The sequence below is a fragment of the Tyto alba genome, unplaced genomic scaffold (genome assembly GCF_018691265.1).
Source record: "Tyto alba isolate M040663 unplaced genomic scaffold, T.alba_DEE_v4.0 Super-Scaffold_10, whole genome shotgun sequence".
NCBI lineage: Eukaryota > Metazoa > Chordata > Aves > Strigiformes > Tytonidae > Tyto > Tyto alba.
Window position 1 is genome coordinate 14,097,936 of NW_024881262.1, and position 265,477 is coordinate 14,363,412.

The following is a 265,477-nucleotide window of genomic DNA, read 5'->3' on the forward strand; positions in this document are numbered from 1 at the left end:
TCTGCTGTTAGGTGGCTAAGGATTGAATTCATCCAGCTTCAAACATATTTTGCTGTTTATCAGTTTAATTGCAAGGGGCCCATTGCTGTGCTATCTGACTACAGAGTGCCAATTTAAGTGTCTACAACCCTGACAGTGCAGTGCCCATACTCCCAGGCCCAAATCCCTCTGCCCCATGCAGGCATGCTGTGTCAAACTAGATAAATGGGTAAATGCTAAAAATTTAGCAATTTAGCACATGTGCAAAGCTGCCAATTGGCAAGAATCCTCAGAGCAGTAAGATGAAACATTCTGAGTTACAGAACAAAATGTCTGTGCTGTGGTACTGAAATACATGTATTTAATGTACTGGGGTCTAGTGGCAAACCAGATAGCAAGCTATTTAAACAAATCCTCGCTTCTTGTAACGTTGCTGTAGTCCAAGTCATTGCTCAGCATATCACAAAAGGCAATATTATCCAGCTTTTATTCAATACCAATTACTTTTCTGCTTCAAATAATAAGGAGCATTTTTCAAAAAAATGAGTTTTGCTTGGACATTAGGGAAAATAAAGTTAACATACATCAGAACTTTGTCTTGGGAAATTCACTGTGAGGCAGGCACAAGTATAACAAAAGAAATTATAAGTGAATGCTGATAATTTATTTACTGGGATAGTAACATTGTTAGAGATGTCAAAATCCCATTTTATCTGCATCCACACAAGTAGGCTTTTTTGAATAAGTTTCCATGTTTTCAGTAACAAGACTCTTAAATTTCTAATGAGGCTTCAAGAAGTACAAGAACTTCTCCATTGCAGCAGAGAAGAGGGCTTACATCGGGATTTGGAGACGAGTGGTCCCCATTTGAGGTGTTCAGCTAGAAGGTCCATGTTGGACTGGATTTCTGTGTGAACATCAATCCACTGCATCGTGTAGGGATGGCTGTGAAAGGTTTTGTTCGTTAAGTGACTTTTAGAAAATAACTCTTGTAGAGGAGACAAGGCGAGGTGCGACAGATCTGATGTTCAGTTTACAGTCCTCTGGCAGGTTAAAGAAGAAGGTGGCAGAATTGCTTCGAAGAGACTCTGGCTTCACAGCAGGCCTTGCACCTGCAGGTAACAGCCTGCAGCAAGAAGCCTCTGACTGGACACCGACTGATGCTTTGGTTTGAGAAAGGGTGAGTGGAAAATGTGACTTCTCAGCAGCTGGTGGGACCCACATGCTACGCGATGTCAGTGAGAGGACAAAGCAATCTCCACTCCTGGGATGTTGCATCTGGTCAACGCATTTAGAGCACATGATACCGTGCTGCTCCATGCGCTGTGGCAGTCGGGGGACCATGGCCATACGCTTTATTTGCAGCCTGTCACCTCATCAGGTGCCCTGAGGTGCTGTGTGGGAGCTGTAGGGCCAAATCCCACCCTTACACCTTCCACAAAGGGTGTGTGGAGCTGTTCCTCAAAGGCAAGCCATACTAACTCAGCTATCGCTGGGTCTGCTCCAAAGCCCAGAGAAGGTGAAGGACAGGTTCCTCGCTGAGGGTGTCATCATGGAGCTCACTATGGAGCAGCAAAGTATATATGCGCTTAACAAACTCAAGCTCAGCTCCTTTAACAAACCAAAATAAATTGTTTCCATGCCTGCCCAGATTCTAAATTAGCAGAACAAATAGTCATTTGAAATGAATGATTTCAAGTCAGATGAATACAAATCAGAGGCTGTATTTCTTGTCATTGGAAAATACTGCAACACCAAAAAATACTACTTAAATTTTCAGTCTTCTATAGACTGGGCAAAAGATTTTCATTATAAAGTGGTCAACAGAGACAATATGATCAGTTCTGGCTCCACGTCTGACACGTTCAAACATGACAGGTCGTTCTCTTTGGTTCTTTTACACGTAGCAAGTGTTGCCAGCTACAGCGCTCACATCTTTATTTGGCCTGTGTGGAGCTGGGCCCAGAAAGGTTTTACTTCAGAATTCACCAATATGAGCTGTTTCTCTGCTCTGCTGTGCACTGCAGGGACACCAGCAGCTGCAGCAAAAGATGGCATTCAGGTATTGCCAGAGGGGAATGGGAGTGCATGAGAAAGGGAGGAAGGAGTGCCTGTGGTGCCCTGTCTTGAAGGGGAAACAGAAGAGAAGAACCAGGCAACATTAGCTGAAACTTCACACAGAGCTATTTGGAGACTTTTTTACAGCTCTGCCTCAGCTGCTCCCAAATCTCTTGAGGCGCAGCTTCATCTTTTCTACCATCCTTGCCAGCCGTGTATTCCTTCAACCAGGACAAGAAACCATTTTTGCATGGGAGGAGATTAGTACGTGATCCTTGTTGATAGCTCTTCTGAGGAAATGTCAGTCCATGCAGGACAGCTATTTGGAACAGGTTATAAGAGGTTACCCTCAGGCAACTATAGGTGTGTGATGAACACAATACTCTAAAGCAAGCTCATCATTTGATACAGACCTTGGGGAGCTTCACTACCAAATTCCAGTTGTGCAAATTAAAACTCTGAACGCTTCAGGTCTGATTCATACTGCTGCAAAGTCAACAGGAGTCTCTCACTGCCTCCAGTGTTGGGTTTTGGTTTTGTTTTGTATTTTTTTTTATGTGATCCTTATTGAATAAATAATGAAGAAGTAAATCTACATAGAATCATATTACCTGGTCTCCAGCCTCTGGGTGAACTCTCTGCTGCATCGTGGAAATACAACATTGGCATGTGAAATTCCAGCAAACTAGAGCAGCATTTCCATCACCCAGTTGGGTACCTCTGGTCAAGTTCATCTATGACTTCTGGTCCTAATGCACTAGTCTCTGTTATGCAAGAAGTAAGACTGATTTACAGCTATCCTTTCTGCTTTTAGTAATCTGTGATGAGATCTTTTTAACATGAAATCTAAGCATCTGCAAGTGCCTGCACCAGCTGGCAAATCTGCCCCACAACCACTCACCCTTTCCACAAGCCACTGTGGCTCCCAGACTGCCAAGATGCTGCCCTGAGATGATCCGAAGGACCTCTCTGATTTTAACAGCACAGCTGTTTGTTATTCTGTCCAGGAGCAGTAAAGCTATCAATTGTGCAGAAGGAGAACATTTAAACACACACAAAACAGCAAATAAACCTCTGCTCAGGATATCAAAATATCATAAACCACATATTTCCCAGTTTTATTACTCTGTAGCTGATATCTGTGTTTCAGCATCCCAGTTTATAGACTGAGGAGTTGACAAGCTCATACGAAGCCTAGGGGAAAGGGTATGCACAGATAACCTTGTTCACTTCCAGGCAGGAATTTCTTTTACATACTCTTTCTCTCCAATAAATTGACTTAAAGTCACTGCCATGTTTGAATGACATGTCTTCTTCACATTAATGAGACTGGATGTATCAGGTGGACCCTTGGCCAGTATGTCTGACACAAACCACCTTGTGATGGAGAGGCTGTCTGCAGTCAATCCTTGATGCCTTTTTTGACCCATCTACTTTTTTGGTCCTTGGAATAATTTCCCTATTTGCATGCTCACACTAGGTCTTTACTCTCAACTACTCAAAAGAAATTTTTGAGGAGCTGACCAAGGCAATGTCTAAGGCAGCCTGACTGCAAGAACCTCTGTTGTCATCAGAGGTTCCTGCAGGGTCAGATCCATCCATCACATGTACTGGTATAAGGGATATTACTGAGGAGGTAAGAAGGGAACAAAATTACAGGCATAGATAGATAGACAGACAGACATGCTCTCCCTCCGAAGTTATGCTTACAGTTTGTCCTTCTCAGTTCTTCAACCAGCAGAAAAATGTTGATCACACTGTTAGATAAAATCCTACAGATGTGGAAAAGAGGATCTTCCCTTAAGTTTAGATAGAGGATGAGTGGTGTCATCTGGCATTAAGGGAGAGATTTTGGAGACGGAGGAAGACAAAGTACTGCATTGCTCTGTGGAGATTGTATATGGCTTTGGGGGACATAAGAGAAGTGTCACATAGCAAACATGAGGTCTGTATTTTAACAGCAGGAGTCTTTATGTTATTTCCTGTAATCTTCTGACACTATGAAATCATTTTCTAGCCCTGAAAATGATGGTCAAGGTTTGATAAAAGGTATAACTCATCAGTATGTGCAGAAGCATCTGCAAAATCCAGATGGGAAAATGACCTTGGCTCCTGTAGTTAAAGAGAAAATGAGTCTTGGGCCAGATTAATTCCCAGGATTGCACATTGATTTCACTGGAGTTGCCCTGAGAGTGAGTTTGATTCTCAACTTCTTAAAGTTTCCAAAACAAAACAAAATCCAGGTGGGTGGCAGTATGGAACTGATGGGGCTTTTCTGTTTGTTTTTTTGTTTTGTTTTGTTTTGTTTTTTTTGCCAGTTGTTTTAGTACAAGCTACCATGATTTAATATTTATTCCTGCAGATCTGTAGGAGCAGGCAACAGTTTTACAAAGAAAAGGTAAAGCCTTCACCTGAAACCAGCTCATTCTGCCTTTGGAAAGATTGCACTTCATTGATGAGCTTGTCTTTCTATTTAAAGTAGCCCCAGATTTGACTCTCAGGAGTGCATCCATTCAACCTTTCCTGCTGATGTGTTTGCAAAAGGTTCCTCCAAGGAATGTACTTCTGAACAGAAAAATGGTTTTACTGAATTAATAATAGAAGGGCTTAAGATGAAACAGAGTTAAATTTCTACATGGATATGGATGCCAGTGTTTGGATGTGTCTAGAGCTAGGTTATTGTGCTCCTTGGAGGTCAGATATATCTGAGACTTATTTTTTTTCTTGTTTTAAATGCCACTTCTTTATAAAAGGCCTAGTCAATCCTACAGACAGAATAAAAATCTGAAATAGTCCTGGGTTTGTATTTAGAGAATCAATACAAGAGAGGTGAGCATAGGATGTAGAAGTGATATTTGGTTTCATAGGGAAAAATATGGGGAGGGTAATCCAAAGATGGTGAATTTGAACTAGACCCTCTTCTATGGGAAATGTAGGTCCGAGTCTGCATAGGGAGCTTTCCCTGGGAAACTCTGATTACACACACTGACTGCACAGTTTGAATTCAGATTTAGGTCCTTCACTGCAGCCCACTGATCCTGCTAGGAAGATTACTTGAACTTGTTGATGAAGGGCGAGACTTGCAGCACCCTAAATGTGATCTTGTGAGAGTTCATTACATACTCACATGAAAACTACCCATCTGAAGCCCAGGGGAACTTTTGTGAATGTATGACTGAGCTGGGAATCACCAGGGTATCCATCTATTTGTGAGGTAATGTTTCTTGCCTCTACACCAGAAGTCAATGTTTTTCCAATGTGTTGCTCCATGTTAGTTCTGCTCTCCATTCTCTGTGATAGCAGGATGCACAGAAAATAGTAGAAATTAAAAATGAAAATAACGCAAAGTTGAACACACCTCTTTTTGATCTTCAAATTGAGTTAATGTCAAGCAGAGCTTGTGCCCTATGCACAGGCTTGCCTCTTTGTTTAACAGTGAATTCAGTGCAACTATTTCACTTGTCAGCTTGTGCAGTAGGTTGGAAAATAAAATTAATAAGAGGTAGTGTCAGAGTCACAGCATGTAAGTGACCCCCTCCAAGGCACGGTTGAATCAGAAGCTCCTTGCCTTTGCAGGGTCCCGCTATCATATGATCAGACCATTTCATAAGCCAAAACGTTGTGATCCTCATAACACCCCTGCGGCAGGGCTGCTTGCTGGCAGGTGGAGACTTCTGGCACCATGAGCACAGACTAGGAACAGCATAACAGGAGGGCTGACATCTCTGTGTCTCGGATTTTGTGGTTCTTGCAATGGGGTCTGCACAAATCAGGGTCCTTGGAAGCAGAATTGTCTAGGACATTGAGCCTTGTTTTCTTGTCTTTTGTGCTGTGTCTGGAGGAGGTGTGTGGTGCCGTGGGCAGGGGTCTGTGAGGAGCTCCTCTGGCTTGGGCCACCAACTGAATGCTTGAGCAGGGTACTTGGCTTGGGATCCCACTGCTGCCCAAGCAGGAGCTGCTCTGCCTTGCTTGGACCAGGATACCCCAAGGACTCGGCGAGGATGATGTCTCAGGGAAACTCAGACCCCTGAGAAAATAAAACATCATAGCATGTAGGAGCCAATCCAGGAGGTGCATATAGACTTAAATGTCACCAAAGGCCTAGTTTAGGGACTGGCACAAAGATGGAACCACTGATTACTTTTCTCCCTGCAATTTTTTTCAGAGCTCAAGAGATTAAAATTCACCAAAGCCTTGATTTCTGAAAGACATTAAGTCTGACATACTTTGACCTTCACAATATCATTTAGTTTGACTGTCTGACCAACATTTTCTTCCTCCTCTGTGTTGACCCTTCATTTTTGCATCAAGCAATGAGAAAGAAGGGTAATAACAAGCTAAATGCAGATTACGCATAAGGTTAGCACAGCAGAAGGATACTGCTCTCTTCTACCAGCCCGGCTGAGTATTTAAACTGAGATATTTAGTTCCCATGGGGAAAATTGTACTAGAATAGAAAAAGTCACAGCATGCGGCTATTATTGGGGCAGTGATTGTAATGAGCATGGAAAATGGAACAATATATAACCTATTCTTAATAGACTCTTGAGAGGGTTATCTTCTGCTTCTCCTCAGATCCTGCACCCAGACACTTTTTGACACTTTTTCCAAGTAATACTTTTTTTTGTTTGTTCATTTGGGGTGTGTGGGGGGGTAAGGGCAGGGAGCCTAGATCAATTTGCATTTCTCAGTAAACAATTATCCCCATGCCTACACCAGAATGTGGTTTGAGTGAAAAAAAAAAAAACAAACCTTCTCTCTTTTCAAGCAGCTGTTTGACCAGAGATCCTATCATTTCCAGAAGGCCATAAAAGGTCAAATCTTTCAGCACTGATCCTCCAGTTGCCTCAGGTGGGAATGCTCTGGAGCTCGTGGGAGCTCCTTGCTCCCTCACAAAGATCCATAGTGTTTTCACTGGTGAGATGAGCCCTGGAGCCATGCTGACTTCTTTGCCAAAGAGAAGGTGCCTGAAGTTCAACCAGAAGGCAGGCTGGGAAGATATCCAACTTTCTGTGCATGCAGCAGGTAGTTACGTGAGTATCATGAAAAGAAATGCTCCGTCCTGAAATGGTAATTACTTTGTTTTAACTTTGTGGTCACAAAAGTTTGAGCAGCTTTGACATGTTGGGATGCTTAAATGTGATGTTAAAGATGTATCAATCAGGCTGGCCATGGGATTTTTTTTTTTTTTTGTCCTTAATCAAGTTGTCTAAGAGGAACATGGGCAAATTGATTGATGCCATGATTGTTGATCAGCAGCTGAAGCAGAGCAGCTAAGATTTAATCCATGCTGGTGAGGAGGATGTAAGCCTTGCTGAGTCTTACTGTATGGAAACAGCCTTCAATCACCCTGAAGGTTGAAACACTGGCAGTGGGAGAGGGAAGACATGAATGTCATGAAAACCTCTGTGCTTCACTGAGGAAGTGCAGTGGTGTTTCTTGTGATTTTGGTCCTAGCTGTGTGCAGTGGGTCATCCCATAGCGCCAACTAAAGATTTGTTCCAGTTTTCAGACACTCCCTTGTGTCTTTTCTTGTTGTCTTCTTTTTTTTTTTTTTTTTTTTTTTTTTATTCCCCTTGATGTGAAGTGACATACAAATTGAGCCCTGTCATCTGTGACCAGGGATAAGCTATGCCATACTTAATAGAGGTCTAGTGTTACACATGTTTTGGGACCAACATCTCCCGAATGTTAAAAGTAGTGTATTTTAGTGTATACCATTTAGCAAAGGTTGGTTTTGTTTGCTGTAACTAATGAGAATTCTGTGCCTTTTTTTTTAGGAACTGTAGTCCTCAGAAAGACAGGGTTTTTTTCATGTCTACCATATATATATGCTACAGCTTTGCTAGCGTGAAACCAGGAAACTTAATTTCCTGCTAGCTCTAATCACCACTTGCTTCAACTTTGCTCGGAGAGTGTGGCAATGCTGTCTTTCTGGGGCAGTAACACTCAGGGTGCACAATCAGTGCAATTTAAGATGTAAAGGTGTAAAGTGAGGCCCGTGACAGCTTGAAAGATTGTGTAGGGTTCTATCAGGAGACCTTATCTGAGCGCAAACAAAAAAATGTTGTTGACAGACAACTTTCATAAATTGCTTTGTTGAGTGTCAACTTTGCTTTATAACACATTGTAACATGTCAGTGCTGACACTTGTGGCATAACTTTGTATGGCATGCTTGTTCTGCTTTGTCTGCATGTTTATTTTCCTGGAAAATTCCTGATGGTCCAACCTGGGGCCATGTTATCAGGTTTTGCCCTTGATGCATAGGTAAGAGGAGCTGTGTTGCATAGCATGTGCTGTTGGAACAGTGCTGACATCACAGTTAAAAACCAAACTAAGGTAAAACCAAATGAATTCTTTAAATGTACCCATATTTCTGTGGTGTGAAGTGTTTTCTGCTGCTGGACCTATAATGTCTAAGTTCTTCTATAGCAGCATCTGTTACTCAGAGGGCAAAGGGTTTGCTGCAGATTTAGCAGAGTTAACAGTTACCATGGGCCAGGTGAGATGAAAACATCCTTCTTTTTATTGTTTACTTTTCTCGGCCATTTTCTGTGCTAGATGTTTGCCCAATGCCATGCCAACACAGCTAGGAAAGGAATTTGTTTTGCTAGTACCACATGTAGGCTAGGCAAGGGTTGTAGTCACTATAGCGTTAAACTTAGTCACAAAGCTCCCTAAATGGTTGTGGCATGTATGGATAAAGAAAGAAACAAAAGAAACGCCACTCGTCAGGACTTTGACACTGAGCAATAACAGAGAGAAGCAATGAAGAGACTGTGAGAACCCCAAAGCAGGAAAAAGCTCTGTGGACTCTTGTTTTCCCTGCAGACGGGGAAGTGGCAGATGGATATTCCACGAAACCCACAGCATCTCCTTGAGATGAGGCTTAGGAGAAAGCTTGCAAGGCACTTTAGTGCAAAATAAAAAGCATGAAGCCTTACGTGGTACCTGCAAGCTGTGGATCTCCCTGGGCTATCCCAGGCATCTGGAGGGCATTGAGGTACCTACCTGGAGCCAAGCAGCTCCCTGTCAGGTGCTGGTGCAGGTGGATGCTGTGGAGCTGGGCTGGGCAGCCTCACTGGTTTTTAGGATCTCCTGATGTTAGGAGTCCCTGCACTATTCCACAAGCTGATTTTTGCAGCTTCCTTAGAGGTTAAGAATCACACAGTATTTCCCAAGGTGTGTGGGAGGGTTTTATCATGGTTTATGCCACCATATGTGGCTCACGGTTTGCCAGGGCTAAGCAGGCAGCAAGGAAAGCCAGCACGCACTTACAACACACTGCAGAAGACCTGCTCGGAGGTAGCACTCATGCTAGGTGTGAGCAGGATTAATTAGCTCTCATTATGGGCCAGTTCAGTGAGTGTCACAGGAAGGTGATTAGCTCAAACACAATAGACCAAAGGAGCAGATTATTCTGACATTTAAGCCTGAATGTGGCATTTCCAGGGACTCTTGCAATGATACGTCCAAAGAGAATTATCAAGGCACGAGCCCGGTGTGAGAAGTGATTAAGTGACACACAGTGGAAAAATAAGCAAATGTCAGGACTGGATCTGCTGTTACCCACAGCTTTCTGGGGCCTTAGGCAAAGGGTTGTCCTGCACACAAAGTCATGGCAATTTTTGGTCTCTCATGCTGGATCTGCTCTAGGTGACACCAGTGACCTTGGCAAGTTGCCCATAGCTGGGGCAAGAAAGAGGCTTGTGATACCAAGGTGTGCTATGGATGCTCTCTTCTGTGGTAGGTTCTGGACTTCCCTGCCTAGAGGGCAGCTGAGAACAGCTGTGGTTCATTACCTACACCATGGCCTTGGTGTTTGGTGACTTGGTTAGTTCAGAGACCTGCTAGCTCAATGTGTTGGTATTGAGGCTCTATTTCTTTGAATGTACGTCTCTCCAGTGAGTAAGCAGTCCCCCCCCTCCTCAATTTGGAGTGTTCTCTAGTTTGTGAGGGAGCTGAAATGAAGGCAATGGATTGTACCAGATGGGGCTGGGAGTGCGTTCCCAAGCTAAACATGTATTAGTGACCTTGCCCTAGTGTTGTGGGACTGAGGGCTTTGAGGAGGGCAGGATTAAGTTGCCCTGACATGACTGGCAGCCTCAGCTAAACCTCGCTGGCGCTTGCTGTTGGCATGCAGGCACTGGTGCCCTCTGGGTCCCTATAGCACGGAAGGGCTGCCCGTAAGTGCAGTGTTAAGCAACAGAGCCATGGTAAGAGGCTCTTTATTTCAAGGTTTCAGCTTTTCCAAACACAAAAGGACACACACTTGAAATTCACTCTTTCATGCTGATCCTGGGAGTCTTCCATAACCTTGAAATTTGGCTCTCTCCTTAGTGCTCCCTGCTTGCTCTGCGCCTGCACGGACCTGCCCAGCGAGCACCGGCAGGTGCCGCGGGCCGGAGGAGCCCGGGTCAGCATCACGCCAGCCCAGCGCTCCCCGTCCCCCGCAGCCACAGCGGCTTTGCAGCGCCTAGGCGCCGGCTGGCAGAACCACTGGCCGTGATAGCAAAGACACCCAAAGAATTAAGGTGGTATTTGGTATTTCATATACACCCATAATTAATGAATGACACAAACGCTCCTGCCTGGCTTGTAACAGCAAGCCCTTAGGCTATTTCCCCTCATACAAAGAGCTGTTTTGCCGCGTTACCCCTCTCCAGGCCCTTGGGATTTGCTTATTCATTTTGTTCTTCACCTCTCACAGGAGCTATAACCGCAGCCTCAGCAGCAAGAACTTCCCGGGTGCCTCAGCCAAAGCCATGCCTGCTTTTATAACAGCAACTCTATCGCTCCTGCCTGCAGGCCCTGGGTGCCAAGAGGTCAGAGGCTGATGTTAATGTGTGGGCAGAGAAAAGACATCTGCCTGCATTGCCCTGTTGCAGTCCCACCCACGGGAGCGAGGGTGTGTGGATCACTGCTGACCCCCAAACTACAAGGAGAGAAAACGCTGGACAGGGAGCAACTCACAAAGCCCCACTGATGCCCTAGGTGCTGCAGGTGGGCTCAGCACCGAGCATCCCTCACCCCATTGCCCTCTTCCTTGCATTTCCCTATCTGTGGATTTGTTACCCCTGAAGTGCTTCTCCAGCATCTGCAGCCCCAGCGCTCACGAGACACATACCCACACCCAGGTTGCTGAAGCATCTCAAGGATTCCCAGCCCTTAAGAGGTTTGGCTCTGGTAAGGCTTTGGTTTAGAGGGATTTGTAGTCTCGGCTTTGAACACGTGTAAAATGAGATGTGTGTGGAGCCTTAAGATTTAGGAAGAGCATGGCTGCTAGAATGAAACCGCAGCATCTCCTCGCCCTGGCACAGCTAGACATGCACAACCACTCATGTTCCCCTGTAGCTGCCCCCTCCTCTGCACACCCCACCTACACCCTCCCCACATCCCTCTTCCTGTCACTGAAATCCCTGCCACCCCCTCACATGGCACATGCCTCGTTTCCATCTGACAGCAAGGATTTCAGTAGCATTTCTTGCTCCGTTTCATATTTTAAAGCAAGCAGCCATCCCTCCTTCCTTTTATTGTCTAACTCTCCCCTAATAAATATGATCACTTCATCCTGTGAGACCTGCAAACCCATTTCTGAAATTCCCCTGCCAACTAATACAGTAAAACAAGCCTATAAATATAAATAATTATGATAAAAAGGCATAAAATGTCAGACTTGGGTCAAACATACTCACACAGTGACACTAGCAACAAATAACTACACAGTGTTTGAATGTAGATGGAAAAAGCTGAATACAGAGTAGCTAGTTTGTTGCCCATAACTGTCAGACTCCTAATTTGGACAGGCCATATTTTATTGATAGCAGAGCAAACACAGTCATAATCCATCCCTACCTTTCCTGCTTTGTGAAAAAAATCCCATCCATCCCCAGGGAAGCAGGGATGGAAAAAACAGTGGTGTGAAGGTGAAGTGAAAGTATAAGACACAAAGCGCAGTCCCATGCTGCATTTCCCATGTGTTTTTTGCACATCATATGCTAAGTTCAATTTTCCAAAAGCTTTGTTTTATTTTTAAATGTAACATCTTTATTATTATTATTATTAATTATATTTATTAGTTGTTATTATTAGTAGTATTATGCAGAGATGAGATTTTTTTTTCCCCCTTTGATCACAGAGCAAACAGTTTGCTTTGAAAATGTTAATGGAGTCCTGATTTAAAACATTTTTTTCTTCACTTTTTTTGTTGTTTTTGTTTTTTAAAACGTTGCAACAGGCAGGATCTGGGATTCGATTTCCTCGTCCTACACAAAGAAAGATTCTGGAGTTCAGACTCCTAGCCACTACTGGTAGGTCCTGCCTTGCTCAGTTGTCGTCGTCAAAGTGTGGTTTCGCCAGGTGGGGTGGGTAGGTGGGTGGGAGGGGAGGAGTTGGAAGAAGGGAGGGTATTTGTCAGCTATGTCGAGTCTTGGTTAACAACTTTGCCTCCATTCATGGTTGGTGTCCCTGAACTTTTTCTTGAGCGTCCTTGTTTTTCTCCAATTTCATGCAGCGATGGCTCTCTGTACATGCACACTGCAAACAGAAAAGACACACATTAATAGCCCTGAAGTCACATTAGTGACCGTAATGAATTATTTCTTTGTATGTGAGGCTGAAATTCCAGCCCCAATACAAACACACACACTTACAGAAACCTCAGTGACCCAGCAGTAGATCCTGTTACCAAGCCAGATCTGTTACCTGCCCTCGCTGCCCGTCAGATCCTCCTTCTGTCTCTGGATTCTTCCAAAGGCACAGAGAGAAACAGGGTATTTCTCACAGATAAGCCTTTCTAGGTTTTCTGTGCTTTACTGGTTTTCCATGTTATATTCACATATATAAAATAAACACTCCAGTTCACAGCACTGTGTACTGTCTTGAGATGCTGATTATCATCTAATAACAGGTCCAAGAATTACCCGGTCTCCAGCCCTTAACCTCCAACAAGAAGTCCTTGAGAGTCTTGAATCAAAACTACACTTGCATCTGAGCCATATCCAAGCATTCTGGGTGTTAAGCTCTGGATCTGGAAGTGGTGACTCAAGCCCATTTGGCTCTTTCAGACGAGCTGAGGTCTGCTCCCAGCACTTCTTAATTTTTGCCCTGTAAATCAAGACAGCCAGGCAAGGCCAAGGCCACAAGCAGACACACTGGGGATGAGTTCAGTGACAGCAAGCCAGGAGCCATCCCAGCTCTGCGTGGTCACTTGGAAGCACCTGAGGACAGGGTGGATGGAGGGCACCTTCTCTCCAGACCCTGGCTAAGCCATGTGTGTCCTATAAAAATGTACTTGCTGGAGCCTAGACAGCCTGAGAAGGCAATGTCTGCCCAAGGCATGGCACATCCTCATGTCCTGTGCAGCATAAAGAATTTATCCAACTCACCATGTGGACTAAGTCCTCATGGCTGTCCTCATGCCATGTGAGGTCTGTCAGAGCCGGGGCACACGCTGCGTGGCTCAGCATCTCACACCAAAGGGAGCATCTCGGATGAGCTCATTGCAAACGTGGTGGGGTCTAGATGTGATTGAAGTAGTGAGGCATCTCAAGGACAAGCACACTGGAATTGAAAACTTAAGATGGGTCCAGACTGCAAATGTCATGCCCAGAGCTTTGTAAAAATTAGGATAGAAAGAAATGGTGCACTGCTTCATTTCGTAAAGCTGTCACATCACAAACAACAGCACAGAGTTCAAACACAGGGGATAGAGCCCATCAGGTTTTGGTTCTGGATAATCAAGAAGAACAAAATTTCAGAAGTTATCTGAAGAAATTTAAAAAATAGCCCACATATAAAAAGGTGATGTAAGCACTTGTATTTATAGCCTCTCCTAATTTGCAAATAAATCCTGGCAATTAGAGGCAGGCTGCAAATAACATTACTGCTCTGCATTTTACTCCTAGCTAGATAAACAGTTGTAGCAGTGTGCAACAATACAGGACAGAGATAAAGTGCAGTCAACTGTGTATTAATAGGAGGGATATTGCATTGAATATATGAATAGTGAAAAAATATTACTTTTGCCATAGAGCATTTTTCATGCAAGGCTTTCAAAGCAGTTTAAACACACACACACTAGCTAGGCCTCCCAGCACGGCTGCAAGTTAGGTACTGCTCTCCAAACTGTTATTGCTACTGGAACTGTATTTTATGAAAATGAGGAAAAAAAGAAAATGAATGACTTGTCCTATGGGTCTGGGCCAGGATGAGCAATGCCAGGTCTGCTCATCATCTGCCCAGACTATCGATGCTGTCTGCACACTGCAAGGAAGGTGTGTAGCATGGCAGCAACAGAGGGAAAGGGCTCTCACATCCCCTTTCAGCTGCTGAGCTGCCCCTCATACCTTGGTGAGTGCCATTCAACAACGTGGTGATAGTGAATTTGCCTGTTGTGGCAAAGTACCTAATAAAACCTTAGAGAACAGCATTAAAAGGTTAACAACTAAGGAAAACCTGTGCCTTTGTGATTTCTTCTCCTGAGTTGCATACGCTTTTCAATGACGCTGAGGATGCACATCACTTCTCTCACCCAACTCATTCGCTGACACAATGTTTCCCCAGCAGAGTTGGGTAATTGTGCCAGCATTGCCCCAGCACCCCTGACATTCCATACACAAAATTCTCCCTCAAGTGTACTGCTGTCTTCACCCTGACTTCTCTGGTCCCAAGCTGGAGCTGGAGGGACCTCCATGAGCTCTTCCCCCAGGCAGCTGCATGTACTAAGCTCATCTCACCCGCATCCATCCCCAGTACGCCACTGGCATGGGCCAGTTTCTTAACCACAAGGGCTGAGTCCAAGCAAAGCCCACAGCAGAAGCACCACAGCATGTTGTCTTTCCTCAGCTCCATGCCTACCTCATCATGGCCTTTGGGCAAAAATGTTGAGCTGCTAACAAGGCCCATAGAGTAATGAATATAAATCAGGCCACAGAAGTAAACAACATTTGCAGCTAAAAATTAAGAAAACCCTGTACCTAGCAAGCAAATAGGGCAGGAATTGTTTAAGTTTATCTTGGGTCTAGTGCATGGTACAACTACTGACACAGGGCATAGCTGGAGGCTGCTCATGCTGTGCTTTTCAGACAGAGCTGTCAAAGCCTCTGTACCAGACAGGCTGTGCCAACAGATGATGCCAGAGAATCTGCAGCAGCACAGAACAAGTGTATTTTCATTGTTTAGATACACCTATGGTATCAGTGCGTGCAGTATTTATATGGCATCACACACAAGATAGAGCCTGGATATTTTGCTACACAAGAGGCCTGTGTGCATGTGCCGAGTTGTGGCCATCGCTCAGCGGCGGCTGCAAACCCGTGTGCGCCCTGACACGCGGGTGTGTGTGCACACAGCCGCACAGGCGTGGGGTTTTAAGGACAGTGTGACATGTTGTGCAACACGGGCTCTTGGGATTGCAGTTTTTTTTACTCTTTGTACTGAGGAAGCTTGAGCGTGACTCATGCGCGGAGATGTTAGTCATGGACTGGGGAGGGGAGTGTTTGCAAATGGACTGCTGTGAGCACCCAGATCTTCCCAGCTTTAAAGTACATCTTTGTGGTTCGGGACTAGCAGCACTCACTGACAGGTCTGTCTGGGGTCCGTGTGTAGGTGAAGACGCACTGCCCCTGTCACCTGCATCAAGGTAAAGTAGCAGCAGTGTGACAGTTGGCGTGCCCAGATGCTTGGGAGGTCTGCTGGTGCACACAGCACAAGGCAGCTTCGGAAGGATGAGCAATTTGGCTAGAACAAGTCCCCTCCCTGCTTTGCCTTGCTTCTCCCACCCACCCGCACCCACATACCAAGCCAAATACAGCCCTTAATGTCTGGAAACGAAGCTAATGCTTTGGAGCTTCAATCAGATAATCAACTCCAATGTCCCAGATTCTAATCAACACATCCATATTCACGCTTTAATTGGAAAGTACCTAGCTTGATCTGCTGAAGAGCCACAGGCGTAAACGGAAGGGAGTGATCAGCAGTGGAGCTGTGCCCATGTCTGGTTCTTGCGGCTTTTGATTCCCCGCTTCCCTGCTAACCAGCAGTGCCTGCCATTCGGATGCACAAGGAAATAATTTTGCACAAAGAAACAACTCGCAAATTAGGCAGAAAGGAGACTGGGGATAGAAGCAAGGGGGAAGGGGGGTGGCAGGGAGCATCCCTCCTGGAGGTGACGGCACGGAGGGAATTGCCTGTCACCCAGGAACAGCTCAACTTCTTGCCTATGCGCTGGCACAGGATCTCAGCCTCATTTCTGCTTCCCAGGCACGGCACTGGCACACCACCCACACAGTGAAACCGAAATTACCCTGTGCTGCTTTCCTGGGCGTCAGAGACTGCCAGAGTTTGGGAAGCACACACACCATTTTGTGTCCTGATCCTAGTATTTCTCACTTGGCATCACTGGAAGTTGAGGAGGTTCAGGAGTTGCAATAAACTCCATTTCCTTTCTCTAGAACACGAGGAAAAGCTTATTAAAGGACCTTAGATATCTCCCATCCATCCAGCTTCACTCCTGGCTTTCCCTGCCCCAGACCCTAGCGAGTTAGGACTAACCAAATTTTTTTCAAGTTGCTGTTTAGCAGGGAGGCAGGTCATTAGCCCTGCAGGATTTCCACGTGCCCCGATGGCAGCCCAGACTGGTGTCTGGGCAGGGCTGGGCACACACCCTCTGGCAGGCAGCCCGGGAGACGGGCTCCTTCCCTTGACGGATGCCACAGCTCCGGGTGTTGGTATCTGCAGTAGCAGTTGCATTAGCTAATGCTTCGGTGGAGAGAATTAATTGTCTGAGCAGCAGCTAGGAGCAGGAAGGAGCAAGTGATTATGCACCCTTGTTTTCTGCCTCTAATTACTCTGTTCTAAACCCGGACCCAGCTGAGGCATTTTGAGCTTGCTGTCTAACTGGTGGCTAAATGTGCAGGATGCTGACAGATGGAATCAGTTTGTTCAGGTGAGAAATGCAGCACAGGATGACAAAAAGCCAAGCAAAAGCACAGTTAAAATACATTGCATTTTCCATCTAATACGATGATTAGGAGTTTGACAGATGAACAAGTGAGTTAGTGTGGGACAGAAAACGTACCAAAGCCTGCCCACTTGAAAGACAGACCAAAAAGAGGAGCTGAGCTAACAAAGACTGATAAAGACTGTGGGGTTTTGTTGCGGTTTTTTAAAGAACAATTTTTAGGATGTTTTGTGGATTGAGGTCATACTTCTGAAGCATTTTCACTAGGCCTACCACATCCTCCTCAACAGTGTCTTGTACTTCTTCGCAACATCTGAGGACGCTGCTTTAACAGAACTGGGATGTTGCATCCCTGGGAAAGACCTGGCTGCTTTTCTTTGCACAGAGATATTCATCAGTGCTAATAAATGGATCAGACTAGTCATTAACAGGTCACCTTCATATCTGAGATGAGTTCATGTCATGAAGGATGAAGCACCGTGAGTTTGGAGTTAGGCTCCATCTGCTGCCTCAGATGAAAAAAGAATTGTCTTCTGCTTTCTGTGGCCAGATTTGCCACCCCAAATGCATTCTGGCTTGGGCAAGGTGAGAGATGAAATGTAGTTCTTTTGGAAGAGCAGTCTGGAAATGATGTCTTCAATGAAAAGAAAATATAAATAACAGCACATCCACAATAAACATCTGATAAAATTCTCACTTAAGCAACTGGAAAAGTCTCCCATTGTTTGAGATGTGTTTGGATATTTAAAAGAAGAAGAGGCACTGTGGACAGTAGTGTTTGTCCAGCATTAATCACTACAGACACTTAAAGAGACTGAAATTGCTTTAAAGATTGCTTGGTGTCCAAGTGACAATTATACTCAAGCTAATTTCTTGTGCAGTCTGCTTCAATCTATATGTCTGCACTTTAAGGGCTCATTTAGCTTGAATGATCTGTGATCAGAAATAAAAATACCAAAAGAAATGTGTTGCGTATGTGTGTTTTTAACCAAAACTGCCACCACACAGTACATTAACTGCTGCCTGCCAGGCTGTTTGCCTTGGCTTTGCCTGTGTACAGATGGGAGAGGAACTTAATGTTTCCCCTGTTATTACTTAGGAAGTTTTTTGTGCTTTCGTATTGATTAATCTTGATGCTATTTCCAAACCCAAACAAATCCTACCTACACTAAATGAAAATACCCCTCCTACCAACCCAAAACCCCAAACTTTTCCACTTGGTATCTAGTGACTTTTGCACAGAACACCTCCAGCACCCTGACAGTCTACAGGAGTCAAAACACTCTGTGGGATTAGCACAGCATAATGCTGTAGCTGCTAAACGCCATAGATAACACACACACATACACAGATACCATTGTATATATATGCACATGTACACACACGTAGTCCTTAGAAATTATCTGGGAGGATATTTCATATTTACCTATTAGTTTACTGCCCACTTGCAACTTGGAGGAGAGCACGTCTGAATACAGAATGCAGTATGAAGCAATGGGAGTCAAAATGAGCTCCGGGAGCCATCTGGGCTTTTTGTATTTTCTTTCCCTGCAAACACTCTCTTCTTTAAGCTGCTGCATATTTTTTATGCACATGGCAAACCGGGAAGTTTCATGTCAGAGATAATTGCCATTGAAGTGGTGGGTGAAGTGATTTCTAGCAATGTATGTAACACCTCTCCTTCCCAGGGAACCAGATTTCTCCCTGCATACATTACTGTGTCAGCCATCATGTGGCAGGGCTAATGCTGGTGGTGGTACCGGAGCAAAAGGGAAGCTGGGTGTGTTACTGCAGACAGAAGCTGCAAAGTACTGGCCTGAATAAGCAGCAAAGCCCACAAGCTGAGGCACGCCACAGAATTTAGTAGAAGGGACATGCAAATATAGCAGGGGAGTGCTTTGAGTACTTCCTTAGAGTCATGACAAAGAGAAAGAAGCTGTTAAAACAGGGTAGGAATTGCCCCTTTTCTGTAACATCTCTGCTTGCAAGCCCTGCTCGCGGAGGCTTTGATGGACGCAGCACAGAGAAGTCACGTGGAGCCGAGCGCATTTTACTCCAACCCTCCCCACAAGCCTCTGCTACCTACAATGAATCTTAGGCTTGGGAACAGAGTCCTCCGTCTGGAGTCACAGTCCCAGACAGCTGAATGCTTTGGGAAGCTGACACGTGCCTCAGCCTGGGAGACTGCCAGCTCTTTGATGCAGCAGAGCTCACAGAGGCTGACTGCAAAGCATGTGGAGGAGGGAAGGGGTGGAGGAGCCCTTAATTTGGCTGCCAACTTCCAAAGCGCTCACTCGCTCGGGAGGTTATGTGACAGCTGTGATTGAAGCAAGCGTGGGAGGATGCAACTGCAGGAAAGGGAAGCTCTCAGCCTGCGTTGGGTTTTTCAAAATGACAGCCAGAGCGGCATTTGCTGCAATGAGAACTCTGCTGTGGGTCAAGCACCTCTATTAACACGAGGCTTTCCACGAGGAGAGCCACAGGAATGGCCTAGTTTAAATCACGCAAAATACAACTATTGAGCTGTTCAGCAGATGCCACACACACTACATCAAAAAAGAAGCCTGGATTTGAAGGAACCCACTGATCAGTCCTAACACCCAGAGAGGCAACAATGAAATACCAGAAGGAGCTGGAAACCCAGCTGTGAAAGCTAGCGCTTGCAAAAGACTCTCCTCCCAGCCAAGGCAGGAGAGGAGACAGAAGAAAAGCTGGTGACTGACCCCATGACTGAAGCAGGCCCTGTTCCTTAGCAAAATTCAATGAGGGCTTAGGGTGCCAATCCTACTAATGCTTCAGATAAACAAGAAAGGACTCCTGGCTGCAGAAAAGCTGTTGAAAACAAGCTCAGGACAAGACGCTCCAGGCTGTTCTCTGCTCTTCCAACGCCTCCATCTCCTGTGCAAAGACTTCAGATACTTTGGGAATGCCGAGCTGAATTTCTCTCATTGTACTTTGCTTCAGTGGTCCAGCTGCTGGTTTCAGCCTGCTGTCCTGAACTGGCCTTTCACTCACACACGTACACTCATCTGCCTCTGCACCTTAGCCAAGAAGCTGTTAAAACAGCTACTAGTACCTTGACTTAGCTGTGGCCTCCACCACTGGTGAGTGGTACCTGTCAGAGAAGCATCAGTTCACTCCTTCTCTCCATGTGTCCAGCCCTGACCCTGCAGACAACACGGGGGTGGTGAGAGGGGGCACGGAGCCGTGCAGTCGAGGCCAGCCCCAGGCTGCTGTGTCCCTAAGGTGGCCACTGGCAGATCCGAGATGGGGTCAGAAAGGCACACCTAGTTAGGGGATCGCAAAGTAGTGCTTTTTCCAAGCAACAGAAAAAAAAAAAAAAGGTCTCCTTGTTTCCAGAATCAAGTCAGTACCTGTTAAATACTAGGCTCATCACACTACATCTCTCCATTTATCAAGGGCCAGTCCACAAAAAGCAAAATGCCTTGGCATGAGCCTGTGGCACACTTCAGAAGCGTACAGGCAGCAGCAGGAGGGCAAAACTTCAACTCCATGACTTTCACTGAAGCCTAACACTGTGATGAAGGCATATGGCGTGATGGCACCTCATCTAACTTTGGACATCTATGATAAGGTTTCTCTACCCTCCAGTGACTAACAAGGATGTATTTACATATGAGAAAAAAAAGATTTAAGTCATCTTAGGGTAGTCATATGAAGTATGCCCACAGCTGTGCTGGTAGGACCCATTTATCTTCTGTTACTATAAACAGTGTCAAAGTCTAAAATCAGGTGAGAGAAATCATATCTCTACTGACTCTATATGGGATTGGAGACCCACTGAAAGATGCTGGGAAAATCCTCATAGAGAACCCAATGTTATGGTCACTGCTGGATTGGATTCCATTTGAAATACTGGTCGCTCAAGGGCTGCTTTCCTTTCCCAGTAACTCCTCATATTGCTGGGCTTTTAAACTCATTCTTTAGCACCCCAAAGCTGAGAACCCCCTTTGGGATGATGTGTAAAGTTTATTACATGGGAAGGAAAGCAGAAGAAATGCTAACAGTGCAGCCCAGCATCTTTCTGAAATGTTACAAGTACCGTCCTTGCTTTCTAGTCTTGCAGCCCAATACTCCCATCCAGGAAACCCCAACTCTGAAGCTGCAAACTTCCCCTCCCCACACCCCACTGATGGGAGAGCGGGTAGATTCCATACCTTCAATGGGTTTGGGTACAAAATGTGATGAGGGTTTGGTTTTTTTCACTCGGTTTCCCTTCATAATTTGACCTTCTTTATTGAGTCCCAGGAACCATGCTCGTCCGGATTCTTGCTGCCGGTACAGTGTGGAAGAATAAATAACGTAGTAGTTTTCAAAGACAGATTCCTTAAATTTGCACTCTGGTGTGAAAACATCCTGCAGTGAGAGAGAGAGCAGAAAAAGCAATGGAAGGAATTAATCACTGATCTCCTAAACTAGGCATCACCGAGTGATACATGACGGTCACACATTGCACTTAGTTTAACAATAGAAAACAACAGGCATCAGCAATACCAGCTCCCAGCAATAATACCCATCTAGAAAACTCCCCACTGAAAGGGAATTCTCTCCTTCTCCAGCAGAGCTGTGGCTTGTAAAACAGCCTACAGTGAACGGGCATGAAAAATGTGCAGGAGAAGTCAGGAATCTGCCAGAGTTTAGACTGAAATACTAAGCAAAATAAAAAAAGAGGGCTGAGAAGCAGAGACAGCATTGCTGCTCATCTGCTGCTCCCAATGCCTTCCCCTGGCTTTGCTCTTACCTTCCCTGTCACAGGCAAGAAATGTGCAATGGTCATTGTCTAAAATATTAAGGATTCTTCAAATTCTTATGGGCAAGGGCAGTTTATCAGGGGCATTTAAGTAGATTTGGAGAAACTGGAGTACAAAAGCAAATAAACTTTATTTTCAGAAGTGATGGGAGGAAATGCTGGCACAAAGCCTGGAAATCTTCCAGTAAAGAGAAAGAAGTAATTTTAAAGATTTCTGACACAAGTGTTTCTTCAGATACTGAAATCTGGTCCCACACCTGCCCAGGAACAGAGGACACATGGGTCTGTCCGAGACATACCCTGAGCCTGTGCTGGCTGTGGGGGTGCTTGTGCCTTTGCCTCTTGCGCTGGCTTTGCATAAAGTCTCAAGGAGGAAATTGCACTCAGCTATGGATCAAAACTTGTCATGTCACAGTAACTTTTAAAGATTTTAAGAACGGGAAAATATTAAACCTCTTTTAAAAGAGCTGGCTAGCCAGGGGACTCTGGGGCAGTGGGCTCCCAAACCTTCACTGAGTCTGATGTGGTTCACCCACTGGGTTCCTTAGAACTATTACATTCTTGCAAAAAATTCTCAAGCCACAATGAATATGCACTTTCTGAAGAAAAACTGTTTTAACAACAAAATCCCTTCTTGTAGGATCCAGACAAGGTATCTCAGAGCTCCGTGACTGAAAGCAGGAGCTGTTGCAGGCGAGCGATGCTCTCTCCCAAGCCCTTGCCATTCAGAAGTCTTTGGGAGCTTCTCCAACCTTGTTAATGGAAAACCCATGACCAACATCTGAGCAAAGCATCTGGAGTAATGCCACGTATTTACTGCAGACCTCATTTACGAGTGAACATTTTGAACATTCAGCAACACTCAGGTGTGTGTTCCCAAGTGCTTTAGGGAGTTACATAAAGCGTCGCTGGTTTGACAATAATTCCAGCTTGTAACAGACCTATGGAGCCAGGCAGGCTTGAAGCCACAGAAGATAAAGCACAGCAGAAAGCACGGAGCTGTGCTGCACATGTGAGGTTTGCATCAGTCGTTAGTGCCACACAGATAAAAACACCATCAGCCCAACAGGTCGTTTTGCCCTATCTGAGGAAGTCTTTCTTGCTGGAGAAATAAATGTTTTAAGAAGAGAGTGAAACAAGTTAAGAGAGATTTAGATGACTTAGAGCATTATAAAACAGTGCTCGAAGTACCTTCCCAAAAGATCAGTGTTCAAGCGCTCTTTAAATCTGCTCTTCAGCTCCAGGCTTTGTCTTGCCTTGGAAGACGCAGCTCACCCGGGAGCCCGGCAGTTTGCAGCCGGCTGGCTTGGGGGTTCTGCTTGGCATCAGGCCCGGCCAGGCAGCTAGCCCCGGGATGGAAAGCATCTCTAAAATCAAACTGGACAACTCAATCCCCTTCCCCATGACTTCATTACCCCATCAATAAAAGCTTATCAAAAAATTCCCTTTAGGGTGACTGAAAAGATGGTAGGCTGTGAAGAATAGCTACTAACTTGACCAACACATAGAATTTAGTCTGCATGCGGTATCTCGACTTTCAATATCTGTTTTAATTTCAGCATGAAACAAAGACTATATTTTATTTTCAGTGAAGAAGAAATATAAAAGCTAATGCATTTGAAAATGCTGTTTCAGAAAGGAAAAAAAATCTATATTTTATTTTTAAGATACTGCAAATCAAGTTTTCAGATAAATACCTATTTTAAAATTATCACAGTATAGTATTTTACGACATGCAGCAGTTCATAAAAGCAGATGCTGTATTGTATATCCACTTGCACCAAAAAAGCAGCAAAGTTGTATTATTTTAAAGTAAATGTATTTAAAGACATCAACCTACTGAAGATTTAAGAAAAATAAAGAAATCAGTGATTTCCCTTAAATGGTTAAGCTCCCCCACAAGCAAACAAAACTGTCCCATTGTTTTTGTGAGTTGGCTGGTTGATTTCTCATCCCCCACAATTCAGTTGAAATAGCACTTCAGGACACTAACCATGGCAACACCACCAAGAAACATCCCAGCTCTGTCCATTTGGCAGTTTAGAAAACCCACAGATTTGACAGCTAAGTTCTAGTTAAATAATGCCAGTTTTGTTCATTATTGTTATACTCCTTCTTATATATATATCACCTCATCAGCAACAGCTAGTGTCCCACTGTGTCATGCAGGGACAACCACACACTGGGACGCAATTCATCCTACCACCAAATTGACATGCCACAAGGTCTTCGCAGGTTTGAGCACCAGAAATCTTTGGTGTGGGCACTACCACATGCAGACATGACACAATGAGCAAGAAGATGGAGAAGGAAAAAACAGTTGACCAGAAAGGGGATGGGACAGGTGGTCAGGACACAGGCCACTCTCCCAAGCACCACCTGGGGATATTTGGAGTGTCCTCTAAATCTGCGACATGCAAACCCTTGTTTTTCTTCATTGGCATCTTTCTGCTGGCCAACATCAAGCCTTCTGCTACACTGTGCCCCTCAGTTTCTACATGTGCATTTTACTGATGGGTTTGGGGCAAACAATTACAAAAGGTTATTGGGATATTAATGGCAGAACCTCTCTACAAGCTTTACTATCAAGATTAACTGTGGCAACTGTATCCAATCAGGTGCGAACTGCTGTTTCAGTTGTCTTGAGCTGAGAAGAGATAGGAAGAAACGAGAAAGTGCAGGTGAGCATAACATGCTTCACACCAACATAGCAGTTGGCAGCAGCCACTGCTGCACAGACTGGAATCTGAGAAAACTGAAGGTATTTTTGGAAAATCACTGATCTATTGGCCAGACTTCTTGGGCATGCAAGCTTTTTTTGTTTATTTTTTAAGATGAATTCAGTGTTGATGAAATGTGCTAGATGGGCAGACCTGGAGTCCAATACTTTCTCTTCATCCCCCAGATAGAGAGTGGGTAAAAACAGCAAAGGGTTCCTCAGGCCATGCCCTCCATGTGCTTCCTCCAGAGGTAATGGTATGGTAAGCCCTGGGGTCAGGAGCACCCACTTCATTCTCTCACTTGGTGCAGGGACCTTTTGAAACAGGCTTATAACGAACCCCACCCAATTGTCTTCGTAACTCTCTCCTTGATAGAAATGGCATGGCCAGGTACAAGACAGTGAGAGGACAGATGGCTTCATCTTTTAACCACCAGTCTTTTTTCAGTCTTTAAACAAAGAAATAAATCATGACTGTTTTCTGCACAAACTCTATAGAGATTCTGGTCCCCTGTCAGCACCGTCATGAACTCAGCTCACTCAGGAAATCCATCAGTTCTCCTCATTAAAGAGTATACTTGTGATCTGGAGAAAAGGAAATTTGTCTGGTTTTATCTTAATGTGAAATACGTGTCTTTGACTAAATTATTGTTGCATACACAGTAAATAAATACATTTATTTACTATTTGGAGATTTAGAGCCTGAGGCATTTTGTTAAATGTCTACAGATATTACTGAAAGAGGTTTGAAAAGACAGATCTTTTTTTAATTGTTAAACTAAAAACCTGCATGAAATATTTGTAAAAGAAACATTAGCAATTTACATGCAAAGTGATTAGCATCTGCCTGCAACTTGTCTTCTGTACCTCAATCCAATCCCTTGAACAAAAGGCAATTCCAGTAAGAAGAGTAATTAGATATGCTTTGAAAAACAAACATAGGTCTGGTTTGTGCTAACTCCAGTTTTACTGGAAATTGCACAGTCTAGAAAAAAATTAAACAGTAGCTATCACACAGAAAATTAGGGAGACCACATTCAATGACACTTGGAATCAAAGGGAGCTGAAAGGATGCAATTGCTATTTGTGGGAGATTCAGCGTGTCAGACCTGCTCAGGGAGGGTATAAGGTACCATGGATTGCCCCAAAAGCTACTTCTGGTTTAGAAAAACAAGGTGTTTCATTTATCCTTGATGCCAGTAGTGTCTCCTGCCATCTCCAGATCCAAATGTGGACAGGACTTCCAGGCACAAGCCAATCTCTGCATCCCTTGGGCCCGTCTGGTCCTTCAGGGAGGTGTTGGGAATGTCTGGCCCCATCTGCCCATCCCCCCTGCCCAGCACAGACTGGGGGTGATTTGTGAGAGGACAGATTCTCTTTTCTAGTTTACCTCAGCTTTCACCTGTCCTGGTCAGGTAAATCTAACCCAGCCTCTTGCTCTTCAACATAGTAAGTTTGATTGTAAGAAGCTCCATAGATGTTAGTGGAGAAGCACCACTGTCTAACCTGTAGACGTCAAGCTGCAGGGTGTTCAGGGAATGCACTGCCACCCTCAGACATCTGGCTTCCTTCAAATGACACCGATCCAATGGTGGCACAGCCCCGGTGCAGTCACAGTGCTGCCAGGGCAGCAGACAGCCCTGGTGCTGCTCTGAGCAAGGGAGAGCAGTGCCAGCCCCTGCCTGTACCAGGCTGGGAGCATCACTGCCACCAGCACCCTCAGCATCCTCAGCCAGGAGGTGCAAAGAAAGGGTCCCCTGTAAGTAACAGCATGGTGCTCCTGGGTTCTGATCACAAGAGCAAGCAATCTGCTCCCTTGTTTGTTTAGTTCAAGCTCTGACTGGCACAGAAGTCCCTGATGTCCCCAGACGGTGGGAGATATGGTGACAGTTTTCCATGCACAATGCTCAGGGACATCCAGGAAGCCAGCAGAAGACTGCCACTACCCAGCTGCTCAGTCAGCCTCCTCCCAGACTGGGCCACTTGTTTGTATTGCTTGCCATTTCCCTTCAAACATTCTCAAAATTGCCAGATAAATAAAGATACCTTTTTTTTACTTTTTTTTTCCTCCTCAAGATCTCATTTTATTATAACCCAAAGGAGAATAGCAAATATACACATCCACATGCAAACCTAACGACTTAATAAATTTAGTCACTGAAACTAGCAGCAATAAAAGAAAAAGCCCATTCTGCAAGTAGTTTGTGCCACAGTTTAGGAAAGGGATGTTAATTATGAGTGTTGAAATATCTAACTCACACACTCCCAGAGTAACAGTTTTCCTTTGTTTACAGCACTTACGAGTTTCTCTTTTATGTTCTGCACAATTACGAAGCCAGATCTTCAGATGGGATAAAAGCACTAAACTGCACCAAAGTCTACAGCGTGGCAAGGCTTCCCTCTCAGAAAATCTAGGTCAGGCTACTTACTGATGTTAGTGTTAATACTTAGAGCTCATCAAGTCATTTAAAACATATTAAGTAGGAATCATAAATATCAGCACATCTATGAGCAGTGGCATTTCATTGTGGTTGTGGAGACAGACCATGGAACGACTGGATTGTGTTCACTGTCTGTATAAGTGCTGCTCCATTCCAGGGGAAAGGATGGCATTGCAGAAGAGCATCTGCTTTATGGTGCTTTTTACCCAGTAAAGCCCATTCTACATTCCTCACTGACCTCAGCCAGAGCAGGGTTTAACCAACACCCCTCTGATGCCAACAACACTGAGAAGTTCAGCATTGGTATCAATGCACGGGGACCTGTGTGGATAAACAAAGACATCGGATTCTCAAAGACATTTGGGCTCCCAGATTAAATGCAAATGCCCGGTTCCCATTTAAACCTGTGAAAGTTCAGAGACTAAACATGTCTTTGAATATCTGACAATTTGTGACCACAAATCTCATACTCTAGCACTTGATCCTGGCATACTCTTATTCCCAGGACAGATCTTTAACCATGTAGGTCCTGTTCGCAGGATAAGCCCTATGCAGACCACAGCAGCACTCCCACAAGTAATGGTGCCTTGCAGACAGCCTGATGGAGTTCAGTGTCCTCCTGCCTCAGTGTAGCTTTGTCCATGACCTAAGGTTGCATCTGTCTGGAAATGCTTTAAAATAACTGTAGCTGAGCTCTCTCTTGGCATGTGATCAAGAACCGCAAATGTGCATCCAAACTTTACATCTCACCACATCTTTGTCCAGATGGCAGGTGATATTCTACTGTTCACACTCCACTTTTCCTCCCCCTTCTAGCTCCATAAGAGATTGGTGACAAGTCTTCTTTGTGGCCTTTTAGAAGTAGGAGAGAGCAGATACGTTTTAAAATAACAAGCTGCTACATGGGAGTGTATAGCCCTGCTGCAGAGCAGAGACTCACTTGATGAGACAATATGGTATCTCCAAGTATTCTGACTTTGCCTGGACCATCTGTGGGCTGGAGGGAGCCCGTTTTCAAATAAATCACCATTCAAGCTGGTCTGGTCCCCAGCTCTAGGAGCTGAGAAGCAGCATTAGCAAGCAATCTAACTTACTGCCTCTGAAAAATATAACTAGAGGACTATTTGCTCTCACTTTGGTGGGAACTCCCTGTGTTCAAGGTACATATTTGTTCAGTTGGCTTCATTTTAAAACACCCACGCAAGAAGTGGAGTGCAGGTCTGCTAAGTCTTGCGAACTGACCCAATATTCCTAGATAGGCAAAAAAATCAATTGCTGGATAAGCCTCTGTAATTATGCTGCAGATCTTTATATGGGAACACAGGCTGTCCTAAAGCACCCCTTTGTGTTCAAGGACTGATTAAATTATCCATATCACCACAGAGTAAGCTTGTCAATATTGAAGACAAAGGTATATAAGGCATATTTGGATTTTAATTTATTATTATTATTATTATTTTTTCAAGCTGAAATTTTAAAGCTTTTTAAAGTCTGGAGCTGTTATGAACTGGAGTAGTGATGACAGCATAGCTCATTCACATGGCACTTGGCCCAACCAGTTCAGCATCACTCTTCTAGGAAAACAACTGTTTCCTACAAAGCGGGGGTTTCTGACAGCATTGTCACTGGCATTGCATTCCTGTCAGCCTGAAACCCCAGGGCAATTTCTAACCTGGGAATCCCAATTTATTCATTGTCTTCTCTATATTCTGCTTTTCTGACAAAATGTCTGAAATTGGTAACAATGATATCAACTCTGCTTACTCCAGAACAATATCCAGAAATATATCTTTGCATTCAGAGATAATGATCATGAGACAAGATGGGACAAGATGAAGATATGTTAGTTGCATACAAGAAAAACAAATTTCCTAAATTAGCATCATACTGCCTCATCTGCTAAAGTCTGAAATAACTATGAAGAAAAATAACTATGTAAGAAGCCTAGAAACACAGACAGATGGGATGCCTTGAACCTGTGATGTCTCTATGGGGCCAGAGAGAGTTTCCTGGCATCAATTTGAGCCTGAGCACAGGGCACAATAAACTGATTTGTGGCCTTTTGTTACTTTTGCGATATTGCTATTTTTATTATGGTTGATAATAATAACAATGTATAAACTAAAATAACAATTATGCATTTATAAACATGACACTGTTTTCTTCTGATAGTCAAAAGAAACCTCTTAGTGGAAAATTAGCAGTCAATATTAGATTTATCACACTATTATTTACATTAAAATTATCCTCAAAGGCTCAGACCAGAGTATGAATGCTTTGGGCACACAAATGCCCTCACTATGACAGGAGTACATAGAAGACCTCTTATTTCTACATTTTTGTGCTGAGATCCTGAGCACCAACAGACCAACCAGTTTGCTGGGTGTTCTGTAAAACAAGAGGTGTGAGAGCTGGTAGACAAATATATTTCCCCCCAGGTTCCAATTCAGTTTCTTAGGCAAATGTCCTCTCTTTCTGACATAAATGAAATAATGCAGTTATAACAATGTCAGGGAGAAGGGGACTGCAAGTGAGTCCCAGTCCTCCTAAGTCAGTCTCCGGTGGACAGTGTTTTAGCACACAGACAAAACCATGCTTGTTCTTACCCGAGGGTACAGCCCTGCACGGAGTGCAGCTCCAAAGAAAGAAAATGGCCTTAGACTAATTTTCTGTATAGTTCATTTTTTGAAGTAATGCGTCACATAGGCAGAAGATAAGGGGACTTGCCAAGGAGCTCACCAGGCCTATTACAACCATAAGCTGCTGATGTACTGAGATAGCCTCTTTGCTTTGACTCTTAAATTCAAACCATGAGACTCAGTAGAAACACACCATCTCCGACACTCTCCCTATCTTTCCTAACACTGGGAAGAACTGTTCTGCATTAAACCAATTTCAGAACTGTCATGATCAGGGCTGGAAATTCAATTTCTTTGCTGCTAAAACTTCTATCCTGAAAATGAGTTGTGCTAGATTATTAATATTTTGACAGCTTACTGACAGGTTGGCTACAACTGGCCAATTAACAGCAGGCCCTGTGGTCTAAAGCATCAGCTGAGGCTAGGGTGAGCTGGTGTGTTGGACAGACAGGATCTTACAACCAAGACAAAATGTTATGAAGTGTGACAATTTATGTGGCTTTTCCCTCCCCCTTGTACCAGCTGCTGCAGTGCCTACACAGAGAAAAGGAAAGGTTCATGGCATACTCCTGGGTGGAGGACAGCTCTGCTGCCCACTGGGAGAGCCAAAGGGAGCCCACTGAGATCTGTGCCTCAAAGTCTGGGTCCCAGCAAAGTTTCTGCTAACAAAGCCAGCCAAAAAGGCCAATGGTGTTTCCTTAAAATCTGCCAGGGTGACTCTGAGGTGTCTGCCCCACCTCCGATGAGGGCTGCTTCACCGCAGCCAAGCAAACCGCATGCCCAACACTTCAAAGCCCTCGGCTCATTATCCCAACCACCAGTGAAAGTGGGTACATGCTATATAAAGGAAGACTGTGAAGAGGAGTTGCAGGCACATTTCTGTTGGTCCCGAGCATCATTTACTGCCAGTGGAGACAGCTTGTTGGTGAACACCTGTCACGTAACTGAGGTATTGGGTTTTAATTCCTGAGAGCAGGCTCCTCTGCTGGTCCTGACTCCTCCAGGCTCCATATCCTTGAGCCAGACACTTTGGGCTAGTGTCCCATCTAATACTCTTCAAATTTCTCTTTGTGTATGAGGAGCCTGTGTTTGGTTATATACAATAGAGGGATATTCGGCCTGAGGAATGATTGAGCTTCCAGCTCCTCAGAACATTTTCGAGAGAGAAAGAGAGAAGAAAGGAAGTCTTTGGCATGAAGTGTAGACAGCCCTTTGTTCAGTTATTTTCTGGGAATTCAGAAAATCAGCCAACTCTGCTGTGATAGAAGTCCCATCCACATACTGACCACAGTATCTCTGTATAGCTGGAAAGAGCTGACAAATCCTCACAGCCCAAAACAACTTCACAGAGAACACTGGGCTTATTTATGCCTTATATTGATATATACAATACATATGTGCCGACAACCTGATGTGTTCTTTTTCTGTTAGCTTCCTTTTGATGTGAAATAACCTGTGGACAATGCACAGACATTTTGAATGGACCCGCACTATGCCACAACTTAGATCTGACTGTTTCAGCGTATGCAGCCAAGTGACCCATTGTCGCTGACACTGTGCTTCCCAGGAATCAGACAGATGGAAGTATATCATCAGGGATTTTGCAGTAGTGGCTACAGTGAAATTTTTCACTCTGTTGCACACTTCGCTAGAGAACTCAGATTAGCTTTGGCATCTGATCCTGTTCAGAAGCCAACTAATGACTGCAACTTCCAATCTGAGATAATATAGTCACTCTAGAGAGAGTAATATAATACACTAACTCTATTTGGCACGATGCACAGTAAAGCAGGAGACCATTTTATTGTGTTACTAGCATACAGAAGACTGTGCAACTGTCTTTAAATTATATGACCCAAAATACATCAACAAAGCAATCCAGAGTTAAAAATTTATATTTCCTATTTGTAGCTACTTATTGCAGCATGCAGTCTCAATGAGATCCAGTGTTTACAATCAGATCTGCAGACATCTGATTTTTTTGCAGAGGCTGTGTCTACAATGCAGGACCGAATGTGTAGAGCGAAACTGTTGGTAGGAAGGGTCAGACAGTTGCACTGTACACATTTCAGGATGGGTTCAGTCTGGTCTAGCTGACACCTGATCCCATGGTCTGAGTATCTGGCACTTTAGGGGAACTCCCAGAGGGCACCCTTCAGTTTAGCTTCAATCAAAAGGAATCTAGTTTGCACAGCCTAAGACCGTTCTGTGGTACAAACTAAAGAGCTGTATGTGGGGTTTACTGGAGAGATTGCTCCAAAAGTGTAGTCCTGGTCAGAACTAAAACACTAATCCCAGAGACGGCTGGGATAGTTGGCTTACTGCAGTAGGGTATAATAAAGTAAGCATGTGATGGATGTGAAATGTCAGCAACCTACTGCACATTGGTGATCCTTAAGAGGAGCCAAGGGCCCTGTGTGCACTCTGATTTAAACACACATGGGAAAACAGGGATGTGAGCAGCACGCTGTAACCTGGGTGGTGGCTGTACACAAGGTTCTCTTTTCCTGCCATGTGGAGTTTGTACTTCAGATTGTTCCTTTATGATTTGAAATGTCTCACAGCCACACTGGATATAGGAACAAGAAGCCTTCCAAAAAGCACTTACCACCAACATCCAAAAAGAGAAACAGCAACATTAGCAGTAATAATAAAAAGGTCAGTTGATAAGCCTGCCTATTTGAATCTCATTACCTTGCTTGTAGAAAGCCTGGAGTTTACTACATGTCACAGCTGTATCCTTCAGAGGTCTGAAAATACTTTTCTTATCATGATAAACTTTAAAGAAATCCTGTTCATCTGTTCTAACAAACACACTGAGAGAGGGAAGGAAACCTCAGGGCTGTCCTGACTATATCACTGAAGAAGGGATGTGTCATTACTGCTTTCTTCTGCGTTATTCCAGAACAGGGGGAGAAAAAAAAAAAAAAAAAAAGTGAAACAAAACACAAAAAAAACCCCAAACCACGAAAGAGAAACCATTTGCTCATGCACATAACAGTCCTTTCTTACTATCCATAATATGTCATAGTTTTCACATGTTTTCATCAATGCTAAGTCCTGAATCATTAGTGCAGCAACAAGAGCAGAATTGCATCCTCTAAGAATCACTAAAGCTGGACTACACATTCTGTTCAAGGAATAAACACTGATTCATGACTGTTCCAATTAAAATGGATATGATCACTCTCATAACAAGGGAAACAAAGGAGAAGATCAGAAGCCCTGTGGGAACATAACTTCTGGTGCTAAGAGAAAAAGACACAAAGATAACCTGTCCCAAACTGTCTTATTTAACTCAACCAAAGGCAGAAAATTCATGCAAGCAGAATGATTTAGCAAAACTCCATTATCTGATGATGCAGTCATACTAATGGACCTGAACAGTCACTTTTGCCCCTATAGTCTGTGGTGTTGGGGTCAGCAACAGGCAAAAAGTGTCCCACCCCGTCCAAACCTGTCACAACAGCAACGAATGGTGCGGTCATGAATGACTGTCAGCATATTTCACAACAAGAAAGCATTTGGAAGGTGAAAACCTGTGAAGCAGAAATTCAATCATGCAGGTGGCAGAATGCTTATAAAATCATTGGACTTTACTAGTTTTACACTACTGCATCTCTATGGACCTAACCAAAGCATATTAGCAAACTGCTAATACACACAAAAATACATGCAACAAGCCTGTGCACTTAAGAGAAACACACAGAAAGTAAGAGCACCATGAGCATAATTCTACTTAGAAGAGGGCAGTAAAAAAGCATGAGGCATGTGAGGCACAAAAAAAAAATGAGAGCTGTGAGATTTTGCTTTTTAAGCTAGTCATAAAAAACCATAATCTTTCAATTGACAAGGATGCTTTAAAAAGTCCGCTTTTTAAATTTAACTTTGATATTGAAAAGTTTTGCGTTTTGTTTTTTTCTTTAGCATAAATGTGATAAAAAACAAGGCATGATAATCCTGGTGCCACACATTTTCAAAAGCCATTTTGTAGCTCTAGCCTCTTCAGAGGGTGCAGATAACATTTGCATGGATACAAAGCCCGTGCAGAACTAATGTTCCTTAAGGGCAGAGCTGGCTGCAGGGTTTAATATGGTAGGAACTAAGGTTCAAAATCAGCAGCATTCACATTAATAGCCATTAAATTATTTATTCATATCAGGCTCTGGAAGCCTGTAGAAATACTAGGTTGTTCTGAAGAGCTCAAGTCTCACAGACTTTGTTACATGACTTACTTTCAGTTACTGTTCTGAGGGATGTACATTCATTTTTACAAGTCTTGACATAAAGCCTTTTGTTCCTTCTTTCCCCAATTTTGTGAATGGGGAAAAAAGTCTTTTCACCCAGCAATGTCCGAACCCAGAAAGTAGCTGCCGTGGTGCAGCACAGCCCATGCTCCAACACAGCAGGACAGAGAAGATGCAGTGTGGAAGAGGCTCCCTGAATTATCTCATCCAGTTCTATGGAACACCACCAACAAAGCTCCATTTATAACTCTCTGATTTCTTCCCCCCACAACTCATACTACAAAGCTCTTTCAGAAGCCAACTGCTAAGAGCTACAAATCTGCTTTCCAGCTGAAATCTAGCCCAAAGCCCTCAGTGACACAGGCATCAGGTTCAGGGGTGTCAAGGGACTCCTGTGGAAAGACTCTGCAAAGAATGCAAGTGTGCTCTTCAAATGAAATGACTACCTGCACCCCACCAGGCAGATGACTGTGGCTTCTGGTTGCCTCACAACCATGTGAAAAGCATCACATCTTGCCTGTGAGGCCAGAGGGACAAGCAGCAGGACCACAAAAAAACTATCCTAAACTGCCAAAGATGCCAACAAGGTGGTATTCTGCACTAAAAAGTTCTCAGCCTTTTTTCCCCCCACTTGTGTCCTGAGCCCTATTGCTGACCTTGGTCCATTTAATTACCTCCATAACCAAATTACATTGTAGCAGAATGTAATTATGAAATCAAGTAATGAGCTATGTTTTTCTTCTCGGTCTTGTATGCAAAGCCCCCTTTGAAGAGGGTGATAAAATAAGTGATTATTATAAAAGGACGGCACAGTCACGTGTACCAATTACTGGCCATGATGCGGGGGACAATGTCCGCTGGCAGCACTGATCCATCAGCTGCTTTTCGCTGGCAACCTTCTCTGTGCCGCAGCCTCACAGCCAGCGCTGCGGGTTTCATCCCGACGCCAGACATACGCTCACGACAGGCCTGCTGTGAGACGAGGCGGCGTTCCTGAGGATATCAATTTCTCCAGCAAGTCATCTCTGTTTCAAACACGCTTATTAAAGCTGACTTAAGAACAGCCGGACCAGCAGTCTGGCAGTGGCCAGCAGCAGTGCTGAGGGAAACGTGTAAAACCAGGGCAAACTTGTAGTGAAAGCTCCTCCTTGCTCCTGGCAGCAGGGAGCTTGTGCCTGCTGGATCTGGTGACAATGTCCTGGTGCTTAGGAAAAGCATCCAGCTTCCCATGGGAATGTACAAGCGTAGCAGGCGTTGTGTATTCAGAGCAGGGTGTGGGAGCTGACGTAGCTCCCCAAGGAGAGGCAAGAAGGGTCTGAGCCAGGAGAGGAGGCTTCAGGGAAATGTTTACAGGAGGGAGGTTTCCTGATGGGGCTCAACTTGGAAGAGCAGCTCCAGGATTGCACTTCGCTGCCCAGTTCAGCAGAGGCTGTGCCACTCTCAGGTCTCAGCCCGTGGAGAATTCGCCCGTCTCAAGATTTTGAGGTGGGTAGGAGGAAATGGCAAAAGGAGATGTGATATTATAGGGAAAAAAGAAATTGCCAAATGCAATTTTGTCCATCATGATACTCGTCTGTGTCGTGCTAGACTCACACAGGTAGCTTGCTAAGACAGAAGCAGGATCAACCCCATAGTGCCACAAGTAGGTGGAGGTTTGTCACCTTAGGAAAACAAATGGTGCCTACCAGCTGAGCAACTGAGTATTTTCATTTACCTCACAGAAGGGTCTTACAAGGGATGGAGAATGTCCCACCATGGTGAGGAGGTAAAGGACACAGAGAAAATGAGGTCAGTTGCATAAGATCCTTGGAAAGGCTGTGTCAGAGTCAGAATCTTGATTTTCTGAATCCAAGCCCAATGTTTTCAGTATAAAAGCTTTTCTCTGCCCCATTCAGGAAGGCACTGGCATGCCAGACAGAGCAGGTTCCACTGCAGCCATAAAACACTGCCCTTTACATCCATTCTGCAGGAAATCTCCACTCTACATCACCTTCTCAGCCCAAGAGCCCTGGCACTAAGGCACATCATTGCTGTGGCCTGCCTCTTTTTTTTGACTCTAGCAGTAGTAGCATCACCGTTTAAGAAACATAAAGTCATCCAGCAGTGATGCTGAGCACACGCACATCAAAAAGTCCCAAAAGATCCATGGAAATGAATTCCCTATCATCATCAGCAGCTTCCCCCTCTGCAAAGATAAACAGCTTTTTATGTATGCAGTATATGTGCTAGCATGTACTCTACAGCTGACAATGTTCAGCCTCCAGTGTAACTTGTCAAAGCCTGATATGCCTTCCCTTAATCAATGTGGCAAGCTCCTGAACACCATGTGCTTCAAGCAGTGGGATGTTGTCCCTGTAGGCAAAAGAATGAAGCACACTGTCATTCTTGCTGCTGCACTTTGACACATGCATCTCCTGGAGATCTAAAGCCAAAACAGAGCTGGGTGTAGCTCACAGCTTCCCCAGCACAATCCCTCTATATTGTGGCTCCTCAAAAGGCCCCAAGATGGGGTTCTGCAACATCCCTCATCTCCATGATGAAGACACAAACCATAGAAAGTGATGACAGGCAATCCAGGATGGCCACAGTGCTTCAAGGACTTCTTCTTGTCCCAGTTCTAATTGTGCCATTTCTCGCTGTTCATTTTGAACTGAACAGGATGAGGGTCATCCCAGCATGAATCATTCATAAAGCAAATTCCCCCTGTATTAGCTGCTCCACAGCCTTATGCAATGCTAGGACAAAGGAAGAATCCGTGCAGACAGTGACTAGAATGCTGTGGGGCTAGGAAAATTTGTGGCCAGATACTCAGAAGTGTTTATGAGGTGAACTGCTGAAACCAGACCATTTATGAAAATCTGATGACCACAGAGCAGCCGGGGATACCCGAGGTGTGGCAGGCAATCCCACAGCTCCAGAAGCCATTTGAAAACTAAAGGTGTGCACTCAGGGACAGGGCACTAGGGAGATGTGTTGGCATTCACAGGTCATGCAGAACAACTGCACTGACTGCACTTTTGGGAGAAATATGCTGGGGACAGCAGGTAAGCACAGCGATTTCATCTTCATCATATCCAACAATAGCCTTTTCAGGGATGACCCTGTTTCTTCTTACAGCTGTTTGGACTGAGAAAGGGATGTGCTCTCTCCCATGGCTTTCAGGATACCAGTTTCCTCTAAAATCCCCAGCCAGTCTCTTCAATCTCACAGTATGGGAAATGACACATCATACCAACTTTTTCCCCTTCCTTCAATTCATAACTTATATTATCTTCTTCCCACTTCTAATTCCTCCCTCCGTATTCTCTGGCACTTTAATTCACCACAGCAAGGTTCTGTTCCTGAGCCACAGTTTTAGACAAATGACATCACCCAGAGATTCAGCTGCTCTGACTGGTCCTTCAGGCACAGGTCACACTATGCCATAGTCTATAAACATTTAGGCACAACCCTGCTCCATTTCAACTCTAATTGACTGTATGAAGCAACTTATCTTTGGCAACTTCCATCATACTGAAATGTGAGACAGGAAAGAGCTTTTTAAGTGTAATGAAAAATGGACATATTGTTCTCCTATGGGAAAATTCGCTGGCATGATGGAGCAAGAAAGTAACAGGACCAACAGCACTGTCAACATCTCATCACAACAGAGATTCTCAGCCCTGGCAGTCAGCAAGAATCTCCAAGTGCTGCACACGTGAAATAAGTTAATGCAACTCATTTCAGCACATCTATTGCCCTCTCTCTGCTGCAATCCTGCATCATGGCACAGAGCAGTGACAAATGGAGGCCCCTTGGCTGGCAGCCTTATCACACTGGACAACACCAGAGCTAGGAGCTGTGAACTGGTCCAGCTTGTACTAAGAGGGCACCTCGTGCCCACCATGGGATGGCACAGGGGTTTCCCATCCCCACGCTGCTCTCACACATGCAGTCCATGGTACATCCCTCATCACCCCCCCCTTAGTGCTAATGGTAGGAATTCTGGAAAGAGCCTCTGCAGAAGCAGATATTCAGGCTCTGAACTTCTCAAACTACCCTGAGAGACAGCAGGGATCCTCCTGGGGGACCTTCCACAGCCCTGACCCCCTCACAGGCGAGCAGGGCAGCCCTACAGCTACGCCATCCCTGCTGCCTCGTGGGATGCGGGAGTGCTCACTGTACTGTGCTAAGGCTTAACCATTCCTGTCACTCCCCTGCAGGAAATAGGAATGCATGCAGCAGACAGATATGCAGCGTGACCCACTGCATCAGTACCATACAGGTGCTGCATAAAAAGGCTGGATGAGTTCAACACATGCTGCATTTTAGATACACCAGGCTGACTCGTATATATTGTGCTGCCTACACATGTGCAGTGGCTGCTTGCGTGGGATTTCTGCTACCCTGGATGAAACCTCAGCAACAGCCAAACCTCTATGCTTCTGCCTGGGGAAAATTTTGGTGTGAAAAAGGAGTGTCCTGTCCTGCCGCCACACTTCTGCAGCCAGGAACCCCTGGGTCTACCCCCAACTCCTCCACACCACATGCAACCCTTGCAACAGCTGGTAAGTGGTGCAGAGACGTGGCTCCTGCCCAAACACATGACAGTTTATTGCTGTTAATGTCAACTCACTCTGTTGAAAATAATCCAAATGGCAACAGCAAGAATCTTCGGCCAAACAGGTTAATTTCCATAAAAAAGCTGTTTCCAAGGAAGGAAACCGTTAGAGGCAGCATGCCTCTGACTGATCAATGGTCAGGAGCAACCATACTCAGCAATTCAGACCCTGAGTCTATCGCTGGGACTGAGTGGGGTTTGTATGTAATGGTCTCACTGCAAGGAGCCTGTCACTGCTCTTAGGAGAAAAGGAAGGAGCGGGAGAGCAGAGATTACATGCTGTGGTCTGGCTGCTCTCCTCTGCAGGATGCACTGATGGCAGTCCAAGAGCTGGGAAAGCACAGTGGGCAGCCCCATGCTCACACAGAAATGACAATCAGAAATTGGAACACAAAGCAACCTCAACACTCCCTTCCCCCAAAAGCTAACCCCACTGGTTTGGTAGTGTGGATTTATATCTACTACCTCACAGCGCCTACACACAGGTAGTAGCAAAAAAGTTTCTTTCTCTTACTAGGAAACTGCTGTCACATAATCATTCCACTCCAGCTACTGGGTTCATGTCTTTAGCCTAAAAATACAACAGATATGCAGAACGTGCCTGGACCACTGCAAGCAGACAGAGGCATCTCCTAGCTTCTGTTTATCCCTGTATTTAAGAGCAGGTCACCAGAGAGAATTCAGTAACTCTTGCTCACTGATTCCCACTTCATCCAAACAACAGTCTTCCCTGGACAACCACACTGAGACTAAGACCTTGGCCTCAGCAAAGTCAACATCACCACTGCTGAGAGAAAGCAAGAGAAAGCAAACTCCTAACCCAACTCGGAGTCCAGCAGATGTATTCAGGTCCTTGCTTCCTATCTGTCCTCGCTTTATTAAACTGATACAGCCATGTGCCAACAAAACAACAACAAAAAAAAAAAAATAGGCAGGGCCTGGTATGGATGGAAAGATGGAAAGGTGACAGGGGAAGGAATGAAGCTGGCAGAGCCACAGCCTTTGTGTCCCGTCACACCAGGGTGGCTCTGTGACAAATCAGGGGACCTGATAGCTCCAGGAAAAAGGCACGTTTTTAATAGAGGCTATCTGTACAGATAGCAAGTTTGGTGCCAGTGGGTTTCGTGGTTTGCGCTTTTTAGGTTAGATTTTATCCAAATTCATATACTTGTTGAGAGAACAAAAGTGGTGTTGCAGCTTGGTCTGCCTGTGAGGCTTTCACTGCAGTGTGTATGTCTCCTCATCACTTGGAGGCAGAGAAACCAGGGACCAGAATGTCCAGGGAATTTATGATGTCAGGGTCATCCCTCCTGTAAGTAAGGGAGTATTTAGGGCAGTGACTCCCAAAGTCCGAATATTTTATTGATGTCGTGGAGACTGGAAAAAACACAGACATGCATTGTCTCCATCTTGGAAGGAAACATCAAAGACTTCATCAGATTCTGAACATTCACCTTGGTCTGATGGTGCCTACACAAAGTTGCAACCACTACCCTGTTAGGTGAAGTCAGCAGAGGTTGTTCTTGGAAGGTTTCTACTTCTGCCAGGGAGGGGATAGGTTGTAGCTGGATGTGTCTGACAGCAGGATTTCCCTGTTGTTCTGTCAATACAAGTATAATATTAATTGCAATTTTCTATGCCTTCAAAGCAGACAAATACACTACCCACAGATGGGTAAAACTTTCCTGCTCTCCCCTGTCCTTGAAGATCCCTTGACAAAAGTTTCCTCCGTATTTTAAATGCTGTTTCTGTATTATTGATGAACCCTTCAGTCACGCCTAGTGAAAATCCTTTAGACATTCAGAATATCGGAGATTGGCTATTTGGACAGGTGTCAAGACTGCTTCTGCTAAGCCAATATTTTTCAAATCAAGAGCCACCAAGCAATGGCAATAAGAGTTAAACAAGATGAGAGCTGGAGATACCACCCCAGGCTCCCAGCTGATTTCCTGAGTGTCCTGCCAGCCAGAGTGTGGCCTGTGGTTGATTAATTTAAATTGGGAGTTTCTGAAAACAAAAAGTGTCACACTCAGCTTCTAATCAGAGCATAAAGGTCCCGCAACTGATCAGCAGTCAGTGAACGCTCAACTGCACTGCAAGATACTCATTCTTCTGAGATCTTTTGCCTATAATGATATTTTCACTGTGCAGCTCTTTAAACCGAGACAAATAACCTCAACAGCAAGGCAAATAACCTCTCACAACCGTGGCTCCCAAGTAATTACTCTGGGGACCTGTGTGCTGTGACAGCCCCACTCCACACACAGCTCCTGCAGGTGTTTTTTCCTGTGGGATGGAGCTGTAACAGAGCCGAGCGCTGCCTGTCCGAGCATCCTGCTGGTCCTTCCTGCTGCTTTCCAAGGTCCCTCTCCCTGTCCAAGCTTCCATCTGAATTAGGGAAGATCAACTTTTCTTTATCCTGCATGTTCCTGGCCCCAGGCTATCCAGCTACCATGAAAATACAAACCAGGGGCTAACAGAAACGGCTATTACTAAAAGGCTTTTTGCTACATTACTTTTTATACAGACTCTCATTTTACATCGAAATAGCCACCTTTTTCTAACGCATGCATGCACACTCAGTAAGCTGTGAAAGTACAACTTTATTATCATGGATTTACCTCAAAGGGCAAAACTGAGCCAAAAATCAATTCAAGTTTGCTGACAAAAAGCAAAATGCTAATAGTGGTGTTAGGGAATCAAAATGTCACTCCTTAGTACCTGCATGAATATTAATCATCTCATTTTTTACATAACATTTTCCTTTGCTTTGCTTTGCGGATACTTTGCAGAGCAGCTCATACCTTTCTAAGTTTGGCCTGGAACCAATCCATGCCATTTTCTGTGCCAGATGTGGTTTCAGGTTTGAGGGTCAGAGGCCCTTGGCATTAAAATGAATTGATTTTGAGTGGTTCCTTGAATTTTGTCATCAGTTCAGTAATAAGCTCCAGGTTTAATGGCTTCAGATCTCTATATGTAATAACACAGCGGACAGCCAAGAGTGGAATTCTGGCCCTAGATTTTTAGACCCAAAAGCATCAGTCTTTCCAACTTTAATTACTGTTATAGACAGACTGTACTAGAGTATACTATATGCTTGGATGCCTGTCTCCCAAGGCACATATTTAGCAGTTTTGACATGTAGTTTGTTTACTTACTAAGGCTATGAAACAGCTTTGTCACCTAGCTCCCATCGAGTCTCAAAGGGAATTAGGCACCTAAGTCATTCAAGAATGTCTGTAAATCCCACAAAGCTTCCATAAGCATCTTTCCACATCCATATACTATTGAAAATCTGTGTTGTAATGTAGATGAAGTAGAAGATGCATAAAGATCTTTAAGTAATCTAACTGCTAGTGCTGTTAAAGACCTCTAAGTGGATATGGTATGTTACATACACAGGGCTCATTAATAGTAATAGGATGTGGGATGAAGCTTGAATTCTAATGCAACAAAAACAAGACAATAAACAAACTTCTGTGTGAAAAACTGGATCATAGTTATTATACTGGTCCAAAACCATATGAAAATCTTCAGCCTCATTTGAGCAACCAAACAGACTACAGGAGAGGCAACCTGCAAGGGCACTAGGCATTTGCAGCTCTTTTTTGCCTGGTCCTGATGGTCCTGCAGCAAAGTCCGGCAGCCAGGGCTGTAAGCACATCATCTCTGCAGTGGAGGCATTAAACTTGGCTGTGCTCACTCTCACTGTTTGAACTCTTTCAAGGGGAAACGTGCTTCTGTGATTAACTGGGGTTATTAACAATGCTCAATGACTTGTAATGCTATTGGTAATCAAACAGGTCTCAAAAAGTGGAAGAATAGGAATTAATTAGAATTAAAATACACAGATTGTCCACAGCCTGCCATCCTAGGTCAGCGATGTGCTGGTGCCTACAGCCTGCTATGCATACACAGAAATTAATTCAGTGACTGCAGAGGTACAGATGAGGACAGAATATGATTTCAAATGTCTTTGCTTAGAAGACATTCAAGCAGTCAAGCATCATTTTATATGTGAAAATACTGCTGTCGTATAAATCACTGACTTCAGGGCCGGGAATTATCTCCAGCGACCTCATATCTGTCTATCTGCTCTGACGCAGGAACAGATATACCAAAACCACTCCTTACACATATTTGCCTTACATGGTCTTAAACGTGCACAATATCCCTAACTACTTGGTCCAGTGCTCCACTAGCTAGCGAAGCCCTTCCTTCCTTTGTTGCTGAGAGTTAAACCTGTTGTTTTTTGCCATTCCCACAACGGTCACACAGCACAATTGGTCACAACCACCCTACAAACAATTTCTGTGTCTGTGAACGCTGCTCTCAGGCCTCTGTGCCATACTTGACCTTCTCTCTTCTGAGAAAAAAAAAAAAAACAAACAAAATAAATGCACTCATCCTCCCAATATATCATATTTTTCTTCTAAACCTTACTGTTTTCCTCTGAACCTCTTCTTTCCCCCTTGCCTTCTTTTTTTCCAGTATTCCTGTGTTTTTCTTAAGTACAGTGCCCAGAACTGGCTCAAGTTCTCCACCTGAGGAGCAGAATAACAACCTCCTCCCCAATGGCATCCATTCAGATCCAGAATGAAATATGCCCTTTTTATAAGCTTCCCATGCAACCTTGACTCATGTTCAATCTGTGGTCTGCTATAAGTTCCTGTTTCCTTCCAGCAGCATTGCTGCCTTCAATATTTTTCATTCTCTATCTGTGCACTTAAGTTTTCTTTCTAGAGCATAACTCATGAGAAACTCATCTTCACTGAATTCTACTCTATTGATTTTGGACTGCTTCTCCAATGTATCAAGGTGATACTTAAATTCTGACTATATCTTTCAAAGTGAATCCCAATTTGGCACAATCCACACATTTTTCTACGAGTACGGTCTCCTATCACATGCATCATTAATGAAAACATTGGCTTGAACCAGACTCAAGACTCCTCAGAGTCTGTTCCCCATTTAACTGCAACACACTGCTACGCAGAGGGCGATTTTTTTAAGTATGGGCCCTCCCACCTTACATTAATTTAATCTATCCCCCTTTTTGTCCAGACAGGAGTTCCCTGTGGAGAGTTCTCAAAAGGCTTACTAATACCATAGTGCATCACATACCCAGTCCTTCCCTCTTGCCTGTTAGACCAGTTAGCTGCTCTGACAAAGAAGGCAGTTGCATTGGTTTGAAATTATCTGCTGTAGCATCTCATCTACTTTATACTAATGCAAGACCGCAATCCTGGAAAAAGGCGGCAGAGCTTACCACCCTGCATCCTGACTGCAGTCACAGTGTACATGCAATGGAACTGAGAGCACAGTAAGACCTGGGGTTTTCAAACTTACATGCTTTTTAGATACATAAATCTTTTCTGTTCAGAAATATGGGTTCAGGCAGTTAATAATGGTGCTGGAGTGTGAAAAAATCAAGGTAAGTCTATAAAAAGTGGATAGACTTTCACACAGCTAATTCTTTGTACAGAGATTTCTTTGCTGTATTCTCCAGCTGCTTAATAACTATTTTCCCTTGGAAGAGCCCTCTGTGTCCTTGCTTTCTCTTGTTTTTTTCTAGCCCATCTTCAGTTAAGTCTTCCCAACCCAGTTCTCCTTTGAGAGAGAGTTTGAAATCTGCCTAGCTAAGTGATTTGCCCAAAGTGCTCTGTCTGACAGAGGTGGGCTGTGAGAGCTGGGAGGAAGGGCAAGCCCTGAGGGGAAGCAGCAAGCAGGTCTCTGGAACTGGTTCAGATTTTTTTAATGAGCCTGGCAGGTGAATGGAAGAAGCCAGTGCCTATTTGGCTTATCAGCAAGAACCTTTTCTAACCGCTAGTTAATTGGCTTTTATTGATTTTCAGGATACAAGAAATTTCTAGGAGATTCTGAGAAATTTTAGGGGACATGCTGGACTGTTGATCAGTTCAGATTTTCCCCCTCCCAGCACCTAAAATTCCTCTATTTGCATTTTTTCTCTGTCCTGGGCTCAAGTTTCACTTTCTTCCAGGGCTGAAGACAAACCTGTGCCAAGGAGAAGTACTGGAGACATGAGCAAGACATCATGTTCTTGAGAGCTGTGTAAGAGAAATCTGGGTGAGCGTTCAATCACAGGCAACAGGTAGGATGCTACATGTATCCAATTCACCCAGACCTTTAGAGATGGGCTCATGTCCGAATTGCTGTGGCAATCCATTGCAAAAGCATGATGCTGTGTCTGCGCAGCCCCTGACCCTCAGGTTTGGGCTGTACATGGTGCTCCTGTGGCTCTGTCATACCATCATTATTTGCTGCATGTTTCTTCAGGTCAAAGTCCTTGAAATAACGGGAGGGTCCTGGGGAAGCCCAGTGGTGGTTTTTTTAGAGCATGGGACTGAGCGTTGGTCCTGGATGATAGCTTGGAGGGGTGTCAGAGGATATAAAACCTGCCAGGAAAATTTTGGAGGCCTGCACAAGGACTGGAAGAAACCACACCTTCCTTACACATCCTCTTCTCCATACCTGCCTCCTAGGAACAGTTGCTACCCTGACAGCCCTGAGGGAACCTGGTTGTTCACTCCCAAAAAGTGCCATCCATTCAGTATGAATAACTGGGAAAACTGGGCAAGGGAGCACAATGGGGAGCTGAATTACCTGAGAGCACACAAATGGGGTAGGGTTGGCAGATTATCTCAATCCTACCTACTGGAGAATATTTTTTTGTCTACTCTGAATGGGCAAGCTACACAATGAGATAGGAATACAGGGTTGACCTAGTCTGGCAGTTTCTACGCTTTGTTTCTTTGTTATCACAAGAAAGCTGATTCTTGCTGTGTTTGCCATACTAATGATGCGAGAGGCACCACAAATGACTAAGTTTTGTGAACTCCAAAGGAAGGGTTGACATACAATAACAAAAAAATAAAAAGGCAAAGGATGAAGCTGACAAGACATACTCTGTTCATTTACTTGACACGAGTAGTTTGGTTTTTAATTATGCATGCTACTGCTTCACAGGGTGCTGGGGACTGTTCCACCACAGCTTATTCTGAAAAGTAATTTAATTCTCAGTAACAGGAATCCTCACTGCTGTTCTGCCATGGCTGCTAAATCCTTGTTTGAGACTGAAATAGGATTTATCACTGCCATACAAGTGGACAGGCTCTGTGCAAGCCAGGCAAACATATATGGATACACACATGCTACACAGGCACTCACACAGTTAACAGTTATCTACTAGTCATGAGGGCTGTAAATCCAATGAAATGATTACACCAATTTCAACCACTAAAAATTTAAACTGTAGTTACATTAAAATGTGTATTTGCACTGGCAAATACTTACTACAATGCCTCCATTCAGCGTTAAGTCTTGCAGACTTAAATAGTAGATAAATTATATTATTAAACATAAGACTGCAGAGCTGCAACCTGAAGGATCTGCAATCACAGAGGAGAGCAGAGATCCTGTTTCTCATCCTCCAGCAGTCTCAGCCTTCAGCTGGGACAATGGTGCCTAATGCCAGACACCAACTGTAAGGGCAGAACAGAGGGAAAAGCATGCCCTTTGAGCTTTTGATGATTTTTACCATCATCTGAAACTGATATTTGGGCTCTGCAGAGACCTAGAGGATATTGGTTACTGAACCAAGGGCAGGGGAGGAAGTAAAAAATACTTGCAGAAATCTAGTGACGTGGTAATTTCAAATCACTGCCTCTGGGTGCTGTGCTAATGAACGACAGTGCGACCAGGTGTGCAGAGCTCGGCTCAATATTGATCCTGACAGACTAGAAAATCTTTTTCATGCCTAAAAGGCCACAAGCTGTCAAAACCATCAAGGATTTCATCAGATTGTATTTCCCCATTTTTATTTGCCATCAGCGAGTCCCAGTTAATACCTGTATTGGATGCAGACAACTCCAACCACAGACTTTATTTTTTGCATGCAAGTTCTCTTACTATACATAGGAGTTGCCACATCAGATAAAACCAGTGGGTGTCCAATAAACCATCTCCTCTCTGGGCATCACAAGCTGCTTCAGACAGCATGCAAGTGCTCCCATCATGGCAGTAATGGCATAACTTGCCTCAAGGAAAATTTCCTGTGTAACCTCAAAATTTAAAGGTTGGCTTCAATAAAAAGTCATTGCATCAATTCAGCTCCTGGGGAAGCCAAATCCACAGCTGCAGCATTTTTGAACCTCCATGTCCTACCACAAAGCAGTTCACTGCAGAAAAGGAGATTGAACTGATGCATAAAAGGTAATAGATTTTTAAGTAATAGAAGGGAAGATAATGTGGCCTATAAAGGGCCATCATAAAAAATGTCACATGCTGACCAAGGACGAAAAATGACACCGACAGGTCTGCCCTGACACATCACAGCTGCAAGGATTAAAAAAAAAAAAAAAAAAGTAAAGAAATGTTACCACCCCATTAGACCTGCCATTTGTGTCCACAGGACCATGACTTCCAGGGCTCCCTGTGGAAAACCCCACTGCTGGGTGGCCCTGATCCCACAAAACATGAGGCTCTGCTTGAGAAGTTTCTCCCATCCTCCTGAGCGGGATGGCTGGATTAACCTCAAGCAGCACGTTTGATGTGCATGGAAACCCTGCCAAGGCATCCTGTCACTTATTAAGAACATTTGTCAAGGTTGTTTAACAACCTTGACAACAAACCCACAGGCAGCAGCAGCAGCAGCAGAAGGGGGCCTGCAACACTCCCTGGATTTGTTTCATTAAATGTAGCTTCATTTGATTCAAACATCAAATGAATTTGCTGTGATCTCTGCTGTCTCATGGCTGATAGGAAGGGTTTGAGAACCGCAGCCTGCACAGGTGGCTGGTTCTCACCTATGCAAAATCTTCCCAAATCCTCCCAGGAGAACACCTACATGTGCTGGCAGGGGACCTTGTTCCTTCCCAGTGCTTCAAACCCTCTCCTCTGCCTCTGCCTCGGAGTTGCACTGGGGCTTTGCAAGGTGGATCTTCCCTCCCTTTTCAGTCTTTCCATCTGCTGGTGAGAACAGGCCAAGGGGCAGCTCCCCAGATGTGCTCACCAGTTTGGAGACAGCAGGGCTCCACTAACTTGGCAAGGAGGGAGGTCGCATCTGGCAAGCCTCACCCGTTCACCCACCCTCCCGTCCCCATCCCCATCCCAGCCAGCCCTGCCTGCTTGAGAAGGGGGTTGTACAACTGACTTTGGGATCTCCAGAGTACATACACATCTCATTTACACAGGCTCTTTTTCAGTAGAGCTAATGAATGACAGCATTGCCTAAAAAAATCCCAAAGCTTAAAAGAAACTTCTTCCACTGAAAAGTGCTTCATCAAAATCAAAATACCTGCACAGAGTTCCAACGGGAGGTCTGAGGTGGAAGTCTGTGCCTCTATGCCCTCCCAGGGTTTGGGTGCTCCAACAGAGCATGGGCACCCCGATCTCATCTGCTAGCCCCAAACTATTCCCAAGCTCTCATGCTTGTGTGGCACTGAGAGCTCTGTGAAACAGAATGATTTTCCACCTGCCCCTTATAGCTTTGCTCACTGAAGTCTGGAAAGCAGCTCGGTGACAGGCAGGAAGAGCCCACACAAGATTTTGGATAGCAGAGATGCCCTAGGCAAAGACTTAACCTGACCTACTGCCTGGAAGATGAGGCAAGAAAAACAGAGATTAAACCAGTCCTGACCATAAGAGTAACCACTGGACATCAGTTAGTCCCAAAGAAACATCCTCATCTTCAACACAACCTGTTAGATAAGAAGATATTTTTGATTACTTTTCCTTATTCTTTTTTCCACCTAGAAAATAGCTGCTGGGAATACCTATTAAGAGGTTTTCCCAGTACAAAATATACCAGTTTTACTTATGCTTTCATGTTCTACTCATACACCTGTCAGCAATAGGTAATGGATGGTGTCCTGTTCACTGACAGGGCAGAGTACCAGGATTCAAAATATGGGTGATATAGCATAGATGAAGCAGTAATTTCCCTCTAGCTGTATAAGGTGGGTTGAGAGTTAATTCATTCACAATTCATAAGGTTGTTTGCAGTGCCTCAGTACATTCAGCTATTTTAGTATTAGGGGTTAATATGTATTTTAACAACATAAGGCTAGCAATACTTTTATTAACTAAACTATTAGCATCATTTCGGTCCACATATATGTAGTTTAGCTGTATTGCTAGAAAATTCTGGGCATTAGCATTTATGACTCACAGGAGCTCAGTTCTATTCCCTCGCACGTACCTGTCCTTGTTTCTCCTCTCAAATTTATCCTGAATGGAACCATTTTCATCAACTACAGACAAGGAAATCAATGTCATAGTACGTGTGTGAATGACGACTGAAGAATTACATATTTTATGAACAGAAGAGGTAGGCAAGTGGATTCTCTAATGGATATATTCTTCTAGACAAAGGATCTGTCTGTGTTTGGAACACCCTGTTTAGGAGAGAACCAGAGCCACTAAATGATATTCGGTCAAAATGTTCTGAGCTTTGGTTTGCATTTATATAAAAATATCATTTCTTTATGCAAAGTTTGAACATGATGTCTCATTTCTATCCTCTGCAGTCATAAAATTAACACTGTTATTGTGGCCTTTGGCATTTCCTATTACATCCTTTAAGTCTGATCTTTTTCAAGGAGCATTTTGTGGGACTCAGGGTAGATATTCTGTGAATCTGTATCTAATAAAAGTCAATGACATAGTTATTTGTAATTGTAGAAGAGCAGACATGAGAAACATGGTGTATAGCCTTCCTCCTCCTTTGTTCCTAGGACACTTTGATGCCTCATCAGAAGTGATACTGTAGCACCTGTCTGTATTCCCAACTTTGAGATAACCCACCCTCCTGTTTCTAGATGTCTTACTCATTTTTACCTGGCTGAATCACTACAGTGGTTAGTGGGCAATTCATAGCCTCCATCAACCACAGGAGTTGTAGGCCAGGTCAGGAGATCACAAGGGAGACCAGCTGACTCCTCTTAGATTTGTGGTTATGGTTCTTGACAATTTTACATATGCCAATTTATCTTGACATGGAACACCAACACTCATGTGCAGATATGTGTAGATCCACCACAGAGCAGCAAGGCCTCTAGAAGAATGGGGACAGAAATCAAAACCTTTAATCAAGCTTAACAGGCAGCTTGATATAGAAAAACCTGCAGGACCCTTTTCTCAATGCAGGAAGAGCTAAAAAAAATTAAAAAATAATAAAAAAAAAAGAGATTATGGACTTCTGAGGGTTCTTCCATGCCCAGTCACTCTGAGGATCAAAGGCTGAGCTATATCCTCCCTCAGCAAGAAGAGGAACAATGTTCATGTCAGTGACGAATCAGCCTTAGTGCACATGAAAAGAGATATTGTTTTGTTTTGCTGAGCTTTACTATGTATGTATTGGGAGAAATCTTAACTCAGGATGAAAAACTATTGTTCTTGATGTACAACTGAATAACTATCTTTGGGTGTAAGACACTTTTCCTTATGTCTTTAAATTTGGATAATATAAAATTAACCCAGAGTGTGTCATGATTGGAAAATATTCTTGAAATGCATGATGAATCTAAATCAACATGGTCCATCTCAAAGTGTCAGAACTCCATTGGTGGCTGCAAGAGGGACCAATCACTGCACAGCTGGGCCAAAGTACTGCAGAAATCTGTGGGTCCAGCAACTGGGTCCATGTTCACATTCTACAAGCAAGGACTATACAAGCTCTGTACAGCAACAGCTCTGAAGAACCACGTCTCTCTCAGACTAGATCAATATCGCTATAATGGAACGGCAACTCCTTGAATGGCCTTTGCATTCTCCAGAATCTTAGTTTTCCTTTCTCCTCCCCCCATATATTTCAAATCCAGCAGCATGAACTGAGTACAACTGGATTCATGCAAGCCAGCTGCTTGAGTTCTGAAGGTGTTGAAGGGTACCCCAGTGAAATGCTATTTCCCATGTCTCAGACATTCAGGTGAAGCTCATATTGTAGGGAGAAGTGGGAGGGCTCTTGCTCTTCCCATGTGGAGCACTGTGCCAAAGACACAGTAGTCCCATGGGAGGCCTCCACACCACCATGCTGGGGGACAGAGATGGTGTGAAGTGCAAGTGCAGGCAGTTCCAGCATGGAGCAGAGAGAGCGGGATGACAGACAGTGTGGGTCCTTAGGAAGTCCATTTGGTGTACCTGGTAAGACAAGCTCCTTATGTCTCTTCATCTAAAAGTCCATAATAGTTTGAGCCGCTCCCTGTGCTCTGAATGTCTCCTCAAACAAGAGACTCTAAATCCAATGGATGTATCAAGCCTCAGGAAGAAAATCAAATCACCAATCATCCAAAGTTACTTCTTTTACCAACTCGAGGTCACCAAGGCTTTTTTCCCTTCCATTTTGTTCATTCACTTTAATGTTTTACATAAAATAATTCCCAATCTCACTGCATCTGACCAAGTGGGAGTTCTAAGCACTCTAAGACTTCTTTTTTAATCTCGTATTTTAAATAGGAAAGTAGTTTTAATGGAGAATTGGGATTCTCAGCTATCAGTGGATGAAAAGGAATGAAGCAACCAGAGGGGCTGGTAAGATGGCAAAGCAAGAAGCAAACACACATCCTATCCCAGAGGCTCAATCACTAGCACTAAGTACAGGGACTCCAGCAGCCCCTTCAGGGAGCAGTGAAAAGCCTCCTGAGACCTCTATGAAAATTACAGGAATTTATTTTCATTTAGGCAGTGGTATTAGCATGTACGACGTTTTACATGTGTTACAAAGAGACATGGGACCCAAGCCACAGTTTATCCTGCACCAAGGCAGGGAGGGGAGCTGGCTGCCCTCCAGACTCAGCAAGATGGACCGATGAGGTGGTTTAGGCTCTTGCCAACACTTGCTGTACCCAAAAGGCATGGCCAGTCCACCACATCACGACACAGTCAGTGTCCTGCAGCTGGGACAGCACTTCACTCTGCCACTTGGTTTTACCCTGGAGGGGGACGGAACCCCGCGCTGATGAGACAAAGTTCTATTGCAACAGTTTTTGCAATAAAGAAAGGTAATGTAAAATAATGTGTAACTTTTGCAAACTGGTGAGTCACTTCACTGGTACTCCGCTTGGAAACTGAAGCCAGGTACTGTTCACAGGGTGATAAAAGCTTAACTGCAACAGTTTTATTGAGGCCAATCTCCAGGATGTTTCTATCTGCCTCCCTAGGCACCAGCAACAGCCACATCTAGGGAAGGCAACCTTGTTCCTCCAGAACAGTCAACATATTTTCCAGTGTTTTCTTCTCAGCCTTGACTGTAGGCTTTCAGTACACAAGCACGATCCCTTCCTGACATCATCTGACAAACAAATCTGCAGCTTTTTGCTGAAAGGACAAAGAAAACATTACAAGTTCCCTTTATGCTTGAATTTTCACAGGGAAAAAAAAAAAAAAAAAAAAGAATATTGAAATGAACGAGTATGAGCTGCTATGGAAGTAATCTCAAAGAGTATTCCAAACTGCATTGCTTAAACTTACATTTCCCTGACATGAAAACGCAGAAAAAACATTCAGCTAATTCTCCTTTCTGACAGCCTAATATTGATTTTAGACTAATCCTCTATATGTAAATGAAGTCATTAAAATCCCCCATTCTTTGCAATTAGACTTTTATTGTATTATTCTAATAAGCCAAGACTTTGAGATGAGGAGGAATAAAAGAAGATGGATAGGAAAGATGAAAGGGTTTATGCATGTTCTTGATGTTCCACTAAAGTATCTCAAACAAACTGAGGTACAATGAGATCCAACTATAAATCCTCAGCCGTGTCTCAAAGGAATCTGATCTGAATTAGTTTAAAAGCTCTTTTTCCATCCAGCAATTTTGCTTATACCTTTCTTTCACTTTACTCTTTAGCCTTAAGAAATATAAAATGTTGCACAAGATTTAGTCGCAATAATACTTAGGTTCCAGGGATGTGGTGGGACCAAATTTTGCCACTCTTTTGCTCTCCAGAAGAAACAAAATGGTGAGATATGTAACCACCAGAATAGAACACAGCATGGGGCTGCAGGGCCTCACATCTCAGGCTGTACAACCGTATACATGACAATGTGAGTGAACCACCAGTCTTGCTAGGAAAAGGTTTCTTTTTCTGGGAACATCTGGAATGTTCTTGGTTCAAAGTAGGACAAGATATGAATGTATTAACCAGTTCAAAAAACAAAAAAAACAAAAAAAATCAGGAAAGGGCGAAATGAAAGTGGAATCAGTCACAGCAGAAAAGACATTTTTCAATCAAATCATAATGCTATGACATATCAGTGCCAAAACAAGTTTTATGTTTCAATTAATCTAATTGAAAAATTATAACATCTTGTCAATTCGTCATTATCCCTCTGAAAAAGTCTAGTTCTATGAAAATCAGATTTACCAACTAGAAAATGTATTCAGTGAAACAGTGAAGTAGCTGCCTGCCTCACCTACTCTGACCTTTGGCTTATGCTGAGCATGGCTTCACATGGTATTGGTGCCTGTAACTTTCAGATAGTTCCAAATTTCATGAACTAGCTTAAACTTCTGCAGCATCTTTCATTGCAGCATGCCTCATAAATTATACACCCTTTAATGAAATGCATCCCTGCTGGATGAAGCATGACAGTAACACATACTATCATCTACAGTCTGGTTCCTTGTACATTCTCAGGTCATTTATATTTGAAGGTGAAATGCCAGCTAATCAGAAATATGTTGAACATTTATACAAGCTGGGACAAGAGAGCCGCTCTGTTTTAATCATACCCAGGATAATATGATTATATTCTGTGAATATGCTATGTTCTATTTGTGTTCCTTACTAAACCCAAGGCTGCCTGAAAAATGAATGGAACTTGTGTTAATATTGCACGACACAGTACATTAATGGCAGACAGAGAACAATTTCAGTCTATCCTATACAGACTGATTTGGAGATGAAGTTCTCAAAAGCCAGCCTGGCAAATACAACGTCCTTTTAGTGTGTATTGTAAAAGAGCAATAAATTACAAATGTCAATATGGATAGTAGAAATCAGAGCCTGTGGGGCAATCTTGTGCTGAATTAAAACAAGTATCTCCCTGACTACAGCTGAGGGAAATGGCAGTGGCATCATATTTCATTTTAATAGACTGCAGAGAGGTTTGCCTGGGGAGAAATCAAAGTGACTTGATTATCCCATCGTGTTAACTAACATCTTATCACATCCAGGCTCTGTCCCTAAACCAATTTAAAACCCTACTATAAGAAGCTTTCAAAAGGGAGGACTGGGTTAAAAGGCATTCAGAATAACCCCCCTGCTTTTACCCTTTATCTTGTGTTGTTACAGGTAAACGTCCAGGTAGTTTTAAGCTCTGTAGCAGAAAGACAACAGAGGAAAAGCACAAGAGTAAGAGATAATAGTGCAGGACCTGATGCCGGCAGCCTGAATTCAACAAACATTCTTGTTGTTTGGGATCCTGTGAGGGCCTGAGTGCAGAGTTCAACCAAGGCTCAGTCCCAAACCCTGCACCACCTTTGATTAAAGCCCTCCACCACCTTCTCCAACTGCCTTTTCTTTCCACCTTCTGAATTCCTTTGCCCTCCAGGTGCAATTGTAAACCTGGAGGAGAAGACGGATTTAAGCAACCTCTTGGCTGCTTCCCTACCTGCCCACTGCAAGGACAAACCACTCTGCCCAGTAGTTCTCAGGGGCTTGTGACTGAGATTCGTGACCTGCAGCGGTTTACGCACAGTTCCCAAACTGGTGCACAGCTGCACAGGCTGGGCTGGTTTCTCCAGTGGCTTGATGGATGGACCTTTGCAGCAGGAGGCAAAGAACTGCTCTGCTTCCTCTCTGCGTTCAGCTGGCCACCTGAAGCAGCCATCCACTGAGGAGCAGCTCACTGGGTCTTCAGCGGAACTCCCCACACCTTTGAGTTTTGATGCATTTGTACAGAAAAGCTCAAGGAAGTGTTTTGTGATTATGAGAAACAGTAAAAAAGGTATTGCTAAAAACAAATAGCCTTTCGCAAACAGTTTGAGAGGAGGAAAGGCAGCATAATGTCTTGTTTTGTCCAAAAGGGGGAAGAGAAATAATTGAAGGAAATAGAAAGTTTGACATTCACAGACACTGATATTTTTTCATTCCCTGCAATCTAAAACTCAAGAAATGTGTTTTTTTCTAACAAATTAACAACTTTACTTGTCTGTTTTCTCCCAAAAAATCTTCACTAAGATGACTTCTCCTTTTTCAGACAGCTCAGCTTCTTTTGCTGTCTACAGCAGTCAAGGCCAAACACATGGCTAGTCCTGTCTTTGAGGGAGACAGGACACAGGTGGTTCCTCCATGCTACATCCTCTCAGCTCATGTACAGAAAAGATAGGATCTGTGCCAACTTCCATCACCGTTTTTCTATACATCTATTTTGGTTCTTATGCAGCATCCATAACCATGACAACTGCCTGCCTGCCTAAACTATCAGACATATGCAGAAGCTGTCTGGTTTTCTAGGCAGCAATATTTCTAAAGGGGAGACCAGTCGAAGGAGAGCCTGGCCTGAACTCCCCAAATCATACTGCACAATTCAGCCCTTTTAATGAGGAGAGTGAATGAAAACAACTCTGCATTTCGCTCTAATGTTATCCCACTGAACAATGGTTCCCTGCGGCAAGAAGAAAGTAATAAGCTAATGTCACAGCAAAGTGCTTCCAACACTTTCATGCAGGCTCGGCTCAGCTTATCACTATGACCAGGATGACTCATGGAATCTCCTCCTTGTATAACATTTTGGAAAATATGAGAGCTGGCCAGGTCCAAGGTCTTTAACACTAATCAGAAAGAGAAGTACCCTATATTTGGTCTCATCCTGACCTCTAGCAGTGAGAGACCGCCTTAAAGCTCAAAGCACTTTCATAGTATCTTGCTACACATCACTGAGTAGTCCACAGGTCTTTCTTAGTTCAGATCATAAGCAGAAACTGGACTTGACAAATCTGCAGAAGAGTCTCAAACATTCTCCCTACAGCCCAGGGCAGTTCCCCAGCTGGTGAAAATTCACAAAGCCCCCTTTCTTTGTTAGAGTCATCCTCATTTCTCCACTTTCACATTTTTGGATGCATCCTGTGGGAACACAGAAACCAAACTCCTATTAAGTCAATGTTATCTGTAACAGGGCAGAGCAAGGGCAACAAAATAAACTGTCAAGAAACCAAGCAGGAGAAGGTGGGCATGACTAGGAGGCATATACTCCATTTGTTCCACACTTTTTCTCTTCCGTCTATTCAGCAAAGATAGGCTAAACTGACACACAGGCTCCAGGATTAATCTGTTCATTACACTACAGCAGGGGAGAGAGGTACACAAGGAGGAAATCTGCTGGGGATGGATATCTTGTTCTCCTAGTACTGACACTGGGAGAAGTTAGAAATTCTACCTTGCAAGCCTCAAACTGAATTGATAAATGGCCTGGAGTTGCTATCCTGGCCTTCTTGATTAGATTTGTTGGCACAGCCTGGGCTGTCAGGGAGGGCACTTTAGAAAATGGGATGGCGATCCATCAGTTTGGCACTGCCACAAATCTCACTCAAATCCGAGCTGCAACATAGAAACGTGGGACAGGTGACGAGGCTGAGGTGCGACACAGCGCTGGGGACTACCCACAGCACGGGTTTTGCTATGCTTGCATCTTAGGAGTAACAAGCTGTTTTCCACTTTGTTATTACGCTCATATAAACCTTAGAAATACTGAAGTAGAACCACAGCCTTAAGTGCCAGGCTACTAGTGTTTTGCACTCTCTTAGGTCCCATTTATCTAATGGTGTTCATCCGTGCAGTGTTGATGCCTCAGAATTACATTGCATTACTGAATTTTGCTGTTGTAGGTGAAACTATTATTAAGCTTGTCTGACAAATCCCATGATAACCCCCTGTTTTCAGACGCTTATAACTTTGCCAATTTTTAACCATTTGACAACTTCAACTATTTCAAGATGAATTCACCTGGCAACTTTCAGCCATGACAGGTCATACACTGCCAGGAAAAAAAAAGTAAGAAAAAATATATTAATTCTGATGAAGTTTTCTTGCAGAAACATCCCTCATCCTCATCCTTTGGAGTAAAGAATATTCACCCAAGCTTTAGCTAAGCTGATGATCTGTGAAAATGAGCAGTTCACACATGAGTACAGGGGAGATGTGCTATAGTTCAAGAGCTGTTATTTCCTACTGATTCTGTCCAAACTGAATGCATTCCAGTGAACAAATTCCTGGCAATTTCAACTCTGGATGGCTACAGGCTGTGCCAGGACTGCTCTGAATTGACAGCAGAGAGATTTCTTTTCATATAACTTCTCTGCTGGATCCTGACAAAATGGAGGAGTTGGCCAATTTGAATACAAATGAGAGAAAGTTGGACCAGCAACCAGAAAGAGAGACAAAGGGAAATGTGTGAAAAGGAGGAAGGCAAGAGGTAAACTGGGACTGACTAGGCAGAAAGCAATAAAGGGACCTACTGAGATTATCCAGTTTCAGAGGGTAAGATGAAGGAAGAATTAGTACACAGACAGCTAGGAAGAAAGAAACCAGACCAGGAAGAAAGCAGAGCTGGGTTGGAAGGGAAGACCACTGTCTCTCTCAGTCCAATCACTGATGCTTTCTATGAACTGGAACACCTCCCCCAGGAGACACCAGAACAGCCCAGCCTCAGTACACCATACTGCCTGGTAGTTACAGCACTCCACTGCAAGTCCCAATGCCGTTGTTCAAAACACTGATCCACTGGATATTTACTTACACAAAGTGGAAGAGTGCAACCGAAGTACTGGGTCCAGCACTCCTAACTGGTGATGTTTCACATCATCTGCTTGGAGATGTAAGCCTCGATGCTCTCAGTAGAATTGGGTCTAGCTTACCCTGATAATGAGTTATCCAACAAGAAGTGAACACTGTCACATGCTTCTCCTCCAGTATATTGGTCTTAATCTAGTCTTGTAAAATCTTTTTCCATGTCAGGTAAACGAAGGGACACTGCCTGAATTCCCATAAATTCACAGAATGGCAACAGATATTGAGGAAGAGAGGGACACATTTTTTAAATTACTAACCATTCACCTTCAAGAATTACACCCAGCCCTTATAGAAGCTTCTGGGGAGGCAGACCACAATCCAAACATGGCTTGCCCCTCCCTGCAGGGGAGCTCATGACAAAGCCCATCACTCCTGCTCACAATTCAGGACAGTACCAACAGAACATCACCAGAAACAGCTTCCTCTGGCACAGCAAACTTTGCCATCCAGCCTCTTGCACACTCCCTTCTCTAACACAAGTAGGTCTGAATCGCAGAATACTCCCAGCTGAACTTGATGTCATGTTTTCTGCTTTTTCTGTCTTCACTGGCTGCTTTCCTACACAATTAACTCACCAGGTGGATATTAGCAAGAGAAAGAAAAACAAACCAGGCTGACTTAAGTACATTAAGTAGAGAAGGAAATCGCTGGTATCCATAAGCTCAGCAACTTGCAGAATATTAATCACCAAGCCACAAGTGAGGTGAAAACATCATAAACATCTGTATCGCTCAGCAAAGTGTGAGGGAACCACGGAAGATGCACAGAGATGAGCAGGCGATTAACTTCATTTAGCTATGTGAAAAATTAACAGTTTTCTACAATAGTGTTCATGTAGAATTGCCAGCACAGCTCCCAGTCGAGAACATCTCCTCTTATAAGTCCCTGATGCTATATGAATAAAAGGTCTGGCACATGCATGAGGTCCTGCAGGTTTCTTGCTGAGGAGCTCTAACAAAAGGGTTGGGTTCAAGTACCGGAGCGTAGTTGTGCAGGCCGTGGGACTCTACTCTGCCTTCATCTAACAAGAAGAAAGCTCTCCCTCATGGCAGGCTGAGGAAGGATTTACAAGCCCTTTCCCATAGCTGTGGACATGGCTGATGGACCGAGACTGCTGGCCATCGCTCCTGGCGAAGGCTGTGCCATGGGCACAATGGGCACTTGCTGGGCACTCAGGTGTGTCCTGCACACTGGAGACAGCCAGGGCACAGCTGGGAAAAGTCCCTCAGTGACACATATGTTTAACAACAGGAACACAATTATCAGTCATTTACAGGGGCTTCCATGGCAATGTCCTTTGGTAGCACAGTGACCCGTGTTTTATAATTTCCTTCCTTTTGCGTGTTCCAATTCACAGGCAGCATCCTACAAAGGTGCATTTATAAGCACTTTTGCAATTTTCCAAGGGAATACTTACAGGGCTTTCACCATTTATAATTTGCTCCTCAATGTCATTTATAAATTACTTCCATTTAAAAAAACAATCTCACCATAATTGGACTTTTAGCTATAAAAAATAGCTGTTCCAAGACAGAGGAAAATTACTAGAGAGAAAGTACCCTCCTGGTTCACACTGTCCAGGTTCCTGGCAATATCTCATCATCCCTTTCATAAATCCATCAAGTTTCACTTTTAAATGAGTTATTGGGTTGGATTCACGGTCAGGCAGTGACCATTTGTTCTTGTGCCAGCTTTGGCCTTCAGCATAAACATAGCTGGTATTTACCCCCTGGTGTTAATTTATACAGTAATTATAATGCATTTTCATCTTCCATTTTGCTGGGGACTAAACAAATCAGCTGAATGTAGATCATATTCGAAGACCTTCTCTGAACTTGCTCTGCTCAATCTTTTTTAATACAAATAATCAGAAATGTGTGCACAAGTTAGACTGGGTCTCCGTGATGATTTCTTTACCATTTCAGCACACCCTCAGCTCTCTGGGGGTAATCTGTGCCTATTACAACTTGCACAGTCATTTGGCATTTTCCGAGTTGCATTTCACTAACGGTTCACAGTTGCCTGATATAAATAATACAGCCAAGGTTTAAGCTGCTGTTTCCAGCAAAGTTAACTCAGAGTACAAACTCTTATTATTAGGCCAAATTCTCTAATATCCACTTAATACAGCTTTTTGTGTACCTGATGCTTCTGTAACTCCAGTGCCCCGAATTACCCTGTTCTTCCATTGCAATATTCCAGCTGCTCATTGCAGTGACAGCATCTCCCAGATCCAGCTTTACCATGCACTTCCCTCACCCAAACTTCAGCAGCTTTGCAGCCGGGCCAGACTCACCCTTGCAGCACAGCCTGTTGTCATCTCCACTGTGGGTATCCTCACTCCTTTTGCAATCTTCTCTACTGCTAGTCTTGCCCTTCCCAACTGGACTACTAACACGTGTGACACGATAGCAAATGCTCTACTGAAATCCAGATAAATCAGATTTACTGCATTCCCCCAATCTAGAAAGCCAGTTATTTTACAAAGACCAGTAAGAGAGTCATCTGCAAAATCTACCTTTATTAAACTCAGGTTACATTTTATCTCATTATCTCCATCGTTTTAAATTATTTTTTCCTTTTTGGATAACATGAAATAACATCCTGAACATAATACAAGATGAGCCTGTGTATGTCCATAATGCTTAGCTTGCTGATTTTTAAATTCCTGCACTCCCCAGTGTGAAGTACATTTCCACATAGCCTTCATAAAACTGTATGTCAACAGACTCACAATTTGGTATGTCAGATCCTTCAGCAGCCCGGGGCACCATTTCTTCCTCAGACACAGCTGATTCATTTTTCTTCCCAGATACTCGCTTTCTCCATCCTCTCTTCTAAGAAATGAAGAGCACCATTCCTTCTGTTCGCATATTTGGGGATCCCTTATAAATCACCTTCAGTCTGACTCCTCACTGCAAATCAGGTTATCTACTTCTTACTTGCTTTGCTTTTAATGGCTAAACAGCAGTTTACTATTTTTCTTTTTTTTTTTTTTTCTTTCTCCTCTCACTCTCTTTTATTTTCCTTTTATTTTTGTGTGTGTGGTCTAACTCATCTTCATATTTGTAATTCTCATTTCTCCCCTATGCTTTCTGACCAGAAAGCAATAGCTTTCTTTGCTGAATCACATTTTGCATTTTTGAGGACTTCCTGCCTGTATCAAATATCTCCTTTTTTAGCTTTCTTGGTGTTCTTTTTTTTTTTAAAAAATCTGTTAGACTAAGTGTCTTTCCCTAACAGATTTTTCCTTTGTCTGGTATATTAATTCTACAGTGGTTTTCTCTCTCACAGAGAAAAAAAAATGCAAGCCACTTTTGCATTCAAGTCTGAAGCTCTACTGCCTAGTTTGCCTCTATAGCTATTTTCCTTCACTTTTGTGAAATAATCAATCTTAGCTACAGTTGAATGTTTAGCCTTCCATTTAAATTGAAACAACTCATGAACTCTCAGCTGAAGGTCGCTTTCTATGTCTAAGTCTTCTATAATAATCTCAGTATTTTGCAAATCTGCATTGCTTTTTCTTAGTTTAATAACTATTTGGAAAATAAGTCCATGAATTATCACATCCCGGTGCTCGGCATTAGGAACAGTATTTGTTTTCCAACATCTATTTAGAGAACAAAAATCTCTCAAAATGACATAATTTCTGATAGTTTTTATCTCACCAATAATGTGAATGAGATTTCTGAGTTTCAAATATGCCTTAATACAATGAAACACATTTTTTTGTGATGGAGTTTAACCTAGAATATTTTCATCACAAAATTACAGCCACATCTCATTAAAGCAGGCTAATCATAAATCTCTGCACCTCTGCCTTCAGCAGAGCTCATTTGAAAAAATTCTGACAGTCCATATCCTGCTTATTCCTGCTGAAAGAGGGAATTATTTTCCCTGTTAATTCCAATTAAAATAATTAAGCTGTGCAAGTCATTGTGTCCTAGCAAAGTTCTGTATGCAGTAGTATTATTGGTGCCTTCGGCTGCTAACACTGGGAACCACAGAGTCCTGCTAGGAGCAGAGGGAGAGGTACCCACCCTGCACCAGAAATCCCTGTCTGCTCCTGCTGCTGATGGAAATCTGCTCTGAGGCTCAGGGCAAAGACGCCAGCTCCACGGCACAGCCACCCTACGCTGGAAGCAAAGAAATTAGGACTCCCCTTCTCCCCCAGTGTTATTATGAGCCCACTTCAGTGATGCTGGTATAAATCCAGACTGACTCGCACAGTGCTGTGGTGAGTAATTCTCACTTTCCCCTGGTGAAAATAGAGCTGGGGTTGTCCTTTCTGCCTTCCCAGGGAGATGAAGAAAGGAGGTGCCGAGGCATCAGACTGAAACACACTGCTCGCATCTGTTCTGATGGGTAGCTGACAAGCTGGGACAAATCCTCGCCTGCATCCCTGCTGCCTTTTTCAGGTTCCCATGTGCCCTAAACAGAGAAGCCCTGTCCCCCAAAGGTAAGCAGGGGGTGTTCGCAGAGCAGTCCCCACTGCCTCAGTCACCACAATGCTTTCACAAGGGAAGAAGTGGCACAGGTGATAAGTAGCAGGGAGTAGCTGACGAAGAGAATTACAAATCCTAATGCAAAGTCATAAATGGAGGCCACAGAGCCAGCACTCAGAGCAAGCACAAGGAAATGCTTACAACTTTCAGCCACAGCGTAAAAGAATTACAGCCATGTTCCCCTCCCTGCCACTCTGGAGCCCAATAGTCAACACTCAGGATGATGGCACATGCTGTTCCCCTAATGAGCTGAGAAAACAGCAACATCACCTGAGTCAGAAATCTAGAAATTCCTTTATCTAGTAGTTTTTAAGATCAGATGCACCTATATAAGCTGCGCACAACAAATCCAAAACGCAGCAGCCTAGAATATATGCAGCACAAACCAGAGAAGGTGCTTCCAGGAAAACCCAACAGGTATAAAAGGTGGGTTAAAAGAATACTGTCATCACTGAAATGAAAAGCTGCCAAAAGATCTAACGGAGCTGGGATGGAAATGCTGCCAGCATCCTTCTTGCAGGAGGATTGCTGCAGGCTCTCCTCAGTTCTGCGACTGGTTTTCACAGCAGATCCCAACACCCTTTTCCAGAGAAGATGGTTAAGAAGCAAAGTGGCAGCTTCAGGGCATTTTACTTAAGCACCTTCTACTAATAGTTCATTTGTGAGACAGACAGTTAATTAACACACGCTCATTGGAAAATAAAAGCTTTCTTCAGCTCCCAAATTACTTGTTATCCTTTGCAAATAAGAGGGATTTTTTTTCTGCTGGAACAAAAATGTCCCTTGCACACAGGTATCAGAAGGAAGGGTACTAGTAATCACTGCCCTTCCCACCCCTGGTTATGAGCCAAGTCAAAGGACACATTCCTAGATGTGCAAGGACAGTGATTTAAAACACATATCTGTATCTACATTCACTGCACACTTGGAAACATCCATTTTGCAGGGCTAAAAATCACTGAACTTGTGCACTCCCGTCACCAGGCTGGAGCTTCCTATGTAACTCTTGCAATGTGTTATGTTCATTGCTTTTTTTCCTGAAAACATCCCCATTCTTATTCAGTACAGCACGTTACATGCTCAATTTTCTCCCTTATCAAATGCTGATACCTTTCCCTCTCTTAATACATCCCCTCTAACCCAAACCTCAGCCCCATAACTTTCTGTTGCCCTTCTCTGAATTCCTTCCAATCTCTGACTCATAAAGGAGGATTTATTGGACTAAAGATACACTTTTAATAATGCCTTCTGTTGTATAATTTCACTGCTGAAGTTAGCTCAGGCACCTTCTGTCCTGTTGGATTGTGGCTTGGAACAATCCACGACAGCATGTCTGGAGGAATTTTGCTGAATAAACTCACAGTTGCAGAAATTTCAGATACATAATGTCAGGGAGAACCTAGGTGACTGGGGAAAAAATGCCATAGAGGTAAAACAGCGAGACGGCACTACTTACCTTAATAACTTCTGCTGTGAATGTGCACAGTGATCAATACACAAATGTGGAAGCAATTACAAGCCATCAGTGTGCAACCCCTGCTCTCCCTCTACTACAGAATCAGTCAGAACAAATCTCAAATCGTAATAAAAGCTCACAGATGGTTTCTGGAGACCTTTTAATTAACACTGCAGTTTCCAAACCAAACAAAATAATCTCCCTGGATTCTCTCTGAGTAACAGCAATAAATGAGCACCCTTTAAAGGCAGCTCGTTGGGAAGGTTATCTCCTCATTCTGAAATGAAAGTGCAAATTACGTGGCAACATTTTTATTACCTATGATTGCAGGATCATCTCAGAGCTTCTGGAGTGTCTGGGAGGAGGGCTGGTGCACACTAAGGGAAGCAACACACATATCAAAAACTTGGTAATACAGTAAGTACTGTCCAAGACATGGCAATGCAAAACGGATAGCGCTGGGCAACAGTCAGCTGTACCAACTCCTACACCACACATCACTGGAAGCAAACATTTCTTAGCACAGAGAGACTGGTTTCTCTCTCATCCCAGCCAGCCTGTTCAGACTGAATTTCTATACTAGCAATAATGACTAATAGTAATTTTCACCAGTGACTAATGATATGGCTGGATGTGGACACTAGCCAAGGGGTGGAGATTTATTAGGGTGGTATTGAGTTGGACAGAGAGGAATCTGGACATAGAGGTGATAGGTTTTGCATCACATAACAGATCTCCTCCTCCACCACCCATTTTCCCTTATCCAAATCTTCTCTACCATGCCTGTAAAAGTGTCCTCCCTGTCACTTTTTTTCATACCTCTTGGAAAAAAGGCACGTTATGGAGCAAAAAAATGAAACTATTAATACAAATGCAAACATGCAAAAGTTTTTGGGGAGGAAGATTTTTTTATTGTTGCTTTTTTTAATGGTAAACAGATTGCTCCTTCAAAACAACCAGAACTTTAAGCAAGTAAATAGCTTCAATCTATATCTGAGCTCTCTATTAAAATTGCCGTGCCTCCCTCTTTTTTGTATCACCTAGAGGCTGATACTGCAATACAAAAGACATTCATGTAGCATAATGCGGAAGGAGGCCCGTGTGCTTCTGGGCCACTGAAGACCGATTATTACCTCTCTCTTTGATTTCTGGCTTCCCCGGTAAATTTTAGTGGTCTTTGCAGATGGCTCTGAACCTTTCTGCTGGGATATTTGTGCACCAGCTTATTGCAGCAGGTCACTCTGCTGCTGTATTTGTTTCATTGGGTCTAATCTTGGGAACATATTTGCATTTGCACTTTAAAGACACCTAAAGACATTCCATAGCTTTATTCTGTGCTGTGGTCCTTGGTTAGCTTCCATAGCCAGGAAGCCACTTCAGCTGAATCTTACAAACCATCTCCAGTCATCTGCAAAGACCACTAAAGCTTACTGGGGAAGCCAGAATTCAAAGACAGAGGTAATCCCTCCAAGGAGGGAAACTCCACAACCTCTCTGGGCAACCCGTTCCTGTGCTCAGTCACCCTCACAGTAAAAAAAAAGTGGTTCTTGATGTTCAGACAGAATCCCCTGTGTTTTAGTTTGTGCTCATTGCCTCCAGCCCTAGAGCCAGCTGAAAAATCCAGCTCTGCCAAAAAAGTTTACCCCACTATTTCTCAGGCCTGCAGGCTAATGCCCTTGGCTTATGTGATGTTGAGAGAAAAGACTGTATGAAAAATGAGCTAGAGAGGAAGACGAGTCCAATAGACAGGAGACTGACAAAGTTTCATCATGTTCTAAGTAAAAGCTCAGGTGTTCTAGACATTCCATGTGCCACTGGTGAACTTAAATGTAATTCCTCTAACTCGGCTGTCCTGCTTTCAAATGGGCCTAGTCATCAGCCTGTTTGTCAGAGACAGTTTTGCTGATACTTCATGATCGTTTTAAGAGTGGGTACATGGAGGTTACAGAAGGGTAAAGGTTCATTCAGGGCATTCTTTTCTATTCCTTTGCTCCTAGACCCTCTTGAACATAGGTTCCCTTCTCCCAGAGGTCCATCTAGACAAGTATTTTGTTGCTGGCAGGGTTCAGTAGTGGATGTACTGGTGAAGATAGAACATGGCCTACAGCCCTGAATCTCTAGAAATCTGTGATATCCTTGTCTTTAACAGCCATCCCATATTATGTGAAGAGTATTTTTTTCTCTGTTTTAAACTTGCTAATGTTATCCTGGAAAATGTTTTGCAGGGATGCTCAAGAGAATGAGACTCACCCTCCTCTGAAATTCTCAGTGGGGCTGTGTTTCCAAGGACTCACCTCTAGGCTTGAACCTGTCTCCTTCTTCTCTTTTCTGCACACAAACATACATTGACACTTTCACTGACTCCAGGACCTGCTTTGCCCCATTGTGTGCCTACAACTAATTAGTCTTCTATTTGCTCTGCTCTGTCACATCACATGAAACTTTCCAGGTACCTTCCAAACTGCTGTAAGAATACAAGCAGTCACTCAGCATACATCATCCTACTTAAAGGATGGATGAAAACCCTCCAGTCATGGCCCAGCTGCTTCATTAAAATATTGCTCCAGGCAAAAATGATTCAACCAAGTCTGACAGAGGCCTCACAGCTTGCTTTCCACAGAAACCCAAACTGGCCAGATAAATCACACTATCTTTACAACTTCTTTCTCAAAGACATCTGCAGGTATTCTAACACCAAAGGTGATGGGATGTTCTAAGCAGAAAAGGGACAGACTGACAAAGTTACTGAGATGCCATTGTTCTGGGCAATGAAGATCTAAAAACAACTCAAACATGAAAATAATTCAATGGCAGAACTTCCTTAGGAATGTACATTTCAGTCAGCTGAGGCTGAAAAGGGCATGGTTATTAAATTGTTGAATCCACGAACACATCTCTCCTCATTTATTCACCGTAATCTAAAAACAAGGTTAAGTAAGTTCTCCTTTGCAGTCTGGACAGTTACTTTCTGCTGACTTCACAGTTGCACACTAAAGAACTGTATCAATGGCTTTTACTACCTAGAAACCAGTAAAGGCTCAAAAAAAAAAAAGGAAAATGGTTGATAGGGAATTCTAAAAAGGTATCTAATCAGGAAATAGCATCATTTCAAATGCTTTCAAGCCAGAAAATACTGTTACAGGGGAAATAAAGCCTGCACATTTTTACTGGATTTGTGGATAATTCCCACAATTATTGAAATACTTGTTTCTAAATCTTTATTTTTCTCTGAATATATATTTGAGGAGTCAGACTATTGTCTCTGCCATGTATTAAGCTAATACATTAGCCGAGTTATCTAAACAAACAAGAATGATATGTAAGACCACTTGTTCAAATATGTTAATGTGGTTTGTCCCCTCAACATTATCATTACAACAACCTCAGAGTATTATAATTTACCTACCTAGCACACACAATGTTCTTTGCTATGCAATCACCTATTCCGAGTATGTAAGTTCATCTTTGTCCTAGTAAATGTGGATTTAGCTTTGTATGGCTGACAATGTAGTTTCACTGATGCATTCCTTCTTCCTTCCTCCACAAATTTTTCAAAGAAAAAGTGGTCAATATTTGTATTATAATTGGGAGATTAGAGGCAACTGGGAGGTTAATTTTAAAAATTACACTGCAGATTTGAGTAGTGAAAGAAAGCAAGCAAGCACCTGTAGAAAGGCTGCACAGAGCTCACCATGCACTAGCCATCGCTGTACCATTGGCTTCATCATTAGAGGACTGTAGCTGGATGGTCAAACTCTTAAGCACAGCCATCCATTAGTGCTTGGGAAGATTAGACAGACAGACAGCTCCTACAGAGAGATGAGTTAGAAAGATGCAGGGAGGGATATTTTCACCAGATAGATGCTGCCAAGTTTTGCAGGGCACAAGAGATGCCCTGAGGTCTAGATCAAAAGCTAGTCTCCCAGGATCTTCTGAAGGAAAACAGTTCCTCCGTTCAGCCAAGTGTTTGAGCAGAGAACTAACTGGAGACACAAGAGTTTTCCTATTGAATTAAGGATGTGCTCGTGTCCTTGATGACTTGGGTTACTGCACAAGGCCACGGAATCAGCCAGAGAAATATCCAGCAAGAATTGGGTGGACATGAAGGGCTCCTGACTCCAACTGTTAGCAATGTATAGGAAGAATTACAGCAATGGACACCATGGGCTTCTCTAAAGAGTGTTTTCAGTAAATCCCAAAGGATAAAAGTGAATGGAGAACCCATGAAATGCCAGTGCCTTATAAATACACTCAGTAGATCTCTGTTGGCTTTTGCTCACTTTCTGGATGTTTCAATGACTAGAGACTGAAGAGTCGTGGGAGAGGAAGTACGTTGTTGATAATTACATTGATGCATTGTTCATAAAAACTGAGAAACTGTTAATCGTGAAGAATTTTACAATTTGAAGTGACACTACTGAGAACAGACTATACCCAAGTATTTAAACATATGATTGATGACTACAGGCACAGAGAAAGGGGATACTGTGAAAGTGGAGATAAATAAAGGGACATAATGACCTAAGAAATGCATGCTGTAGACACACTTACAGGGTCTTTAGAAAAATGTACATGGTTATCCAGTTTCTTCTCTGACAGCTGTGTGGCTAAAGCTTGTGCTGCACAGCACAAGGGCCTTCACAACTTCCTCCTGCTGTCCTCAGTGCACCCACATCTCCCACTGCACATGAGAGTCCTCTGCTGCAGGGAATAAAGGTTTGATTTTTTTCAGGGGAGACCCGAGGAAGGAGATGACCTAATACCCTGCCCTAGATTTCAATGGGACCTATAGCTGTGACTATCTAAAGTGCCTATGCTAGTTTGGTCTCTCATGTCCCAGAGACTTCCAGTATTCAGTTTCCTTAGAGGAAACTTTGGAATGATCTATTTGGTATAGAAAATTTCTTTCAGACAGTCTCCAAATGGATGTCAGGAAAGAGAGTCCTAAATGGTGAGTGTAAAACTGAGCTTTTGAAGTCTGTAAATAAAAGGGGAAAGAACTGCAGGGATGGTGATTACTTTGAAATCCTGCTGAAGCCATGGGGAGCTGCAAGTATTTACAGCTCCACTAGCAATGAAGTAACTAGGTGCCAGAACAGTGATTTAGCTGAAAAATAAGATAGTTAGGTTCTAGGTTTATTCTCTTAGGTGGTGCTAGGTCAATTTATTCCATTTTGAAGTCAACCAGTGATTTCCCTATTTCCCTGCACCATTCAAACTTGACAGACCTGAAAACCAAGAACCTCCTTTTGTCTTATCTTTTTTTTTAATGAGTAGTAGAGATATCCCAAATGGAAGCTGCCTCCAAATGCTGCTGAGACAGACACACACTTCTGTGGTTGAGTAACGTGGGGCAAATAGGTCAAACAGGGCCAGGATGGCTAGACTCAGAGAGAAACACAGCTAGATCTGAAGCAATGTCAACCTGAGAAAGGTTCAGGTGTGAGAAGCTCCTGTGAGCTCATCTCTCTTTCACAGTCCTAACATCCTGACAGGAAAAGGACATGTGAAGGAGAAAATCTTTTAAGGTAAAAAACAAAGCAAAAAAACTCTCATGCTGTCATGTAGTCACTCTCTTATCTATTCAAGCTCCTACCCAGTGCCCTCAACATAGCATCTGAGTGCCTGTCAATCACCAATGCACTTATCGCCACACTGTCTCTGTGGGAGTAGGAAAGAAATCTTATCTCTACCATATAGATGGGCACCTGAGGCAGAGAAATTAAGGGCTTGATCTAGTTATCTAAATATAAGTTGCTAGTGCCATCTAAGACGCCCTGGGGCATGCAAGACATGCAAGGGCTGTCAGGTGGGACACAGGACCTAAGAGAGATCCATGGTCTTCTGGAAGCCAGGCAGGATATGATGGCATATTGCAGAGGGAGATGAATGTCTCGATTTAGGCAACGGAATTGAATCCTGTGGTCAAGGCAAGGCATTTGTGGCAGAGCAGGGAGCTGAACCCTACAAACTCCTCTGCAAACACCCTAAATACAAGAATCGCCCTTCGTCTGCGAAAAGAGACACAACTTTTTTTTCATGTTTTGACTCAAGCCTGTTTTATTACTAAAGCCAAGTTTCTTGTGCCTGGGACCTCCAAAACAACTACTGCTGTCAGGAGCCTGTGCATTGTCTTTTCCCTGGTTGAGTATGAACACACATCCATACCACCTTTCAGTCACAATCAAGAAGATGTCACCTACGGAATATGGAGTTGTTTTCTGTCAAACTCAATAGAAACACTTAGATTGTAATACAAAGAGCCACAATCAGTATCAGAGTGACCTTCCTCCACCATGTCCACAAGCTCAGACCTCACACTGAAAGATGAATCTACCTCCTTGTGGTAGTATTTACAGAAAGACACTTTCATTTTAGCTCATGACAAAAGCCTGATGATGATTTAGAAGCTTGTAATGAGCTTACTGAGGAAGAATGAAAAGATGGTCAAGGTCATAGCCCCCACAGGAGCGCTATCAGTCTTGACATGTACAGCAAATAAGGTTCTCAAACAGCTGCCAAATCAGAAATAAGCTGTATGCAGAGGAGTTGTGCTGGCCTTGCTGCAGGCTGTTATTTGGTGCATTAGGCTGAGGACAGATTTGCAAAACCACTCGGGCAATTCGGACATTTGGTTCCCCTTTGAAACAGCTCAGTGAAAGAGGTGGTGGCAAAGAACCAGCCTGGCACGTTTGGTTGCTAGAGCAGCTTCCTGCAGTGCAACCTGCAGCCACGCAAGCATCTCTTCTCTGCCACTTGCCCCATTGGTTTGGGCTGTGTCCACATGCCTTGCAGGTCTACATCCCAACTGCTACCTAGAAACACAGATTTAACCAAACAACCCCTGAGGATGAGACTAGTTGCAATCCCCACTTCTAGCCTCTCTTGCAAGATCTAAGACACACATCAGACACAATTCTTTCCCCAGCCACAGCAGGTACCCTCTATTGTATTCACAGCTGCAACAGTGAGCAGAATCTGATCAATGTCTTAATTTACTTAAGCCTCCCAAACACTTGAAAGAGGAGAACTATTTTTATGTTGTTATATTTTTTTATATGGGAAATCTGATTAGAATAATCCTGACAAGGCAGAGAATGATAAGCAAATAGAGTAGGTTAAAAAAAGGTAGTTTTGAAAGAGGAAATTGATTTTCTTCCATCCCTCCAAATTTGAATAATGAACTTTCACAAAGAGCTTATTTGAAAGAATCTCCTGGAGATGCAAGAAACTGTAATTAAAATATTTCAATAGTCTCTCAGAGCTCCTTACAAAAATAGAGGTTGTTGCACACTAGAAAGTTTGAGACATTTACACTTGGAATCCAGTGGCCAACACTTTCATGGGGGTGCAGAAAAATTTCAAAACCCACTTGAAATTAGCTAGTCATGCAAAAAAAACCGAGGCTATGGGAATCTGGGTGCTTTGCCTACTTTTGCAACTAAGGATTTACAAACCAAAGAGAAGTGTGACCAACAGGCATCATTCCCTTTTCTACACCTGTTTTCTTGTGTAAGAAAGTGTCCTGGGTTGAGTGGCGCCTACTGGAGCTGGACACTGGGTTAAATGGACCCACAAGGGCCACCCTGACGTTCATCTCAGTGAGAGCAAGGGGATGTACTGGGTGCCCAACACCTCTGAAAGCAAGGCTTTAAATTGTCTGAAAATCCGTGCATGATTTTGTTACTGCAAATGGTTCACTTGCAAGACCTGGCTGTTCAGCTCCTGGGGGCACCATCACTTTACAAGTGCTTGTTTCCAGAGCACTCCTGCAACCCTGAGCTTCTCGGGAGCAGTTTCCAATCCTCCACCTGCCATTTTATGAAGCCAACACCATAAACAGGCCCAGCTCCTTGGGTGGCTGAAAAAGAGATATCCGTGGAGCCCTGAGCAACTGCACTTGACATATGGTATTAAGATGTGCAAGGGAAGATGGCTGGCAGAGTATGACTCTCCTGTGGTTCTTTTGCCTGCTCCCATTATCCTCAATGAAGATTGCTAGGGACATAAATGCTGAGGAGCCAGAAAAGAAGTGAAATGGGAAAACAGAGAGGGAGAAGCAAGCCCTGCCTACGCAGCATACGGCTTTCAAAGCAAACTGATTTGCTCAGACACAAGATACTACACAAACAAGTTGTGCTGATGCACCAGTTCCCTGAATAATCACAGTAATACAAAACAAAGCTTATGATTAAGGTAAAGAATTAAGACCAGGAAGAACAGAAGGCCTAATTCAGTCTCCATGCGCGACCTTGGGCATATCGCATCACTCCTCTACTCTGTTTCCTTAACTATGTGATGAAGCTTCCCAGCATGAGTGGAAAATTATCTGAGAGTGTAGGAGAGCCCAGAAGCAACTCACAGGTAAGTGGTAACAGATTCTTTTTGGGGCCCACACTACTGCCCTCTTGAACCCCAGCTAAGTTAATTCCTCTCACTGCCAATGATCCAGATGACCTCAGACCAGCACATCCCTGAAGGCCAATCATGGGATGTAGTTTCAGGTGAAAGAACTGCATTTCAATGGCTATCTACCAGACACGCGAGAGCCATAGCCTGGGTCCTGCACTAAGTTGACAGTATTTGTGAGGTGTTTCCATCAGAGATTAAGGTGACACAGCACCTCTCTGACCTGGCCTCCCATCAGGAGCTAGTGTTTACCATGAGCCCTCAACTCTTCCTCCTAGTCCAACACCAGCAGTTAACACCACACTACCCTGCTTCTGATTTCACCTCAAATACTTCTAGAGTCCTTCCCTTTGCTCTGTTCCCTTCCTGCTCACCACAATGTATGGTGAGATTCCACAGCATCCACGGGGAAATTCTACTACAGACAGTAAACTTAAATCATAAACCACGACACGGGGTTTAAACTGGAAACAATCTCAAGTGAAACAGGATCATGAGCATTGTGACAGGGTTAACCAAGCTGTGGTCTGCTCTTAGAGGTGCTTTATATTTTTTTCCTCCGAAACAAAAGCTCATAGATGTGACTGCTGCAGTGGTTCTCCAACTTCTCCAGCTGGAAACACCACATCTGCCTTTGGGTTCGATGCCTCCAGACTGCTTGCTAGGGCAGAGTACTGCATTGCACTTGACTGGGAAAACGAGGAGGATGAGAAGTCCCTACATAAGGCCTCCAAGTTTCTCCCATGCTAAGACAGAAAAGGGGCACGTCAGTTCCCAGACAGATCTACAAATTGAGAAGCACTGGATGGCAGTGGCATTTTAGGTGCCTACCTATCACTCCAGGTGTCTCCACGACGCCCATAGGCATCTGCTGTGGAGAAGATCCTGCTAAGCCTCTGTGCGGATGCAGACAGGCAGGCAGGAGATAAGAAAGACACAGAGCAACATTCAAGACAGCACAGCCAGTTCTGTTCAGATACTACTCCCAGAACATGCCAGGAGAGGCAAGGATTAAAAAGAAGGGGTTTTCCAGGCCAAAATGCCCACAGCAGCAGTAAGAGGTGCAAGAAGATGGAAGTTGGTTTGGACAAGCCAGTATAACAGCTGTAAGCATTTTTCCTCTAAGAACTAGGAAGGTAACAACCAACATTATGGATCCTAATTGGAGTTGGCTGGTTACATACCTGCACAGCACTCTTCTCCTGAGCTGGCTGAATCCCTGTCAAGTGTCCTTCCTCCAGCTAGAGTCTACTTTGCTGTACTGGAAAGCAAAGGCCTCTCTGCAGCCATCTACCTGACATGGGAACAAACACAGTACAGAAGAGAGGAGGCTGCAGGAAATAGATGGTATCTGTATCCCTCCCAACTTCAGACGGTGACAGTTCTCCTTGGCATCAAGAACAGTCTAAAACTCAAAATCCATTAGCTGCCCCAGCTCTGTCAACAGTAGCTATCCAATATCAGGAGGAAGGGGGGAACTTCTTTGCAGTGCACATGAATCAACTTAGAGCAACGTGGGACAATGCAGTGACTCCTTGACCCAGCAGGAGTGGCAAACAAGTCACTTTAAGAGGCACATGATATCTGACAAGAATGCATAGGCTTTGAACACTGCAGCAGAAATACCAAGAACTGCCCTTTTCAATCCTGGCTTGCTTTGGAGAGATTTCTTCTGGGGGAAGGAATAGCCCAGCATGGCCACTGTGCTTGTGGGAATGTCAGAATCAGGATTAATCTTGCTCCTTATCTCACTTTGCATGTGCCTAGAAAGTTGGACAGTGTGTCTCAGTGCCTCCTCACCCAACAGCCTTGTTCAAAATCCCTGAGGTTCTTCTATTTTTCTCTCTTCCAGTTCATGCTTACAATGATTTAGTGATGGAAGAGGAAAGGCTATGCAGGAGATTCACACTGTTTTCTATCTCAAAGGCTTTAGAGAGAAGTAGACAATATGTGTCCAGCTGCAGTAACTCCTCTGCAGTGCTCCAGACAGCATCTGGGAGTCTGCAACATGTGCATGTGTGCATGCAACTCCCCAGAGCTGTTGTCAGTAATGCATTTGATGCGCAGCCTTCAGAGCTGACCGAGGAAGCTTCTTATAAAGAGAAGTCAATCCTCCAGTCTTCTCAGGAGGAAAGTGGTGAGGAGACTGGAAGACGTACCATCATCCTGCCACGTCTTATTTATGTCAACAGGGTGTTCACATTTCAGAAAGCTTTTAGCATGCGGCTGATGCCTAGGTATGTATTTGGAGGATTAGACAGCACATTATGAATATTAAAATACTTTCAACTTTCTGGGATTCAGTTAACTTGTAGAAAAAAGCTGCATGAAAGGCTACCATTGCTCCCAGAGCACAGCTCCTCTGCACCTTGGATGTCATTGGTATGTCAGAGGTGGCAGGACACCCTCACAATCTTTCTACTGCCTTCTTGATGGCTGAGATGTCAAACCACCAAATTAACCTGTGACTTGTGTGTGTATGCAAGGGATTTATTGATTTCAGAGAGGGACAATTAATTTAATGTTATTTAAAAGTTTTGGAGCTTGCCAGGCTTTTCCACAGAAGAGCAGCCACCTCCACACAACAAAGGATGTAATCTATAGTTCATCAGCAGGGAAGAAGGTCCCATTTTTAATCAAGCAAAAGCTGTAGGGAAGGCCACAGGCCTAAGTCTACATAGCGTCCACCCACCAATATGAATATTTTGGTCTGGGTATGTTGTCTGAAACACACTTCATGTGAGATTAATAGAAAGTGGTTAAGGAAAAGGAAAAAAGATGACAGCAACAAAGAGAGTAGCAGAAGCTGTTGGAAGGTGTAACTAAAGAACAGCAAAACTGCAAACAATTTAAATTAGTCACAAGAGTAAAAGATCAAGCGTGTAACCTAACTGCAGGCAGAAGGGCAATGATACACCATAAAGGGACTAATGGGTACAACTCCAACCATCACTGCTTGGTTTTCTGGTCCTATGAGAAGTCTACAGACAACTGCTGGTGCAGCAGAGATAGTTTCATTTAAGCCTGAAAAATAAGGGCCAGGCCATGAGTCCAAACTCTGCTCTGAACCACCCTGATTATGTTCAGCCTCTAGCAAAGCGAGGATTTCCCCCTCCTATTCATGACATGGAAGAGGCCATGACTTTACTACCAGAATTCTCAGAATCTCCCATTTTCTCATAATCCTGCATCTATGGCTGCTCCCTCTCGTGGGGCAGGCAGCCATTACCCGTGGGCAAGTTGGTCACGCACCCACTTCTCCCTCCTTTAAAGGGCTCGTGAGCACACGGGCCGATTGGAATCTCCAACGTTGCAAACAGGGAGGTGTAAACACATGCTCATGCCTGCCGGGGCGGGTGTTGTGAGGCAGGGCCCTGCACCCCAAGCCCGAGCTCCCCACCGCGGACCCCGAGCACTGAAGGAGCTCCGTATGCGCATCTCAGCTCAAGTTACGGCAGAGGTGTAGAACAGCCTGCTCCGCAGAGGCTCTAGGACATTGGTGAAGCTGACCCGCTCCACAGAGCGTTTTGGATGTTTGTTAAACCAACCTGCTCTGCAGAGCATCCAGGTTAAAATAAAGTTCCTACTCTAGTGACAACACCATCGTGCCATTGTTCTGCTGAGGATCCCTAAAGAAGCTGCCTGTTCCCATGGTGTTGGGTGGCAGCATCTCAAAACTCTGTAAGTCCTATCCTAGATGCTCCTGTACCATTATATAGAAAAAAATAATATGAAAAAAAAAGTCTTACAGCAGATATTCATTCATTCAACATTTACAAGTTGGATAATGCAATTAAATACCACGGTAATAAACAACCAGAAGATCTAAACCACTCAGCCATTTCTCCTCAAGGCTGACATTCTCAGCCTTCCAGGAGAGCGAGGAATATTTTTAAAACAAAGCCAGCCCCTGTGGCAGTGGCCACAGTGGGTGGGAAAGGATGGGCTCTGCCTTTGATGCACGCTGCTTTTCAGCTGCCCTCTAACCCACCATCACAAGGCCAGAACCAGGCTCAGCCTCAGCCAGCACGTACAGAAGACAGACAGACCTTGCAGGGCCTCTTTGGTGCACCTCACATATACCGTGAGGCCAGACGCAATGACCGGGCATGGTTCAGGAGGCCCTGGAGTGGGTCCAAAACTGTGTCCTGCCTGCCTGCCTGCTCTGCTGCCAGGATGCTTTTGGGCCATGCTGCTGGCAAGGTCCCCTCTGCTCCTCCCTGCTCGCGCACAGATTGCAGGCTCCTTGGCACAACCGCGCCCGCCATCCCACGCGCTCTGCAGAGCTGAGCACGCTGTCAGCATGCAACACATCACAGCAGTGACCAGCTGCCAGTAGTATGAACAAGATCCCTTCCACCCCATGCTCGGTTTCACAGATTAATTCACAGGAAGAGAAGTTGGGTAGATTTTGAGTTTTCCTTGCAGTAAAGAGTGGCTCTTTCAGAAAAGATGCCAGAAGAGGCAACTGAAAGTGGCTGGAAATCTCCAGGAGACCAGGGAGCACAGATTCAGCAAAGCATCAAGGTGCAATTTCAGTGCTTTGCTGAACTAGATCTCATATAAACACATTTCAGGCCAGGTTCATAACTCTCACCGAGCATGCTTACTCCAACAATTTCAGGAGGCTCCTGTGAGGCACCATGCCATTTAACTATAGGTGCCAGAAGCCGGCTCTGTATCTTGGGACTCACAGTAACAAAAAGCTATGGGACCTGAACTCAGTTCCCATGATTCATAGACCTCAAGAAAATTATTTTTGCTTTGCAAGTGCTTAGTCAGGACAGTACCCGTTGTCACAGCAAAGCAGGGATGGTCCAGGCTCCCATCCAGGCCTTTCTGCTATAGCACACACTACATTCCCCACTGATTCAGCCAGTCTGGCTTGAAATAGCCCATGTATTTTGAACCTCTTTCCTTTCTCCTGGAAAACTGCATTACAGTTGAACAATGTTTCCCATTTTTAAAGTTTTCTATCACTTGGCTCCCAGTTATATTTACATGCACACAGTCAGTAAGGTTTTTTCCTGGGTTTCTTAGCCTATGACCGTTGTATCTCCTGCTTTCGCCTCCAGAGCTGTTAGTCACTGTTTGGCAAAAGCACACCATTCACTAGTTTTATCCATTCTATATTTGAGTTTGGTGTTACCAAAAAGGAGATCTGAACCATTTAATTAACATACATCTGATCTCAGCCAAACATATCCTTACTCAAAACTTTCCTTGTTTCTTTTCATTTCAAACAGAGTCCTGGACCCAGGAAAGACAACATTTGTCCTTCCTCCACTACAAAATAAAATATTAATAATAGTCCCACTGTCACCCTTGATGTCCTGGAGTTTTTTCTAGGTTTCACTTGTGGAAAACAGATAATGGCACTATTTATGGACAAAACAAACACTGGATAAACGGCACTAAAAACAAGCAAAGCATACTGGAGAGTTTGAGGAAAAACAAAATATTAGCCCAGGAAGAGATGCTCAGAGCTTGGTTACTGGCCGCTCCCACATCCCCCAGCCAGCAGGTTGCAAAGGAAAGGCAATGAAAGGGGCTTCTGCTGTGACTGCCTCTCCAGAGGAATATCGTGACAGTCGGTTTTTGGTTCTTGTTTGCTGGGATGAACGTTCCACTCACACGTCGTTTCTGTTAACTAGGGGCTTTCCCTGCACACTGTCCAATCCTTGGTCTAGACGTTGACTAGAGTTTCCTTCCAAAATCCAGCTCAAACCTTGTATTGCCATCAGTCATTCTGCTTTAACCTCATCATTTCCCCTACAATGGTTAATTGATCACACACAACACACAGGAGAAAAATGGGCAAACTCTATGCAACACTACTGCTGCTTAGTACCAGCTCCAAAGACTTTGCCTACCTGTTTATCTAAGGTTAGACCTGTACATTAGACCTCAAGGAAATCAGCAGAAGAAACACTGTGTGGAAGATGGCAGCTATGACTGATTAATCTCTATGATTTATACTCTTGCCTTACAATTGAAAGCAACCCTTCTTTGCTACTGTTTTACTCTCCTCCCGCTTCCACACTTCAAGGAAATCATGAGGGACCAAAATGCTCAACCGAAATCTAAACATTTTGTTCTGATTTTATTAGGAACGATCAAACAATATAAGCCACTCTGAAGTTCTTTCAAAATGGGAATCTGTAACATTTCTTTGGAGAAGTATCAAAAAGAGATGAGTCAGCACCGCTGGAGCATTTTTTCCTGATTTTCTTCCCAAATTAAATTTCAGCAAAAGATCATAATGCATCCCACAACTGCCAGACCACTGCTCACAAAGGGGAATGTCGCATCCCTGTTCCTCCAGCTGTCATTAGGTGGAGCATAGCACATTCCTAAACATCCTGCACAGCCAAAGCCAAGAGAAGGCATTTCTTACTGAAGCATACTTATTCTTTATAATTTGTGCTGCTATCATGTAAGACAAGGAAGAACTAGCTAGGAAAATAGGATTAGGTCCTGCTGTTACTGATTTTGTCTTCTGAACCATCTCTTGCTTGAATAGGTGAAATCTAAGTCTGACCTAATTCATTCCAGACGTCAATGCAAGGTGCAGAGCAGCACCCTCCCCATGGGAGCCCTGCCATGGTGCTGTGCTAGGAAAGTTCAGGGAATACCAGTCCCTCAACAGGATACCAGATGGGAAACCTGACCAAATAAAGCCACAGTATTGCACTGTCCCAGCTCTCCTCATCTAACAAGTAGTTCAGGTGATGCTGCCAAGTGAGGCTGTACCCATTTCTAGTTCTTACAACATCCTGAATAACCCCAGTGTGGGCCAGCACTGGTCCTGCCCAACTTGCAGCAGTCACAGACGGGATAGGGAAGCTCGCTCGGCTGGGGTGAAAGGAAAGCTGGACCACTGAAGAGCTCCTGAGAGCCAAGCAGAGCAACGTGGGTGGCAGCTCCTCACCAAGGGAAAAGGAACCACTTTGCTATTGATAGCCGTGTTTATAAGTTTCCATGCTACAAGGGTGTCATGCCAGGGTGCCTGCCAGGAGCTGTATTTTAGGAACATTCGATGCAAGGCAGGAATCTGCTCCCAGGGGCTGGCTCTCCTCAGCACAGCTGCTTCCCTGAGCATCCATTTTGTTCCCTCCGTACTTACAAATAAGCCAGGGGACAGAAGCAGTTTTACATCTCTCAGTTAATGCCTTCATTCAGCAAGCCCCTTTAAACAGCCAGTGAAGAAGAGGAGATACTCTGGAGGGAAATTAAAAGCACATTACATTGGGCTCCTGCTGTGCTTTGCCTCTGGAGACATTTCTCTCTCTCCACTGACCTGGCTCCCTAATGAAGCATGTAAACTAGGGAATCTCCCCAGCAAGTGTACTTACTGGCAAACTTTGCAAAAGGGAGATGTCCAGGATACCTTCCTGGCCTATCTGACTGAATCAACTATCACCAGTGAAGGTCAAATAGGAATTAAAGAAATGGCATTGGCAGGAGCAGGTTTAACACCCCAAGCCTATTAGGGGAGAGAATGCAGCATTATTGATTCCAGCCCCTGACCTTGAAATGACGTAAATAAGAGTGCAGCAACCCTAGAGGAGTTGTAGCAAAACAGTTACAGCATTGCAAGCAGATTAAAAAATACAGTTAATATACATACTTCCCCAGATGCTTGTTTATTATTATGCAAGACAAGTTTATTATGCAAAATGATAGAGCAGAAAAAAAAGCAGAGAAAAAGAAAACACAAAGACGCACTGAGCTCTTAATGTGATGGGTTTTTTCAATGCTGTTTAGATTATTTTTCTTTATTGTGAATCATCATTCCCTTATTAGCAGAAATCTTTGAAGTTGTTCAAGCTCTAATTTCAGCATTTCAAACTCACAGGTTTATACTGTAAAACCATGCTGAGCTCTCACAAGCGACCCATTTTTTTCCTCTATATTCTGTATCTCTGCTAGGGTTTTCTCAGTCTTTCCAATAAATTATGCATCACATTTGCCATTTCAAAAATAATTCGAACTCCGAGTTAAACAACAAGGAATATCTGAGAGTAGTACATTTTAGAAGAGAAGTGTTATCCACTTGGGGCAAAACCAATCCCAGCTGTAATGCCACTGAATTATACATATCATCATACTGAGAGCTGCAATTTCAGTGTACTCAGAGCAATTTGGTGGGGCTGTGGAGGCTCAACAGCCCCGTGATGAGCATCTGCTCCAGGGAAACCAGGTTTGCCTCTTGGGCAAAACATTGTGCAGACACTCCCTTCCCCATGTCCCTGTGAGTTGTTGCAGCAGGGGCAATAGAGAGAAAGCTGGGCACCGGAGAGAAACTTCAGAGAAAGGTTATGCGGGAGTGGGAATTAATTCAGTGGTGGAACTATTAACTCCAGATAGAGACAGGAGAGCGTGTTCTGTGTCTTCTCCCGTTATGATTAGGCCGTAAACTCACTGGAGCAGGACGTACCTCTTTATTCTGTGTTTTCCCCTCCTCCACAACAACCACCAGCCTTTGGTCTCAGCTTTCCAAGCACTAAGACAGTACAGGTAATACCCACCGCCCTTCATTCCTTCTGTAGATTCTTACTTTGGCATAAAATACTAACAGTGGATCATCAGAAGAGTCATGTTGCTTCCCAAAACAGGTGCTGATAAAGACCTTCGTGCACCATCAGGGAATTTACAGCTGCTCTGCATTGTAAGGAACCAAATGGGAACACACCAATGAGTCTGCAAACTTGCTATGAAGACAGTGTTTTGAGTCCAACTGTCTGCAAAGCCAGGTGCCTCAGACCAAGACCTGACTGTCTTGCCTACTAAGCACATAATTCCCCAGCAGACCTCAGAGGTAGCAATAAACTAGTCTATAAAAAAATAATCAGGTATCTAGTGTAAGTAAACAGTGCACAAAAGTCACAAACAGCTGCTTCCCAAGCAAAGAGGTTTTGTCTTCTAATGCATTCAGGCCTCTGAAGCTGATTAAGGGATCTATGGTTGGCTTCAACCCAGCAACCCAATCCCACACTGTGCCCACCATCCCTAACTGAACAGAAGAGATAGGAAGACTCATTGCTAAAGGTATTAATGTGGCCGAGCACATAGGAGGGTGTTGCAAGTTTCTGCAAAGAGCCTTCTCATGAAGTTGGGCTTTAGAGGACCCCACTCAGCCCTGCTTCTGTGCTGACTGGCAGCAGGAAGAATTTTTCCAAGCGCTGGCTATTCTAAACCCATTCATTCAAGTGCCCATTGGCCCAAACTCAGAAGGAGTTGGCACAAACCATCTCAGAGTCCAGGCTGATAATAGCCACTGATCTGATCCAGGGCAGAGAATGTCAGCCAAGGTCTCAGCTGACGCACAGAGATTAAATATCAAAAAAACCCCACCAAACAAAAACAAAACAAACCCACAGTGATAATGTGTTCAGTTACAGCCACAATCTGGGCTCAGGAGGAGGAAAAATAAACCAAAACATTTCCATGGACAGTTGCATTTTATCTGAAAGCAGTGCTGGGCTTGAAGGTGTTATAAGGAGTCCTAGCACGGCTGGGCCTGTGACGGACAGCAGGGGAGGCAGCCAAGAAGCAGAAAAAGTTATTTTATCAGTGGAACCCTGTGACCAAACAGTATCTGTGGGGAATACTGACCCATTTTTTTCAGAAGTCTCTCAGAAAAGGCTAGTGAAAAAAATAGGTACATGCACGACACCAAAGGAAACTGTTCTGAGACAGTTCTGAGAAACTGAGAAAGCTGTAGTTTAGGGTCTGCTAAGCAAAGGAACAGAGACAATGTGTCCTTTGGTGTGGGCAGCAATCAGGTCCAGGCAGCACGGCCAGGAGACTTGCTCACCCCAGAGAGGCACAGTCAAGTCCTGCTAAAGCAATTCCCCATCACAGTCTTCAAGACTGACACAGCCATGCCAAATGTTGGCTCGGAGTGGGAATGTAGCCCCACAAGAAAAGCTGCAGTATCCAAAAGAGACTGCTTGAACAGGCTGAGCTCTTCTCAGCCTTATTCAGTCCTTTTACAGGACCCTGGTCTCATCCCTTGTCTTTGATGCTATGAGTGGTTTGACCCATGCTTCCTGCTCCTAACAGGCTTTATCCCCAAATTTTCTTTTTTCTTGCCATGGGACCTGCTCCAAAGCACAGTGAATTCATTGATTTACTGCTGCGAGACAGAGACAGAGCCACCAGTCAATATGAGAAGAAAACAGTGTCCAGCAAGTTCTGTCTCTCTGGAGTAGAGATGGGCTAGCAGCATTCATTTACTGCAAGCAGAAACCTTGAATCATGTTGATATGAACAGTTTAACTCTTACTAGTTCAGACAAAGCTGAATGCCATCAATCTGTGGCTTGTAATGAGGTCCACTTCATTAACCACTGGCCATCACAGTGCATCCTTAGCCTTGCCTGATTAACTTTCCTACTTAAAACAGACACACTTGCTGGGAATAAGCAGGTCCCATTAAATCACCCTCATTTAAAAACATGTACAATCTGGTGCCTTTTAGGACACTTCACATGACTAGTAGATGTGTTTCCCAGACACATGGTCTTCCTGCTGCCCACCATCTCTTTGTATCGTCTCACCCCGGCTAACAAGAGATAAATTTCCACTGCATCATCTCTAATTTCTCAGCTATCAAACATCATGTTTTCAACTCTCCATTTCATCTTTTGCCTGAGCCCCACACCTTTTCCTCCCTTGCACTATTTGTTCAGAAAATGCTGACCCCTCATTGCTCCAAAAAGATCCCCCCCAGGCTGAATGTGGCTCTGTGACATACACTGCTTTCTTGCAGTCCTCATTTGCAAGGCACCAGTGGTACAAGGAGCCTCAATGCTGGGCCAGGACCCTTTGTGCCAAGCCCTGCACAAACACGGGGCAAAACGTCAGTCCTGACCCCTCTGACTATGTGCCTAGAGTGAAGGACGCACGATAACGCAGTACCACATCATGCTTGGTATTACCTTTAAGGCTCTGATAGCTTTACAAAAAGAGGAAGTTTTCATTGTTAGTAAACTGATGTCATTTATTTAGAAGCAGTCATTTATGTTTACTGGGCTATGAAAGAACAGGAAGCGTCTGGCATCCACAGAGATCCAGATTGATCTCTCTGTCTCTTCTTGACAAGCAGCCAGTTTTGAGACCTATCTCGCCAGGCATACTAACACATCCATTTGCTGTTTTCTATCCTGAGCCGCTAGGGAGATAGAGCTTTGTTACCTCCCGAGGGAAAGGAGGAAATCCCAACCATGTGAGCAGTTTAAAACTGATCAGGAACATGGATGGTAAGAGTTAGGAAAAATTGTTTAGGAGCAACTCAAACTGTTATCCTTTCAGTGGTCCTACCACCATTCTCACGTACGCTTTTAAAGCAAAGTAAATGCTAGACAACAGCAGAATTCCTGCACTGTAAATTTACACAGAGACAGATGAGATTAGAATCTTAGCGATACACTTTCAAGATATCATAACTACAGAAATGAGATGTGTATTATTAACTATCACTTTTTACAATGTAGAACTAGAGCAAAGTTATTTGAAGCATAAAAAATTCTGGCAAAGGGCTGACATTTAATAAATCACTGAATCAATTATTCACTGCAAAAATCAATTACTTTCTTCAAATGAGAATCTTATGAATAACCTCATGCCCTTTCATGCCATCTAAGAAAGTTATGGGGGAATTAGTCAGTAAAAAATGCCTCACTTATCTTTTACGTGCATTAAAAAGACCACACAAATACAAGGAAATTCTACTCTGCCAACAGAACAGTCCAGAAGCATTTTAACATAGTCAGGATATTGCTGTGGATTTACACTGCAATACAAAGGCAGAGTATGACCCATTGGGGCACCACCTATGATCAGCTACCTGGGCACAATCCAGAAGGAATTCCATTCAGTCCATGCCATTTCACAAATGTGAAACTACAATATAACCAGCCAACCACACAACCTCATCTGCAACGTGACCTACATTAAGTAACTGCTCAAAGGAACACAAAGTGTATGTTCACAGGTCAGGAAATACTGCAACAAATCTCCGTAGAGACACTTTAAAGTGAATATTGCATAGCCTTGCAGCAGCTCCCCCCTGTTCCCACTTTTAAAGGTTTACTGTTACGTGACCATTTTCAGAAAAACCTGCAAGTCCCAATGCAGCCTCTCCCCTCCCATCTACAAAACCAAATACCACTCCAAAAGTCCAACAGTGCAAACTACTTACTGAGCTGTAGAGATATCCCTCAGCGTTCATGGCAACGTACAGACCTGCCTTCACTCCTTGGATTGCCACCACGCGAAGACCCACAGGAATTAGATTAAAAAGGGCTGCGGAAGGAAAAGAAAAGCAAAAGTTATAGAGACATCACTCTGTGTGGTCACTGCTGCTTTTTGCCTCAGGGCCAGCCCACTCCACTCCTGACTCTTAACAAAAGATACTGAACTAGAATCAAAAATTGTGCTTCCAGCTACAGGAAAGGTCTCCAGCCATGGAGCCAAAGCTGAAAGGAAATTTTTTAAAGTACTGAATATGGCTGCCTCCCAGAAGCCTTAACACACCCAGCAGTCTGATCACTGCCTTTGCAATGCCGAGGTCTCATGCGTGCACTCAAACTAGCACATCTCAATGGCTTTCCATGGCCCAGCAGAGTTGTGGTAACTGCACATGTGCACATCTTTGCCCATGGCAAACACAACAACGCAACTCAGTTTAGTTCACTCTGAAACAGATTTAAGTCTAGTCACACTTTCTTACATTTGTAATATGCTAAAAGAGTCTACAGACAGTGACTACAGCCAGAAGGATGCAAATTAACTTGACTGTGTGTCTGCCCCTGTGATCCCTGCTGAGAAGGGAATGAAGGAACTCAGTAAGAGATAGCGCACCACTCCAGGACCTAAGCACTGCTCTTCACTCAGAAGAGGCACTAGATAGGATGGAAGAGGACAAGATCTTTCAGTACTCAATTCTACTGCAATTTTATTGATTAAAGGATTGAAACCACTTCTTCCCAATTAATTACTTTACTGCTTGATTCCAAGTAGATCCTGTATCTCATTGTAAGACCTCTCCCATGAGCATATACATTAAAGTACTTCTGCTACATTTCTAACAGAATGGGCTCAAAGAGGAGAGGACTGTCAGCATTGACAGACTGAGCACTGAGGTATTAGCATGACTTTGCTTCCACTGAGATTTAGAGGACAAGAATATCCAGATGTTGTACGACCCCTTGTGCTTCAGCTTATAAAGTGCTAACTACACCTTATCCCAGGGAGCTCAGGATATGGAAAGACTGGCACAGGGCCAGGCAAAAACGTGAGCACAAACACAATGGAAATACTTCACTCAAGGTCTCTTCCTGCACAACTGCCCTGAAACAAGAATATTGTTTCTGGTTCTGAAGTCATGAGGTCTGACTGTCCCTTCCACATTCACGAAGCATTTCTCATGGCTTTTTAACACACTCACTTATTTGCAAAAGCCTGCTTGAAACTTCTCAAGAGCTTTGGGGTGTTCAAATTAGCCCAGGGGAGACCTGTGATTGGGCAGAGTGCAGAGGAAAGACTGAGTGACAGAGCATGCAGTGAAGCATGCCTGTTTTCCAGCTGACTGTTAAGGACATCATCCTCTAGCTGATTCAATGTATAGATCATTTATGAAGTTTTATGCCTGACACATCACATTGGAGCAAGCACAGCACAAAAGTGTTTTCACATAATGGCTGTAGGAGAAACAACCCTCCTTCTCACTGTGCCATCTCCCTGCCTCTCCTTCCTCGGGAGATTGTCCTGGTTTCAGCTGGAATAGAGCTAATTTTTTTCCTCAGTAGTTAGTGCTGTGGTTTGGCTATAGAATGGGATTTGGTATGAGAAAACTGCTGGTAATGCACCGCTGTTTTTAGCTGTTGCTAAGAAATCAAGGACACTTCAACTTCCCATGTCCTGCTAGCACGCGAGTACACAAGAAGCTGACAGGGAACATAGCCAGAGCAACAGACCCAAAGTGGCCAGTGGAATATTCCATATCATACAGTGGCATGCTCAGTCTATAGATTAGGGTTGATCGGGATGCTAGCTTTTCTGGAATTGCAGTTTCAGGATTCTCACTTCTCTGGGATCGCTACCCAGGAAGGGGCTGGGCATCGACTGGCAGGTGGTGAGCAATCGTATTGTGCATTACTCATTTGTATATTCTATTATTACTATTATTATTATAATAATTATGTTTACTTTATTTCAATTATTAAATTGTTTTTTATCCCAACCTCCAAGTCTCCTTACCTTTATCCCTCTAATTCTCCCCCCGTTTCCCAGGGTAGGGGAGGGTGAGCAAGTGGCTTCCTGGTGTTTGGCTGCCAGTCAGGTTTAAACCACAACAGAGATGAATCACTGCTGATTTAACATCAGCCCTGAAGGATAAAGCAGCTTTTGCTGAAATGGCCTATTCAAAAATGCTATAGCTCCTCAAGCCAGGCTAGTGTTAATCCTGGTATGACAGGAGGGAATCAAGTCCAGCTCAACATCAGCCCCCTGCCCCAAAGAGACTGGTTAGACGTGCATGTGCCAGGTAATACATGGATTTAACTCAACCACAATATACTTCCCAAGAACCTCCCTCACGTTCAGCCTGTGAATTACTGAAGAGGGGAGGACACAGAAGTGTGTTTGGATTCTTTTCCAAAGAAAAAATAACATTTCTAGCCAACATGGAGAGAAAGGAACTAGGGGCTAGGGAGAAAGAACTGAAACTGCAGCTTGACTCTTTCCTTGAAGCCAGTGGTTCAGGCTGTGTAGTCACAGGATTTGCACAATTTCTAAAAGAAAAAGCAGAGCCAAAAGGGTGCATGAAATTTAACAGGAAACCAGTTACATTCAGCCTGAACTCTTGGTGGATTTGATTAAAGGTCAGACGTGGATATCTTTTCAGAAGTAAAACCTGAAAACAACATAGGCAAGAGAAAGCCGCTTTACTCAAGATATCTAACAGGTGACTTAGCAGAGCAGTTTTCAGGGTTGTCTCCAAAAAGGGATTCATGAGTCCCAGTTTCACATGAATGCACTTTTTTCTCACTCAATTCCCAAGGAAGACTGGATGACTTCCCTCAGTGAGCTGCCTAGAAGTGAGGCACCTCGAGTTTGGTGACAAGAAACCTTTCGGCCTCTTTTCATGCTTTTTAGCACCATATTCAGTAAAGTATCAAAGCGTGTGCTGAAGTCCTACCAAAACCAGTGCCTATATTTGTCATTTCATGGAAGGATGTCAGATGTAAAGGGCAAATGAAGACCAGCGTAGGTATTGGTCTGTGAGCAACTGGAGTCAAGGACAGTGCTACTCTGATACTGTCCCCAGACAAGACAAACACACCCTGGTGTAGCTACTCAGCATTAAAGAGCAGCACTATAGCAGTTCTACCACTGAAAAGCTCACTAACCACAGCAATCTTGTCTTTCTATCGCTTTCTCACTATCGTGCAGGTTTAAAACCCTCTGCAATTAACAAGTCTATTTATAAGCAATTCCCCTTCCCTAATCTTTCCCCCCACTTAAAAATGGAGCATATTTCTGCTAATAATGAAACAAAATGGGCATCATCATTCAGTTCCCACAGCCAATTTGTCTTGCATTGAAAACTTGTGACAGACCATTCAAAGCATTCATTAGGCAGTGAGGTGATAATACCCAGAATTAGTGAGTGAGAACTTCCACTTGGAAGCACCCACTCTTCAAATCTCACTTCCCAATGCTCGCCAAGGGAGCTCAGGAACAATCCTGTTGTGGTCTGTGTTGCAGTAGCAAGACCGCTGCCAGTTCCCAAGCTCCCTGGGACCCTGCTGAAGACCACAGTACCTACACCCGTGATCACGGGCTTTAGGCATGGCAGAGCATCTCCTGCTGCACGCTGCGGAGCAGGGGAGCAAGGGGACACACATCTGACCTAGGTAAGTGACAGCCAAACAAGTTTTAGGAAGCAAACATCTTCCTCTTGATAAAGTGGCATGGGTCAATCGAGAGTTTGTAAATTCTCAGAGCTCTTTCTGAACTCAAATCTAGAAATATCTTTGAAGAAGTAGATGTCTTTTGTTATCATGCTTCCAAATGAATAATGCATCTTCGTTTAGAACAGATTTAAAAGCTTATAAACTTTATTGTAAGAATGTAAAAAGGGGAGGAGGGAACCCTCAACCAACCTCAAAAGAAAGAGATCTCATTTTTTGTCATGGAAAAAAATTCTGGTTAACATGAAACAGCAGATGTAGAGATAGGGGAAAAGACTAGATGTGGTAGAGTAGGACTGGACACCAGGTGTGCTGATGTGAGAGAAAAAATTTAACAAATGCTTTTAAAACCTTTTCTCTACTACACACGGTAGATTTCCTATGCCAACTGCATGGAATAGACATGTTCTTTTACTTCGTAGGCAGAAGAAAAAAAAAAAATTAAGACATTAAATATTTCTGCCTGTTTTCTATCTTGTCATTTTCAACCGTCAGTAGATTTACATCAGACTCTGCTTATTGATGATACTAGTGCTAGCATGCTCCAGTCCTAAACCCTTTGGCCATGAGTATGTTGTTCACTGTTACATTATGGCAGTTTATCAGCTGCATGTTTTTAAAATCTGAACACATACTTAGCTAGGAGTCTGGGCTAACTTTTACAGAAATGGAAGAGTAAGGCAAGACGTGCCGTATATAAGATATGGTCTATATGCTCAGCTGATTTAAGTAGCAGTAAGTCAGAGGAGCTAATCTAATTTATACTAGGTGATTTGCTCTAGAACAAGACATTTGTGCTACACATAAGGAAGAACTAATGGAGGATGCAATAGGCAATAGCAGCCTTGGTGCACCATGAGGTGGGGAGGTTTCAGATCCTGAGGGAAGGGAGGAAGGCTGATAAAATGATCAAGAGGTTGTGGTGCAACATGTATGACAGATGAAACTGAGGGAACTGGTCTTGCTTAGCTCAAAGAAGGGAAAGCCAGAGGCAGACTCTTCTCAGGGGATCACAATGAAAGGACAAGAAGCACTATGCAAAAGCCTCAGAAATAAATTATGACTAGATAAAGAAAATTCTCTATAAGGGGAACAGTGCAGCACTGGAACCAGAGAGGTTACGAAGCTATGAAATAGTTCATTCCTGGAGACGTGAAACAACTAGACAAGGCTCTGTGCAGCTGAAAATAATCCAGCTCCAAGTAGAATGTTGGACTGCAGACCTCCAGAGATTTTCCCAGTCTTAGTATTTTTGTGTTTCTGGCTGGAAAGCCCCAAATAATATGCTAGATATGCTAGGATGTTTCCACCTGGTCAGTACCGTTGACCTATCCTTTATAAACTCTTCATTTGCTAAACTTTTCAGATGTTCAGCAGGATTATGTTGGCAAATGAAGTCCAGTTGCTCTCACAAAGGAGTGTTACTCTGCTCAGCCCAGAAAAGAGCAATAGCAACACAAGCACTGACAGCAAGTCAGCCCTGAAAGACCATTTGAGATCACTGGAGTTGGAAGGAAAAAACAGTCCCAAATTCAGGTTCATACATAACATTACTAAGAACACAAACAAGAGCCTTGTACACCATGAAACCGTGCTCTGATTAAATGAAAATTCTTCATATATCCCAATGCAAGTAGGCAGAGAATCTGTCTTCTTGCTTACATTAAGATGGTGTGCCTTTAACTGCATGGTATAAGGAACAGATGTCCCAAGCGCCGTTTTGCTGGAGGCTGGCTGGATGCCCATTCAAATGCCATTAGAACTTGGCTTCTGGGGTTTTTTTTGCTTTTTCTTTAAGTGAGAGGAGGTGGAAAATAAATGCCATCAGCCTCTCAAGAACACACATAAAATGGGCACCAGATAATTAACTTTAAAATTGCTTAAATATTAGCAGTTTCTCGTTATATAAAATAATTGGGTTTTTATTAGAACTTTTAATTGCATCAGACATATCTGAGGGACATGTCATGTCTCATTTTAAACATTTATTTTACCAGAGTAAACCAACCTAATGTATTCCATGAAAATTAAGCTTCCTTTCATAATGCTAATTTGAATAATCAGCGTGTGGCTACAGAACACAGAGGGATGTATGGAACATGGTGTTCACTGTGTATTTTAACCATGCTAAGATGGCTTCTGCATGGAGAATAGGTGGTCATCCAGGGTAGGAAAGATCCTGCTGTGGCCATCAAGATTGCCCTTCTCTAACAGTGGATGTGAATTAGCCAACCCCTCTCCAGGGATAGGGAAATATTTGTATAATCTTTCATGAGTTTTGCCCTTGCACAAAAATACTGCAGAGACTTCTGACTGGCTGGTCAGGAATTTTCTGGAGAAATATTTTAAAACAGAATGTATCAGTGAAGTTGATTTGTAAGCTGTTCACTTAGACAAGTGAGTTTTGACTTTTTTCTGGTCAAAAATTGAAATGTTTGCAGAAATAGAAAAGGGAAAAAAATAGTCAGCATGCTTTATTTTGGCATTTCCAAAGTGAAAAATGTGATTTTGTTTTGAAGCTGTAAGTGGAAACTTCATATAATATAAAATGTGGACTCAAACTTCAGATTTATAATGTAGAGAGTATGGTAAAAAGTTAAACAAAACTGAATAAAGCACATTCTTAATTTCATTTTCAGAAGCCAAATATTATCAGGTTGGATTTTTTTCCTCTTTTGACATACCCTGAGATCAGGGGATGGAGAATTCTTTGGCTTCAATCCTCTCTCCAAAACTTCAATAAACTTTCCAACATAGCCCATGACTTTGAGCAAGCTTGTTGGCACACTTCAGCTGGATGCTTCCTGTCCCTCCAAGCTGCCAATGCAAGGCTTCCATCTCACCAGATAAATTTACACTCTAGAAGTGCCCTTCAGCCCATCTATTTCCAATTAAGACGACTGGGTGGAAGTGGCTCACAAGTACTCAGCACCTTGTCAAACTGATCTCCGACATTTCTAATGGGATACATAAATAAGAGTTGTTTGGGCACTGATGTCCAACCTCAGTCATGGAGACTCAGGAGGTTTACCTACATCCACTGAAGTGCAGCCAGCAGCAGCCTCCCCCGTCTCCCCTGCCAGCCTGAAATATTGCAGAACTGCTCTTACATTTTATTCTTCTCTGCTGTTTATCTAAATTCATCCCTGCTTCCATTTAAGCCCATTACTTTGTTGTTCAGTCCTCACTGATAGATGAGGGTAATGAATCCCTGTCATCTCTAGCAGCTCTTCCCTTGTCGTTGACAAATAGGCTTCCAATGGGATTTGCTGCAGATTGAGAATGCCCTATGTCTTCCTTCTTTAAGAAAAAGCAGCTAATATGACCCAACACTGGGTCATTACTCACCCACTAAAGCCCACTGAACTCATCCCACATGTTACTGTTTGCCTGAGAAAATCATAAAGCCAGACTCTTCCTGCATGAAGAGACCTGCTCAGTACCTCACAGACTGTAAGTATGCGTATGAAGTCCATAGATTCTCCTGCTCCAACATAAATTAGAAGCTTTGTCATTGTAATTTGTGATATTTTATTTGTTCAACACCAGCATGTGACCATGTTGGGTTATTTCACAAGGGCTTTGCCAGCCTCACACAATTTCAGTTGCCATCTTCCCAAAGAGCCTCTCACACACGGACCCCAGCCCTGAGCTAGCTGGAGCCCCAACACACACAATGCTCCAGCCACAGCACTCTGCCAGCTTCTTGGGGATGGGGCAAACAACATGGATATGGGGATGCAGCCACCTTGCACCCTTGTCCAAGTGCACGTTCCCAGAACGACGTCAGTGCCCTGCTACATGTGCTGCACCACTGCAGATACCCCTCACCTGCAGCCCAGGCCCTGCCCTCCTGAAAGAACAATGCCTTGCATCCAGCTAGGTGCTTCTCTGAGTTAGAACAAGATTCATCCCCAGATTAAGTAGGCTTCTCCTTCCAAAGTACATGAAGTTTGCTTCCATCAGTCCTACCACACAGATGATCTTCTGTTCATCTCTAGTAATGACTGGGAAGACACCTTCCATGCTGGACAGGCTAGATATGATATCCCTTCAGTAGTGGCATGGGGAGCTTCAAACTGCCATAGGATGACACAAATCAAGTCTGAGTGCTACTCTGTTGATGCAGTTTGTGGCACCAAGAATCTGAGCTTATTACTACTTCCTCAGAAGCATCAATATGACACCTATGAAATAAAGAGATGCTACAGAAAATATCCTTGCACCTTTTATTAACCTTTTGAGGAGCTTTAGTAGTGACAAAACTACTTTTTTTTTTTTTTTTTTTTTGCAAAAGGAAGATTCGCTGTTGCTTTGCATTTGTTTAACAAATATGCCTCCTGCACATAAGTGCAATTTTTAAACCTGCATGGCTCTGCTGCACTTTGCTGTCCCTTGTTGCATGGACCCAACCCCTTTAAACAGGGTTTTGGAAGATGACCTCCTTTGGAAAGGTTGTTCAATACTCTCAACCTTTACACTAGCCTCAAAGCACTAGACTTTAGTGAACAGCTGCTTTTCTCCAGTCTGGAAATTCCTGATGCTTGCTGAATTTTTCAGGATAAAATAGTGAAAACAATTTTCTCCTTGGTGAGAGAATTCCCCGTATCCTTTACCCACGTGGCATGTGTATAAATATAATCTCCTTTCTCTTCTGGCAGAAATTCAATTCATGGGTTTTATTCTCCACCCCACCCAGATGGCAGTTACAGAATCGGGGCAGGAGGGAAGAAGATCGGAGAGGAAACATATGAAATTATACAGGCAAGATTTAAAGGGGAAGAATAGACAGGAAAAAAATGTGCCGAAAACAGCTGGCTTCTTCCTGATTTGATCTTAAAAAAAAATAGAGCTGCACAAGTGAGACCCACTAGGTGATGCATTTGATTGTAATTCAGTTGCAAAACAGGCTAATTTTTCTTACTGTAGTCGCTGTTTTCGTCCTTGGTCCCATCAATTGTACCATCTGGGTGCATCTGCAGGAAGTATTCCTGCTGGCTGAATAACCTTGTCACAATTCCTTTCAGCTGGGGTTCTGCAAAAAAAATAATAATTATTAGATATACCAAGTAGCAAGAGACCCAATTTGCTTGGCCCCCATTAAGCCCTGAGTAAATGTAGAAGTGCTTGGCAGATAAGACAGCTTTCTGCAATTCCTTTCAAGCGTGGTTGTAAAATATTCATATATACATAGATGTACAGGCAAATAAAATTGAGATCAGATGAGCAGGTAAAATGCAATGCATAGTTGGTGCAGCAGAAAGTAACAGATTTATGGAACATCACTTCACTGAAAGTTACCTACCGAATGAAAGTCTTTAGACAGCTTATGTATTCTGAATATACCATTCGTTGAGAATAATATTTGCTAGCAACGTTGCAAATAATTTGCTTACTGTTTCTTATTCTGCCTGAAGTCAACCACCTTGCATTCTGTATGGTTGATTCACTATCATGCAGTTCCAGTTTTATGCCAATGAAAATCTATTTACATCACTGATATTATAGTGGTGTAAACTCAAAGTAACTGAGTGCTGAATCAGGCTGCATAAGTCCAACTGTGTGGGACTTGGGGAGCAAAATCCTGACAGGAACAGATGCAAGACACCTCCAAAAATGACCTCTGAAGCATTTATGGGCACCTTAAAACAGCTCTGATTTAAATTCCCGCATGTTCTTCCCTCCCAAAACACATGCCACAGACTCTGGTAGGTAAGAATCACTCTGCCTCTAGTAAGGCCCCCATACATCATGAGCCAGCCATGGACTGTCTAGGGGCTCCCCTATTGTCTCTGCAGCATTTTATACCCGTGCTGAGGAAGAAAAGGAAAACATGAAAAATGCAGAAACAATTCAAACTCTACATGACAGAAGTCTGCAGCATTACCGTCTGTCTCCCTGCTGTCCAACTGATCAAACACAAAGTGGTCAAAAATAAATTCAATTTTAATCATGCAAGTCTTATAATTTGTCACAGGCATTGCTTCTGGAAAGCACACTAGCTAGCTACATGTGAAGACACACCAGCTTGATAGCAGAGATCTTCCTCACGTGACAGGAATTTGTAGTTTTATGTGACCACCCAACAAAAGTAAATAAATAAGACCTAGTTATTGCTGGATCAACAGACAGGAAAAAATCCAGTGTAGCATACCAAAATCTCATCAGCCTCCCGTCTTTCATGACTCTAGAGAGGCTGTTTAATAAGCCATAGTTGTTATGTAACTCCGGTCACTAAGTGCTCCCATTAGGAGCCCCCGTCTCTAACGAGTTTGCACCATGCTGTACAGCTTCCATTTGAGCACAGCACTCTCAGCCCGCGCTTCTGCACAGGCAACCCCCCCGGCAGCAAGGGGGGACCCCGAGTGCAGACAGGCTGCAGGTGCAAAGGATTTCAGCTTCAGCACCAGCCAGGGGAGCATCAGGTACTATTTTGTAGCTACAAAACCCACTGAATAAATCAGTATCAGATGGCTTCTATGCTGCCTTGAAGTGATTTCATAGCAGTGAGAGTGTTGTAGACTGCAGGCAGGGTTTTCTCCCAGCAAGACTCAACTCTGGGACAGTAAATAAGTACAATTGTACTGGCCATCTACTAAGAGCTAACGTCAGTCAAGCCAATGCATGTCAAATCGAGACTCAGCTCAAGTCAAGTGTTTTGCTTGCTTCCTACCGAAATGAAATATCTATTTTGTTGAATGCAAAAGTGTGATTTAACTTGCTTTCCTAACAAGCATATCAAATCTAGAGGAAATGAAAAGCGGTATTCTCAGGTACAGATGACTGAACCATCCTCTTCAAGCCTGTCCCTTTCCTCCCTTTTATCTAATACCACAATAGTAAAGCACTAATAGGCACTCTCTGATATGAGAGACCTACGTTTGCGTCCCTGAATGAGTTTTAGCCTCAATTTTACTCTCTGGTTAAATTTTAATGTTGAAGTACTTTGCACAAAATGGAAGAGCTCCCAGCAGGAGAGATTTAGAAGATGCTCCTGCAGCCCGAGGCTTTCTGTGTGCTGGGGAAGGGGGTAGATCTGGTCTTAAAGCCCCTCAAGGATAAAAGGAGTGGAGATGTAAAACAACCCTGACCTTTTCACCTTTATCAGAAAGATTACTTAGCTACACGATAGAAGGCCCTTTTCTTCTTTGGGGTACAAACTATACTTCAATCATGCAAATCATTTTGGAACATGAAAACATCTCCCACTTTCACTAAGTAGCCTACCAAGTAAAATGTAGAGCAAATCTGCTCATCATTAGGAGCTTCATGTCATTTTTAGAGTTTACCAGAACAGCACCCAAGATCCCCTGAGGTCCCCCTGCATCTCTTCTATAGATGCAAACCCTCTTGCACTAGAAGGCTAAATGTCACCACAGCAATACACAAGGTAAAGCCCCAGGGTCCCTTTTTGTTACTGATCTGACATAGACACATGGTCAGGTCTGATTCAAGCTTTAACAACTGTCCTCTTCATAATCCCAGGCTTCTCTGAGTCAATGACTGCCCAGGGACGGGTTGGAGAGAAATCTTGGTCTTACATTTAGTTTTTTTCTTGACCTGGTTTTGCTTAAGTTTAAGGATCCTGCCCAAACTCAAAACTCAAAGGGACCGAAGCTGAGAGCTCTCAGCCATACACACCACCACATTCCTCCTGGCCCTAACACAGTCTGACAGCAGCGGTGTTCCTGTCTCCTCATTGCACAGATCCTATTCTATAGGAGCATCCCTGCTCCCCAGACTCATTTAGGATGCCTTGCAGCACCAGCTAACAAATGCCTTTTCCAGACACCAAAGCATCAGAAAGCACTTTGGAGACATACAGATCTCTCCCTCCCTGGTTTCCACATTTCCATGGATCTCTTTCTTCAGGAGAGAAGTGCTGGTCAGCAGCTGCGCCTTTGGGTGCCTACTTGAACTAAACACAAAAGCAGTGTAGAGACGTGCACAGCCAGCATGGAGTCCTCCCCTCTAACGCATGGCACAGCCCAGGAGGGTTAGGGAGTCCCCTGGGCAGTGGGTGATTTGTCTCACCTACTACAGCCGTCTCCACACCTGAACTGGACTCCCTTTGCATCCCAAAAATCAATGCAAGCCAGGCCAGGTCCATATGGTCCTGAAACCACCTGAATCTCTCCACTGATTGCAAAGGGACCCTCTCAAACACAAACAGCTACGCTGCTGACAACAGCCGGCAGAGTAGCTGCTTCCCACCAAGGTACCTCCTGTCTCATGTCTGGACATAAAGTGGGATATTGGGATTTATCATTCTTACAGCAAGCAGTGTGGCTGGGAGGCCTACAGTCGAAGTTTTAAGTGAAGGCAGCTTTTAACAAGGAACAAGGATTTACCCAGCTTTCTCCACAAAGCTCACTACAGAGTTATTACCTGAAGAGGGAACTGTATAATCACAAAACAGGATTTTTCCTGCTAGCCCAGAAGCAAAACTCTGCACATGACTTTTAAGAGACTCCCTACATTTGTCATGTCATATCTGAACTTTACTTCTTTCAATTTAGAGCAATTTTTATCATAGTCTTCCAGTACTGCTCTTATGCTCCAGTAATAATGCTGAAAAAAAATCTCTTTGTAGAAAAATCTCAAAACCTGTAGGTGCCCTTGTCAATTAAGGACAGTGGGGCACCCTGATAAGTCAGAACAGAAGGCATTAAAACAGTGAAATTGACTGAGAACTTTTCACAGTTTTGCAATAAAAAAAGGAGAAGCGCCCTTCCCAGCAGGCAATATTCCCAATGCTTACTGGAGCACTGGAGGGAAAAAAGTTAAAATAAACCCCCACAATCTCGATACTTTTATTTGTCTGAAGTTCCCTCAATGATACTGTTCCAGGCTATAATCAATAGGAGAATAAAGCAAACTATAAAAAAATAAAAAAAAAATAATGCAGCACACATTAACACAAACCCTGCCATGACTATTTTCTTCCTATAATTCACAGAATATACCAGTAATCAGACTCAAACTTACTCTCTAACCTCATCCTTGTGTAGCAAAGGAAACTCAAATCCTTTTGCTTTTATAGAAGCAATACTGCATAAGACACTTGGGATAAACCTATTCCTCCCACATCTGCTCCTCCGTACACTCTTCTATTTTGATGTAGAAGCAGCTTTCCCTGCAGAAACGCAAATGAACTAATGTGGACAAGACTTCAGCATCAACTTAGCGTCTCCCTAAACACAAAGTCAAGTACTTCAGTATGGATTTAAGTAAAGTTGTGACAGCCTTGATCCCAAAGTACTGGCTAAACACAAGAGATTTTCACACAGTATGTATTCCCAGTGCAGCCCCCACACTATTAGGATTCTCATGCGATATGCAAAGGGATTACACTTACTTTGTAAGTAATACTGTTATACTTTAGGATGCTTACTTTGAATATCCTGTTCTGGTTGCTAATACACAGCCATTGAGGGCTGAAAGTTGATGAAGAAAGTTCAGTGGACCCCTTCCTTACGCAGATACAGTGAGCTCAAATCCTTCAAATGTGGTGCTCCCAGAAGATTATGCTCAGGAAGCATCCCCAAGAAGCACAGTCACAGCACAGAACAGACCAGTAAGAGTAACAAGGAGCAATAGCTAATCCATGGCTCTGCCCCTGCTCTTCAGCATCTGCCAGGCTGAGGGTTTTCCCTAGGATGAATACACAGTTCTCAGCTGATCACCCTTCTTAGAGCAGTCATCTAGTGACTGACCCACTGCAAATCCCCTGAAGGGCATCCTGCTTGCTCCCCCTTTCCACCAGCCAAACTCACCAGCTCTGCCTGCTTTTAACTTTCTGAGCCTTTTGACACATCTGAGGCTAACTAAATCATGATCTGATTGCTAATCTCCTTGTCTAGTTAAATGGTAATGTGATGCTGCCATTATTTATTTCAGCTGTCCTGCTGCTGAGCCTTAAAGTCATCTCAGTTCACTATGAGCTGATGTGCTTTCTACCTTATTGTACAGCTATACAGTGATTTTCACTCTCCTGGGTCTTGCCAAGGACATAGTTGCAGGGTGTTCACACAAACTTTGATCTCCAGGGGCACACTCACAGAAGGCTGTGGAATCATGTCCAAATCGGCTACTCCACACAGTTATCATAGAATGCTCTGGGTTGGAAGGGACCTGAAAGATCATTCAGTTCCACCCCGCCCTGCCATGGGCAGGGACACCTTCCACCAGACCAGGTTGCTCAAAGCCCCGTCCAACCTGGCCTTAAACCCTTCCAGGGAGGGGGCAGCCACAGCTGCTCTGGGCAACCTGTGCCAGTGTCTCACCAAACTCACAGTGAGAAAATTCTTCCTTATCTCTAATCTAATCTTCCCTCTTTCAGTTTAAAGCCATTACCCCTCATCCTACCCCTACACTCTCTAATAAAGAGTCCCTCCCCATCTTTTCTGTAGCACCCTTTAAATATTGGAAGGCTGCTACAAGGTCTCCCCAGAGCCTTCTCTTCTCCAGCCTGAACAATCCCAACTCTCTCACCCTGTCCTCATAAGGGAGGTGCTCCAGCCCCCCGCGCATCTTCATGATCTTCTCTGCATCCACTCAAGCAGGTCCATGTCCTTCTGATGTTGGGGGCCCCAGAGATGTACACAGCACTGCAGGGGGTTCTCACGAGAGCAGAGTACAGGGAAAGAATCACCTCCCTCAACGTGCTGGTCACGTTTCTTTCAATGCAGCCCAGGGTATGGTTGGCACATTCCTCACCGTCAAACCCCAGGCATTGCTGAAGGTATCTGCTGTGTGCAGTGGGAAAAAGAGCAAGAGCTCTGGCAGGGAGACTGGCAGAAATGCTTCTTATCAGAAGTATCACCCGTTCTTTAATGGCCTTTTCTTTTAGTTCTGCTATTTAAAGTGAATACAGAATTCATCCCATTGACTGGAAAATGAAGAACACACAAGCAGAATAACTCCCCTTAAGGCAGCGAGGAGCAATGAGGTTCCACACCAACGCTGCACATAGCAAAGCCCCACTGAGGGCACTTACTCTTGCTTATTCCCATCAGCAATGCAGCAGCACAAACACAATCTGGCCACGTGTAGCAGCATAAACCCCTGGGTGAGGAACCCTACACCCTATCAAGCACTGTAGGATATCCCAGTTCAATACAAACCCTTAGCTCTGGAGTATCAAGGAATAGGGCACAACACTGATTTCCGGCTGAGACTCCATCGTGGAAGGCAATCTGCCATGGCCTCATTTCTTGCAATTCACAGAACACCTCTTATTACGGCAATACAATGAACTGAGGCTGCAGCAAACCAGAGCCCACTTTGCCTTGGACTGGGAAATCTAGAGGGACTCAACAGACCCTAGTCACAGAAGTCACTTCAATCTGAACTCTCTGAGTTGATGGTAGGGATCTCAGAGGGGCTGCTATTCAATGATCATTTGAAAAGCTGAAGGGCTTAGTGACCTTTCAGGGATTTGAGCCACTGGCTCCAATGATTCTTGCAACTCACAGCAATGCTCTGGTTGTCAGGCAGGCCTCCACTTGAGGTTGCTGGTGCAAAACTGCTTTTTAAATCCACTCCAGAAGTCACCGTGTTGGGTGCCAGCAGTACTCTGTGTTGGTTATGAAATAAACTCTGAAGCTCTTGGGGTTACTGTTTTCCACACAACGAGCTGTCAAACAACAGAGGACTCTGATAGCTCAGATGGCAAGCAGCCATTTTACATTCAGCAACCTGCAACAAGGTAGAAGGAAGGTACCTACCGTGTGATTTTGACAGACAACTTGCCCGTTTGTTTGCTCTCTTTTTCTGCAGCAAGACACACTTTGACTCAACACCTCTGCCTGGTCTTAGCACAGCAAGGCTGTCAGGGATGCCAGTGACAGGCTCCCAAAACAGTCCCTCTAGTACCTACTAAGGACATTGGTCTGGCAAAGGGAGAAAGTATCTCCAGCCCTGATCCGAACCATGGCTGAGCATACTGCTGACTCGCTTCTGTGCCTGTGCAACAGTTTTGCTAAGGATGTGACTGCAAACACAGGAACTATAATACATCTCAGGAGCATATTTCACCTAAATGTTCTTTAAACATTTGTTTATTGCAATTAAACATTTTAGCCTGGAATTTACACATTCCATTATTCTTATTTTCCCTCATTCAGGCTGCAGCTGTCATAACGGGAGGTTGATTTATGACTCACCCAACCGGCACTCAAATCCTTAACACACCAAAACCAGCATTCAAGTCAGTGCGTAAAGTGCTCCTGATTTACTCAGATTAACACTACGTTTAAATTACCACCGCAGAAACTGCAGCTCCCCTCCCCTGAAAATTATGGGTTCCAGAATACTCGATAAGCCAAATACTGCAAACACATGTAGACAGAGAAGGGCACTGAAATCCCTTATTCAGAAGTACAGTCTTAATGAAGGCTTGTTTTAACTCGGCACAAAAATGCATCAGTGAGCTCCATAAAGATTACTATGGTGACAGACATCAGCACCGGACTCGGTAAGAAAGAGAAGATAAAAAGCTGAGGGAGCAAAATGTTGGGGTTTTTTCCCCAGCCAGAAGCTGCTGAGTTCTCCAGGGTGTTTAGAGTTAAGATGAAATAAGTGGCTGTCCAATTAAATGCATCACTGTAGGCATAAGCTTAATAGCTCAACTCGCTACAATGATTCACACTGAATCCACCCAAACTGGGAAGCTCAGGAATAACAGCGCTTGCAGCTGCGCCAGGAGCTGCTGCCCTTGAAGACCAGGGGTGCATTTCCCCTGGCTGAACACCTTGCCCAACTCTTCCAAGCTGTGCCCATGGCAGAGCGTGAGCGTTTAGCAGATGCTGAGCATGGGTGTCTGTGACTGCACCTGCAGTGAGCCACGCACGAAGCAGGTCAAAGCCTCCTGAGCCACACGCGGGGATCCTGGAGGACACTCCAACTGTGTCACTCAGGTGCAGAGGCAGGAAATCCTGTTGCAAAGCACTGAGCATTTTCAGCTCCCACGGGAATCACTGAGTGCAGAAAGCACGCAGGCGGAGGCAAGGAGGACATCTCTCAGCCCCACAGAATGTTTTCCACAGCTTCTGTGGATAAACTCAGCAAAATTGTTTAGAGCAGAAGGACACACTCTGCCTCAAGGAAGACGACAAGCAGGTGGCCTGGATGGACTGGGCAACGCAGCCTGTAGCATCCTGAGTAATAGGGAAGGAGAGGGCAAATGAACTGAAGAGCCGAGGGAAGAGAGCAGCATCAGTGGGCATTTGTATTTGAATGCTCCTCAGGCTGCTTGCACAGAGGTCATGTTGCGGAGGGCAACAGCAGCCGCCCAAGCATGAAGAGGGGCTCCGTATCAAGCCAGGTACCCAGCCCCACCTTGCAAAGCTGCCACGAACCCCTTCAGTTTAGATACAGCCATTCAGCTTAACACACGGGCACGTCACCCAGCCTGTGAGTAGGATGGAGAGATGTAAACAGACTGACTGATACTAAGATTTATTCCCAAGGTCCGTGACTCTGGGGGCACCGAACAGCTGATCCCAGCTCCCTTCCCAATGATGCAGAATGAAGGCCATGCCCAGCTCCAGTTCAATGTGATTACAGGGTTAGTTTCACCCTCCAATTACTGGGAATTTATTTTGAGAAGAAAATTACTCTGGGACAATAGAGCTGCATGGCACACTTGTGTATTTACTCGTCTCAAGTGCGAATCTCCACCCAGGGCTAATAACTACAGAGAGACAACTGGTGTTTCCAGGATGCATTACATGAAATAACAGGTTGTGCTGACGGGGGTGGCCTCTGCTTTTGAAGGACAAGCTTCCGAAAATGACATTTCCCTAACTCAAGAGGGATGATGGGCTCAAGCCGATGACAACACCCATCAAAGCAATCGCCTCCTGTCACTGTCAGTGAGTCACTAGAGCAGAATGGCACCTTGTAGGCAAAAAGAGCATCCAGAGAAGTGATTTCCTTTCCTGTGCTGATGCCTGCAAGGAGGAATAGTAATTAGCCCTCCAGCACTGAACACAGCTGCCTGCCTGCAGCCCTCTACCAAGGAACAGATATGTGCAAAGCTCTGCACCATGCCTGTTTTGCTCTTACAAAGATGAATCCCTCCAGGGAAGTCTTATTTCTCACTTGTAGAGTAGGCAGAAAGGATGTGGCTGCACAGCATCGACATTTATACAGACCCTCCCATATCCAGCAAATCAGTTTTACACACATGTTAATACAAGTCCAAGGTAAGGGGCAGAGAAAGGAGTCATATAAAGCACTGAAAATGGAGGGTGCAACATGGGACCACTGCTACATGTCTGTCCCAGCCCACCCTTTTCCCTAGGAGCCTATAGATGTTAGTACTTAGAGAAGTCACCCTGCAGCTCACTCACATGTGACAAACACCTAAGGTCCATGGCTCAAGGACAAAGAGGTCCAAAGTCTTGGACGAGCTTTCCTAGGAGGCAAATGCCACACACTAACAGGGAAAAAAAAAAAAGATCTGAAAATAGTACAAATTTTGATTTTTTCTTTTTTTCTTTTTAGATGTTTTGTTTGGAAATTTAATAGGGGAAAAAAACAAACAAAAAAAAAAGATGTTAAAAGAGTTGGAGATAAAAGCCAAAGTTTCATTTTAAGTAGAATGAAATACTGCATTGGATCTGAATCCCCTCCTCCCCAGAAACTTCTTTTAATTGACCAGAGAACTTAAAAAAGCAATTCTTCATACAGCTACAATCCTGGGGGTTTGTCTTTGCCTCCCCCAGGACACGGTTTGTGTTGCTCTGTTGATCCAGTGTGTTTTACCAGCAGTCAAAATCTCAAAACATTTCCCTTTAAAGAGCAATCTTCTACACCTGTATTGATTTGAGCTCCAATGAGGAAAAAAACAAAGACTGGCAGGAACGAAAGCATAAAGGAGAAATGTAGGGCTGTTCCAGAATTTATGCAGGGTGAACTTTTTCAGGTAAGGGAATTTAAAAAAAGGAGGTTTAATGGAAGAGAAGTTGTAGCTACAGCTCCTAAGCTGTCATTTTCCAGCACAGGCAATGCCCTGGCTACTGAAGGTTAAAGCATGCTCCTAAGCATGGATAGCAGAGCACACAAGATATTTATTTTGAGGAACACCCGGCAATTACACCTGACATATTGTGCAGTTAGCCAAAATTACAGCATATTCACCCAGAATGAAACAGAGGATAGCATAAATATTATGGGTAAGCCCACAATCACAGAGCGTATTTCATCTGGGTGCAAACGTGACACCATGAACCTACTGAGCATGTGCCCGAGCGGGCACCCACAAAGAGGAACCATCAGGAGTAAATTCCAGACCTTCCCCATGCCAGCAATGAGAGGGAGCTCAAGTGCCGCATGAAGATTTAGCAAATGTGTACCCCCACCCGGCAGAGCTTTTGGGTTGAGGGATAATTGAGCCCAAAGCTCGTATCAGCAAAGAAGGGGCCACAACTATGCTGTCCCCACAAAAGGTGGAAAGGCAGCTTCAGAGGATGATGCCTGGAGATGCCGCTTGCTGGGCTTTGCTGCCTGGAGCTGGCAGGAGGGAGAAATAGAAAAACAGCTCCGTCCTCTCCCCATGCTTGCAGCACCCCTCACCCTACAAAGGGGCGTGGAGGGGGAGAGGGTTTGCTACATGGCCACGAGTCACCAACACTTGTTTGATGGGTCAGAACTCCTGGGAAATCTTGCGGCAGCGCTTTGACACTTGTAGAGTTAGAAAGGCTGTCTTTTGTTTTGTTGACTTCAATGTGCAACGTAAAACTTCTTCACTGTCAATTAAGCAGATTTCTTTCCAGTTTCCTACAAAGATTTGGTTTGGATATTATGAAATTCTTTCTAGCTAGAATTTGCTCCATTGGAGAATATAAAGAACAAGTCAAAAAACATCTGTCTGGGGAATGTATGTCTGGTGTCAGTGCAGGGCTGCAGTCGGACTAGTCAACCGTGGGGGTCCCTTCAGTCTTGCTGCTAGGCAACCATGACTTGGTGACATTATCACACTTCTGCACCCCAAGTTTTTGAAGGGCTCCATGACAAAGTCTCCAGCTCCCCTCACCTTGAAGTGCCCCACACAAGGCACCAGATCACTAATAGTCCTCACACGAGCAGAGCAGACGCCATCCCTGCTGTTCATGCCTGCCACGGCGCTGTGATTTGTGCTATTCTCAGATGCTAAATCTCTCCACTTCCCCCATCAATCCAACAGGCCTGCAATACTGCAGAAATGCCGAGAAGTCCCTCACACAAACAAAACACACTACAGAAACAACTACATCATTCTTCCACCCTGCTCCGCGTGCCTAGAAATGTAAAGTCATTAAAATAGCAAATGGACAGAACATGCTATCAACAAGCACTGAGCAGAAATTCATCACCTAAGATGCTGTTGGTGTTGGGGAGGGTACCTGGTCCTACCAACACCAGCTCACAGAAGAGCCCTGGGTAACCACTTGATGGTAACTCAGGATAAAATCTGGGTCCCAGGGTCACACTGCAAGCATTCAGTAGCACCAGGCAATGATGTCCCCTTTTGCTACAATGTTCCTCATGCACTCCCGCAGCATCTTCCAAAAGGATAAGAGGTGTGAGACTTCTTTATTTAACAGGTAATAAGCCTGTGATGTGGCAGAATTAAAGCTTGATTCAGTCAGGTTGTATTGTAAGAATTTTTTTGCTCATTGCACTAATGCAGCTTAAGCATTCCTGTAGCAGTTTGCAAGCATCTTTTGACCCAAAATTATGATGTTACTAAATTCTGACAAATCCTACACAACACCCAAACACATAAAGAAAATGTGCTGCTTGTGCCACTCTGGTTTGAAACAACATTACACTTCAAAGAGCAAGATCATGCTAAAAATGGCCAAAACCCACCATGTGATTCAAAGTTCTTTCTTCTTTCCTTTGCTTTGCAAAAATACACCTTTTTTACCTGCAGAATAATTTTAGTTTTCCATTTGAGCCAGAAGATTCCTTCAAGCTAATGAAAACACCCATGGTGTGAGAAAGCCATCATCCACCTTGTTCCACCTAAAGCTCTCTTTTAAACAGGGATGGTGCTTCATGGTCCATATCTCACTAGAAACACCTCATTCCCAATGTCGGGTGGCCTCAGGGCCTCCAGAGACAGGCACATTCACCAGCCACCCCGTTGCTATGTCGAGAAAGAGCTGTAAACCGCAAGCTCCCTACCCAGGGATGTGTGTGCTTAGGATGACATGGTGAAGATGGAGCAAAACCAGAAAATCTGCCTCTCCAACATGTCTCCAAACGCAGCTCCTGCTCCTCCAGGAGCCACTTGCCGCCCGAGGGCTCAGGACTTCTCAAATTTCACCTGGTTTCTGATCATTCAGGAGCTGCTATCGGGGCTCCAGCTCAAAAACCTAGAATTTATCTAATGCAAAGCAGAGCTGTGTTTTTCAAGAAACAGAAAGAAAAATAGCAGAAGAAATGTTTAGGGAACGGGAGAAAGTAGGATTGGAACAGAAGGAAATGAAATAAAAGCCCAAACAAATGTTTATAAATTTTTAAATAATGATGCTGTGTGTTAGCCAGCAGGCAGACCCCATACGGAAGAGCATAAAACCAAACTATAAAAAGCCAGCAGAGAAGCGGTGGTTATACCGCATGTTCTGCCAGCCCTTTTAGCCATCATCACAGAAAATCCCCACCAGAGCGTGATGTCGGTCACCAGAGGATGCCCACACGGACGGCTGTAGATTGAGAGCTGAGGCAGAGCGTGCAGGCAGGCAGCAGTTCAGACCCGGATCCAGTTACAGGAGTTGTGCCAGGGAAAGAACCGGCTCGGGAGCGGGTGGACGGTCCAAGCCCTTCGCCTGCCAGTGTGTGACCCCTGCATCTGCTGCAGCCCAGCGGCTCCCAAATCCCCAGGGAGCATCCTTCAGCAACAGCCCTGTGCTCAACCCCATGCTGGTCCCTGGAAGCCAAAGCCACGGTGTCTTTTTGATAATTTTTACTGCTTTTCAATTTTCTGCAAGATGTAGACTGGCTTTTTGTAGCCTGGCTTCACTTGCACCAGTCCATACTGTTTGACCTTTTGCAAACAGTTTTGCTTTGGGGAATGACGGAAGCGTATTTATCTGGCACTTCAGGCAGTATGGGTGGCAACTGCTAGGCAAAGAAACTGTGCAGCCAGCAAGGGGAGGGGACTGCAAGCTATGCTGTTCTAGATAAATATCAATTAAGTGAGCATATTCTATTAACCCCAAGACCTGGCTCTTTTCTTCCTTCATTCCAATCCAAAACTCTTAAATATTTCAAGAAAGGAACGTTTCAAGTGTTTTTTATCTTTGTCATGGCCGCAATCAGTTTTCAGCTGGGAAAGAGGAACAAGTAACAGAATTATATTGCCTCTCTGAGGATTTTTTTGCCAGTTCACAGCATGTAACCGTCCACTCCCCTTCACAGACCATGCTGCTAGAGGGAAGGTGAGACAGGAGTGCTATGGGGAGAGAGCTCTGTACAGCGCACTCCATGGATGCTGCTGTGGGATGGGGAAGAAGCTCTGTGCTCTCGATCACTGTAGAAGCTGTATCCAACCCGTCACAGGAGGCAACTAGCCATTTCACATCTCCCCTTTTCTGACCTCTATCAATGGAGCCAAGCATACCAAACATGAACTATCACACTGAAAAGGCCCCAGGAAGAGATACCGGCAGCGCAGGCAGGCAGCAGCATAACCGCTCCCCTCCTTTCACCACAGCTGCCTAGCTTCTGGCCAGAGAAATGCCACAGATCTCCGGCTGAGCACTTCTCTTTGGGAACACGACGGTGCCAAGGACCATCCAAAACAGAGTTCATCCTTGTGCTCGGTAACACTGAAGGAGAAAGGGACACTGATGCAAGTCAGATTCTGAAGGAGATGTACCTTGGACAGACATCCCCCTTCTTCCTGCATACAACTTCAGGTACAACAGATGCACATACTGCCGAGAAGAGAGGAGCTCCTATTGCTGCCTCCCCCCCTCGCCCTGACCCAAGCCAGGATCTGCACAGGAGCTTAACACTCCTCCAAACTTAGAGCTCTGCCAGGAGCAGCACAACCCTGCACGGCATCTCCTTAGCAGGACCCTAGTCACAGTGGGGCCGTCATCTCCCCGTGATACTGGAGGAAAGGGACAAACCCAACACCACAGAGCAGATGCAGGAACAGAGCTGCAAAGCCCCCATCAGTGATGATGTTTCCAGCATTAACCCCATCTCGCAGCCCAGCCCACTACTCCATAGGTAAAGCGCAGACAGCAGAAATAGCAGGAGCTGCTGCATGGAGACAGGCTTCCTCATCACACCAGGAACCAGCCAGCACCTCATCCTGGAGGACACAAAGGGCTCAGGCCACCATCCTACCGCTGAGCCTGTGGCTTTGTCCCTCTGTCACCTGTAGCCAGGACATCCTGGAATGAGCATGGGACAGCAGAGGTGTCTGACAGTTGTCAGCATGCATCCAGCTGAATTCTCTCAGCAGTCACGTAAGCTCCATCAGGGTTTCAGAGAGCCCCAATTCAGTTCTTGGAACAAGCACACAGTTATTTGTCTATGCTGCAGCGTGGGGGCTGGAAAAGCCAGAGCGGTCTGCCTGAACAGTGAATACCACAGTCGTGTTCCACAGCTCTCTAGAAAGCTGCCTTCTGGCTTACCATTTTAAAAATGTGTTGTAGCTGCTATTTTCAGAGACAAGTACTGTCAGGAAGCTGTAGCCCTACAGCCCTGCTACCATGCTGCAAAAATTCAGTGTCCACATTGACTCCCCTCAAAGCACAAACTCCCCTTTAAAAATCAGTTATTCTAGGAGCCCCTGCTAGTGGTGGTCACTGGGTGAGGGACAGAAAGTGTGTCCATGGCTCTACTACAGCTTTTAATAGAGATGCAAAGTAAAACCAGCCTCTGGAAAGGTCAAGTTATTTCAGGATTCAGCTATGTGTCAGAACAGGGCAAAGGTAAAACAATAGATGTAGTAGTTTGCTTTGTGCTCAAAAGGGATGATGTATTAATATGAAGAATATCATGTTAGCTAGGGAATAGAGACAAACCAGGTATTAAACAGGAGTATAGAGGTACCATTCCCTGATAGACTGCAGTGTGGGCAACCCAGGTACAGAGTAGATGATTTTGGTACAGATCACAAGCGACTTCCAAGATTAACGCACAACAATAATGCAGCCACAGCAATGATGCTGTGACAGCACATGGAGCGTATGGAAACGTATGTGTATTTAACGGTTAGTTCTTTGGGGCTGCTCTCCCTGACCTTCTCTCTTCTGTACACTCGGTCACCTTCTGCCAAGCCATGCAGCTTGCAAATATGAACAGGATGTCAATCTCTTACATGTTCTGCTTGTTAAAATTCTTGATTTGATTTTAATAATAATAAATCACAGCTTGGCTTCAACTGTGCAGGAGTAGGAAACACCCAGAAATAATGTACACATAACTGTTCAGAGGGATGGATCAAATGGAATGAATGCCAGAGGGATGGAACAAACCTGGCCACGGTGCTATTTGTCAGTTCGTGGTGTGCTCATTTGGGGAGGGGAAAGAAGGAAAGAAGATAAGATCAAGTGAGTTTGCACTTGCTCCTCAACGTAGTGAGTGTCATGATCACGTTTGTCTCTCACAGGAGTGAGATTCTTACTATCTCTTCAGCTCCCGTAGCAGCTGTGCTCTCTACCCTGCCTGGGTCAAGCTCTCGAGTTCTTTTTGTAATAGGTATCCTGGTCTACTGAAATTATTCTAAATTCATACTGAATTCAGCAAAGCAGGGAAGAAAGGAAGAAAATCTTGTCTTCATTTCAATATATTTGGAACTCAAGCTTTTGGGTTTTTATTTCAAAGCAACATTTCACTTAGAAGTATACCTGAAAGTTAAAGAAAAATACACATATAAAAATCCTCCAAATGAAATTGGACCTATTTTCCCCCAAAGAAACAGTTATATCAGTCAATAATAAACTGATTTATACGGGTCTTTTACTTTATGGGGAGGGAAAATAATCACTCATGAACCTCTTTTCACCCTGACTTTTCCATTTGGCTGGTGACGGAGGAATCAATCATTTGTATTGCTCTAATGGTGAACCTCCTCTGCTGGCTAATGATTTTCACTGCTCCCACAAGCACAGCTACCCCTGAGGCCATGGGGAGAAAAGATATCCATCCCTCTAGGAGCTTGGATGACTTCCATGGATTTTCTTGGAATCAACCATATCGAGTCCAGTACTAGTACAAAGTGGCTTACTGACTGACACGCTCATCCGCAAACTGTGTTGCAAAGCAGGCTGGCAGCTGAGTTTTCCATGCTCTGGAGTGAGCTGGGAGCCTGCAGTTCCTCCCCAGATCTGAGAACTGGAGAACTTGGGGTTGCTGTCTGACCCCTCAACCCCCCCTTTCCCATAACCAAGCACAGACACACACCGTGACAGTCACCACATCTGCAAGTCACGAGCATGTGCGATACCACCCCCGGGGATCAATTTGAGAAAATGAAACCCATCTGCCGAGCTGTCGTGAGCAGGAGGGAGCCTCTTCCCCCCTCCTGATTATTCTGGCATTCCTTAGCACCATCGGGTGCAGGAGGAACTTACAGCACCAATGGCAGACCTCTCCGATGACAGACTGCCCCAAACAAGGAGGGCACATGCCCTCAAGGCTGTGCCCCTTCCCCTTGATGTCACCTAGGCCCATGTTTGCCCGGCCACTTGGCATGCACACCCTCGGTCTCAGCTAGCAATTCTAACAGCTCTCGCTGGCAAGGTGATGCCAGGATTTCCAGGCCCTTCCATTCCCTCCAGCCACTCCTCAGAGATGGGGCAGAGCACCTCCTGCAGAAGAGCAGGCAGAGGAATGTGACAGACCCCACTTGGCTGGGCACACACCCAGACACACATACACACACACTATGGAAAAGTGCTGGGATCCACCCTGAATCCTACTGCAGACAGCAGCTATGAGCTGAGATAATATAGCTGGCATTAGGACACTGTGGCAACAGAGGGGCCAAATTCCACAAGTTAGGCAGATATTACAGCTGCTCTGAGATGAACCACTCGATAAAAGTAGGCAAGGACTATGACAAATTTAACAGGGAGCCAAAGAGGTGTTTTTTACCATAAGCTTCAATCATCATTTTCACCCTGCATGAAATCAGAAAGGACTTCAGGATTTAACTCAGGGAATTTAACAGCTTGCAGAGATGACAGACTTCTCAAACGTTTTAAATGAATCTCCAAATGAACAAAGTCCTTCTGTGTCCTTCAACTAAAGTTGCTCTTATATTTTACTTATACTGCTGCAAAATTATCTCTATACGTATATTCTAAATTCCAAATCTCCATTTATTATTCAAAATGAGAAATACTGCAAAGGGAAAACATATTTTAAGTTACTGCTTTTTTTCTGTGTGTAAGCCATTTTCTTCACTTTGGAAGAAGCCTTTAGATCTCCTTAAGGAAAAACATCCTTTCCCTAGAGGAGCGCAAAATAAACATAAGGGGGAAAAAATAAAGGGGGGGGACGTGGGAAAACAGCGCAGAATTTTTTTCTTTTTCCCCAGGTAAAAAACCTGTTTGAGACTGAGCTCCACATTTTTAGCCGGAAACTCATCTACAGAAGCAATGCCTGAGGGGATGGAGATGATGCTACACAATGCCTGGCACCATCTGACCCAAAGCTGCCTGAATTCAAATATGATTTCCCCAAGTAATGTCACCCGTTCAGGGAGCTTCACTCAGATAAAATTTCCATCAACCCCTCCAGATACTGTGCATGATGCTCCAGACAGTTTCCCTTTGTGCAAGGCCCCCAGACTCCTCCGCCTTGCCATTCAGTGGCCATGGCATGATGGAAGGCCACCTCCACCACCACTCTCCGGGGTAAGGTCTGCCTGAGAAGATGGGTCAGTGAAGCAATGGCCACAGCTTTCACAAACAAACAGCACCCACCGACCCAGGGTTTCCATCCTGTTACAAAACAGCTGAAGAAGGGATGTGCCTGGATGCTTTTATTCAGCCACAAAGGGGATGAAACTTCTTGGTTCAACCATTTGTTGGCAGAGAAGCCATGTAGAGAGCACTGCTTTGTCTAGTCTTCTGCATTCAACTCTTGGATCTATCATTTTCTGATGAAGGACCCATCTCTTGAACCTGCACCAAAAAGCCATGCCATACAGCAGTTGCTTTTAAATCCTCCATCTATTTACTATGGTCAGAACAAAATACATAATTTAATCTTTTCTAGCTATACCTTACACATATAACCATAGAGGTGCTGTCCAACACACACATATTTTGCTTGACACCTGCACAATTGCAGCCAATGACCTGTTGCAACCAACAAATGAGATGTCTCTGCAGCCTGTTTTCCCCAGGAGCTGAGAGCTTTGATTACACAAGATGAGCCTGCACGGTTCCCCACAGCTTGCCAAAACCTGTAGTCACAGTACTCATGTTCACTGCCGAGTGAGCCTGACCTGCTACTGGGTGCAAATTCTCCCTTCTCATACGAGAGCAGGAGTATTTCACTCTTGCTTTGCACAGGCTGCAAAGTGGAGCACAAGGTGCCAACCAGTGCAAAGTAACTCTGTTCACACACATCTTGACTGAGTATTTTAGTTACAGCACTGTTTGAGTCACGTATTAAAAACACAAAGTGACATAAGCTCACACGGTTGCTTTTACAAAAGCAACGAGCAAAGGGAACATAAACCACCATCAGTTATATTTCTGTCATGGTTCAAGTTGCTACAGCTCCACCATTGCCACATCGTATGCTCACGAGCAGTGGGGAGCCCAAAGCACGGTGTGCTGGAACAAGCATCAGGAATTAAGTGTTTGTGTCAGCTAACTGCTCCGTGCCTTGGTCACACCTTCTGTAAAATGGGAAGAATCCTCCCCATTTGGTAGAGCTTGTGGAGTACTACAGATGAAGATCACTCTAAGTATTTTGACTTAGAGTTACTCCCCATAGCCATAAAACGAGGTCATGTTTGAAAATGTAGATGTAGTTGCCCTAGCACCGTACTATTTCCAAATGGGATTGTACCCCTTTGAACAGGTATGTTTCTCACGTTCCTTTCACTGACTTGCAAACTACTGAGCCAGCGTATCATTAAGTAGACATAATCACTGCAGTTGCGGGTCACTGCACAATGTATGCACATTTCTTTAAACCAGTTTCAATTCATTTGCATGTCATTTTCTATGCAGAAGAGCAACTCTGCAATGAATAAGTTATTTGGGTGCAACACACTCCCTGAATAAACAATCCAAGCAGCAGCAAAGCCAGTGGCACATGAGTCCAGGGATAGGATGTACCAGTGAACTAAATCTCTATTTAAAAGATGGATATAGGGAACTGAAGCAGGCACAGTCCACAGCCTAGGAAGGATGCTTGAATTTTTTTCAAAGCAACTTAATTCCTCTACATCTTTAATTGTATAAAATGAATACAGTACTGGTTACGAGTGACTGACAGATCTAAAGACTGAACAGCTCTGTTTTTACATGTGCTGAGGAACACTGATCCTTTTTCTAAGTCAATAAGAAGTCTTCCTTTGGTCACTCTGGTCTATAAGTTACTGAACACCTTCCTCAATATGAAAGTCCAGGCAAGTTAAGGGCGTTCTTACAATTCATCGATTCTTCACAGGCATTCAGTGAGACCAAAGGAAGCAGAATTGGACCTGTGCAGCTGGGAGTGCTGTGGTAGGACCAGCAAAAAGCCTCACTGACCACACCTGCTGTAAAAGTCACTCAAACTTTAATGAGACAAAGCTTCTTAAGATCTAGGTAACAGGTCTAGGCTTCCCAGCCCGTTTAGTCCTTGAGGGATCTCATTCAATAGCAGATGGAGGTGGGGAGGAAAGAAGAACGGGAAAAGATTTCATCAGTGAGACTCCCAGGTCTGACTCTTGATTCTACAAATTATATCCTACAAAGGTTTTGTCCTGAGACAAAACAACCATACTTTTTGGGCAAGAGCCATCTTTTGGTCTGGGCTCACAGGCTAATATAGAGGATGGTCCAGCAAGCTACCACTCACCATAAATTAAGAAGGAAAAAGAAAAAAATAAAAAGGAGGCAACCTTTTTTCCCTTTAAATATTTCAAGTCATGTTATATTTCAGATAATTTGCATCCTTTTTTGGTAACTGCTTTAAAACAGACTGTTAAAGAGTGTTTTTCATAGCCTAACCCATGCACTGCAAGTCTTGAAGCATTCTGCTAGCTAAATGCAGTGCCTGCCCCAAAGCCTGTGAATCAAGAGTGCTGACAGCAATCCAGAGCAATTACTCTTTCCCCTTTGTTGACAACAGTAAGTGGCCTTCTATGGTGAGATGCTTCCCCCCTATTTCTTTGTGTTCCTCATTTGACTATAGGTCACACACCTCAATCTACGGACCAGAAGAGTCAGCTAGCTCTGACACCTTGCTGTACAGTCGCGACTGACAGACTTCAGATGTGGAGAAGGGGCTTCATGAAGAGAATAATTAACAAAGAAAAAACTCATGTATATGGAAAACATGGGAGGATTACACAGGTTGATAGTACATCCCAGAGAGCTGAGTAAACAAGTATCTCTCTTTTTTAACCCCAATACTAATGAGCACCTGAAAAAAGTACACGTTCACAGCAGCTTCTCAAACCAATCTCTGTTTTCTTACCTTAGCAGTGAGAAAATAAAGGCAGAAGTAAATAATAAACCCACTGAGAAATCATGGAGGGCCTACTCTTCCCAGGTACTGAGTTCACACGCCTACCAAGGACAGCTGAGAGCACAAAGCACCGCTCAGAACTGAAACTGTGGGTGGTGGGACTTCATCGTGGAAATGTGAGCAACACGTACACTAGGTCTGAAGTTTTCCATAAGGAACCAAGCACACACATGCACAAAAAGATAAAGGAAAGAAAGAAAGAAAATGATGACCCTAAAAAGCATTTCCAGGTCTTTGCAAGCTCAGTATTAGGTGGAATAGTTGTGCAGCTGCCATCTAGAAAGCCTTCTAAGCTAATGAAATTCCCTATGCAACTCCGTTCGTGAAGTAACACTTGATGGATTTAGTTATCAAATAGCCACAATTCTAATTGATCCTAAGTTTATCGATTTCCTTGTCACTATGCAGAAAATAAGAGGAGACTGTTTAAGTAGCGTATCTACAGGGAGGTGGAAAAATACAATTCTGGGTTAAACTAGCACAGATTAAGCCGCTAGGTCTCTCCTGCCGGAGGACCTGCTCTGCTCCTGCTCCAGGCAGTGGTGGAGGGATGCTGGCGGCAGGTCGGTCGGTGCCCACCCACCTCACCAAGGGAAGGGGACCTGCCAGGACCCGGCCGAAAGTTGAGCGCGGAGCAAGCCTGTCCCCAGACGGTACCCGGTGGGGCCGGCCGGGTTCCCGCAACCCTCCCCGGGGCCGCCCCACACCCCACGGAGCGGGTCCCCACGGCCCCGGCCCACCGTACTCACCCGGTCTCCTCCTCACCGGCCTTTTCCTGCCGCTGCAGAAGCGCACTTTGCTGAAGACCCCCAGGACGTGCCTCTCGCAGAGGGACCGCCCGTCCTTGCTGGGGCTGGAGCGGCGCTTGGAGGCGGACACCCGGTCGCTGTTGGACTCCCTCGCCTGCCGCTTCTGCCGGATCAACGAGCTGGCGATTGCCGCTGCCATCGCCGCTCATGGGCCCCCCGCGCCGCTCCGCGCTGCTCCGGGGGGGGCGCCGCCCGGGCGCGCTGGGGCCGAACCGCCGCGCCCCGCGGGGACGGGGACACCCCGGCTTAACGCGCTGCAGCCCCGAGTCCCGGCGCCGGGGAGGGCTCAGCCGGCCAGGCGGAGCAGCGAGCCCGGGCTAACAACCATGGCTGGCCGCTGGACCCCGCCGCCCATGGGTCTGTCCCCGGGGAGCGCAAACCCCGGCGCGGGCGGCCGTCGGCGAGACCCCCCGGCCGGGCAGGCTGCGCCCCCCGCCCGCCCCCCCCCCCCCCCCCCCGCCGCCTTGTAAATCCGGGAGCCGGCTGCCCCGCTTGCAAAGGTCCGCCGGCGGCAGCTGTGTCCAAAGGGGCTGGGGGGAGTGGGGGGGACCGCGGAGGATTCGCGGGTGTCCGCGGCGCGGTGCCGTTCCGTTCCGCCCGGGCGCAGGCGGCGGCGCTTCCTCCCGCCGGCCGCCCTCCGACGAGGGGCCGTGGGATGAGTCAGAGCCCCCCCGGCCCGCGGCCAGCCCCGGCCCCAGCGCGGTGGTTCCGAGGCGCGGCGCGGCAGTGCGCGCACATGGACGCGGCTCCGCTCCGCTCCCGCGACCCGGCTCAGGGCGAGCCGCGCTGCATTTCTGTTCGCACTCCTCCTCTTCCTCTTTTCCCCCCCTCCCCACTCCGCTCTCAGAGAGGGCGGGAGGGGAAGGAAAAAGCAGTCATGGGAAAAGCACCAGGCCAGCAAACAAACAAAAATGACCCGATACAATAAAATGAAATAAAAAAAAAAAAAAAAAAAAAAAAGAAGCGCCCCGGCCGCGGGTGCGGACTCACATCGCCGCAGCTCGGCACCCCGGGCTCACAACGCCATGGCTGGCGCAGCTCCCCCAGCCCTGCTCGCCGCCTCTGCCCCGGCAGCGGCCCTCCCCGACGGCAGCAACCCACATCGTCCAGCTCGGCCAGAGGCCGCGGAGCGCTCAGCACCGGGGCGGCCCCGGGCCCAGCTGCCGCGGCGGGGACGGCGGCGGGAGGAGCGATGTGAGGCGGGGAGGAGGAGGAGGAGGAGGGGGAGGAGGAGGGCGGGGGTGTGCGGTTGTCGCTGCTGCTGCTGCTGCTGCTCCGTGCAGGGCTCAGGATGCTCCGCGGTGCCGCCCGACGCCGGCGGGGCAAGGAGGAGCCGAGCCGCGCCCGCCGCCCGCCCGCATCGCCCGGCCCGGCCCCGGCCCGGTAGCCGGGAGGGGGGCGGAGAGGGGAGGGAGGGGCCGGGGAAAGCCCCCTCCCGGACGCCCACGCCGCGCCGGGGCTTCTGCCAAGGCGGCGGGGAGCCCCGCAGCGACGGGGCCGGCCGGGAGCTGGGCTCCGGGAGAATTGCAGCTACTCCCGCTCGCCCTCCTCTACGCAATCCTACGTGATCGAGGTTCGGATGAGAAAAATCGCGCAGGCAGAGCGAGGGAACTGCAGCTCCGCGGCGGCTCTGCCCCCTCTGCCCGGGCAGCCCCCGGGCCGGGCCGCCGCCCCCCGCGGGGAGCCGGGCTTCCCCGGAGCCGCAGCCCCGCCCGCCCCCTCCTCGGCCAGCGCTCTAGGCGCCCCAGCACCCCCAGGGCTTGCTCTGCTTCTCCGTGAAAGCAGGGACAGGGCGGCGGCCCCCGGCACCCCAAGGGCTCCGCTGCCGGGGCGGGGGTCGGTGCCTGCTTTGGGGGAGCGTGCGAGCCGGCTGCAGCGGTGGGCGCCGCCGGGCTGCCCCTGGTTAGGGCAGCCCCAAGACCCCCAGGTTACCAGCAGATGCTCTGCCCGGGCCAACTCGCGGGCGCTCCCCTCCTATCTCCAGCCACAGAACCTGCACCGAACAAAATTTAAGGTGCGGAAATACAGCTCTGGTTATCCAGATAAGTGACTGCTGCTGCAGCCGTCAGAATGGGGCTCTCCAGACTTCAGGTTCAAGTAACAGCTAAGGAGTGTACGTGCAGGAGGTGATGGGCAAGATACCTGGGGGAGCGTACAGCGGTCAGGGTGGAGGGAGAGGGGAGACCTGCCCCAGCTACGCTTTGGTGAGTGCCAGTGGCAGGACGAGAATAATCCAGTCCTGAAGGTGTAGGGGTGAAGCATGTACCCAGCTGAAGAGGGCACAGTGGTGACACCCCCCGGGAATTACCAACTTCAGCAAAATAATTTTTCTAACTACTTCACTGCAAGAACTTGAGCTCTAAACTATTTTAATGTATTGGTGAAAAAAAAGGCAACTGAAACAACCACCCACTACGTCCATAAAGATTAACTAAACTCTGGCATTACTTCCCGATTTTCACTCTTAATCCCTATGCATGCCAAAACGAGGTGGAATCAGGATCACCAGGAGAGAACAAGGGAGGAAGGTACTCAAAACCATTTGGGAGATATAAACATTTGGCTGTTGATCTCTTTTTAACTGCTGCCAACTTTTTTGAGCAGATTTCCCTGTCCCAATCAATAAAGATTTTTCTTCCCTTTCCTGTAACTAAAATGCTTCATATTTTAATTTTCTCTGCTGGATTATTTCACTTGACATCAAAGAATGTTGCAGTACAAGGTACAGGCATGGCCTAAAGAAAGCTGTTTGCAATCAGAGAATCACTGTCTGAACTGCCAGTGAATTATCCAAAGCTTCATCTTCAAAGGATATGAGCAAATCTGATACCTCCCCCCGAGAAGGAGGTTTGCCATCTCTATATAGAGATACTTTTTTTTGCCTGTAGTCTTCAAATCTCTGGTGAAATAATGCTGTTTTATTCCCTTGCCCCCTTCCCCCCCCCCCCCCCCCCTTTAGATAAGGTTCAATTATTATGACATGAGACTAATGTGTTTTCTTGTGTAGCTGTAATCTAGGAGCAGTAGCTCTTAACTTAAAAATGATCCTAAATCAGTGATAAAGCTGGTCACAGTATTGTTCTTTTTTTCTGGTGATGTGTGGATCTGAAAGGAGAGCTGCTGCAACTCTAAGAAGAAATGCTTCTTCCAGGTCTCTGCTTCTGCAGTGATGAAATTAAATTAAAGCAGAGCTTATGAAACTGAATATAATGTTGCATTTGCTAACTCACAGGTCTGTCTTTATTTATTGATGGCCAAAGAGCCCACAGGGTTTGGTTCTGAATGCCAGCACGGTGCCATGAACTTCTGGTAACATTACTGGCATGCGCATCTGCTCTGCACCACGCTGGATTATGCCCCAACTTCACAAAATTTTCTGAAGACCCCATGCTTTTATAAACACTAACCAAGCCCAGAGCTGTCTTGAGCTGGAGAATTCAAGGCCAACCTCATCATGCTCCTGCACTATCATTCTTGCAGGTGAAACGTTACCTTCGGTGGGCTGCCAAGTGAAACAGGAAAGCCTCCATATGCTCTTGTCTCTGCCAGTAGAAGTTCTCTCCCTTCAAATTCCATTTGGGTAAACAAGACTCAGAACACTTCTCATTTTCATCTGTATCAGCTACTCCTCTTTGAGAGTAGTGCAGTCTATGCTGTTCAATACCAACTAGCCCCTGCTGTATCCAGGGGCTGCATTCCTCATTGCCACCAATGGAAGCTGAATCATTTGACCAAACTCGGCAATAGGGCATTTTTCCTTATGGCACATATATTTTTTTAAACATATTTATCTATCTATATTTAATATAATAATATCTATATTATATAATTATTAGGGCAATTTTTCTTCCCAGCCTCTTCTCCCCTGGGCTCCCTCCTCACCTCCAGTCCCAGCCTGGAAAGCTGCACAGGGCACACTATGAAGAGGGAAGGAGAGAATAGTACTGATTCATAAAATGAACAAGAATGACAGTGTTTTGATCGTGCTGGAGAGGTATGACAATGCTCCTCCTGCAGTTTGTGGAGAAAGGCCCCATCCTGCACACAGAAGCAGGCAGAGGGTCAGACTCCCCATGGCTGTTGGGAGATGCAGACTCACAGTGCTTATTAAAATATCCCCACCCTATGCATACAGGAGAGCTTATGCATTAGGTACTATCTATGGAAGGAGGCCAATATAAACATTTCAAGACACCGTCATTTCTGAGGCTTTGTTCACTTGATAAATAAACTCTTCTGTCCTCAGTGCTGAGGTTTAAAATGAAAGCCTGGCTGAATTTCAGGGCTTTGGTGGCTTGAACGGAGAAGAGATCTAGAATTTCATTCTCTTACCTTCTTAAGCAGAACAATCTATCTAGGTCAAAACTGAGGTTATTGGCATCTTTCCTTAGTGAAGTGCAATAATTCCCGCAGGGTTGCTAACAGAATATCCTGTTTATTTTTCATAGAGCCTTCAAAAGCCATGGGCTATGTTCTGTGGATTCAGTCATTAGGCATATCTCTGCTTTACTAATTCTGCACACTCAGAACTAACCACAGATAGAAGTGTATACAGGATTTTTGCTGTTTTATCTGCATAGCTGCTGAAAATGCATGCATGAAAGTTAAAGAAGAGATTTGAAATTAATACCACTTTAAAATGTATATGCGTATTGCTGTAGTTGAAAGGGGAAAAGAAAGATGCCTGTCTCTGGCCAATAATTATGAATGGCCTAATTCACCATTTTACAGCAGCATAGCAACAAATCTCTTCCAATAGGAAGGCACTGTTGAGTTTGAAAGTCTGCATGCAGGCACCTCTTAAGAATTGTACCCAATTTCCACGCTGTGTAAATTACATCTAAAATGTGCATTGCCAGGGCTGCTTATTAAGCAGAATTAAGCCCATATCCATGTTTTATTAACTTTATTCTTTACAAGATAGCCCCTTGTTGCATGTCTAGCATAATTAAAATTCATGCAGCTTTGGCATTCCCCAGTCTTTCTGCGTGGGTGGACTTTTTAAAAAGAAATATGCCTGTGTAACCTGATAAAGAAAAGAAAAGACCTTACAGTATTTTGCTCATTTTATGTGCAGGGTAATTCTGTTTACAATGCATGGCTTTATATCTATGTTTGGATGCCTAATAAGAATTCACATGGCCAGTTAAAGATATGCTGTTTAGGGAGAGAGATCTGGCCCTAAAACAGCAGCAGAGTACGAAAACTGGCTGGCTTTCTGGGCTTTTCTCGCACAGCTGAGCTCTGAGCTGACTAGGCCTTTTAATAAACACAGAAGAGCCTGCATCATCTGATTGCTATATTAAAATAATTTATTTAATGGCCCCCCTCACCCCCTTTTTTGGCTTCAAAGATTCAATTAAAACAAAATTTGCAACTCATCATGAGGAGTATTCATTAGCCTACACAGTGTCTTTAAAAACAGCTCTAGCCTGGGAGAAGTTGGGCTTGTCTGTGTCTTAAAGCAAGCGGCAGGTAAGCAGTTACGCAGATTGCAGAATGAAACCACTACTGCAAAAAAACAGGCCACAAGCAGCACCAACACAGCAAAATCAGCTGGAGCCTAGAAAAAGAAAAATCCATAATTTTATGTGTTCATATATTTGTTTGTTTTGTTTTGTTTTTTTCCTTTTCAGGAGAGGATTTCTACTTAACAGGAGGTTTTATTTCTCCTCTGTAACTTGTTGCCTATACCAGGTGGAAAGGAGAGGAACACAAGAACGCTTTACTTCACTGAAGGCAACTGTGGCTGTCTAGGAATGAAAATGCCATGATGTATTTGCCTTCAGGAAGCCTCTGGTACGGCTAAATAGGCTTTGTCTCCTGGTGTCTGGAAGGACCCACTGGGAACAGCAGGAAGGTACACTATCTAGGGTCAATTCTATTGCCTATACCTTGCTGCAAAAGTCATCTCCCCTAAACGAAGCCTGAAAAGGAGCAGTAGCTGGGGGCATCTGAAACTATTCCCATGTATGAAGAGAGACCTCGCTGCAGACAGGTCAGTGCCTGTCCCACATGCCAGAGCAAGACCTGGGTCTTGTTCAAGATGGGCTTATCACAAAGCTGCTGTTACTACCCCACCCCACCCGTGCTGTTCGTCAGCCATCCTGCCATTGCCTTCCCCGATGGGATCAGGGCATGAATCATGCCTGGGAAACCACTGTCCTTGCAGTGATGTGCTTCAGTTGTGGCTTTGTTAGTGGCAGGAGTCCAAGGGAAAGGGCCTGCAAACACCTGCCCAGTGATGGTGCCCACCCAGAACTTCAGTCGTTAAGGCAGCGGATGGAGGAGGCCCCACTGAAGGGTCTCCAGTCAAGGAACAATGAAAGGATTGGTACTCTACTTGCAGATAACCTCATGCAAGGAAGAGCTGAGAGCCCTCTCTTCCTAAGCAAGGGACACACAGCCAACCAGCTGCTCCAGGCTTAGAAACACCCACCTAAGCATATAGGAAGAAGACTCAAGTATCTTCTTGCCTGTACTATAGCGGCTGAATTTAAAAGACAGGACAGACAGCTGCCTCCCTTCCTTCCTCCCTCTGCTTCCTCTTCCACACTGGGCTTCTTCTAACATACAGCAATTCCCTCCATCCATCCCCTCAGGGACTTTTTTACCCTAAGCCACGGGAACTGCAAGGAACTGGAAGGGGAGGGAAAGCATGGACTTGAGATTTCATCCCAGGTCTTACATCTGCATTCACAGCATGTACAAAAGAGGAAAAGACCACAGCCCTTGTGCTTTTCATGCAGAGCAGGAGCTTTAGGCTGAAACAGGTGCAACAGCCACCACAGAACAACCCCAGTTGTGAGCCTGAGACTGAATACACATGCAGCATGCCCTTCTCTGAAGCAGAGACCTAGTCCTCAGAACTCAGAGTAGTGGCACTTTCATGAGCAAGACAACTCCTACAATCTTCTCCTCCCTAGGAGAGATCAGCCATCCCCTTCGTTCTCTTGGAATCCTATTTGATGACAACCCATAGCCCATTCCACCCTACAGTTTAAACAATGCAACAGGTGCCCAGTTCCCATGGATGTTGAACCCGGTTGTGTCTAGCTTTACATCTCACCTGTTTGAAGGTGATGTGGTCTGGGTGGAGAGGAGAGTGACTCCACAATGCAGTTTCAGGCCAAGGGCCTCTAAATGCGTGGGCTCAGGAGGTGTAAGGGGCTACCCATGCTTCTCCTTCCTCCCTGGGAGGAAGGAAAGCTGTTCAGGCTCTGAAACCACCTCATGTTGTAAACATACAGCCAGACACCAGTTCCAACCAAAACCGTTTTCAAGCATGTCGGGAAAAGCCTTTCAATTTAAAGTTTCCATCAAGCTGACTTTGCTGAAAGTCAAACAGATCCTTCCTGATTAGATCTTGGCTGAGGCAAAACAACCCGATTATGTGATTGAGAATGACAAAAAGAAGGGAGGGAGAAAGACACCGCTATCATGTTCTTCCAGCAGGGATGTAGGATTGTCTGCTCCACAGCAAGTCAAGACTTGGAGGTTGGAGACATCAGTCTCCTTAATGCACTCGTGTTCCATTGGTGTAGGCCAAGAGGGGAGGGAGAGAAGCTGTCAAGGAAACATAACAAACACCCTCCAGACACAGAAGTCTCTCTATCTGCACATATTGGATTTTGCCAGACTTAAAGAGGCCTTGGAAAGTTCCCTGACCCCAAACTTCACTTGTCCCTTCAACCAGCCTCCAAGTCCATAAAAAGCCCAGAATTTGCAGCCTGACCCAGGTCGTATCACAAATCCTGCTGCGTCTGAATAGCGATGCTTCAAATGCCCATTGCTCTGTCACTCAGCAAAGGCTCCTTGCAGTTTGGAGAGCTTGCAGGAAATGCAGTGATTCTGACGAAACCTGGTATTCCCACTGCCATCAAGATCTGCAGAACAGGAGTGCTGGGACATTAATCCTGCCCTCAAGATGCCTCTGATGTTATATGCATCCAGACTGCATCTTATTTACCAAACCTGCTTATTTCTCCCGCATACTGCAAGGGCATACTCAACACTAAATGTAAATATCAGATTACAGCTGTCGTACAGCTAGGACAAGGTTTGAAGACAATCTCATCCCCTGCTGACCTAAAGTGCTGGGTAAAAGGATCTAGGTGAATACATCACTTCCCCCACATACCCCTGGACTCCAAAGACACCTCTTGCTATCTGCAAGTAATTTATTTCCCTCCCCAGCTATAAATCAACTTTTCTATCTCCCCAGTAAAATTAAATTCCATGTCTTCTCTCATCGGATCCTCACAGCTACTGCAATCCAGACACCAAAAAAGGTATCAGTGGCCAGCAAGAAAATCTAAGTTTACCAAGGATACAAAGGCTAATGTAGTTGATTGCAGCAGGTCTGGTGCAGAGACTAAACTGAACTGACGTGGAAACTGAGTTTGTAGTAAAAAGTTTCATTTTAGCACAGCCAGATCAAACCCCTGGGGATAAACTGTGCTGTCTGTGTTACTTCAAGACTGGGCACTTTTTTTTTTCCAAGAAGCACTGACTCTGACAATTGGGAACCATGAGAGAGATACAGCTGAACAGGAGCTTTCTCCACAGAACTGCAGCTAGGAGAGCCCAAGCCCATGAGTGCATATGTGGAGCAATACAGAGCAGAAGCAGAAATGCCCTGTCACATTTGTACTTAGTGCAGCAAACACCAGTATTGCAGAAGTCACAAAGTCTGGTCGCCACACTTCAGAAGTGGCAGGGATCAGAACATAGCTCCAAGAGGTTCTGAGGTCTACAAAGAATAGGGGTATACTGAGAGACTTGAGCAGTTCAGTCTCTTTGTTGCAGTAATAAGAACATCTACAGGGGATTACCACAGAGCCAGCCTGTGAAAATACTCTTGGCACCCAACTGTATTTAGTCTGTTAATATTGTGGCCACTGATAGTTTGCTGTTGCTGAAAATCTGGCCACAGAAGAAAAAATGGTTGAGATCCTCTATATCCAAGAGAATGACACAGAAGACTTGGCCCTGATTGATAAATCTCTCACCTCTCAGTAAGAACATTTTCTAAAGGAGGGGCTCTTTCAATCTAGCAAAGTCAGAATGAGATCTGGAGGCTATGAGTCAAGGCAAGGCTCATGTTTATTGTTAATAGCAAATATAATTCATCAAGAGAACTATATGGCAAGAATTGTGATGGATTCCTTATCATTTCACCTTAAGAGCCAACCTCTTTCGAAAATAGATGAGCTGATATCATAGTGCACAGGGTACAAAGGACCCTGAAGAGGTCACCCCTGTGCTGTGCCAGCAGTAACTTCATCATCGCTGACAAGGTTGGTCCAATCCCTTCTTAGGGACCTGCAGCAGTGGAAATCCCACAGCTCCCTAGGGAACACAGTTCTGCATCACCTGTAGCTGAAAAAGGCTCCTCCTAACATCTAACCCCAATCCCACTTATCTAGAAGTTTCTTGCCCTATTGATATACCTGACACAGAGGACTTACTGGGCTTGCTCTGTGCAGTCCTGACTTGAGTAAAGCAGGAAACCAGATTGTGCAATCACAAATAGTGCCTTTCACCTGACTTCCGAGACTCACCTGGTGTCAGTCAGTATTACAGCTAATATGAACAGAAACCCACTTTGCAGAAAATCTTGGGTTCAAAGTTATGTTTCTTCCCCACAAGGAATGAAAATGAGACCTTTTGGACTCACTATGAAACGCCAGAAGAGCAAGAGAGCACACTGCTGCGGTAGAACTGGTGGTCTCACCACTATCAAGACCAAGATTCAAGTCTCTGCTTTTGCACTAAGCAGAGCAGCAGCATGAAACTGGGTCTTTAAATCCCTGTGCAATGGGATTTTCTGAAATTACTATTTCCTTTCTCCCTCACACAGTTTTGATAAAGTGCCATTTTGCAAGGGAAAAAAGCACCACTACCGCTTGTTTGGCTGCTCCTTCTGCAGGCATCCATCACAGCCTCCCAACCTGTATCACTCATACGTGTGTCTCTGACATGAATTACAGTTTTGGCCTTTTCTGCTTTCAAACTGCTGAACTCTGGAACTGCTTAAAGCAGAAGTTGCAATAGTGTCTCTAACCACTTTGTAGGGCTCTTTTAGGGCTTTCCAAGAATAGCTTTTGGACTTGGGCAACCCTGTTTCCTTGGATCCTTTATTCATGATATCTCTACAGCTCCTGACTTGGAAAAGGAATTCTCTTACAGTGTGATGTCTTTCCTCCTCTCTGGACATGCTTGCCTGTCCTCCTTCATATGCATGTTTCTTTTCCCACTTCAGGGAAAGGGTTAGTGTCTCTTTGGTCTTATTCCATCACATAACACAGAAAACATTATTCAGTTAAAGGGCCGTTAGAACCTGCTACAAAAAAGTCTTTGATTGAATCTGGTGCTCAGAGACTACCCCGGTAAAACAGCAGAAACAAGCAGAGAGAGCAATGCTTTCTATCAGGCATGGAGAAACAGGGATCAGACTCTGTTTACCCATCAAAGCCATGTCCTAAAGCCTTCCCTTTTGAATGCAGCTGGGTCCTTCAGGATGAGAGGACAAGATCCCCTGAGTTTCTCTTTCTACCCCCGCAAAGAAAGCTGCAAAGTTGGGAATGCTCCCTCCCCACTGCCCCAGGGACAGTGTCAGCTGCCCCTCCTGTGGCACCCAGCACGATGGCTGTGGCTCATCCTTGCCCCACCGCATTTACAGAAGCCCGTGGGCACTCCCGGGGCTGCTATCTGCTGTGTGACACCCCTGCCCCAGCACGGGGGGGCAAGGGGCAGCCTCTGGTAACAAGACGAGCTGGCAAGGCAGCCAGCAGCACTCCAACAAAAAGTGCTGTAGTGTTGCCAAGTGTTGTCAGATGTAGGGAAACTCACAATAAAAGCTTTCATCTTTCATTATGACTGAATGCCCTTGCTCTAACCTGTTGGAAATACCATCTTCTGAGGTGCTATGGGCTCACAGAAGTTCAGGCAAGGTAGTATAAACCAGGGGGCAAGTTACGTGTATTTTCTTTTGACAGAAGGTTATACATAAGACTAGCTATGCTTGGCAATCGGAAAATGTACAAGTGTGGGGGTGGGGAGCCTAAATTAAAAGCCACTTAAGTGGGTACTTGACTAATTATTGGGAGGCTTCTGAAGAGACATTTTTGTCAGTAATTAAGGAGAACATGGGTTTGTGCTGGGTACAGGTGGCAATACGGCAATGGAGATCGTCAGCACTCCAGATGACCAGCCATCTATTAACTGCAGAGGTATGTTGGGATTTTCTGCCCAGAGAGCATCCTTCAGAGTTGAAAGAGGGCCAGGGCAACAGAGGGGCTGATATCCTGATACTCTCACACTCTCAGATCCTCTGCATCAGGGAAAAGGATGGACAAAATTATTTTTATGGAGCCACCTAGCTCCCAAGGTCCCTGTTCCTCTGCAGAGGTGGGTCCCACTGGTGCCTTTGTCTTCAGCAGCCCCAGAGGCCCTGAATTCCTGAAAAACCTCCCCACCCAAAGGGAGTAAAGCAAAATGTGCTGGGCAGTTCTAGCCTGGAGGAGGGATGGCTTATGCCTCCTGTCAGCGGCATGGGAGGGTTAATTGTGACTTGGCTTCAAGGATGTTCTCTCTCCCCTGTTTTCATAAGCCTCATGCAAGCTTTGTCTCCCATTTGCTTGGCTTTGGGGATCTTTCTGTTCGTTAAATGCCAATAATACATGCTCCCTTCTCAGTGTTAAGAGACAAATACATTATTTCTTCAGTCCATTATAGCAGATACTTCTAGAAACCTGTGCCGCTAATACCCACTCCAGCCCAGCTCAAATGCTGCAAAATGTGGGGTGCAAGAAGGTGCCCCCACATGAAAAAACTGATTTTACAATGAAGCGACTGAGAAATAGAGCTACTTTTAAGTCTGCAGCAACTTCCTCATGACAAATTCAGGCACTTAGGAAATTAAGTGTGAAGAACTGTAGCTACCAGGGCAGTGTCTGCCTCCTCATTAAAGATGCAGGTAAAGAAGCTTGAAGACAGTAGCAGTAAAAGGAGCATATGCAACACAAACATGTCCTTGTGAAGGAGCATATTTCATAGACACTTCATTACCTTCAACAACTTCCAGGTCCTTGCTTATTCATCAGCAAGTCTTAACTGTCATGAGCTGAAAACCGTGGGCTGGGATTATCAAAACGGACATAAATGAACCAGACTTCCAGAACTCACTGATGCTCCAGGGATCCCCCCACAAGCTCCAGCCTCATCCTCTTGCACCACCCATGCTCTGTGCTGAACGTGGGGTGTGCAAGAGCTCCCTGTGCAGCATCCACCAACTCTCACCCCAATTAAACATGCCAGACTGACTCCTGCAAATTTCCCCTTCAAAAAAAAATGGTTGACATAAGAGACAGGCACCAGGCATTTGTTCTAGAAAAGGCTATGTGCTACTCCCAGCCTTATTATTTGCACTTGGTTGGCTCCAGCAGCTAATGCAATCCTCTCACCTTTCTTTCTTGACCCCTGGCACAATGTAGGGGTCTGAAAAGTGTTCTTTCTGTGGCTATTTATTTAACCATTTCACATGAACTCTGTCAGCTTGAATTTGGCCTGGCTTCTCAATTTTGTGGGGGGAAAAAAAAAAATGGAGCATTCATAAACCTTCAATCAAACAGAAAATATGTCCACAATATTGTACTGCTTGAATGACAGTTTTTAAAACAAAGGATGCTCCCTTGTGTTGCTTGAGACGCTGGCACTGGAGCTATTAAGAAAGTGAAACCGGCTACAAACTAAAGCAGAATGGACATGTTTCATAGCTCTCCATTGCCCAGGCAGAAAGAAATGTAAACAGGGCATAAATTACAGCAGCCAGAGGACAGATAAGCTGAAGGACAATGCTGGCACAAGAGCAAACAGGTAGAAACTGGCCAAGAATAAATTTAGACTAGAAATTAGACGTGGTTTCTAGCGATCAGAGGAGCAAGACACTTCCAATAAGACCAGTAGGCACATCTCTGCTCTCATCCTGCTCCCTCCTTTCCAAGGAGGCTTTTTGCATGCATTTGTGACAAGACAGCATGACAAATGCACGCATTTGCGAAAAGATGGAGCCTGCAATAACATAAGCCAAGAGACCCTTTCTCTCATCTGTAGCACCAATACTTTTAATCTTTAAAAAAATCCGTTTCTAGTGCTGTAAGAATGGGAAAACATTTGATGCGCACCCAGTAGGTTTTTTTAATGAGCACTTTCCCTGTAACCTTTGCTAATTGTTCCTTCTTAAAATGTATCTAACCTAACAGCCTTAACTCATTTAATTGATGAATTGAAGTAAGCAACAGCAATTATTGAGTCTTTTTATTCATCAGTGTCGTTAAATAAAGAGAAAGAAAATAAAATATCATAAAATACAAATGGTTTTATGTAAGTGTTGTTAGGGATCCAATGACAGGAGGGCATTCAGTCAAGTGTTTATATTGTTACTATCATTCAGACATCAGCTCCAAAGCTTATCTAATTTGAAAACCACTCCTGCAGATCTCTGCTATTGATTGGTGCAGTTTGCAGAGACACCGCTCTCCACAGACTCCCTCCAGAACAGGAGGGCTGTCAGCTCCCACGTGTGGGGTACCCTGGCCTGCTGGTACTCACATCTGTCTGCATGTGCCTTTTCTGCTTGCCAGATACTTTGGGGATACCCAGTATCATCTGGGGTGGGGGGTATTTTGTTGGAAGGATGAGTAGGGAGAGATGTACCTCAGCTCTTCACCCCAGATGTCCCCTGACCAGGATTCTCTGGTCCCTCAATTTAGCTACTACTCAGCCTAAGTAAAACTTACATTTATGCCAGTAATTTCTGCACTGAACTGCTATATTACCAGTTAGTGTTGTTTAGAAATGAATTGCTGCTGCATAATGTACAACAGAACAACAAATACACATTAGCTACATATCACAAATCAGATAATTACCAACCAAGATATTACGTGTGTTCAATCTCTTATAGGATGTAATAGCACACTATCAAAATAGAGCTCACATTACAATGACAGTTTTGGCTTCTAGCACTTTGGCTTTTATTGTAATAAATTATAATTTTCTAATTTTTATCTGCTCCTCCCCCCCACCCTCCTAGTGGCATAGGAATTATGATTATGCCAGCTCTAAAACTAGACTGCCTGTTTTTAAAGCAGTCTTTCTCTCTGATTCACAGCACTGAAGCATTTGAGACACAAGCACTGCAGATCATACTCAATGGCAAGAGCAAAGCACCGAGGTGACAGGCTTCACTTCGACTCCTACATCCACCACCAACCCGCAGAGTGCCCACAGGCGTGTACCTACCTCCCCACACTTCAAATTCCTCCCCACCCGTAAAATGAGGGCAACGATACTGCTTTTGTGTGCCTTCACCATAAAAAAGATTGAAAAGATACTTTCCGGCAGATGCATTTCAGGATGAGATTTTTCGAGAAATACAGGCAAGTGGTGCTGATGGAGGGGCACCCACTTACCCCACGCTCACACAGGTGGAGCTGACAGGAAGGGCCAACACACTCCAGCTGACACCTTTCATAGCATCCCCTCAGCATCCAGCCCAACTCCTCCCCACCACAAGCTGAGGCCCTGTCATATCTTACCTCCCCCTGCCAGGCCATAAGGAGAGAGCCTGGCTCTGCTGCTGCAGAGGAGCCTGGGCCCCCCTGGCCACACTCTCCCCCCTCGCCAGCTCTTCCAGCGTATTTGCAGCTCGCAGGATTTCTGTGGCACTGCTATAAATGACAAGGTTGCCACCTTGCTTCACCGGCACTTCAATTTTTATCACCACAGTTGCTCTACTCCCAGTACCATGATACCTGAACTGGGCAGCCCAGAAGCCAGGAAGATGGAGATGTCAAGCCCCAGCAGCCACCGGGTGAGCAGTGGGGCCCTGCTAATCCCACCCAAACCCCCACAGGCCTCAGGGTTGCACCAACAAAATCATTTTGACTACTAAGAGACACTGCTCATGGGTGTTGGGGAAGCCCTGTCCTTCCAGCATGCTGAGCAGGGGTCGGTCCTGCAGGAGCTCCATCCAGCTCCTGGGAAACACCAGGACTTCAGAGAGATGTTTCCCACTCAGAAAGATTTCTTTTCCATCCTGCATAAACAACTGAGGAACCCAACTACAGCAGCGTGGCAAGAGTAACTGTGCCCCACAGGGTTGTAGGATTAAAGCTCTCAGCATATGCAATTCCAGAAAATTTTCTGCATTGGTTTTTGGTTTTTTTTTTGGTGCATGTAAGGAGAGTAAAAAGTACATAGTGTTGCATTGAGCCATGTTTTTTTCCTACAATGGCTTTAAAAAAATGGAAACCAATATTGGGTTCACAGAACTATTTTTATTTTGCTTGAATCTTATCTTGTTTCTCTTCTACATTATTTAACTCTTTAAATGTTAGATCTGAGGAAAACCCAAAACTTTTTAAACTTTCCAATGTCTCTTTTTTTTGGGGGGGGGGGGGGGGGGGGGGAGGGGCACATTGCAAAATATCTTGGAGTTCGTCTCACGGAAAAAATTGAAATGCAACTACATGATGATCTGGAACAAAGTAAAGCTCCTCAAGTTATGATTTTATGTATTTTTTTCTAAAACTGGGAAAAGATGTCACCAAGCTACAACAGTGGTGCTGACCACGTACCACGAACCTCCACCGCACCAAGACACACAACCACCCTGCTCCTGTGTCTCCAGCAGCAGACCTGTCCTGTACTCTTTATGCTGTAAGAGGCACTGAAGGTCCACAATCAAACCCTCATGGATTTAAAACGATTAGGATATAAATCCCTACTTACATCAGTCCGGATAGGTGTGTGCACCCCTGAATTTACATGGGAAGGACACCACTAATGATTTTGATCTTAAACTACGCCCTTTTTGAAGCATCCCTCTCTCATTCTTTCTTTAGTTCCAGTCTGTAAGTGCTTGCAAAAAATGCACCAATTATCAAACAGCATATAAAAAAGCTACGGAGCACACAGACCGGGGGGGGGGGGGGAGCGGAGCGGCGGGCGGCTGCGGAGCGGCAGTGCCGCCCTGCGGTGGCTGAGCCGCTGCTGCTCCGCAGCCTGCGCACCCCCCCAACTCAGGGGAAAAGGGAGGGGAAACAAGAAAAAAAAAGAAAAAAAAAAAAAAAAGGGGGGGGGGGGGAGAAACAGAAAGGGATAAAATTAAAAAACAGAAAAAGGGAAAAGCAGAAAAATAAAAAAAATAGAAAAAGATTAAATAAAGGATGAAAAAATAAAAATAGAAAAAAGGAAAAGGAATGAAAAAATAAAAACATGAAAAAGAATAAAAGAAAAAAAAAACATGAAAAAAAGAACATAAAAAAAAAGATAAAAACATAGGGGAAAAAAAAAAAGATTAAAAAAAGAAAAAAGCACAACGATAAAACCAAACGGAAAAAAACCCACCTAGACTGTGAATGCAAAGGAGGGTGTTTTATAGCTGTCTGGAAGACCTTTATTCATTTAAACTGGGACTCCCACACACCAACACCCCCACCGGCCGCTCTGGGAGCTTGGCAGCGCTCGCCCTTGGAGCCGGCACCCCCCGGCTGGCTGCTCGCTCTGCAGCAGGGGGCTGGGTCCCGGCCGGGCGGCAAAGCTGCCCCAGGAGATTTTCCCAGGGGCCAAGACTTGCTGTAGGGGCAACTGGAGGGACGTGGGCGGCTGGCAGGCAGGAAATCCTCCCCTGCGCACCAGTGCTGAAGAGGAGCGAGGGAAAGGAGGGGTCCGCTCCAGAGGCAGGTAGCCCCCCCCCCCCCCCCCCCCCCCCGCTGCCCTCCAGGCTGAACGTGCAGCCCCGGATCGCTGCGTGCAGCAGATCGGCACCTCCCGCACCCCCCCCGGTAAAACTTGCCGGGCTCAAGCCCCGCAAGCTTGGGGCTTCTTGTCGAACCGCAGCTTGAAATTCACACTTTCGGCTCAAACTTGGCGCATACGCGTGCCCTGCGAATTAGTGAAAGGAGAGCGCGATGCTCGGCACCTTCAGCCGAGGGGGCTGCGGGTCCTTGGCGGGGGGGGGGGGGGGTGGCAGCCGGGCCGCTTCCCTCCCGCGCCCCGGCACCCCACGGCCCCGCGGGGCGATGAAGCGGCTCTGCCCGCGGCAGCACTGCCACCTGGTGCTGGCGGGGACGCGCTCGCCCACGCTCCGGCAGCCCACGGGAGCCCGGGCCCAGACGGGCCGTTCGCTAAGGCGAGAGTCGCCCCGGCACCCCCAGCGCCCCGCTGCCTGCCCGCCGCCCCTCTTGCCCCCGATCAGGCGGGCCGGCTTCGCGGCGTTCTCGGCAGGGCTCTGCCCTCCTCCGAACACCCGGCGCTTGAGCCTCCGCAAAGCCCTTGGCGGCTCCGCGACAGAAGCGCAGGTACCAGGTCAGCGAAGCGATGTCTCATCAGCTCCACATTCAAAAAAAAAAAAAAAACAAAACAAAACAAAAACACCTCCATGTGCTTTGACCAGAATATTTGGTGAATTTGTGCCATTTCACTGGGCTAGTTTGAAAAAAAAAAAAAAAAAAACTTGTAGGAACTGAAAGCAAGGAAAATGTTTTTCTCTGCAAGTCAGATGCTTGCCTATTCTTTTACTCCAAAGCTTTTTTCTAAGTATTTTTAACAAGTTAGCGTGTGTTTGTTTCTGTTGGAGTTTTGGACTGTTTCAAATCTCATTCCTCCCCTCCAAACTTTTTAGCATTGCACAAAACCCCAGACCTTCTGTTCTCCAAGTTAAACTGCCTCTCCCCTTTGCAGCACACAGCCCTTGTGCTCTGTACCTAGTAAGTGCAAATTCTGAGCTAGAATTGCTTGCTGCTAAATGCAAAGGTCTGTAACTGACACTGGAAATGCCCCCTTGCCTCCACAAATCTTACAGACTCCAGAAAACTGAGCACGTACCAAGGTCACCTTCACTCCCCACTGGAAACGCAACCAGCAACAAGGTGGAACGAATCACCCCTTTAACAGTGTGGAGGAACACCCTGCAGTGTCCCTGCGGCCCAGCCAGGGGACAGCACAGCGAAGGGGCCAGGGATTTTCAAGCAAGTCCTAGGCAGCCAAGTCAGGAGCTGACCAGAGCCCTGGAGCGGGCATCATTAAACACCCTGGCCTTGTTTTACAGCTAATCAGAGAGACCACATGGGTTTCAGTGCTTTTTTTTTCTACCCCATAGCGGGGACACAACAGTTTCTTACACACTCCTTCACTCCTGCTCGCTGCAAGCCAGAGCTCGGTCACAAGCAGGAGGCAGCTGCCCAAGTCTGGACCTGCGGTTGTTTCATACATAAAATTTACAGTGATGGAGGCAGCTTTTGCCCCTTTACCATCCATTTTAGCATGGTTATCCTGTACAAATGGTGAGAGCTGGGATGCTTACATTCTGCACTTTAGTTGTCTGACTATACATCCAGCAAAACCTAGTGCCTCTGGGTATACTGCCAAGCAGTAAGGGACACCACCCACACAGATGTACTACCACATCAGCTCCAGATACTACAACCTGCAGGGTAATGTAGGTGCACAGATTACGAAGAAAAACATTAGCTAACTAGTTTGGCCTTAGCTGTATTGCTTATTCATTTGTCTGCAAGCAAGTTCTGCAAGTTCCTGCTCCCTCTGTTATTCCTAGCTATTTGTTTATGTTGCCTTGAGCAGTTCTTGCTCTGCCAGTCATGCAAGCCTAACATTTGTAATTTGTCCTATAAAATAGGAAATTAATGTAGGAAATAAGCTGCATACAGCTTTCTACCACAGCATTAATGTCAAGCACAATATTCCACTTTAGCAGAATAAAATGGGTTTGTCCTGTACTGGCTAGTTGCTCGCCTGGGAAAAGGAAATTTCCACAGTCCTCTTGATCCCACATCCTGACTCCACAGCAAGAACTAAGAACAGATCACAGGGGCAAATCTTAGAAGTTTTTTTCTCAGGAAACATCTATTCAATATTTGTTCTTCATATGATGTTCAAAATTAGCAGAAAATGAACAGAAAAAAGCCACAAATGCAGCTATTCCTGTCTGAATACCCATTTCTCCTACACAGAGAAAGGTGCTGGATATTGCTTTAGCTCACCACAGAACAAGTACTGCAGAGCCTTGGTATAAATGAACATACACTGTAAAAGGCAGTGGCTTTACTGCTAGCTGCTCGCTGACGGGCAAATGTATTACAAAGTGAGAACGTAGCAGGCACTCACATCTCTGGCCTATTTAAATAAATCTTTGAGGTTACCTTGCCCAACAAAATCACACTGATAGAGCCCATTATTTCTAATGCACCACAACTTTCTCTCTTGGGTGCTATTTCCCTTCCCAGTATAGCCTGTTTATACAATTAGCCATTCCCTACCCTGGGACACAGCCTTTGCAGTGTCATTGATCACAGCAAATAATAAGTACACGCAGGATGCTGCAAAGTCTCGGTGGGCCAACACTGAGCTCTCCTCTAAGCAATTTTTCTCATAGATTTTGTTTTGAACAAGGTGTAAAGAACAGCCAGAACAGCCTTGTGTGTACCTGCAGCACATCCCTGGGCATAGTACAGGTATAAGATTAGCACAGTTTGGAATAAAATGACCCAAAAAGAACACAGCTAGTGCTCTACCATGTTAGCTTTATGCTAGGGGAAGTAATTAAGGTTTCTGTGAGATAGTTTCATTTTATAAGATTCTTTCAGTTTTCTTGGTGCGAAGTAATTACAAAGACTTCCCAGCCAATGGCTGTTACACCTATGTGAACAGCCATAAGTGCAGCCACTTTTACTTGAGCAGGACCCTGGCTCAGGCACGTGATGCTCCACCAAAAGCAAGAAGCACAAATGCCGCTTCTACACATGCTGAAATCTGGGCACTTACAGAGGGGCTGCCAGCAGCAAACCAAGCCCCACTCACGTTTCCCATCCTGGTGACAACCCCGGCACACAGCCTGCAGCTCAGTGTAGCCTCATGGGCTGGTATCGCCCTCAGCAGCCAGGCTGCTGACAGTACACAAACCAGCTTGCCTAAAACTCCTTTAGGCACGAACCACAGTGGTATCTTTATCATATCCTTTAATACAAGCTGGCTGTGGGCTTCCCTCTCCTCCTCTCACCTTACAGAGCTGGTGGTTTCTGTCTCACAGCAGGGAAAAATATGTCCTGCAGTGCAATGAGCCCCTGGTTCCTCTGGGTGTCTGCCCAGTTAGAAAAACATGGGTCTGGGAGAGTTTTGTTTTTTGCAACACAGCACAGCAACCCAAGTAGGCTTCTGGGGGCCCTGGAGAATCCATGCTTTCCTGTCATTACCTCTGCGAGCTCCTGGCAGGCTGGCATGGTGCTGCCTGCCTGCCCCTTGGGGAGTGGGGTACTGGCCTGGCAGGAGCTGCTGGTCTGGCAGGCTCCTGGGGGCTCTGACCCAGGGTGCTGGCATGGAGCAAGCCTGTATCTTGCTGCCATGCGTGTTTTCCTGTGGTCCCACAGGCACCTTCTTGCAGCCAGTGAAAATTCAAAATGACTATTAATGAATAATTAATTGTCCTCACCCTGAATCGTCTTTAATGAATGAAAAAGCTGGAAACCTGCTGGGCATAAGAACATGGCTCCGTGATCGGGGCACAGATGTGCATTTCTGCAGGTGTTCTGTGAACTCCCTAGTGACAGATCCTGGGGCTGCAAGCTAAAATCCCCATTTATTATCTCCTCTTGAGACCCAGAAACCTGGAAATGCTACAGGAGATATGTTCATTTTCACTAAAGATGTCACATAAGTCACAAACTGGGCACCGAAAATGCATTTCCCTGTGGAAAAGGCATTCCTGGGACGGGTGCAGAGAAAGAAAACAGGCCAGGCTTGGCAGATATGTTAAGCGACTTCTGTTTAAGCACGGGTATTTGGAGCTCCCCAAGCCACGTGCCCATTTTCAGGCTGTTCCCCCCCCACCCCCCAGGGAGAGGGGCTCTCAGCTGCCAGTGCTGCACCGCTTCTGCAAAAGAGGGTTAATCTGTCCCCGCCGCCGTGCCACCGATGCGCTGCAGAGTGCATGGCCCATTTATCCCAGCTGGGGCTGCCGCAGCTGCCAGCTCCGCCAGGGATTTGTCTGACAGAGACCGAGGCTTAGGGAAGCGCTGACGAGGGGTTCCAAACCTCTGTGGCTTTCTAATAGGGGTGAGCGTTCCAAAGGGAGCGACGAATTTCTTTGCAACTTTAGAAGCCAAGATACTTGTTTAAGCAGCAAAATGTGCTCTTCGGAGCTCTCCTTCCCCTTCCCAGTGCTGGATGATGTAGGGGATGGCAGCAGCACCCTCAACATATGTGGCCGAGCAGCCACAGGGAGGCAACAAGGGGATGCTCTGGCTCCTCATTAAACCAGGAGAAGGAAGGAAAGGCCTTGGGCACAATTACCTTAATGAAGCTGGCAGCTCTGCATGCTAACAGCACCTGACACGCAGGGTTTGAAGTGCAGCTGCACAAACAACCAACAGCGCTTTCAGACCCCTTAAAAAGCATAAGCACCTGGCAAAGCAAATACCTGTCTGAAAGGAGCCTAGGTACCCATTGCTGCAGAGCAGGCAGCGAGTTCACCTCTTAATTAAGCATATGTTCGTGGAGAGCAGCTGTGTGCTGATGAGCCTCAGCCCTTCCCAGCTTCTGCAGAAAGCAGCTGCCCACCAGCTGGGTAATGATGGGGATGGCATTGGCCTTGATGCCCACAGGAGGCCTGCATGGTGCCAGCAGCCACAGCACACACAGTAATCAGAAGGCAGGTTTTTTTCGTTGGTTTGGTTTGGTTTGTTTTGTTGTTGTTGGTTTTTTGGTTTTGATTTTGTGCGTGTGTTTGTTTTTTTCTGTTGTTGTTTGTTTTTGTTGTTTTGTTTTGGTTTTTTCTTTCCTGCCTTTAGAAAACACCAGTGGCTTGCAGGTGATGAAAAACTGGAAACTACAGAGACAAAAAAGCACGGCAAGTATTTTGGAAAGCAGACAGGAAAGGATCCCATGTTCTGCCCGATACGCATCTGCTGTATTTTGCCCGCATATGCATCTTGGATTTTGCTGCAGGTGAGGCTGGTGAGCACAAGTAGCACTGTAACCCAGCAAGGGACCTTTTAAAGCCGTGGCTGCTCCCACCCTGACCAGACCCAGCTTGCAGACGGGAGATGCGGAGGCTGCTCCTGCGCGGGCTGGGGGAGCCGGCCGCAGGGTTCCATCAGCCTGCCTCGCTGCGGGATTTTTTTGCTTTGCTATGGAACTGTACCAAGACACATTCAAGTTCAGTCCAGCTCTGACAGGACCTTCTTCAAAATCGGATTGATGGGCTCCTCTTTCCTGGTCACCAAAGGAATTCACAGAAGATACTCCCCATCTGCATCTCTGCTCCCCATATTGTACTTACTTTGGTTCCCTACATCAATTATGTAAATATTTGCACAGTGTCAGAAAAATCAGAAAGAGCACAGAATTTTGAACAACTGAGTCATTCAGATAAGTATCCAAAGCACTTTAACAGGTATCACAAATTACATAAAAGTGCTCTTTTCAGATCCTTATTTTGCTGTACGAATATTACCGTACAGGCAAAAAACAACAAGCAAATAAAAGACAGAAACGTGGGCTGATATTTTAAGGCTATGGATGCCTCCAGGAATAGCTATGAGAGCATATTGCTAATTTTCAAACTTGCTGAGGGTTATCATTAAAATAAAAGGCACATACATACATCTAAACTAGTTTATAGTTTGAAAAACTATATGGCAGATTTGGATATGTATATCTTGCTAGTTCCAAGAATAAGTAGAAATTGAAATCCAGTACAGAAGAAACAATAGCCACCAAGTTAAGAATATTTTTTAGAAAATAATTTGCCACACTTTTTTTTGTCCAAGTATGTCAGAAAATATCTGACATTGCCTTCAAGTGGTAGAATCTGGGCACATCAGGGGCTTGGCTGAAAATAGCTGGTTGCTCAAAATTTTTCTTTTCTGGGGATGACAGTAACTGGAAGAATACTAACTACAGTCTAAGACATGACTAATCCTGGTGCTTCTTATGGGATGTAAGTTTAACTGAAAAGTCCCAGGGAGGATGGGTCAGAGGTGGAGTGTTACTGAACTGAACTAGGCACATTTAACTATAATCTATTTATCCTGGATAATGAAAACAGCAGAAAAAATAAAATGCCTGAGCTGCAGCATAACTTACACCAGCACACTGGCTGTTCTGGCTATGTCCTTATGTGATGAACACATCACCACTGCTGCTGTTGCTGGGCCTAGCTAGATTACAGGAAATTATGCTCTGCACACCCCAAATTCAGTGCAAACATCCCAAAGTAAAAATAAAAAAAAGCAATACTAATACAGGAAAGATGAGGAGAGGAATGAGTCCAGCAATGGCTAACTGACACTCCAGGAGACAGCATCATTGTGAGACATTACTCACAAAGGCAACTCACCCAAGGAAAGGACAGAGGTGGCAGAGTCCTAGGCTGGAGGTCCCAGCTCTGCACCACGAGGAGCTGGTCAGGTCTCGGGGACAGAGCCTCCAAGGAGGCTGTCACTGCTGACCTAAGCTCACCCAAAGCTGCATAACACAAAACCCCTTCAACAGAGAGGAACAACCTCCACAACTGCCTCCACGCCTCTGAACTGGGGAACAGCAAGCACTCTCTTGCAACCAAAAGGGGCGATTACTCCCAGGTAGCCCTTAGGTCCCCGCTGACAAACGTGCCCTGCTCTCTTAACGGGACTGCAGCAGTGCTCAGTGCTAAGGGAGGCCCTGCCCCACCATACTGCCATCCCACGTCTCTCTCCCTTCTCCCATTATCAGCCCCCTCTCAGCAGTTTAAGGGACTCCAGGCAGTTGCCAAGATCTGTAGGTCTGACTGACAAACATCCTGCCACTGGGCTACTGACAAACTTCTCCACCGCCCTGCACGCCATCCAAAGGGCACGGCTGCCCTGCTGCAATGTAGTTTTCCTGCAGGGCTGCCTGAAAATATCCTTCAAGGCCCCGCAAAAGGCAGAAACCTCCTTTGAACTGCTGTGTAGGACAGGCCCATGTAGCCACCTGAGATGTCTGTAGAGAGACCAGGGACTTCCCACCTGCTGCTGGATCACACACCGTGATCCCCATCCAACTTCCCAGAAACAAGGAGGAAACTGTGCTTGATCACCAGAGCCAAAGCCATGGAGTTACTGCAGCTCCGTATCACACGAGCCACAGTGACAGATCACCTGCATTCCATTGCCCCTCTGTTTCCTTCACTAGGGCAGCAATTTCTAGAGAACTTTTTTAATCTTTGGGAGTAGAGCCAGAAAGCATCCCCCATGCCCTGCAGACTGTTGGGCTCAAATTACTTAGTGGATTATCTCTTTATGATTAAATGATTTTGGCTCATGTTCAGAGATGTTACAGTCCTTCCCATGAGAGGTCCTGTTTACTCAGCTACATCAGCATTTGATGCAAGTGTAAATGCTTGGAGAAAGAAGGACTAGCCACCAATTTAGCTTTGGTTCAGTGTATTCCTATGAAGGAATATGCTGCTACCAGGAGGTGCTGGGTTTGGGCACAAGACTGAGGAGAAGCAGGTACGGACTTGGATTTTGCCTCATAGATGCATTTGTTTCCTGAATTACATGAAAGCGTAAAAACCCCTCATGTCCATAAGGGTTATAAGAAGTAACTGATTCCAGCCAAGTCACAGAATCATAGAATATTTTGAGTTGGAAGGGAATCATAAGGATCGAGTTAAGTCCGCGGGGACTTTCAGGTAGAAGCAAGAGCAAAACATGTATTTGTATATCTGTTACATCTTTTCTTAGCCCAGACCTTTTCTACACAAATTTTTATCCTACAGCTCTGGCTGCTCTACAGGCATGCAGTATTAATACGGAATTAATTCAAAACCAAAATCAAACAACATGCTGTACCTACCCAGCTTACCAGGAGGACTTTCAAGCCCTCCCTCACAAAGTCTGGCAGAGATAGGGCACAGCTGCTTCAGTTGCTGCCCCTGTTATCCTTTCAGTCTTGTCACAGCCCAGGGACTTTCTTTGAATGGCACAGTGCATGCAGACAGGAGGAAGAGGGGACTCATGTTCCAGAGAGACCATCTTGCTGGCTGACACTCCTCCAGCCCTAATGGGATGGGTTTCATACCACTGCCTGCCCTGAGCTTAAAAATAACTCAACTGAAGCTGGTTAGAAAGATTTATGCCTTTTAGCAAGTATCTTGCTTCCAGCCTGTGTACCAGCAATCTCCTGACACAGCACAGAAACATCTTTATTTTAGGAAAAGGATGTCATCAAGGGCCATTCTAAACCTGATCAGGTGTCTTTGCTCCACTATTTGTCTCCAACGCCAGGCTGAACCTGCATCCCCAGTGTCCAGAGAGCTCCTAGTTGACAGGTTGGCTTGGGCCAATCCTCTCATTCATTCCCGTGTGTTTAACCTGATTGCCAACGCATCACACGGTCATGCAGCTGCACGTGGGCAGTCCTGTACAACGCCCCACAAGCTGCCTGCAGGTTTGGCTTAAGTCAGTCCTCCAGAAGCCTGGATGAAGCTGCCTGCAGGGACGAGCCTGGAATTGCCTTCTCCAAGACTTCTCCTTCCTGCTCTTCTGCTTTATATGGCATCTTTCTCTTACGTGTCACATTGCAGTGTTAGGAGCCCCACTGCTCAGATGATCACCCAGGAGCTAGATGCTTTTCAGACCTCCCATGCCTGAGGCTCTGCTCCCTCCTGCCAAGGCAATGGTACTGCACAAATGCTGTCTAGTGGGTACAGCAAGGCACTGCAAGTATCAACTTCTGCTGTTTCCCTTCACACACCAAGTTGCTTTGATCTCCTACATAGCTGGCAGAATATAGATCCCCTTAGCAGGGGTCTGCATGGAAAAAAACACTGCAGGCTGTCTGCTATCAAGGGCAGGATATTTATCCTGACTATCAGCAATGGATAAATGTATGACGATAAAATCTCCACAGCCCACTGCTAGGCACAGGTCAGGGTCTTGCTGAGATAACTACATTGCAAGGGTAAGTGCAGAGGCAGGTAAGTGACCTTGGTTTGCTTCATCATGTGGCCAAATTAAGTTACTTATGATAGCCTCCCCTGACCTTTTGCATCTGTAACCATTCTGCCTTTTCAATGGGCAGACACAGCTCCTTTTCAGATGCAGATGGCATGCTGGTGAGCACTCTGAATGCATGAGAACTTGCATTTCCAATGTAACATGAAAATTCCTGAGTCACCATTTTATCAGGTGCAGAATAAGAACAAGTTTATTTTTTCATGTCTATAATTACATGCTTGGAAGGGACTGGAGCAGCTCTCAATGAGGAGGGAAGATGCTTGAGCGAGCTGTGCTGATGGAGAGGCCCTTGGTTGGACCGGGCAGGGGGAAGAGCACTGCTGGGGCCAGCAGAAACTGATGCTCCCTGGCAAACCATGCTCTGTTTCTTTCCAAAGTTCTTCCTCACAGCACAATAAATGTTTGTGCTTTGGGAGGGATCAGGACTGGGCAGGAAGAAACCAAAAGTTTTGTTTGACTTGGGGGACTTTTTGGCAATGGTACAACATATCTATAATTAAATCAGTTCCAATCCAGGCTAGGAATGACCACGGACAAACAAGAACCAGCTTCCCCACTTAAAGTACATTAACATCCCAGCATTTCCTAGCTAGCAGACAGGACAGGATTGGCATACTTAATATCTCATCCCTAGAAGTTGTTTCTTCTCAATAAGGAAAGAGAGCACAGAAGAAGAGAAGGAAATATACTGCTGGTACCATTATTGACATATGGCTATATCTGGGTGTTTGCTTTCAGCAGTTCAGTGCCTGCCACATAGCAAGGCCCTTCCATCAGGCAGCTGTCGATACTGGGAAAATTGAGTTTACTCTTAAAAGACCACAGCCAATAAGCAATCACCCAGTGTGCTCACCATCCCATGATTAACGATCCAAAGGATATTTGTCTTCTGCAGCACTGCTATGGCCCTCCCACCTCTGCAACTATAGGTCTGAGTCACATCCCAGAACGTGAGGGGCACCTAATCTTTAGAGTTGACTTAGTTGTATCTCAGGATGGAGAAAATTTCAGAAGCAATGAATGTGATGTGAATGTCACCGGGTGGGGGGCAGTACCCCATCGCTTCAAACCCAGATAAGCATGGGTAGCTGCTAACAAGGACAATTCCACCCATTCCTCTCCATGCCTCCCACTACACCTTTCCCCCTCCTTCCCTCCCAACAGCAGCAGCACTTGTGTGGCCACAAGACAAGTCGGGTAAGGCTGATTTGAATGAAAATTAAGCTTACCAAAAATAATAATAATGAAAAGAAAAGGCGGGGGGGAAAATGGTTAGTCTCCTGCTCTGGCTTACACCCCAGCACTAGCATCAGCATAGTGAGGGAATAAGAGGAGTATGTGCCCATGGATGATGGGAGCACAGGTTCATCCCGCCTCTCTTACACGGCGGTGATGCCACTGAGGAACCATGTACTTGGTACCATGTTCCTATAAGAGCAACCTGTAACTCAGCTCAAAGATTGCATATGCCTTGCAAATCCCTAACCTGAACCAGCTTTCTCAGCTTCCCTGAAGACAATACTCTAGAGACTCATCTATCTTACCTGTTTAATTCATCACATACCTAAAAGAAAACAAAAAAATCCCACCTTGTCACCAATAAATGTCCCCTGCATGCACAGGTCTCCTCAGAAGGCAGTAAGAGACTTAACCAGGAAGAACCATAATTCTTTAGGCGTGCCTGGAAACTGCTTAAATATTACTATGGCCAGTTAAGAATCTAGAGAAACCCCAGTGGTATCTGACTCTCAAAACTGTAAGATCAACCACTTAGATGAAAGAACCTCTCTTACGTTGCATCAAGTGGACTTGAGAAGGAAGCAGAAGAGAATAATCATCCTCATCCTTTTAACAAACATCTGAAAGTGGAGAGGTAAGAGATGAAAGGAGATCAATAAATATATTACCAAATTAAACTTCCATGGGTAACATTTAGTCATCATAGAAGCTGGCACCTTCAGAAGGAGAGAGAGAAAACAGATCAGAAAAAGAGATAAATCTCTCAAAGTCTGTTCTCAGATGGACATTTCCAGTGGCAATCATGCTAATTGCACACACAAATTAGGCAAACAATCATGAATGCATTTTTCAAAATCAAGCCCCATTTTGTTACTCTCACAAGAGTTTCCAATCAACAGTTTTCAATTGCAAATACAGAACAGTTTAGTCATCAAAAAGCAAAAGCACAAAGAACATACTGAACATGAAAGGAAAACAATCTCTTCCTGATCTTTCCCACACTTTTGTAACCAATTCCTTCTGAACGTTTTCTATTGACACAAGCCATAAAAAGACTTTGGCTTAATGAGTTTCTCTCATCTTATAAATACAGAGATAAAAATGTAAATGCACAGTAGAGTGTTTCAAGTAACTTTGAAGGGACTGTTATCAAAGTATAAACATGACTACCATCTGACATCCTAACTGCTACTAATATTCTTCATGGAAATTTAAATAATTGTTTCAAAGTGTAATTTACCCTTTCATCATTAAAATCACTTACATGTTATAATTCACCTAGCTTGAGCAATGAAAATACAGTCTGCTTTCCTTCTCTGAATAAGTACAGTTTTAGCAAATCACTTAAGCACGGGCTTAAAATTAACTAGCTGATTGAGGTCACAGCCCACTTTGCCCATATATTAGCACACTGCTGCAGGTGATGTAGAGAGGATAAGCAAGCCCCAAACAACAGAGAAAACCCTGTTTTCTCTGAAATATACCTCCTGAGACATCTCTGCTAGCATTTAGTGTGTAGAACCTGTAACTCTGAGCACTTCAAAATCGGTGCTGTTGCTGATTCAGTGTTAGAAACCTTCACTGAGCAAGGCTCTCTTTGAAGGGACAGCAGGACAGGGTGTTTGTTACCCACGCATTCATCACTGCGTATCCCAGCTGCTGGCCAGCCTCTTGCCAACCCTGCAGGCCTTGGCTGACAGGTCGCACTTAACCCATAGAAAGCAATTGCCTTCATCTGTTTCTCTTAACAGGCAGCCAACATATTCTCCCTGGCAAACTGCACTCCTACTGAACCTTAAATACTTTTACACGAGAAATTTATAATGCATGGGCTTCTAATGGGAGCTTACTGAATGGCTGGGAGTCTCAAACGCCTCTTAAAGCACAAATGAGGAATCTCAATTGTACTCTAAAATTCTCATGGTGCATTTTCTGCTAAATACCTAAAATCCTAACCTATTCTCCCAGTTCCAGTGCCCAGACACTGGATATTAAACTACTGTCCAGACACAGTAATATTAAACTGCTTTGAAACTTACAGTTCTTCAGTGGTCCATGCAGGTCCTGGGTTAGTCCCACAGCTACCTTGCAGAGAATGCAGTATCATCTCCATCGAGCAGACAGGGCAACAAGGCAGAGGGAGGTGCGGTGGCACCCAGGGTGGTCACATGCAGACACCCACAACCTAAATGACAGACTGAGCAACTCCCTGGCTTCCCCTACACTCAGTGGAGATCTTGTCATTACAATCAGTGGGGTTTAAACTGCATCTCATCTCGCTATGCAGGAGATGTGTACTACAAAGGAACTCAGCTGTACTCCAAATATTCTGGTTCATCTCCTCTGGCTTCAGGGCAAGCCCAAGTTCAGCAGCAGAGATCTGCACAGGAGGGGCAGCATCTCACCCCTTGCCCCACCACCTCGCATCAGCACAGAACCAGCTCCCCGACTCTTGCGCTGGTCCATGGGCAGCCAACCACCACCGCAGCTTGTCAGGCAGAATGGAGTGCAAAGCATCCAAAAGATGAAACCGTGTCTGAAGGTGATCCCCCACGCTTCATCGCACACAGAGCTTTCAGCATGTCCATCCTCACCTGACATGGCTAAATGGCTGACTGAGAGACCAGTTTAATCACAGGTTTGTAGGGACTGACAGCTACAGAAACTCACTGTTTGGCCATAACAGCATAGTCACCAGCCTGCTCTCCTTTCTGCACCCCACATGACAACTACCATCTCTCCAGCTCAACTGACCCTACTGTGAGCCCCTGGGGATGGAAGCAGGCTCCCATCTGGTCCATCATAAATGAAAGCAAAGCAAATAAATGACTTGCCTTGTTTTCCTTCATGCTTGCCTCAAGGGAAGGAATGAAGGAATGAGTTGCCTGCCTGTGGCCCCAGGAAACAAATTGGAAGAGTTGCTTTTGTCAGCAGGCACTGCCAAGTGAAGGTGGGGGGTGCCACTGCACATGGCAATGCTATGAAGGCCAGTCTGGCTCAGGTCCTCCTGCTCTTTAAAAAGAGACTTCTTCTAGAGGACACACTGAACTTAGACACTCATGGGAACTTGGATTTATCTAGGATTCAGTCCTCTTCCATGGCAAACTGGTTTGTGTGAGATGTCTACTTGAGCTTTTTGATGGAATTGTAATTCAGAGATGGGATGTTCAACTGTACAACCACTTTCCCCTTCATCTCTAGTTCGGCCTCTGCTGGAGAGCTTGGCATGCAGCTGACAGCCATGGAGAAGGGAGGAGTCATGGGGAAGAACATGAATAGCAAACCTGAGCCACCAGTAAACCCAGCAATATTTCCCTTCCATGCACAAGAATCAGAAAAACATTTAAGGTAAAAAAAAAAATTAGAAAGAAGCATTAGAGGCGGTTTCAATTCATTTTTTCCATTTACCCTGCAACATTCAAGCTATAGTTTGTGCATGCTGTTGTGTTCCTCTCATCGCAACAAGCACTTACTAGAACCGGGAATGGTTTAGAGACAGGTAAGAAAGAAGATCAAAGACTCTTCAGACTGTAAGAGATACAGCTTAGCAGGGATATGCTTGGGGTCCAGGAAATCACAAGTAGCACGAGAAGAGGACAGGATCTGTTATTCACTAGCTCATTCAGTAATATGTCTCAGGAAAGCAACAACCCAAGCTAGCAGAAACCAAGTTCAAAACAAAGGAAAGGAGGGGCTTCTTTGTGCAACAGGTTTGGGGAGATCCTTTCCACAGGACACTATGATGCTATAAATGTATGCGAACTCAAGTACATGTAAGAGAAATCCACTGAGAATTTCTAAGCACAATGAACCATGTCTGACTCTGAAAATTTTCCAAGCTGAAAATAGCTAGCAGCTGGGAGGGCATTTGGGGGACACATCATATTACTATTTTCTTACTTTTTTCTGTCTGTTTGATGTGGATGGAGAAAGACTTCTAGGCTAGTTGGACACTTTATTTTGGGCCAGTTTAATTGCTCTCACATTCTTCTGCTAATTGATGCTGCCTCCATATGTCTTTTCTTTGGTGACTTTTTTCAGAGAGGCTTCCTTTTTGACAAATAAAGCTCTCCAGTCTATAATAAACCCAGTGAAAATCTGGCTCTCTAACAGAACAGTGCTGTGGATAAAGTGAAGCTGAAATAGGGAGTAAGACACACTAGCTCCTGGTCTCAAGGCTTAAAGAGAGATTATTGAAGTGCTAAAACAGAAGACTGTCCCTTGGCAGTTAGTGGGGCAACATGTGCTCACTGAGTAGCAAGCACATCTTTTCTCTCTAATCCCAGCAGTGTTTTACCAGTCAAATGAACATTCCCATAAATAAGAGATGAAAAGCCTTTCCCTCTTCACTAGCACTGTGCTGTCTTCCCCTTCTACAGCCTGGGAGCAAAAAGCAGCGGGGAAAGGCTAGTGAGTTTGAGTCTTGCACTGAGTTTGAAGCTCACCTGGGTGAGCATGGGGACTGGAGAGAAAGAGAAAGGACACCTCCAGGCTGAGCAAGGGGGATGCACCCAGCCCTTCCTCCCTGCTCTGAGTGATAGTCAGACCCACACCTGCACACTTTCCAGCACACTTGAGGGCTCTTCACACTGCCAGACTCCTGTCAAAACAGGATTTTCACATCAAAACCATTTTTCCTCAGTGGACATGTGCACAGGCAAAGAGCTCTTGCCACAATGCAGGGTCCACCTTGTGCTGGTAAAGCCCCTAGGACAGTCCCCAAGAGGCACCACCCTTGGCTATTCCTCAAAGCAGCTTGCCTGCCTGGATCTTCCAGTTTGTTTTGGTTTGTGTGTTTTGTTTTGGTTTGTTTTTTTTTTTTTTTTTTTTTTTCCACTACTAACAAAGAAAAGCCTCAGTTTTGAGTATTTTTGTATTTAGCAGACTATCATATAGAAACTGTGTTTCCTGATCTTCTCTGGGAGGTTGGAGCATCCCTTGCTGAGAGGAGAGCTTGCCTTGCCAGCCAGCGTGTTAGACAGAGAAGTATTGACCCAAAGGGCACAGGCTGTGGATGGGCAGGAGAGAAGCTCTCCCAGGAACACTCTCCGCAAGACCCACTGCTTGCCAGGAGTGCCAAACAAGTGCAAAACCCATTCACTAAAGTGTTTCCTCAGAAAAGGACATGCTCCCACTTAACTGTGCTTCTTATTCATGCTTCACACACCACCTGAAGAAATTTGATTGTTCTAATTCACCTTTTCTAACCTCAAAAAAAAAAAAGGACTCCAAACTTAAAAACCAAAGTCACATCACTTTCTTGGCCAAGGTGCTGTGAATGAGCTGCAGGGCAGTAACAGGTCTCCAGCAAGATAGTGTAAGATGTGTGCCAGACATTTAGCAGGTGAGGCGGGGGCAAGGAGGGTGAATTTCACTCTCTGAGCAGCCTATAAACAGCTGGGAGACATGAATTATATCCCTTCAGGTTAAGGGTGAGAATAGTAAAGGATTTATCACAGAAACTCCAGCAAACAGAGGAAACAGCAAACCTAGTTTCTTTGTCTTACCCGTAAAAGGTAAATCCCAGTAATTAGAGAGGAACACCCAAGCACAGCCACAGGATGTTAAGCCATACATGAATATTTATATACATATTTTTCTGACCAACCAACTGACTACTTACAAAGATTATACCCTGCCTGCACAGAACAAAAATACCTGGGGAAATCAGCCTTTCAAAAGCAACACCTAAGAGTTCCTCCAGCCTCACCAACACACCACCCAGAATACTCCTAAGCTATTTCTAAACTCAAGCAGCAGGTAAATAAAGGGCCTGTGCACACAGAGCTAGGAGCAAGGGGAGCACCATGCACCAGGACATAGGAAGGTGTCCCCAGACTGTCAGGATCTGTGCTTGAATTTCACTGCTACGATTCCACACAGCGTCACAGATGCACACAGATGCTCTGACTGCTACTGGATGTTGTTTATAAAAGCCCATGGTATGCACACTCCTGCAAGAGACCAGAGCCTGTTGTGTCAGGGCTATCCACACATAAAATGAAAACCTGCTGTTTCCACCAGAAAAAAAAACACCATGGAAGAGGATAAGCAATGGCAACAGTATGTCACAGGAACTCAGAGAAGCAGTGGCAGCACACTGGCTGCCCAGTGCCACCAGCAGTATAATCATTATTATTTGGTTTGGTTTTCATTTCACATTGTGACAAAAGAGGAAATACAGAATTTGAGAAGGAATTTGCACCATGGAGGACATGGCAGTTTCTTTCCAGGGGTCATTTGTAGACACACCAACATCAAAGAGACTCTTGAGTATTGTCACTGGGGGAGTGGCATGGACACTTTTGATCCTTGTGCTTTTCCAGTTTGAATGCTCTGCTTAAGTATGTCCAGCTCCATGTCAAGCCCCGTAAGGAATACTATGGCCTGTCCCTCCCTCCTAGCATACTCTGGGTCCTTCCAGCAGACTTCTCCATCCTGAAGTCACTAGACTAAGGCAAAGCAGGGAGCACAGTGTTGGGTACTTTCATCCACAAAGAAACCACATGTCTAGCTGCATTTTTTTTAATCCAGTTTCATTAAAAGTTCCCCCTTCTAAATTCCTCTTCCTCAGTGGTCTCAGCTCCTTATTCCACTCCCATGCTCATGTAGCCCTCCCACACCGTCCATGTCTTTTCTACCCACTGTGTGTCCAAGTTTTGCATTTAAAACACTCCTCTATGCTTCTGTATGCCCACACACATGCATTTTCTTGCTCCTGGACCTTTCCCCTCAAAGGACCCAGCATTTCCTCCACATCCTGCCCAGAGCCCCTGCAGATACACTTGCATGATCAGTGGCACACCAAAGAAGTCTGTCTGAGAAGACACCCTGGAAAGAAGGGTTAAAAAACTGGGGCCAAATTGGCTACGTTTGTCACAATCCCAGCACAGAGCGGGGGATTTTCTTGTTCTCTCAATCCTTTGTTGTAACTGCAGGAGGACCAGAACCTCAGCAAGTGGGTCTCAGGCCTATGACCCTGATAAGGCCAGTGCGTTTCTCAGATGAAAGACTCCTGACCTACAGCAAACGGGTGCCCCATCTGGTCCCATGGACAGCTGTGGCTTTATAAAAAGACCCACTGAGAAACTAATAGGACACATGCAAGAACAGAGAGCAGAAACTCCCCATCTCAGCTCTGCCAGAGGCAAGCAATGATTTCAGTCAAGTCGATTCATCTCAGTGTACTTAGTGCTGCCCACCCATCCCCTCAGTGGCACAAAGCAAACTGATTACGACTGAGTAGCACGATTGCTGGGCTACGCACAAGTGAGTTTTTAAGTGAACAAATGGCTGTGAATGCACATTAAAGCAGGAAGAGGACACCAATAAGGAAACAATTATTTCATGTTTTTTAGAATGGTTTTTTTCCTATTCTTTCCTCTTATCTGGAACAAACAAAGCTATGAGGGAATAAATACAATTCCAGAGATAATCCACGCTTTGGAACCTGGAAGCATTCAGTGCCGACTTCTGGAAAACAAAACAATGATAATGACTCACGCTGGGCCTGTGGGTGGCTCATCACAAAATTAGCAGCAGCTTCCATGCTCCCAGCTGAGATAGGCTTTGCTGGGTTGTTTTCACAGAACCCCAGGACTGCAATTTAGCACATGCAAATAGGCCCAGCAGCCAATCACAGCCACAATACTAGAAAGGCATAAACATGCCATTTAGAAAAATGCTTTTTCATACAAAACATGATTACCTCCTTCCATGCCATTTCAGGCTATGGGAAGAAATTCTATTTTTATTATTAAATGTTACACATCTCTTTTGCTCCAAGGGGAAGAATCTATTTAAAGGCCTTTTAAACAAACATCTATTCATACAATTGAAAACTTTGTGTACTACCATTGCATTTATGGAACTGATTGTCTCCCTGTACTCGGCACTGGTGAGGCTGCACCTCAAATACTGTGTTCACCTTTGGGCCCCTCGCCACAGGAAAAACACTGAAGTGCTGGAGCATGTCCAAAGAAGAGCAACGAAGCTGAAGAAGGGTCTAGAGCACAAGTCTTATGAGGAGCGGCTGTTCAGTCTGGAGAAAAGGAGGTTGAGGGGAGACCTTCTTGCTCTCTACAACTACCTGAAAGGAGGTTGTAGAGAGGTGGGGGTCAGTCAGTCTCCCAAGTAACAAGTGATAGGACAAGAGGAAACAGCCTCAAGTTGCACCAGGGGAGGTTTAGATTGGATATTAGGAAAAATTTCTTCACTGAAAGGGTTGTCAAACATTGGAACAGGCTGCCCAGGGAAGCGTTTGAGTCACCATTCCTGGAGGTGTTTAAAAGACGTGGAGATGTGGCACTTAGGGTTGTGGTTTAGTGGTGAACTTGGCAGCCCTACGTTAATGGTTGGACATGATTAAAGGTCTTTTCCAATCTAAACAATTCTATAAGCAATGTCATCTAGCTTTCAGGCCCTGCTGAACTTTTGATGATATCTGTACCACCTGGCTTAAAATGTTTACAACTAATATCAGTTTGGTAAAAAAAGGGAACAGGTTACTTCTGGAAAGCAGCAGAAAGGACTGTGGGAAGAGAAGTGGACTGGTTTGGAGACAAAGTTCAGTAAGCCAGAAGTAGATCATTCTCACAAACAAAGCAGTAGGAGTTGAGTTTCTATAATGAACAGGGCTTTTCAACTGGGAACTGATGTCTGTGAATATCTGCAGAGAGGTCTGCTGGAAACAGAAAGCAAGCCTAGCAATCAATGATCTGTTGGACAGGGAAAACAGGAAGAATTTTAGGGATGATACATGTTCAAAAAAGTTGAAAGCCACTCATCTAAAACAATGATTCTGGTAAGTATTCAAGCACATGATCATCTTAAAATGGGACTAGGTGCATGCGTAGAGTTAATTATGCACTTAGACGGTTCGCTGAACTGAGACCTACCTCCGGAAATACTCCTTGCTCTTTGAGTGCACGACCTAACGATCTTCACACAGCTCTTAAGCTGAAAGCATTTGCTCTGAAAGTCATCAACTTTAAATATCTGCTTATGAACCTGGATTTTTATGTTATTCTTCAATTAGAAAAACAGTAACACAGAAGACAGTATTTTATGTATACAGTTATTTAAGAAAACCAATGGAAAAGCTGGAAAAATATTTCATTAAATTCTTGGCTAACATTTCCCACTCAGACTTACAGTTTATAATGTGTCACAATTGCACATGGTGTTTAAACTGAGACAAACTCTTCCTCTTTCCTTGGTTTAGTTTGGGAAGTGAAGGAAGTTAAATTTTATTCTTTTGCAAACCCAGGTAAAACCTCCAGGTGAGAAGTACCAGAAACCAGACAACCTGCACTTCAGAGTACTGGTTATCATCCTGACTGCAACTACTCAAGAAACCTCAGATGAAGCTTACTTTGCCTGGATTTGCTCACTCACTGAGAGTAAAGAATTTCACAAATATGATTTGATATCAGTGACACACTGGTAGGATCCAGACAAGTTTCAACACTCAGGAGACTGGGTGAAGATCCATGAATTCCAGATGCCCAGCTCTGTAAGTCCAGACATCTGACTGACAACTATGCACTGACAACCAACCTTACACCCAGGGAGTCCCCAGACCCAAGTTTGCTTTTGAAGATTTATGAAATATTTTATTGCAAACTGAGCAGTGAAATCCTGCATAATATCAAAGACTTTCCTTCACATAACTACACAGAACTGGTTGTGAGCACTTAATGTTATATGCATATAACTAAATTCATTATAAACTCTATCTCTGAACTTCTGTATGACAGAAACAAAGCAATCTCACCAAATAAAAACTGTCAAATCCATCATTTTTAGCTCAGCCATAATAGATTTTTTTTTTTTTTTTTTTTTTACAAAAATGCACATGCACTATGGCCTTCCAGAAGAGATGTTTAGCATGTCTACATGAGAGGGTTACTTCAGAATAAAGGAAAGTGTGAATTTAAAATGCTATAGCTATTCTTGAATAATACCCTAGAGAAGTGCTCTTATTACAATAAAAAAGATTTGTCAGAGTTTTGCTTAATTCATTTCCCAGGTGAATTACACTAAATCAGATAAAGGTATTCTTTCCACCAGCATATGAGTGTCAACAATAGGCATTATCCTGGAACAGCACAGGTCCTTAATTCCCACTGGTCAGCAATTGTTACTCTTCCAAAGACACACAACAGGAAGAGGGAGCCTGAGCAAAATATACGCAGGAACACTGACACACTCTGAACAGTGGCACAGAATGGCAGGCCAGGGACCCGGTGCAGGAAGGAAACAGTACTGATGACTCCCAGTGCAACACCACTGCTTCTCAGCCTTGTGACCCACTCCCATCCCACTTCAGTGGCATTAAGCCACCTTTCCCATCTCTCACCAGCAATGCCCATACCACGCTCTGAACCGCCGCAGACCAGAAGGGATCTCAGTGCTCCCTTAACTCAGCAAAAGGAATTGCAACTTTTACTATCTGTCACTTATGTACACACAGCTATTGCTTCCATTAATTTGAAGCTGAGTGTACAGTATTTGCTATAGACTCTAACCCCTGTCTACCAGCAGTGGGAAGATTTTCTAGAACTAGTGTAAGTAAAGAGTACATGACTGCAGAGATCACTGCACAAGCAAAACAAGAAATTCCTGCTCTGCTCACAAGCCACATTTTAACACTGAATATGTTAGTTGTACCTCTTATGTGATTTCATTTGCACCTGCAGGTGAGATGTCCTGCATGTGCAGACACATTATGACAGTGCCCCAGATAGCCTCAGGACAAATGCAAAGATGTGTATTGGCAGTAACAGGCAGGCTAATAGCAGAGCCACAATCTCACCCTGCCTACCTAGACAGAATGCTTGTTCCTATTGCCCCAGATAGTGTTCTGATGCCTAGAGAAACATGAAGACCTACTGTGCCAGACATTGTTCTAATTTGCCATAAATCTGATATCAACCAGCATATTCCCAGGAGCATCTCCAAATTTTACCAGCGTGAGAGTCACAGGGAAGTCATGTTCAGTATTTACTTTCAGTATGAGCTTAATTTCTACTGAAGGCATCTATTTGCAGAGCAGGGATTTAAACTGAGAAGTACTTTTATCTGAGTGTTTGGGAATAGATTAGTCTCTGGGTACAACCAGGCCTCTGCTACTGAAAACAAAGCTGAAAATGCTTTGTTGATAAATATTGTTGCTAGTTGATGATGTGAGAAATATCTGTGGCTTTAGCAACATGCATCCCCCAGGAGAGTCTGTACAGGAGCGAAGGGCAAACAGACATGAGACACAACCACTCATACAGCCAAATAAGAACTCCTTATGGGGGAGGACTGAAACACTCACTAGCAGAAATCTCCATACTCCTATTAACAGGCTACAGGTACAAGGCCTTTTGCAAAGTGGCTGCAAACCAGGTAAAGGTCACCTGATTTTTTTTTTCACACCACTATTCACAGTTATATCAAAAATACAATCATTATCCGATGTTTACCTTGAACTTAACAGCGTAGTAGCTATCTATTTCATAATGTTGACTAGGAAGCCAAAATAAAAAAAAATCTGGACTGACAAACCACACCTCCCAAGCAAAGGGAAAAAAGGTGTTAGCAGAGAAAATAACTAAAAAACACTTAAAATTGTTTACAATTTCACCACCAAAAAGAAAAATACCTCTGCACACATAATATAATCAATCAATTTACAAATTCTGAAACTAAGTTAAGTGAAGTACCTGGAAGATGATACAGGACATTGTTGTGTTAAAATACTTGCACAGAAATACACACAGGACTAGGAATAAATCTCTTGCTCTGAATTGCTATGAATTACTTGCACTTTTGTGGTGCCTTGGAGACCCATTAAGCCCCATTTTGCAAGGTGCTGCTGAAACAACCAAAGCAGCCTGCCCCTGCACAGACTAAGACAAGTGTCTGCAGACCTCAGAAGTGGAGCTTAAGAAAACAACAGGCTAAAGTTAGCTAAGAGTAAAAAGGTGGGAGGTTTTAGCATAACAGTAACAAAAATCTTACTAATATTTTTTGTTAGCATCATAACAGAGCTGCACAGTACTCTACAACTATCTTCAATATTTCACTGTTTTTCTTTGAAGTATCATGGATTAGTTTCTGTCAGAATCGGGAGTGGTCTAAGGCTCTGAGTCAGCACAACACAAGAGTATGAATCTGACTTTAAACATGTGGCTTATATCCTTATGACTTGTTTGCATTAGAGAAAACATAGATGGGAAGAGGGCAAAGGTCTTGGTCAATCTGTCAGTCAGTGTTCTGGTGAGGGGATTTTTTGGTTGTTTTTTTTTTTTTTTTTTTGGTTGGTTGTTTTTTTTTTTTTTTTGCACAAAGTGCCAAATAGTTTGGCGTAAATCACCAACTACCAGGGTAACTCTTCAGAGGACCAAGGGCATGTGACTAACAGCACTCTATGCTACAACTGTTGCAGTTCACGTTTCCATGATCCTTCCTCTCCTGTAATTTATAATCCTTTTGCTGGTTTACATATCAGACTGGCATAGGCCCACAGTGCCACGCTGGGCACAGCACTATACCTTTAGGGCTGCTGCAGGAGTATACACCTATCTCCTGAGGTAAGGACAACTCTCCTCCAGCAGGCCCAGCCCACAGTGACCCCTTTATAGGTGGAAGCTTTCATTTTTATTGCATGTTTTTCAAGAATGTAAAGCCCAACCTTAATGGAGAAGGAACAAATGCAGCCAAGAAGCGGCAACTTATTTTAGCAGCCTGTTTCAAAGCAATAGACCACATCTGGAGTGCTCAGGCTCATGGTGGCATGGGGCTAGTGCCTGAAGATCAAGGTCAGATGGAGATCATGATAGGACATAATTCCCATGGACTGCCACCTTTTAGCACAACATCATGAAATACAAAGATTATGCAATGTTCAGTACCACTCCGTCAGAGCACGAGAGATAAGGTATAAGACGAGATTCAGTCATCACATACACATCAAGCATGTTTCATCACTGGATCCACCAGCAAAGCCAAACCAGCTCAGCAGGGCAACTATCAGGACACTATCATCAGCTTCTGGTTCACTGAAGCTACAGCCTAGTTTGCCCTCTGGCCTGAGCGCCACCCCATTTTTACCAGTAGGTTATTGTACTCTTTGCTGCCCTGGGTTTCCAAATAACACAAAAAAAGTATTCACATGTAGCACTATGAAGAAAACTCCAGTTTTTCACTGAAAAGAGAACAATGCGTGTAATGTTTCTAAGCACAGCTGCAATTTGTTCTCTTTATCATATTGCTTTTAAAAGCAGGGCAGAAAACACTTTCAAGGGAGCCAAGCCTACTCTCTCAAAGATATCCAGCACATCCCCTATTACCATGAGCCAGTCACAGACAACAACTTGCACAAATGAGTCTCGTGGGAAGGAAGGGGATACTAAGGCATAAACAGGTGGCTATAATTATTAACAAATTTTCCTTAGCAAGACCAAAAGAGAATCCAGGATACCTCAGCAACAGTGTTTTCCCGAGCACAGCCTTTCTCTTCAATGGACAACACCAAGTATTTGCACAGGAGACATGGAAATTTTTCTCCTCTAGGACCAAGATCTCGCATAAGGCAACAACACAGATGTTAGCAAGCGATACTCTAAAAGACAACCTTGTAAGCATCCAGTACCCAAAGATTACAATGGCCAGGGTTCAATAAGCAGACCTACTCAAAAGTCACCGAAACCCAATTAAGTTTAAAGCAGTAGGGTTAGTGCTGTAACTTCTGCAGATCTTAATAGCAGCAACATGGAGTTTCTTTCCATAGGCATTTGTCCTGTGTTGTAAAAAGGGGAAGTCTGATTCATAAAACATGCATAGCACAAAAGATGTTACAGACACATCACTTTAGAAGCTTCAACAAGATCACCCTAAAACTCAGGGGCAGGGTCACACCAAACTAAGGCACTCATGCACTTATTCCCCTCTTCAAAAAGTGCTCACGTACAGCTCAAGATCAAGGATATCCTTCAGTCCTTCACCCTACTGCACTCCCCATTCTGGTGCAATGCTCCCTCCCCAACAGGCTGGAAGCTGAGAGAGGTGCTGGGTGTCTCCCAGTGCCCCATCAGGAACAGCCAGGAATTTCCCTTTGCTTCTAGGGGCATCCCCACTCAAAAATGCATCCAACACTCTCCACCAGAAAAACATTGCAATGTTGCTACTACAAACACAAGGCATAGAGAGCTCTTACAGTGGACCCAACCCTAGAGTTATGCGGGGCCATAGGCACTCCGGGAGGGGTTATCCTTATCCTGACCGTATCCTGGTCACAATGGTGGACATGGTTAGGGGTCCCAGGTGGGATGGGAGATACAGAGGTCCTATGTGGAGAAGAGGGACCAGTGTGGGTGTGGGCTGCAGGTGGGATGGGGGACACTAGTGAGGGTCACATCTAAGGTAAGGACCCATATGGGGGTTCTGCTTGGGTGGGGGGCTGCAGGTGAGGTGTGGAACCTGCTTAAGCATGAGGAACACAGATGGGGTGGAGGCCTCGGGTGAATGGGGGTCCGGGTTGGGGGTGGTGCCACGGGTGGGGAACCTGGGGAGGGCGGGGGGGACCCGGGTTTGGGGGACGCTCGGTGAGGTCAGAACCACGGACAGCGCCCGGTCCTTCCCGGCCACCTGCGCGCGGCGCCGGAGGAGGAGGAGGAGGAGGAGGAGGAGGAGGAGGAAGGCGAGGAAACGGGGCCAGCTCGGGCCGAGCGGCACCCGGGCGGGGAAGCGAGGGCGGCGGGGACAAGGACGCGCGTTCCCCACCTGGGCTGTGGCTGGATCTCAGGCGCCTTCCACAGAGACACTGCAGCATATGCGAGCCTTTCTCCAGGAGAAGCCCGAGAATCCTCATGGATTTCACTTTGTGGCGCCCTCCTGCTCTTCGAAAAAGGGACCGGCCCCGGAGCGGCCGGCTCTCAGCGGCGGGGCGTCGGCCCCCCTCGCCGCCAAACTTCCCGGCCCATCACCGCGGCCCCGCCGCGCCCGGGGGAGGGTGGGGGGACACCCCGCCGGCACTTCTCGGGACTTCTCCCGCTGGGGGAGGGCAGGCTTTGCCGGGAAGGGAGGCGGGCTGGCTTGGAAGGACGTCAAGCCCTAGAAACACGAGCGGCCGGCTCCCAGCCCTGCCCACTGCCGGCACAGCCCCCGCCGGGGCGGGGAACCGCCGCCGGGACCCCCCCCTCCACCTCCGGCTCTCGCTGTTTCTCCCCGTACGGCTCCGCCGCGCTCAAGTTGCCCGAGTCCCGGCACGGAGGGAGCGGGGGGGGAGAGGCCGGGAGGCGGCCCCGGGGCCGCTCCCCTCCGCGGCACGGCAGGCTCGGGGGGCCGTGGGTGCTCCGGCGAGGGAAGGCACCATGTGCAGGGGGCACCGCTACGGCCTTTCCGGGGCTCCCTGAAACCACGGGACCTGCAACGTGGCCGGGAAGAAGACACACCTCTTGTCTTGAATCACCCGTCGGAGCGTGTGCCTAGAAGCAGGGGTGTGCATGCAAGCACGCGCTTTAAACGAGCAAGGCTCCTTATTCACACTTACAGCCCCGAAGGCAACAGCTTCTGGCAAAGATCACTCCACTGAAAGTGAAGATTCATTCCTTTTTACCCATTTTTTTAAACTATCGCGGTTACAGTGTTGCAGACTTGAGTCCAGGCTCGGTTTCTGCACTGCACAAAGAAAGGTAGGGCCCATATTTCATACGCAACCAAGGCTGGGGAAAGACGCTCTCCTTAAAGCTGTCTTTGATTCATGAAATCACACAGTGCAAAACCCACAACACAATGCTGGAAAACACAGAAGCACCGAAAGCTCCTCAAAGGAAATAATTCATACAAAAACCTCTCAAATGAACTCTTTCACCTGAGTAGATTCCAATACTCCACTAAAAAGCAGCTGCCTCTGGGACAAATCTGAACCTTGCACCAGGGTAAATTTCAGCCTGGATTACCTTGTGCTCAAGCAGGGTTATCTACTCAGGCATCACCTTTCAAAGCCTTCTCTGCTTTTGTTTCTCCTGGTGCCTGGCAAAAATGGCCAGGTTTCTCTGACCAGCACATGAAATGGAAGTTTTTCTAGACAGTGCACTGTAGGATGTAACAGGCTTTTGGCCACCACTCCACAGGGATGCGAGAGTGGGGATACAGACTTTGTTGTTAACACTTGATAGGATGTCCCGCAACTCCAAACAAAAAGAATGGGGCACAGTCAGCATGATAGAGGGTGCAACACGGGTTTGCTCACTGGGAATCCCATTAGGAAGGAACAGCAAAAGCTATAAAATACATGCAGATCAGAGTACCAAGACACATAAACCTGGCATAGCAAAAGAAATGCTGTTCTAGTGTGAGAGACTACTGCGGATTTGTGGCAAAACCAGTATTTGTGAGAGCACCTGTAATAATACCCAGTAAACACCCTACAGTTTCAGTTTCCCTCTAGAATAAGGAGGGAAAGAAAAAAAAAAAAAAAAAAGAAAAACAGTTAAAATGCTAAATGATTAATGAAATGGAAGCTCTTATTTTCCAGCCAGCCCCACTTCATACACTGAAAACAGCACTTAGCTAGAAGCAAAGCCATCAGCATACAGTCCAGGCCTGTGAAAAGGATGCAAGGTATTAATAACTAATCCCTAGAATCCACACTAAATTCAGTTTTTGTTGTCTGCTGTGACTTTTGCTGAAAATCATCACTCTCTACATCTTAATTCATAAGCTGTTTTATACAGGACTTTGCACATGCACCAAGTCACAGCAAAAAGCTAAACAAAACTGCCCTTCTCCCTCCTGTCGACGTGTCCCCGCTTACCCAAGATCATTGTTCCAGCTACACTCCTTAGCAATACCTGCTCTACAGCAATGACAGAGGACTACCATGATGTGTCAGGGCAGAGACCAAACTGAGACTACAGCTGTTACCTCCCCCCTTCACCCATAGCTGTCCATCAGTTCTCAGCTACACCAGATCAGCGAGCAAGTCTGTAGCCCCTCTGGAACAAGGTCAGAAGTAGTTTGCACAGTGAAGCCCTAAAACACAACCAGTGGTTCTTGGGTACTCCTGTAATAGCACAAAAAATAATAGTCCACTTTCTGCAAATGCATCAGCAGCATGTTTGAGATAAGAACAATTCTGGATCTGGCAGATCAAGGACAGTACAGTGATATCTGAAATCAAGGTGCCCTCCTTGCTTAGCAGCCAGCATGGAGCTGTAAATGAGGGGGCTCTGATTTAGAGATGCCAGTACTGAAGTGCAGCACCACGAGAGAGGCACGCTTAGATGTTATACATATTAAGCTAGCATGGGAACAGGCGGGCATTATCACTTCGACATGTGACGACAAGTGTATCAGACACAATACAGATGTTTGTAAGAAAATAATGAGAATACAATAAGTAGCTGAATTTTGAGACCTCTGTTCATTAATCTAACACAGTTTTTTGAAAATCTACTCAGAATAAATGACAAAACCACTAATAAAATAATCCCTGTTTCTTTGGGGGGGGGGGGTTCCATTACCTTGCAGCAAAGCTGATGAACCAGAGTTAATCTGCCAGGACTTCTGCCCTTGGAGGGCAGGCTCCAAGGGGTCAGTTCCTGATTCACAGTGGAGTAAAGGGGAGCAGAACCAAACCAGTGAAAAGAATGAATGAGTTTTACTTGACATTCCCAAAGAAGGGCCATGCAGGCTGCAACAGCCATTCTGTCAAACTGAGTAGGTTTAAGTAACTTTAAGCAGCAAAATAGAAACATAAAAGATGCATATAACTCAAGTGTTTACATGTCACAAAATACTCAGTAATATTACATACTCAATTAGGTAAATCTTAATCCAGTAAACAAAGCTTATGGAACTTGGAAGGATAAATGGAGCTGACAAATCAAGATATTGCTAGATGAGTTAACTCATTTTAATCCAAAAAACAAGGTAAAACAAAATAAAATTTATCTGCAAAAGGACAGCATGTACCCGAACAATATTTCAATGGGACATACATGACACATAAATCTTGCTATGTCTCCACTGATGGGCTTGCATTACTAAATAATAAAGCAAATAACATCTCAGAAGTTACTGTGAAAATGCTACAGATATTTAAATTTTTGCCCATTGGTAGAACATGGGTATTAGAAATTATAGTGTTCTTGAATAAAAGCATAGATTGCACTTGCAGGAACACAAATCTGTGAAAGACTCATTGAGGTCACAAGACAGTTACAGGGAACACAGTGTCATGTGTGTTTCTCCCTTATTAAATTAAAATGCCATTGGCCTTCTGAACCATGGAACAGAAATGAGAATATGTTTGGGATTATGGAATTTAAATTAATACCTTGTACTAAAAAGAGGAATGCACTGTGCTCTAATCAGAGAAAAATAAGGTGATTTAGCAGACAAGGCTCTTTGCTAGGTATTAAAATAGCATAATGTGCATGAGTTTATCAGTTACAAAAGCCAAAAAAGAAATAAAATCTGCAAAAGCTCCAAGTAGAGAATAGCCAGGAAAGGTAATTTCCTTGTGTTCATACAAAAGCAGGTAATAATCTTTTAAGGTACTGGGTCCACACTGTTTCTGTTTTCACTCGTATTGACTACCTGCAGTTCTTTAAACATTGCAGTTGGCACACAGATAAACAGCCTGTGCAGGTAGGGGTTTGGGGGGGTCATGTTTAGCTTGGGGTTTTTTGCAAGTCTTTGCCCTTGTATTTTCTGGCCAAACACAGGCAGACATAGTGAGAAATGGCCCATTAACCTCAACAGTTTTGTCTAAGCTGGTGCTGATGCAGATCTCAGACCTTGTCCCTCTCTGTAAATTTACAGAACTCCTGTGGGAGCACTTGGTGCTCGTTTCTTGACACTCACTCCAGGGACCCATTTGTGACCAGTGATGGGATATTTTTCAGTGATGGCAGACAACCACTTCTCAGCACCTTTCTTTGCAGAAGCCACTTGAGCAAAATCTGCCCTGAAATGGGCCAGAAAGTACAGCCCTTCTCTGTGCAAACAAGTACTTACCCCACTGTCATCACTGTGGTCTCTGCTCACCCTTTGACTATTCTTTGTGAAGCAGAGCACTGCTGACATGGAGGGATGTCAGGGTCTGCTTCAGACACACTAACCACATATAACTGCATCCAGCTCCACCAAAGCACAGAGCACTCACACCAGAGACAGTGGGAGCTGCAGCACAAAGTTCAGGGGTGTGCTGAAGGTCACACAATAAATTTGTGGCCAAGTACAGAATCATCTGTCAGTCCTCATTCTGGTGATTTAATGAGAGGATTAGCCACTTCCTGATCAGTACAAAATCGTACTCATAAGGCAAAGATTCTGTGGGAAACTCCATGGGAAAAGTATACCACACACATCCTGACAGCAAATAGAAAATGAGACGGAAAAAAAGGCATAGCTTGATTTTGTACATCAGACAAGAAAGACTAATTTCTTGGTTGCTCTTCTGTGGTCAAAAAGCAGTGCTATCATATGAACAAGAGGGCACAGGAACCACTTACTCCAGCTCCTGGTGGAGACAGACTTGGTGAAATTTCAGCCTCCTCTCAGCCCACCAAAACAGATTCAGAAGAAAAAGAAAAGATGTCCTATAGTCTCAAATCATTTAATAGGTTTATCCTCAGACACACAAAAAGTTCATAGTAATAAGTACTTATTAGGTGCATTTCCAGACATTAAGAAGAAATCTAATATTACATGTAAAGAAGGCTTTGTATATCAAATGTCGCCACTCTGAATTAGTAAGAAGTGGTAGTTCTGTGTATTTTTCAGCACAGTGACACTTCCTCAGAAATCGGAACTTCTAAGACTTCTCCAAACATATTTTGGTAGTAGCACCAGCAGTTCAGAACAGATGTTCTGGAAAAAGGGGCAGCCATACATTGCTCCTTCCAGAGCCCAGTGGCTTTGTGATTTCCTCATTCACAGGATGTTTAAGAATCCTTGATGGGTTTTCTCTGCAACAATTTTTATAATTGTTTTTTGAAGCCAGTAATACAGTTGGTCTCCTCACTATCTTTTGGCATGAAGTTCTACAGGTTAATCATGTGCCGGGAAATAGCTTTTATTAGTTTAAAACCACTTCTTGGTAGTTCTGTTTAATGCTCACCTTAGCTGTTATATTGTGAAATGGTAATTTTATGTTCTCCATGACAGTCATGGTTTTATACACCTCTGTCGTATTTCCCGCCTCAATTGTTTCATTTCTGAAGACACCTGAGAATGACTAATCTGCTCCATCACTCCCCAGGCAGCAGCTATTCTGCACACTCCACTGACCTTGTCGTTGTTTCCTGTGCCTTTCTAGTTCTATTGCATCTTTTTTGAGACAGGATAACTAGAGCTGCACACAGTACTCAAGGTACGAGTGCACTGGGGATTTCTAGCATGGCAGGATGATAGCTCCTACTCACTCTTCGTACCTTTCCCAATAATTTATGCTTGCATATGCTGAGCTAGCACTTTCAGAGACATCCACACTATCTCTGAGGTCTTTCCAGAGATAAAATGGCCCCAGTAGCACCCCTAACCATGAGTGAATATATATATATATATATATATATATATATATATATATAAATTGGGGTGGGGTGCTTATCCATGGGTGCATTACCCTGCACTCCTCAGTTTATACGGCTGTTAGCTCACCAGATGTTCTGTATCAGGAGATCCTTCTGCAACTCTTTCCTGTCCACTTCTCGTTTTCTTACTCCAAATGATTTTGTTTGTCTCCCCCTCCATCCCCTTGCTCTTCAAGATCACTTCAGAGCATGCTGGACTGCACAGTCCTGTTCCTCTCCACTGGAAATTTCCCCACTGATGAGACCTGACCCTTTTTCTTTAAGGGAAAAACCCAGTGAGGGGAGCATTTTAGAAATCCAAGGGCACAACTTCTGCATCACCTTTACTCAAATGCTCAGGGAATGCCAAGAGATGTGGGGAACATGTTCCTCTCCTCCCCCCCCCCGCCTCAAAGCTGTGCTGTCCCTTCCCCAGATAACCAAACCTGATTGCCAGGCCCCTGCAGGGTAGGGGGTTGTGGTTTTTTTGCAGATGGCTGAATATTAGGGCAAACTCCCAGATGTTGCCACATTTGTCCTTCGCACCTTCAGAAGCACCTTTTAGAGGCACCCCCTTGGTGGGTACAATTCCCCTGCCACCTCTGCTCGCTGTTTCACATCCCACCAGTCCCTGCAGCCCCTTACAAGGGAAAAATGCACAGAAAGGCAGATCTCCCCTGATCCCTCCAGGCTCACAGGACATGAGAGAGGAAAGCAGATTAAAAGGGCTGTAATGCAGCCAGCGTGGGGAAGATCTGACCCACAGGGCCGCAGTAATTGAGGTTATTAATCCACAGTAGGCAACGAGGGCTTTTTTTTGAGGCATGGCCCAAGTTTAGAGGGCAACAGCTCACAGTTGTGCCTGGCTTTTGAGGTTGGCAGGCAAGCGAGCTCACCAGCTAGCAGAGCTGCTGGGCTTTGCCCATCGGATGGCCCCTTGGATCGCGTGCCTTCAGCAGGCAGCCACCCAGATAAAGCCAGCACTGGAAGAGGTGCATCTTCCAAATTCAACCAGGGAAGGCTCTTGGCTTTCTCCCTGATTCACTGCATGAAATGTGAACAACTGGCAGGCCACTTTGCTCATCTAAGAGTGCAACTAATCCATCCATCTCACAGGGAAAAGTTGGGAGGCTTAATAAAGGAAATTTTCTTAGGGCAAATACAATAGACCACATCTCCAAGAAGCCAACCCTGCTTCCCCTTTCAGCAAATTAACTCCTAATGTTCAGGAGTGCATCTGAGGTCAGGAGCAGCATCTGTATGAATCTCTCCATCTGCCTACTCCCAGTGACACTTACAGAGCCTTTTATTGTCATCCAGATCTGAAGTGTATTTATTCTGGCATGCTAATACAACACGTGTGGCACAGTCTCCTCAAGACAAGCAAGTACTTGCCTGCCTTGGAATGATGGTACAAGAAACACTTTCTGCTCCAATTCACAGCTTCTCTGATCACAATAAAGCCATTACTGGGGCAACAACAGTTCAGACCCTCCCTTATTAACCGGCCACCATGGCTGAAGAGCACATGAAGACACATTTTAACACAGATTGTACTGGCAAGACTGCTATTCTGAAATAGGTAGCTCCCAGCTCTTTCAGTGTAGCATCACTAAGGCAGTAGGCTCTTCACCAGACCCCCCTACTGGTTTGTCCCTGATGGTTCTGAAGACAAAAAAATGACAAAAACTAGGCATTAAATAATAATATTACAGCATAGTTATATATGTGGCTATATATGTAAAGGAAAATCAATCTTTCAAGAGAATTGAAGACTGGATTTACAAGACCTTTATAAGAGCCAACCTTGAAACCTGGCTTCTCAGGACAGGACTTACTACAGAACCCATTTTTTCCAGGTGATTTTAGTTAAGAGACTTTTGTCTGGGAAAATTCCTTTTCTGAGACTGTCTCATGCAGTGTAGCCCTGACCAGAATGCAAGAGAGCTAAGAAGGAAAAATGATATTCAGATTTTTTTTCTCAGGGAACACTTTTGCTTTTGGGCAGATGTTCCAAAGTAGTAAAAATAAATAAATAAATAAAAAATCAACACATTATTTTCCCTTCAAATTACACTTTCTAAAGTATTTCAACCTTGCCAAAATATTTTGACAATATTATGAAAATAAAATTACAAGGATAGGTTTTGACTTTTTCAAAATGAAATATTTCCATAGGTTTTTCAAACAAAATTTGACAGTTGAGGCATACCAGGAGTGCTTGGCTGACACTGGTGTGACCAGGGAAGAACTGAACTCCCACCCCATTAAGGGACAACTTCCACATTGCTGCTGCAGCCCCAGCCCCATGCATGGTGATACACCTGTACCACAGACTGGCTTCACAGGACAGAGGAAATTTTTTGCTGTTCATAGTTTCAGGACAAATCCTTAAGGAAGTCAGTATTACAAGGCTTGGACACCGCCAGCTACAAGGCTTCCTCTGCTATGAGAGTAAAAATAAACCTAAGTAATACATTTGGGGTTCGTTCTTGCATTTGACTCATGGTTTAGGGTCTTTAAGGCTTTTCTTAGCTTTTCTCTGCAGCCATTAGAACCAGAAAAATATCTAAATATGCCAAGTTGTCATTCTTACATAATGGCTTGGGGATTTAAGGAAGGCCCCAGATCTTCTAAGAGTTAGCAACACCAGTTTCCAATAATCACACCAGTGACAGGTAACATGGCTGGCTCCCAGAGACAGGAATCATTGCTGGCTTGTGACATACTCGATAACAGTCTTACTCTGCTTCTGCTGAAAGCAGAGCAGTGCCAGCCCAGACAACAGCTGAGACTGATTACCAGCCCCTGGAAAGTTCGGCTCTCCTATGAGAAGGTAAAAAAACCTCCTTTCCTCAGCAGCTGAAGATATTGCACTTAAGATGGAAGGAAAATTCCAGCCAGTCTCATCCCAAAACATGCATAATCTGGCAAAATTAGGGAGGAAAAGCATTCAAGTGAAAGATGAAGCACCATTCTATGAAGATTGCTGCAGAGAATAGCAACAAAGAGGAAATCACAAAAGATGAATGACCAGTGTGTGGGATTTCAAAAGGGAAAAAAAATACAGGAGGCAAATACTTCTGTGTGTGAGCAGATAAATCAGCAAGATGTTACTTTATCAGCAGGGAAACACGCACAAGGAATTACCAAAGGCCTTGAAGGTAAATCACTGCAGTGGCTGTCTACTTCCTTCAAGCAAAGTTCAAAACCTGGACCATACACAAGGCACATGTGATAGACCTGGCACAGCACAAGCTAAAGCTGTAACTGCAGCAGCAGAACAGACCAAGGAAGTCTTAGAGGAGAGAGAGGTGGCTGCAGAGGATTTACCAATAATGTTAGAGAGCTGGGGTCAGATTCAGACCTGCTATAAACTGATACTGCTCAATGAGGTCTGAATTTAGCCCATACATTTCAGGGACTAGTTTGGGGGTTTTGTTTGTTTGTTTGTGGGGGGTTTTTTGGCTTTTTTTTTTGTGTTTGTTTTTTTTTTTGTTTTGTTTTGGTTTTGTTGTTGTTTGTTTTGGTTTGGTTTTTTGTTTGGGTTTTTTTTTTGTTTTTTTTTTTTTTTTTTTTTACAGGCACTTTAAGAACTCAAAGCTGGAATGATAAAGCTGAGCTGCTGCCCCATCAGCACATGCTAAGCTATTTGTGAGTCACTAAAACACACCTTTTATGATGCCCACCTTAGCTTGTGAATGGCATGTGGCCAATCCACCTTCTCGGGCTACTTAAGAAAAGTCACCACAGCATGTTCCCTGCTCAGACTATTGGCAGAGCCACTGCATCAACTCTACTGCAGGACATGTTTGACCTCCAGCCAGCCCTGCATTAGCTTTCTGCCTGTTTACATTGGGACAGTCACAGACATTGTCCAAACAAGCACCACACAATGGCAGCACTAAATTTTAGGAAATCTGTTCAGTGCTTTGCAACCCTCAGACAAGAAAGCCCCTGCAGAATCAAAGAAAGATGAGTGACAATTGAAGTCATCCCAAGTCCTCAGTGCTGCCTGACCGCAAGCACCATTTCTGTCCCTGTCCAGGTGGTCCTACCAGGTATACTGGGCTCATGAGCGAGTGGAACCACAGCCATCACTTTCCCTTCCCAAAGAGCTGTGTCCTACAATTCAGCATTAAAACAGTAGTTACGATGGGAAAAATGTCCAGTTAAGGCAAAACTGTTCTGAGCAAGCTCCTGCATATCACGTATCCATCCCCAGACCACTGTCAAAATTATTTTCTTTCTGCTGGCATTTTCTTAAACCCCCAACACAAAGGCAACCTCAACTATGCAGTACTGGGGTTCACATAAACTCTCTTTAGATGTTACATCCCTCCCCAAGTGCAGAGAAGAGAGCAATGAAGTCTCCCTTTGCTCTACCCAGTTATTTGGAAGGGCAGCCCCACATTCAAATCTTAACACGCAGAGGCTTGACTTGCCCTTTCTCCACCACTTTGGTTCCTTCACTGTTACCCCGATCCCACAGGGGATTTTCTATCCCCCACTCCCCTTCTCACCCAGATGCCAGGCACAGGTTTAGCAGAATGACTCAGACCTAGGGAATCCCAGCTCCATGTTCTCCCACTATAGAGCAATCACTGCCTATCTCCAGGTGGTCTTCATGGGCCTGAATTGGGGCTGCTATGCCAGGGAGACAGAAGCAACCGTTGCTTTGTGAGGAAAACCAGACCCATAGCAGGCAACCTCCTGTCCGAGCCACAGCTCCTGCTGCTTCCTTCTGTCAGTCTCAGCTTACCCTTACCTAAGTCTCACGGGAGCAACTTGTAAAACACAACTTTAGCTATCTGCCTTTCACAATGGCAGACCCACTAGCTCCTGAGGGCAGTGCCAAGCACACTGTCATGTAGCACACGATATCTGAGGGTGTGAGTAATGGAAAGGCAGGTTCCCAGGGGGGTGTCTTTCCTTTTACCCTGATGAGTTACAGCAAGTGTCATGGCCACATCATTTATTTTTCAATCCCTTGTGTTTAGTGGCAAGCCGTAATGCAACCATAAGGAATCCAGCATCACTCAGCAGTGTACAAAAGCACTCTGGCCCAACTCTGCAGAGCTGGATTGTGTAGTGTTGCAGGAAGGAGAAGAGTCTGATACCAAGAACTCGGCTCCCCATTTTTATTTGCTACACTCCCTGAACTGCAGTGATGGCAAGCAAGAGCAAAGCATGACAGAAAAGCCTTATTCCTCACCCTGCTCCCTCAGTCACCCTCCTGGTGACAAGCATCAGGTAAGACCACAAATGTTCAAGATGGTTAATGCCAACAGCAGACTACATGAAGCAAAGGAGGCAAAAGCAGAAGGATCATTCTCAGGATGATGCTCTCAGGGGACAGATTGTCCAAGGTAACTTCTGAAAGAGCACATAGGTGGGACTTTTGGACCTCCACTCAGCTGCAGTAATTTGCCTTTCCCCAGACCCAAGCCATCACTAACTTGGGCAGCAGAGGAGAAGGGTGTTTGCTGCCAAAGGCCGTAGAAGTACTCCGGACACAGCATGGCCATGAGTCAGGCTGACCGTGCAGAGGAGCAGGCATCGCTCACGGGGAGACCCGGGGATGGCTCCCGGTGCTTGGCCACCTCCATGCTCACCACCCTGCGCCTTGGCAGAGCACCTCTGGGCTCAGGCAGGAGGGCACTGGAGCTGCCTCTTTGCCCATTTATCCAGACCAAAAGAAGTAGGGACATTTCTCAGCAAGCACAAAAAGCATGACAGACCCCGGTCTGCAGGTAAAACATGCGGCTGCCTTTGATGAGAGGCAGAACAGACACCAGATTCACTTGCACACCATTGGGGGAAGGATCTGGTAATGGGCCTACATTAAAACAGAGTAAATTAATAATCAGGAACAATCTCTGAGCTGACGTCTGCTCCAGCCTGTGGGATAGTCTCTGAGCAGCTAAAACTAGAACAGAGCAATTCCTGGGGAACAAATCATATGGAAAAGCTTGCAATGGGTCTTGTCAGGGATGCAGGCAGCAGTTCCTCAGTAATCTCATTTTAAAGTTTCATCATTCTGCTCTTTCCCAGTTTGGTCCTTGCCTTGCAGAAACTGTTGGGTCACGCCTCTGGTACCCCATGATTTTTTCCTTAAGTGCCATTATCACCAAGGGATGTTTAATGCAGGATGCCTGCCGAGGCCCATTATCGTTTCTCTCAGGAATGTTTACACTGACTAGGATTGATGGAGATGGGCATGTGGTGGCTCGGTCAGCCTGTCGCACAACAGCTGTGTTTGCACTGCACTTCAAGACCCTGCTATTTATATTTAATATTTCAACTTACTTTTATTCCACATTTCACATTTCATATTCCTTCAGAATCTCTTTGTAATTCCATGTCCCTGTTAAGAACTCACTCATCCACCAGAAATATCATGCTGAAATGAGTGGGATTAAATAAGCAGGTGATGGTTTAGCCCAGAGTCAGGGTAATTAACACAGCCACAAAATGTTACATATAGACCAGTATAACGCTTTTCCCTTAATGCATCACAAGAAGTTACAGAAAGTAGAGCAGCTGCCATACACTTTTGCAAGGGCAGTAGCCTTGAATGCCCTTTCATGCTTGTACTGCTCTCAGGATCTTCCCACTCTACAGCTGCTCTTGAAAAATGGGAGAGGGCCCTGGTACCTGCGACCAAGCACGAGCAAAAAGGATGCTGTTTCAGCATGTGACATAGTACAACAATTTTATAGTGTTGGAGGTCCAGCTGGTCAGCATGCCCTCTCCAGTCTTACTTGGAAAAGGGAGAAAAGGTTTATTGAGATGGTTTTGAATGATTCTTAGTCTTTACACAAACACTATGACCACAGTTTAAGCATCACAAGGGTTTACAGAAATTTTCCCCTTTGATGGTGTAGGGTTGAGCAGCAGACTTTCTGCATAGTTAAGGGTATAAATGATACTATCTGTGTATAAGACTACAGGCAATACTTTCCCATAGTTTAATAATTACAGAGATGGGCCCTTGACTGCTGGCAGCAGTAGGGGTCACTGTAGTGTGTGTTAAGTGAGAAGACTGAACTAAAAATAAAAACCTAAGGGAAAAAACTCAACAAGCTGAAGCATCTTGTGACAACTCACCCCAGAAGACCTGTCAGTCTGCCAGGACTGCACTACCCAGGAGTTGGGACTGAAGCAAAACCGTCCACTGTCTAATGCTCGAGAGCTCTTTAACCCACTCCTCCTTCATCTGCTTTCCGTTGCTGGCTGCTTTTAACCTAGTTTTCAACCTCCAGAACTCTTATTTCTGGCTGCAGCTTTCATTAGCAGAGACATGCTTCCCATTTGGTTCCTTCCAGAGATGTAGGCTACATCCCCAAAGTGCCTTTTTGGGAAAGTGGTCTGATGTACTTGCAAGACTGAGGGTGCAGTGCCCTGGAAAACAGAGAGGAGCATAGCTTCAAGAGTGCATTTTTCCCCTCAGTATTGAGGAGACAAACCCCACTGATGAAGCTTTTAGATGGGATTGTTCTTTCTGAACCATTGTCAGTTTTGTTCCCAAAACAGATGGGAAAGACTGATTTTCAAGTACATAGAGCCCTCTTTTCCCTTTCTTTGTGTCTTTCACTCTCCTTTTGGAACAGTAGTTGATGCAACGCTTCTTCCTCTGCTTTTTCACACCTCCATTTCTTATGCCCTCTTATATAAGCAGCTGGGGAAAAGGTTACCTTGCAGAAAAGGGATCTCTCTGCATGGCAACGCAACAGCTTCCAGGAACTCCCAGCTATCGCAGATAGACCGTCATCCCCATCTGGCAAAGTGCTTTCCTATTGATCCTGCAGGAACCCAATTTCCTGAAATTATCCTGATTTCCTGCAGGAAAATCTTCTCCTGTCACTATACAGACAAGCTCTTTACGGAGGAGCACAGCAGTCTGGGGTCCCTGCTGCAGAGGTGCTCACATACATCCCTGGCATCTCCCTTCCTGCCTTCATTTGAGGCTGTCAGCCTGCATCTTGTCTTCCTCCAGAACTAGCTGTGGTCCAACAGGATCGAGGTAGAGGTTGGAAGTAAAAAGTGGTTTTAAAGTGTAAAATGACATAGTTGAAGCCGCCTCAGTTTCACACTCTGTTATCCACTTGGTCAGTGAACCCAAGAACAAGGTCCAGGGGTTTCGAAGACTGGTGCATGTGCTCCCTTTTCAGAAGGGTCTGTGGTCATTTTTGTTGGCAGGTGAGACGTTTCCTTGAGATGGATGGATGTAAACCATCTCCAGTCCCAAAGCCTTGTAACCATCTCAACCAAGCACTACAATTGCAGGTCTGCTGGGAAACTGGATTTATCAGCTCAGACACCCAGGCAATTACACAGCCTGCAGTCTTGAACCTGACTGAGACCAGCGAGCCCAAAGCACAGCCCAAACAAATTTTCACCTGGCTGCAAAAGATCGTGTAAGGCATACCCATGACTACTGGCATCAGCTCAAAACACTACTTTGGTTTAGAAAGCATCAGTGCCAGAAGATGGATGGGGGATGCTAAACATCAAGAGCAGAGCTGTTCCCACAACAGTGTGCATGTTAACAAATCCTTACAGTACGCCTTGGCAGAGACACCGAGGTTGACATTTCTGTCCCCTCTTCACAAGCAGGGATATTACAGCAAGACCAAAAGAAGCAGCTCCCAGAGCCTCACACAAGCAGCCCACAAGGCCATAAAAGGAACTGTATTATAAGTGGCTTTGCACTCAGGACTGCTGGTCCCATGTGCTGGGCTCAGACACCCTGTCAAGAACAGAAAAGACTTAGAAACATAAAGGTATGCACCACACCTCCACACTGACTGCCTTTCCATCATGTCCTGTGGGGTTTCAAGTGGCTTTAAAAACAGCAAGTTTGGCCTGATGGAGGTTAAACCACAGAAAGAGTTGGGTCACCTGCTGTCAAAGCATATTCCGTGGTTGAGCTAACCCAAATATACTGCATCCCTTTCCCCTGCCTGAACCACAAAAATATGTTTTTTCCTTTAAGGTGGTCTTCTAGCTATGCTTAGTGCCCCACCAGGCTTATGGTCTTACTCTCTCTCAGGGGTTTTGTAGGCTAATCCAGCACAAAAGGCACAGGCTGCTCTCCACCCCAAACCTCTGCCAGGTTGTGAGATGGATGGAGTTGGTTTTAAAGCGTATCATGAATCACAACAGCATAAGCTAACAACAATCATTCTGCTGAATGTAGCAGTCTACATCCCAAACGACCTCAGCACAGCTGATTTACCAAAAAAACACACCCAAAACAATAAATGCTTTTATATTTCAAGTAATCGCTTGTGAAACTCAAAATCTGCAGGACTTTTGCAACTAGATCTCATTTAAAAACCTATATAAATCCTCCCTTATTAACTGTATGTTTTAAGTATGTGAACCCTAGAAATAACCAGTGCAGACATGTACTAAAGAAAAGTGCACACACCCTCCACGAGCACCATTATACTGTGTTTCTTGTGCCTTCAGTGCAATGTGTTTGTGATTTCAAAACACACCCCACAACTTCTCAGCTAGTTTCATTTCTTACAAACAAGGTGCCTCTCAGAGCTCCAGCTCGTTGTCAACTCTATCAAGGCCAGGAGACCCTACACAGGACACAGTTTTGGCAACACAACTTCTGAAACTCATAAAGTACCAAGAAAACCCAAGACTGGAAGCTGAAACTAAACAAAGTGCAGAAGTATTTAATACTGAAGGTGATGAAGCACTGGAACAGTTTAACAAGGTGAATTTTCCGTCACTGGAAAATTTTCAACCAAGAAGGGATGTTTTCTATATTCAATGCTGCACTTCAAGCAGGAGTCAATTGAGGGCAGTCCTGTGACTTGCTCTCTGCAGGAGGACAGACGGAGAAGATCACAAGAACCTCTCTGACCTCATAACCCAGGAATTAATGCCTGGGAGGAGTTTCTTGTAAAATCTGCCAAACCACTGCCCTTTAAATCACTACCTACAGCTCCTCTGCTATGAAACCACAATGTAGAATCAATTAAAGAGCAGCGAAGATGGAAGGGGGGAAAAACAAGTTACTGAGTAATGGACCAAGGTACAGTGAAAAGATGACAGAGGTTTGAGCATTATCCTTACACCAGGTTGAATAGGACCTATTCTGGGCTCCTGGAGATCGTGGGAGTTTTGCTATTATTGACTTCACTGGTACTCACTTTGCGTCCTCTGCAGATAAGTAGAGGACACAGGTTTGCATTCTGCAGGATTGCAAAGCCTGTGTCACTCACAAACGCTGAATAGTCCCACTACACAGCCAACCTAGATACAAAGTTATTCTTTCATTTTAATCTCCCAACCATGCTACCTTTGTGATTATAACACTAGACCAAAAGAGACTTGGTATGAACAAAAGCGAAAAAAAAAAAAAAGGGGTGGTGGTGGTAAACAAACAAAACTAAAGCTGTCTTTCTATTATTATTGTACCACTGCTTTGGAATCTGAGAAAAGTCTTCATCAACAGATCTGGGTTTCTCAATGCATCTCAGAAACTTGGCAGGGGATTGTACAAGGAATGAAAACTAGACTGCACAAATCCTCAGAAAGCCACCAGAGGGTAGCAAAACATTTTAGAGAGCAGCTAACAGAAGCCCCGGCAAAGCAGCATATCTGTGTCTGCCTCCTTAATTTCTAGTTACTAGTTCAGTTCCTTAGGACAGTCGTATCTTTATACATCCCTATCTATTCCTTTTTCAAAATGCTGCCTTGTTTTCTTTGCAGATGAGAAGGAAAATTTATATTTTATGTTATTCCTGTTCTGCTCCTTGGGAAAAGGTTTGTTTCTCCCTAGTTTTCTTCATAGTGCCTGCATCACCCCCCAGGCCAACTCAGCCCTGCAGCAGTGGGCAGCATGCAATATCATACTGGGATGGCATGATGGTACAATGGTATGGTACCACACGATGGGGAGGTACAAGGAGAGAAAGACGGTCAGGAGGGCAAATAGCAGTTTCCAGAAGTTTAGGGCAACCAGCTGCAACAGTAACTCCCCACATTAGGAGCCAGGATTACCCACACAGTCTTGCTTATGCAACATTCAAGTAACACCCAGCCTGAATTGTTGATGGCCAGTCCTGCAGTTTTGACTTTCTCAAAGCTGTGAAAAGTACAGGAGAGGGAGAAAGACACATGACATTTTTGTAATATTTTCCTCACTTCTATAAAAGTCTCCATTCTCCACCTTGCAGATTCCCACCCCAGTTACATGAAAAGCTCCCAACTCTGCAAGTACCTCAAGAAGCCAACAACCCAACCCATCCCAATCCTTCTCACATGCTTTTTGCTGAGTGTTAAGGTAGAAAGACTTGCAATAACTTTTTTTTTCCCCATAATTATTTTATTTTAAGGTTCTTGTTCTCATCAAGCCAGGATGCAAGCAGTCCTGTTGCCCTGTTTGGAGAACCTTGTACAGAGCAAGGAGACCAGCCAGGAGCTCAGGGGAAGAAAAAGAAAAAATAAGTCTAGCTTTTAAATAGCTAACTTTTTCATGCACAGTCTGCAGGAATCAAAAATAGCTCCTGAATATTTCAGCAAATCATTCCCAATAATTAAAATTGTGATGTGTTTGCTGTCAATCCCAAATGTGGTGAAAGCCATCAGATATATTATTCACTACAAATTATTCATCCAGCTGCAATTGCAGAGTTGAAAATTTCCGTTCACTCAGACCTAAGTTTAAAGGAAACCCTCAAGCCCCCAAATCAGAAGTTCTTGCATATCTGTCCACTGCTAAAAACCAGGACAAACTAACCTTCCCTTGTCTATCCTACTTATTTAATGCAGGTATGTCCCACCCAGTAGGTTAATGTTGTAGTGCAGCTGACACTTCGCACTGATTGTTAATTTATATCTGTTCAATGCAGCTGCTTTTAGTGACTATTACAAACGGATGAAGTCATTAAATACATTTTCTGCAAACTCCACACCAAAGTGGAGTATCCTACTTGTTCTACCCAGATGCTGTGCCACACCTGAGGATCAGCCCTTTGCCACATTGTCAGGAAGCAATGGGAGGTAGAGGAAAGGCTCTTGCAGACTTCCAGTTCTTAGGAAAAAGCTACTGCCCCTGAAGAGAACTTGATTTTCAGTCTTCCCTCATCGATGATAGACACACACATTTTCTCACAGGTTCCCTGAAGCAGACAGCAAAGCTAAAAGACATCAGAAGCATCACCTTCTTGTAGTGCTATGAAAAATCTCCAGCACCACCTAAATCCAGTCCAGCAGCTCACTCCTCCATTACATCTTCTGCATAAATTACAAATGTGAAGCAACACACACAGTGCAAAAGCACACTCTGGGCAAGATCCATTTATAAACCTTTTTAAATAGACTGTCCAATTTATAAGGGTGTTTTCATTTTCTTGTAGCCGAGGTCAGAATACCTCTAGGGGACAACATATTTTGGAAGCACTGATATGATAGTCAGAGTATGGGCATCTCAGTTTAAGACTCCCCACTGCCCACCCAATATATCTGGATGTTTAATATAAATAAATCTTTTATTACAAATTACTCAACCAAGTTCTCCCTGATCTTCAGTCTGACACATTCTAGGACAAGACAGTGAGCTAAAACAGACCCTTCCTCAATCAAACTATTCAGTGTGCACAGTCCCAACTACAAAAATCATTCTTTTTCTTCATTTTTGCCCCAGTAATCTTTGTGTGTTTCATAACATATAAGAAAGCTGTTTGATAGTCCAAAACATTACCAAAACTTGAGAAAACAAGCTGTAAAACCTGTTTAAAAAGGGAGGGCTGCATTTCATTGCTATACATTTGCATGACAGTTGCACTGCACTGATCTCGCTGCCAGCATTCTTGTCATAGACATTGCCTCTTCACTGGGAAGCTATAACTTGTTTAATTTTTGCTACACCAAATTTAGTACACCTACACAAGGTAACTCTTTCCCTTCTCTAACCTGCAAAAAACACATTTTTTTTTTTCTTTTTTTTTTTTTTCCTGAAAGATGAGCAAAGTGCATGATGGGAAGCCCTCAAAGTCCTCTCCTGGTTACTGTCTTGTCACAGCACCATCTGCAGTACTCCTGCCAGTATGTCTTAACTTGAGGGGTTTAACCCATATCTTAAGTTTCTACTTTCCAAACCATGGGGAGCCCCGTTAAAGTTATCATATGAATACAGACAGCAGTTCTATGCAACTTTGGGGAAGAATGTCCTGACTTATAAGACCTGAGAGACTGAGCGGTTCAAGACAGGGGAATTGCTGATACTACTTTGCATCTCTAGTAGATGTGATTTGGACCTCTGTTTGGTCAGGGGAGAGAGAAGAGAGACAGATGCTACCAGCTAACCAAAGCACAAGGCTCCATGTGCCATTCTCAGCCCCTCATCCATCCTATTTGCAATTCAGGTGTTTAGTGATGCAGTTCAGTTTCCCCGAACTCTGGGGGCACTAGACTGGTAACACACCTGCAACTCATCACCAATATTTATGGCTGCTCACAGAGTGGCTTAGCAGGATACAACTTTTCTTCATGATCAAGAGGATTATTATTGGAAATGATGTCACAAGAAAAACTAGAGGATCGCTAATATCCTCTTTGGAAAAGACTGTGGTGATATGGGGAAATATCACATCAAAGTCACTGTTTCCTGTCAAGCACTTCTCCTCCTCCTCACTGATGCGTCGCACTGTCATTCCTGAATGTCACCTTAATGGAGAGAATTTCTTGAGAGGAGTCATCAGCTTGGAGCAACAAAAGCCACCTCCTTCAGAAATACACCCACAGAGGTGTGCAAGGCCAGGACAACATCATCACATCAGGCCGTAATTAAAACTTCTGAGTAGTTACAACCCCTCATTGACAGTCTTTTATGCAATGATTGAAAGTAAATAAGGTAACAACCTTCCCCACGTTGACATATCCACACAAATGTAAAATTGAAACAGTGACAGAAAGGAGCCTGACAGACCTTTAGCTCAGGGAACAAGAAATCTAGTCAGGAGGTTCAGAGCCCTTTTTGAGCCTTGCTGCTACCGACTTCTGCAGGGCATTGCGTCAAGCCCTGAAGGCAGGGACGGAGGCCAGAAGCTGCTCATACACTACTAAGTCCTTGCACAGCATACACCCTCTCTTGGTAAAACATTCTCTTTCAATAGAGGACCAAGAATGCATTGTTGAGCAACTGACTGGCAATTTAATATCTCAAGCTTGGACATATTGGCTTGCTAGGGGTACAGAGATGAGACTACTCCTTACCTAGGATATTCACGATGCCCTAACACACACAGTTAGCGGTGGCTTCTCACTCAAGAAACATCCTCTACAGGAGCCTATTTTTTCCTAAACTCCTTTTAGTCCTTGCAGAATCAAAGTAGAAAATCAATAGTAGGCAAGCATAGATAAGGCAGTGCAGGGAAAGATGATCAAACGAACAGAGAGGAGTTAAACCTGAGTTTACATAGACAGAAGATGCACAGAAGTGCTGTGAGAAGACAAAGGCACTCATTTTCAGATCTGAATAAGTGAGAATTGTATGAAATCTGGGCCAAAGGCTAATAAAAGCAAAAGTTTTTCTGACAGTGGTTAGATCACACACATTGACATGGACCCTGCCTGAGAGGCTTAGACTGCAAGATTTTAGAAAAACAATGTTTAGAAGAAGCCTTAGTATAGAAAAAAGAAAAAAAAAAAAAAACAAAAACAAAAAAAAACACACACCAAACTTGTGATAAAACACAACATTTTAGCTTTCCCATTCAACCCTCAGACTCCGTCCTGCACAGTGACACACAGAGTTAAAGCCTGGAGCTCAGCCCATGTGGGCTAGCAGGTATGGGCAAGTCCTGAGGGCTAGAGCCTTACACTGTAAGCTCTTTAGGAAGATACTAGACCTCTCCTGTAAAACCTCCGGGATCCCATCATAATAGAAGTTATCCTGCCAGAAAAACCCCAAAACAATACACAAGAAGACAGCCCAATTCAATACTGTTTGTCTTTGCACCTTTGCATCCCTGTACTAATAGAAGATTCTCCAAGTAAAATTGTTACCACCAACTTAGTATCTTGCTCCAGTTCTGGATTCAGTTTTGACTCCTGTTGTTGCAGACTGAGTTCAACTGAGTCTGAACCACTGTTCCACAAATTATGGTTCAAGGAAAAACAAAAAAAGCAGCTATGTGGTTTCAAGGAGTTTTTAGTTCATTGGATATTCAGACCCAGAGAGCTACCCAGGAAAGACAGGACTTGTTTCTGACCTATCAACCAGAGTTGTTGTGCAGATATTAGTTAGGAGTTGAGGCTGGGCAAGTGCCCTCCTGTCCTAAAAGGTATTTTCCATTGCTAGTGTTCACAGACACACACCCCCTGCTTTGGGGACCCCGTACTGTAACTTTGTGAGTGCATCAAGAGAACTGGTGAGTGCCATACAGACTTTTTGGGGAATAGGTTCATACATAAGCACAGTGTTGTGCTTGCATGGCTTGGTAGGGTTTTACCCATTTCCTCCTGCCATTCTGCCGCAGATGAACAACCATCACCACCATTTCCACTTCAGTTTGGTCCCTCTGGCTCCTATTGTATCTGTGCAGATGTTGCTGGTGGGCTTCCACAGCCACAAAAAAACGTGCTCTTGTCTACCCAGAGCTTAGAGATTTCTGCTTTGTTAATTCAGTTCAGCAGCTCCACTTACTCTTGTGGCTGAGAGCCCTGTCAGGCATCACAAGTTACGCTCTAAATTCCAGAGTGACCAAATTAGGAAGCAAATTCAGACATACCCTCGCACAGTGGCACACACATAGAAGAGGAATCAATCACCTGTATCCCCTAATATACGTATACTGTGTCACTTAAGGAGTCACAGGGTGTCCTGCTTGGCCTGCAGGCTGCGCTAGCTCTGCCTGCACTACTGTGGATATCTTGGGGAGACTGAAATGGCACCAGACACCAGTGCCTGGCAACTGAACCTCACCCATAAAGTCTTTCTGGACAGGCCTGTTTTCACCTTAAGTCAGACAACATGCAATTTAAGTGGTTTTGCCAGCACTGTCAGCAAATGTTTCTGCTCCTGCTAAAAGTCTTGTGTCGGGCTGAGCAGTAAATTGCTGTATCAGTTCTTAGACCAGTCCCAAACACCTTTAAGAGCATCACCTCAGAAATCTATTGCCTGTTTGCTGTCCCATCCACTCTAACACCTTTCCTGAAACGAGCTAGAGACGTGCCAGATAAGATGATATAGGATAAGAACTGTCAGGCACTCTTTGACAGCGCTTGCCCTAGAACACTGCAGTTCTCTCAGTTGTTCTCTGTGCACAAAAATAGCGTAACTGATAGGGACCTTGCAATGCCTGAAATAGTTTCTCAAAGGAGGAGATCCTTTCTGTAATCATTAATAGTCTAGCATAGTCTGGCCAGTATCTACATAGAGAAGAACACAGCCCGTGTCCCAGGGCTGGAGCTCCAGGATGCCTGTCTGGGGGCTACAGAAGCTGAGGAGTAAGGACACATGCCTGGTCTGCACTCTGCCATACCTGTGGGCAAGTGCTGGTTGAACAGTTTTTCCCTCCGCACACAACTTGCTTCATTACAACATTCTCTAGAAAAAAATGCCATTTGGCCTGATCTTCCTCCCCTCCTTAGTTTTGAAGAAGTACAGTAGTTTATCTGACTGGGGAAAAGAGATCACATTTCCCACTAAGAAAAACTGTGTGGGAAAAGAGCATTTGCAGAGCATGTGGCATAACAGGAAAGGATTTTCAGATTACCTGAAGAACTGATACTTGCCTCCACTAAAACTATTTTTGTTCAAAGCCTTACTTGCAAATTCTCAGAGAAGAGGTAATACAGATTTTCTTATGATATTTCAGATTAATCGCTGCATAAGAAATGGAGTATCCTCAAAATGTGGTATCTATAAGCTCCTGATTCACACATTTGCCACTTGGAGATATTAGGTATGTATTTTTAATAAAGATGCAGAACATCATAAGGCAAAAAATAAATCCAATTCACAATTCTACCTATGTACCAAGTTTAGTCTGCAATGGCTCCAGGCTCCACAATAACATCATGCTATGAGAGTGCTTTCAACAACAGCCCTCAGTGCACTCACATCATGCAGTGGAGAAGCCACAGGCTGAGACAAATCACACCCAAAGAGTTCTTCTAATGCATTAAAACCTTTTTGTCTTAAATTGATCAGTATCCCTAGCATATCCCATCTCAGATGTGCTGACAGTTCACAGTCTCTTCTTTTTCTAGCTGATTTTAATATAACTTTCAAAGTGGTATAACTGAGACATGAAGCTTTGTAAATGAAGATTTTAAAGAGAAAGTGGGGCAGAAAAAGACCTAAATTCAAAATTTGAGATAAAACATGCTGGCTACATCCATACAGCTTAATACAGACTCAAACACAGGCAAAAGGCTCTGAATCACTTAAACTATGAGTTACAGTTTAACCTCTGACTGCCCAGGAATACTGAGCCAGTCTAGCATACCACATGGTGGGCATAAAACCAACCCAGAGCATCCATGGAAAAGCACCTTCTGGTTGCACTGCATTCACAGGGAAGTTGATCCCAGATCCCACACCCACATGAATAAACTGTACCGAAAGTCCCTCCACACCTTCCATCACCCCTTCTTCCCCAGGTCCAAGTTTTACTTCATGAGGTTTTCCAGAACATTATGTTTTCCAGTATCTCCTTGTACATGCAACAATTTTCTTATGCTTTCTTATTCAAGGGTGAACTTAAAAGAACAAAGGCTACTCTTTGGTAATGCATCATCTTCTTGAACAGACCCAACAAGGTCTCAATGAAAAACCACAAGCTTTTATTCATATCCATTGACCTACCAATAAACTACAGAAATAAGGAGCTCGCCACCCTTGAAACCTTCCTGAGTGCCTTCTGGAGATGTAGCACACTCCCTTACACCCACACACCACCAATCATCTCCAAAACACAGTATAAAATACGTGGCATGTGAGACAATGGGGATGGCATCTTCAGAAACACATGTTCAAAGTGATTATGAAAGCTGAGGAAGCATGACAGCCATGGAGACTTTTTCTACTTCTCAGTAGAGACTGAATGAATTGACTTGTCTTAGTATAGTACCACAGTAAGTCCAACATGTCACATCTAGAAATTTTTTTTATGCTGTATGCTTTGCATATAGAAAGAGCATAGAAATAACACTATGAAAAACGTTAATAATTTTATGGCCCCAACTCAAACGTTTTTTTTTTTTTTCCCTCCAGCAGACATAAGCATGCAAAGTGAGATCCCAATTTAACCAAGAGCCAACCTTGGCATCAAACTAGTGCTGATACAACCATATGGTTAGAAAGATTTTCCTCTCCCTCTGCTAGCTACCACCTCACATCTTGCAAACGATCTGCCTTATGACCATTATCAGCATCCATTATAAAAGGCATATGCCTTCAAGAATGAAGAACTGGAACCAGTATGATGAAGTGCAAGGAAGGTGCCAGGCCGTCATGCTTATTGCAGCTCCCACTGCTCACCAATGAGAGGGCACCAGCACATTTTAAAGGAGCTACTCATGCAACTCTGCTGCCAGCAATGAGGTGCAGGGTGGAGAGGTGTGACTGAGTTGCAAGAGAAGGGGGGAAAGGGAAGGGATGGAGTATTTAGGAGCAGCAGGGAGAAAACAAGGGAGGATTCAGGTACAGGGAAAATATGGGATTGGGGACGCAGAGACACCCCAGACACTTTCCTGGCCTGTTCCAGCAGCTGCCTCATCAGTCCTGCCTGCCCCACACAACCAAGGAGGGGCTCCTGGACACCAAACCTGCCCAGGTGTCTACAGCAGAAAGGTAACCATTAGTGCAGACTCACGGAGCTTAGTGCCTCATGCTCACACAAATGTCACTGGGAAGCTTCCAGGTACAAAAGCATCTCCAAAGCTGAACAGCCATGTCTGCGCAGCACTGTGCCACGCTCTAGCCCTGCCGCTCTGCACAGAGCCATCCCAGTGACTGCACCTGAGGCACAGTCACTCTGTGAGCTGGATAAAGTGATAACAGATAATACAGACTTCTGAAATTTCATTTCAAAAAGTGAAGCCATTGCAAATATGATGTTGAATAAGGTCCACAGACAACTGCTATAGCCTCAAAACTTCAAGCGCCCTGTCCCCACACACCCACTAGCATGGATCATCCCTTCATATAGGCTCACCATAAATGCTCAAAAACCATCTATAAAAACCCAAGCAGGTTGCTACTCCCATGGGAAGTTGTTCCAGAATGTGGCCCTTTTCCTCATCGTAAACTGTTCTTTAACTTCAGGCCTAAATTCATTAATGTAATCCCAATACTGACACAATACAAGGCCCTATACCTGCTGCACATAAGCATCAAAACTTGTAAGAGACATGAATATGCTGCCATCTGCACACAAAGGAACCGCTTGCTCCACAGCACATGTGTACATGTTGCTACCTCTGGAGAAGGGAGAGGGTGAGCTGGGGGCAGCTGTAAGGTCACACTGGGAAGCTGTTGCTACATGGTGGCTCTTCGGTGACTTAGGTAACAAACTTGATATATCTGATTTAATCTACCACAGCGGTGGGTGCTAACAGAAATCCTTGATGGCAGGCTCAGTGGAGAGGACAAGTATCAGCAAACAGGCAGATTAAAGAAATGTCTCATCCCAAAAGATAGCCCAGACACAGGCTGCACATCGCTTCCTGTCAGTCTGGTGTCACGGTGGTGTGACGTGAAGCCCCAGGTCTGTCAGTCCTCACCTCTTTGCAGCTAAGACTATCCTGGGCTAGAGAAAGTGAGCCTGTTCTTTAAATTTTGGGCTCCACAAAGCCTGAAGGTTCACAGAAAATGAAAGAAAAACCATGTAACTGTCCTGCATTGCAGAATCTCATCCTCACCTTCGCTTTCAAAAACTTAAAATCAAATCTATAGTCTGGGGAGCATCTACCTTGATTTTCAAACACAGGGAAGAGAACTGCCACCAAGCTAGAAAAAAAGCAATGGTCTTTGAGTAGATGCCACAGGCTAAATTGAGCTGCAGATTACAGAGATGAATACACAAGGGTATATATCTCATACCAGTAGATTGCACCATTTGAATGGCAATCTCATAATCTGGAGGGTGCGTGAATGCGGCTCTGTGATAATGACCCTGTGCACAGCTCAGCAGGTCAAGGCCATTAGGGTCCTGGATGCTGGAAAACCATGCAAGTTGTTCAGACTGACATCTGCAACACAGTTACACTGCTCACATGGTACACTCCGTAAAGTTTATGAATCTTGCAGAATGACAGAGATCTACTGCTGCAGTAACAACTCCCCCCCAGTTTTTTGTATTTGCATGGACAGGCCTTTTCATCAATGGGAATTTTCAACTGAAATTTTGATCTAGGTAAGTCTTGGCCAAATACTTCTGCACACAAAGCAAACAGGTGTGAGTCATAACTACTTCCAGATCCCAAATGTCTTACAAGTATATTTACAGAATTGGTGGAAGGTTTCCATCTGAAGTTTTTGTGCAGGCACTTTTCTCCATCCAGCTGCAATAATTTAATTTATTTTTAAAAATTACTTTTAAATTACTTGCTACTTTGACGCGGAGCAGGAGTTACAGAAGCACATCATCCTCTGGAGACTTTCCCTCCAAATGAGTCTCAAGAGGGATAAGGAAAATAGTGACTAAATACTGCAAGACTACTTTTTCATGGGTACTAGCACTTACGCCATGTCACTCCTAGGCATGGTAGGACTGCAGCATCAACAGCAGATAGATTTAACACAGCACAAGTTTTGAGGTGTATACTGGGCAGCTCAAAAATTGCTTTGCCATTTCACAATGCTAAGCAGAGAGAAGACAAAGGAATGAAGAGATGACAGGTCGAGACAAACTTTGGTGCAAAGTGGGACAGAACAATAACTGCCATCACTAATAGTCTTTCCACATGTAGGAGCTTGGACAGCCCTTAGAGACATTACGAGTGGCTTGTATTGCTTTATTGATATTTACTCTTTCTTCACTCTTGGTGATTTATACAAATAAGAGATTAGAAGAAGGAAGGAAAGGAAGCAATAGCAAGAGGGAAGAGAAGGGTAATTAGCACTGTCAGGATTGAGAACATCAGTAGGGTCCTAATGACAAGGGAAAAAACAAGAGGAAAAAAAGGGACTAACAGGCATTTAGTATTTCAAGCACAGAAAGGTTTTTACAGCTAGGGATGCCAAAGTGAGACTCGCTTATTATTATGACTATGACAAAGCAGAAAAAAAACAGAACACATTGATTAAAGCAGCAGGCATCTCCCTTGGATGCCGAGACTCAGCAAGGGGCTGCAGCTTCCCAAGGAGGCAAGCATTTAGATTTCAGCTATTCCGAGACATGGACCATATGTTGGGGCCATCTGGAGGCTGCTTTATCTGATGGATGTCAGATGCCTCCAAAAGCACCAGGGAAGGGAGGTGAAATATTGGTAACTGATTGATGCTGAGGGCACTTAACTAAAGATGACCCCACTTCTTTAAAATTCACACCTGCTCTACAGCAGAAGCTCAGAAATAGTCTTCCCAGTGGAGATGATCGCTTTTATGGCTTTCAAACAGCAGCAGCTTCTGATGAAGCATGCAGCCATCATTTAACTGACACAGCTGGTGAATCCAGGGGGGTGACCTTAGCTGTGCTCTCAGTCAGCAGTCAACAGCTGACCCATGGCATCAAATGGAGCATCCCATTCAGCACCAGATCCAAACCGTCACCACATCATCAAAAGATGTGTTGTGACAGTGGATAAAGCCTATGACGCAAAGGGCCCCCCCATGCCTTCAGAGACCTCTCTGCTCTTTCAGCACCTCTCGTGAAGGCTTGCCAGGAAGAGAAGCCCTGCTGGGGCACCAGCACAGTGCAATGCAAAGAAGGGGAGGAAAGGACACCCATGCAACAATTCCTGGCTGACAGCTCTGCAACACTGTTCATGAGGGATATTTTTCTTTCGTCCCCAGAAGACAGGATGCCACGGCCTTGACACTGACAGATCAGATAGCAAAGAACAAGTCATGACCCTGTCCAAGCCATAACAAATCCCTATTTCACAGTTTAAACAAAAAACAACAAAAAAAACAGCCCACAAAAAACAAATTCTTGAAAGCATGTAGTGTTTCTCTGTGTCTGAATGTGCTTCATGTCTAGCAGACACTAGAGGTATCCAAGTTATAAAGACCAGCAGGTAGGAACCCACCTGTCCAACCATAACTGGACCTTTTGCCAAGACCTGTGCAGAGATTCTTGCTTTGTCTCGCACCGACAGCAGGTGAAAGGAAGCACAGAGAGATCTGACTGTCTCTGTGCAAGCAGAGAACAAGCAAAAGAGCCCAGTAAACACCTCTCTAAGAGCAGCTTTCAGAAACCAGCTTGATAGACCACACTGCAGTTTGTCCCTGTCTGGAAAAACAACAGTAAACACTTTTTCCTACCCAGCATTCAACAACAGAGCTTGGGAAACTATCTGAATACAAACGCTCATTACCCTCAGCATACAGAGATCTCCATGACTCACATCCAAGGACAGAGTGCAAAACACGATGCTGTTTTAGAGCTCTTCCCAACAGCCTCTCCCCCGGCTTGCTGTGCTGTCTTAACAGTCCCTGGGATTACTGTGCATGGTGCACTGAGTTGGTGAATTATAACCCCCCAGTTGGTGACATAATGCCATCCTGCTTTGTGCTCTGCTTCTCAGGGAAAAAAGGGACCCTTTGAGAGGAAACCAGCTGTGAGGCTTTCAGCACCCTCACTGCTGTGGCCAGAGTCTTGGAGATTGGGTGCAGGCTTTGCCCACTGCTTGGGCTGAGGTGCAAGGCTTCTGATGCCCCATTTCCCTGGAGTGGCTCTGGAGACTGGGAGTCATCTGACAAATCCCAATTTCTCTTGGCTGTTGCTGAGCAGAGAGGCACGAATCCTTTGTGAGGGCAAACTGAATCAGGTGACAAAGCTGTGACAATTAACACTAGCTAAAAGTTGGCCTCTGCTTTGCAGTGTTGTGGGGGCATATGTCTGTAAAGGATCTGGGGGCAGGATGACTCTATTGGGGGATTTTGCCACTTATTGCTTGCCCGCAGAGGACCTCAGCTTGCTGTGCAGTGGAAGTCAACCAGGTGTCCTGGAGTTGGAGGGATTTAACTAAGCACAGGTTACATCCCATAGCAAGCAGTGAAATGATGCCCCCTTACACATCTGGAGCTCAAAGCAAAACAGAGTAAAGCAAAGCAAGAGTCCTTCCAGCTCTCATCCCCACTTGTGCTGCAGTTTGTGCTTGATATCATTAACTCAGACAAGGACTGGGATTTGGTAAAGTCAAGTGACAAGAAAGTACAGAGGAAGGGTTATAAATATGCATCAGAGTCTCAGGATGGAGATCAAGGGCAATTTTATGAGAAAATCATTTTAGGAAAAAAAAAAAAAAAAAAAAAAGCAGTGGCGAGGGTGTATGTGAAAGTGTAAAGCTTCATAATGGCAAGCAAACAATCCTGTCCTTCCTCCTGGATATGAGAAATGGAAAGTGTTGTGACTGTGACCTGACATAGGAACTCTGGAGAACTAAATCTCCCTTTGTCTTCTCCAAGTTACAAGTTTTTTTTTTGGAATGGAGATCATCTTTAGTATGCAATTATTCACCTGCTAAAAACTCAAAGGATCCTATTGCAGTTACTGATGAACTAGAGCAGTAACACAGGTTTAGATGTAACTTCATGTCTCCATCAGGCAACCACAGACCCACGCTGTGTGTGGAAACCAAGTATTCATCAATAACTGATAGCTCCAGGGATCCCCAGTTCTGGTATTGAGAAAATATTAACATGCGGAAATCTGACCAACCTAGATACTTCAAAATAGGGAGTTCTTAATCAGGTTCTGAAAAACTCCAAAGTAAAATGCAGAGAAAGAGAGTTTGTGGGGTAATTTACTTGAACAGACTTCTGGCTGGTCAGCAGGTTGAACGGTGATTTATTTCCCTTGGCCTAGGAAACAAAGAATCAGCACAAAAGGTGTAAACTGATAGTAATGCTACTACCTAATAGATGCTACTACTAGCATCTACTAACAGAACAACAGAGAAAAATTGTTCCACTTGCCAGAAATATTCCACTTGGTGACACCAGTGACCAGCAAACACATCAGATACACTTTGCGACATTAATTTAGTTTTTTGGAGGAGTCACCAAGACCACTGCAATGCACAGGAGGGAACGCAGAGTGACAAGGGATGCTGCACTCATTTTCATGGTGCTGGGACTGCTGCTAACTTTTCTAGCTCAGCATTATGAACCATGGTGAGTCAGTGTCAGCTTTTTCTTTGCAAGTACTTGTCCCATTTCTGTATACTTGAAAAACAACTAGCTTGGAGGAACGTATGGGCTAGTTTTCTTAAAGAGGAAAATAAGGCACAAGTCAGAGCCCTGCTCAGACAGGAACTTTCCACGCAGTTTTTGTTCACTACAACCATGCATTAGCATCAAGGTGTAGCACTTACCTGACTCACTGAATCACTGACAGATTTGGGTCTTGGATTCCCCCCTAAGCCTCCCAGTGCTGCAGCACCACCCAAGCCAGGTGAGAGCACACATGCACACAGCAGCAGTGCAAGGAGGGTCCAGGCAGCCATTCAAGATTGCATTGTTATCCCTTACTATCCATGTGAGCAATCAACTCTCAAGTATATGTAACTATTATCTGGGCCCATATGTTAAAACAAATAATATCTGTCTCATTTCTGCAACATCCATTCATCCGGACACTCTACAAATGGTGCACCTGGTCGCCTTCCCGTTGCAAGGGGAGCCATTAACTTCAGCAGGTGCAGGAACAAAGTCCATTAAAGCTTACTGCATACTAGTACAATTATCTCCATTAGTGGAGAGGTAAACTGAGACACAGAAGGATACATATTTCCCTCCAAGGTCATACAGTAAATCTACTGCAGAGAAGAAACAGAAATCAGTGCTTCTCATTTCCAGCCCAGGCTTTGACCATAATTACCAGTGAGAGATGAAATTTGGCTCCCATTCTAGAGGGTTGAGGAAGTTCAGGACCTTGAATCTATTCTTGGCTTTTGCTTCCTGCTTCAACGTGTGACTTTGGATAGGTCAAATTTTGATGCCTGTTTATTTGGAGTGACTGGCCCTGCTTAGGTTCCCCCTATACGCAAGAGGTACCCATTAATAACAGGTTAGGCAGTTTGCATGCAAATATAAGCATTTTGTGCACAAAAGGGCTCTTGTGTAGATACTGTCATCTTCTGGTGACAACTAGTGCTTTGCCTACTGCACCCCACCAGAAAGCAGTAACAGCAACATCACTCACTCAAGCAAATATCCTAATGATAGAGATGAGTTCAGGCAAACCAAGGAAACCTCAAGAACACAAATCGCCTTTATCCTCTCACTATGCACTGGGGAACATGCACATTAATGCAAGGAACAACTTTCCCATCCGTGTCCAGCTGACCTGCTTCAAACCATCTCCATCCCTGTGAGAGGCAGCATACCTCAAAGGGTCCTGCTTGGCCAGGGACCATTCTAAAGTTACCAGGAACGGCTTAGGTAAAAATGACACTGTTGGAAAACACCAACTTTCAAACTAAACTGTTTCAATAGAATTGCTGTTTAAAATTGGAATTTACAGTTTAAACAAAAAAAAAAAAAACCAAAACAGAACAAACAACAAAAAACCTCCCCCCAAAATAACAAAAAAAAAAAGCCACCCCAAATCTCAACAGAAAACAAGGAGACGCAGTGCTCAAGTTCCCTCCTGCAGCACTGCCTACTCAGAACCCTGCCCTGCCCAGCCTGGAGCAGCGCTCGGATGCATCACCTGAACAACCTCTCCCCCCTCAAGGTTTCACACAAGAGAGTTTGAAAAGTTTCAGATACAGACAACACACACCAAATCCTGATGTCTTTTTGGTGGTGTTTTGGGTTTTTTTTTGTTTCGATTTTTTTTTTTTTTCTTCCAAGACAGACCTTGTGTTTTCTGGCCAGACAGTAGGTCAGCTCAGCCACTCTGCGTCAGGGAGCACTGTGAGCGTCAGACAACCGTCAGCACCAGGGGGGTCAGGTTTAACTGCACACACCTTTCTGCGAGACTTGTTCCAAATGCTCATTAGGTCACATATATGTCCTTGGGAGATAATGGTCAATATTAACTCCTGTTTCACAAGAAACTAACCTTATCCTCACAGCAAGGATAAGACAAAAATTGAAGACGTAGCTATTCTTGCCCCTGAGTTCTGGAGACACTCATTTTCCCAGCTGACTGCTGTATTTTCACAGCTGCTGAGCAAACTCCAGTTGAAATGAATAGACTTTGAAGTGTTCAATATTCTTAAAAGTCAGCACAGGAGAAACCTTAGCCCAAGCAAATTCGGTGGCAATTTTGCCTTTGAACACCCCTAGAGCTGGTACTTCATTGATGGTACCTAGAACTGCAATGTCACCATTAAACCCATGAAAAGCCACCCAGTGAATGAATAAGTAAGTCCACTATCATTATCTGGGTATTCTACATAACAGAGACAAAGACATAGTCCTGAATCAATTTCTATGAAAGCTGGAGCAGGAAAGCATTCAATCTTGATTTTAAAATTTCTAGTGTCAGAAATGGAAAGTCCACCATAATCCTCAGTATCAGATACTGTTACCAGAGCTAAGTAGCTTCACAGTTAAACTTCAATATATTTCTGGTCAGAATGTGCCCACCTTTTATTTCCAACCACTGGATCTTGCTGTACATTAAAGAGCTGTTCTCCATCTAGATACCAGACAGATCAAATCACTCTGATTAATCAAATTCCTGGAGCCCCTCATTACAAGTCATGTCTTCTGGTCATTCTCATGCTATTGTCTGATTTACCTCTGACATGTTTTTTCCCACAACACCTTTTTTTGATTGTATCAGAAACTGGCTTGGGTATTTTACAAGAGAGTGTACCAGTGTAATTTCAGAGAAAACATAATCACCCCTTACCACTACTCCAAATTTCTGTGTCTGCCCTCCCACAGACAGCATTTGCCTGTATTCAGTTACCAGCAAGGAGCTCCCCAGGCTGGATGTTCGCTGCTGGATAAGTAGTTGCCCCCCTATTGCACCTCTAAGCACAGGCACGATGGATGGGAAACAGGGAGTGCTCAGATTAAATCCCGAGAGCTCTGGTTCAGCTGACTAGTCAGTAGCCCTGCACCTTTTCTGACTTGCTGCTTCTTAGAAATAGGTCTCCCCCTCAATTCTCTGCAACCAAATACCTGCTTTTACAGGTAACACTTCACATATTGTTTGCTTGTGCTAATTTTCCGAGCAACTTGATGGCTTGCCACAGATGATCTGTCCTCATCTTCCTTACTTTTTTTCTAGGTCACTTACTGATCAGCGAACAGCCATGAGTTGACTTTAGTCAGAACCCCACTAAAAAGCCCCAAAAGCCAAACCCAACATCCCAAATTGTAGCTTTTTACTCTGGAAGCCACATCGTGGTCCCACTTGTAATTCTGAAGAATGAACTTGCAATTTCATAGATTAAGTTATTACTTTCAAGACTGCCATAATAATGATATTTAACATTCCTGGCGCAATTCACATCTTCAAAGCACTGCAAAAATGTTAATTAACAGCATGCTTACACCAGCTTCAGGAACCAGTCACCTCAAAACGGCTGCTCTGCTGCTTCATTCACATCCATACTCATTCCAAAAAAGCATCAGAAACCATTTAACTCCCATGTTCCTGGTAATCTTTTATTCTGTCAATTATCTGAGCTTAATTCACAGTTCAGTAACAAAGTAGAACTAATAATATTAACACAAGCCTTAAGAAATTCATGTAATTTCTACTGTGTATTAGAAGACCAGAGAACTTGTATTACAGAAGTCTAAGCCTTCACTGAATGTGCTGCACATTGTTATGTTTTCCATGCAGTTCATAAATACAAAGAATCTTGACCTGTAACTGGATCCCAGCATTTCCAAATTTCACAATATTTTCTCCTTGCACAATTCAGCTGCAACAACTTTTGAAACTCACTGTAATGGTGCCTTATATTGGAAGAGACTGGCACAAATCCACAAAGGATCATCTATTTATAAGAAAAAAAATCCACAGGTACTGGCTAACACATTTTATGAGAAATATAACACTCCTGCTTTAGGGAATAAGCCAAATATTGGAGGTTGAAAAGACTTTTCATACAGAGGCATTGATCTGCTGCTGCTTTGTGAGAGGTCCCTGTGAAGCATTGGCCCTCAGACACATCCAGAAAGACAATGGACAAAACCAACCATAAATCTTAGCTAGTGGGATCACTTCCATTAGTTGGCACTTGCCAGGCTCATAAATGGATCTGAACTTCATAAACACTTCAAGGTATTTGGATCCAAATATTTCTACATTCCTCAGCCTCTCTGGAGGTTGGCAGAACTAAAGAGGTACTTTAAGAAGCGCTGGCACAAGAGTTGAAAATGAAATCACCAAAAAACATCCCCTACCATAGATCTGGATATACAACATCCAGGAGAAAGGCTGCCAGTGACTCCTGAAGCCTAATTTCATCCATCACTGAGAGCAATACACAACAGAAAGCAGCTTATACAGTGCCCTGCTGAGAATCATCTGTTTAGCGTGTATACTGCATTTTTTTAAAATGTGTGAAAAATGAAAAACTATTTAAGTCCAAATGCTGAATTCGCAGACTTCAGCCTTATGCCAGACAAGATGTTGATCTTTAAGCTTGTCAACCTGAAAGACTTTTATATTTAAAGAAAGTGGCTCGCTTGCGTTACAGCATTCGCGTGAGATGAAGTCCATCTGGAACAGGTACAGAGCAGGGTCAGCAGGATCAGTCGACGAGCGGAGCTGTGCACGACAAAGACTAAAGGAGCTTGGCCCATTTAAACCTAGCAAAACCAAATGCAAGAGGGAATATGAACATCCCTGAGGTATTTATAGGACAGCATTGGAGCCCAGTGTAGATAAATATGGCCAAGAATACACATAACCTAGAAATCAGAAAGGTTTGGTGGGCACAAGGAGGCTCTGAAACAGTTTCCCAGCAGAAATACAGCTTTTAGGAGGGCACTGGAAGTTCATGAATGTGATATACAACATGGTTTTCAGCAATGGGAGGAAGCCAGGTCAGACGGCCAGAGAGGTCTTCGCCCCTCCTTGTCTGGTATAATGGCAGGCTGTTAAGACTGAGGGGGATTTTATTCAGTTCCTCTCTCCAAACATGCTTCAGTTTCTCACCTATGGGCCAGCTGCTGTCTAAACATTTTCTGTTTTGAAACACAAATACCTTGAGGGAAAATTCACACTGATGTTTCTCTCAAGATAATAACGGCTGCTCTTTATTAGGGTTTCTTACAGATTTACTCTTGTTAAATGCTCACTCAGCTCAGTGAAGGTTTGACAGGAAAAAGAACAAACTAGGAACTCAGGAATTTGATTAATGGAGGACTAGAGCCAAAACCTGCCAACTTCAAGTAAGAGCCAGCACTGGGGCTTGCCTGCATGCATGTAGGAGTAAACTACTTATGTAAGAGCTCAGCTGTCCTCAATCCTGTGCAGGAAATAAAAACACGCCACTACATCAGTCAGCAGTATTTCATAGACTCACAGAAAGGTTTGAGTTGGAAGGGACCTTAAAGATCATCTACTTCCACAGCCCCTGCCATGGGCAGGGACACCTTCCACCAGCCCAGGTTGCTCAAAGCCCCGTCCAACCTGGCCTTGAGCCCTTCCAGGGAGGGGGCAGCCACAGCTTCACTGTGCAACCTGTGCCAGTGCCTCACCACCCTCACAGGGAAGAATTTCTTCCTTATAGCTAATCTAAATCTGCCCTCTTTCAGTTTAAAACTGCTGCCCCTCATCCTGTCACTACACTCCCTGAGTCCCTCCCCATCTTTCCTGTAGCCCCCTCTAAGCACTGGAAGGCCGCTATAAGGTCTCCCCAGAGCCTTCTCTTTTCCAGGCTGAACAACCCCAACTCTCTCAGCTCGTCCTCATAGGGGAGGTGCTCCAGCCCCCTGATCATCTTTGTGGCCTCTTCTGGACTTGCTCCAACAGATCCATGTCCTTCTTATACTGGGAGCCCCAGAGCTGGACATAGCACTGCAGGTGAGCTCTCACCAGAGCAGAGCAGAGGGGGAGCATCACCTCCCTTGACCTGCTAGCATGCTCTGGATAAAATACAGGCAGCCAGCAGCAAAGCAGTCACAGCTAAGGAAGTCATCTCCAGTGAGAAGAGCTGCACCAGCCTTTTGCTGCACGAGTGAAGCAAAGACCCAGTTATGACACTATCCTTTCCCATGAAGCACATCACCCCTAACTCAGGTCCAATGCTAAAGCCTCACTTAAGTCTACCAAAAACTCCCCAAGAGAGAGAAGATACCAGCAGCATGATACGTGGCAGACGTCTGGGCTGGCAGGCAGTCATATTTTCTACTTACGTGCTTCTGAGATGAGGAATCTTCCGCTTGGAGACATACTTTCATGCTATGTTTATTCTCTGTGCTTCCTCAGGAAACAAATCCAAACATCTGGATCTCAAAATCCCAAATATCCATTGCAATTGATCTCACCTCCTAACAGGCGGCACTTGTGGAGAACATTTAAACCACCAGACAGCTCTGTTGCGATTCTCCTTAAAAGAAGCCAGACTGGGACAAAACCAGATTAACTGCGGACAGAGTGAACTGAGAAAGAAGTTTATTTGACCACTGACATAGCCTGTGGGACTTGTGCTAAGAAACTAAAGTACTGTCTATTAAGCCCATCGAGAAATTTCTCTGAAAAAAACATCAGGACAATGTTATCTGACTACTTTCTTTACAACTAGCAATTTGCTGGTGCTCCTTCCCATGGTAGGGTGTGCCCCACTTTCCTAGACAAGTTACAATATAGACAAAAAGCTGACTATTCTCTGTCACATTTAAAATGACCTAAAGAAAGTGTGCTTGACCCCAGGCAGCCTAACTTATTCACAAGACAGTCTCACAACACATCACAGCTATGATTTATTTATAAAGCATACTTGATCTGTCATGTTTCCAAATTATGTTCCACTTAACTCTGAAATGTCTGCTTATTGGAAATCAATACCTATAATAATTGCCCTGTACAAACCTATGGAAGTCCTGTTATTACACTTATTGAAAGATTTGCAGTTTTATGTTAGCACCTGCACCATGGCCCAAGGTCAACAAGAGAAGCAACCATGGGCATGACAAGCCTGTTGGGTAAGTACCACCAGCACCTGGTTTCTCTGACTTGAGGGACATGATGTTTTTCCTCAGTAGGAAACATGGGATGAGCTCACAACACAGAGGGCTGGGAGTGATGGACTGGGCCATGCACTGAAATTCTGTAGATGCACTACTGGATCAAACCAGTTCTCAGCTCAGCCAATGGTCTAAAAATTACATAAATTATAATATTATTCTTTATACTATTGGCTTCACTGACCCTTTGCTTCCCCCCCCACCCCCATTCTCCTGTGCATACGCCGTAGCTCTTCACAGTCCAGAAACAAGTAGGTCAGAGAAGATGGCTATATAATGAGAAAAAAACATCTTATTTTACATCCCCCTTGGGTAAATACGCCATGAAACCAGTGAGATTGCCTAGGACACCCACCATGATAGCTCAAGGGCAGTATCTGACCCTGACAAGCCTCTGCAGACACACTAAGCATGCCTGTGCCTCCTCTCCCTCATCCTCAGGCTCACCAGTGGTACTGGTTGCTTGCTGCTCCCTGCACTTCCCAACGGAAAAGGATTGCCCCATGAGCAGTCCCCAACAGCTGACTGCACAACCTCTGATGTTTACAGGGTTATGTGAAACAGAGCTTAAGAAACTAAAACACTTTCATGGATTTCATGGGCTTATAAAAGCGGTAACAGAGGCTAAGCAATAATTAAACAGGAAAATAGATGCCTTCTAGCATCCTGCTCAAGAGCTAGAGCCACCAAAGTTTCAGGAAAGTTTTCTATCCATTTCTTCTTTTAGCTCTTGCAACACAAGTGTCTCATTGGCTGCATCAGGAATGGACTCCTGCTTCTCCTCCCAGTCAACTTTTCCAAATTGCTCTAGCGTCCAGCAGCCACCCTGAACTAAAGGCACCAGGCTCCAGAGAGAAAGCTGTGCTCACTATCACTGAAAATGTAAAATCACTCAGCACTGCCTGACCTTCACCCAAGTGCAGTCAGTAGAAAAGCAATGGCAATGATATTCAGAAACCCCTGGTAGATATTTGCAAGATCAAAGGGGAAAGCTTCCACAGACTCCCAACACCATCAGGATGTGAGCAGGTGGTCCTGAACTCAGAGGGGAAAACCCCAAAGCTAAGGATGTGTGTGCCCTCTGCTCTGCTAACATGGTCTAGAAGTATTAAATGTCACAAAACTACCATCAGATTATGAGTAGGTCACCACAAACCTGAATCAAGCTTGTACCAGTAGCTTCAGTGGAAAGATGCTTTTGCCCAGATCAAACATACAGAGGTGGTGTGGGGGAGCGGGCAGTGTCTCTGAAGATTGGTGTTTTCTTCCAGCAAACCCACAGCATGGCTGAGAGCCCTGGGAAAAGAATCGCTCACCTCCCTTGTCTACATAAAGTTGGGGATAAACACGACAGCAATGAGGCCTGCCAAGACCAGAGAGAGAACACATCTGAACTTGGGGAAAAGCAGTTCATATCAAGCTCCTTTCTCACCATGTCATTAAGACACTGGCTCTGCAACACACAGATCATCCAGCAATCAATACAAGATGGGATGACAGGGAAGAGAGCAGCAGCTGGTGTCAGACCGGTTTAAGCACTCTGAGATCTTTCAGTCCAGGGCCAATCACACCTGCACCAGCCAACTTCAGCTGCTGTCACACCTCCTCCTAAGGTGGGCTCATGATACAGGCCTGACAGAGAAGAAATCCAAGAGGCACAAGGCCCTTTCATCCTTAACTGCCCACACAGCACAGCAGGAACAAGTCGTTCACATGGTTTTGACACCTTCTGGCTCCTGCCACATGCTGAGCTTTCTCCATAGTCACCTGAAATCAGGAACCACTACTGAACAAACTGGTCAGAAACCATTCATCCTAATTGAGTTAGGGTTTCACCCATCCAGGACAGGACCAAGGAACCCAAACACCACCAAAGCCACTCAGAATCACCAAGGCTCAGGACAGCAAATAATTATTATCCTTAACATATCACAGTGCCTTGTCTTGGCCTCAGATGGGGTCAGACAGAGACTTATCTTGTATTTGTCCACTTCCTTCTCAAGATACAAATTCTTTAAAATTATTAATTGTCCTCAGCGGTAATTAATTATCCCTAAGTAGTGAACTGAAATGATAGACTGATACTTCTACTTGAATCCTCAGGGGAAAGTTGGGTTGTCTTGCTATGCTCTCTAAACCTGACAAAGTTAAAAATAGGAAGTTTAATATGCGGTCTGGAAGACTTTTTCTGCCTCTAAGGCAATCCCAAGGGATGTCTCAGTTCAACTGCAAGCTCGCAAAGTCCTGCTGTCCTAGAGAAGGCAGTGACATTTATTTCCTCCTTATGCAGCCCAGGTTCAGTGAAACACTAGTAAGAACCAAAAAAACTTTGCCAATTAATACAACTGCAGATAAGTTACAGCTAAAGCTTTTAAACACATAAGTCACTAGTGAAGCCTGATTAGAGCTACATACTAGAAACAGCAGGAGAGATTTTAGCTTACAGCAACTGCCTGGGAGCAGATGTCATACCTTCAGATGACAGGCAACTGGGTGGGCAAGTATAAACACATATTCATGTTTCTGCTATTAATTAAACTTTGTGGGTTGGAAGCTGTAACTTGGGGAACAAATTAGTTTTGTCTTAAAGGCGATTTTCCAGCTCCAGTTTCTAGTCTTGAGATAGGTCCATATCTGTTACCTTTCCCACACATATCAGAAATCAAGACTATTGAATAAATATTTTGGTTAACTCATATCAGTTATTAATTCAAAATAAAAGTTGTTACAAGCTCATTTTATCAATGTTTTTGTAAAAGAAATTCTGAAATTACCTATTTTCTTTTGTTTCGTTAATAAAGCAGTATCTTAGAGTAAAAGTGGGAAAACCGTAAAGGATTAGTCTAATTTCTATCCTTGCTGAATTGACAGTACATTGTGCTAGCACAGTTCTAATGAGAAAACAACCATTGAAAGTGAACCAAGCCTTCACTCAGGATTAAATCTCAGCAAGCTGTAAAAGCCAGGCTGTTTGTCAGGTGTTCTTTAAAGTACTGAGAGTTTGTTTAGGGGAGATCTATTTTCAGAAAAAGAGGAAAAAAGTCTCTTTTTCTAGACCTTCTTAAGTAACAGCACCTGTCTCCTCTGTTATGTGCAGCTATGCTAGGGAAACCCAGCCACTGCCATGGGCAGGCTCCCCAGGATGCAGATCAACAATACCAGCACCTCCCATTCCTCCTGGGAGGCTAGTTCAGGCCTGGCAGGCTTTGTCATGACTTTTGGCCTGAGCTAACCAGTCCAGGAAGATCTGACCTGTCTGCCAGACCTCCTGCAGCACTGTGCTGGTTTAATAAGTCCTCCCAGAACATGGAGCAACAAGAAACACAGTGCAAAGACATCCAACTGAGGTTTGGAAACAGAAATCCCTCTACCAGCCAGGTTTTTGGTGTTTGTTTTTTTTTTTTTTTTTCTATTATTCACAGCATCCTAAATTCCCAGTTCTTTAGGATAATGATACAAACTGTTTCCATAACTGTGTAAATTTATATCTCTAGTCATTTCGGGTAAAAATTCACCCCGACTCCTTTAAGCGAAAGGGCTCCCCAGCACAGGCATGCAGATACTTCTCCCACCCAGCTTTCCCCAGCCCACTTCTAGCTGTGGCAAGGGGGTTGCTGCAAGCTGTTTAAAACTGAACTTCTCTGTAGCATCTGCAACAGCTCTGCATTGTCTGAGTAAAGAAATATTGCCACACTTTATGCTCCTGCCACAGGGCTTGGATATGTTTGCTTGAGAAACGTGGCTGGCTCTCAGCACCGTCACGCATGCCCCTGCACAGTCTGCTTAAAAGCTTGACTACAACAGCAAATGCAGGCTCTGAGCAGGCTCAGTTTAAGCCACAGCACGCAGTTTGCAATGTTTATTTCCCTGGGAGGATGGGACCCCAGCCCAGCCGCAGCCCCCCGTGTGAGAGCATCCAACAACACGCTGTCCCATATGCCACTTCCCACGGGCAGGCTGGAGCTGCTCCAACACCACAGCAGAGCTGCGTGCCCGTGGCCAGCCCAACACATTCCTCCGTCACGCTGCAAACGCACAATTATGCAACGGCAAAACCTGTGGCGATGGAGCCACTGCAGTGCATGGACACCCTCAGCACGTCCAGCACAGCTCCTTCCCCTTGCCCCCCCAGCTTCAGCGCCCAGATGTGCTTCCCCAGATGTGCTGGCCACGAAGCCTGCAAGGCTCCAGCCTCTCCGAGCAGGTGACCCCCTCCTGTATGCTCGATTCCAGCCCTCCTCTCCACCTTAGGCTGCCCCATCCTCTGTGTTAACCCCTTTCTAGAAACATGAAGTTAGACTTTACCTGTGTTTTCAGGGTTTGGTGTTTTGCCTGGTTTTTTTTTGTTTTTTTTGTTGTTGTTGTTTTGGTTTGGTTTTTTTCCTGTCTTCTAAAATGAAAGCAGCACTAGGAGGCACAAGCCTTCTGGTGGAGTTTACAGGCTGTCTCCTACATGATAAATTGACTGTACATCTCCTGACCTCCTTTCATTTAAGAGCACTACACTTGCTAGCAAACTTTGTTGGCTTGCTTTGAGCTGATTAATGAGCTGATGTGTAACAAAACTTTTGTGTCCACAGGCAAGAAATGTTTACTAATCAAAAAGCATACAACTCTCCCAAGCTTTTATTACATGTGCCTTTCCAGGGGCATCATGCTGCTACTATCAAAACCCTTGCAAGTGAAAAGTTTTTTGTTTCAGTTATGCGTTAAGGCAGAAAACATAAGAGCAAGAGAGGAAAAAGAGCAATCTTGCAAACGAAAGTGTTGTTTGTTATGCTTAAATAGCTCTACTTGTGGTACAAGCACCAGGTTACTGCAAAAGGTATGTCTTGGTGCAAATGGCACTTTGCTCTTCCATCCAAATGATTTAAGCTACCCAGCACAGATGCAAATAAATATGCAGGGACGCTTTTTGGTAGGTGTTATCCTGTAGCAGAGGCAGAGAGCAGACCTATACTCCAGCTATAGACGCTCAGCACCTTGACCATATTTAGCCTGAAAACCTCAAAGAAATAATCAAATTCCAACTCAAGTTTCAAATCAACTGAGCTCCCAGAGCCCCAAAGTCCTTGCATCTGGTGCTGGTGGTGCCTTGCATTCACAGCCTCTTGTAGGAAGATTTGCAAACATCTTACACAGCTCAAATCAGTGGCTACTTTTGAAAACCTGCTGTAAGACACTCACTACAGGTCACTGCCCATGTGACTGCTGGAGCTCAGCAGAATTAAATTCTTGAACCAACCAGAAGCTGCTGTTGTCCCCCATAAGCACAGCAGCAGCACTGCATCATTTACTACATATTTCCTGCAGCCACTGACAAATATGGCACTTTGGGGGCATTTATTTTAAGTGTCATTGGTTTTTTTGTGCATTAACATATGCTCCAGTCCAACCCTTTATTCATCAGTGCCAGATATGATGAGCCTTGTTACAGCCCAAATTAAAGTCTTGAAAGCACTGCCTTCATTTATAACCAGTAAGAAAACAGATGTTAATAAATTTAAGGAACTTAAAACCAGTCACAATCCCTTCTCTGATAAGCATAGCTGACTTGGCTTTTAGCTCTCTAGGCAACACTGACGCCTTTGTGGGACTCAGCTAAGATGGACATAGATGCCCCTCCACTGCTGCTCTCCCAGGACAGGACAGGAGGTCCCCTTGGATTCACAGGTCACCCTCACCATTTCTCAGGTCTACAACGGAAAGCTTTATCAGCCAGCTTTTCTCAGTGGAAGGTGAGCTTACTGATCTTTATAGCAGTAAATCTGCAACAGAGGATTTGTTAAAATGTAACGATTTTAAATCGCTGTGACTAGCTGAAGCATCAAAACTGCCAGATGACCAATATTATTTTATTAGCTGGACTAAAATTGCTAGAGGAAACTGAGGCACAGGACATCCACTGTTTCCCAGAACAATCTTTAACACTTAAGTTCAATAATATGAAGTCTTTTTTGCAGAAATCAGATTTGTAGGATCCAAGTGCCTCTCCTCAGATCATCTGGCAAAGTTCACTGAAGGCTTTGGGAATCATCACCCAAGTGACAGGATCAAGTTCTGCACACAATTACATTTGCATGCACATGAAAAGCCCCACAAACCACCACAGCTAATGTCAACTGAAAAGAAGGACATCTAGTTAATAGCATGTTAAGAAGTTAAATTCCATTATTAATGAAAATGTTTCCAGCAGAGCAATTGCGCAACACCCTTAGAGAAAGTTGCCAGGAGATAGAGCGCTGGCAGGAGCAGAGCTGGCAATACGATGTTTGTATAGGGTCCAGATGAACTGATGCCATCCTGCACCTACTCTAACCTCCCCAGGTAGGAAATATGATTGAAAACATCACCTGTGTAGCTAATTACTGATCCACAGCAGCAGGTTAGTAAAAGGCCATATGTAGGGGAAAGAAAGCGACATTTGGTGCTTACAGAATTAAAATCGTCCACTCTGAGGGGATGTGGGATAAATAAACGAACTTCATGCAGAAGTCTAAGTGCTGAGAAAGAAAAATTCTACAGTGGAGGCTGAAAAACAATTTTGTGTTAATTAACATCCATGAGTCAAAGCCTGACTGACAGTGTGAGCAGGGAGAAATGAAGCAGCCTCCCCAAGGTAAGCCAGAGCACTGTGCAGCAGCTCTCCGCTACCTGTGGGCTTGTGCAGTTTGCTAAAAAAAACAGCTAGAAGCAGCATACACATAGAATTCCTAAGAAATTCTTTACTCAATATTCCTCTTTCAGTGACAAAAGGGAGACAGTGGACATATCTAGTTGAACATTTAGAAACTACTTTGTGTGTTCATTTCATAATTAAATGTTTTCAGAATTATCACTATACTTGAGCAGGAATTAATATTTCCCACTGGTGACACCATGTGTTGCTTCTTCTCTTCCATCTTTCTCAGGTGTCCAGACAAAGCCAAAGTCTCCATCATCAGGTGCTAAAAGCACAAGTTCTCATTATCATACTAGAAGAAAACCACCACCTTTTTATGTGGGACAGTGACATGCAGAGAAATAACTGGAATTAAGTAGCTGTAGCAGAGCCACTGTTTATGAGCAAGGTACAGCAAAATCTGGCTTTGCAGTTGTTTGATTTTCATACTAATGAACAAATTCAAGTTTATTTCTATCATCTTTATCATTCATAGTGGCAGGCAGCTGAGGAAGCACTTGAATTTTCCATGCATCAGCTTATAGGAATGTATGCAGTTTTTATGGCTAAGCATTATTTCTCCTACTGTTACTTGTGATCCAGACCAGCTTCATGTTTCCCGCCCCCCAATGTGAAGAGCCTAACTTTAAAGAGTTTTTTTGTCAAGCAGGTTGTGAACAATACTGAAATAACCACAGCAAATTAACTGGCAGAGACAGAGAAGCTCCCTGGGGTGCTACAAAATGATGAGAAGACTACAAGACTTCCTAGAGGACAAGAAAAATATACGCACACATACATGAGCAGGTAATCCTCAGCCTTGTATCCTATAAAGGTGGTTGAGAAAGCTGCAGTCCTGCAGGTTTTCAGACTGACCTTAGCGCAAGTGCAAAACAAAAGGTGAAATGTGCATGGAGAAAACATGTCAGTCAGAAGGAGAACTACCACCACCCTGCTTTGGATCGTGACACCCGTTGTGCAGCAGCCCCTGCGGTCACCCAGCACTCGCTTTGCTGGAGCACTAACACTGGTCTCTGACTCGGCAATGCTTCCTTACAGTGGCAACAGCAGCAGGAAGGCAGGACTGGGGGCGGGGGGGAGGGTTCAGGTCTCTGCTTCTCTCAAGATGACCCCTAAAATGCTGAGCTCGTGATGTTATTAGCATCAGCAAGCAAGGAAGCCAGCCAAGAGCAAAATGTAGTTTATCTTCCCGTCAGTAATTGAAGTGGGCCAGCATTCAACAGCACATTGTGCCAATTATTTCTTCGAATGCCAAATGGGTATGCATCTTACAAACTTGGGCTGCAGAGTGAATGGGCTGAACGCTGGAGCTTCTAAATTTTGACTGCAAGCACTGCTCAAGATCATAACCAGTTATTTGCTTTACATTACACACACAAAGTTTTCCCACTCTGGACCAATTTTCACCATTGAGATGATCAGAACAGACTACTCAAGTCAAATTAAAAGACCAAGAGGAAGCCTGAACCTGGCCAAGTCTCTCTGCAATGGTTCAACCCAGACAAACAGTGAACACATCAGGACAGTCCCAGCTACATGCAGTGTTTGCAATCTGGAGAGACTAAAGCACAAGTTCACTTCAGAAATATAAGCTGCTTTTCAGATCAAGATATCCAAAAAAGAAACAAGCCATCTTTATAAAAATAGATGAGATTAGGATTTGTGGCTTCTTTTCCAACCCATGGGATGACAAAGGACACAGAAAAGACTCATCTAGGTATGAGGGTGGACCAGACCATCACCATCTTTCAGAGTGAAACAGGTTGATCAGAATGGCGTTTCTGCTGAGCACAGACCCCAACCCCATCCACGATCCTTACTTATATCTGGTCCCTAGGCCACTGTGCAAGTGAAGAAAGGACAACTTCAGCGTCTGCAACTTAGCTTGAAGGCTCTACAACTATGGGAGATAAATGATTGGCAGCCTGTAAATACACCTCTCCAACAACTGGCATTACTTCTACTGGCAACACACTCCTTACAAAAGCCCTTACATGTTTGCTGGCCTGGAGCAAAGCTGATCCCGAGCAGCAGGCCAGCACCTGAAACAGGCATTATTCACACCACAGCCATCAAGGCCACAGATGTCCTCTGCCTGGCAGCTTGCATCAGCCTAAGCAGAGCAGCAGCATTTTGCCTGCACATCAAAGGAGAAGCAGGCCCCAAGAAGTCTATCAAGGCAGCCTTCAGGCACTGGGAGCTCCAGCCGCAATGAGCTTTAAACACACATCAGAAGTGCTGGTGCTCGGAGGATATAGTCCATGTATCATGCACTAAACAGCTAGCACCATTTGTCTCAACAGAATTGTCACCTCATGTTGTAAGAGCAAAAGAGCCAGGTAATACGAGTCTTTTTGAGTGCTTGTAGTCTGCAGTAAAGCTCCACATTTATGAACCCAAGATTCTGAACAAAATTAAACATAGTGTAATTGCCCTGTCCATTCCTGAAGTAAACCAGGGTGACTTTCATTTCTGCAAAAATAACTGAAAGCTGTTCATTTGGGAGGGTTATTTTGTTCAGAAGGATTGTTTTAAGCTTTTTTTCGGTCTTCTCAGCTATAGTACATTTTTCTTTAATTAGTTTAGCTCAACCAGCAAAGAGGAGGAGTTGAACAACAAGGGTCTGCACATAAAAGCATTTGAAATTGCTGGCTAATACAGTCTAAATAGATACTGCAATCTGCCTGTCAGACTTATTAGAAGGTAGCATTGTGTTCTGTATATTACATTACTATTATTGTATTTTCCAGGAGAATGAATTATCCCCTGGTAATGATTTCGTATGGGTAGATGAGGCTGCTAGGTTCGCTTCATTAGCATCTTTTCTGCAGCCACCAGCATTTAAACTAGAGATTCTCCTGGACCATACACGAAAGAACAAGTGTTTACTTAAGTGTTTTACCAGCCTGCCAACACAAGCACCTCTGTGTCTGTCAGTTCCTGCCTCCTCTGGGAGTTGTGGAAGCTACAGAAACAGGGGGGTGTAATACAGACCTGAGAACTGAGCAGCTCCCAACAGAGATGGGATTCAATCCCCATGTGTATGGCTACCTCCTGACCGCATACAATAAGGGTCCTCTGATCAGAACAGCAATGTTTTTCACATGTTCATCTCTTCAATAAGAAACAACCTTTGAAGCAGATCAAAGTGGATACCAAATATTTTTTCAGGTGCAGGCAGCCATGCTGACAGTCCTGTGAGCACTTCTAGGATTTCCCACCCAGATCTCATGCCCAAGTTCACTTCTGCCCTCAGACCCAGCCAAGGGGCAGGCAGAGCTCCTGCTGCCTGTGCCTAAGGCCCATTTTAGATGAGCAAGGTGGACAGTGCAGGAATATGGGGAATCCTCCCAGGCCTCAGGGAGCACAGTGCTGTGATGCTCAGAGCTGACATTACCTTACTGCCCCCCTGAACTATCAGCCTTCCACTAGTGATACACAGTCCCTGCGCCAGCACCCATGCTTCCCTCCAGCATCAAAACTCCATCATTTCCACAGCCCTAAAACCCTGCACAGACAACAGCATGAGACAAGATGCAGGCAGGACAGGGCTGCATGCTCTGCGCAGGGATCAGCTGCACTGAAGTAGTGCACACAAACTCAGAGCAAAGAGAGGGGCAAAGAAAACTGCTTGCATCTGCTCTAACAGCTTGGTTGGCAGTAACTGAGGAGAGGGGGTATCCTTCTGTTCAGGCTTTGTCCCCATTATCATGACTTCGTCCATGTTGAGCCATTCACATTTGTATGAAGAATAAGCAACACTGAAGTCAATGATAGGACTGGGTAGAGAGAAGGGTCATACGTTGTAACAGGATATGATGTGATGCACAATCACATCTATGAGAGAACCAACAGGCTGCTGGTAGGAACAGGAACATGGGCATATGGCAAAATACAGCTCCTGGAATGATTTATCAGAAAAATAAGTTTAAAAGGTAATTTAAATTCACTGCTTTAACTCCCTTCAGCTCTATTAGTGAGGTAGTATATAGACTATATCACTAGATTAGGAAATGAAAATCATACATACAGAACATGTAAAATAGTGCTAGTTGTGACTGAGTAAGTCCCTTTTATGATATCTTTTAATAGGCAGTACGTGTTTGGGTAAGTAGCTGGTGTATTCCCAAGGAAAGTTTATTTCACCATGACTCCCCGTGCCACCAGCTAATTAAAGCAGCACTGCAGCTATCTGTGGTGTAGTGGTAATTGTAGCTGGTGTGCACAAAGGAGCAGTAACATATAACTGCTTTTCACTACCACATCACAGGAAAGGTTCTCCGAGCACTGTGGTTATTTGCTCCTATACCTTAACAGCTCCACAATTTATCAGTCATTTCAGCACCATGAAAATCTAGGGAGAGATGAAGTGAGGCAGGCATGAAGACTCTGAAGAACTTCGCTTACTCGGAGAGGGTTTCACTCCTGCTTGGGCAGAGCACTGAGCTTCTCAAATTCCACTAGCTTCTAACAGAGAGCTGGGCTGCAAATTGCACAGACAAATCAGTTGATCTTTAATTCTAAAAAACACCTTAGGTAGCCAGAGGACCCCTATATTTAAAGGTTTGAGCTTTAGAAACAACTTTGGGGGCAGGGGAGGGAAGTGCTGTACAGCAGGTCCATATATCTAACAACACTGTAATTAACCATCTGATTTCCCAGTCATGCTTTTGATCTGGTGAGCAGTGCTCTGGATTAAAAGCACCCTCAAACCTACAGATGCAAAATAAGAACAGCATAGCATGGGGAACAGCTCTTGAATTTGTCACCAATGGTGAGGACAGGTGTCTCTTCTGTATCACCCTCCTAGCTCAAGGATCCACCTTCTCCAACAGGTTTAGATCTTCTCCAATAACTTGGCTTTAGCTCCAAACTGAATCCCCAGTTCTCTGAAAATTACAGCACTATTTAGATATCCAAAATGATTAAGCCTTTCAAAATCCAAAATTCAGGTAGTTACTCTGTAACAAGCTGTTCCACTACAAAACCCTACAGGCAAAGTCAGTTTCAGGTCTAGCTTCCAAGAACAGCATGTACTCTGGAAACATGCTGCACACTGCAAGGTCTGTCTGAACCAGCACCTTCAAGAAGAGATGCCCACAGTCACATGCAATCAGCTGTTACGGATCTGATGGACTTGACCTTTACAGCTCCTACACAGCCTCTATGACGGCAATATCTCTGGACCCCAATCTCTAAATGTTACCTATGCCGTACCCAAAGCATAGCTCAGCCACAGCTTGCCAGCACCTGCAACAGTGAGTCTTACTCACGCAAACTGGACCATCTCACAGTCAGTGTTCCTGAATCAAGCAGATACAGGAGTATTTACTAAACTTAGCCCCTCGGGGGGATGAGTCAAGAGCTTGATGACCACAAAGCTCCTGCCCCTGAGGATGAAGAAGGCTTGGCACCACCTGTACTGTCACAGCACGCTGTATCGCACAGCCACAGCCAGGACCAGCGCTCGCACAGCACGAAAAGCCCGGCCACGACGTATCAGAGCAAGAGAAGCTAGCTTCAAAGCACTGGGCTAGGGATGGAGAGCAGATGAGCAAGCACTGAGTAAAACTCAGTGCAGACTGTAAAACAAGCCTTAAAACCCCGTGTAGCCCTTTGGTAGACCTCTGTGCTGCTTGGGCTGGGCAGCTGCGGCCACCCGAGGCAGCTCTGATAAAACAACCTGGGGACTGACATCATGATAACGGAAAACCCTCCTTTGGCATCAAGCAGCCCTGAAAAAGTAATTAGTTTTCCCTGAGTTATTGGGAAAGTGAGTAATCGTGTGTACAGTTATACACTGCTGCAGACATTGCACTCCGACTGAGGGAAAGGCAAAACAGAAGAGGGATTTGTTTGCAGTTGGTAATTGTTCTCTGACTTCGCTCAAGCACCTACAATTATTAGTCTGTACATTTCAACATCAAATTCAGAGATAACTAGAGAAAAGAGCAGATGGAAAAAAAAAAATCTAATTTTTTACATTACATTATTTTTTTCCAGCTGAGATAGCTTTCTTTTTGAGCTGATATTAAGAGCATACATATTTTAAATAAGTCCCACTGGCCACGTACACCAGAGTGCAGCATAGCAAAAAATAATTAAAGTAATTGGTTTTAAGGACAAATTATATTCACTTCAATTTTGCTAGGGTAACAATTTGCACAGCTGTGAAGAAATCAGACAAAACTCCATACTGAATTTACTTCCCTACTTCAAGCAGATCTTTGGATTCTTCTTTGTGAAGAGAGAAGCTCCAGTTTATAAGGGATATGAGCCCTAGATATCTACCTGTGTGTGGATCAAAGTAGCACAGTGGAAGAATGCCCTAGTAATGCTAAAGTCTGCCCACAGGGAAAAAGCTGAAAACCAAATACAGACTCCAGGACCTAAGTTCATCTGCAGTGATGAGGGCAGGAGAATATTCTTCACCTGTAGACAAAAATAATGTAATTACTCCAAACAACAACAAAAAAGTATACTACAAAATTGAAGAGAGATTTGCCTCTTTGTCAATTAAAGCCATAACGTTTAATTTCTCCTACAGTCTAGTTCAAGTGAAAAAATTAAAGAAAGGGGAACCTCAGTGAAAAGAATTTACCTTTTCCCACATCCTAAAAGTAGAAACTGTTTCAAAACATTAAAATATTTTCATGAAGCACAGTGTCCAGAACCATTTCACGCTAACATCACATTCATGGTACAGCCACATTGGTTCTCATCCCTATTAGTAGGTAAATTGTAAAACCTTTTCTATCCACCAAATAAGCAAGTTTGCGCTGTTAGAGAAATATCACACTACAGGGACAAATCTGCCTCGTGATTAACACCATAGCAGCAGAATCCCACCAGGGATGAATTAGCCAACATCATTTTTCCACCTTTTCCAAAACGAGGACTCAGGTATTTTCAAAATCCTTTTTCCATTCATCTCTGCTCACAGCATGTGTATCTTGCAAAAAAGTTCCTTTTATCATCTTCTGTAATTAATTTTCACTGAGCTGGACAGCAGAAAGCAATACACCCAGGAGAAACTCGTGCTTGGTCCACAGTGAACAACAGCACCACATATCTGAGAAGTGGCCTCAGCGTATTCAGCGTGTTGCTGCATTGATTCATTGCCCTGTCATTGAACATAACTGGATGCTTATTAACAATGAAAACAAATACATTTTTTTCCTTTTATACTAAGAACTGATTTTCTGAACAAAAGAGGAGAGGCACTAAGAAGGAACTGAGATATTGGTATACTTAAAAATGCAGAGCTGGCATCATGGCATTTGATTTAATGATTACCACATGAGGAATGAAGTTTAACAGAAAATGTTAACTGTCACAAACAACTCCAGTTTGTTTAGATCTCTCCATTCTCAATATAAAGATGGGGTGCACAGACAAGTATCCCATTTCCTGCAAGGTATTAGCAGAGCGCCAGGGAAAGATGTTGTACAAACCATAAATATTAGCTACTTGCCCTTAATATTCACTGATCATTTTCCACTTTTCAGGGTTTTCTGAATTGATAATTTCTATTTAACATCACACAGGAATTTGGTGTTCATTAACCCCATCCACATCTCCCTTGACAAAGTGCAGCTGCCACAACATCACCTCCTACAGCTGAGCCCACAGCCCTCAGCGGAGCCCAGGGATACACCTGAATTTCCTTCCTGAGCCATTTCCCAGAACAATTTCAGTCCATGATCTCAGCTCCAACATCCCCCCTCTAATATCAATGACTTAGAAGCATGGCAGGAGTGAAGTTTCCTGGCCACAGTCAGCACAGGTCTGCAGCAAGAGCCCTGGTGATGCTCAGAGACACCCGCTGTGTCCAGGAGATTATCAACCTGCGTCACCCCCAAAGTCAGCTGCTCTGCTGACAGGACACACGTCCTTGGACCTGATAGCTGCTCCAGCAACAGAGTCTTCTGAACCTCACTGTTGGGCAGCTTTGTGACACCAACCACACAGCAGCTTTGAGACCAAACCCCTGGAACAAATGTTCCTGCTCCCTGCTGAAGACGGGCAGCAGCCCTGGGCCAGCTGGGGCTGACTGGTCCCCAGGCACATCCTGTACACAGCACTTGGCCTCCACCCTGCTCACAGGGGCAACTCAGCTCCAGCAGGAAACATGCTAAAAATCTGATCTCAAACATAGCATTAAGCATGGAAAAAATACAGCTCTTGAAGGCGATCTTGAGTCAAAATCATTTACCCTAAGTTATTTCTGAGATGATTCAAATCATCTACCCTGAAATGAATTCATACCCTGCTGCTAACAGGGTGTCAGAGACAGACTTGCTCATGGGCACAGGGTACTTTCTCCAAAGCAGACAGTGGCCATCTCTCAGAAATCATCATATACCAGAGACAGCATCCTCAATAACAAATGAGACCTCCAAGGAATCTTTTAAGTCTTGGGTTTGCTATATTAAATTTAAAGCTTGTGGCTATGTCTTTGGCAGAATAAAAGATTCCAATGGCATACTACTGTGCATGCCACTATTCAGGGAAAGAAAAGATCCTGCCACACTGTTCTAATTAAAATTCAGTACCTCCAGTCCATGGCTAGGAAACAGACCAGTTATAGCTACCCTCTCCACTACTGTCTTAGAGGTTTAGGGCACATTCAAATGAAGCAGACTTACAGCATGGAAAAAACAGTAAAAAGTAAAAGGAGAGAAAAATGCTGTTTGTGACTCCTATCTGCACTAGGCTACAATTTAAAGCATCAGTTCACCTCTCATAATGTGACACTGTTTTCCAGAGGACTTCTTCCCTTTCGCAGGTGCAGCACGTGCTTGGTGACACCTTCAGTTACTCTCAAGGGTTCTGACTTGTGAGTGCACCTTACTAGCAGCACTGACAAGGGCCATATTTTATTGCACATGTATTTACCGATTAAAAGCTACATTACAGTAGAGCACTGGTTGAAAGCATATATACCAATACAGAACTAACACTAACAATACAGAACTAACCACCCCACAGAGACCTGCCAGTTGTCCCATGCAAATGCTTAAATTTCCAAGCCTAGGACATACAGACTTACAGCTAACCTTCTGAAACATCAAGCAGGCTAAAGTCAGATAGGTCTAATTACTGAACTCACCTCATCTCTGCCCAATTCAAGTGGGAGGGTGAAAATGATAGGGAGAAACACCCATGCAACTCTGAACACTTGTTTCATATGGCAACACCACTGTTCCACATTAACAGTTTTTGCACAGTTCTCTGGTATAACACCACACATCGTCATCCCCACTGCATCATGGCAGAGGAAGAGAGTTAAAGATGTCGCATTCTCCAACTCCCCATATTGAAATCACATGGCTGTTGTATAAGCTTTCAGTTACGAAGGGGAGAGGCCAAGAGTGAAGGAGATAATCCTTAAAAGCACTACTTCAAATGCAGAGTACAGATGAGATTTTAGAAAGGCTAACTTAGAAGCCCTATGATCTATCTGTTGTTTTGATATCAAGGTCATTCATAACACTTAGACACTGTTTTCTCAAAGGAAGCCTTTGAAAAATATTGTCTCTGTTTCTACAAGTCAGCTGATTCTAGTTATAAAAATCCCATTAATTGGGTGCCGCACAAACCATCAAAGAATTCCTTCTATTCTCAAAGATTAAGACAAATAAGGCATAGCAAGGCAGCAAGATAATCAAGAAACCCTGTTTACGTCAAACTGAGGAAACCCTAAACTCAAGCCCAATACCAGACAACTTGAATTAGTTCTGCTTTCAGTGAAAAAGCTGAGCATGCCTGAGTTGCTTTGCATTTGCTCCTCTGCCCCCAAAGGCTGTGCACTCAGTAGATGCTATGGATTAGCTGATTTTTGCACCATGCACCACACTAAGTTATGCATACATGGGAGCACAAGCTACACATTTTGGGACGAATACACTATTCTTTTTGAAAGTGTTCAAAATTCTGGTTTTAGCTGCTAACAATGAATGGTGCTTTCACAATGCATGAATTTCAACCCCAAAAGCCCTCTACACTGACAGCTTTTGCACCTTGGATCAAAACCGTTCTTCAGGGGAGCAAGAAAACAACAGGGTGGCCTGCTGTCCTGCCAGATCCAAAGACAAAATGCAAGTTTCAGGGCTTCTGAAGTTGGCTGGCAAATATCCTGAGGGACTAAGAACAGAGCTTCACCACATACAGCTGCATCTGAGCAATTCACTGGCAGAGAATTCCTCACTGTTCTTCAAAAGTATCTTTCTCATCTCACAAGTGCTGAACCAGGGAAGCCTGTGAGGCAGAGGACCTTGACTCTGTGCAGTAATGCTCCACCAACTGTTATAAGTGGGATGTATATCTTCACAAAAGAAAGATCTTTTCTTCTGGGTTGGGCCAGACAAGTGAGAAATCAACAGCAAAACATTGATATACAAATTAAAAACTGAAGCAAGTAAACCTCAGGATTTGTTTCCTCTCTGCATGTCTCCTATTAGGTTAATTTGATTTGTCTACACAGCAGAAGTAGGACTACAACACATCTGAGGAGCCAGGATTGCTCATTTCTAAAAACTCCACTACTCAACAGTGCTGCTTCCTGGTAGTCACAACAGGAATATACAGAAATCATTGGTTTTAACCTATTTGGGAATGGTAAATAGAGAAGAAATGGAACAACTCTCAATATTTCCTGTCCTTGAGTCAAAGATAGCTCAGAAAAAGATAAATTTGAAAAATTATTCTTGTTCTTTAACCATCATCAAGAATAGGTAAGAATAAAAACTGAGATATTGCAGTGGATTTCAGCATGGAAAAAACTGGAGGTCCCACATGGCTGTTACCTAAATGCCCTCCAAACCTTAACACCACCATCCAGATGGCAACGCAGTAACTCGAAAGTGCCATGTCCAACACTAAATCACTTAGAAGCACGGGATTAAACACATATCACCCTGGAGAAAGGGAAAGGTGATGACAAGGAGCCAAAAGCTAGGAACTAAGTTTATAAATAAAGGCAAGCACAGAGGTGAATCTAGCTAGTAAAATTAAGAACCATACAGATGGGTTTTGAGGCAATTAAAGATTAGTCCAATGCTATTTAAATCATTTCCACATGGTAGAGGTCAAAAAACTTGTTTTTCATTGCACGGGGAGAGTAGTTAGGTGGTGCATGCATATGTTATATCATCAGTTCTGCACTCCTTATTCTACTATCAACTAAGCAGAACCTTAAAGTGCAGCTAATTAAGCAGAACCTAAATTCAGCAGGTTTGAATGACTTGCACCAGTTTTAGAGAACATCCTGAAACATTATTATTGATATCAATTTTAAACATATCTTAGGCATACGGAAATCGCAGTGGCTGGAACAAAACCTGCTGATGTGCCAAGTATTTTTAGTAGTAAATAGAAAATCCCAAGTTATCTCCAGTAAACTGAGTGATAAAATTAATCTGTATAAACTGGAAAAACTCCAGAACAGGCAGTTTATCATATTATTGCCTTTTAAAAAATAATAATTTTTAAAAAATAATTAAACTTTTACTTAACATGATTTTACTCATTAAAATGACATTGTTGATTTTGCATACAGAATTTAGCTTCACACTACATGGTGATTTGATTAAGGTGAAGAAATGATATGACGTCTATTAATGGATTAAAATCATCTCATGCAGTGATGACCAAATCGTCACAAGTATACATGTATGTTGCTAATAAGGACTTGGCAAAGGCTGCTCTTTGGTCTTATGGTGTAAACACATGTTAATGAGTGAAAGAGAACCTAAAGTCATTACTTATCAAGCCTGAAGATGACAAACAGTGTGGCACTGCTAAATAACCAAGTCAAGATGAACAGATCTGCATGGATAAATAAGCTGCACTACAGAATACAGTATAGACTTGAGTACTGCCACTCACACACAGCAACACAGATGATGAGAACAGGATCCTGTGAAGCCACTGATTTTAGCAGGAATTTACTGGTCAACATGGAAAAACAGCAAATAAGCATACAGTGCTGGAATGATCCTGTGACCAAGAGAGCTCAGAGAGGCTTTGGATGGGGGATGCTCAAATGCAAAACTAAAATGGAAAAAATTAAAAATCAGTGTGTGGCATTTTACATTAGTACTGTTAAAATTATGGTAACTTTTAACACTTGTAATTCAGGAAGGATATTGAGAAACTGGATCCAGTACAAAGAACCACCAAGAGGATGATTAAAGGACCAAAAGCTCAGCTTAGAGAAAGGCTCCAGGAGCACCATCTGTTCTCCTTAATGAAGGGAGAAGGTTAATAGGACTGTCTGATCACAGTTTGCAAGTACCTACCTAAGGAACAAAAATTCAATCAAAGAAGTCTGTCCTTTAGCAAATCCAGTCTAACAAAAGGCAATAAAAAACCAGATAAACTCAGGCCCAAAACAATACATGCTTATGATGGTTAACTCTATCAGTTAATGCTGAGGTTGACAGCATTGCCAGTACTGATTCCTGTCAGTAAGGCTGAATGCAGGACAGTAAAAGCTGTCATGGATTCTCCATCACACATGAAAAACACAATGGGATGATTTTTTTTCTTCCTACTTAGATGCAACTTTCTAGCTGAAAATTAATTCTGTGCTATGAAGATAATTCCCTAGCTGCTCTGACTTTGCATGAGCAGCTCTGTGTCCCATGAGGCCCCTACAGCAGGAGCATCGCCCCAAGGCAAGGACTGTGGCTTGCCACTGGGGACAGGCTCTGTCACTCTGGCAGGTCTCAGGAATGAAAGTTTAAGACTGAAGCATCTCTGCTGTACCACGGGCTGGCCAGCATTCCCCCATCAAGCTGGTATTTATCACAGTACCTCATCCCTCAGCATCTCCCACAAGACATGACTACTGGGGGTAAAACATGCACATTCGCATGGAGCCCAAACCCCATGGAGTTTCAGCTCAGCTCATATCCTGCAGGACCATGCAGCAAGGCAACCGATATAACCAGGCATAAAGTGAAGACTCCAATCTTTAATGAAACCCCATTTTAAGATTAAATATTCCTTGTTTATTATGTTGTTTTTTTTTGGTTTGGGGTTTTGTGGGGTTTTTTTGTTTGTGGGTTTTTGTTTGGTTGGGGGTTTTGGGGTGGTTGTTTTTTTTTTTTTTGTTTGTTTGTTTGTTTGTTTTTAAGGACTGGGAGAGATGGCTTTCCTTAAATGCTCTTTGGCTTTGGAAGCTGAGGGAGTAGAGCATCATCTGCAGGACATGTGGACCAGTTGTTTCTGGCTCAATAGGTTGTGCTGAGAACAACTCCCTAGGATAAACTCACCCCAATCACAGGCCTGGTCAGCCTACTGAACAGTAACCTTGTTAATAACCCAGCAGTGTTAAGAAGTAGTTAACTGAACCCCTTCAGCATGTTTTCTTAACAACCTCTTTTGACTCCTGTGTACCACAGGCTTGTGGCAGGATATTTCCTCAAGGCCAGGAATAAGGTAACAGCAGGAAGAGGAGTTTGTTTTGCAGTGTGGTATACTTTGAGGGAGCCCAAAGGATACATGAGGTGCCTTGGGACTCCCAGCTTCAAGCCCCAGTTCTCTCACCTCATGCTATGAAAGGATTTGTGGCTCCAACCTTTCCGTACAGACCTATTCCTCCACTTCTGTCCCTTTACTGCAAATCAATGCTTCCTGCCCTACACCCTGCATATAGGCACTGTTTTTAAGGGAAATGCAACCATGGAGCAGGATCCAATACCTCAAATCAGATATGTAAGAAGCTGCTGGTGGATTTGTAGAGACGGGGGCCTGGGTGAGAAGGGGAAAAAGAGTTTGTCTAGAGGCAGAAGCAACCTATAGAGCAGCCAGCAGCAGGCTGGCTATGTGTAACTATTTATTAATTCAGATTATAAGAGCCAGACCCCAGGAACAGCAGGGGGAGTTGAACCCCATGCTGTGTGTGGGTGTCTCACACAGCAGCCTTCACAGGAAAGGCTCTGCTGAAAAATTTCCAGCCCCATCCCTCTGCTGAGCCTGCTGCTCCACTCCTGCCATTCCTGCACAGAGCCGCTGATGTTTTGGAGGGGGAGGGAGCCCGTGCCTTTCTGGCAACGCAGGCACCTCATGTAAATTCATTGAATAAATGCAGTCATTTCTCTCAGCTGATCCATCCCCACGTGCACATACTGAAGCTGTGCCAGACCCTCAATGCAGCCAACTCTCCCACAGTTCATCACTTCTGAAGGTGAAACTGTTCGTCACCCTTATCAGCATTTCCCCCTTCCCCTCCCCTCCCAGCCTCAAACTGCCTTCCCTGAATTTCCTGGCCCTCCTTCCTCACAGGAGCTTTGCTCTGCACAAGTCAAAATGCAACCCAGGCAGAGCGTTGAGAGGGACCTTGGAGAGTAAAGGACATTATAAATAAAGTTATTTTAAGCTGATGAAAACTGCATTTCCCTTAGAGGTTGACTTCAGTCTCTAGAGCTCTTGAATTTTTAGACTTACATCTGTCTCCTTGATAAGGCTCTATAGTAGCTGAGACCCACAAAGATGTTTTGAAAGCACCAGCAAACATAAATAACTAGAAACAAAACTGGAGCATCTTCACTGGATGCTCACATGAGCTTCAGCTTCTGCAGTCTGTCCATGTGAGCCTGTTAGTCATCTGAAATAGCACAACCCGCAGCTCTTCATAGAAGAGGAAGGCTATGCTGGATCAGCTGGAACTGATCCTTATCCCTCTATTTTGGAGTAATCACCAACTCCTAGTCCCAAACTGGCCTGAAGAAATTACTCCAATTAAACACATGAAGGTCTGAATCAGCAGGGCTGTAGTTTGGAGCCCACTCTCTTCTCTGCTGACTCTGAGATCCATGCAGGTCTGCATCACCTTATCACATCCCACAGGGCTGGACAAAAACATGTAACGGATCTCCTTCCTGCAAGGGCTGCTTAACACCTCTAGGTGCTTGTCTGAGCAGAAGCCTCCACATTAACCATGGAAATCCAGGGCTTTCAGGGTCTATGTCACTTTGCGCAATGTAACTATTAGAAGCTCAAAACACAAGGACAAAATATACTTCAGAATTCATGGACCATAATCTTTTGTCCATCTATGGAAGCTCTATGGGTTTAGATTTCCATCCTCTTCACTTTTATTAACTTCAGCTGCTGCAGGAGCCTTCTCAAACAGGAAAATGGGAGTTTGGTTCTCCAATATTAAGCATCTTAGAGTAAAGCAAGGGAGGTACTGACAGCATGTAAAGAGAGATCTGTCAGAGGAAGAGATGGAAAGAATCTATTATTTTAAAGATCACACAAGCAACCAGCCAGCTGAATAACCTTTTAATTAGAGGCATTTTTCTGGCTTTCTTTGATTTGGGGAGGTAGCAATACAGCAATTTTTATCAGGCCCTTTTCCAGACTCAGTTATACAGCTCTACCTCTGTATGCGCCGTTAATGAGATGAAACATTACTTACTTTCCAGAAGTGACTGGTGATTGAAGATGCCCTAAATTGAGATTCTTCATATGGCTTTTAATTGCATTTAAAATAGTACGCAATCATTTATCAAATGTTACCTTTCAAAACATCTTCAACTTCATCTCTAAAAAGAGGCACTACAGCCCCCAACCACTAGAAAATTCCTGCCCATACATTGCTACCTTTTCTTACCCATACAGGGCATCAGTGACAGAAGGAACCCTATGGAGACATGCATGGTTGCTTTAAATACACTGTAGTTCAGATTTTTCAGACTTGCTTCTTAAAAAAGCATCTCTACATTTGGAACCAACCCTAAAATTCAAATCTCAAAACAGCCAGAAGTTTGGCATTACAACTCAGATCCATTTGGTTCACTCCCTGACTTCCCTGCTCACAAAAGCAGCTTTTTTCATCTGCTCAGCACAGGCCCTATGACACATGCGACCTTACCATGCTGCCGGGGCCAGAAGCCATGCACCCCTGCCAGTGGCAACCAGCCCACTGGTAGCATCTCACTACTGGGAGAGGTACAGCTTCAGACCCCATGAGCTTCAAACTCTGGGGAAACTGAGAGTCAAGAAAAGAGAAGCTCTCACATTTTTCTCCTTGCCTTGTGTTGTACGAGCTAAGCTGTCACCAAATCTTCTGAAATCAAGACTGGATTATCATTTGAAAAGCCAGATCATGAAACCAGGTAAAGGTCTCCTGGCAACTCAAGGACGCTCCTTTACCAGAGCACACTGACATGTACCTGCACGTACCCTCCTCTGGAAGAAAAGCTTATGACGCATCAAAACCCAACCCATAGTCACTTAATATCTTGAGTCTCCAAAAAAAAAGCCACTGCAGTAATCTGGTTGAACCTGCACTACAGAGCACAGTGCAGCATCTATGGATCACATTTAAGAAAAGCTGTGTTCTGATCCCATAAGCCTGCAATCAGTGCTAACTTTTGCACAAGTAAAGCTACACACCTTCTTAGCTCTCTGCAGTCCTCACTCCAATGTGGACAGTATCAGGTTTATACCCTTCTGCATGTGGTTCCATCCACATGCTCTAGGCTCAGATGCAACACACCTCCTTTAGCATATGTAACTACACCATACTTTCTCAGTATGATTTAAGAGGCAGTAATTCAAGATAACGAATAATATTTGACCAGTGAGTCCAGGCTGCCACAGCATAACTGTGCTCTGCAGCTCTAAAGACACTGAAGGGAGGCAGAACATCTGCAACGAGGAGCTGAGCTCTGTACCGACCTTTACAAACCACTACTGCTTAGAGCTGCTTTGAATTAGCCACAGCGACCTCTAACTGGCCTCGGGGTACTGAAGTGGTCTGAGCCTTGCACTAGGTTCTGGAAGCTAAAAGGTGTTCAAGCTTTGCCCAATTCCTCATTGTTTTCTATGCTCTCCTTTCATGCATTAATAAGCTCAATCCACTGCCTACAGATTTCCCTCAGCTTTAGAGAGCTTGTTACTAGACATTACAGAAACATGTAAACCATTAACAGGCTCTCTAAAGACATGTCCCCGCAGGGGGTGGAGGATACTTTCCCTAGATGGTGACATTCAGCTCCTTTATATATTACAACTGCTACTAGATCATTTCTAGCTCACTAATACCCTGAAGGAAGGACTGGAATCTGGACTGAAAGCACTAAATATCATACACAGACACAAAAAGGGATAGTGCCTGTCAAGCATTTATAGTCTCAACAGGTAAATAAAAAAACTGACTGTACATCAAAAGCATTGTAAAGGGCCAAGACGTGACTAAGGTCACAGAGCAAATAATTGGATAGGCAACATTATTACGAGGGTGTCTCAAGACCACCCCAGCAGCTTGTTCTCATTCCCTGCTCAGTTGCCAACCTGCTGAACTTGACGCTTAACTGTAATGTCTTTGCAGACATATCTTATTGATGTAAAAATATTAACAGTAAGTGGAGTCTGCACCAGAGCTTCAGTCATCTTCAGGAGATCAGCTGCTATGGGATAATTTGTTACTTCCTCATTCACATTCGTTTGGTCTCCTCAGCTCCACAAATGTAGCCCAAACAGTAGTCACTCATTTCCCATTTGATCCATAAATAGACTTAGGTTGGCAAGAAACAGGTCACCAGGAAAATGCAATTCATCAGACAGAACCAGCACCCATCACTAGCCCCAGCAAAGAGAAGTCAGCCCTGGGAACTTCAAATCAATGGATCTACAAGAATCACCTGCCCAGTTCCTGATGCTGACTTGTTCATAACAAATACACTTCCACTTATTAGCTCATCTCCACTGCTAAGAACCAACTAGAGTCACTGTATAAATCTTGACTTAGGTACAGACAGAAGAATAGGTACTTTCTAGCACAACTCCGAGAAGGTCCAACTTCACGTCTACTTCCAGGTGGGGTTATTTTCTCACACACATTCTCACCTCCCCACAATGTCTATGCTAGACCAAGTGAGTATTGTTAGAGCTGCATTCTCAACTCTGAAGTGTTGATACAGAAATTAGCTTTGAACATACTTATGTTACTTTAAATGCCAAGTCAGCTCAGGGCAAAAAAGGTACTATTTGTAGTATTGCTCTAATTAAGCTAATTCACTACCAGAGATAGTTCAGGTGGCATTTGCCATCACTACATCCCATCTGTTGCAGACAGCATGGTAAATGGCTGCTGTTGTAACAAAGTTAATAAGCACGTGCATTTTTTTGTACATGTGTGTACATATACATACATATGAAAAAATGCACAGATTATGTATATTCTAGTCCATAGTCACTGGACAAATAGATCTCCTGCTTGGTACTACCAGAGAAATCCCTATTACAAGAGGACAAAACTACACACCTGGAGCAATTCAGGGTTATTTTCCAATGGTGGTATTGAGCACTAAAATAGCTCAGTATACTTCTGGTACACTTCTGACACCTGACACAGCCAACAGCTGGAACTGCTGGCTCCTAGGAGCTCCTACCAGGAAAAAGTGCTCCCAGATGGCTCTTGCATTAAAGAAAAAACAAGGTTTTTTGGTCATAAATGCCTTTTAATTGAAGCTTAATTAGAAGGAGTAATCTTAATTAAATTTACTTGAGGAAAAGGTTCCTCAGGTCCAGGTTGGAAAGAGATACTAGTACTCTGAACAGATGGGGATCTGGGAATCCTGATCAAAGATCATTTCAATCTGTGTAAACAAGGAGTGGGAAGGCACCTATAATACCAAAAAAGCTGTGGGGAAAAAAACATTGATTTCTAAATGCCAGTAAAATAACCTACAGCAGTTTTTTGTCTATGTGGATGCACACAGGCAGGATCAATTCCCAAGATCTTTAATCAGATTTTGCAGACAAGAGAAGGAATCTCTTTGTCTGCTCACCAAACACTCAAGGAGCCAGAAAAATCAAAAACTGTTTCTGGGAAGTATATTGTTATTATGAGGCTACATCTTGCATGGCTGTGCTGGCCCGTTTCCCAACTGAGAAGGAAAGTGTGGACCAAATCAAGGAGCCGCACTCCAATCTTCTAACACTGCAGCAACTAGCATGAAAACCCTCCTACCAGGCTGCTATGGAGAAAGATTTATGCTTGTCATGTCCACAATGAAATGTGGACCCATCACACAGACTGGTAGCTCTGTGCTCAGATGTAGAACATCAACAGCTATATTAAGCAGAGGTACAAAGCATTTCCCAAGCAGCCATTATTGTTCAGTCACTAACCTCAACCCTGGATTTTAATAGATTTTACCTGCTACTGTTATTCTTTTCTTCATGCTCACAACACCTCCAGGTGATAGCTGTCTGGTTAATATTATACATTTGTTTTAAGAAATACCTGATTTTAACTCGTGAGCAATTCTAGCATCTCTGTATACTATATGCTAGGAAGATGCCAGTGTTTTCATGTGCCTGCTGTGTCAAAGACATTTGGGGACCGTTACAAGTGCCCTCTACAGCAGGTACCATCCAAAAGTTCAGAACATTTCATAAACACTAAGCCGTAAAGCATCCACAGTGAAATATTATCACTTCCATTTCACAGATGGACACACTAAGGTTGACATTTGCCAGTGGACAAGGTTACCTCTATTTCTGATTGTGCCTCCAGTTCAAAGAGTGCCCTGGCACAGGTCACTGCACCAAACACCTTCCTGGTGCGGCAAAGCACTTCTCCACACATTTCCAAAAGCTTGCACGGCCTGCTCCTGCATTTAACAGAGATACAGGACTTGGCACATCAGGAAAGGAGCACAGCTCTGCCAGCTCCCACGATGCCTTTGAGAGGCTGGCAGTCTGCAGGACTTCTGGTAGCCTGGAGTATGGGGCTGTAACTGTGCTTAGCTTTTATTTAACACATCTAGCTTTCAAAGTCAAAAAGGAAAGTTTAAATTGTGGCCCATAGCAGATGCATGCATGTCTATGGAGAAACGCATCTGAAAAGCCTCTTGAATTAATTTTTAAGCCTCTTTTTACAACACTTCTCCCCACTTTTCCCATGCTAACTAGTCTGGCAACACTGCTAGCACCAAATTAGAGCCATGAGACATTTATCAGCAATCATTCTTCCAGTAACTGAGGGGCTGTATGGAGACATGCAGTTACCAAAGAGGCACTTACCACATCTCAAATCTTATTTTATGCTCACCAATTTATACTCAGATTTCCTTTTCTGCTACAAGCTGTTTAAAGGGTTGCTAACTTAAAATGGAAAATGGCTTTTAAAGCATAAAGTCACAACAGAAAGCTCCACACGCCCAGCATATCAACACACACAGAGCAAGACAACCAAAATGCAGCATTTTCTTATTCAGCTTCAAAACACCTTTCTGCCTCAGGAGACCCTTCCTTCACTCCCTATTTTCCCCTCTTGCCTGGAGTATCTTTTAAGCACCTCAAGCATCATCTCCACATTGCTGCTTCATTTTGGTGGGCTAGGAGCCTGCTAGAGGTGCTCAAGGGTTTTAGCATCCCCAGAGGTGCATACAACTAACCTGCAGCTTGCAGCCTTCCTTCTCCCAGGGACACAGATGTTGAGTGTAGCTGAAGCTATAAGGGAAGACAAACCAGGTTTCCATGGTTATGGGAGCCTGAGATTCCCATCTCAGGAAAAAATGCAATGCACGAACCACTGTTAGGAAGAAGCAGAAACAAAGCCAGACTTATGGGCAGCTGTGTAATACAGCTCCTTGATGTTTTACATGCAGGCACTAGCAAAAAAAAGCTTTCCTTGACAGCTTGGAGATCTGTGGGCTCAGAGAGCAGCAGTGCTTTATACTTGTTCTATTGCACTTGTGCTGTGACAGTATTTGCAGGATGGATGGGCAGGGCTGTGTTTCTGGCCCTTTCTCACCGGGGCAAGCCCTCACTACCCCCTAAAGAGGGTCAGTGCTGCAGGATGAGGCATTTATTACCTGAGAGAGCAAACTGTCAATTGATCAGAGCTGCCTGTCTCACAGGCGAGATGAAGCAGGTGCAGGCAGCTCTCTGGGGCATGAATAAAGAGCTCGCGCACAAAAACCCTGGGAAGGCAAAATTTGCAGGTGTGAATTTGCAAATGTGTCCCATTAAGTTAGAAGATTTGGGCTCAGTGTGCTGCAAAAATATACACGCAAAGCACCACAGTCCTCTCCTTCCCCAAGCAAAGCTTAATGCACTTTCCTTCACGTTGTCCTGAAAGTAAAATGGTTTACGATCAAAAGCCCATGCTGCTTCAAACTGAAACACTGATGAGACTGAGGAATGCGGATACAATGTGGACGTGACAGCTACAGAGCCCCAGCAGATTTCTGAGGTGGTGGCTCTCCAGGGCACAGAACATCACAGCTTCAATCCCACTTAAAGTGCTGGAATAGCATCACAAACATGTTAATTCCCAGGCAAGGAGAAAATTCTTTCAGAGCATAATAAAATAAATTTCAGGCTTATTCTGGGAGTTCAAACCAGGAAATCGGTTGATCACCTTTCCCCAGTCCCCCTCTCTATATTACTCTCTACAGTTATACAGTGACTGCCTGTCCTGACACCAGCTGTTTAAATCAGAGCTGCACAGGCTTAGCAACACCTATCACTAGTAACGAAGCTCCTCTAAACAACACCTTGGAAACATGTGAATCCTGTGCTGGCAAAGCTCGTCTGAGCAGCAGCCACCCAAGTCCATCTCCCCTCACCAGGGCAGGCACCATGTTCTCCATCAGCAATAGGCACTGCCCACACACCCCTCCCAGCTTGTGTCATTTCCCAAGGCCAGTCCCATTGCGTAGCACAGGGGTACCAGCAGCTAATGAATGCTGCAACAGACACTCGTCCAATATGGAATCAGATCAAGATAAGCCAATTACTTTTTCACAGTGTCTAACTCTGATCTGCAATTAACAGATCAATTAAAATATTATTTTCCCTTCTGAAAAGAGCCAAGCTGTCACCATCAATAATGCTGTTTCCTGGTCCCTGAGACTTCCCAAAAGAGCACAAAACAAGGTTTGAGGGGAAGAAACTCAGAAGCATCTACGAACAATGAGGACGGATTTCTCCTATTTCAGGGCATCTTTGGCTGGTTTTGACCACTCAGGGATGACTTCACTTTCCAAAGAGTCACCTGTGGGACACTAATGTATTTGGCAAATGAATCTGTGAGGTGCAAAAGCATAAACACATACAATGCCAAGACAGTGTTCAGATCCACATTAAAACTTCTCCAAAGTGTCTAGCTAGAAAATAGGCTTGCACAGATCTCTATTCTGTAGGACAAACAATGACTTTGTAATTTCTTTGACCTCACCCTACTGCATACTGCAGCAGACCTAAGCAGTCTCATCATATCCACACAGAGGAATTACTGGAGCTCAGCACCTGCCCATCAGGGTGTCTTAGGCAAGTTGCTTGCCGAGGGCAGACACTCGAGACTACTTAAAATACATTTGGTCTTAGCAAGGGTTATTCCTAAACAGTTAGTACCACTGTCCTCAAGGCTGTATATTATTAATTTAGCTCCAAGGCACATGAGAAAGATTCAAGATGCACGCATACAAGACGTAAAGGCAATACAAACTGGGGGTAGAGATTTGACCCTATTCTTTCTCTAGTTACCTGAAGAATAGTTAGAAGTCATTGCTAAAAGTCTTCTGGCCAAACGCATCAGAGCAACTCGTGAGCTGCTAAAGCTGCACAGAATCAAACATGTTTTTGTTTGGTTTGTTTCAGGAGCTTTTTTGGTTGTAGGGTTTGTTTTGTTGTTTGTGTTTTGTTTTGGTTTTTTTTTAATTTGTCCAGCCTACCATTAACTGCAGTGACTTGAGTGCCACTAAATCTCATCGTCTTGACCTTCTCACCCTCAAATCCCTGCAGTAAAAAAAATGCAGTAATTCCTGCCCCTTGCAACCAAACCTTGAGCCCTACTTCTCTGCACATTCAAACCCAAGTACATTTTAACAGCAGCTCACTGGAAACACCTCAGAACACTCAGATGGATCTGCTGGGGTTTCTTTTCTTCTGTTAGGTAGAGATAGAGAAGGAAAGCCTCATGCACAGAGACCTTATGAGCACTGCCACTCTGTAAGGGGCTGCAGGTTTTCACTAAAAGGAAATGTCCCTTCTGCTACTGGTTACAACCCTCAACTCAGCCTCGTTTTGGTCAGTAACTTTTAGATCTGTCTGGAACATCCAAAGAGCTCTGGCTCTACCCACACAAGCCAAGCTGTTCCCACACCTTGATAAAGCCCAAGGTGGGAAGAAACTCTCTTGGACTGGACGGATAGGAATACTAAACATCTATGTCCCCATCCCACTGGGCATCCCTGCTATTGCCTGGCACACTAGCAAGCAGGATGGTCTACAGATGAGTGAAGGTTGAGGTGGTTGTGCTTGTTTCCTCAAATGACTATGCAAAGACCAAAAGGAGAGAACCTCTAGATCAGATACTTCTCAATATAATCCTTTCATGTAATATGCTAATAAGCAGTGGTTCAAAATAAGTCAATAAACCCAAATAACCAACAGAGGAAGGGGTTTTTTTGGTAACAAACATCCATTAATGTCCTGTTGGTTGAGCTTCAGAAAAGGCCTGGAAAATCTATAAATAGCCATACATAGTGTTTCCTATTTGTCGTGGTTTAGGCCTGGTTGGCAGCCAACCACAATGCAGCAGCTCTCTCTCCCTTCCCCTCCGGCAATGAGAAGGGACAGACAGCCAGGCTTGGGGTTCGAGATAGGACTGGGATGGGGAAAAACTCCCCTTTATGATCACGAGCAAAAGGCAGACTCATTAGGGGAAGAAAAAAAAGAACATACATTTATTACAGACACTAACAACACATAACAGAGTAGGACAGTGAGAAGCATTGCCACATGTTGAAAACATCTTCCCCCCACCCCTCCCTTCTTCCCGGGCTCAGCTCTGCTCCCGATATCTCTACCTCCTCCCCCAGTGGCACAGGGGCAGGGAATGGGGGGTGAAGTCAGCGCTGCCACTTTCTTCATCTTTGGTGAGGGGAGTGTCCAGAACTTGTTCCTCCTGCTCCACCGTGGTCCCCCTCTCACAGGAGACAGTCCTCCACAAACTTTCTCCAACATGAATTCCTCCCATGGGCCGCAGCGTTCCCCACACTGCTCCGTCATGGGTCACTAAATTTCTCCAACTGGAGTCCCTCCCACGGGCTGCAGCCCTTCCCGACCTGCTCTGGCGTGGGACACCCCCGCATGCTGCAATCCTCCCAGTGCTGAATTACAGCAGCGGGGCTACCTTTTCCCATGAGACCCCGGCCTTCTTCGGGCACAGAACCTTGATCATGCAAGCAGGAGCCACAGGCCATAAATCAATGTCTGCTCCACCGTAGATCTTCATGGGTGGCGGGGGGGGCTGCCCTGCCGTCTCACCACAGGATACAGGGGGGTCTCTGCTCCGGCACACCTCCCCCCTCCTTTCTTCCTCTGTTCCTCCACTGACCTTGGTGTTCACGCAGCTGCAGCAACTCCTCCTCACAAGTCCGACTGCCCGTCACCATGTCCCTTCTTAAATACGTTATCGCAGAGGTGCAGCCGATTGGCTCAATTTCCCAAACAGAAGTGGAGCTGACTTGGAGCTGGGGGAGCTTCGAGAAGCTTCTCACAGGGGGCCGCCCCGATAGCCCCCTCCCCTGCCACCAAAAAACCCCACCACTCACTCAACCCAGGACAATATTCAAAAATAAGCACAAGGATGAAGTGCAAAGGCAAGCCAATCTGTAACACTGGTGTCCCGTGGCTTGGAGTGCTAGCACCCTTTTTTCTGTTGTTCACATGAGGCAGGAGATTAAGTCAATCCTTGCATGGTTAAATAGCTTTCCAGAAGTAGCGCTGGCACAGGGTAAGACAGCAGTGGAAGCAGGACTCCACTGTACCACAGCACATATCACAGAGCAGACACCTTTGATAGCTTTTCTCCCACTGCTCTGCAGAGCAGCCACAGTTTGGCTCACGAGGACTCCAGATCTGGGGGGAGGCAAGCCCTCCACAGCATGGCCCTGGATACAGCTCTCCCACCCAACCAAGAGCTAGACAACATCAAAACCCAGCCAGCATCCCAGTCTCAATCTGCACACCTCAACCTTTGCTGTAGAGGCTCCCAACCAGGTACTGGAACAAGCAGTGGGGGCTGTTGCAGTGCAATGCACCTCCACAGCAGCTAAGTACAGACCACTGCTTCACAAGACCCTGGGCTGGGAAAAGGCAGGCACAAGCCTGGAAAAAAAAGTGAGATTGCACCAGCCTTGGGACTGTGTCATATGTATACTAGTTGTGCAGCAGCAGGAGCACCCTGGAGCTCTGCACTGACTCAGGTAGCTCAGCTTGTAGCAGGATAAATCTGTTTTCATCAGTTCCTATGGGGCAAGGACCACCATCAACACTCAGAGTGAAACAGGACCCTTTGGTTTTAAGATACCACCACAAAGAAAGCATCCAGGGCTTAAACTAATACTCTGTGGTCCTGCCAACCTACCAAGCAACAGTTCATGCAAGAAATACACTACAATAACATTCTCCTGTCCACCCTGAGCTTCTGACTAGTTTCCAAGTGGAATTTAACACTCAGCCAGGTTTTTTGGACTTAAACAAGAAACAGCCTGTCACCTGGGTGCAACGCCTGAAGATAACCAGCCAGCAGGACAGATTTACACAAACTTCAATAATTTCTTCTGGCATACATTGCTTTTTGAAGAAAGTACACGCTATAAAACAGTCCTTGAGTCTTTTTCTTCAAGCGTTGAGAAGTGTCTTCCCATTTGTTTGTTGCTTTTCAACACTATCTGAGCAGAGATTAGACAGCAGCTGATATTGTGAACACTATGCACAGATCTTTGAGAAATATCCATCCTCCATACAGAGCAATCAACCATGACACACTGAGCCAGTAAGTGTGAACAATTTGAATTTAGAATAAGGGCAAAAACCAAAACCACTGAGAAGTATCTGTTATTTTCTGAATGGAAGAAATCTAGACTTTCTAACAAATTACTAAATTGCTACACTTCATACAAACTGGTGGACCAGGGAAAGCTGTATTATCTTTTCACAAAGTATATCTTTATAGGTGTAGGCTACAGAAATAAACACTCTATTTTGATATATCCTTTTCCACAACAGACAGCAGTGTCACCTACATATAGATACTTGTGAATGCTTCAATTTCTATTCATTTCTTGGGACCCTAGGTCCTACCTACTGAAAGACACATCCTAAAGAACATGCACTCACCTCTAAATTGATGAGCAGCTCACCCATCTCTGGTAAAAATACACATTTAAGTCTGCATTATGTAACAGTCCCCCTGGACTCCCTGATTTTCCAGCAGGTAACTTGTTTTTGAAGCTGCAATTCAAAGGCTGGCTTTGAAAGCTTGGCTATGCCTCAGAGAGCACAACCCTCATGCTCGCCACCCTGAACAAAGGCATTGCTCTGTCCTCAGCACACTCCTGTGTCAGTGTTACTCCTTCGGGAAGGCTGATGCCTGGAGGCAGTCAAAAGCTTTGCAGGGAGAGCACTGAACTCTGGTTTATAGGGATCACCGTACTCCTGCGAGGATGGTCAGGATGCTGGCAGGTAGAGGAATAAAGCGAATGCTTTAGAGACCTGGCTTTCTCAACTCCACAAAAATCTTAATTTAAGACTAAGAACTGCATCCTCTAATCTCCCCATATATATACTAATATATGTAAATATCTGGGTCAATAGCAGAAAACATCCGATTTCCCCAAACCTCCTAAACCCCATGAATAAGTGCTCGAAGTGGGCATAAATACTTCGCTGACTTACTGCTGTTCTAAGCTGAACTTCCTACTACTTCTTTATGCCAAAGGAGGGCAACAATATCATCCTCAGAAATCATCTGCTTATGAACGAGGTCCACAGATGCTTCCTCAACAAGCCCCTAGGCTTCCTTCATTACCACCATTGAGAACTGTCTCTTAGATTTTCCCCCCATTATGTGAGAAAAAAAACCCTGCATTTTCAACACTGAGACAGTCTCATCAGGGTGGCTGCAGTGAAGAATCATATGGGGCCAAATAAAATGTTCTGACACATTCAACTAACCCCAAAATAGTTTAAGAATATTTTTAGTAAATTCAGCTTCCTTTCCCTACTAACACACTGCTTCAAACTTGTGGTTCCTACCCCTATTATCTTATTGAGGGCAAGTCCCTGGAGAACTAACATTTTCCACACTGCAATAAGGAGTCTCCCTGTCTTTCATTAAGGATATGAGTTTTCTGATGTTTTAGCTCAGAGTATCATGAAAAAGGTGCTTTATTGCTAACTGCTAGAATGAGAGTTACCCTAGCACGTTAGAGGGTGACCATAAGTAAGTTGCTTCTACTCTATGCCTCATTTTCCCTTTTAGCATCGATAAAGTTCTTGGCTTCCTTTTTGTAGCACTGATACTCACAAATATGGAGAGCTATGCAACAACTTAGTGTTGCATGTTACAAAGGCTGGCCTTTCACCAGACTCACTTGAGGGAAGGAAAGAATGTAATCTCAGCTCCAGAAGCTATGTGACACTGGGAGAAAATACTTAAGTCTATGAGAATGAAGTTGTTGGGCTCTTTCAGCAAACCATTAAGTGTCATACAAACACACAATGTCACCTGAACATCCCCAACATGTTGAGCTGGTTTTGAACAGAAGTATCAAAACAAAGCAGTCAGTTTTGCTGAACTGACTTCTTCCATGCCCCACAATTTCCCATTCCATTTTTTCTTAGTCTGGGCAAAAGCTAATATTGAAACACTTAAACTTTCCAGAAGATGGGTCTTCCAAGAGTTATTCAAGTCTATACCAGGCCCAAAAGGCTTTGCCTTTGCCGGTATTTCTAATTGCCTACTGGGACAGTTCCTGAATATACAGCGTGAGCCATGTTACCCCCAAACCACTCTTAACCCTGTAAGGAGCTGACACTGCTTATTCCTGGCTGGGCTTTGCAGAAGAACAAAATGGAACATTTTCAGGAAAGGATTTTGATTTCCTGGGGCTCTGCCCTGTATTAATGAAATAGCTGCATTATTCAAACAGACAATATCAGGTATAGAGCATTACAGGCATCTTTGCTTAAGCACCAGCAGTATAAATACAAATGCGCCAGAGCCCAAGATGTTGACTCAAGATGTGCCAGGGCAGGTATGACAGCAGAAGGCAAAGGGAACATGACAAGGCAAATACAGACAAAGCACACACTGACACAGATGATTATTGACTTGGGTCCCTTGTTCCTCAATGATGGATGCGTACTTTTTATGCCAGTATCTCTAACTAGTGGTGTGCCCTTGGCAGGGTTTGGCGAGATGGACTCCTTGATCTCTCTGGAACAGTCCCAAATGCATCCACCACCCACAAAACCAAGCCAACTAGTACTTGAGGAACCTCAAATGTTAGGGCAGCACAATTCTCCTAAACCCTGTCATTCAAAATTCCAAATCCCCTCCCCTCATAAAAAGGTGATCAAAACTAGCTATGTTAGAGGCACACACATCCGCACACAGCCCTGGGTATTTTCCTCAGTGAAGATCCATAAGGAAAGGAAAAGAAACAATTACATGAAGAATAATGTTCTTTGACACCATTTCTCCATGTTGCCTTTTCTATTACTACAAATATTTGCCTTTGAAGATCTTTTTCTGCATGAAAAATTAGATTTACTGTGTGTGGAAACTTTACAGATTACTACTCCAAATCAACTTCACTATTTTAAGCTTAATAAAATAAGGTTACTATAATAATTTTACAAAACACTTGTAGCTTTTAAAATTAAGAGTCAGATTATATGTGGGATTCATAACATTTTCATAGCTCTATAAACATTATCTGCTATTTCCAAGTATGAAATGTTTTCTGTAAGTGAAATGTCTCTTACACTAAAGGATTTAAATCCCACCAGAAAGTGAATATCAATCAGGCCTTATCAGTAGGAAAATTATTGGGATTATCTTTTAGACAGAAGTCCAGTGTATCCTGCAAAATGGTGCAAACAAATCCTTCACTTATAGCTAATAGAAACATTACATATGCAGTATAAAAATTGAAGAGGGCAGTGACGCACATTGGCATTCAATCAAATGCACTTGTAACTTCATTTACCATTCAAGGTAATTTCCATCTGCTGGGTCTTATGGCAAACCAACTATAAAGCAGTTATGGGATCCCAATCTTCTGCCATGTAAGATTGTAAAAGAGGTATTGGAGTTGACAGCACAGGAAGAGAAAAAGATGTTATGAAATCCCAGATAATTAGCAACTGTAACAAAAAAGTGACAATTACATACATTGATACTGCAGTCCCTTCATCTTTGTTTCTGTGAGGATATCCCTCTGAGATATAGCACACTTATAGAAGCGGTTCTTAGACCTCTAGTTAGTCCAGTGCCTTCTGCATCACCATCTTTACTGGGGACAACATTAGGGCCTTTGTCTGAGGCACAGGAGGGACATTAACATATACCCACATCAGACTACTGCCTAAACATACAGCCTGACAACAACTAAGAGGAACAAACACAGAACAAGACAACATGTTACAATAGCAATCACCTGGAAGAGAAAACAAAACAAAACACCAGAAGTTTCCTAATGTCCTTGCCTATCCTGCCAAAAAGATCAGATGTGCTTTCATCCTTCTACAATCTTTGACCAGCATTCAGGATGCTGCAGCACTAATGCATGCCTCCAGGCCTGACACTGTGCTCTTACCTTCTGTTATTAAACACTGCTTCTCTATTTGTCACTGAAGTGCTGAAAAACTATTAGAATCCAAAACATAAACAGTAAACTTTAACTTCATTAGTCATGATGGCAGCTGGCATGGGATGCATTTCTGCAGTTAAACTGGTACGTTTCAGAGAGCAACTTTGAGCTATGAACTTCAGAAAAAGGAAGGAGGAACCTAACAACACCCCACTAGGCTGGAGGTAAACAGATGCTTTAGTAGTAAAGTGACTCAAAACTTTCTGGGTTAGCAGGAGAAAACAAAACATCAGTGCCCTGGTGTCAGGGCTGCATTACCTTACCAATCTTCATACCATTCAGCAGCACAGAGAGGGTTTAAAAGTGATTTTAACACACAAAAACTCACAGGTCGGATTTAACCCAGAAGCCCTGCTGCTCTGTACTGTCCACTTCCTCATCACCAACAAGACCTCCTTCCAAAACCCCGAGGTCTCTGGCCACCAACACAACATCAAGATCTGGACTGAACAACTCCCAAATGGCAAATGCTACCCAAGCAAAGACCCAGATCAGCAGGGTAAGACACTAAAAAAGACTACAGTGAGTTCCTAATAAAACACCTACATAAGGTAATGAAGACATGCATCAACCCTAGAGTGTACACAAACGCATACGGTCCAGGTACCAGACAACTTACCATTTAATATAAATTACAGAGCCATACTGACATACAGTCCCCATGCACAATAACTCCATTAACCAGAGGTTTCTGTAGCCCTTCTCCCACCATAGAGGACAAACATAAGGGGCTGAACCCAAGTGATTACAAGCTGGTTTCTTGGGCTTGGCACAGCTGTGTGGAACTCTGGCTCTCCACTTTTTTTGCCAGCTGGGTCTGAGCTAAGAGCCAAGGGGTTTCTTTTCCAGAGGAGCAGGAGCTGATTTATTGCCTCCTGTAGCTGTAACTAGCACCTCCAGGAACAGAACCAACAGTCCAATAGGTCTTTCAGTGAAAAATGATCCAATACCAGACCCATTCAGGTTTGTCCTATATCAAGGGAGTTCACTGCCCATGCTTTGCTACTTCTGGACTGTTCTACCATATCTGGGGTCATAATTAGAGACAATCCGCTTGCATTTTCCCCTCAAGGAGGTACATGAGTTTTTCAATTCATTAGACTCGGAGCGTTCAGCAGCCATTGGCCAATATCCACCTTGGTCATTATTACTGGTACCCTGCCGCACCACTATAAATATGCTTAGTTCATAGCTGCTGGTGCAAACTGGCGCTATTCTGGGACTTGGTATGAAAACCAAGACAATGCAGTCTGGTCTGAGTGATGCTTTTTTTGGTAAAACTACAATATAATCCCATCCAGGTGAGGCCAGATCAGCCATCTTCATGGAACTAAACAATTTCACATGCCCTTGCAAAGTATTTGAGCCAGTAACCATTGGCAAAGTATGGGCAGAACACTTGCAGCTGACATCTGCACAGGAATACTTGATTTTGTCAATTGTAACACTTGCAATTTCATGACCAGTTCTGTTGAACTCCCCTAGGAAACTCCATGGAAAAATACAAATTTTGACCTTTTAAATTAAATATTACTCTTTGTTTTGTTTAAAATGCTTTTTGATCTTCCTCCCTCTCTCCCCTCCCCGTGAAACGATTTCAAAACAGTTTCAAACTAAAATATGTTACTTAGGACTGAAATACAGTATTTTTGAATATATGGGCTTTCCTGATAATGTGGCTCTCCTTTCCTGGTAAACAGAACTGTTTCTCTCTTACCACGGAAGTTAAAATGGAAAGCTGCAAACAATTGTTTATCCCATCAACTTAACCTCCATACTTCAGATAGAAGAGCTATAAGGTTGTTTAAGTAAATACAAGAACTAACAAGAAACAATGAGAAAGCTTTATGGGTCCATATGTACCTCCACCTGGAAAGGCCTTAAAAGCATCCCATGAAATCCACAGTCCCTCAGAGATCAGTAAGAGCTGGTTATTGTGATACATCCTTGCAAAATCAGCACACAGTAAAATTGTTTAGCTGAAAAACCATGGTAGTAATCTCAGTTGTGTTGTTCATAATACTACAGGTGTTGACAAACTCTCATGGATCCAAGGCAGGACCCATCAGTAAGCGCAGAGTCCAGGAAGTCACTGACTGGCCCAAATAGTACAAAAAATATTGGGTTCAATCCAATTCAGCAGAGAAACTTCAGGAAATGGAATTTTCTGCAAAATATGAGATCTGATTTTTAGGCAGCTCCTTTGAAAACAGGAGGGAGAGGAAGCAGATGCTTATTTCAGATTTCCTGACAGGCAAAGGACAGCCCAGAAGTATCATATATTATCCTTTGCTAGACCACCGACTACCCTTCAGGCTGAATGGAAGTCCCTCACACTAAGAAGAGGTACTGTCCAGACAGAGAAACTGCAGAAGGCAAAGCTTTCACACGTCTGAGGAGCCAGGGGAAAGAGCAAAGCACTAAACACACCTCCTGGGTGCCCCAGGCAGGCTTCAAGCCAAAGTCCAACTTACAGAATTGATATGAAGGTACAGGGGAGGGACAGAAGTGGGACATGTCCACATAAATGGTCCTTCCTAATATTCTCCAGGCCAACAGCCCACCACAGCCACTTTCAAGATAAGATGGAAAGCTGCATTCAGGACATGCTCTGTTTGGTTTGGATGACCAAATTGTTGTGCAGCTTCTGAGTAATAAAGATGACTTCAGGAAGACAAGAGCAGTAAGGCAGCTGCACACCAGCCTTGTCTTTGAGATTACCAAGTATAAACTCATGCACCACATGAACATAAACTCATTTCAGTGGCGGTGATGCCAGTTTTAACAGTGCTGATATTCACAAGACTTCTGGACTCACTGTTCCTGAAAGCCTTAAAATAAAAAAGCAACTGCCTGTGTTTTCACATGTATAACAGCATGTCTGTAACAGGCCATCAGTCCAAAACTTCCTTCCATTTGACTGACTCGCACGGCACAGAGCATTGCTTGCACTAGAAGATCCCCACGCGTGCAGAGCTCAGCATCAGCCTCAATAATTTGTTCTCAGTTTCACAGGCAGCGGAACACGAAGCTAAATTCTGCACTCAGTTCTGCTGTCGTCAACCTTAGGGTGGTGCCACAAAAGGGGCGATTTAATCAAAACCAGTATTTTCTTTTTTAAACACATTCTGTTCTTTGTCTCTGTATATTGCCCACGGCTGCATGCTTGCATTGCTTCAATATGTCAGGCTTGTCCTCACTATTTCTGGGTACCTTCTAATCAAAGGAGGTAGAAAATTCAACCCTAGCTTTTTCTTTTTTTTTTTTTTTTTTTTTTTTTTTTTAAAAAAAAAAAAACACAAACAAACAAAAAATCAAACAGAAAAAAAACACACCAAAGTCTTGCTGTTCCTGGATGTTGACTTTTTGGGAAAGGACTGCACTATAAATACAGTTTAGGTAGGAAAGCCTGAAATGTATGTTACTGAGAGATTAATCATGCATATAAAACTGACAGGGAATTCTAGATATCTGGTACTATGTTCAGCAGTAATGGCAGAGACATGGTTCAGCACAGAGCCCCTTGTCATAAGTGTAATTAACAGTAATTTTTAAGATGGGGTGGATATTCTGACCTTTGAAGATACTATACAGCAATTTTAATAGCAGTTGCTAACACAAAAGCCTAAAAGCTATATAATTTGTACCAATAAAGTAAGCTGCCTTCAAATTGGCAGGAAGTAAGAGGTAACAATTATGGCTTATTTACTTTAGCATCCCCTCAAACCAATATAAAATGACTTCTTCGAACATCTACTACTTCTTAAATAGTTAATAGTTAAGGTCTAAAAGCATTTAAGTAGATCTTACACCATGTAATAAGTAGTATTTCCACTCTGTTTTCAGTTAGGTAAGGCATTAGAGATCTGGCCTTTGCCTGCTGACTAAATGATGCATTTACCTACAGAAGTGAAAATCCAGAGTAACTCCACAGACTATTTAAAAACTTGACTAGAAGAGAAGATTCAGGACAGTAAGTTTTAAACTTCTCTGATGATTTCTCCCTCACTTCTCATATGGCAACAAAATGGCTACAATTTGCAGTATGTAATTTCTCCACTGGGACACACTGATAAGAATAAAAATTTTCAAAATTAACATCTGACTTCGTCAATGTAATTATTTGATAATATATGGCACTGGTTAACAGTCAGCCTCAGAATACAAGGAACACTGATCAATACTAAAAGGGAATGTGAATTTAAGGATAGAAAATATCTCAAAAGCTCAGATTCAGCCTTCAAAGAGATCAAATATACTGGAAGTAGTATAGAAAGCAGGTCTTGCTGAGGAACCTTATTCTACTGTCAACCCAGGTATGCTGCAATGGTTTGTTAGTATCAAATTAGGAAATCCAAATCTTAATTTATGTACAATTAATTAATTTTTCACCATCTACTAGAAGGTGCTGGATTCTACATTTTCCCTCGTTTTGTTGACATTACTGCTGTTTCCCTCTCACAGTATATGTTGGAGCCAACTATCATTTTAAGACTGAATTTGGGGTTATTCTAAAGTGGCAGTGAAATGGATACTTTTGCATCATAGCAAGCAGAGCATGTACAAGGATTCCCAAGTAAAGAATTAATTCATACTGTACATCTTTTCCTAGACAAAGTTTCAGAACACTAAGCTGAATCTCAAAATTATATCACCTATGATAAAACAGTAATTCTGGACATCTGGAATATTTGGTGTTTTGTGTTTGTTTCTTACCATTCTATAGCCATAGCTGCAAGATACTCTTAGGTGAAGGTCAGACAAGTTTCATACTCAACTAAAGATCTCCCTTAAAATACGCATTCAGGACTGCACGTCAATAAAGGATGAAGCTCTGAGGGCTGTCCTTCAAAACAGTTTATTCCACTACTGAATTTCATACAAGTTTGATCTTTCAAACAGCAGGCGCCTGTAATTCCCTCCCCCACCCCAATAAATCACAGCCAAATTCCAGCCACAGCATCTGGATGCAGCTCTTCAATGCCCCAAGTAATGATAAACACTCAGATATGAGCAGGGGTACAAATCAGTATGTGAGTGGGAGGAGGAAGAGGCAGAATACAGAATTCAGAACCAGATTTAGAGTTCAAGCTTCTCAGTAGGGTCATGTCAGAGACCAACATCAGCTGGAAGAGACCTCAAGGTCTCTAGTCCAACATTTACTTGAGTCAGGACTATCACAACACTTGAGCATGCCCATCCTACCAATGACCCTTGGCTGGATGGACTTGGAGAGAAAAAATAAAAATAAATAAGTCGGTGATAGCACTTTATGTTGGAATAAGTATGGCATAAAAGACTTGGTGATCAGATAGACTTTTCAAACTTCCTGAAGAGGCCTTCTTGCTTGTCAGACTCTCCTGGAGATCACATTAAATTCAAGGAAAGTGTTCTTGCATTAATAATACATTCTCAATGACTGAGAAGCAAGGCAGCTTTCCCTCATTATACTAATAAAACATTCAGCACTTCTGGATTTTCTTCATAAACCCTCCAAGTTGCTACATTCAGTAAATTAACCTTACATATTGAAGGCTGATGGTGGATAAAGCCAGTCTAAACCAGCTTCCAACAGAGAGGTGAAACAAGATGAAGCAGCACAGCTCAAGTAACACAGTTTTCCAAATTAGAAATGCTATTCCATACTTTCCTGATTTCTTGCTTTGCACATGCTATTAAAAATAGCAAGTGAAACGCCTTACTTCTGAAAGTACACATCCTGATGCATACACAGCCCTCCCTCGGCCGCGTGGCCCAAGGCACGCCGCAGTATTGCTCCCGCACTCTATTGAGCGGCCATCATCTCAAGCCACAAGATCTCTACTGAAACATGACGACACCATAAATAGTTTAATTCGATCTGAAGAAAAAGGCTGTAGCTTTCAGTGTGTATCCTGCATAAGCATCAAATCATAAGGTTCATCCAAACCTGGGACCTGGGAGAAGAAACTCAATGAATTAGCGTGATGATTTGTACTCCTATTGAGTCTAAAGAACACTTTGAAAAAGCAGGAATATAAGAGCTATAAAAAAGGAAACATCCTTGTATCACTGACAGGAAAACAGTAAACTCTTTCTTCCATCATTTTAGTATAACAGCGTTATTAAAATATTTATGCTTTGAGTGAAGGCATTAATTATTATGCTCATCAGGAATATTTTTCATTGTCAAATTGCCTTTTACCATGCTAATAAACACCAAGCTTTGTATGTAAAAATTAATCATGTTATCTCATTTATAGGTCAAAAGACACAGACTAAAATAGTTTCTGCAATTCTCCCTAAATAACTAGCTTTTGCATATCAAGTTTTATGGCACATTAGAAATGAATGCAATTCAGACAGGATTTGAATATCTGAGTAGATAGAGAGGAAAAGATAAGAGCAGATAAGAAAAATCTTGCAATAAGCTAAGCCTTTTGAAAAGAACTGCTTTAAAAAAAGTGAAGCGTTTGTTTTTTGTTTTTTTGGTTTTTTGTTTTTTTTTTTTTAATTTCTGGACCCTGAATGAACTAAGGACGAAACAGCTATGCAGGTCATTATTCAAAATATCCACAGATTACGCTTCCAGCCACTATATGTATAAAGAGTTCATCAGAACAATTTAATGCACTAAAAAAATAATTTTAAATTACTCCAGCATTTCATTCAGGCTAAATTCAACTTCCACAGCTCCCACATAACTTGTGGAAGTGGGATGGAGAAATTTGTCTACTTCTTGGGTATTTTAATAATAGCCAGATGACTAAGTCCTCCTCCCATTTTTATAACACTTAAGCCTATTACTAGGGTCCTCCTTCCCCTTTGTTTTAGTAACATGGCAGGTCTGTAGGTATGAACGAACACAAGCATGGCCACTTCTCCCTCCTCATTAGAGCACAGATGCTTTCTGGGGTACCACATCTACTTCCCCCAGCAGAGAGGCTTGAGCCATCCTCTCATCCATAAATCGTAGCTGCCTGCCCACAGTACTTCAGCAGCTACCAACCAACAGTTAATGAAGGTTTTAGACTATCATGTGCTCTTCTAGGTGGCAGCACATAGCCAAGGTTTGCTCTTTTGCTAGTCCCACACAGCAACCTGAACCCTTACCATCTCTGGACCCGCTCAGGACACAATCATATTCGTGTTGTGTTTAATGATTTCTAACATGAGAGGAACAGACATTTAATTTGCTTTCTGAAATACATGAAAGAAAAGCATGCATGTGATGCTAGCTTAGTGCCTTACACTCCTGTCCCACATCTTTCAGTGGAGATTGAGCCTGAGGAACAGGAACAAAGCAATCTTCACAGCACCCCACTTCAACCTCAGGGCTAAAGTGTTAAAGTCAGGTAACCAAAATATTCCCCTGCTATACAGAAAGCTGGTACCCATATGGAAACGCACAGCCTATGGCACAGGGAAGACACTAAAAAAAAAAAAATCAGGGCATTTTATTTACATCTCCAAACATGCTACCCTGTGTCAAACTTCAAGCAGCCAGTTTGAGAACTGTTGGCCTCAGTAACACTTTCTGGTTCTCACACGGCACATCACTCTGAAAGGCAGAGAGCATGCAGCTATCTCCTATAGAAATTGAGCTGCTGGGAGAAGCCTCTAACCATCATTACATAGATGCAAGTATCTCCCCAAAAAAGAGAACAGTTTCATAACAGAAGTAACTGCCACTACTTGGTTTCCATTACAAAGAAGTAAACAAGATGGCTTGGGTGACCCAGTCTTCACCAAAGCAATCTGCATTCCTTCAACACCTGTGTTCAACAGTACCTGCTGCAGACCACCGTTAGCAAATACACACTGTGTCAGGAAGATGCATCATGAGGTAGGTATTGACACAAGCATCCTAAACAGCTTCAGGACATGAACTACAGCTGGGATCACTACGATCTTTTCTTTGATCATTGAAGAAAGCCACAAAGGTGCAAGCGGTGCACAGCAATCTCCAGAACTGTATGTTCTCACTTGCCACCCTCTCTCACCTTGTCCACAAAGCCCATCTGCAATCCTAACATTCATCGGCTCTTGTTGGGCTTTGATCACAAGTTCAAGGTGAAGATCCTGTACTTTACAGGCATAGCACGCAGACAGCTGCGCAGAGAGCGCCGGCCCACAACGCTGGCTCTGGCCAAGGAGGCTTCACAGCATCTCTAGGGGGGAGAGATGGATCAAACCACCCCACCCATTCACATATCCACAAGATGGCAAGATGCAAATTGCTCAGACCTCTCTGCCAGTCCCAAGAAGGGCAACTCTGTGCCCCAGGTAAACTGGATCTTACTGCTGTTTTCCAGGACTTCATTTAAAGGCCAGAACCTTGCATGTCTGCAAAAGCAAAAAGCCTGCTGCCAGCCTTTGTGACTGGAAAGAGAACATGACTCAGATAGCACCACTGAGACAGCACCTGCCTGGGACAGTCACTCTGCAGAGGTGTCATCTCCTCAACGCCCTGCTGCTTTGGGACACTCCAGCAGGAGAGAGCTGCAAAGCCAGATCCCCTGGCTTCTACCACACAGCCCGCTGAGTACAAGGATGGTGTTCCCGAGGGAAGACCCACTGCATGGAGGCTGTCTCTCCAACATGACACTACTACCCAACAGAGCAGGACCACGGTGCAGAGGAGTGACAAGAGCACCTCTAGATCTGAGCGGGGTAGCCAATGCGCTTTAGCTTTGCTGTCCCAGTAGACCAACTGACAAGAACAAGTCCTGCTGTATCTCCCAGCTAACAGCAGTATCCCATGCTGTCAGCAGCCTGTCCTGCACCAGGTGCCACCGGTCCCCAGCACTGACCTCCAGGGAGAACAAAGAGCACCAAGAACCAGCTGGGCCCTTGCAGAAGTGCCCAGAAGGCAGCATGCCCCTGCCCCCCATGCAACATCGACACAAGTAGTCCCCAATCCTCACCTCCGACAAGATAAAAGTAGTAATATGTCTATTTCTCCCTCACTGTCAGAAAGGGATTCCCCCTGTGTCTTCAAGACTACGGAAAAGGGTATAGCACCTTTAGAGGAAGGGAGCCCTCCCTGCAGCAAGGCTAGCCTGCAGTCTCACTTCATCCTAAAGCCCAGGGACACACGTTCCACGCTGTGCAGCCTGACTCTTGCTTGGCTGATTTCTTTCCTATCCTCCGAGTCCAAACATCACTGTGTGACATTCCTTCCCCTGCTAAGCATCTTTCTGACTGTGACTGAAGAATCTGGCAAATGACCAAGTATTCTTTAACCTCCACATTAACTATTGTTAGCTTTGGCAAAGCCCAGCTCCTGGGATGCCTGGCGTGGTATCGCTTACTGCTGCAGCCTACAGGAACTGCTGTAGTGGCGAGATTCGGAGAACAGGGATCAGGCAGCAGATGCAAAACAGAGTCCTCACCCACAATTCCCTCCCTTCCTCCATTGCCTAATGAGCTTCGGGAGCAGCTACAACTTTTAAGCTTCTCACTGCTGGAAAAGGTTTGGAAAGAGTGAACGTGCAGAACAGAGTAAGTCCAAGAAGCTGTAAGTTAGATGAGGCCAAATGTTACTTTTAGTCCACCAGGATGTGTTGGTAACACTGCAGATCCATAGAGTGCTACAATTATTTATCTTTTAGGAGTTAGGAGGAAATAGAAACGTTCATCTCTAGCACAGACTGCACCACCACCTCCTCCTCAGCCCACACCAGGACCCTCTTGCTTTCATTCTTACTGCAACAGTCTTAACAGTAGAGTCCTTAGTCCTGCACCCCACTGCACAAAAACTAGGATATATATTTTTCCTTTAATTCTCATGACTGAGTCCAACCAATTATGGCTGCTCTGAGCAGTGCCAGAGATGGACCTTGAGCCCTTTTTTAGAGGACTGCAGGTTTTGGAAAGCATCAGCACCAGCCACATTCAGACAACCAAATTGTCCTAGGATGGCAAAATCCTAGGCAAAAACATGCACAGCAGTCACCAGGGACAGCTGAATTCAGGAACCAGAAGGTAGGTTTTCTTAAACAGACTTTATGTTGCTTAATATAGCACACACTCTTCCCCAGTATCTGCATAACGCTGAGTTTGAAATGTTCTAAGATTTGCACCAAGGAAGACTGAAGGGGTGGGAGAAGGGCTGCAGGAGGAAGCATTTAAAAAGCAAGGGATGACTTCAAAGAAACACCGTATATAAGCAGCAGTCTCATAACACAGGACTTGCAATGCAGAGGCTTGATTAGTAATGAAAATAAAAATGTAAACAAGTCCCTAGTAAGGCAATGCAGTTGCAAGTCCATCTAGGATTAGTCACAAAAGCTGAAGATGTGAAGGGTTCAGGCTGGCTCGTGCCCTCCCTCTGGGGAGACATCCTGCATTGTGCCTCAATATGCATGTACACAAAATTAGTCTGTTAGATCTGTGCACCGTAGGCCTTCTTATGCTACTCCAACACTAAGCAATTCTCAAGAATTACTTCAGTGCCAACACAACTGGATCCCTGCCGTAAGCAGACTTCTCCTGCCTTCTCATGTTCCCATTGAGATGCCAAAGTTGCTTGTGCATTTCCTTTAAAGTCAGATCAACTTTGGACCTGTCCCATTCTGGTGCCTTGATTTCTGCTGGGTTTGCTCTGAACAGTCCTTTTTTTCTGCATAGGTAGAGGAAACCCAGAGAGTATTTGTTCCCAACCTCCACCCCATCAAGGAAAATCTCTAGTAAGAGCAAACTGCGGAGAATTTTTTGCAAAAGATAACAGAGTAGCAACTCTTGATGCTGTCTCACCACCAACAACTCTTCCACCAAAGCCGAGAGCCTAGGACTGCCGTGGAGCCCGTCTTGCAACTAATAAAAAAATACAAGTATCAGTGGCCCGAAAGGCTGCCTTCTTCAGCTGCTCATTGCCAACTCAGGCAGTGGCTACATCATAACAGTTGCTATCTGTTTGCACACCAGCTAGCTGGATCCTTTTTATTCTATTTTATTGCTGATGTTACCTTTCTGACCCCTGCACAACTCCTCCAGCTACAAGATCCCCCTCAAAAGTTCTACAGAGAGCCTTTCACCTGCTTGTGTAGTGCATGACAAGGCACATAATGTGTTGTACTAAAGTCACAGTCTGTTTTGCATCAAGACATGTACCAGTGGGACATGCAAAAATGGTAGAGATTAACTGTAAAAACAATGTAGATAGCCAAAAAAAAAAAAAAATGTATGTATATATATCAAGGCTAACACGACTGCTGTGAGCTTTTAATCTAAGTCTTCGCAGATACACTTTTTTTAAAAAGGTACTTACCTGTCCTCAAGCTCTGGTAATTCTATTGATTGCTGCCCACAAGAAACTGTGCTTTATAGGACATACTGCCTCCATATGATTGAAATAGCTTCCTTCCTTAATCAGCATATAATCAGATATTCCCACACAGGAGAACTATAGCCCTGATTGACAAGATAGTTACAAAAATAAACCTGAGATTTAAATATAGCTTGCTTGGCTCCCTGGAAGGTATGTAGTATTGTGTTATACAAGTCTACCATCATTTTCCTTGAATTAATATAGTCCATATTCTCCCACTGCCTTGATCTCTGTCAATTAAACAGCTACCAGATTTGTGTTATATATAGCTGGCAGCTAGGGTTAGGTGGGAATGGCATCTAGCCTTTCCACTGCATGGACTGATTTACCATCATTATTTCATGGGAAATTAACGTTTACAGATTTTGAGTTCATGTACCAGTTGAATGTGTGATGTCTGATGCAATTGTAGAGGTAGACAGGTAAATAAACGTGTGGGATCATATAGCTATGCATGGAAACAAAATATATATGCCCAACACGAAGGGATATATTTGGATTAGGTCTATGTCTCTTTGTATGCAGACACACAAGCTAGGCGGGCAATATTTAATGATCTCCTCTTTCTAGGGTGGATAGTTCAATAGCACAATACTCCTTGCATTTCTCTCAATTTATCAGGATGTTCTGATGTGTTAAATATGCAACGTAATGAGGGCAGAGCTCTACAGACCTGTTCTTCTCGTATCGAAAAAAAAAAAAAAAAAAGGAAATCTTTCTAAAAAGCCTTTCTAATTATGAAATGCTTTACACCTCTTAAAAATCTCCCCACCACTGACTGACTAAAAACCATGGGACAGACCTCATATTTATTATGCAAATCCTCAGCATTAAGAAAACAAATCGCCAACTAACATCTGTCTCACCCTAAAGAAATTTTTTTTTTTTTTTTTTAAATCCAACCCCCCCCCCCCCCCCCCCCCCGCTTCTTCACACTCCACGACGCAGCTGACCGCTTCCCCGCGCCCACTTCCCCGCCGCTGCTGCATTGGACCCGCCACGGCGGCTCCCGGCCCCGCGCCGCGCCCCCGGCCCGGCCACTGCGGTCCTGCCGCCGCCGCCCCCCGACCCACCTTTCCCTTCCATCGCGGAGCCTTGCGAGCGCCGGGAAGTTGCCGGGAAGTTGCCGGAAGCCGCGCTCCCTCCTCAGCCCCGAGAGCCCGGCGGGCAGAGCCGGCGGCCGCTGCCTGCTCCGCGGTGGGGGACGGCGCCGTCACAGCCTCGGAGCTGCAAACAAGCAACCACCGGGGGGAGAGGGGAGGACACAGCGTGAGCCGCCGAGCCCCCCCACCCGCGCACACGCGCGCACGCACCCCCCCCGCGGGGTTTGGGGAGGGGGGAGGCGGCGCGGAACCGGAGCGCGGCCGCGGAGGGGGCGCGTTACCTGGCGCCGGCGGGAGCTGTCCCTGGCGGAGCGGTGCTGCGGGGGCGAGTGGCTCCGCGGCCCGCCGCGCTGCCTGGCACCGCCCGCATGCGCGCCCCGCCCGCGCCCCGCCTCCGCGGCCCGCACCGCGGCACCGCCGGGCCCCCCCCCGGCTGCGGGCTCCGCGGGGCGCGGAGGAGGCGCGGCCGCTCGGCTGGGCTGTCCCCAGCCCCGCTCCCCCCGCTCCGGGGGGGGGTGTGTGTATGTGTGTGTGTGTGTGTGTGTGTGTGTGTGTGTGTGTGTGTTGGGGGGGGTGGGCTGCGCCCCGCAAGCGGGAGCGCTGCGTTACGCAACGCGGGCGCAGACACCCGCTTGTTTACGGTGGGAGAGTCGTCCTCCCCGCGCTGGGCACGGAAATCCGCTCCCGGGTGCGCGGAGGTGGCACCGTAACACAAAACGCATCCCGGGCTGCTGCTGCCGCCGGCGCACCGGCGGGCTGCCGCGGGGGATGCGCGCAGCCCGCGGGGGCCGAGGCAAAAGCCCCGCACCACGCCGCCCAAAATCGGCCGGAGGGATCGCGCCTCCCGCGCCCCCCCCCCTCAGCCCAGCCGACCTGTACCCCACACGGCAGAGCGAGCCCACGGCACCTGCAGGCGTGGAGAGCATCTCTTCTGAGGTGCCCAGCCTCAGGTTCAGGCCTTCTCGGGATATGCTGTCTCGAGATTAATTATGCTGATTCACAAAACATCCACCTCACAGCTAGTTTGTGCTTTCCTGCTTTTGCATCCAGCCACTGGTTTTTGTTCTCCCTTTGGCTGATTAATAAAATAAGCAGTCCCCTGCTAATGAGAAGTTGATAAAACATTCGTACCAGGATCAAGTCACTTTGGAAAACGCAGATTGAGCTCCTTAAGTTTGTCCCTGTAAGGAAGTTTCTCTACACTGGAATTACTCCTGTAGCTCAAGTTTTTCCAAATTTTTCAACTTTGGTACAATGGGGATGGTAAAACCCAGTTCTGTGCTTATTTTTATGATTTGTGTCACTGAAAAAGCAGCTCAAGGCAGCCACTGTGCTGGGAGCTGTACACATAGAAGATAAATGGCTCCAGCACTACCCAAGTTCTTAAATACAGGAACAGTTATTCCTCTCTCCTACTGTTTCTTTATACATCCTGATGGTTATTTTCACTTTCTCACCTAAAGCCCAGTACTGGTTCAGTGTTATACAGGCTGTCTCTCACTCCTCACTCTAAGCTACTGTAACCCATCCTGCAGACACTGCCTACAGGCTTCCCCATCCCAAAGCAGAACCCTGAATTTGGTTGTGGAAGTGAGCATTGTGCACATGATCCCACCTTCGTACCTGCTCCAGCCTCAGCTACCACCCCAGAGGTGGCACATTAGTGCAAGAACACACTCCTGACCACCAGCTAGAAACAGCCCAGCTGGATGAAGACCCACCATGTAAAATTCACATATTAACTGGCTCCTACCTTTTTACCAAGTCCTACATTATCATGAAGAATAACATGGGTTTTATTTTATTTCAGAACTCAATATTGAGGTATTGTAGGTGAGCTTTGAGTCAAAATGTGCTATAGAGAACTGATGAAGCAGGCTTAGACTTTATGATTTGACTAGAAGGTCAAATTAAATTTCTATAATTTCTTCAATTTCATCCTATTTCCCCACTGCTAGGTGTTTGCCCACCATCAATGCCAAACTGACCAGACAACACTTCCAGGGTCAACCTGTATGCTTTTTCTGAAAAGCTGTAAAACAGTAACTCTTTCAAGGTCTATTAGTCCCTACCAAAGTTCCAAAATGCAAGGGGAATGTACATCACAGTGCTCAATAACTCCTCAGCTGGTTCTTTTGAAACTCCTGGACTCAAGTTATCAATTACCATAGATTAAAACCAGGTAAACTCTCAGAGGATGTTAAGGTTCCTGGCATCCAAGTTCAAGAACAACTTTTAACAGGAAGAAGGGAGGGCAAAGAAACACCCTAACTTTTAAGGTACAGGCAGTCTAGTTACCAAGATCACAATCTGAGGCACCATTTGGAATACCAGGCACTGGACCAAGGAACCAAGAGACTCCTTTCAAAGCTGCACACTCCCTGGAAAGATAACTGCTATCAACAGTTCACCTTCACAGAAAAAGCTGGGAAACAGTGCCTAACTGCAGGCACCAAGCTAAGCCCTACAGCTATGGGAATACATGAAGACCAAATTTCCCAAACATTGGAAATATTTTTCCAATGTCCTGAAAGGGACAGCCATAACATGCTCCCCATTAGCAAAGGTAGGTTGCTTTCTTCTAGGATTTGCTTTCTTTGTGGAGGTCCTCTCCATGAAGAAGGACGTGAGTTAGGAGTTCAGCAGGCTTGTCCTTGGGGAGCAAGGCAAAGCAAATTTTTTTGTTGCTTTTGAGTTCTAGAGTATTTCTTCCTTTGGGATAACAGCAGGTATTTTCAATCACAGTTTATCAGATCTCTTTCTGGACCACATCTGGGACACCACAATTTCCCTTCCAGATCATTAAATCATCACAAGGCCTTATGATACATGCTTTTAAATTAAAAAGCCAGCTTGAAGAGAGAAGACCCCCCCCATGCCAAATACAGATGAAGCTCTTTCAAGGCTTTTCTCCTCAACACAAAAGCAAATTCAAGGGAACAAATCCAGTGAATATTTTCCCTCCCTTGTCATTTACAGGGCACCTTTCAAACTACTTATCAGTAGAAAGGAATAGAATATTGCCAGTGCTCTATTGTAGATGTCAACTGTGCATCCTGCATTAGAGTATCAAGCAAGCTGGACCAGCTTGAGTTAGATCACTGTGTCACCTCTAGCCTCTCAGGAAAGTCAGATGTGTCTGTGCAAGTAACAAGAATCTCACATGAAGATACACACATTAATGGCATCTCAGTAATACATCAAGTTGTTCTCCAAACCACAGTAAGACAAAGCATTGCAGCACTCAGGAGATGCAGGTGTGCTGAGTCTAGGCTCCTTCCCATCCACACCTTCTGAGCCAGTGTGGAAGGAGAGCTTCTGAAGCACCACTGTCCTGTACCAAGTCCGCATAGTTTCCACGGGTGCTTCCCTCACATGTTCAAGCTTTGGGAATGAACTAGAATCACAGTACAAATAAGATGGCTCAGTCCAAACACAGACCTGTGGAGACCCCCCTCTTCATAATGTTTTAGTCTGTCCTTGGCTCCTGACATGGCAAGGAGATGACTATTTGGGAAAGGCAGAGTTATTCACCTTTGATGTTAGTCCTGAGTGGTTTCTATGGGACTGCCTTTGCCCAGCACGCACTACTGGAGACCTGCCCACCTCACCAGACCAACTTGCTCTGTGACAGCAATCCCTGGGAGCTACCCTGTCTCCCCAGCAGTAACAGGACAGCGCATATGGAGGGAAGGCTTCTACCTGGCAGAGATGAGCTCAGCCTGTACAGATTAGAACGAACAGCAAGGGCTCACCTTGGCTGCTCCAGACATAGATGGAAATAATCCCCAGGCCTCCAGCCCCTGAGGAACATGCTGCTTCCTCCACTGATGGTGGATGCTGGGCAGAGCCCGCTGCCTGCTGCCCTCTTTCTGCACCCTGCCTCTGGAAGCAGCTGGCTTAGGAGCAACCATGAGCACAGATATGATGAAGCCAAGTGGCCATTTTGACATTGCTGCAGACAATAAGCCCATATGACGATCATACATGGTCTCCCAACTGCTGCTGCTCCTGCCCATCTGCTACCCTGGCACAGTGCCACCTTCTCTAGAGGGAACCTCCAATTCACGAAGGCAGAGGCACCAGCTAACCTGCAAGGGCACGCATGTCTGCATGGGGCACTTCTGCATGAGGCTGGATGGGCCAGGATGGAGATGATCACCAGTAGTGGGATTTCATCTGCTCAATGCCAGTTTCTGGTGATGACCATCCCAAATGGCAAACCCAGGCACAGAGGCATGATCAAGGGCCATGGGACCTAGCTTCTGTACTAAGCTCTGCACAAAACTGGCCACAAGCCAGCTTCAGTTCATTTTTCTATCAAGGGAGCATGAATCTAGGCACCAGTGTCAGCCTGTTCCCAAACTGCCCAGAAGCCAACTTAGATCAGACTTCCTGGCTAGGGACAGAGCTACTCTCACTGCAGGTGACAAAGGCACTTGTCCTACCCAGAGCTTAAAGATAATGCTCCTTAAAAGACAATTAACAGCTCAATCAAAAAGGAGGTACACTGAGTTCTGACCAAGAGGGAGGAAAACTGCTCACCTTGATGTTCAGTGTGGGTTTAACCTTGAAACCAGCTGCAACAGGGAGTATGACTCAGCCAAGTGCTTCTGGAAGTCTTTTTGGGCTCTAAAGCATCTATTCCCCAAAACCAATGTGCATCATTAGCTAACTGCCATCATTAGCCAGAACAGATTCCTTCAGGACAGAAAACAAAACAGCTCTGTACCACACCATCCTCAGATGTCCACATGCCATGAGCTGTGCTCAGATAAGCACAAGCCAAAGCAGCAGGTTCCAAGAAAGTAGGCCATGACACAGCAGCAGCAGGAAGGACCTCTAACACTACTGAAAAAGTAAAGAACACAGTGGGGGGAGTAAACAAACTAGAAGTTTTTAATAATATAGGTAGGGTAAAATACAAAGAACATTCTACAAGCTGCAATCAATCACCCTGAGGATGATGTACATAGCTTCTCATTATGAAGAAAAACAGTAACTACTACATCATGAACTGATGTCACTCCCCTACATCATCCAAGTAGTTGCTAGAAGTATAGCACAAGTGCACTGGGAGCTGGTGTGTGTAAGAAAGACCAATGCAAGCCACAGCCTTCGAGCAAGCACAGTCAGTTTAATTACATAAAGTTATCGATCAAATGTTTGAGATTAATCAGTCAGTATCATTAGTAAAGGAAAAAGCACTAACAAAGTCACAGAAGTACCAAAACAAGGGAGTAGTTTTGCAATTACCTGTAACTAAGTCAAAAATTACTATGGAAGAAAATCATGGATGGGGTAACCATCCTTGTATTGATGCAGAGTAAGGTTCTTCTGAGCACCAGCATTGGTCTGGTAGAATACCACCAGCTTTCTTCTGCTACCATTCTTCATAAACATCCATATACACCCATTTACATTAACAAGAGTCTTGATGTTGACTTTAATAGTGGTTGGATCTGACCCAAACAGTTCAACTCCCAATTTTAATTGTCTGTGAGGTACTGAGCACCCTGAGCTCCTCAAAGTCCAGGGAAGCAGGAGGGTTTTCAGACCATTCAACAAAATGCTTTGTGTTGTCAGGGCCAGCTCTCAGTCCCTGAGCCCCACCACAGACTTCTAGTTAATCAGTTTAGTGAATAACTTTGTCACGTCCTCTGCCAGGTGGTGTCAGGGAAGGTGGTATCTAAAGTCAGGTTGCTATACCATTATAAAAGCTTAAGACTTTTGTGTTAGAAGAGAAACTATGAAAATGTGATGCTGAATGGAGCTACTTAAGCACTAACCACTTTTTGACTTTATTAAGAAAAGATAATTACATGCATTTGGAATGCTTTACACAAGGAAAAAACTTTGCAGGGCAGAGGCAGGAAGGAGTTCCTGCTGGCAGCTCAGCCCTCACAAGAGCCAGGTGCTCAAATGCTTGCAGAGAATGGACTAATAATCTTAAAATTCTATTTGCCTATGCCTGTTCCCTATAATAAAAAACTATTAGCTCATCACTACTCTACAGCCATCAGGGCTGAGTAACATTCATATTCTTTATCTGCTATTTCAAGAAATTGTAGCAGACTGACTTCCTCTGAGGTCCAAATCCCAGAAGGCAATTTCTTTGCCTTATTCCTACCATGTAAGAACCATTTCTAAAGCACTGAACTCTGTCCTTGGACACAACAGTCCTGCGAGATGCCCACTAAGAAGGCTATTCAATGCCAGCTGAGACCCATCAAAATCCTAAGCATGTGCCAGGTGGCTCCAGTGTCCCTGAGGTAGGGGACAAGCAGAGCCTTGGGCACAAAGAGTCATCTCCTCTCCAGCTTCAACATTTTTTCTGCTTGCCTATGTTTACCCTGTTTGTTTTAATGCTATGTTTTCCAGAATGTTAGAAAATTACAAATGCAATAAAACCTGCAGCGCCAAGATCATTAGCATCAGTGTACTCATAGTGCAGCTTCCCCATGCCTCAGGGAATTTGATCTTTCTGTGATAATTCAAGCTGAAACTGAGAGTTTGTCCAAATACAAGAGGCAGATAAATGCTGATTGATACCAGTCCCACTGACAGCCATTTGACGAGACCATTTCAGAGCTTGAGTTATTCTTGGCAGATATCATGAAAAATGTTGGTAACAGAAGTGAAATTCAAATAAAAGTGAGATATGTTACAAAAAACAAGGGGATGAAGAGTGAAGAAGGGAGAATTACATTAGCAGAGGGCAATCCTAACTAAACTAGCTCATTCGCAGCTGCAAATATGGAAAGACAAGCCCTTAGATGTGAAGTTATTTACCCCCCACATTAGACGGTTATATCAGGCAGTGACACAAACCTTAAGCACTTGATCAACCATAGTAAAAGCAAAAAAAAAAAAAAAAAAAAATCACAAGCCTAACCTGAAGTACAAACCCACACATTTTGCTGGGAAAAACTGAGGAAAAGCTGGCTCAGTTCTCCCCCAAAAATCAAATCCACAGGAACAGGCAACATCCATAGAGCACCTTCATCCCTGACATGAAAGGCTGCACACTAAGGAGACAGTTCATCATGCTTGTGAGGAGAAACTTGATCCCTGAAGTGAATATTCTAAGTTCTACCTTACCTGGGTGACTAACCCACGTCACCTTCAAGCAGCTCTCTAGTACAAAGAGATGCTGCTGCCTGGTGCTCCAGTGTCTTTTAAGTGGCACAGAAATTATATGATGAGAATACTAACCCTTGTGGCAACCTAGTGAGCTGCAAGGACAATGCTTCACGTGGAGGTAGAGGGGTCAACAGGAAAGCACCAGCCAGGCCCAGAATATGCATGATTGCTCTAATTTAAAGCTCAGGGAGCCCTGGTTTCCAAGCAGCACAGAACCCAGAAATGGACTTGACCTTCCAGCTGTCCCTAGATCTGCTGGACACTAGGCACAGTCAGTCTTCAATGGGTTATTAATAAGCCTGCTGAGTTACTGACTGCCTCTGCTCTTCTCTGGTGATGTTTTGCTTATCAAAAAGCTGGGTTGGTTTGTTTGCTTTGCTTATATACACAAATAGTAATTTCTTTAAGCCTTGCTTTCCTTGATTGATGGGATCTCACTGAATCCATCCCAGAAGTTTGGGCTGCAACCAACCCAAACAGTACAAAAATCAGCACGCCTGACCCTGAAGAGATGAACACCATTTGGAGGATCTTGGTTTATTCCCCCTTGGCAGCTGTGGCCACAGCATGGCCAAGAGGTGCAGGGGAGTTCAGCTGCATGACCCAAATCACACACCTCTAACCCAAGACTTGTAAAGCATGGCTGCTTAAGAGCTTAGCTCTACCTGGTAAGCACAACCCTTATCTCTATAGGTTGAGTAGACACAGCAACCTATAGTATTTTCTAAACATTGCAGTGCCATCTTCCAAGTGATATTTAAATACAAATGTAGAAAATAGTATAAATTCAAAGAAGAATCTGGGATTACAGTCAGTGTAGCCAGCAAGTTACTTAAATACTGTTCACTCTACAGCAGTTGTCCGTCTCTGCTTCTGTTGAAGACCTTCCAAAGGATGAAGCAAGACTGAGATCATGGGCAGCATTTGTAAACCTGCTGTCAGTGAAACGTTCAAATGGACTGAAGCAAGCATAGCTCTGAGTTGGGAGAACCACATGCTCCTGTGAAGATTCTTCCTTTATTCTACAGTGTACAACACATGTTACATAAAAAGTTGGTTTTCCCATCATGGAGAGCTGTCCAGATTGGATTTCAGAGGTCTTTTCAAGAAAAAAAAGTCCAGAAAGCACTCAACTTACCACCTAGTCTTGATCAGAAAGACTCCTGTTTCTCTGCCCATCTTCCAGTCTTGCCCTTGAAGATCCTGTTCTGGCCCAGAAGCCCTGAAGTAACAGAGCTTTTTAGCTGTATTAGTGCTGCACACATCTGCCACACAGACCAGAGCTGGCCACAACAGCCAGCTGAGAGGACATGCCAAGGAGCACAGTCCTGCCACTAACCATCCCAGCCATGCCCAAAGCTGATCTCCACATGCTTCAGGAGGGCCAGCATAGAATCACTACTGTCCTTTCCCAGGATCTCATTTTCTACTGCACATAAAATTACTCTTTCCTCCCCTGCATTTCTAGAACCTTTTTCTTAGCTGACTGATGAGGTAAAAGAGTATTTCTGTTTCTTAGTCAAAGTGGTTATTTTTCAAAACTAAAATACCAGAACCGAGCAGCAGCTTTAGCAAGCAGTGATAAGAGGACATTCCTCTCTTGTCAGAGGAGCAGCTGCACAAAGAATGAATGGTGGGAAGAAGAAAACAGCTCCTTGAACATTTTTTAGAGTATCTGCTGCATTAGTGGTTGGCTTTGCAGAAACACCAACTCCAAGAAATATTTTCCTGAACTAAGGAAAGGACCACCTTGAAGGTGGGTAGGAGCAGGGGTAGGAGAAGCCTGAGATCACCCCCATCAAGTGGGGAAAAAAAACTGTCAGTAGTGGAAAAGATGCCAGGGAAGGTTTGTTGTGTGGGAGAGGGAATCTTACATAGTAGTATGCATTAAAATAGCTGTGACCTGAGAATCCAGTGACATTTCAAAGGCAAGACACATGCAGGTTGAGGGCCTGATGACAATGTCCACTGTCACTGGAAAAGCAGGAAGCAAGTATGGACTGGAGGTGAGGGGAAACTTCTCTAGACTGATTGAAGCAGGTAGTTGGATCTACAGAGATCTTCAGGAGAGACCCGTCTCCTCCTGTTCTCAGACTGAGAAGAGGTGACAAGGCATCCACAAAGACAATTTACTGCTTGGATGAGATCAATAAAATGAGATGTAAAGGAAGGAGAGAAAGAGCCCAAGGACAGTGTGATATGGGACACTTGCACAAATTTATATTGGAAAAGGCCAAAGGGAAGAAGAGCATCTGCTGAGGGACTTTGTGGAAGACAGTCGGGGGAGGGAAGGGAAGAACAAAGGAGGAACATCCCAGGTGGTAAGAGTATGGACGTGAGAGGAAAGAAGGGCTGACTGATGAAGGCACCTTGCAAGTCAAGGTGCAGAGATGGGCTGTATTTCAAGAAACATGCGGGGGCTTGAATAGCAAGTTTGTTTTGTAAGGAAGAGCTGCCAGAAGAGATAGTGGACTGAAGGGGAAGAATAACAGTACGGATAGGAATAGATACAGAGAGTCTGGGAGGTGAGAGAAGGTGTCTGCACTCACATCCAGGAGACAAGGACAAGGAAGGAGAGCACATCATCTTGCATTTCTTTTTAAACTTAGAAGAAGAAGAGATTTTGGTCAGAAAAAGAAATGAAAGCAGAGGAGGAAGGTTTGGACTGACTCAGGATGGCAGGAAGCCAGTTGTGACTGAATCCCATGCCAGCAAGAAAGCTAGAGAAGGAAAACTTTAGTCAGCAAGGTAGCAAAACTGGAGAAGTTTAGCACAATTAGCAAGGCAATAGGCTTTGAGACCCTCCAAGTATCAGGAGCAGAGGAAGCCAAGGCTGAAGTGAACCAGGAATCAACAAGCTCCACATTAGAGTGGGAAAAGAAGGCAAGAGGTTCAAAATGACATGCGATCAGCTGTAGCAATCAAAAGGACAGACAAGGAAACAAGAAGATGCAATGTTAAGGCTGAGAGCAGCAGAAACACCAAGTGATGTGATGTGCAGCCAACTGGCAACAGCAAAAAAAAAAAAAAAAAAAGCCAGTAGCAACAGCAAGTGGGAAAAGTAACGAGGTTGTTTTCCAGTGGGAAAACGTTTTCCTGCCAGCACCAAGAAAGCACCAACTGTCAAACATCTCCAAAATAAAAGCATTTGCTGGAAACACTTCTTGATCCTGAAGATTCCCCATATCATGAATATCTACGCAACAAAATCACATCCTCAGTGCAGTGCTCAGGGAGCCACCTCTAAGGGGACAGCACTAGGTAGGAGTTATGTTGAACTGAAACACCCTGGGCCAGCATGTGCAGACTCCTTCCCCAGGCAGCCCTCCAGTCTGTGAGCTCCAGCTAAGCCATCTCCCCCTTTCCCTGGCTGCAGCCCTCCTACACACTCAAATCATTGCAATTCTGGCATCTGCACTGACACAAGCCATGTTTGCCACATGGAGGAAAGCTCATCTCCCTCTGCAGCACCCAGGCTTGCTGCTGCCACCTGCTATTCCTCCCCTTCTTGCAGCACCCATTCTCTCCCTTGGCTTTTTCATCCCTTCTTGCTCTGCTTTCAGCTTCTCATCCCTGCGTTAAGATGAGCCTCCTTTTCCCAGACACAGCTGCCCCATGCTTCCTCCAGTGTCATGATCTAGGAGGGGAAACACCGCCTCAGCTGTAAGTGCTCAGCCCCTTGGCAGTGACTATTAAATGCCATCATTAATTATCAGCAGCCTCCGGAAGCCACACGTGGCTGTGTATGAACCTCTGCCCTCTCCTGGCTGGAACAAGAAATGTCGAGCTCGGTTTTCCCCCCCCCTTCCCCTTCACTGTACACGGCATGAGCACCTCTGAACGTTGGTATTTATGCTTCGGGCTTTACACAACAGGCTTATTTAACAGTCCTTGAAAAGCTGCAGGTCTGCACAGGTTATGTATTTTATATCTCTAAGCATATTAGCATTTCTCAAATGTCCTTCCAATCGATCACGTATATGTGCTGTGGTAAAAGCCCAACAAAAATTGTGACACTCAGCTATGCATGGAGCTGCTCCAAGTGCACCTGTCATCCTCTAGCCTGTATCTTGCAGCATGCATCCCAAATGCTAAGGCACTACCAATCACATTTGAATAAGACTCTGCTTTGCTATTAGGGTCAGGTTCACACAGTACATAGAGAAAGTTGCCTTTTGATATTTCCTTTAAGAGTTCTTATTCACATGTGCACCTGTTTAGGTGGGTCTCACAATAAGGTCTTAATTAATTTCCAGTTTGGAGAAGCTGGATGCATTGGGTACCAGTTATTCTGTAGGAACTGGTGCTCCAGGCATCAGGCAGCCTAAATCACTGCCTTTTGAACCAAATTAGATAAATTGAAGACAACTCCCCTTTAGGCACTCTACAAACACATGCCCAACCCACACTGGGAGCACCTTTGCCAGAGATGGGATCAGGACATGGATCACTTCACCCAGCTCTCCCATAGCAGCAGGCAAGGATTCCTGACTCTGACAGGCAGGTTAACACCATCTGTTCTTCTTACTGGACTGGATCATTCTCTTTGCCATCCCAATTTGTTTAAATTGGCATCACATCTCGGTTCCCTCACACACTTTGTGAGAATTTAAGAAAAGCAAATGCAAGAATCTGTGTCACCCCAAGCCACTCAGTAACTGCCTTCTCACCTACAAACTGTGAGAAACAGAAGACTCCAGTTGCAATACAGCACTACCACATGTGTATATTTATTTAAATGCCTTACAGATACTGCCACAAACAAGTTGTTCCAAGGGCTACAGATGTGCAAGGGGGAAATCACCCATTATTTCTGCCTGATCCTAGTCTTGCAATCCCCATCCTGATTAAATTACTGAGGGTAGGATTATCAGCAAGATAATCAGATGCAACATCTAATCTGGATAACCCAGCATTACTGGGCCTCACAACACAGGATTTCACTGACCACTCAGACAGGGCATTCCAGAGCATTACATCTCATTTCCGCCACTTAAAGGATTCAGACATCCAACAGACTTGTGCAGCAGGAAAGGCTCAGGAACATACTCAGTTTCAGTCAAATGCAATAGTTTAACTGCTGTGGTTCTGAGAGCCCCCAGATCTAGCACAACCAGAAATCATATCTGAGCATCTCACTGTGTATTTAGAGGCTCCAGAACCTATACCTTCATTTTTCATTTTTTTTTAATAAAGCCTCAAGATCTCAACCCATCTGTCAAAAGCAGGTAGGTGCCACTTTGGACAATGCCATTGCTTTGAGACAAGCAGCTCTTTCTGGTTTGAATACCTCCCTTGATCCTCCTCCAAGCTTTCCATTTCCTTGGCCTTGGTCTTATCAAACAAAGTATGTGCTTACAGGCAGCCACGAGGACTCCTGAGAGGGAGATCCCAAGGACAGGGACAAGATCAAGAAGTAAAATTTATCTTGGACTTGAAGGACTTTGATATCCCAACAAAAGATTTGTCAATATTTCTTGCTTATCACTTACATGTAATTTCTCACCCCCACTCTGGCTTTCCCTCAGCTGAGGCTTTCCACCCCATGTTTCTACAAATTTGTCATTCTGGAACAAAACGTAGGAGCTCAACAATGCTCTGAAAAGGTGGCCCAGCTTTGGAAATCTGAACCTTGCCTAACTGCTGCATCACATAGCAAGCAGGGTTTTGTTCAGCAAGAAAATGGCCTGGATAGGGCACAAAGACAGAAAATGCACCTGATCTTTCACCAAGTCCTCCATTGTTGCCAGACAGCATGAGAGAGTATTTAAAAATCTCTTCTTCAGACCTGCACAGCCTGAACTCCCGTTCTGCTCAAAAAAAATGAATCACTTAGAGGCTTTCATCACCTTACCAAAGTCCCTAGTGGCCCCTGCCTACCCGCCCATGAAGAGTTTGATCTCCTTTTAGGAAGAGCAAAGCTGTTTTTCAGAAAAGTATTGTGCTGTTTTTGTGAGAACATCAGACACCTCCAGGTGTCCCTCAAACATGTATCTATCAATAGTTGCAGCTCAGTTTTTTTTTCTAAGCATCTCGCAGAAAATAGACTGTAGGCATCTGACTTCTGTTTGAAGGTCTCGTTAGAAATGCGATTCACAGAAGAGATGTCTAGATTACATGTCTGATGCTGCATAACTATGTGGGTCCAGCTTATCTCCAATTACAAGGGCAAACAGTAAGAAGAGGACTGGGAAGGAAGAAGCTGAGCTGAGAACAGATGAAAATGTTGCTGGCTGCCATCAGTTCATACTCACTGCCAAAAACAAGGTCATGCAATACTACCTTTCTGCATTGTTAAAAATCTCAAAGGTAAAAGGGCACTGTCATTTCAAGAATATAAATGGCTACATGAAACAATCTCATCTCCCACCAGAGATGACTACTTGTTTCCCAGCATAACCAAATCCTTCAGCAATTACAAAAATGTACAAGATCTGCAGCATCGCTGCTGATTTAGCCTATCTCCATATCGAAATCAACAGCCCTCATTCACTAAGCATCAGGGATGGGAAACAGGAACAGCAGCTGGCTGGAGTCAGACACTGAGAAGGGAGCTCATTTATAGTGAGACTGTTCATCACGCACTTATACACATCAGGTAAAACAAGAGCAGATAAAAAAAACTCCCTTCCCATTAGATTTTCAGATTCATCCAGAAGTTGGAATCCAGAAGAGAGAAACTCTCCTTCTACCACCTGTAATGGAACTCAGTAGGCAAGAGAAAGACCTATAGGGAAGATCAAAAATTCACCAAAAATGTCTAGAGGCAGCTGCTAGAGCATCACTGGAGGGAGGATACAGGATGCAGAAGGTGGTGACTTTTCATACTCTACCATTTAAACTCTGAAGTTGAGAACTCCAACCTCTGCCCATTTCCACTGATGTGCTCACCTGGCTATGCAGGGAGCAGTGCCAACACCCATGGCTGAGACACCTGCCTGAAATTATTACTTCAGGACCAACAGAAGCAGCCTCCCCAGCACTTGGTGGATTTAACTCTCTTGGGTTTTGTTTGCATTTTTAACCAGTCACCCCTAGGGAAGCTCTCCCTCAGATCGGCACCCTCAAAGAAGCTCACACAAAGGCTTCAGCAGGAAATTAGGCAGCAACTGCTCTAATCTCCATGTCTAGGGTCTGCAGAGATAGATAGTATAATCATACCCCCCAGCTATACTCATAGCTCAGCAGAGCTGTAACAACATGACAACAGGATAGAAACAGTGGACTAAACAGTCCTTCCCTTCTCAAGAGCAGGGCATTATTTTTCAAGGGTATATTTCTTGCCTTGGAAAGGTGGAGAAATGAGGTGGTGTAGCACGGTGAGGAATCACAGCCTTTAAAACACAGTAAGCCAAAATTGGGCTGCACTGGGTAAGCACTCACTGGTGGTGGTACACTGGAGAGCAGATTGTTGCACAGTCTGCTTTTAACAAGCTGGAAACTTTGTGGAGGCAACAAACACTTGGAGAACACAGCCTGGGACACTCATGCATTAGCATTAAAAAAGTACACCTGTGCTCCGCTGAGCACTCTCATCCTGTTTGGGTCAGTGAAATCACTACTGCAAGCATTTCAGGCAGGGATAATCCAAAGTCAACATGCAGACAACACAGTCCTCAGGCAAGGATCTAACCAAGCTACTGATTTTACCTGATGAAGAGAGGTCAGCTATCTTCCCAGCTGGGGCAACCTCCTGGTTCCCAGCAGGCACCCCCACAAGCCTAACAGTGCTGCAGCCCAATGCACCCAGCAAAAGCAGAAACAGGGCTCTTCGCACATACCTGCACCCAAGCTGTGTCCAGGTGAGCACACAGGATAGATACAAAGCACGGGGACAACAAGGCTTAGCAAGCTTATGCTCCCCCTCAACTCACAATGTAAAGGAATGCATCTTTCCTAGCAATTTGTCACATAAGCCAAGGAAACATTTTGCCTTCCCTCCATGACACCTCACAAGGGTTTACAACCACTGATAAATACCTGCTGGTGCTCAGCTTATTAGTGAGAGTAGTAAACAAAGCTGTTTAGTAAAGTAGCAAACAAGACTGTGTGCCAGAATACATCCTTTCTTTACAGTCTGACCACATACTTCCCAGCAGATGAATGTGTGCAGGCACTGCTGGCTGAGGCAGCGTTATCACACAAGGAACAAACAGCTTCAGACAACTTGAGCCCAGCAGCATTTCCAAGGCTCATTGCTTTCAAGATCAAACAGGTTTCTTCTGCTCAGCTCTTACCAAACCAAACTCCTCCTGATAGCACATCTGCAACGCAGTCACACTAACAGCTTCTCCTTGTTTTGTTACCTTAATCCTTTCCTAGGGAAAAGGTGGGCAGCAGGACACTTGCTATTTCAAATGCCCATAACATTGCCTTGAGCTCTCTAGGCACCCCAGCTCCTGGCATACACAAGCAAACCCTGGCCTTTCATCTTACTCAGCTCACAAGTTTGTTTGCAGCTTTGCTGTTATCTCTAGATGATAAGCAAAAATGGAAACGTGAGAAAGGTGAGTGCACACACCCCCCCCAAATGAGAGATCACCTCTTCCACCATGTCACAGCCCAGGATCTAGCCCTCTCCTAACCACAGGGTCTGCCCAACGCTCCTCGGGACGAGGGGCAGACCCAGGATACAAAGCTGCTTTTTACTTTACGCACAGATTCATACTAATCCCATGAAAACATTCACTTACTTCTCAGTCCATCACCAACCTTCTTCTGACCGCAGAGCACAGAGATCCAAGAGCATAACTTTCCTTAGGCCCCCCTTTCCTTCTTTTATAACCTTGCTCTGCCAAATGGCTGCTAATGCATATCCCCCTCACCTGGGCTGTACCCAGCCTTGATGAGCAATCAATTAGCTGTGCTGGGGCCAGCTGGTGAGTGTAAACCTGCCCAGACACAGCAACGGCCAGGTGTGCCATGAAGGTCAGGGTTACCATGCAGAAAGAAATAAGAAAGCTAAAGTTTTTTTTCTCCTCCTATTCCTCTTTTCTGTGTATTACAGAGGGGGAAGATGGTCAGTACTGCTATGAACCTCAGTCATGACAGCAATTACTCCAGCTTGTCGATGAAATAAAAAGGTGATCCCAGACCCTCAGGGCCTGCCTCTCATAACAGTGGTCTCCCTCCATGTATCAGCTGTGTGTTCAGAGCAAATTAATTGGCTTTTAGCACGAGCAAATTCCAGGTCTGGCCACTGGCACTCCTGACGACACGCAGCTCCTGTTAATCTGGTGCGAGCAGCAGGTGCTCAGCTCCTTGGGCAATCAGGTCCAGCTTCGGGCTGAGCGGCTGGTTAGTGGATAACAATGTTGGGTGGAGCAAGGGGGTGCCTGGGAGCTGTGCAGAAGGATGTAACACCCGTGCACTCATTCTGCTCAGGAGCTGAGTTAGGGACACATGGGCCTGCTTTGGTCTGCATCAGGAGAGGAATCAGAAGGCACTAAGCAGATGAGGGGCGCAGAACCCAGCTAGCTGTGTCCTCACATGCTGGGACATCGCCCAACATGGTGAACTTGTCTTTGAGTGTGTGGGCAGCACACATTTGTCCCCAAAAGAAAGGTGATCTTTTCTTAATTTTGACTGGTACTGTCCTCTGCAATTTCAGCAACTGTTTTGTTTTGTTTTGTTTTTGCGTAAGATATGCAAACCACACAAAAAAAAAAAAAAACAGGAAATATTGGGAATCATTTAGTGAATAGAGCAGCCTCGTTTCTTTGCTCATTTGAGCAGGTGTGCTCTCTGGTGAGTGTTAACGTTTGCACAGGAAACGTTAGAGCTGCACTTAGCAGTTTCAGCCGCTGCATTTCCCACTATTGATTGCTACCATTCAAGCCCAGCCCTAATGCATGTCAGCAGACATAAACTAGGAGCAGCTATGTCCCCACTGGGAGTAATTATATATTATCGCTCTCTTCAGATGAACCTTGAGAAATACTATATATACATTTAACAGAAATTCCTGGCTCTAACTGACTGCAAAGGAATTTCAGTGGTTGCAGAAGTGCAAATCAACATAATCTCTCTGTGACTAGACTGAAAATCAGGTACTAAAAGCAAGTTGTGCATACAAGAGATTATTTTACAAACACATTAATTAATTTGTGTTGTTATTCTATCATCGTGCCCTTCCCTTCATCTTTTGAATCCAGACTGGCAAACATGGACATTTGTTAAAGTACTGTGTGTAAAATTGAGAACAGCAGATATCTTCCCCATCATCACCCTGACACTCAAAATAACGTTTTGCCTTGCTAGACATGTGAAGGGACAAGGCCGCAGGCAGATGACACCAGAAGGTTATTTCCAGTAAGAACTGGGAGGCTGCGGTACTGCTGTGAGACATTATTTAGCTTTCTAAGCAGAGTGGATATTTCCAAACTGGCAAACACCGCGCAGTTGAGAGATACCTGAGCTGGCTCTAAAGGAGCTCTTCCCAGAAACAGGAGCTGCGTGTGCTCTCAGTAGTGCTGCTGAAGGAAAGAGCAAATCAGCTGGTGTGCAGAACTGCCTCGCCTGCGAGTGCTGGGCTGGTCCTGCACGGGGCTGGGCTGTGCAGGCCCATCAGCTCTGCTGGCTGAATGTTGTCAGGAAAAGACCCAGGTCTCATTTCCAAGCCAAGCAGAGGGCAGTGGGAAGTGGGGGCAAGATGCATCCCACCTCCTCCCGGCTGGCGATGGCCCTTGGCTCCCGGTCAGAGCTCTTCACTCTTTGGGTTCACGGGTGCCTTGCTGATGGACTTGTTGAGTGACGTGCTCAGTGAGAGAGTGGTAACTGCTGAAAGAGAAATGGCATTTGGATCTGAAGGACCTTTTTGCAGTCAGTCAGAGGAGTGCATGTGGTTATGTGCAGACCCAGCCAGCCGCTGGGGTGAGTTGTTATATGACAATGGCATCATGCCACTAAACAAGCTTTTGAGGGACCAGGTCAATGCCAGCGAGCACCAGCAATGCAGGAGGGGTGTGACTCAAGTGTCTAAATACCCTGCTGGTCCCTTAGACCTCAGATTTGGTTGCACAAATAGCCAGATTAAGTCAGTTCTTTGTGATAAATAAATCCGTGCCTAGCCATAAACCACAGCAATTCATAACCCCCCCACCTTTGTGCAAAGATATGTTTAGTTCTTCAAGATATATGCAATTGTACAGCTGGAGTTACTCATGCCTGAAATAAAAGGTGAGCACTTAACAGGATGTGGCCACTGGGACAGCTGGACTCCAAAGAGACACGACCACCCAGACCTACCGACTGTCCTGCTGGGCTGAACCCCGATCAGTCAGGGAGGGGAAGATGTAGCTGTCGCTGTCCCCAACACCTCCAGACCACACCTGAGACAAGACCTCTCCTGTGTGTGCGTGGGTGTGAAGGCACAGAGTGGCAGCAAAGGCAAACCAGGCAGGACTCCGTTCTACAAACACCATGAATATCCCCTAGCACATTGTATGGGAATTAATGTGCCTCGTCCTTGCACTGTTTCACAGTACTGTCTTCCTTGTAATTTTAGACAGGAGCATCAAGGTGGGAAAGATCTGGAGTCCTTCACTGTTCAGGAGAACAGCTAAGACACTAATATAGCAAAAAACTGGAATATTAAAAGTTCAAGTATCTGACTACTACACAGAAACTACCACTACACCTGATGCTCAGTATTGAGTTGGAGTGGTGGGACACAGCTTTGCATTTGTCTCTAAGACTGCATCTTTCCAAAGTTAACAGAGCTGTATAGCTAGAACAAATCCCCTTCAAGGCAGAGCACAGTACAGTAAGGTTTCTTGTGAGTTGGCAGCTGGGCAGGAAATCTGAGTCTACCACAACATTAAACCTGAAGCTCCTTTTCACTCTCAGCTCTGCTCTATGGAAAGGCTGTGCAGTGCAGGATGTACTGCTTTTTAAGTGGTCATTTTGTTTTGGGTTTGTTTTTTGTTTTTTGTTTTTTGTTTTTTTTTTCCCCTTTGTTCCTTGAGCTGTTATTCCAAAATGACTTTCAGACTCAAGCACTGACTGTATTCAATCAGTTGCACAGTGGTGTGTAGCAGTGCGGCCGCAGGTGCTCGGGTGCAGGTACAGCAGCACCAGCTGAGGAGCCCACCAGCCTGCACGTACTCACACGGCTCCACACCCTGCAGCCTCATGCCAGCCCTCCACACAGTCACACTGCCGAGCTGCCACCTGCTCCATGAGCTGGAAAGTTAGCAGGCTGGAGGATTTGCTCAGTTTTCTCCATAGCTTGCTTTAACTTGCGAGAGCACCATTTCTGTGCATGCTGGACGAGTATGCTGTAGCAGCTCTGGGTAGCACTGCGTATCAGAACAAGAAGCCAGTGCCTCTTCATTATTTACTTCAACTCACATGTACTTGCATTTCTCTTCCTTTTTTGCACAGTCACCATGATGCTTGCCGCTCCACAAGTAAGCCAGAAAGACAGATGACACAGACAATGAGGTTGCTCGAGATGATTATAAGAAAATATGACAAGGCATTTATCCAGCTCCTTTCAGCAGCATTTTATTTCATTTTAGTCCATTATTGTGTAGCAGAACACCTCTGGTGAGTTTATTTAAAGATGCTTTGGAGAAGGGCAAGGGGCAGGCTGGGTCAAATAGAGAAACAGACTGGAGGAACGAGTTAAGCAGCACCTCTTTCCCACTTCTGGTGGGTTGGGTTTCACATTCTGCCTTCAGTGGGTTTTGATGCTGAATAGAGCCATGCCTTGTGGAAAGAACAAGTGAGGAACTACATTTGTGCTACTGACCTGGTAACCCACGCCTTAGCAGATTTATCAGTCCTTAGTCACAATGGGCCGGTGGGATTCAGGGCCGTTGGGTTCAGTTTATAGAGTTTCCTTTATCTGATGGGCTCATGCTTTTTCTGAAGGCTTTCTGTAATGACGTCCCACCATTGTTCCCACCATCATTCCCTCCATTTTAAATAGTAGCAGGGATGATGTCAGTGCAACCAGTTCAAGTATTCAGCAACATAGCATCTATATGTACTCACAGCAGTCCAGAGGTTAAAGACACTTGTCAATCCCAATTTTGCCACCAATAGTTAACAAAATAATGTAATTGCACTGTGTACATCAAACAAGACCAGCCAAAACCATCAGCAAATTGAAGGAAACTGAGGGAGGCTAAATGAAGGTTGCAGCTTTGAGTTTTTTCTTACTACAGCACTTTTGCCTGTTATAGGGTGTTAAAAAGTGTGAAACTGGGTGTGAATTAGGCAGTCTCTGGAGCCTAAACATCAAAACCACCAGTGCTGGTGTTTTTGACTGTAGTCATGGCTGAACTCCATGACTGAAGTGGCTCCTCTGAGCCCTGTATCAATAATTAATAGTTGAAGAAGATTTGGAAGATCCTTACAGGACAATCACAGCTGAACGTGCATGTACTGGACACCATGGGAGGTCGAAGGGGAACATGTCCTTCACAGAGACAACATTGCTGGTCCTTGTTCCTCACTGCCCCAGCTCATCTGCATTAGTTCACATCGCTGCAAAGAAGGTCTAAGGCACGGTGAAGGGCCTTGCAGGCACTGAGCGCTTCCCTAAGTGAGTAGGGAGACCCAGGAATCACTGGGCTTGCTGCAGGCTTTCCCTGAGAGCCATCTTTGCCAAGTAAGATCCAGCCTCTCTTCCTGAAAGCTCCACAAATGGTATCTTCTCATGGAAACTGCAACCAATTGCTGCAGCTATGGTGGTGTTGCAGAGATTGGGGGACAGAGTGAGGGGAGAGTGTGTCTTGAACCAGTCCAGCTCCCCCTCGCTGTCCTTGCCGGGGTAGTTCTAAGACAGGCCTGGTCTCCATCCCACGTGGTGGCAGGAGGCAGAAGAGCTCCAGCATCTCTCAGGGATAGTGGCTGCTGCGTGACATTCATAAGCTGTTAGACACAAGGGTGTCTTTATTGTAGCACTAGTCATAGAGTCTTCTCCTAGTCACAACGCAAGTCATCGTGCTGGTGGGAAAGGGCAGACTTTGCTGTGGTCTCCCTGCAGAAAGGATTTTCTCCTCCGTATTGTTTCAGATCAGCCAAATGGGAGTTATCTCTTGATGTGGCAGTTGTAGGAAGCTGTGCCCTGGCCTGCCGCCATCTGCAGAGGCAAACCCAGCCTGTGCCCTGCAAACACAACCAGCCAAAGTCTGCTCCGAGAGCACTGACTTCAGATGGGAGTGGACCTGCCCTGCAAGGGATGCCGAAGGCTGGGAAGGGGAGCCGGCTGGTTTGCACAGAAGCACCTTGGGCTTTATTCTCTGATCAGCTGAAGCCCTCAGAAGTGGCTATTAACATACTGTGTGCGTGAGCCTTGGCACATGGGAGGCAGGAAAAGGACACAAGGTCGTTAGCCCTTCATGAAAGAAGTCCATTCCTTCCTTCGCACAGTTCTGTTGTGAATTGGCTGAACAGATCATAAAACGCTCTTCCCCTCCCACCAATGTCATGATAGGCTGTAAAGCAATAGGGAGCCCTGGAAATGGAGCCATTAGTGAATGAAGTGTCTAACATCCTAAGCCAAAGCTATCATTTGTACCCACTGAAGTGGACAAAAGCAAATCATTTCTCTCCTCTCCACCTCCCCAAAAGAAAGCTAAAACAAAGGGGTCAGAGGGGTTGAGAATCAGGGAGAAAAATGGCTGTTTGGGCTCAATTTTCACTTTGCACTAGAGCTTGCTTGACTTAAGAATCACGTATCACATCTCTGTGCCTAGCAATACCTCAATCATGTCTTCCACGTTGATATTCCTCACACTAAAAAACTGAGAGGGAAAGACAAGGCTAAGCCAGTTTAAAGAGAGCCTGATGGTCCTGATATGCACCCACATCTCTCTGCTCAGCATATCAGGCTGTCTGGAGACTGAATGAGAGCGTGTTCCTCAACCACAGAAGGTCAGTAAGATAAAAATAACCCCCTAAAGCCTACATTCAGCTTGGAAGCACAGTGCTGAGCCAGGGACAATGATAATAGGAAAACACAATAGTTCCTCAGAGCAGCCCTAAAATAATGGATTATAAATGGGCAAAGGGGGAGGAGAAGGGATGGAGGGCTATTTTATTACTATTCTAAAAGCATTCAGAGGAAATAAATTGGGATCCATTTGACAGACAGTTCTCAAAAGCCAAAATGTGCTAAATATAATGCTGAATTTTCCTAAACACAAAACACATCAGCAAGAGTCCCTCGGCCAGCAAATTTTTAATATTTACACTTTTTTGTGCCCCTCCCCTTTTTTAACCTCTGCCCCATGATGGTTATTTGCCTTTTTGGAGGGTTTAATCAGGAGTTACTAGAGACAGTCACTCTCTAAGCTTTATAATGTTAAAAGTCCATTAGCTCACCCCAAACGAGGCTGGCAGGAGGGAGACGATGTGCTTGCTGAAGATGAACAAGCTATTTGCATGCTGAATATTTCTAATCACTGAGCAATGCCAGGAGAACCTGAACATTATTGCACTCAGCTGCCCAGTGACCTTTCCAACACACTCATCTTAATACAAAACAGTGGCAAAACGTATCCAACACTGAACGTGCAAAAAGGGACAGATAGATGTTTATAAGCAGTTTTAGGCACCAACTATGCACACCTTTAAAAAAAAATTTTTTTTGAGAAATAATCATTAGCAAAGCCTCTGCCACGTTCACTTACATTATGCATGGTTGCTTGTATTATGCATGGGTTAATAAAATATGACATGTCTGCTTACTTTTGGTCTGATCACAATCAGCTTGATCCAGCAAAGTGCACACACTAAGCTTCAAGCATATTTTCAAGTCCAAATAGACTTTAATGGGATTTGGACCCTGTCCTGTGACCCTCCAGCCCCAGCCACCACCTCCTGGATGCTTTTGGTTGGATAAAATCCAGCTGCCATGTGCATTCATCACTACACAGCAAGCAGATTGGCAAGACACCTAAATAAACCTTCTTTACAGAAATATTTTCAGAGGTTGGAGCTGAATGGAGCCAGGTCTAAGCACTAGTCACAGCCTCTGGAGAGCAGAGCAATGCAACCTTCAGGAATCTCTGGCCTTCTCAGGCTTTTAAGTAGTCATTTTTCCCTGTATCCCCAGATTACCAGAAAATTTAAACAACCAATTGGAGGCCACTAGCTAATGGTGAATGCTTGGTACCAGGACAGCATCTTGTGTGAGACTAGTCACCCTGTACTTGTTTTAGAGCACAGTGGCCACAGAGGTGGTTTGGGGATCATTTCATATGGCCCACAACACTGGCCAAGAGAAATTGAGCTA

The 265,477-nt window shown here is 44.6% G+C and overlaps 1 protein-coding gene and 1 long non-coding RNA gene across 5 annotated transcripts; one reads left to right on the forward strand and one right to left on the reverse strand.

Annotated features, from left to right (window-relative positions):
* Positions 1-12,166: 12,166 nt before the first annotated feature.
* On the reverse strand, positions 12,167-242,499 carry FGF12 (fibroblast growth factor 12). 4 transcript variants are annotated; one of them, XM_042797281.1, is made up of 6 exons: positions 242,367-242,499; positions 242,056-242,209; positions 92,506-92,616; positions 83,807-83,910; positions 21,179-21,377; positions 12,167-12,574 (listed from the first exon to the last, which is right to left on the reverse strand). In XM_042797281.1, the coding sequence occupies exons 2-6, from the start codon at positions 242,066-242,068 to the stop codon at positions 12,456-12,458; spliced, it is 546 nt and encodes a 181-aa protein (XP_042653215.1). In that variant the 5' UTR covers positions 242,069-242,209; positions 242,367-242,499; the 3' UTR covers positions 12,167-12,455. The 4 variants fall into 4 exon arrangements, with proteins under 4 accessions (XP_042653215.1, XP_032842735.1, XP_042653193.1 ...); XM_032986844.2 differs by lacking the exons at positions 242,056-242,209; positions 242,367-242,499 and adding an exon at positions 156,181-156,436; XM_042797259.1 differs by lacking the exons at positions 242,056-242,209; positions 242,367-242,499 and adding an exon at positions 114,044-115,085.
* LOC116960135 lies at positions 58,397-83,910 on the forward strand. Its single transcript, XR_004406223.1, has 3 exons — positions 58,397-58,409; positions 67,129-67,135; positions 83,793-83,910. It is a non-coding gene; the product is annotated as an uncharacterized LOC116960135 (long non-coding RNA).
* Positions 242,500-265,477: the final 22,978 nt, after the last annotated feature.

Bases quoted from the DNA above. Each gene is read 5' to 3' on its own strand.
- FGF12 (XM_042797259.1), bottom strand. From the start codon at position 114,242: ATGGCAGCGGCAATCGCCAGCTCGTTGATCCGGCAGAAGCGGCAGGCG. The intron at 21,378-83,806 runs GTAAGTAGTTTG...CTCTCACTGCAG, and splicing joins AGGGATATCTCTACAGCTCA to GATGTTTTCACACCAGAGTG. The intron at 12,575-21,178 runs GTATGGAATCTA...TTCTGTTTGCAG, and splicing joins TGTACCCAAACCCATTGAAG to TGTGCATGTACAGAGAGCCA.